The 275,263-nt window shown below is 43.3% G+C and overlaps 10 protein-coding genes across 31 annotated transcripts; 4 read left to right on the forward strand and 6 right to left on the reverse strand.

The window, feature by feature from the left end:
• The first annotated feature begins 5,250 nt into the window (after positions 1-5,250).
• MCU (mitochondrial calcium uniporter) lies at positions 5,251-98,202 on the forward strand. Its single transcript, XM_082309807.1, has 8 exons — positions 5,251-5,404; positions 85,081-85,150; positions 89,268-89,438; positions 90,377-90,481; positions 93,653-93,813; positions 94,301-94,504; positions 96,748-96,864; positions 98,056-98,202. Exons 1-8 carry the CDS (start codon positions 5,273-5,275, stop codon positions 98,131-98,133), a joined length of 1,038 nt encoding a protein of 345 aa, XP_082165933.1. The 5' UTR covers positions 5,251-5,272; the 3' UTR covers positions 98,134-98,202.
• Positions 98,203-130,129, forward strand: OIT3 (oncoprotein induced transcript 3). Of its 6 annotated transcripts, XM_082309804.1 has the most exons (10): positions 98,204-98,688; positions 100,126-100,262; positions 109,454-109,828; positions 110,304-110,414; positions 114,343-114,465; positions 117,410-117,532; positions 122,316-122,476; positions 123,126-123,541; positions 127,861-127,960; positions 129,466-130,129. In XM_082309804.1, exons 3-10 carry the CDS (start codon positions 109,585-109,587, stop codon positions 129,652-129,654), a joined length of 1,467 nt encoding a protein of 488 aa, XP_082165930.1. In that variant the 5' UTR covers positions 98,204-98,688; positions 100,126-100,262; positions 109,454-109,584; the 3' UTR covers positions 129,655-130,129. The 6 variants fall into 6 exon arrangements, with proteins under 6 accessions (XP_082165931.1, XP_082165930.1, XP_082165928.1 ...); XM_082309805.1 differs by having other exon boundaries at positions 98,203-105,764; XM_082309802.1 differs by having other exon boundaries at positions 98,204-100,257.
• Positions 130,130-134,886: 4,757 nt separating this feature from the next.
• PLA2G12B (phospholipase A2 group XIIB) lies at positions 134,887-146,593 on the reverse strand (the record flags this gene model as incomplete). Its single annotated transcript, XM_082311106.1, has 4 exons — positions 134,887-135,005; positions 137,610-137,775; positions 139,886-139,974; positions 146,359-146,593. 4 exons carry the CDS (start codon positions 146,591-146,593, stop codon positions 134,887-134,889), a joined length of 609 nt encoding a protein of 202 aa, XP_082167232.1.
• Positions 146,594-155,447: 8,854 nt separating this feature from the next.
• Positions 155,448-193,160, reverse strand: P4HA1 (prolyl 4-hydroxylase subunit alpha 1). 8 transcript variants are annotated; one of them, XM_082309369.1, is made up of 15 exons: positions 193,052-193,160; positions 182,990-183,106; positions 181,978-182,074; positions 179,255-179,406; positions 176,848-176,985; positions 174,065-174,304; positions 172,672-172,862; positions 171,957-172,133; positions 167,892-167,962; positions 161,577-161,676; positions 159,903-160,073; positions 157,779-157,844; positions 157,214-157,282; positions 156,404-156,500; positions 155,448-155,947 (listed from the first exon to the last, which is right to left on the reverse strand). In XM_082309369.1, exons 2-15 carry the CDS (start codon positions 183,075-183,077, stop codon positions 155,877-155,879), a joined length of 1,728 nt encoding a protein of 575 aa, XP_082165495.1. In that variant the 5' UTR covers positions 183,078-183,106; positions 193,052-193,160; the 3' UTR covers positions 155,448-155,876. The 8 variants fall into 8 exon arrangements, 7 of the variants coding, with proteins under 7 accessions (XP_082165495.1, XP_082165497.1, XP_082165496.1 ...); XM_082309371.1 differs by lacking the exon at positions 193,052-193,160 and adding an exon at positions 190,007-190,095 and having other exon boundaries at positions 159,903-159,956; XM_082309370.1 differs by lacking the exon at positions 193,052-193,160 and adding an exon at positions 190,007-190,095 and having other exon boundaries at positions 160,020-160,073.
• Positions 193,161-197,705: 4,545 nt separating this feature from the next.
• On the forward strand, positions 197,706-203,273 carry NUDT13 (nudix hydrolase 13; the record flags this gene model as incomplete). The annotated part of the gene is made up of 8 exons (XM_082308418.1): positions 197,706-197,788; positions 198,686-198,825; positions 199,724-199,831; positions 200,196-200,302; positions 201,211-201,336; positions 201,569-201,680; positions 202,334-202,488; positions 203,079-203,273. 8 exons carry the CDS (start codon positions 197,706-197,708, stop codon positions 203,271-203,273), a joined length of 1,026 nt encoding a protein of 341 aa, XP_082164544.1.
• Positions 203,274-212,124: 8,851 nt separating this feature from the next.
• On the reverse strand, positions 212,125-224,065 carry ECD (ecdysoneless cell cycle regulator). The gene is made up of 13 exons (XM_082308266.1): positions 223,861-224,065; positions 223,628-223,745; positions 223,355-223,442; positions 221,533-221,711; positions 220,588-220,780; positions 219,571-219,699; positions 218,947-219,072; positions 217,896-217,981; positions 217,013-217,119; positions 215,404-215,581; positions 213,954-214,021; positions 213,606-213,826; positions 212,125-212,975 (listed from the first exon to the last, which is right to left on the reverse strand). The coding sequence occupies exons 1-13, from the start codon at positions 224,048-224,050 to the stop codon at positions 212,745-212,747; spliced, it is 1,914 nt and encodes a 637-aa protein (XP_082164392.1). The 5' UTR covers positions 224,051-224,065; the 3' UTR covers positions 212,125-212,744.
• Positions 224,066-224,109: 44 nt separating this feature from the next.
• FAM149B1 (family with sequence similarity 149 member B1) lies at positions 224,110-238,434 on the forward strand. 6 transcript variants are annotated; one of them, XM_082308267.1, is made up of 15 exons: positions 224,110-224,215; positions 225,193-225,297; positions 225,884-226,016; positions 227,019-227,161; positions 227,801-227,920; positions 228,525-228,695; positions 230,387-230,574; positions 230,813-230,979; positions 231,566-231,619; positions 232,089-232,201; positions 232,853-233,059; positions 234,902-235,028; positions 235,346-235,471; positions 236,438-236,519; positions 238,299-238,434. In XM_082308267.1, exons 1-15 carry the CDS (start codon positions 224,166-224,168, stop codon positions 238,379-238,381), a joined length of 1,869 nt encoding a protein of 622 aa, XP_082164393.1. In that variant the 5' UTR covers positions 224,110-224,165; the 3' UTR covers positions 238,382-238,434. The 6 variants fall into 6 exon arrangements, with proteins under 6 accessions (XP_082164393.1, XP_082164396.1, XP_082164394.1 ...); XM_082308270.1 differs by having other exon boundaries at positions 236,442-236,519; XM_082308268.1 differs by having other exon boundaries at positions 230,849-230,979.
• Positions 238,435-241,625: 3,191 nt separating this feature from the next.
• DNAJC9 (DnaJ heat shock protein family (Hsp40) member C9) lies at positions 241,626-244,299 on the reverse strand (the record flags this gene model as incomplete). 2 transcript variants are annotated; one of them, XM_082308273.1, is made up of 5 exons in its annotated part: positions 244,090-244,299; positions 243,870-244,010; positions 243,384-243,638; positions 242,499-242,582; positions 241,626-241,745 (listed from the first exon to the last, which is right to left on the reverse strand). In XM_082308273.1, the coding sequence occupies exons 1-5, from the start codon at positions 244,267-244,269 to the stop codon at positions 241,626-241,628; spliced, it is 780 nt and encodes a 259-aa protein (XP_082164399.1). In that variant the 5' UTR covers positions 244,270-244,299. The 2 variants fall into 2 exon arrangements, with proteins under 2 accessions (XP_082164399.1, XP_082164400.1); XM_082308274.1 differs by having other exon boundaries at positions 241,630-241,745; positions 242,474-242,582.
• A 391-nt stretch (positions 244,300-244,690) lies between these two features.
• On the reverse strand, positions 244,691-254,094 carry TFAM (transcription factor A, mitochondrial). Its single transcript, XM_082309452.1, has 7 exons — positions 253,995-254,094; positions 253,687-253,823; positions 251,640-251,710; positions 249,917-250,066; positions 248,376-248,471; positions 247,275-247,331; positions 244,691-245,597 (listed from the first exon to the last, which is right to left on the reverse strand). The coding sequence occupies exons 1-7, from the start codon at positions 254,060-254,062 to the stop codon at positions 245,379-245,381; spliced, it is 798 nt and encodes a 265-aa protein (XP_082165578.1). The 5' UTR covers positions 254,063-254,094; the 3' UTR covers positions 244,691-245,378.
• A 261-nt stretch (positions 254,095-254,355) lies between these two features.
• On the reverse strand, positions 254,356-273,868 carry UBE2D1 (ubiquitin conjugating enzyme E2 D1). Of its 4 annotated transcripts, XM_082310976.1 has the most exons (8): positions 273,786-273,804; positions 265,944-266,007; positions 265,817-265,848; positions 263,495-263,612; positions 262,963-263,040; positions 262,592-262,697; positions 260,172-260,265; positions 254,356-257,089 (listed from the first exon to the last, which is right to left on the reverse strand). In XM_082310976.1, exons 4-8 carry the CDS (start codon positions 263,543-263,545, stop codon positions 257,044-257,046), a joined length of 375 nt encoding a protein of 124 aa, XP_082167102.1. In that variant the 5' UTR covers positions 263,546-263,612; positions 265,817-265,848; positions 265,944-266,007; positions 273,786-273,804; the 3' UTR covers positions 254,356-257,043. The 4 variants fall into 4 exon arrangements, with proteins under 4 accessions (XP_082167102.1, XP_082167101.1, XP_082167100.1 ...); XM_082310975.1 differs by lacking the exon at positions 263,495-263,612 and having other exon boundaries at positions 260,172-260,223; positions 273,786-273,868; XM_082310974.1 differs by lacking the exon at positions 263,495-263,612 and having other exon boundaries at positions 273,786-273,868.
• Between the last annotated feature and the right edge of the window lie 1,395 nt (positions 273,869-275,263).

The raw sequence follows: 275,263 nt of genomic DNA on the forward strand, positions 1-275,263 counted from the left end.
AGAAGAAGCAGGCAGCAAGGCATCCATGGTTTTATTCACCCTTCCAAGGGCTTTGCCCCACACGTGTGGGGCAGGGACCTCCCCAGGGGTCAAACACCTCTGCAAGCCCTGTGGCTTGTCTGGGCTTGGGGAGACCCTGCAACAACATGGGGGTCCGGCAGGAGTGCATCCCTCCCACAGCACCCACCTGCTAACAGTGATGGGTGCTGCCCAGAGATGAAAAACATGATAAACCTTTCCATGCACAATTTATCTGAGAGGAAAGCAACACCAAGGGCATCGCGCCAGCCCAGCAGCACTGTGATTTCAATTAATCTCATGCACTAATAAGATTTTAACCATCAGGAAAGCACGTGCCTGAGCACCTCATCAAAAAGGGGCTTTTTTGGATGGCAAGGGAGCTGGGAAGGGAATGAGACACCTCAAAAATAAATGTGGCTGGGTGTCATCAACGACTGGGATTTGGGGGAATAAGTGTTGCTCCCCCAGGACAGAGTGATGCCCGGGGGTCCTCATCCCAAATGGTTCCCACAGCAACGCGGGAACACCGTCTTTTTTAGCCCTTACTCAGATGGGACTGTCCCAAAATGTAAACTTGGAGGCTGATTTTTGAACCGAGGGAGGGACCCCAGCAAACCCAGTGGAGGGATGCTATTTTTTCTGGGGTCGTGGGTGGGCACGTCGGCTCCTGGGGCTGTGCCTGGCAGCTCAGGAACGGGATGGCAGCAGGAAGGGAAAATGAGAAAGGCACGCCTGGGTCATGTGCGCCTCGGCATCTAGATCAGAGGGAGGATTCGCTGCTCGGGAGGCTAATTTTAGGTATTTTAATTTTAGTTGCTTCCAGATGCCTCTTAGGTTGGCTCTCTTCAGGCTTTAATGAACCCCCCATTAAAAAATACTTTTTCTGGAGGCATAAATAGACAGCGATTGCTCTTCAGGAACGCGGGAGACTGCCGAGTCTCGGGGAGCCCTGCCACTGCCCTCCTGCAGTGAAAATGCTGCAGCCATTTCTGGGACGAACCTTTTGGCAAGGCTTAAGGTGATGCCAGAGAGACTTGGAGGGGTCACTGTGGGACTGGGGCGCAGCGGCACACGGAGGTCTGGCCATCAGTGATGGAGACACTGGACCCCAAAAGGAGATGGGAGGAGAACACGCCACAGCGAGCAAATGCTGGCATGTTTGCGTAATTCAGGGTTTACAGCTGAGGTCCTGCAATGGGACAGGGACCATCGTCCTGCCCAGCCCAGGGGCATTTCCCCATCGTCTCTTATTGCTCCACAAGCAGCTGTTGCAGTGCTCAGCTTACGGAAAATGGCCAGAGCCGTTCCTTTATCGGCAGACAGACTCTGCCCCCCTCTCTCAAGGCTGTGCTGTGTTATCTGCATTAGTCTGAAAGCACCAACCTTTCCTCTAAATAAAAGGAGATAAGATGCACTTGGACCCAGTATCCTCCTGAATTTCCTCATCCGCACACGCCCAATGCACCTGCAGGATTTTGCACATGCATCGACCTCTGCATGCAGGATTTTGCAAGTATCACAGCCCTGGCCATCTATAGGAATAAAATAGGGTAAATCCTAAATTTAAATAACATGAAGAAAGTGATGAGCCCCTGGACTAAGAGATCATTTGGGTTTTTTTTTGTTCCTAGCCAGCTTATTTAATCCGAGCGCTTTGGGGCTTGCTCAGGTCTGAGCCAAAGTGTTGGGTTTGCCTATGGCACACACTCACTTTCTCTTAAATCAGTATTTTATTTGCAGGAGGACAGCATCCATGCCTCCGTCGGCAGTGTCGAGATGGTTGATGGGGGTTTGAGGCTTTAGCTTTCCACTTCAGTCTTTCCCATGGCAATAATATTAATTGTGAACACCGGCGTGCTTTTCCCCATCAATTCTTCTTGGGAGCAGCTTTCCAATATTCTAATTATAAGCACCAGGAGGAAACCTCATTAAATACCTGATTTTCTTTTTATTGCTCTGCAAACAGCAAAGGGAAGGCACAGGTATCATCTGCCTTGCTATGATGCCTGGAGTGCATCTCTGCTGGAAAAAACCTTGCCAGGAAAAGCAAGGAAGACCAGCAGCATTTTATCATTGCTTTTTTTGTTGGCAGGGCAGGGGGGCTCTGACACAACCTGTGGCCATTTACCATCCTCTGGGCTGCATGACAGGGGAATGGTTATTTTATCCAGTCTTTTTCTATGGTTTGCCATGGGAATATTTGTGTGTTGGTGGGAAGAGTCCTTCTAGCAACATGAAACTGCCCACGTGCTGTCTCGGCACAGCTTCACTTCACTTTTGTAAACTTGAGTGGAAGATGCTTCTAGCAGGGTACCAGGAGCTATTTGACCTAAAAAGACGGAGTTTCATTTTGGTGCCGATATCTTGCCCCCTTTCAGCCCCTGCACTCTTGGGAAGCCATTCCCTCCTGGCTTGTTTAATTGCATGGGGTATTAATCTCAGGGCTCATGTTTAATTCCCATTTCTATGCACGAGTGCCCACATGCTCAGCACAGGTTTGCTAATGAATTAGTGGCCTTTGTGCCACACTCGGCCTTTGCTGGCAGCCCGTCTTCCCCCACCTCTGTCAAATACTCCTGGAAATGTTTAAACTCTGCCTAAAATATGACTTCAGGTGAACACTTCCAGCTCCTCTTAAAATAGAAATAAATATCTAGATATATAATCTGAATGGCTGGAGGAGCAGGGAATAGGAGAAAGTGGTTGAGGCAGGTCTGGCAGCCCAGGGTCTGCTGGACATGCCCTGTCCCTGCCCTCCCCTGGAGCTGCTGGCACCAAGCCCCCATAGGAGACCTACGGGGAGGGCACAAGGGCTCATCCCAAATGCATTTCTGCTCATCCAGCCAAAAAAAAGCATTGGGTTGGGTAGTTTATGGCACAAAGAGATGGCTCTCCCCCAAAGGGCTGCTGGGGCTGCATCCTCTGCCCTCCCCAGGACCTTCCCCATCCTGGCGACTTCCTTCCTCCCCCTTTCCTGCCTTTCTAATCTCCCTTTTCCATCTCCTCCAGGCTGTGTTAACTCCAGTTTTGCCATTTTGAAGATTTCATCCCATTGTGTGGGGACACTGCAAACCATACCGGGGAGAGGCTGATGTCCCCAGAGAGAGACGCCCCGTCTGTGGTCCATGAGGTGGCTGAGATGTGCGTGGGAGCATCTTCCAGTGCGGATGCTCCTGGGGTCATTACAGAGGGCTGTGCTGCACAAAATACTTATTTTAAAGTACTTTTCCTCCTGCTGTCAGTTTTCAGTGCAGAAGGAGAGGGAAATAGCATGAGCAGGGGTTGAGCAAAGGTTCAATCTGAATTTGTCTTTGCAGGCACTTAGGCTGCATGCCCGCGAGACTGGTTGTCTCCTGCCCATCTCAGGAGCACTGGTGTCTTGAAAGCAAGCCGCTGTCCTCCAGCATTTGCTCTTTTTGGCCTGTGAAGCCCTCAGAGGTGGGTTTTGCCGCTTGCCCTCCAGCAGTGGAGCTCAGAGCAGCTGCTGCAATAAGTCTCCTTGATCTTGCAAGAAAAAGCAAATAATTATTGAAGTGCTAAACGTGCTAAACTGGAAAGACTGTAGGTAAATCCTTCCAGAAGGACACAGTTAGGATGCAATGGCTTCAACCACTTTTTTCCAACTGACAAAGAGAAGGAAGGGAAAACACATCCCTGCAGGAAAACCCAGCCAGAAAGGAGCCCGTAGCCTTGCAAACTGTCTCGGAAGGCTTTGGGTGGAGGATTGCTCAGGGGCGAGTTGTGTGGCTCCAAAATTGCATTGCTTGGGGAAAAGCTGAGAACACCCTTCAGCATCTGAGCAGACGTGAAGGCAGTACTTGAGAAAGAAAGGGGAAGGGGAAGGGGAAGAGGGAGGGGAAGGGAAAGGGGAAGGAGAAGGCAGCTGGAGGGACGTGGGGATGGAAGGAGGAAGGCGCCAGGGTGCCGCCATGGTGTGGGTGACGGCTGAAGCACATCCGTGTCACCCCATCACCCGGTCATGCTCCCCTCTGTATTTTTAGAAGGTCTTGGTGGCAAACAGGGGTGGTAAATAACAGCCGGAGTCTCTAAGGCCACGTGTTCCTGATGATTTTAGCAACCTCCAGCCTCATCACTCTCTTCTCGCCATTAATTTCCAGTGACTCTCCTTTCCTGAGCATCCTCCTCTCCTCAACTCTCAGGAGAAGGTGCATCCCGATCACTCCATGCAGCGAGGACTTGGGCTCCTCGACTTCAAAAATAATAGTAATCCAGGATCCCAGATGCTTTATGCCAAGGCACTTCGTTTCAGTCTCAGCCATAACAGTATTGCTGCACATGGGGACTGCTTGTGCATTAATATTTTTCAAAGCTCCATTTTCTAATGAGCAATTCTGGGGCCACTTCCAGTATTAAAAGCGATAGGCTCGTTTCCCTTCCGGACTATTCCTTCCCAGGAATTTAAAAGGAGCCGCCAGCAGTATTGTAACAACTCCCAGGCCAAAGGGAAAAGTCTTTTTTAAGAAAAATAGTCCAAGTAAGTCACCTTTCAAGAAACAACTGAGCACATACTGCTTATTTAACCCAGGTGCTGCAAGGTCTACGCTGGCGGCCCGGCCCACCATGTATGCATGTGCATCTCTCTCTCTGCAATATATATATATATTTTGGTCACCCACTTTTTATAGCATTCATCGAAACTGCCACGGGGGCGGGATGCCGGTTTGACCCGGCACCCCGAATCCCTGCGCCTCATGCCCAGGGCCGTGGTGGTGCCTCTGCAGCCTCCCTTGCTGCACCCTGGCTCTCTGCCCCCTCTCCCTGGCCCGCCCTCTCCCCCGACGCACCCCCTCCCCGCTGCACCCCACCTCCCCCAGCGCACCCCCGCCCCGCCGCTCCCAGCCCCGCCCCGGGCCCGGCTCTGGCCCCGCCCCCTCCTGGCCCCGCCCCCCGGGTGGCCCCGCCCCGTCCCGCCCCGCCGGCTCCACCCCGCGGCGCCCCTGCTGAGGAGTTTCCCTGTCCTCTAGCCCCAGCGCGGCCCCGCCCACCGCCGGCAGGGGAGGGAAGGCAGCGGCCAATCGCCTCTCCGGACAGGTCAGCCGCGCCGCGCCGATTGGCGGCCCCGGCCTGGCTTGACGAGCCCCGGGCCGGCGAAGGGGGAGCTCCGATTGGCCGCCGCCGCCGGCCGGCCCCGCCCCGCCGCTCCCTCTCCCCCCCCCCCCCCCCCCGCCCCCCCTGGGCGGCAGCAGCAACGGCCGCCGCCGCCGCAGCGTGAGGCGGCTCCAGCGGCGCGATGGCGGCCACGGCGGGCAGATCGCTGCCGCTCCTCCTCTGCCGCCGCCCCGCCGCCGCGCTGACGGCGGCCGGTTGCTTCCCGGCGCTGGGGCGGCGCCGCCAACAGCAACAGCAGCAGCGACACCGGACGGTGAGTGAGGCGGGAGCCGTGCCCTTCAGGCGGCGGCCGGCTGAGGCGGGCGCGGTGCCGGCAAACCGCGAGCGGCGGGGGGGCCCCGGCTTCCCCCCCCCCCCCCGCTCCTCTGCCCCGTTCCCCGGTCCGGCCCCGGCAGCTGCACGTTATTCTTAGCGCCGTCACCGGGCGAAACTTGAGCGGGGCGGGCGGCGGCAGCCGAGCCCCCGGCCCCTCTCCGCCAGCGGGCAGCTCCCCGGCCCTCCCGCCGCCGCTCCGCCCCGGCAACAAGCGACACCCCCCCCCTCCCCTTCCCCGCCCTGCGCCGTGCCGGTTCTTTCCCCCCTCCTCTTTCCGGAGGGCCCGGGAGCGGCCCGGCGTAGCCGCCGGTACCGGGTACGGGCTACCGGGGCGGGGGTCGGGTCCCGGCGGGGCGCGGCCGCCAGGTGGCGCGCGGGGCCGCCGAGAGCCGGGGGGGGCGAGCGGGCGGGGGGGACCGGCAGCCCCCGGGCGGCGGGGGGGGGGGGGGGGGGGAGCATCGGCCCGGGGCAGCGGGCGCGGAGGGGAGAGGGCGAGCGCAGTGCCCAGCGCATCTCCTCCTTTTTGGTTTTTGAGGGTTTTTTTAAATCACTTTCCCCCTTTTTTGCTGCCCCCCGTCAAGGTCAGCCAGGGGAGAGGCACTCGGGGGCTCCCCAAATCCCCTCCGAGGCGGTGGGGTCAGCCGGGCCGGTGCGGCTTGGGGAGGGAGACACGACAAAAATAAAAAAGCCAGTTTTTGTTTGCTTCCCCTGCAGAAGCAGCACGCTTAATGGCTTTGCCAGAAAAGAGAAGACTGGTAGCACATGCGTTGCTTACTATGTGTCTTAGGGCGGAAAAAAACTGTAAAGGCGGCAGGTTGCGTCTTGGAGCTCGAAAGATTTGCTAAAAATACCGGGAGGCTTTTTTTCCTTTTAAACTAAGGGAACAGTATGTAACCGTGGGATATTCTTCTAGCTTTTGCCACAATCTGTTTTATTGCTGCCTATAAAAAAAGCTGCCGTTGGAGGTGTGCACCTGTCGCTCACTTGTTGTTTTGCTGAAGCAACTAATCGCGAAACTACGTAGAGCCACCGAAAGCGTGTCTTAATCGGGTGATGGAGCAGGGCTCTGAGCTCCATTGGAACAGGAGATACAACGCTAAATCCCTAGGGTCCTGTTTAAAGAGCAGCTAAGTGTTTGTGCCTTGTATCTTCAGGGTGCCGGTAGTTCGTCTAACGGTGTCGGCATGTTTTCACAGCAATGGGATGCCAGAGGTTCTGTCGGTATCGAGTGTCTCAATTGCATCAGTCCCATATTTGCAGCGCGGTTGTTCACATGTGTGAAGTGTGACTTCTGCAGCGTTGACTTCAGACTTTGTAAATACCAACCTGACAAGTGAGGCCACTGGTACCCTGGATTCTGGTCAGGTGTGGAACAGCCTTTTCAGCTTTTCTAATTATCATTTAAGTTGTCACTTTTAGCAGTCTCTGGCCCAGAAAATAATAAATTATTTATCTAAATTTAAGTTGACCTTTGCGATTAATTTAACAGAGACTTGGATTCATGCTTGATTCTGCTAATCAGGCTAAGTGTAGCAGTAAACATGCAAGAAGATTAATAACAAATATTAAAAACTATCCTGAATTTCTTCTGTTTGTCTGGGATAGTTTGCTGCCGCTGCTCTGGCTGTAGCTGAGTGGACATGGCTGAAGTGTGGGCACGCTCAGGAGCACGCTAAAATTGTACTAAGCTGTCTCCTTCAGGTGCTTGGGGAAGAGGAAGGATTTTGCTTGTGTCCCGTGGACTGATGATTAGAAAGTTCTTCTGCCTTTAGTACTGGTTGGGTTATGCTGTTTGATTTTTGGCAGCTTGGCTGTTAGCCATTTGTGGTGTTGCAGTGATTAGTTTTTGAGGTTTTCTTCTTTTCAATAGGGAGATTGTACGCAAGTCAGTTCACTGGGTGTTGAATGGTGAAGTGTGCCTGTGAACCTAGCGATCAAGTGAAAGCTTGCTCAGAGCAGGTCGGTACCCAGAATTCTAACTGTTCCTTTTGACAGAATCTGTAATGTGCCTATTTATCTCATCACAGAAAAGATGAGTTATCCTTTCCACCACACTGTGCTTGAAAAACTACGTGGACCGGTGGGAGAGAGTAAGAAACCCAAGAGCTGCCGAATCCTAGAATAAATGATCTCCAAGGAGAAATTACAGGAACTGGAGCTCTTCATAATAAAGAGAAAATCGAAAGGAGGTTGCTGCAAAGAGGAGGCAGAAAAACAAAATCTGTGTTGGGCAGGAGAAGAAGTAATGGGCTTACAGTGCGAGAAGAGGGATTTGGTTAGGTGCTGGGAATCTTTTTACTGACAGGAAGAGTAGCGAAATGCTGAATTATTTCCTGGGAAAGTTGTTCAATCCGCATTATTGGAGGTGGTTAGGACAGGTTAGACTCGCATCAATCGGTTATGGCTGGTGAAGCACTGATCCTGCTCTGTGATAGGACTGGACCATATAAGCTTCCCGAGTCGATAGATGATATGAGAAAATAGGTAGGAAGAGTTTGTGTAATTAATAGAGTGGTTATATTAGCTATGTCTGTGCAGTATTGTTTTTAGTACAATAAATCCTGGTCTGTTACTTCTCAGGATGGCTGGTTTCTAGCAGAGGTGATAACTTAAATGGGCTTTCTTGAAATAGGGCGGAAATGCTAAATGGTCTTATGGATGAGTTCTTTCAAGAGGGATATAAAATATGCTGGAAGAGCCTGGACCAATTGACCAGACTACTGTGAGAGGACAGTACTTTAAAACAAACAAACCTCTCCAGATGGGTAAAGGGTAAAGAATGAAGTTGTGATAGCATCCAACAGTAGAAAGGGCGAGGAGGTCCGAACTCTTAAATAAATGCTTGGTTTATGAAGGTCCGGATGGGAATACAGTAATATTGAGAGACGTAGGGCTTGAATGAAGCATTCACAGCTTGCTTAAGAGTTTTGAAACCTGAGAGAGTTGGGAAAGGTCAGCGGGCTCAGCATATCGATGTGGGGTTACGGAGGATGCGGCAAGTCTTTGCATTCTGTCCTAGCTGAACAGTATCGCAGGGTGTGAGAGATCTTAGGAGGAGGATGCAGAAAATTTGAATGAGAAATTCTTTTATTGATCTTGGAATAGGAAGAAGCAGGCAGGAGGAAGTGTTTACTGATACTTGTGAATTTCCACTCTGAAAGAGATGGTGTTGTGCCTTGCAGGATGACTGTGAAGGGCAAGGAGAGAGTCAGTTGGCATACCCATGTTGAAAGTGGGGCTGGAGTATCCATAGTGTTGGAAGAATACGGCAGAGCGGAATAAATAGACTTATAGCAGAAATATCTGAGGTTGCATGTCTTTCCATTCTCCCAGTCTCACTTAAACATATGTGAAAGTGGAAGAAGCCTTGTAGAGGAGGAGAGAGTCAGCAAGCACCTTTGCAGTGGAGAAACTGCAGAAGTAGGCTGGAGGGGTTGTAACGTGGGTGGATGGCTACAGCTTTGGAGATGAGCATGGCTGAGTAGTTCATAGAGCGAAACATCAATAGTATTGGTGTTTGTTTTAAATTGGTGCTGTAAGCGCTTCCTCATTAGGAGGGAACTGTGGAGATCTGATGCATTGCTGGGAGGTCGCGTGTGAAGACGGGAGGTGAGAGAGGCAGTTTGTTTCATAGGCCCAAGGTAACTTCTGCTGGTGGGAAGACCAGAAATGGCAAAGGTCGGTATCAGCAAGCAAGATGCGGTGGAATAAAAGTATTGTGTGTGTGGGCTGTTACAAGGTGTGCCGTGGGGTATGAACACACAGTCCTGTGCACGGACTCTTTAAGCAATGGGAGTGGAAGCAGGATGGAGCCGAGTGCTTGGTGGGCGATTAGGTGGCACTTCTCAGTTTAGTGGTGTTTGCTACGTTATAAACTGGTGGGAAGCATAACAGCCATAAATCACAATACTACCTACTAATTAAGGCCCTTGTACTGCGGTAATTTCTGGTGCTTAATACAAAAATTGCTGCTATTTTCCTGTTAGCTTCCCCTCAGAGGAGTGTGGAGAGAGAATTAAAGTGGATGTTTCTCAGAGGAAATTTTCTTATGAAGAAGGGGAAGCCCCTTCTTTGACTCCTTGTTCCGGGTACTGTGGGCGTTGAGGGTAAGCTGCCAACGGCGAGAGCTCCACACCGCTGAGATGCGGTGGGGCTGGGAAGCAGTCCTTTGTGAAAAAGGTTCCCAAAGAAGTAAGCTATAAATGTTTCTCAAATATGCAGTGGTAGACAAAGGACTTAAATAAAATGCTCTGCTTTCGCATGTTGAATGCCTAATCTTTGTGGCTTTCTTCCTATAAAGATTAGAGTCTCTTGTTATTGTGTTTCTTAGTGCATGTGGCCAGTGGTTGAGTTATGTTGGATTGGTGTGTAATCAGCTGATTCAGATCCCCAGAAAATACCTGTAGAAAATCAAGGGCTCGGCTGTATGTGACATTCCTATGGTAGTTAATCCTGACAATTCTGGGTAGACCAGGAATAATGACTCCTAGTGACAACTTCTAAACCTAAAAAGGAAAAACTGAACCTAACTAAACTGCAGCCAAATTTCAAGTAGGTATGAGGACCAGGATTACTTGTGTTGATCAGCCCTCCAAGCGGGGTAGGATTTTGGTGCAGGTAGCCCTGTATTAAGGATGCCGTAGAGAGCGTATCCCACAAAGACTGTGCTGAGGAAAGGTGTCCTGGGTTGTGAGAAGCCTTGGGAGGGAGATGCAGTGGACATCGTGCTGAAGCTGTCCTTTACTTGGCATAGATACAATGTGTATTCGGTGATAATTTTTAATTTTTTTTTTTTTTTTTGCTCCCCCATGCTATGGCTGAAACTGTTGCAGCATCAACTTCCAGAGAAGCTGTTGCTGAGTGGTGTGGCAATAATTTCCCTGGTGGGCCCCTGTAACCACCTCAAGCCCTTGCTGTCACAAGCAACAGTATATTGCCCTACTGTTGCCCATCTCTTGAAACAAATTTATTTAACAGGTGAAGCTTGGGGCTCACAAAACTCACGTAGCAGCAGTGACTGGCTGCAAGGAAGGTGAGACTTGGAAAAATATTTTGGTGTGGTGTTTGTATTTTTGCTGAGGATGGAAACTGGTGGGCTGCTTTAATTAACTGAACTTCTGTTTTCCTGACCTTGCACGCTGCTGATTGTAATTTTCAAATGAATGATTAAAAAGCCAAAGAGCTGGTGGCTGTTCAGTGGTTTAAAGGGGCATAAAACAATTACTCTCGCCAGATCTTTGGCTGCATTTGTTGCCTATCCTTACCTCAAATGTCTCCCGTACCGGGACATCCGTAGGAGCAGTGACATGCATGCTGCAGGCCAGGAAAAGATGCATCTGCTGTCGCTTTGGAAGTCAAGATGACATGTGGCTTCAACTGAAATATAAATAAATACCAACCCAGCAGAACATTTGTAATGTCAAGGAAGCCTTAGGAAGAGTTGATTTGACCGTAAAGATGGGTCTCTCCACCGAGCCTCCCTTTTCTCCTGCTTCTTCCCTTGGCTCCTTCCCACACGCACACGCTTGCTGTCCCGCTGACTCCTCGCTCACCTCACCCTGGCAGAGGGTGGTGAAAACGTAACGATTTCTTGTAGCTGTCGTTGCCACTTGCCCAATCCAGTGCTGCCTAAATTGATTAAAATGCAAGGTGAAGCAAGGTCTGCTGCCTCATACCAGATTTACTGCCAGAGGGAAGGCTACGACTCAATGCTGTTTTGAAAGGTTCAGAAGGAAAGAAAACTTTTTCAGCATTTTTACTTCAAATGAGAGAAGGGAATCTGCCCTTGGCTAATTATAGAGCAACAGAATGCCTGTACTAAGTTGAAAATTTTGTGCTCTTTAGCTTTTTTTGTTAGATTGTGTTGGGATTTTTTTTGCACGAACAAAAATTTAGAGGGGGGTGACCAGCAAGTATTTTTTGGTGTATGAAAGTGGCTGAAACATTCTCTTGATCACATTCATTCTTACAGCGCAAAATAGGTTTTGAAGGGAGGCTGAATTAAAAAAAAAAAAAAAAAAGACATTTGGTGACTTTTGATGTGCCTGTTCATTCAGTGAATAGGAAAAAAGCTTTACTTGATAGTGTCCGGAGAACACCCTTCCAGGGCTCTTTTTATGTGAAAGAGGAGCACTGTACAGAAAGGAGTAGAGGTTGGGTTTTTTGACAATTATTTGATGATACTACATTTTTAAAAATCTATAACTCAGCCTGTGGGAATAATCAAGACTTTTTATGTAGGGTCTGTGATGGAGAAAGGAATTTACAATCGTGGTACAATTGATCCAGTCATTAATACAAAAATTTCAGGACAGATCTCTTTCCCTATGGGGAGTGTTTCTCAGCTGCTCTCAGACAGGATGGGTCTAGCTCGCCTTACCAGACTCAAGCCTGAAAAAGAAAAAAAATTAAAATATTTTGTTGTTGCTCATTTTCTAAAGCTGTTTTTAGACTAAAGATGAAACTTTCTGTGCAATTAGGTCCCACCCAGTCTTGAGGGTGAAACGTAACTTTTATGATTTCATTTCAGATTTGTGCTATGAGTCACTTGTTTGCCATTCTATAAAATAGCATACAGATGACACAAATATATAATTTAAATTATTCTCCCATTTGTAGGTCCATGGAAATGCAGAAATGGTTTTAGATTTTGGGTGGCTTTCTTTTTGGTTTTTTTTTTTTTTTATTTCTGTATTTATTGTAGTGTCAACTGGCGGTCACTCTTCCTGAGATCCCAACTGCTGCTTTCTGCTCCCATGGCCTCTGGTAGCCCTGTGTGGGATGAGGAACTGGCCTTGACAATTTTGCTAGATGAAACTGTGCACTCTGCTCGCCATGGAGGAATACTTCTAATCTCTGAAGTGCTCTCTGGGTGAGAGACCACCTGTGATATTGCTGATGTGGTTTTCGTCATATTTTGATACTTGCTTTTTGAGAGCGAACTAGACTGAGCTGGCTTTAAGGACTGTTTTGTCCTTGAGTATTTAATGATGAAAAGAAAATTACTTGTCCCTTTTCTATTAAAGTTTTGGCAAAGGGTTTTCTTCCTGTTAAGGTCTCAATTGGTCATCAGAATGAGATGTCATTTTAATGAGGATGAAAATATGCAGCACTTGAATGTGATGTGCAATTATTTTCCAGTAGGGCAAGCCTATGGGGTATCACTTATGTCTCGTGTAAAATACGAAGCATGTCCGCTATCTTTTTCTGCATTCTTGGCAGCTCTTAAGGAATTAGGAAATGTAGAACAACTTGCATAAGCAGGAGAGGGAAAAAAATATGGTGAATAAGCTTGTTTCAGCGATTTACTTTTGTTGGCTTCCCCAGGAGGAAGGGGACTGCTGTGCGATGAGGAAACTGTCAAATCTCTGAAACTGCTTATTGGAATAATTAAAACTCGAATTTCACTTGGATAGATAACTTAGGAAGGATCTACTGGGGGGCGACCACCATAAAATACCCTCTGGGTGATTGTCAGTCTTGTGTTCTGTCCTGCAGCCTGCTGGGAATAAAATAATTCACTCTGAGGTCATAGCCTAAGAAGTTTTATAGGGTTTAAGAAAAGCTTTGTGGAACGTATTGCTGTTTTGAGAGGATTTTGGAATAATGCTATGGTAACAATTTCACTTGTTTACGTCACATAGGTCCCAAGATGTGTACGTAGCTTGCTGCTCCTGCTGTTATCCGAAGCTTACATAGACTCAAAGCGGTGTGAGGCTGTAGAAAGAGGGTGAGGGAGAATGGTTGCCAGCTAAAAGTGGTAAGCCTTGGCTTTGCAATGTACCTCAGAGCAGGATCTATTTCTCTGTATGTGTGCAGGAGCTAGGGACACCTGAGCACTCGTATCAAATGGGTACCGCACAGGGCTCCTCACTGCAGAGCATCTGAGTACGGAGTGAGGTGAGGACACCTTTGCCAGTGGATTTAACTTTAGTTAGTTGACATACATGGGTTGGAAGGTGGAACAAAAAATAAGTGGATTTCTTGGATCAGTGTGCATGCAATTTCAGGTGAAGCAGCTCACCGAGCAGTTCATGAGTGAAGTGACCGTAGGGTTGGTGGCCAGCAAACAGCATCTTTTCCTCCCATGTTGTGAGGGGAGTCTCCAGCTCATCCTCCAATTTTCTAGGTCAGTTGCTGGAAGAGAGTCTAAAGTTGCTCCATGTTTTCTCCGTTCTGCGTCACCATATTATCTTGAGAAGCACTGAGCTAGGCAAAGCTTTCCTTGTTTTATTTTGTTACGAAGAACGTCATGTTTCCTGAAGCTGCATAGTGAGTTTATTTGGATGAGCTCATGTCAATTATTACTGTACCTTGGAGCTACTAAGGAAAAATGTGTTCCCTAAATGTAGGAATGGAGATGGCTTGTTTCTACATTTGAGACTTGTATGTTTTGGAAATGGCTGGAAGAGCAACTTTAAGAACCGTTCAGATAGAACCCAACATACGGTCCTTGTAAATTCATGGCTTTGTCAATGATTGGTAAAAGGTACAGCTTCTGATGAGCAGGAGGTGCTCCCTTGACATATGGGCTTGCTCACTGTCAGCTGAAACGTGAATTCGCGGTATCTGCCAAACCGTGACTGTTTATTCTTTATCAGCCGCTCTTCTCTTCTACGTGCTTTCCTTCATCTGTGTGCCTACCTGTCACTTGACTTATGTACTGTAGACCCCCTTGTTAAGGCATGGTGATAATTGTCTTAAGTCCTCATTTTCTTTTGCCAAAACTGACTTCTAATGATGCTGCATTCTTTTTGATTTGTAGCTGAAATCTCTAGATTGAATAGCAAATGAATGTTCATCAGCCAGAATGCAGGTTGTGAAATTTAATCAGAATAGGAGACTCTAAGGTATGTCTCAAAATTAAAGAAAGTAGTTGTGACAGATTATTGTAAAAGGAAATAGAGTTATTCTCTCCACTTAAACCATTTTTTTTTTTTAAAAATACATCCTCATAATTTACCCATGTCATTTTTCTTAGATGTTTGGACTTAAGTGATAGTGAGTTTTCTGCCTGGCAAAGTAATTCCAAAAGTGAGAATTTTAAATACTACTCTGTCAAATGAAGATTTTAAGAGAAAATGGGCTGTCCAAGATAGCACAAGAGTGACACAGGAGTCTTCCAAGTTGCGTGTTAGAAAGCAATAGCTGGGGGCTGGTGCATAATGCTTACCACTGAGAACAAATTGATATACCATGTCCCATTCATGTCTTCTGGTTCTAGACAAAACTCAGACACAGTCAATATGCAATGCAGCAGTAACCTTTTAAAAGTCATTTAAATTAATTGGGAGCCTGTCAGAAACATCACAGAGATTCTTGTGTGGGGGATAGATGGGAGGGAAGGCTGGCAGAGAAAGTAATTTCTCCCTGAAATAACAGTGAACTGAGAAAGTGCAGAGATTTCCCAGGGAATAAAAATGCGGTTCCTTTTTTGGAATGAAAATGCTCTAATTTGTCATGTGACTTGGGAAATTCTCTTGGCTTCCTGCAGAGGGGAAAGGGGGAGTTGAACGTTACATCGGATGTTAGAAGATGGCATGTTTGTGATGCATAACAGCATCTGCTGCATAAAGAGCTCCCAAGGGAGACCGCTGCTTGCTGCAAGGCTATTCCCGATATCGAGGGACTTGTTGCTAAGGCAGTGATAACAGAAATTCCATTGTCTAAATATTTAGTAGATTTGATAATTACACTAGTACAGTGCTGTATGGTTTCCTCTGAGTTTGGGAATATTTGTATTTAAGAGGAGAGTAGAGTGGGATTCTTCACTTGGACTTGGGTGTAACGGATTCAAGAGAACCAAATCTAGTCTCTATCTTAAGAAAGAAGAGTTGTATTACAAGCAATGTATATTGCTAGTAATGAAACAAGCTCCAAATACTCCCCTCTGAATTAAAGGAATATATTAAAGAATTTTCCCTTCCTGTTGCAAGTTCCAGATAAGCTGCTCTCATACTTTATGAACTGCCTGGAAAACTTAAGACAGAGTGCTATTTGGCTTTCATTCAGGCTATGGTCCATGCCATGCCTCACGTAGAAGGACTGGGGAAGCAGAGGGCATGTTGCTTGAGACTATTTCCAGGCAAGTGAAGACAGCAGGAGTAAGAGTTATGTGAATATCCAGACTCCGTTTTGACTGCAGCATCACCTGAGACTGAACGTACTGGCTTACTTGCAGCCTGCCTGCTGCAAAATACCAGGTTTGTTAATCTGAGGTCGCTTTGCTGCTTTGAGGCAGCAATTTTTTCCTGAAAAGCTTTTTCATTAATAGAGCTTTTTGCATCATTTAAAAAGGGTTGTTGCTAGAACTTCTTGCGCACTTCAAAAGCGTGTTACAACGCCATATTATTCGCAGAATTTACTGGCCAGACAGGTGAGGTGAGGCTCTGAAAGGAGAGAGATTTTTGAAATATTTCCAGTCAGAGTCTCACCGTGGACCTGTTTTTTTGTGTGTGTTTGTTTTTGGTTTTTTTTTGACACCTGGAAAAGTGGCGTTGAAGGGAGAAACAGTTATGTGTGTTGAAATGTCCATTCCTAGTTGCTTGGTGGGGTGATGCAAGTGTGATTGCTAAGTAACAAGAAGCTGATGGTCCAAGACAGAGCTTTGGTTTGAAGCCAAAAAGCCACGGATTTTTCTGACCACAAAGTTTAATAGAGTGATGGTGTCCAAGATTAATTTTATCTTAAGAATGATTTTATCCAAAGATAAAAAACATGACTCAGATTTGCACACACACTCATTAAAAATAAATCACAATTTTGAATCAGCTAGTCACTCTTGTGTGTAGGAGTGACCATTTTCATATTTCCTTTTGGCATTTAATGCTCAAGAGAGTAATTTTAAACAAACAGTTTCACAAAGTACTCCTCTTCATTATTTAGCTAGATTGAGTAGAGCAGGATATGAGACTATGCAGATATGGTCTTCTGAGTTGGCAAGCATGCTGTAAGAAAGGACTTTGAGAAAAGCATTAATACCACACAGGCACTTGTGAAATGAATTGTTTTGTAAATAGCATTTTGAACAGATGATGTTTTTTATCTTTCTCCAAAGGTGGGTTGTTTCTGTTGACTGTTCCTGTACACCATTCAGTTTTTCTCTATGTAGCAGTTCCTTTTCTTGTGCTGAACGTCTGTTTGTAATTATAGCATCAGGCTTTTTTCCTTTTGCAGTCAATGATACGCACATTATATCTGTTGCAGGACATCCTTCTGTCTCGTCCCCCAAGCACGCTGGTAACAGACAGTTCCACTTTGAGCAGAGCGCCAAGGGCTCTGGATCTAGGGCAATGAGTCTGGTGGAGATGCTGTTTTCATGACCTACTTCTTGGGCAAGCATGGAAGTAAAAACTGCTGTTGGTGGCTCAGATGAGAGATTTGGGGTTTTTTTTTTGTTTTGGGCTGAAAAATAATCAGAGTCCAGTTTGATACAGTCTTACTCCTCAAGTATAGGAACTGGCTGTCCCCTAAATTATTCAAGTATCAGTGAAGAGGAGAAGAATAGACAAGAACACCTAAGCACAGAACAATGTTGCTTTCAGGATTTAAAACAAGTACTCTTTTTCTCCTAAGGAATTGTTTGTTATTGTGGTCAGTCAGATGTAATTATTTCTTGGTTTGTCCCTCAAAGAGAGGTAGGTGTGTAATTGACTCATCCTAAACACTTTTATCCAAGTTTTTACTTTCATTTAGGAGATTTGGCAACACTCGTAAAGTCGAATTGCTATGATTGGCGTGACATTTTATAGACTAGAGTGCACCATAGAGTGCTGTTTGTTCTTGGAATTACAGTGTCAAAGTGCCACAGTACTTTTCAAGGCAGTATTTACATAATTTGTGTGGAGTTCTACACTAGATGGAATCTGCATTGCCATGTGACAAGCAAGTAATGGGTATATCTTCATCTTCACTGTGTATCCGAACTAGTTAGTATACAAATTTGATGGCAGCACAGCGCTCTGTTTGCCTCCTTCAGGATGTGATTTTTCTAGCCACAAGTTAGAGCTGCTGATGCTTCAAGCAGGGTTCTGACTCATGAACACTTAGTTTTCTTATAATCTTGGGAATGTGGAAATACATGGCTTGCAGGCACATGAAGAAAGCTGAATTGCTATCGCAGTGCTCGGAGACACCCTAGAGTATATGGAGACCTTACTATATGGGTGTCTGAGTAAGCTGACTGTGGAAACCCATGCCTCACTAGGGATGCATATTGTTACTCAAGTCTACCATTACTGAATTGCCTTGGCTAACCAATAAAGTAAGCCCTTACCTCCTTTCCACTGAACACACACACATACACACACGCACAAAACCCTCTGATTGTTGTCTGGTAATTTTTTTTAATGCACTCCAGCTCTGTTACTGTGCTTCCTTCAAGCTTTTCTAAAGAAAACAAAGTAAAAAAAAAATAAAAAATAAAGCTTTCAATCTTCTATTGTCATACTTTCCAAGTTCAGGGCGCTTTTGGTTTTCATAGTACTAACTAGTATCCCATGAATCTTGTTTTTAGGTTAGGCTAATGTAGTTCTCAAAAGTATTTCCCTTTTTCTCCATTTGTAAGCATGAGGTAGTTTAAAACACTTCTACATGAGTTACTTTGGCCACAGTTTGCCTTGGGAAAAGCATTCTCTGAAACACTTAATTTGAAGACAGTTATACTTACCTGATAGTGACTGGCTTGGTTTGTTAGCCCTGCAAATAATATGTGTGAAACTTCTTTAATCTAAAGCGATTAGAATTAGCGTTTTATGAGTAGCATTTACAGCTGCAGCTCTTCTGCTCTGGCTTTATCTCTGCGCTGGGATGAAGCTTGCACCTTAATATTAATTGTCAGTCATGGTAATCACTGAGTTACGTGAGGCTTTTCCCAACCTCATTAGCAGTCTCTGCAAGCTTTCCGGCCTGAAGCTTGTACAAATGAACAGATCTACCACTAGCTTGTTTGTTGTCTGAAGAAATATAACTAGTCAAAATAGAAGAAAAGACACTTTTTTGTTGTCGTTGTTGTTACTGTATCTTCTCTCCTACTGCAACGGTATTTTGCTGAGTCCCTCAGCTTCTACTGTAGGCTGTCTGAGATGCATGAAGAGCTGGTACATAAACATGAGATAAGCACTGAAAATCTGTATGACTTCTTGGTAGGGAAACCTTGATTTACTGTCTATTACCTGAATGTAAAAACCCTTCCAGGTCTCACAGTGAAAAACACCTACATAATTCATTGCAGAACTGAAAAATATTACACCTGTTGAAAGGACATTGTAAGTATAACTTCATATTTTTTTAAATCAGTTAATGAAGTTCAAGTTGATCAATACCGAAAGGCAAATTGATAACTTGCTGATCCATATAAATAAATGTCACTGACTCACGGGGAAGCTGGTTGTTTTCCAAGCTAGAGGAGGAGAGTTCCAGGCAGAAAATCGAAATAATGGGGGGGGAAAAAAAGGTCGATGAAGAATAGGATGCAGTTGAACTATTGTCATTTGCTTGTATTTCGCTTTGCCATCTATCATTATTATTATTATAAGTACAGGAATTTGATGGCACATCAAAGCACTTCAGTGACTTCTTTTATATTCCTGATTTATATTCTGGTAACTTTGGTGCAGAGATGCTGTTCTTACTCACCACTTAGTCTTTCAAGTGCTGTTGCTGCAATGTTACTTTTTCGCCTTTGCTTAATAGTGTGCTCATAATCATGAACACTTTTTTTCCTGTGCTAACGCTTTTATCTAGCAATAGGGGTTTTTTCCCTCATCCTTGCTGTGAGAATAAGACTACCATGTTATTGTGGGACTATTAGTTGAACTTTTTCAAAAGAGTCTGAAGGAGCATGACCTTACACATGACCCAACATAAAACATCTTAACTTCTAACAGTTATAATTGCTGTTTGCAGGCTTAATTGTGATGTGGCTTTTGCAGGTAAATAATCTGATAGGAGAAAAATAACCAGTCTCTGACGAGACACTTGCCTCTTTTCTACCCACGGCTCTCATCAGCCATTCATTATTTTTCCCTCTACACAGTAATTAGGATTGAGCTATGAAGCTCAAAGGTTGAACATGGTATATTAACTCTTGTGTCCTGAAGAGAGGAGACAGGAAGGTATGCCTTCGTGATGCCTTCCTATGACTGGAGTGACAGAGCAAATGATCTGCTTTTTTGTCAGCTTTAGCTGGCATTTATTTAGGTAATATTCAGGTAGAATTTAGAATACTAAAGTTGAATAAAACGTGTGACAAAGCAATGTGAAGCTTCCCTTTCCTACTAAAAGCTGCTTGTTTCTTTTTTCTTATTAGTTGCATAGGAAACATCCCGAGTTCCTCAGCTATAAATACTACTAGTAGGGCAAGAGGTTTTATTGGAAACACCTTTACATTGCAGTGTGGACCGTATGAATGTTAGCATTAGTTTTTGTAGCTATAATCTAGTGTTCAGTGCTTTCTTTGGAGTACAGGACCTCCTCCCTTTGGAGGAGCAGTTCTTGCTTCATTTGTCATGAGACAAGGAATCTTCCTGGATCCTGTGGAACAAAATATTAACTATTGCATATGGAGTTTTATTCGCCTTAAGCTGCTACTTAAATGAAAATTACCTTTGGATCTCTGAAACAGGCCCCTCAACGCTCCTTGTGACTTTAGTCTACTGAGCGCTATTTCTTTTGATTGCTAACAGCTACTTCCAGCCCCTGTGATGCTGGAGGTACCCTTGCTGCTGCCGTTTTGGGTGTGCCCTCTGCTGTATCTTCCAACAGGTGTGCATGTAACAAGGTAGAATCTCACCTTGTACATCAGTCCTTCTTTCTTTCTAGCGCTTGTTCTGGTGTTTCTGAGATGCTGTGCCTCTCTGTAGAGCTACTGACTGTGACTAATGCCTTTCTTGCTGAAAAAGCTAACTACCAGTAGCTGGCAAGATTAATTTTATATAATGTGCTGACTTGAAGCTCCAGAGCCTCCAATGATAAATATGTCTTACTTTTGCACCTCTCCCTGTCCTCTCCCTTTTCTTCTGTCTTCTACCAAGGATAGTTTCTAAAAAAAACAGACAAACCCAAACAGAGTACACAGTGGTGTAAAATGTCCACTTCATCCAGCACAAGCCATAATCTGTTGTTGCATGCTGGTTACTACCAGTCTTACATTTCTACAAATTAATTTTTGATTAATAAAAGCTGTTAAAGAATCCATGCGAAATAGCAAAAAAATCCCAAACCCAAACCAACTGTGTTTTAGAGCTTTGTTGGTTGACTCATCTTGTTCAGACCTTTCACTGATGATAATGTTAGGAAAGAATCGTTACTTTAATTTTTAGAGCACTACTAGGAGGTTTTTGGGGATCCTAAAACTTCCAGGGGTGGTCTTCATTCAGAATTTGTTGAAACTGATTTTTGGAATACAGAGTTGAAGATATGTGCTTCCAAACATCCTATCTTACTGTACTTATGTTAAGATTACCCTAGTTTAGAAAAATAACATGGAATTACTGTCAGTAAACCAGTAATCTGACAGACTGCTGTGATACAGAGTTAAATGTATACACCATCAGTATTGCTAACAAATCGCTTGCAGTGAACTAAGCAGAGGCTCAGCATCAAATATTTCTAGCTTTCTTATTGTTTTATAAATTCAGATGAGATCAAATGCCCCATGTCTATCATTACAGTGGGAAGTTAGGTGCAAGTTTCTTTACATTTTGCTGATTCCACAGTCAAGAAAGTGGAAAATTACTTGTATTTTTTGAGTTTTAGGGCCATAGTGATTGTTTTTTGCCTTCTCTTGGGTTCTTTGAAAGCATTTTTTGGCAACGAACTGTTTTGCAAGTCCTCATGAAGCTGGAAATGTTGGACTGTATACAACCTCACCAGTCTTTTGTGGTTACAGTATGCTCTGATTTCTAACTGGGAAAAGTTAATGTTTGGCTTGGAGGACTGCTCTGATCTCCCTTTAGAGTTAGAGATGTGAAGGCATTCATACCTGCTTTTCATTAGCAAAAACTGGCGTTTGCATATTCTTCTGTCAGTAAAAGTGTGCAGAATGGCCAACTGGCTGTTCTCCAGGTTGTCAGGACAAGTAAGCGTGGGTTAAGAGGCAGGAGCTGCAGCGTGACCCTGCCCGGGAGAGGCTGGTATAACTTATTTCACGCTGGCTAGGTAGTCACTGCTGGTAGAGAGGCCTCGAAGGAAGCAATTTCTGCAGTTCCTGTGCTTTAGCTTTATGAATCCTTCGTTGTCTGGATGCAAAAGTGCTTTTCAGAGAAAGCTGAAGCAGCTGTGGGGATTCTCTCAGGTTTTCTGTGAGTAAATATTTAGTTTCTAAGAATCGGTGACCTTTGAGTCATTACTGAAGTAAATGGCATACCTCTTGAAGGATATTTGACCTATGATGTTAAACTGGCTATTTGTTCCAATTTTAAAACTACCTTTGGGATTGTGGAGTAGTTTACGTTACAAGTGTGAGCTGGAAAGAAGGAAGCTTATCATAAGTCAGACTGGGGTCGGTGAGCATCCGTGACTATGGGAGTATGCAGATGGACACCAGGCTGCTTTGGTACAGGGTTTCTTTATGCAGCTCTCATGGCTTGCCAGGGATAAGCAGAAATGGATCGTTATTTAATACCACTAAATGAAACAAATTTAATTAGCATTAAGTTTACTAGATATAGATGTATAGTACATAATATATGAGTATTTCTCTGAGATGGTATCAGCAGTTGATTTGCCTTGAACTGATGACATGTCTACTTCTGCAACATGGTAATAAAAAATAATCCCCTCTTCAACTGTAGTATTAGCATTGTTGTGCTCTAGGAGGTATCTTTGTGGTGTCGAATCTGTACGCGTGGCTGTGGTAGCACAAGGGTTAGAGCTTGATTTGTATGCAATGTAGTTAGCCAGGGTGGTTGCTGCTGCAAAGTGTGCAATTTGTGTATGCTTCAGAAAAGTGCAGGAAGCTTGAAGGGCATAACTGCTTACCAGCTGGGGAAGCTATTCCTTCCTTGTAGGTGCTGGAAAAGAGGGACTTTATATTGCTTCCAAAATTGTATGCCTCTTCTACTGTTGCAGATTTTAACTGGGTATTTTCTCCATGCAATGTCTAGTAACCGTTTTCTTAATAAGTTTCAATGTTCTATGGCAAAAATCCACAAACTGTTAGGATAGAGATTAAACCAATTAAAAAGTTTGCTAATATATTAAGGGAATTGGTTTTAAAAAATAACAAGGGAGGAACACAATGCACTCCCTTCTGCTGTGCCTTGTCTTTCTCTTCTAAGGGGAGATTTTTCTGTCCCTGTAGCAGCTTTGCTTAGTGCTCAGAGCAAAACCAGCTGGGTAGAAAATGGCAGATTGACTTTGGTGCTTTTGGAGGGCTGAGTCCCACCTGGCCCAGAGGGCTCTGCATTGGTGGCTGGAGGGGCTTGGTGCCTGTTAAGTCCACGAGGAATGGCTGTGTTTGCAACAGCCTGATGAGGAGCAGCTGTGGAAGGGGCCCTGGCTCCCCTGGTGTGTCTGGGGGATGGGATCAGGCATGGGCCAAGCAGAGCAAAAATGCTGCAAGATCGCCATCACCTCGCTTGGTGTTGTCAGCCTTCCCCTCCCTTGGTATGGAGCGTGCAGTGAGTAATATGTATTATTTTTGCCTAGAGGGTTCTAGGCTTCTGCTTGAACAGCCTTCCAAGTTACTTAATGCGTTGTGTTGTAATTATCTGGCATTTTAAGTCCTCTAATCTTTATGTGTTGGGAGTGTGGGCTAGTGCTTGGGGTGTTATGAATGCTCGGTGGCTCGGGGAAGTAAGAAATTCTTTGTAGAGAAAGAATTTACTATTTACCACCAAGATACTGGCCTGAGGGGGAAATAGTGGTTTTTTGCTTTGTAAGGCTTGTTTTCTCTTCCAGCCTTTCCCCAGACCTCAAAGGCAGTACATAACAAACTTGAAAACTATGGCATAGATATTTTCAGAGCTTCCTATCCTTGTTTAATCTTTAGTAATAACTTTGCAAAAAATCTGTAATTCAGGAGAAAACATTTGGAAGCTTTACAACCAGCATGATGTCTTGGTGGTTATGTGTGTGCTTAGATCTAAGTAAGCCTTTTATATTGGCAGGGCAAGGGACAAAGAATAGCTTTTTCAAGTATGCAAGTGGTTGGATAAAGTAAATAAAGGTAATAATACACAAGTTTCTACCTGCTAGTTGGATTGTGTGATAGTGTGCTGAATATGGTGTGGGCAACAAAAAAAAAAAAAGCTAAAACTTGGGTGTGCGTCCTATCTGCTAGGGTAAATACAGAGAATTATATCCAACATATAATAAGGGAAAGCTGGCTGTTAAGATCATGTTGAGTGTGAGAAGGCAGACAGGCAGCTCCCCGAGCACATGCTGTAAGTCCCCAGCTGTGCCCTCTGCATGGGGTAGGCCGTAGGGCTGCTTTCTAATGCTTCTGCCTGTGGAGGAACTGGTTCTGGGCGAAGTTTTGAGAAAAAGCTGGTACCTTCTCTTATAATTTATCTTGGGAGTTATACTTCCTACTGAAAAGATAAGGAGTTTAAATGAATATGTGTATACTACACACATAGCTAACAAAGTTTTGTTTTTTCTTCTGCTGGGGCATGCCGTGGCTGAAGCTGTGACTCTGTTCCCATGAAGGCAGTTGGTCTGTGGCTTACTAACATAATGGTCACCTTTTAATTCTTGTTTACCAACTGGGTGAATACTCTGCTTCTGTTGCTTATCTATAAAGGGGCTTTTTCTAGCATGTATCTATTAACTTTGGCTAAAGAATCTTTTCCAAGTGAGCCTATGTGTGTGGAAGGGTTGTGGAAGGAAAAACTTTGCCTCTTTCCCTTCTTTCTTACTCGTGTTTGCTTGATGCTTCCTGAATGTGTAGTGGGAAATATCATCTATAGCTCTTCCAGAAATACAAAGTCCTCCATTGATAAGCAGGTAAACACATGTTGTTTAGTATTTTTTGTTCCAAACCCTTCAGTATCTGATCTAAAATTATAAACTCCCCCCTCTTGTTTACAAAGTCAGTTTTATTTTTGGTTTTCAAGCTAACAAATAGGTCAATACTAAAAATTCTGCAGTCACCTCTTCAACAAAATTGTGCAGGCAGGATTATCTGGATTTTCCTAGAGACAGAAGTCTAAACAAATGTTGCTAGCAAATGTTTTGGGTAAGTCTTTATTAAAAATTTTGAAGTTGTTTTTCTTATAACAAAATTCAAGTCAACTAAATAACCTGAAGTTGTATGTATCTTGTTTTTTCCAAAGGGAACAAGGTCATGCCAGTCTGTGTGGGGCCTTAAGAAAGTATATACCATTCAGGCATAAATAGGAGTACAAAGGAATGCTTCTTCTGCAGGAGCAGGTATTAGTAGAAATCTAAAATCCAGTTCCTCCATGAGCTTGCCTTATACATATATTTATATATATTATTTTTTTACGGAAAGAGTGAATGAATTTACATAGAGATTTAATCATCTTCAACAAGAACTGATGAGGAGTCCTCCCTATTGTTGGAACTAGTGGCAGTGTTGCCTGTTTCAACACTGCTTGGTAAAATTAAGATCTTTACAATAGATATGTGTAGGATTTATTGCAAGTTTCTGACCAAGTAATTCCAACAAAAGTCCAAGGTGTAAGAACTGCATGAGTGACCCACTGGGTTTGAGTTAGCAAGAGGTAGTGTACAGGTTACTGCAGGTGTTCATGCTCTTACTTCTCACGTGATTTAACTTAGGAATGTAGATATCCCTTCTTCAAAATGGGCTCATGAAATTGGGTTTCCTTTTTCTTCTTTTTCTGCCAAGCAGAGTGTGGAAGCTGTGGCTGTTGAGCAGAGGGCACAGCATTTGAATGATGTTAGGAGATTTTAGTAGTAGTGTGGCTATTTGAATGTTAGAGGGCATGAAAACTGAAGTAAAATGTACAGGCAGATTATTAAAAGCTTAAAAGGCACTAAGATAAATCCAAATATCAGTGGGGTGGTATTGTGGTTTTTAAAACTTACCATAGGCAACTTCTTAGCTGAAATTGCATCCAATTAGGACCTTCAGATGGGGCTAATCTTCTGATAAGCAAAGAAATTATTAACTAATCACACCGTTAGGTAAAAAGCAGTGTTCATAGATGGTTGGTGATTTTACTTGCAATGTGTAAGTGTCTGAGTAGAAACTTGTTGGGGGTTTTTACACTAGGAACTTTTAGAATGGAGAATTTAATAATAGTGAAGGATGTTAAGATATATTTAAATTATATTTATCATGGCTTTGTCAGTGTTCAAGTTGGAAGAAGGGTCAAATTTTGCAGGTGTTCCCTATGAATGTTAATTAGCAGTAAACCTAAACAGCTGTTGAAAATGATTGGGTAGTTTTGATTGGAGGGGAACTCTGCAGGTTGGCAACTTTAACCTACTTGGAGCATGGCTGGGTTCAATGCTACATCAGGTTGCTTGAGGCTTTGTTTGGGTGTGCTCTGAAAAATCTATGAAGATGGAAATTTGATTGCCTCTTTGGGCTGCCTTTTTCTGGTGCTGCACAGCTCTCATGATAACTTTTCCACCTTTCTTTTTGAATGCCAATGCGAATTCTGTTAAAACAGTTTGTGTCTCGAAATTTTGCTATGCAACCCCCAGAACAGCCTGGCTCCATCTTGCCTGCAGTTCCTCTTTAGGTAGTAGGAGATGGATTGGATCATATAGCAGTCTCTTCTCCAAGCTGAACAGCCTCTGGCCTCTCTTTATATGTACATCTACTGTAGCCTCTTCTATATATCCAGTCCTCTAGGGCCCTGACCACCTGGTGGACCTTCTCCTGGGCTTTTTCCAGTTTCAGACTTCTCTGTTTTACTGTGAGTGTGCACAACTGAACTGCACTATGCCACGTGTGGCCTCACGAGGCAAATAACCTGCAGGCAGAGGGAAGCAGTTTTGCTTTTGTTAATGCAGCACAACATGTGGTTATAACCACAGTTGGATTTGAACCTCCTGAGCTGCTTGCTTGCATATTAATCTGACTTGCTGAGGTGCCCAAAGTGATAGCCTTGCCCTTTAGTGTATCAGCCATTCACCCTACCTGATGCGGTCTTTAAACGTGCTGAGAGTGAGTTTGCTGCCTTCACCTGGGTCAGTGAGGGAGGTATTAGCGTTGCCCCAATATTACCTGGCTTACAAGTAGACTTATGACTTCAAAGAAAACAAATCCCAATTTACAGCTCTGCTTTTGCTTTCCCATCTCTTATTTTAATGCAACTGCACTAAATCTTCAATTGTCTTGAACTGCCTGCGTTCTGCAGTTGTATACTTCTAGTTCAAAAATCATTTAATTTTGGAATTTGGCAGTACTGTTCTTTCCACACTTTAATTAAACTCTTGCCTGACTAATGAGGTTCTTCACCACTTCCCTTCCACCCCCGCCACATTACTTGTTCTCTACTGGTATGTTTTTGTTCATCTCTTCAGTATTTTACCATTTTGATCTTCATGCTTTTGTCTACCAGCATGAAAGTAAAAACCTTGAAAGTCTTGGATAGTAAAGGTTTCAGTTCTTAGAGCTATGTTAAGAGGCGTTGAATATCATCATTGATTCAAGTTTCAGTGTCTGTTAATGGGAATGAACTTCTGAGGCTTTTTACATAACCTGTAAAAGGCAAAAAGAAAATCTTTGTTCTCTGTGTGCTAGTCTTAGAGTTTCATCAAAGGTGCGAACTGTTAACATACTTTGAGAATAACCTGAAAAATTGCACCATGTATTTGGAAGTCCAATAGGGTTTTGACTACGTTGGATATATGCTCCTATTTATGGGGAAGACTGACCGAAAAATAATTTGGGAAGAACTGGATGGGATTTGTTCAAAAAGTGACATAAATCTGTATTTGTTTAAGGTTAGCAATGACTGATGAATTTTTGAGTAGTAATATAGAATGGGATGTGATTTATTATAGTTGCGATTTCATAGGTTTTCATTATCTGCTGATGAGGGAAATTGCCGTAGCATTTCTGAATGAGGTTGATACGGAGACGAGTCTGTTCATTTCATCATATGCCTCTGATTTTTCTGATGAGAGTTTAACTGTATATGAAAACTTCTAAGTCTAATAAAGCATATTTATCATTGAATTGTGTTTTAGAGCTCTGAGGGTGCTGTTCTTGAGCGGTCAAGTCAGTGAAAGGTGTAGAATGAGAAAGTCTCTATTCAATGTGGTGCAGTATTTTGAGACCCACTGAAGTCAACAATCAACAGGATGATTAATACAACTACTAAGTCAATGCTGTTATTAATTCAGCGACTGAATCTTTTAATACCATTTCCCCATGAATGTAGCTACGTGTAGAAGTTCCTGGCAGCTTAAAGATGAGGATGAGCTGGTGAGTGCTTATGACTCAGGAACCGGTGGGTGCAGTGGTCAGAGCTGTAATCCTTAGTGGTTACTGTATTGCCTTACCGTCGTTGCGGGAACAAGCTTACAGCTGAACACTTACAGCATTTGTTTAGAAACTACTCGCCACATCTTGAGCATGTGCTTTCCTGTCTTGCTGGGGAACTGACTGGGTATTCAACTAAGTGCAAGCTTCTATTTAAAGTCTTTGTTCTTAGTTGTTGTCATATTTTTGCAGGTATTTAGACAGATTTAGGGGAATTGTTATCATCGTAACTGTCTTTCTCCAGGTTGTAATACTGTAATACGTGGCTGTTAAGCTTCTGAAAGGATGTGGTAGTCTGTTCCTCTTAAGGACTGTCAAAACCCCACATTTTTTCCAATACAGGCAACCAGGAAGGAAGTAGTGAGGATTTTTCTCAGCTAGAAGTGTTTGCTGGGCAGAAAAATGTCTTGGGTTACAGCACGGTTGGTCTCGACAATCAAGTTATTCACCTTCCTAATGTTTGACCTGATAGATGATTTAAAATAAATTGAATGTCCACGTTTTTCAATGAAAAAATAATGAAATGGCAGATTAAACGGGCTTTTCTAGTTTAGCTATAACTGTGCCTGACTCTTGCTTTCCTTCCTATGGCTTTAGTCTGGGCACAGTTGCATACTATGTGGTAAGGCTGTTTTATTAGAGGAATGTTGCACATGTCAGCGAGAGCCAGTTTGGCAATATGTACATTCTTGGGGTGGTTTTTTTTCCTCTTTTGAAGATATGCAGTATACTGGAGGCTGAGCAGGTGGTAAAAAGGGAGTTCTTTTATAGCTTCATCAGTTCAGCTGGAGTCTATAAACAGCAAGAGCGGGAGGACTGGTGCTGGAGGATGAATTTACATTCTTGGGATTATTTGATGTGTATTTATCTGGCAAACTTGTAGAACCTTTGAATATTGCGATGATTAACTCGGTATGTCCTACGTACATCCTCCAGTACTGGCTTACAGCAGCCTTTGCTGTTGTGACTTCTGTTACTTGCTTATCACAAATGGTTAAAGCACAGGGAGCGTGCTGGCATTTTGTTGATAGCCTGAAATTGTGGGTCAGGCCTGTATTTATATATCAATTGTATATTTCAGATAATTGAGTCTCTTTCTATGTTTTGTGCTATGTGGCTGAGCAGAAGCATGCAAAACCATTCATGCAACCATTTCAGTCTGAAAATACGCAAAATCTTTTAGTATGAACCTGCAACCTATCTTTTCTCTCTAACCAGTTCAAATGTTAGTGATGGAATTCATGAACAAGCCTTTCAGGTGGTGGTCTGCCTCTTATGGCTTGTGTCTGTTCCTGTCTTAGATGGCAAGAAATATTCTCAAATATATGGTGGATTTAATGCTTTTGTCTCATATGAGGTAGACGTATTTCTTGAAGGTTAGCAGACTACCATGATAAACAAGTGACTTGGCTGATATTCTGTAGCAGGTCAAGTATCTGGGACAATTTCTATTCGGTGAACTTGTTTTGAATGATTTTTCAAAATAACCCCAAAATAAACATGCTTCAGAGAATCATCTGTTCTCTACCTTGCTTTTGTGGTAGATTTTGGCAGTAGATGGGAATGTGAAAGCATGCATTCAATCAAAATAAGTGTTCTTGATACCAAACTGCAAGGTGCTGTCCTAATGTTAGACTGGGTTTTGATGTTACAGATGTACATTTGTTTTCTTTTTAGTTAGTTTGGCTTTAGCATGAGTAATGCAACATTTGTATTTTAAATGGATAATGTGTAGTGTACAAACATACAAGGATTTCTTTTTTCAAGATGCATCTACAGCTTTCCTGCTATCTTTCCTTACTGAGGTGTTTCAGGCCAGAATCCCCAGTACAGTTGATAGAGTTGGAGGGGACAGTGGGATAAGCGCAGGAAAGGCAATTTTTGCTTTTTGAGCTGCGACTCTTTTTGCTTTAGTCAGGTCAAACTGAGCACAGTGCTCGGTTTGACAGACAGTCTGTGTTGGCGGTTTTGGTTATTTTGCACCCCCCCCCCCCCCCCCCCCCCCCCCCCAGCTGGACTGGTCATGTTCAAAATTGAAGCAAAACTTGTTGTGACATAAACAAAAAACATAGTTCACATACCAATGGCTTGAGAGGGAATTTTTTTAACAAGAAGCAGATAGAGTGGTTTTTGAGTAAGTTCACTTAGTTCCTCTAGGCTCCTCTGAGTTCATTTCCTTCAAGGCTAAACTTGCAAGAACCTGATCTGTAACTTCACATGCAAAGGATGGATTTGGCATTGCTGTGAGATTTTTAATGCTAAATGCATACATGAACTTGGCAGCTGTGCTCTGGAAAACAGATTCTAAATATCTGTTGTATAGCTGATTGAACTAACCTCATTCACTCCATACTTTTATTTTGATGCCAAACTCATCTTCAGATAAACATACGGAGAAAGGCGACGGTAAACACTTGTGGTTGTGCACTCATTATGACTACACCAGAGTAAATGATTCTTTGGGATGAGAGAACTGGTGGTATCAGTAGATCTTGCTAATCTTGGTCAGGATGTTAGTTCCTGGAAGGCATTGTCTCGTTGTCTTTTTTTTTTCTTTCTGCCCCTGAAAGCATATATAAAAATAAGTGTAATAGAAATGGATTTCTTAGTAGTTTTTTAATGAAGATCAAGATTAGACATATATAATAGTAGCACCAGTTGCACGTGGGCCTGGGCTTTTCCTCAGGGCTACTGGCTGGGATAGGTTAAGCAGGATGTATCCTGCCTCATCCCTCTATAGCTTTATTCTTTTGCAAATTTACCAAAAGCAAACAGAGACCTTTATCAATGGGATTTGTGTGTATGTAAATAGTGTGAGGCTGTATAGACCTGTGTGGGTTTGGGTTTTTTTCCAGGTTGGTGTTAGCTCACAGTGTTTCCCTTTGTGTACTTTTAGCAGATGGTAGGATTGTAGGTATCCATGATGTGAATTGAGAGAAGCTTTTCCATAGGCTCTTGTGTCTGGTTTTTGCTGGTGATTCTAGCAAGGTCTATAAAAGCTACAGTAGAGGCGTTCCTGAAATACAAGACAGGATCAAAAATGTACTTTCCTCATGGGCTGGGTAAGAGTTTTGGTGCAATTTTAGTAATAGTTGACCACGAGATCTGTTTTTCAGTGCTGCTATTCATTTTTCTACCCTACCATTAATATAATTTTTTTGGTAAATTCTACTTGTAGAGATGCCCTACTCAGGTGAGGGACATGACTTGGCCAGAGCCATCTTGAAGTCTTAGTTTGCAGATTGTGACAAGTGAAGCATATGAATCTGGCTCTGTTCAAACAAGCCTGTCTCTCATGAATGCAAAGCCAAATGATGTTGGACCCAGGATTGTACATGGAATATGAATTCTGCAGCTTCATGATTTATCTAGGGACCAAATGTTATTTAGAGCTTAAAAAATCACGGAGAATCAGAGACTGAGCAGTGCTATGGATGCCCTGGCTGTAACAGATTTTGACCAGCTAAGCTGATGCTTCTGGGTGGGTTATTTGCCTGCTTATTTGTCCCTTGTACCCATGAGACCTGTTCTTTCCCAGGTCTTTTTGTTTTTCCTCCCTCTTCAGATGTCTCCAGTTTTTTTGGAAGTTGTTAGTGGCAAGGTGGTATGTCTGGGGATGTTGTGATGGGTGATAAATACTGGAAGTAACCAAGCTGTTGGGCAGAGTAGAGGCAAGCTGTCAATCTGCTGGATGCTCTGAGAAGTGTCCTCAAGAAGCAAAGCCAGACCTGCTTGCTGGAGAGCACTTTGAGAGCTGATGCAGCAACCTGGGAGTGGTGCAGGACTTGTCAGTGCTCTACAGATGTCTGCAAATTGCAGTCTAATTCAGGTTTAGTAGGATTCTGCAGTAGCCAGAAGAGTTGTGTGGGAGAGGGATTGGGGTTTTTTTGCAGCACCTTTGAAATAGGAAAGCTATTTCAAACACTTGTGCTTTATGTGCTTTCCTAGAACTTCATGTGGACTAAATGGTAAAGCTATACTTGCCAGCTGGAAAGTGTTTTTCTTCTTTTGGTATATATATATTTTATTGCTAGCATTGTGGGGGGGGTGTTACTGTTCTGGGGCGACAGGAAGACTGAATAGAGAAAGAACAGATGTTCATTGCAATAAAGGGCTGTAGAGGGGTCACACCAAGCCATTTTACACTCTAATGAGAACAGATGGATCCAGACTTCTCTTCTGAGTAATCAAGTCATCTAAGAGACAGAAAAGTTGTACTGACATGATAGTACTATATAGTACCTGAACCACAGCTGCTTACACCCCTCAGTTTTGTTCCTCCATTATTGACGGAACAGGCTCCTGACAAATTTTTGCCTTTTGCTGTAGATCAGTTGCTCTTTGGGTTTCTGAGGTAGAAATTTCAGTATTTCTGTTGTCCCTCTCCAGACTTCCTGCAGCGGCTGTAAATAAAAGGCCTGGCACATCCAAGAACATTGCAGATGCTTGCAGCCTTGAGGATCCTGTTGACATTAACCTTGTGGATCAGCTCCTCTCTCTCCTTCCTCCTCCCCCTCTACTGCTCCTAAAAGCTCCTAAACTGATGTGGTCTTCAGGTTGGGGGGGAGCAAAGGGCAAGTGTTATTCTTAGACATGTTTTTGAGAAACAGAATGAAGTCTTTTGCAGCATTATGTTGCCATACATAAAAATATTTTCCTAAAAGACAAGCAGAGAGGCTTTTTCAGGTTTTACTACTGAGCGCTGTTGGAGATCTCCAATTCAAATTTGGTACCCAAGCGTGGAAGTTTGTGAAACACCTACATCTTACAGATAATTTTTAAATGCTTAACATCATTTTCACAGAAAATCTTGTGGAGAATGGATTTCCTCTGTGAATCCCTGTGGCTATAATCATGATGTTACTTTTGGCAAAAATGACATAATTTAATCCCGCTTAATGCTTCATCTCTGAAATAACAGGTGACAAAAGAAATGCAAATTACTACATTTCTCATTTTAGCAAGATAGGATATGTCCAAATGTAACTGTTGACAAGTAAAATGAATTATTACATGCCTTGCTCTGGTATTCGGTAGAGCTTAATGTAGTGTTGTGCAAAAATGTAATGGAAATCTAGAACTCCAGCAAAAGATTGTTAGTCTGAATACAGATTTTTTTTCTTACCTGGTTTTTGACCATTTAATGAGTTATGTGTCCTTTTCCCATGAAGTGTTTAAAATCATAATAAAAGTATATTCTTGGTTTAAAATGAAAGCTGCAGCTTTTTTTCTAAGCCAGTTTGCGGTCCTTCATTGGCTTTTCAGAAGTCTGTCCAAATATTTAGCTTGCTTCTTCTACTCCCCCTCACTGTTTTTTAGCCCTGTGTTTAGTAGGGGACCACTATGACGTTTGGACACTAGTTTGTCTTCTACGAGCAAGCTGCGGTGACTGTGTGTCTGCATGCAATGCTTTCTTTCTGGATGGTTTGGTTTGTCTTTGCTGCTTGAATGTTGTCTTCCCTTAGCCTTCCATTGAAACTGAGGGACAAGGTAATCTCCTTTTTGAGGAAAGAAGCAGGCAAGATGTGTGGATAATGTTGTTTCTTACCAATACCTCAAAGCTGGCCTTACTAAACTGTCTCAACTGCATTGCTCAAGCAAACTGTTTTCCTTGATAAAATGTCACTCTAGCAAAACTAGACACTTTTGATGGGCTCCAGCTATACCTACTGGGATGCTACTACTTCATGGGGAAATTGTGGGGGTGGTCTTCTGTAATGCTACAGTGGACCACTCTTCACTTCTCCAGATCAGAAGTGCTGTGCTAACTATAGAATGAGTAACATTGCTCTAATATATTCCTGCTAGCTTGTGTTAAGAGCCTGTCAAAACATACATTGAAATTTCATTTTTCCTCAGTGTTCTTTACAGGAATGCTTTGCTGGATAGTTGGGTTACACGATGTCTGGCATGGGAGCTCTGAGCCCTTTGGAACAAGGGGAATGCTGTTTTATTTCCCATCATGAGGACTGTCTGGGGCACACAAGCAGCTACAGTACATAACTGTACAGGCACATTGGGTGTTTTCATCGTGCCTGTGCTCTTCTGTTCTCCAGCCAGTTTTCTCCTTAGAGGTTTGGGAAGCAGAACTGGTATGCAATAAATACACCAAGTCTTCAGTTCGTGTTTTCCTCATAAAGCTGCAGAGAAATTGAAATATTAGGGACACTGTCCAGAGTTGGTTGCCAGAAGCATCCTTCCCCTTAACACTCTGCGTAGTGTATGTATGCATGCTAGTTCTTAGCCCCGTAAAGGCATGGGGAGGACCCATCTTGCCTGTCATGGACATGAGGCTTTAGGGGAAAGGAAAGATTGGGTGCAGATGTATGTGCTGAGTGGCTTTAATAGGTGAAGAGTTCAAGCTCTGGGTCAAACTGTCAAGGAACCGTGCAGCCTGGTGAACTTTGTGATAAGCGTTCCCGTTGATTTAGTGCTCTGTTCGCACTAATGTCAGTTCTTAGAAATGACACTTCTTTATCTTGCTTCCATTATAAATACTCAGGAAACGTGTGTGCTACAGTCCATGTATCTGGAGGTCGTTGTCCTGCTTCTGAAGAACAGCGGAGACCCCTCATCTTGGTCGCTTCTTGCTGATCTCCTGGCCACTGGGTGCATCCTTGGCTGGAAGCTCATTTGTCATGGAGCTCGTTCTTACAAAAACTGCGTGTGTCTGAATAAAAACAAAAGGTCTGCCAAAATCTCCTAGTATCTCTGGTATGAAGCTTGAAAGTTAGCAATCTCAAGGCCTTCCCAAATCTTTTGCTTCTGTCCTCTATTCATTCAACACATTCTTAGTGATCGGCATGACAATTACCACTCTATATGAAACATATTGTGTGGTTTGAATCCATATAAGGGTCTTGCTGTCAAAACCGCAGCAATCATCAAAGGCCTTTTTCTGAAGGAGAGCTTCCATAAGAATGTTTTTGAGATTATGCAAGTTGGTTATTTTTGAAATATTGGCACCCGAGCTACTTGCTCTGAATTCCTCTTTCCCCTTTATAGAGAGGCCGTAACTAGTTCTCATTCTAAAAACAAAACAAAAACAACCTCCCCCTCAAATTACTCATTAGAGACAGCTTGGAAAAACAATGACATCTCTAAATATATTGGACAGGAAACCTTATCTGAGTTCCCATCTTGAAAAGACAAATGTTTAGTATCAGAATTTTGCTTGAAATTTGCCTCAGAAACAGTATCAATATGTGGACTAATGAGACATTGCTGTCATTGGCCATGTTGGGTCTAGCAGTTGAGTCAACTGTAGTAATTTGGATAGTCCTTGTTAAGAAATCTCTTCGAAACACCTCGATGCATTTATTAAAAAATGTGCAAGTCTCCCCTACTACAGCATAACTATTTTTTTGTAAAAGCAGTTAAGTGTAGATTCAATTGAGCTTCATGGCACAGTTAAGAACCGGCGTGCTTTGGGTTTTTAACTTGGTCATAGTGCTTTTGGGAGATAAAAAGTTGCGGTCGCCATCTGCTTTTCATATCCTTAGATAAGGACAAATAGTCTTCCTCTCAGAGTCTGTTAGATGTATTTTGAGCTGTTACGCTCAATATTAATGCTGGAGTAAAACAGGAAAATAGCTTCAGGGGGGTTTCTGAGGTCCCTTCCAGCCTGGGCTGTGCTGTGGTTCTTGCCCTATTGTGTCCTTGGTGCCTTGCCTGGCCTGACTGTAGTCGGTGTATTGCAAAATTGTTTGTATGGAAGAGAATGTCATGTTGGTCATCATGGCCCCAAATCCTCCCGGCAGCTTATATTTTTCCAGGTGGTTGGTAGGATTGGAAAACCAATAGAGTTGAGACAAAGGAAAAATGGGCTTACACTACTAAAGGGGACTGTTCAGCTGCTGTCGTAGCTTCTGAGATGTAGCCAGTTGGTGCCAAATAATTATATGCTCTCAGCTGGAAAGAAGCTGCTTCATTCCCTCTAGCAGAATATAAAATTAATTTCCTGTGATTGTCTGCTCAGCCCTACTGGAATATCCTGTTTGGGAGTTTTTTGAACTGTCGAAAGGTTGAAGTCAAGGCCGGTGATGAGCTCCTCTGCTTTGTGAGCAACTTGAGAATTTTCTGGCTGAGTGGCCGTGGCACTCTGCAATCCTGGAGCTCACCAGGCCAGGTCCGTCTGTCCCGTCCGCCCCCCGCCCCGCCCCAGTGCCTGGCAAGTGTGTGGGCAAGTTCAGCCTTGCAGAAAGCACCAGCTTGGGCTGTAGGATAGAAATGTTACGAACTGGAGCTGTTGCTAGTGGTATCTTCACTTCAGTGCACATGTAATGGTTGTATCCGAAACACAGATCGAAGTGCTTGCTTGTTTAAAAACTGCGTTTGTGTTCCTGGCAAAGGCAGCCTTTATTGAAGGGAGGCTGGTGTTGCAGGCAATTACTGATTGCAATGGCCCACTGGTTTTAAACCAATGTAAACTCTGCCTCCTGTAGTGAAAGATCTTCACGGCGTTGCCAACCGCAAGCCCTAACCCCACCCCAACAGAATTAGCCTTAAAATGGGAATGTGAGGGCCTTGATAAGTCTCTTGTAATCCCCCCCCAACACAGTGCTCATCCTAAAACTGTAAATATAAGGCCACTGGTATAAACGGATGGAGCTGCCAAAATAAATACACTGCAGAAACAGATCTAGAGAGATGGTAAGCGTTAGTGCTTTGGGCACCTTTAGGTGTAATGGATTAGGTAATCGGGAAGTGAACTACACCTACTTAAAGAAGAAAAGAAGTACCTTCATCTAATCTTAATTGGGTCTATTACACCCCTTTGCTCTTTTGACTGTGAGATTACTTGTCTATGGGGATGCTAGTGTGGAAGGTATCTGAATATCATTAGGAGCTCTGACATATCCAATCTTTCTTGCTTTGGAGTAATTAATTTCCCTTTCCTTTGAGGTAACAGAATGAAGCAGAAGACAAGACAGGTAGTGGGAGACCTGAGGCTTGATAAAATAGCAGTGTAGATGTATTCAGTGTTGTCTTTAGGCATTTGAGCTTGAAGTGATTTTAAAGTTGTCGTGTACTCTTTCTTCCTGTTGTAGCTGGAGGGCTGCAACACTTGGAAATGAGTGCAGTGCCTCTTCCATAAGGCCTCAGAAACACTCAGATGATTAAGAAAACAAATATTAGAAGACCTACCAAAACCTACTCTTGCTTTCCCTTGGGAGAAATTCACTTTAACATAAACTCCTGGTAAAGGGAATTCTTTTTTCTGAGTTGATAACCATGGTGACGAAGGTGCTTGCAAGTTTACATCCTTCATTTCAAAATAGCAAGCTTTTATATATATGTAGACACACGGGGCATTCTGAATGGTTATTTGCCTGGGATTTGGGGTGCTTCTTGTAAAACATGAATGTTTACAAAAAAAAAAAAAAAGAGGAGGCAAGGTAAAACCTGTTGATTAAACGGTATCCGATAAGAGGAAATAACATTATTAATGGTTCAGATATATCCAAAGGGTTTTAAAAATCCTGTTTTCTCCTCTTTGCTGAGCGGAAGGCTTTTTCCTCTCTGGAGAGCCTGAAGTGCTGTCCCTGTGTAGCTTGGGCTTTCCCTTTCAGTAGTGTGTATGTAACTGTTCCTGTGCTTTTGTAGGCATGACTGATCTTGCAACTTGAGCTTCTGCTTCCTGCAGGAAAAAGCTCTTGACGATGACATTCAATTCAGTTCTGCAGCATCCAGTTCCTATTGTGTATAGCAAAGAGTTTTTCATGTCTTATAGCAGCTGGTCATCTAGGTACTTGTCTCTAATGAGCTGCTTGGTAAAAAGTAACTCTGAATTAATTTTGAGGGAGGATTAAGCTGTGGTGTCAGAACAGGAATTTTAAACCTCTGGAATTTTCAGTGATACTAAGCCTGATGTGATTCTTCAATTAAGGTACTCTAAACCAAAATGACCATAATTTGGTTTAGCTTTCTTGCTTGTGTCCTCATGTAGAAAACCCTTGGTTAATTTTTTTATAGCCTGATATCACATCCTAATCTGACTTCTCGGGGGTTTTACTAGCTGGAATATACTTGCCCTGGGGTTGTGGAGCTAAATGCTGACTTACTCTGCAGTCTTGGATATGGAGGTTTTTCTAGAGACACTGCATTGTCTATTAGAAATGTAATTGATGGCTGAGCTTTGAATCAAAAAGACATTTGCATGTAATTTTTCTTGCTGTGAGGAGGCTCCTGCCAGATGTTATGAATGGCCTGAAATGACATACATGCTTTAGGTACTACTCCAGAACACCTACTAATTGGTAAGCCACACCTTAGTAAGCCACCCTCCTCAGGCTTTTATGCAACTTACAGCTTCATGTCTTTGAGCCCTTTATCCCTTTGCATGTTAGCATGCAAGGGAGGGAGATGGGGAGCTAATGAGGCTTTATACTCATGGAAGTTGAATGTCTAGTCTTCAGTGACTTGCAGCCCTACCTATCTTTTAAGAGACTTTGTTGGGGAAAAAAGTCTAAGTTGATACACTCATTTCTGTTGTTGCTTAGGCTCTTAATGAAGCAAGAAACTGTTGCTGAGCCTGTACCTTCCTGGCTTGGATGGACACTTGTGATTGTGGGCACACAGAGCAGTGGAACTGGCGTGCTCAATGGCTGTTGAGAAGCGCTGTGTTGAGGCAAGGTGCCTGCAGGGCAATAAACAAATCCTATTTAGCCATGATATCACCCTGCTCTTTTCTTTCCTTTTCGTTCTCACTTTCTGTGTTTCTTGGGCTAGAGATATGTTAATAACGACTTCCACTTAATTTCTTCACAAGGAAATTAGCCTGGGCTGGTGCTTAAGTCCTTTGAAGTGTTTTGTTCCATGTAAATTACTATAGAAGTTAGCATATGTTCAGGTAGGAGGACAGGAGCCAAAACCAGTTTCATCTCATAGTAATAATTACTTGGAAAATCTTGTAGTGCTATTTACATGGGAATACTTTGGCAAGTGGAAAACACTCATGTTAGTAACTAAACGCAGCAAAACATAGTTATCTTCAATATGCGTATTTCAATAATCCTCGAACCTTTTAATCTGTTTAATTCACCATAACAGCAGGAACAGAAACCTCTCAATTGTTTGAGCTGTGCTAGTGTGCCTTAGTTTTAAAAGCAATCTTTATTGTTTCTCTATAGCTGTGCCAAATGACGACTACAGCATTGAAGTAAATCCTGGTCTCTTTGGTCTCTATACTGTGACAAGAGTTGTCTTTGCTATATGGGGATTAGTCATCTTCAAGGATTGAGACTGGTTTGTTTAGCTCTTATATGGTCTCTTCATAAGCAAAGACTTGCCAAGGAATAGCTTTTAGCAGGTGAGTAAGTAGGATGAAGTTAAGAAACTTGCTAGCCAGCTGCTATGATGAGTTCCTCTGAGGAACCGTCCATCCCTTAACTGTTGCTTTTCTGGAGAAGGGTGTTGCAGTTCTGGCAAGAGGCTGCTGTGGGTGACACGTGCTGTTCTCCTGGTCCCAATCACTGATGTCCTTGGCCCTTAGTGATGATTTTCCCCACTTATTTTCCCTGATCTGTGTTCCTATGGCCTTTGTGTTGGATGTGATAATAGTGATGTCTTTCTCCCTCTCTCCTCCCAGGTCATCACTACTTCTCTGATGTGATGCCTTCTAGTTTTTGTTAGCACACTAACCTGGTCTAATCAGATTGAAAAATCTTAATGTTGCTCTGCTCCAACCTTTCTAAACAGCATGGAAACATCTGTACAACCTGATGACTGCCAGGTCATTTGATAGTGTGCTGTTATGTCATGTAATAAGCTCTTGTATGGTAGGCTTGTTTAGACAGAGTTCCTATCAACAGTGAAGATTGGAGAAGCTTCTAGTTTCATGCCAGTTCTGAATTTAAATAAATGGTTCTGCTGAGGAAAGGTCTTAAGGAGAGAAACAAGGTCAATATTTCCAGTAGAACTCTCTAAGAGTGGTCATGAATTTCGGCATCTTAAAAGTTGGAGTCAATCAAGCAGCACTAATCTAATTTGAAGTGATGAAGGGTCCTTGAGTGCCTGAGACAAGAGCTGGCACCTTAATGCTGCTCTGGTATCAACAGTAAATATCTCTGATCTTTAAATGACGACTCATGAACTGAGACTTTGAACTCCTTTGGAATTGCATCTTCCCCTGGCTGCCTTGAAAGCCTTGGTGTAATACACTAGGTCAGGATATTTCTAGGAATGTGTAGAAATAGCTGTCTGATTACATCTTTTTGATTTTTTTCCTTGGTGGATTTGAACCTTGAGGGGCATGTTAAGGCGCATCGGGTCAGAGGCATGTCAGCAGCAGCAGCAGGCAGCCTCATGTGGGTTCCTACCCAGAAGGTTTGCAGGGCAGCCCTCAGCGTGCCCCGCTTGCTTTGTGGAAGCAACATTGTTTGGGTTCAGCATCATGGCATGAGTGCAGGTTTGGCCCATCAGCGTTGAAGAAACCTCTGTGAATTAGGAGTAGCCCTGACCCCCTAGCCTTTTTCTCAGATGTCACTCTATAGTCTCTTAAGATTTTTATTTATGTTGCTACTTGTCAAGTGCCTTAATCCAGAGATACTTTTACTTAGCCTTTGGATATTATACCTATTGTGCTAGACTGTAAATTCTTGTTCAGACTGTAACCACTGTTTCCATCCTTCTGTTTCCCTGTATGATTACTCCCTTGATTAGAAAGCAAGGATGTGTTGCTTTTTGGAGAAAGTGTTTATCTTTGCAAGAGAGAACACTTCTATTTCCTTCCTCTCCATGTAATTGTTGGTGTGTCTTGTGCTTGTGAGAGGTGGCAGCTTTTTCAAGTGCAGCGCTCTGTTGCTTTTGTTGTTTATTCCTCCTCCCGTATAGTAGTATTCCCCAATTCACACTTAAATGATTTCAAAGGTTGGAACATTGAGGGTAAGTAATAAGGAGTTGGACAGGATTACCCAAAAAATAGAGAACATTCTTATTCCTGTTTTGTGAGCAGAGGTGAGCAACCTTATTCTCTTCTCCTGAGGAGAGAAAGCAATTTTGTTCCACTGATAACATACATTTTTCTAAATTGAGTTTATATAACCCATACTTGGAGAAATGTCTTTATTTTTTTTAGTTTTGTAATCTAACAGGATTCTGAAGCCATTTTGGCCTTCCATGCACAGATTAAAAGGGTGGGAAAGGTTTTTTGCATTCCTTGAGCTTTGCCCTGTCCTTCTGCTGTGAAATTTTTTTGCTCAGATGACTTACGATGAACCATATTTCAGAGATGGTAACGGATTCTTTCGTCTCTAGACTTTGCTTCTGACTGAGACAGAAGACCTGCTATCCTTTGGAAGCTTGTCTTCCTGCAGGACAAGGGTGGGGATGAGAAGCAATGTTGCCAAGGTCTTGTTTATTACTGGGTTATCAGTGGAAAGTCAGAGGTTCTGCAGAGGAGTTGAATCGGTAAGCCTCTATGTGTTTTAAAAATGACCATGCAGAACTTACTAGAATAGCAATGGGGAACTGATTTTTCACCTGTGCATCCTTTGGTGCATGTCTAGGGAACGTTTCTGTTTCATCTCTGAAGCTACTTTCTTGATGCTCTACTGATTTTTGTGAATACTACACTTTCTTGTGGCTTTTAAGTTCTTATACAATACTGTACATAATAAGTATTTTTAGTCAAGCTTCACAATTTTGTAAATCTTCGCTTAAAATCATCTAGCAAAAGATCCAGGGGGAAGAGTTGAGTGCGAGGAATTTTGGTTGTTCAGATAATGTATCTATAAAAAGACTTGTCTTCTGATGAATAATGCACTGTGCTGGCAGGAGCTTTAGAGGCTCACCATGGCTCTGGGAGCAACATGGATTGTGCAAGTAGTAGTAGATATTATTGCCTGGGCACTGCCCCACACCTGTTGCTGCATCAGCAGATGTGAACAAAAATAAGATGTTGTGGCATTGCTGAATGTGCAGTAACTGAGTGTAATGCTTTCTAAAATAGATCTTGTAACATTCTAATCCTGTGAAAAATTTCTGCAGCTGTTGAAAACAAAAATTTATATTAAAAAATGAGGCAGAATAGGAACCAAAATGTTTCGTTTGGTTCAACAGATTGTCTACAAACTTACTCCCTATTTGTATAAAAAAATGGTGGTACAGGTTTGCAGCATACCATGAGGCTTTGATTACATTGAATAACTGTAATAATAAATTGTATGCTGAAAGCCATGAATTGTGATGTAGAATGCTGAGGAACAAATAATAGTATACTGCCAGTTAGTAGTCTATTAAAGATCTGTTATGACATTTAGCTGTGTAGCAAATTGAGACCTTAATGTATTTAGTTCCTTTGCAGGGGTCTGCATCCTATGAGAAAATGGACAGACTGTAGAAATGCCTTCAGTATGTCAGTTATTTTGCCTCCTGCTTTCAGAGTTTGTTGTTAAGAGACCGGTTGGCATACCAGAGTGAAAAAGGTATAAAAATGTTGCAGCTTCAGATGCTGCATCCAAGACTTCAAATGCAGGTTAGCAGCTGTTTGCATTGCCTCCAAGCTATGGTTTTGATTGCCTTCGGCTCCTGAACTCATGTGCCACATGAGGAATGCAGGAGAGTCTAATAGTTGGTATAATCTCCAGTTGTGATATCAGTTGCATTTTCTGTAATGCATCTTGCTATTTCATCATCTCTACTGCTTTGAAACAAGCGTACACGGAAAGAATACTCCTGGGGACAAATCTAGATGTGATCCGTTATTACTGAGAGGCAAGAAGAAAGCCTTTTTCTGTGTAGGAGAAGAAAAAAAAAAAAAAAATCTAATTAGCTGGGATCTTGGATACCTGAATTGTTTTGGAATAAATTTGTTGCACTTGAAAATGCAGGTCAGTTGAGGTACCAAGACTGCCTGGAATGGAGATCTAAAACTGCTGAAATCTGAGAGGAAGAAGGGACGTGACTTGTTTTTCATGGTGTTGTCCTAAAAATCAAGGGGTTTAGCAAATCTGGTTTTTAATGTCATATTATTTATCTTTAACATTTTGGACTATATGCTACTACCCAGAACAGCTGAGGCTATAAAGAATCATTTAAAAGAAAAAGTGAGGACTTGGGGATTCTACCATGAAATTAGGAGGAAACAAGTAACCTGAGCATTACTTAAAAAAGCTTGAGTCCTGTCAAAAAAAGGCATTGCTGATTTTTTTAAAATTTTAATGGTGTTAGATGGTGACTAACCAAACAGAAAACTGCTTTCTTGCCATGTCCTTCTTATGGTGTCAGTAACCTGACAAAAAACCTGCAGTCTTGGTGCCCTGTTCTAAAAGTATTGCATGCAGTGTTGTGGAGGGAGTGTTTTAGCTGTGTGCCGTAAATGCTGCGAAGATGGGCTTCATGCATTATATTTTTGGCTCTGTGTGGCTGGACGATACCTAGCAAGAAGTCTTTGGTCACTGAAATTGTGCTGCTGGAAGTCTGCCTACTCTCTGTTTTGGCTGTTTCTCCTAGATGGCAGAGTAGGGAAATGCCTGATGTTTAATGTGTAGTCATTAAAGAAGAGGTTGTCAGTAAAAATAGACGCCTCACTGTACTGGTCTAGCAGTTTGCTTGTCTCGCCCATCAACCCACCAGTGGCAAGATGCCTTTCTGGCCATGTTAGCAGAGAAGAGGTGTGCATGTACCCTTTCGTGCTCGCTGTGAAGAGGGAAGCAATGCAAACGCTGCTGCGCTTGCGCTTTGGGCGTGCTGTGGAATTGGTGTAAGGGGCTCTGTGGAAATGAGGGGGTTTCACCTTGCACACCTGACAGCATGCAAGACTAGTGTGGCTTAGAACAGAGGTTGAGATATTGATTTCATATGTTAGAGCTGTTAAATACTTACACTGACTAACATTTAGCTCATGAAAACATCCTGCAGTAATCTTCTGTCTCCCCTGAGGATGTTTAGTAGCAGCTGTAACTTTTATGTATAACTGGCTCGTGAATTCTTCAGAGGCATATTGTCCTCCTTCCCCTGAAAAAAAAATCTTTCACTTTCTCTTCCTACAGTCAAAATTTATGATTCTCTGCAGCTTTATTAGTAGGCAAAGTTTTCTTTTAGGCATAGGTACATAAAACTGGACATAGTAAAAATCAAGATGCAATCAGTTCTGCTAACAGTGGAATTGATGTGCTCTGCTTTCCAAAACGTATGCTATCATTTTTTTTCATAATGACTTGCATAGTAAGTTCTTTTTGCATGTCATTAATTATAAATGCTGATAGTCATGATGGTAAGGTAAAGTTAAGATTTACTGGGACTCAGTTCTGCAAAGCGGATGTGGCTATTTGTTGGAGGAGCTGTTTCTATACTCTATCTGTAGTAGGTGAGATGCTTACCTAAGTGACCTGAGTTTGAATCTCTGTTCACAGAACTGCATAGGCATTTTGCATTATTTATTGAAGAAAATGCGTAATCAGGCCTGTTTTTCTATTTCTGTCTTAAAGCAACAACACTGCCACAGTAAGGGTAACCTTTCAGAGCTCCAAATGCAAAATGAAATGCTAGTACTGTTTCCAAATCTGTTTGTTCTAAGTTTTGTTACGTGCAGTTTATTTCTCTAAACCTCAGGGTTCACAAATCACATATGGAAATATTTCTGTCTCTTAAAACACTAGTTTCCTGCTTCAGTGGCTGCAGTGAAAATGATTAAAGCATGACACAACTCTTCTCCTTAAAGACATACCGAGTGAGGATGGCACTAATGCTGCTTGTCATCTGATTTGTAGATTCCTCAATTTACGGGGTTGACAGGCACAGCTTAACTGAAGCGAGCTCCATCAAGTGTATTTAGAATAAATAACCATGGCATGTCTTTTGGAAGCTATATTGGAATTGACTTTAGCTTTAAACTCCAGGTGCTTCAGGATAGGGCTTTTTATCCTGTACAGCCCAGAATACAATGGATCTGATAACCTGTCCTGGTTGCTATGAGAGGAGAGGTATAAGACTTGCTTCTTTATAAGCTGCTTAGATAAAAGACAAAGCTGATGGGCTAATTGCCTTCTTTATGTTTTGCCATGTGCTGCTACTCGGGAGTATTATTGGCTATTGGCACTTATACATAATTTTAAAAAATTCTCTTCCAAAGGCTGTCTATGCAGAAGTATCATCTTATTCAGAAGGAGGTGGCTAGCTGAGACAAATAGCTTCATATGAACCCTTGTAGAGGGAGGAGGTGACTGTGATAGGAGATATAATAAAGTACGTTAAAAGAAAAATCATTATTTGACTTGGCAGGCAGCTGCCCATGATAGAAATTTGGCTTCAAGTATCTTTGACCCTATAGGAGTTTGTCTTGGACCGTGGCTGGCTTTTCCGTGCTAGCAGTGTGCTTGAAGAGTGATGGGTGAGTCATTCTGGAAATTGGGAATTCCTTCTGATGGGAACTTTTTTAATGGTACTAAATAGTTTTCAGCTTGGCTTTCAGTATTCGGCTGAGCCACTGGGGAGCCGAAGAATATCACTTGGAAAGGACTTGATGGCTTTCTAAGCTTTAATGAAAAGAAAACTAAAATTGCAGTTTTGCTGACACTGCCTTATAATATGAGACCATTAGAGTGATCAAACAGTCTAAGAAAGCAAGCTGGAGAAAGAGCTATTGCTCACATAATGACAGATCTTGCCTAGGAGCAAACTGTGGTATATAATGTGTTTTGCAGTTTACTGTCTGTAATGAATACATATACACGTTGCTGTGTATGTGAAGGTATGGATCCTCATATTCCATGGTTGGTGTGAAGAAGGGGAGACTGCAGCAAAAGAAGGGAATAACCTTTGCTTGGCCTAATGTGGCATAACAGAACCTGTGCGAATAGCCTGCTGCTGCTCTCCTGGCTATCAGAGGTATTTTTAAAAACAGAGAAACAAGTTGACAAAATATTATTTCTTAACCTGCTTGTGTCATCTTAAACTGAGATTGAAGGCACAAAATGCTTGGAGCTGTTGATAACGCAGTCAAGCACTCTTCAAATTCATCAACTCAAAAACTGGCATCACCGTGTTGTTTTTTCCAACATTGAGACTGTCCTTCAACTCCTGAAATGGGAAAGAACTGGTTACCCTGGATAGCCATGCAAACAGGGAACAAAACTGTTTGGAGGAGAGTGTGACTTCAGCTCTGTTTGCTTAACAAAACAATCCTGGCCTAAGATTTTACTTCTCCAGTGTTCATGATAACAACTTGCTGCATAAATTAATTTCCACTGTCCTTTCAGAGATTTTTTTTTTGTGTGTGTAACTAGTGGAAATAAGATAGTGGCTAGATTCTTGCTGGCAGGTTTAACTGCACTCCTCCAAATAATATCCAAGTAAGATGAGCAATCTAAAATCCCTTGGCTTTAGGGCAGTCACGCAATGTGTGGGTGTTCTTATTTTCTGTGTATTTTAATAAGCGTTGAGAAGACTCAGTGTTTTCCAGGGTTGAAGTGCATCTCCACCAAAGTCAAGACCATCTTCTCAAGCTTTCCAGAGGTCGCTTGGCACTGAACAGTTTTACTCTTGGTTGGACAGCCTCATAAAAAGGGATAGCTTTCTCTTACAAGGGAGGAAAGAAATGGTAGCCACAGGGCACTGGGATTCTGCTGAGCTGCTGATGGCCCAGGGTATAACTGCCCAATTTGTGGGAACTGTGGTGATGAGGAACAAGTAGGTGGCATAAGAATCATTGGCTTACTTGAATATTTTCTTTGTGCTAGTACAAGAACTGAAAACTTGCTTTACCATTTGATCTGAAAGGTAACATTCCTGTACGAGCTGGAAGAAATTGCCTTAAAATCTAGGTTTTTGTAGAAGAACTGAAGATGTTGACTACACTGTAGCCAGCATAATGGGATCATTTTTTATGTTGTGAAGTTGCCCTACATAAATGCATGAAAAGAGAATTTTATTTTCTGAAAGTCATCCCTTGGGTATGACAAGATGGGAGGATTAAGTTGAGATGGTTCTAATATGAATGTACTATGTTAGGCAAGTATGCTACTAAAAACTGTCTACAAACCCACACTAAAGTAATTCAGGGTATGTTATTGTGTTTCCTATTCTACATAGCTTGTTTTATAAATATCTCAAAAGCCATTGTGTCGGCACTGCTGTGTGTTGTGTGTGTCTGTCTCAAAGTATGTGGGGTTGATCTGAAGAGTGATAGGTCCCAGGGTGCTCCGAGAGGTTGCCGGTGCAGCAGTGGGAAGTGTGTTGGCACGGTCTGCAGTGACGCTAACACAGCTTGCACGGAGCAGATGCTTAACGCGCTTTCAGAGCAGATCTAATGGAAACCGCTTCTGGTGCGTGTGCAAGTCATGCAGAGCACGTGAAGTGCACGGGATGTCCCTTCCTAGAAGCATAAAGGCGATGTGGTATGGACAACTGTGGATGTATGCAAGAGGAGAGATGCTGAACACCATTTTTTTATTTTTTTTCTTCCCTGGAGCTGATCCTTCAAATTTGGCTGAGATGAGAGACTACAGCTCTAAAGCAGTCATTTTTTTCTCTTGAGTATTTTATATTTTTGCTGCATATCTGTTGGGCTATCTCTAAGTGAATGCAAAATTTTATGTGGGGATGGTTACATTCTTAATGCAAGTCACTAGTATTAAACTTAGCCCTTTCTACAGAGGACTAGACATGTCTATAAGGTGATTTGTAAGACATTGAAAATGGTTTCATTTACAATATGACAGCTAAGAGCAGCTGGTGTTAATTTGTGTGAAATGCCTCTGGTTTGACTTGCGTGCTAGTTGGGAAGTCAAATTGAAGATCTTCCTGCAAATGACACTTAGATATAGATAGGCTCTCTGTAATGATGTATGTAAAAATTGTTGTTCCATTGAGCTTTATAGCAGTGTTGTCGAAGTTAGCTTACAATTTGGTTAACAAGAAGGTTTAATTGCCTGGAATACTTATCCATGTGGAGATCTATTGGGACAAATTTCTGTTGTAAATATTTCCAAAGAAATCCATGCTTTTGTTGTTCCCTTTTAGCTGTATCGCAGAATGCTATGTTCTTTTTCACAGCTATTGATTGAAATATTTTGGTATCTTTGATATTCCATTTCAAGCCATAGTGAAAAGATGCTAGAAATAATGCTTTAAAAAAAGCAGCTTGTTCCTTGTTTTTTTTCCAAACTGCCTACCCAAGAAAATTTTTCATCAGAGCTATAGCTGACTTAGATTTGATTGAAAGAATAGTGGCAGCTCCAGGCGACAGTTATTCACTATCTAAGGAGTTATGAAAAGGCTAGCAGTTTATAATCCTGAGAGATATCCCGTAGTCATCTTGTTCCTATTATCCTGATTACCTGACCCTTGGCATTATTTTCAAGACAGAAAAATTTTTGCCCCCCCCCCCCCCCTTTTTTTTTTTTGTGACTGACTTCTGAGTTTTATTGATATGGAGCTAAAAAAACTTGTTGTGGTTGAGATGGCTGCACTCGCACAGGAAGATGATGAAACCTTCAGGCACTGGAAGGCTGCAATAAGGTCTCCCTGGAGCCTTCCCTTCTCCAGGATGAACAACCCCAACTCTCTCAGCCTGTCCTCATAGCAGAGGTGCTCCAGCCCTCTGACCGTCTTGTGGTCTTCCTCTGGACTCGCTCCAACAGGTCCATGTCCTTCTTATGTTGGGGGCCCCAGAGCTGAAAGCAGTACTCCAGGTGGGGTCTCATGAGAGCAGAGTAGATGGGCACAATCCCCTCCCTTGACCCGCTGGTCATGCTTCTTTTGATGCAGCCCAGGATACGGTTGGCTTTCTGGGCTGCAAGCGCACATTGCTGGGTCATGTTGAGCTGCTCATCAGTCAACACCCTCAAGTCCTTCTCCTCAGGGCTGCTCCCAATCCATTCTCCACCCAGCCTGGGGATTGCCCCAACACATGTGCAGTACCTTGCACTTGGCCTTGTTTAACTTCATGAGGTTTGCATGGGCCCACCTCTCAAGCCTGTCAAGGTCCCTCTGGATGGCATCCCTACCCTCCAGCCTGTTGACCACACCGCACAGCATGGTGTCATCAGCAAACTTGCTGAGGGTGCACTCAATCCCACTGTCCCTGTCCCCGACAAAGATGTTAAACAGTGCCAGTCCCATTACCAACCCCTGAGGAACACCACTCAGATGGAGATCTGGACATCGAGCCGTTGACCACAACTCTTTGAGTGCGACCATCCAGCCAATTCTGTATCTACTGAGTGGATGCTTTCATGCATCTTGTGCCTGACATTAGGGAACTGAGGTTAGTTAAGCCTCACAACAGGGAGTGAGATAAATTCAGGGACTGCTTGTCTGAAATACAGATGCCCTGATGGGATAATAAAACAGTGCAAGCTTCTGGTACAACAAAGCTAGGAAGTCGTGTGATGTAAAAATAGCCATAGGAGAATGGAACAAAGAGGGACATGTCTTTCTGTCTGCCATCAGAGTTTGGAGTTGAGCAAAAAAAAACCTGAAGCACTTGCAAAAACCTGCAAGAATCTCTGGTAAATATGTTGGATGGGGTTTTTTTAGCCCTTTGGTGTGTTTGAGATCTTTCTCCAGTGGCACTATCAGTTCAGCTCTACTCTGTAAGGGAAAATGCTTTTCTTCTAATGCTGGTGGATTACACTGATCTCATTGCAATCTGCCTGTGGGAGAAAGAGCAGCATAGCCTTGAGGTATGTTACCTAGTGTGTGAGTCTTGTTGCTCAGGTAGGGTAGGTGTCATGGGGCCTCTTTGTCTTTTTCTCCATTATACTTCTGTCTGCACATCATTCCTGAAAACCTGTAACTTTAGGATAAAAAGCCATTCAAAACAGTGGCATGTAATTGTCAACTTCAGAGGCAATTGTAGCAAGAGTGGTGTAGACCTGAAGTAATGAATGTGGGTTTTCCGCTCCCTGAGACTGGATGGAAAATCCAGTGTTTTCTGCCTGGTGGACTGTGGAAACATCTCTGGGGGTGGAAGAGAAGTGTTTTAGAGCTGGCTCTGTTAAGTTAATAAAGAGCATCGTGCTGCAGGTTCTGTGGCTGTGTGTTTGCTAAGCAAAAGTATGGTGGTGGTGGTTGAGGTTGTTCAGTACTGCCGTAGATTTTCTAAATGCACATCAAAATTAGTAATTGAAGAGGCAAGTGATTCTTTAATTTCTGCTTCGTATATGGTCTTGAAGAAATGAGGAAGAAAAATATTTTATTAGATGTCACAACTTGTATTTCCCATTTTCACACATCCGCAAACTGAAATGTGTCCTGAGGCTCAGGAGGGAGTCTCAGGTTTCTTGCTATACCATTCTTTAGCAAGGAACAGAGGGGCTGTGTTTTCATTCATAGGCTGTGTAGGACTGAATGTTTTGAGAGCAGCTTCAAGAAAACTTTTGCATTGCTGGTTGCTATGAGCTTGTGAATATGATTTTATTTTTGTCTGCACTTACAAGCCCTGCCACCTCCATAAACTAAAAACATGGGTTGCTGCTATCAAAATGGGAGTGAAATTGTGAACACAAGGCTAGCAGCAGATTTATCTGCGCTCTCTATGTGCTTTAAAGCTCGGCGGTGTCGCTCTCATGAAACGTGCAAGAGTGGTGAAAACAGCTTGTAAGCAAGGCTACAGAGCTAGGAAGATTTAATGTATAGTGTCAGAGATGTTTGTCTGTCATGCAACCTTCAGACTAAAATCTGTGAGGTTTTTCCCCTGTGCTTGCATGATATTAATATCACTCTGATATAAATGAAGTGTTTTGTTGCAAACGTGCTCCCCTAGCTATGTAATAGCCTGCAAACTGCTGTCTTTAGGGAAATCATATAGCAGAGCCTTGGAGAGAGTGAGGACAAGAGTGTGTTTACTTTTCCTCTGATTTATAAAATTACTTAATATAGACAGAAATTATTTCATTGTGGAGCATATGCATTTCTCTTAAACTCATTGATACTGTGAATATGGATTTTCCACTCTTCATAATGGTGCCACAGCTGACTAAAGAGACACATTTTTTTTCTTATGAAGAATGACTACAAGTATTCTACTTTTTTCCTGCCTCCCAAGTTAGTTTTTGCATGTGTGGTACGCAAAATGTGGCTGATGTTTACCTATTTATCAATGTCATGCTGCCATTCTCCCTGGGTGTTTATAAAACTGAGTATATAACAGGATATTGGATAAATACACTGAGCAGAATATCTAATAAACAACCAAGTTTAAGTTGTAAAATGTCATTTTGTAGTTTGTCTGCAGCTTTTCCTTTCATGTTCTGCTCTTCTCCTTGTCTCCATGTAAAGAGATGCTGCTTAGTGCTTACAGGTAGAAATTTTGTGCGTCATAACACAGTTTTATTGCCTACATTTTTCTTGTTTTGCATAGGGAGAGGTGTTAACTGTGATAAATTGCTTAACTTTTAACATTGGTGCTTGTTGTCCAAGAAGTTGTACTTCAGTTAAATGAGTTGAGGACTTCAGGGGAGAATTGAGTACTAGATCTAGACAGTTCCTACAGGTTTATGCACTTGGCTTTTGTGGGCGGGTAGTGGTCTCATGGATTATATTTGTTGTACGCGCAGGCTCTGCGTGGGTCTTCAAGTTTGTCCCTTCTCGAGCCTTTTCTGTCTTCAATGTGGCAAGTGATAAAGATGTTTTTCTTCTCCTTGAAGACTGGGATTCTGACCTGGAGGGGAAAGGCTGAGGAAAAACACTTTCTAAATGCAGTGACGTTCTTCACTCCATTGCTTGATTGGTGAGGTGCAAGGGCCGCAAGGCTGCATACCTCCTGTGTTTGTTGTAGATGTGAAGCACGGAAGGCTGGTTTTCGAGGTAAGTTTATTAAAATAACGCGCAGTCCAAATGGCTGATGTCTCATCCTTGTATAAGGTCTGATTTCACCCCTGCCCTTCCTGTAGTGCTCTGCTGTGGCTGGAATATGGATGAGAAGTTGCATTTTCAGTTCCCTTCCCTTTAGCTGCTTAGGTTCCCCATCACAGCTACCTTCCTGCACAGAGCTTAGAGAGGGGTGCCGAGCTGTGTGGTTTGGGTGTTGTAGCCATAGCCAGGGTGTTTACAAATGCTTCAGCCCTACAAAATTCAGTGGGCAAGTTCAGGTACCAGGTGTGATGTAGCTGCTAGCTTGGGCAGGATGTGAAGTTCCTCAGGGCTTGAGAAGTGGAACCAAACTCCTGATATTAAGAATATTCATCTGCTTCAAAAAATTTACAAAAGACGGTGGTGGGCAGCTGGGCAGGAGTGGGAAATCTTGGCTTCTTAGTTTGTATTTGCTGAAAATCTTAAGTTATTCCGTAAACATAAGCGCTTACCTATTGTGTATGTTTAGCATCTTCACTTCCTTGAAACAGATACTTCTCTCAATATAATTAAAAGTAATACTACGGAAGGAATTAATTTCAGAGTACAATATGTTACTACACAGGAAACCAGCCATCGATGCAGTCCTGTGGACTCGTGTTGCCACGTTCTGCCTGGAGCTGAACACACTGCTTGGTGCAGGACTATTTCCCCGACCTGGGGATTCTGGTGTAGGTCTTGGGCACTCTTGTGGCTGGTGAAACAGCAACTGTAGGAAAAGTAGGGCTTGTTCAATTTTCCTGTTGGAGAAATGGGCTTCTGAAGGGAGCGTGAATGTTCAAGAGAAAGTAAAATCTCTAGGAACTTTCTGTTTAGTGTAAAGATTGTAGTGTGTAAGTTTATTTTTTAGTTAAAATCCCTGTTGGTGTCTCAGAATTAAAGCACTCTGCCCACCAATCCCAATTTCTGAATGTAGTTAAAAACACTCTCATTTCTCAAGCTTGATTATTTTCATTTTTTGAAGGAAAAGACATATGTTGGAACAGGAAGAATAAACCCCATGTTGGTTCTTTCCTGTAGTTTCCATAATTAGTTCTGCTGCTTAGCATTACACGTGGATAGAAGATGTTACATTGTCAGGTGCACCAGACTAAGAAGAATTCGTTCTTAGTTTCAGCAAATACTGTAGCATATTACAAAGATTTCATTCTGCAGCAATAGCTACACTAGAAGCATTTGGCTGCAGTAGAGCAGAATGATTTCTGCAGGAGTAAGTCATAGTATTAATGCAACTCTGGATCATGCTTGCACTTAGGTAAATACATATCCTTCACAGAAAAATTATTCTTTTTTTCGCAAGATGGGTGAATGCAAAGGATCTTGAAGGGTTAATATTTTTAGGCTAATTTTGCAAAGTCTCTGCTATATAAATATGCAAACTACTTCTGCGTGAAGAATTTCTGCAGTGTTTTGGGTGTGTAATTTGTAGCCTCAAATCATTTGACTGCTCTTTCAACACTCTCTCTTCTATACGCTAATTTTCTGGTATTCTGTGGGTTTTCTTGCTTTTGCTCTTAGAGCAATGTAATTACTTCTGGGAGCAAATTTCCAAACAGAAAACTGATGAGGTAGGAGTGTAAAAAGATATTAATATATTTGCTGGTATTGCATGCTGTAGTATGCTAAGAACTGGGGGAGTCGATGACAAAAATGTTCTGATCTGTTCTCATACATCCGTACTTCCCTGCAGTTGATTATGGCCGTAAATGCAATGCAGAGATAAGGCTCTAATTTCAAAGCACCAGGGGAACCCCCGACACACACGCAGAGAGCAGCGCGTTGAAAATGAGACTGCGGAACTGCCTTGCGCTTCTGATGCTTAACGTGGGAGTTCTCTGCAGCAAAGGTAATTCCCCAAAGCAGCAGTTGCTAGCAGTGTTTAGAGGAAGGGAAGAGATGGAGGTTCAGTTAAACTTAATTTCAAAGCTGCCTTTTATGACGCCTTATTGAAATCTGTTCAGTAAAGGCATCTCGTTGCCAGGGGAGCTGGGATTCCTCGTACTGCATCACTCTTCCCCCACCTTCCCAATTAGTATGCAGGGAGTGCTGCATCATCCGGCAAGGGTATCTCCCATCTTCCACCTACTTCCCATGCTCAGCAAAGCAAGCAGCAGTGGACACAGGCAGCCCCGGCTGCTGATGCTCTACTAATAACCTTCAAGCTCCTGCGGCAAGGTTGTTGGCTGTATTGGCTGAAAGCTATAACTTAATTTCTCATGTCGGGTTCTCTGGGTGCTCTTTGTCTCTAAAGCAAGCCCCCTTTTAAATAATGTAAAAAGAGGGGATTACACTTTCCTTTTAGAGCATGCTGTTGAAAATGTTGCTGCTGGAGTAGCAAAATTTGTACTAGAAAGCCTGCTGCTAACAAGTAGCTTTCCTTTCTTAAAAGAGGGAAATACATATGTGATAAGGAGACTGAAACAGATGGTCTCGGTGTGTTTGGTTTGGTTGGTGAATTTAGAAACAATACGACTTGAGCGCTCTTGTCCCAGAGTGTTTATTATCCTGGGGGTCTGTGGAGCGGGGAGAGAAGGGAGGCAGTTAATCATGAAGACTTGCTTCCCGTGCAGCGCACGATGAATGGAAATCCCTTTGTATTCATTGCACCATTCAAGTGTTCTTCATTCTGAGATGTGAGCCTTGCTGTGTGACTTGGCTGGTTAAAGCAATTATTATATGCAGGGATTTCCTGGAACAGCCGTTTTGACATCATCTTGCTTTTCAAAGTGACTCAAATATTTTGACCTGTAGGCAATACAAGAGAAAAAAAGGTCACTGTTAATTAGATTGTTGCCCATCTGCATGTTAACATCACTGTCTCGGCTGTTGTCCTGTGCATTACAGATGATGTGTAGTAGAGATTAGATAATCTTTCTATAACCCTTTGCTTAGCTTGACTTCAGTTCTATTCTCTGCAGACAAAATATGATTGTATATGATTTTAGACTACCTGAAACACAAATCTGACTGTAAAGCAGAGGTGGTAGGAATGAACCAGTATCACTTATGCAGATACTAAATTACAGCATCTGCACTGAAAAATTACTCTAGAAATGTCAGAATTAGTGTGAGACTGTTTTCAAACTAACCTTGTTGTATAGAATATATTGAGATTTCAGTTCAGTTTATCTGCATGTGAATTTTCAGTTGTGCTGAATATCAGCCCAGGTCTTGGTGACTGCCAAGCCCTGCTGCACTCAGACTCGGCTCTTGATGGTTCCCATGTAAACCATCAATACCTGTGTGGTTTCGCACTGGCATTCGTGAAGGCATTGGTATTTAAAAAAAAAAAAATAAAAAAAAAAATCTATTTTTATCTAGTCGAGAGTGATTTCAGTATGAGAACACTGAAATTAGGTGTACTGTCAGCTCTTTAGATAAAACTAGGAAAATGGATTTTTAACAAAAAAATGCTCAACTTATGTAGGAAAGCTTCTAGTTGTGGTTTCAGATAGACCATGTATGGAAAGCTTATGCTGGACATTTAGGCATGTGTGTAGGGATTTGCAATATGAATTTAATAACTGCTGTACACTGGAAGATATTAGCTTCTCTGAAACGTGCTACGTATTTCTACATGCTATGGCCAAATGTTCTTGGATGCGAGATGCAGGTTAATCAGTAAAATCCCTGCTAGCGAGAATATTTCTACTTGCATCTTTTTCCAAGTCCTTTTTCCTCAAACACAAGGCTGTATGCAGGTTGCTCTGTGCATGAAGTTGGAACTAGTCCCCTGAGCTGTGAGAGATCAAGCAGGGTGACTGCGACATGGATCATCTCCCGAGCATCTTCCCAGGGCTCGGAAGTGCAAACTGTAGAGGAACGATGCCTTGGGACAGGAGGAGAGTTCATTCCCCTTCCCAAGGAAGAGGGGAGGTCCCACTACTGTGGTCAGGCAAAGCTCCAGGCAGCAAAGGGACAGTCCTGGGCAAGAGGGAATCCTTCTGGAGATCCCGGAGGTGGGCTTTCCGTGTGTCAGCTGTGTGGGCTTACTGCACCGAGCACAGGAACAGCTATTGGTGATGAGGGATGTAGGTTGAGCATAGCAAGGATGCTTGCCTCACATGTGGAAGAGAAGTTTGGTCTGTGTGTTTTAAAGCCTGTGAAATTTGGTGATAAAATAAACCAGTGGTGCAGTTGCACAGCAAGCATGCCAAGTGAGGCAGCGTGGTGTTGGTTCTCTGACCGTTATCGGTAGGAGTGAGAAACCCATCACCAGTTTGAACTTCAGGTCTCTGCAGCTAGAAATCTAAGGAAGGTCCTGTTGAGGACTTTTGTGAGCCTTATTTTCCAAACAAGGCACCATTTTCTAAATGAATGCTGGCAAAAACGCATTCCAAAAATCTGTGCTACTTAGAGTTGCTGGGATGGGATCAGGCAAGCAGGGCGGGAGAAAGATTTTTCTGCTCTTTTGCCCTTAGGACTGCAACTTTATTTTAACTTTACTTTCATCCACACACATATGAAAGGTGGTGTGCTTCAGTCCATGCTGGCTGAACTGATACTTTTTATATTTTGCTAAAAGCTGCAGTACTCTGCCTCCAGCAGATACAGGTTCCTTTTGAAAGGAATGGATACTCTGTATAAAAACAGACTTTTTCCTTACTTCTCTCCTACTTAAATGGCTGAGTGAGGTTTGTGTTATGCATTCTACATGGTCCACTTGCCAGGAGGAAATAGAGGTCAGGTGTCCTACACCTCTCCTCAGATTTTACTGGGCAAAATCTGTCAGATGTACCAAATCATGGCAAGTGAAAGAAGGTCTGCCCTTGGCCTGAGGATCCCAAAGCAAGGCTGTTGCCTTACTGCGGTGTGCAGTGTAGTAATTGCTGGACTTGGTGGTTTTCAAAGGGTTACCTAACAAAAAGCTTTGAACGGTTTAGGTGAGTCTTGCACTGGAGGAAAGGCTGCTAGCCAGAGGTTTGTATTTATTTGTGGTGGTGTTTCAGACTGAAGTTTATCAACATTTCTTAACTTGTTTGGCTTTAATGGTGTTTCTCAGCTTGTGACCTGAAAGAGGAAATGAGGCAGATGAAACATGCCTGCAAGCAAGCCACTTGGAGGCATACTGAAAGCATTTGTAATTTATTTTAAGCATAGTGAGAATTTGAGACCTTAAAACATCGTTCCTCTAGAAATTTGGCTTCCAAAACCACAAGCCCAAACTAGTTACTTGGGGGCACCTGTCATGCTGACATGCTCTTTTCCCCAAAGTAAAACCCCCTGTATAAGTTGAATGGCACGAAGGGTTCGTTAGGCAACGGGCGTGCTGGCAGGAGCAGCCCTGCTCCGGCAGAAGGATGGGCACAGCACTGCAGCCTGGAACTTAAAGCTGGGGTGGCGTGCAAGTGGATTGCTTCTCTGGAAGGCAAGAAGGCTGGAGAGGTCCAAAATGTGTGCTGTGGTCCTTGCTCTCCCTGCTCTGTACCAGAGGGCTTCAAGAGAACATGCTTTAGAGATGAACGATTGCTACAAAGCTGGAGAACTTGTATTTGGTAAATTTTGCAGCTGTCAGTGTGAAACACAGCTGTAAATAATAGACGTGGATTGACTGTACTGGGACACAGTAATACATATGCAGACTGATGCTACTTTGGATATATGGTGGTTGTACAAACAGCTTCAGCTGTGTTCTCATTCAGGAGCAGACCACTGCACTGACTTTCAAAGGATGGCAGTGAGTCCACAATTATTTGAGGTGTGTGTCCTACTGGAAAATTTCAGTCTTCTAGCTGACATGAAAAGCAGAGGCACAGTAAAATTACTTGACTCTCCGCGTGTCAGTGCTTAGGTGCTGGGTATCTTCTAACTGCGTTTTCCTTGGAGGTTTATGGTAAGCTGGTATCTTAGTGCACACCTGCAGACAGAAATGAGTAGGCATAAGTGATGAGTTACATTACTTGGCTGCCAGCGGATTTAGCAGTCTTTCAAATACTACTTTATTCTTTTCCTGAAGCGCTGAGTCCCAGCATTTGGACATGAAGACCTTCTGCCTTTTCTAGCTATTATAAACCACATAGCTACAATGTTAGCTGAGGGTGAGATGAGCCTTGGGCGACAGCTGAAATGGGACAGGACTGATGTCTTCAGTAGAAATTCAGTAGCTATTTCAGATAACAGTACTTTAGTTCCTCTGAAAAGCAGATGCTTTGCATTTCCTGCCCACTGAACAGTGGGAGATTGGACTGGGGGAAGAGGGGAAGGGTGTGGGGTTAGTTTTGGGTAATTGTAACCCTGAACTTGGAGTGGAGAGCAAGCTCAAGGGGCTGTTTCTCCGCTTTTGTGCTGCTTAAGAGGGATTTCATTTTGATTAGATGATTGCAGCATTGTCAAGCCTTCTTCTGTCTAAGGGAAAGTTTAAGTTAAATGCTTGCAGAAAACGCGTGCAGGTTTCTGAAGAAAGATGAATTTGTCTGCGAACGTGGGTTTTTTTACAAAGTGATGGGGTTGATGAGAACAAATAAGACTTTCTGTGTGTGTCTATAGAGGGCTGATGTATTGCCTGGACTCCTGAGTGAGTTTAAACCCCCCAAATTAATAGTGGAGGTTTTATTGAAATGAATGTTTATAGTTTGTTAATACAGTGGTCTTCTCTAAGGGATGAGAAAACAAAAGTCTGACCCAGCCATGTGGCAATGTCTGTGTGGGGGTTAAAAGTTACCACTGTGCTTTTATGGAAGTAAAGTTAGAAAATTCATCTGAGGAATTCATGTCCTCCCTTCATGGCGGATGGAGTACTTCTGAACCGTTAATGCAGTACTCAAAGCTTTAATTTTTCTTAGCTTTATTCGACTGAAGCCATCAAAGCTTCAGCTGCCACTTTTGGCAATGCTTATGTGGTTTTCACTGGGGAACAAGGATGAATACAAACAAAGATCTGCTAACAAGTGGTACAGTGCTTAATAAGGTTAAGCTTCTGCTAATGCTAGCCTTAATTTCTATTTAGAAAGAAAATGTTAGCCCCAGATGTGAGCAGGGATGATGGGGTGTTTCTCATCTTTCAGTTGCAAATGCCCCAAGCAGGAAAAACCAGTGGTCATGTGGCTGGGCAGCAAGCTGTATCGATTCTCTTATCCAGCTGATAACTGTCCCCGCAGACAAAAAAATGGTTCAGCTTGAGCGCACAAGAGGACATCAGAGAGCATGGTCATGGGCAGGAGTTGGGAAGGCAGCCCCTTTCAGTGGCAGCACAGCCTGGGCTCTCCATAATTAAGGTAAATGCAATAGATCTTGCTCCTGTAGTCACGAGGCTTCATCTGTATAGTAAATTGAGGTATATTTTATAATAGCAGCACTGAGAATTCATGTAATCTGTGTTTGTGTTAGCATCAACGGGTCCAGGGAAACTTCCTCCCTAAAGCTTCCTTGAAGGTAAAATGCTCTGCAGCCAATTAAGACCGGTGCAAGATGGATGGTGCATGCTGACAGCCTGTGGGGAATGTGTTGGCAAGCAGGCAGCTGAGACTCGGAGAGGGATGCAGGGGATACATCAATGCCAAAGCTTAGTCTTGTTTAAAATGTAGCCCCAAGAGGGAGATAAAGTGTTGATTCCCTGGATTTCCTATTGGCTGCACTGTTGCGCATGATTCTGGGTCAAACTTGCTTATCTCACAGAGCACCAAGGGAAGCGTCTTGGAAATTAATGTGAAGGGTGAAGAACTGTGGGTTGCATGAGATTTAAGCAAGTAAAGATCAAAATGACGCTGACATACCAGATGTAATAATGAAGGTACCAAATGAGGAGTATTTCCCAAAGGCAGAGTTTGGTGGTTTTGCACAGCGTGAAGTTTTGGACTCTAGCGTTTGGAAGGTGCATAAAACCTTGCTGCGCAAGACCAGTGCTGCTGGCATAACTGCCACCCACCAGCAGCGTTAGGAAAATTTTGTGATTTCTCTTAATGGTGGAGCTGCTGTTGCTGTATTTCTTAATCTTGGAGCAGTATGGGCAAAAAGCAGGAGTTGGGATGAAGGCATCTTGAGGGTGGGAGTCTAGGTCTGATCCTTGCACCCCTTGGCTGTGTTTTCTTTTGCAAACAATGTTCATTTAAAAAAAAAAAAAAGTTGCCAACCTATAGACGGAGTTGGCTTGGTTCGGGAAGTACTCATAAGAAATGCTTCACTGCAGTGGTCACCTACAGTGCTTTGAGCCTTTTGGAGAGACTGAGGCAATCTAATACTTCTGATTTTCTTCTGTAGCGTAGCAGTTGGATTAATTTTCCAGGATGCAAGAAACCCATGTTTTTTTAAAACAAACAAACAAAAAACCCCAAACAAAACAAAACAAACCAACCAAAAAACAGCCCCAACAAACCCCAAGGAATTTCTGCTTGTTCACACATGGGATCTAAACAAATGTATTGTCTTAGATGAATGCCTGAACTATCATGCTACACAGTCTATTCAGTTTCTGCTGTTAGAGCCACTTATATTGTAAATGGGACGCTCATTGGACTGGGCAGGGACGTGTCTGTCCTTGTTACTGGGGTCCTTGGTATTCTGCTGTAGGAGCAGGGTGTCAATTTTTGTGAGCAGTGCTGCTGCTGTTTATGAAGCTAGCCCATTTAGAAATTTATGTGTCTCTAAGACCGTTCTGTGTTGAGATGAAAAAATGATATTCGGTCTCTAGAATCACTATTAGATAACTAATATTTAAAAACCCCAAACCCTAAGCCTTGCTTGTTCAAAAGCTTGTGTTTCTCAGTCCACTCACCAAGATCTCTACGCCCACTGACCGCTGTAACTACAGTAATGCTTCTGAAGCGGCGTCTCTTGACAGGATCCAAAGCTATTCTAATGGATTTGTCAGTTCAGTGCCAAGTTGGGAGGAATAAGGCTTATTTGAGTAGCCCTAACCATGGGTCAGTGTTGCCGGGGTGAGCAGGGCTGCTGAGCTGGCTGGCAGCGCACAAGGGCAGGCTCCTCGTGCTTCCCTCAGTGCCGCTAGCGCGGGCAGAAGCTCTCCCTGAACATTTTGGACGAGATCTCCCCAGGGCACAGCTTCGGGTGGGGGAAGCCTCTGCTTTGTACGTGCACTGCTTGTCCTCGCTGAAATAAAACCAGTGATGAATGTTCAGTATGAATGAAATCTGAACGGCGAGTCATTCCCTCGAGAAAGACCTTGCTCAAAACCGTACCGCAGAACTGATGTGTATTCCTTTTGGGCTTCTCCTGCTTGCATCCCTTCATGTGCTGGTAGCAGGGAGGAGGTAGCCTTGAGTCGAAAACGTTCGTTCCAGTTATCAGCCTCACTGGCAGAAAAGGCGATCACAGAGCCCTAAGCATTACTGGGATTCCCTGCTCTTTATTTATTTATAGGTCTCAAGCACTGCAGAAAGCAACCAAAAGGAGAAAGTACTGGGCGTACAGTGACACGCAGCTTGCTCTGAGCAAAGCATGAATGGGGTGGTTGGCTTTGAGATAGCACTTAATGCTGATGCAGTTAGCATAATAACATCACCCTCTAAATCATTCTTTTAGCATGATTTTGCGCAGATTCTGCAGACAGATTAAATTTAAAGTAACTGTCTGAAGTATGGGATAGATGGGATAATGGGTCAACTGAAAGATATCAGCTTATTTATTAAAATTTGGGAGGGCACCAAATAGAAATAACTGATTTCTGTGGAATTAAATGGTCAATGACTATTTTTTTTTTCTTACTTGCAAGAGTCTTCCTCTGCCAGAGTGAGTGAATAATCTTTCTTTTTCTTTAGTCTTGCGCAGTTACAAGGCAGGTAAAGCCAAATGCAAAATACTGACTGTCAAAATCAGAAGTCAGGTCTTAGGCTTTAAATATTTTGTGATAAGGATGCCTAAAGATCTATTTTTGTGCATGTTAACTTTGTCATACTTATTTCTTGGTGGAAAATAAGCATAAATAGTCATAAGTATGCCAAAGGCTATTTTAATTACTATATTCTTGTAAACCTTGAAAAGTTAATGTTTTAAAGGGGAGCTGCTTTTAAAATACAGGCTGGGAGAAGGGGTTATATCTCATAATTAAGGTCACTTTCCAGTCTGTAAAAGCCAGAATTGCGTATACCATGTTAAATATATTTTCTGTACTTGCAGCAGGAAATGCAGGTATTCCATAGTTTTTTCCAGGTGTATGTGCTTTTAATTTCTCTTGTGGAAGAAAGCTTTCCTGATTCTTTAGTGCTCTCTCTCTCTCTCTCTTTTTTTTTTTTTTTTTTTTTTTTTCCTGGTGTATGAAAATAAAACTTAATAAGGGTTAAACCCCTTGTAAAAACTGGGGGGCATATAGGACTAGATTTTTAGACATTTAAGCATCTAAAGGGCAAATATGTTTGTTTATGTTCATTTTTTGCTCCATTTCAGTTTTCATGTCAGTCAGACATCAGACCTCCCATATTTGTTCTGGAAGTTTCAGAAGTATCTGGTTGTGGATTTTTTTTTTTTAGTCCACATATACTAAATTGTTGTGTCTATTTATTATTACAGTTAGCAGTAGCTTCATGTTTCTTAACCTAAATGCTATGGATAATGTGTGTTTAGAGTATTTATCTATCATGTACTGTTAAGGTAACTACATTTGACTTGGATATTTATAATTCAACTTCAATTTGAATAAGTCATAAAAATCTTATTTAGTAAATCTCTTTGGTTTAAATACATCCAAAAGTATATGAACTATATAGCTATTTGCATGCTGTGTATTTTCTGAGGTAATAAGCATAGTACTAAACTGGGAGCAATGATTACACAGTCTGATCAACGCACCTGAGTGTGGGTAAATCTCATGTCATGGGACATGAGCAGCATTTCAGGAAAATAAAGTCAAAATGGTGAATATATTTAGGGTTGACTATTTAAAATTAGTTTTTCCTGCTTGGTGATTTGACTTATTGAAGCTAGAGATTCTTGAAATTGCTTGGTTTTGAAGTCATATACCCCAAAAATAATTTTTGTGTTGCAGTATCTGCTAAACCAACCACAAAGAATAGGTAAGCAGGTTTTGCTAGGCTTGATTAAATCAGTAACATTTATTTTTTTCCTTAGTTAAAAGTGGGTACAACTAACCCTTCTGCTTTTGAGTGTTTAATCTTTAAGAACTCCAGCTAAAACATTGACCCAAGCATCAGTTGCTGCTTCCAAACTCCTACACTGAAGCTTTATTCCTTTTCCCTTCTGTGCTTTTCACACTTAAACATGTTTTTTTTTATCGTGGTTGTGCCTTTGAAGGTAACTGGGTTAATGTAGATTGAAGTTTTTTTTAATTTTCTAGATATATCTTTGCTACCCCTAAGCATTGGGGGCTGGGGGGAAAGATGAGACTGAAGTCATAATTTGAAACTTTTTTGTTAGAGCAAAGATTAGCTTTAGCGAACATATTTCTTCCCCTCCCCTTCCCAAATGTAGGCTGAGAGTCACCATGAAGTTCCTCACAGGTATAGGTCTTTCAGGGAAAATACCCGAAGTCTTGACAGTCCCATAATTACCTCCTGGGCAGTGTGTAAAGTCACTGGCAGGGATCACCTGGTGATCCAGGCTAGGTTCTGTCTTAGCACAAGTTCTTCTCTTTCCTCCTGTGGGCGCTGAGAAATACCTCCCTTATAGTTCACATGGCAATTCAGAATATTTTTCTAGAATTTCAAGTAGCTTGGCTAACAATGTGCCCAGTCCTTCTCTGAAACAAATTGCATGGAAATAACACGGATCACAGCTGGTTTAAGTGATTTAACTTGGCATTATCAGGTGGCAATTCTGTTGTGGTACTCGTTATGCTCCCTGTAACTGCTGGATAGTGCAGTGATGAGGTTAAATGAGGTGGGCAAATGCAGGTTAAATGATCTGTGATATCTGTGTTCTCTGGGCTCTAATTTTATTCAACAGCTAAAATGGGGGGGGGGGGGGGGGGGGGGAGGTTGATGCTTTCCCAAAGCAGAACCTGAAATCATACCTTCACAAGCAGAATTATTAACTTTAGGTTTTCTCCAACAGCTGTCTGAAGCTACACATAAGAAACTAACTTGCTGGGTGGCATACCAATTTTAACAAGGATTTTGTAAGCCTGTATTGGTGACCACAGCAAGATGAAATGACACCGCAGTTGAAAGCTAGGCAAAAGGCTGGTAACTGATGGGGAGGGCTACGGCCTGAGCAAAGAGCAAACTTGCTGGGGGAAGAGGGTAGAAAATTCCCGTCAGTTCTCGGGATATGTCTCTCTTAGCTCTGGTTACGGGAAGAGGGGCTGTAAGCACATAGCAATGAAGTGCATCCTGGTGTTAGCCTTGTCTTCAGTGGTGCCAACATGCAGCGTGCAGCACGCGGGCAGCAAATAGCTGCTGAAGTTACAGCTATGCAAAAACCTGAGCTTTTGCTTTCTGTTTTGGGGCTGGGTGCTTTTGCTTTTCCTTAAATCCGTAGCCTCACAGCAGCTGTTAGAAGCTTGACCAGCAGCCTGCCAGTATATCCTATGAATGCTCATCCCTCACCTTGTGCACCTTCTCAGACTACTGCCTTTGAAAGGGCACACGTTCTTCTAGAAGTCTTTGCTCAAAACATCCTGTTAGCTTTAGCCTTTCTCTAATGCTTATAGCCTGCTGTCCTCCCCTTGTGTCCTTGGGTGAAATGCAGGCTAGTAGATGAATTTCGAATGTTTAACAGAAAAATTGCTCTAAAATATTTATTCAGTAATTGGGTTGAATAGCTTTTGCTCTCCAACTTAATCAACTATTTTATACCCACTTCAGGCTGCAGGTAATAGACAGAACAGAATATTTTCTATCTTGCCTCTTTTGCATTATTTATAGCCTATTGTCTCTGTTCTCATTTTGCGAGATAAATGACCTCTGTTTTCAACAGTTAGGTTTGATTTATTCTTTCTTCAGCCTGTGTAATATTTAAACGATTCCCAGACAGTTTTGGAAGATAACTTCTCGAAGACACGAAGTGTAGGATTGCATTGATCTAGCATCCACTGATGCATCAAAATGACAGCATCCATTTGAGGGGAAAGCCGACCAAGAAGAACTTACATTTGAGGATTATAAGTTGTCTTCCACAAACTAATTTTTTTTTAACTGGCAATATTAGAAAACTAGTTCCTTTTAATCTTACCCTGATGACTCATCTACTCCTTGATACTAAAGGCTATCTAATACCAGAAGTTACATACTATGCTTCTTGGCAATATAACTGTTTTAAGAAGTTTTTCCCTGCGGTTTATCCTGCTTAGCACAGCAATTGCTTGACTCCTGTGTAATGCATATGCCCCATGCAATGATGTGAGGGACTGTGCTCCAAGAAGTGCCACATTTAGAGGTTAAATCATATAGATCAAATAATCATATAGAACAGAATACATAAAGATTGTAGGGTTTAATAGTGATGTCCTGGCAGCGTACCCTCATGCAGTGCGTAGTAGGACGGCTAAGGGTGAATGAGGAGTTTGGGGCAATAAAGCAAGAGCTGGTAGCACTGAGAATTCACCCTTAGTATAAAATGGAAGTTTATCAGCGAGCAAGACAAGAATGGTTATTTGGAGCTGGATGACGTGTTTTGACCTGTGTACTTCACGCTTTGAGTTGGACAGTCTCTTTGTGCTTGAGGTCAGTGTCAAATCCTCCCTAAGGAGGAATAAAGTTTATTGACTGGAGGAAGAGCACTTTCTGTGTGCAGGTACACCGATAAATCACATGCTATTTACCTGAATTACCTCTTTTGATGCTTTCCTACCTGAAATCTTTAATTTGAAAGAACCTAATGAACAGTTCAAGTGCTGTGCAGACAGAGTGTTGCAGAGAGTACGGCAGTGACCACTTGAGAAGTGACACAGCTAGTTTACACTCATTACTTAAAATAGGAAAAAAAATGTTTTCAATACAGAGATAACTCTTGAATGGCTCCTTATACAGGAGGATAAAGAGCAAGAGTGCGTGCATTGACACGCATGTGCCTGTGTTAGGGAACTGTTCTGCAGTGTCTGTTGTATTATTTCTCCATTTCTGGCAAGTACTTGAAAATAGTTTCGTGATTAATCAAACTGTTGATGTGCATCACAAAGCAGTGATCTCATGGCTAGACTTGCTTAGGAAAGTACTTTTTCAACTATTGTAGCAAATTTAGCCAAGCATTGAAAAACTTCAATTTTTTTTCTTGTTTCTGTGCCAGAAATTTTAACTGCATTAAATATCCTTGGATATCTTTCTACGAGCCAGTGATAACTTTTCTCATGTCCGTGAGCCAAGAAGCTAATGAAGGTTGCACAGTTCAGTAAAATATTTTTCTCGGTCTTGCTGCTGTAAGGAAATCGTTGTGGAAGTTTCCCTGGATTGTAATAAAGAGCAGTGAGCGGCAGAATGACAAGAGGCAAGGATACCTGAAGAGGGTGGACGTTATGAAAGCCTGTCTAGAGCATCACACTACGCGCAATACTGGGGTTAGGTGATTCACTGTGGGATGTACTGGGCTGATAACGCAGTACTGTCCAGATGTCTGGAAACTTGGGATAGTGGAAGTAGGTATTGGTTTCCTTCCTCTGATAAATTTGACTTCCAGTTCTAAAATGTTAAAATACTGTATGGCTGATATGTGGGAAGAGGAAAAGCTTAAGAATAAAATAACTGGCAAGGCTGTCAGAAGGCAGGCTGCTGGAAGGGGGAGGTTTTCACTTGCTAAGCACGTGCAAATGTGCTAGTGAAAAAGAAATGGTGAAGCTGCTATTTGTGATCTGTTGTCTGCTCCCAAAGGATGGGTTCCAGGCTCAGTTGCTGCACTCTTTCAGGCATTCAAGCAGTGTGCTCTGTGCCAGAGAGTGGGGGTGACATCTGCACATCTCTTTGTGACCTGTTGAGAAGCCCTGAAATGAGGTGTGCTAAGGGTCAAATGAAAACTTTCAGTGCAGTATAGAAACAGGCTTCAAGTTTGTACTTGGCATTTAGTAACTGATTCCATTTTGAGTTGTTTTAATCCTTGTCTCTCCTACTCGCTTCATACTCCTGAGTCTGGTGATGTGGATCTGCTTCCTTCCGCACACGTCACCACCATGAATTTGCTCCTGGAGAACTGCCACTGAGCTACCATTTCTGATGTAGCAGTATGGCAAATTCTTTTCCACTGTTTTAGTCTCCCAACAGCTTTAAAACAAACAAACAAACAAAACAAAACAAAACAAAACCAAACATTCTCCAAAACCCAAAATGAAGTACCTGAGCCTTTTGCTTCAAAGCAATTTGGTATTTCTGCATGTAAATACCCCCCCTTCCTCTTCTGTCATCTTTCTCTCCCAGGAACGCAGGGTTTGTTTTCCCTATGCAATGTGGTTTGAGCTCTGAAATATGTTAGTCTGTAGACTGGTGACTAGCAGAGGCATGTTCCACTCAAATTTCAAGCCAAAACTGGTAGCCCTTGACAAAACTACATAGGTTTTCACTTTGACACTGATTCTGTAACTCTTGGCCAGTCGTGCAGTTACAAGGAGAAAGCTTTAGCTTTTTTATTCCTGCCTGTCTGTATGAAGGGGAAGTGCATGAAATGCTTATGTTAGTAGGGTACGTATAGTATATGGTGTCATGAACTGTGTTTTGAAGATGCTGAGGTCAGAAGTGTGGTGGGGGAAGCTGGTAAACAGGGTGAGGGCAGCCTCTCTTGTACATGAGAAGTGCTAGATGACTGCTGACAGCTGATGAAACAGCTGCAAATGTAACGTATGAGGTTGCCCAATATGTGGCATAGCCCAACCGTGTATCGCTTCTTGTATTTTAGGTTTGCTCTGAAAAGATATTATGAATAAATCCAGATGACTGTGCTTTATTAGTCAAGTTCAAGACATGCCCGCTCACTGCCTTTCAAAGATGATTGTCTTTGGGATTAAGGACTCAGTGGGGGTTTTGTGATGCAGTAGAAATGCTCCGTAAAGATCTTTGCTTTTAGGTAGCTTTGGCTATGGAGAGCTCATGGAAATGTTCAGAGTGACAACAGAGCCACTGCCTTGTAGGAACTGACCCCTTCCACTATGCTGCCTGCACCCGACAGACCCGTGTGGGTGCTTTGAAGGTGTTATCACTGTTTTATTTTGCACAGAAATGGGTTACTGCTCTGAAAGTCTAGTTACCCCCCACTTTATGTTGGTCGCCAGTGGGCATGTTGTTCAGAACTGCAGTATGACTACAGCTTTAGCCACCTTTGTGTCGGGTGTGGATGCCATGTGGGCTCTAAAGATTTGTTTAATTTGTACTGAGGCCCTTGCTGCTTGTTTGCAAGCTGTGTTTGTAAAAAGAAAAAGCACTGGGAAATTATAATCTGAACTCTCTGAGAACTGGTTGAATAAAATCTCCCTTGTCCTGTATGCGTGCTTTACTTGTATCAGTTGCTTGCTACATAAAGTAAACTGGATGGTGTTCTCCTTAAAGGAAAAAAAATGATGAGAACAAATGCACTAGTACAGAAATATAAATTTACAGTAAAATAGTCCTCTTACTCATCCTTGATTTTTTGTTTGTTTGTTTGGAAGTATTAATGTTTATAATTTGGGGGGGTTACCTGAAGCCCCTAATTTTTTCTTCATAAACAACAAAACCAAAAAATTGTCTGCTCTTTCAGCTTGTGTAGGGCTCTACAAAATTGTTCATGTATTACAGTGACATGGATGTCCATGAGCTGCCCTAATAGTACTGTCTTTGATAGCTCATGAATTTGCTACTTGTTCTTGTTGATAGCCATTAAAGCTGCTACTGAATGATGGCTGCAGAAATGATGGTGGCAGAAGCTTGAAACACGACCACTCTCTTGTAAAATGTTGTTGTAACTACACAAATCATATGTGCTGTCAGCAACAGATTTTAAAATAAGCCAGCTGACTTTGAGTGTTTTCTCTTATTCATGCAGTTTGTTCCACGGCTGTAGTGGTCGCTTTTAAGATGGCCCTGGTGACTTCTACAGAAACGCTCTAACCTCCTGCCCTGAGAGGCGCCAGCAAACTGTATTTGGCTGACATGTTAAGGCAAATAGCTGCCGCAATTATCAGCAAAGCACTGACAGTCTGTGTTTGTATTTTAAGGTACAGGTCAGTAAAGGAGACCTTTAAAAGCCCATCTGGAATTTGATTTGGTTCCCCAGCTGTGTCAGGTTAGCTGCTTCTCCATGGCCCAGGGACTGTAAACTCTGCTGTTGTGGCAAAAAGGGGGGGGAAAAAAGGATTCCCAGGATTGGCTTGCAAGAGACCTTGGAGGTTTTTTTCTTCTTGCAGTGGGGTAAAATACTATAAGAAGCATTCATTGTGTTAATGCTTTAGTGATTTCTATCACGTGAGATTCCTTTTAAGGGACGTGGAATATCTTTGCTTGGTCTCTATCAGACTCCTCTTGTTCCCAGGTGCTGTAGCACATGGGAGAGGAAAAGAAAAGGTGCCAGTCACCCAAATGGCTGTTGTGAAATGTACCTTCTGTGAAGAGTAAACACTGACACTAGTTGAAAGCCTCCATTGTTATCTCAACCTTTACTACAAGCAAGCTCTTTGCTTTTTCTTAATGTTCCGAGGACCAGACAAAGCCAGTTACTGCACAGAAGGCAGCTAATCAGGGACGCTTGTCTGCTTGAGTGAACTGATGTTTCCAGCTCTTCACATGGTCCACTGTTATAAAAGAAACTTCGTGTGGCTCTGGCAGTTGGTGAAGCCAGAAAGCTGGTCAGCCCTGCTGCTGTACGGATGCTGTGCAAGTGTATGTGTTCAGGTGTACGTGTTTGCATAGCTTCAGTTTCCGCTGTCAGCCAAGAACTTCATGGGCCCATCTTTGAAATGGAGGCTTGCACGGCTGCTCTTTCTGTATAGCATTAGACGTAGGCTGCAGTGTATCTAGTGAGAATGAAACCAAATAACTAGGTGAAATTTCATATAGAATAAAGTAGATAAGAATTTTGAGGCAGCTCAGCTGAGCAAACAGGATCTGAATGAAAGAAGATACAGCTCTGAAATAACACTGAATTTTCAGGTGCTTTTCAGTCATGGGCCAGACTGCAAAATGCCTGCTGTCGTGGTTATAAATCCACCACTACAAAATCTGGACTTTGTAACTGCCTTTGATTGTTGTGCCAACAAGGAAGAACGACTTAGTGGTTTAGAGGCAAGATGTGCAGGGAACGAGTTGCTGAAGGAGGTAGTTGGCGACGTCAGTAGCTGTGGCTGCTGCAGCAGAAGGCCTTGGTGTCAGACTTGCAGAATGGCTCCTCTGTGCAAATTCATATTTGGACAGAAGTTTTCCTAGGAGAAAACAGCTGTTTTGAACTCACCTGTTGATGAGTCCTTGACAATCGGTTTGGGCACAATGACTAGTTAAATGATTTCTTACTATTTACTGAACTACTTAATTTGGGATCCTTGAAGGAATCACCAGGTGGAAGAGGTGGGAAAACACTCCCTTCATAGAACTTAGCTAGCTGTTGTGCAGTTTCTGAAATAAGCTTCTTGCTAGACACTGTACTGTCTAACTTGGTGTTCATTTGAATTAGTCTGCTTCCAAATAGATGTGACGCACAGGAGCCTTTTTCAGGTAGCAGCGAATGACTGAACATGTTATATTTCCTCCTAATGTGATAAACATGTAAAGCAGCATTTCAGAGTTGGAGCTGATGGGCTCTAATACCCTTTGCTAGAACATGCCACAGGAAGTCTCAGACTTCAGGGATGTAAAAATGAAGTAGAAAGGGTCTTTGCACAGTTGGTGCTTAAGTGCAGAAAACTGATGGTCTTCTGCTCAGCTGTTGCAACTCCTACCTATAGTAGTGCTGCTGAAGTTACCCAGTGGTGGTTCCAACATCTAGCTGTTGTGTTGTCTTTCACAGGTCACCTTCGATGCAGGATGCCAAGCAGGTTGGGCTAAAGTTATGGCTGCTTGTTTTGCCTCTGTTGTTAATGATAAAGCATATATGGTTCCCCAAGCACTGCTTTAACAGCTGTAGCCGTATGCCTATGCAATCTAAGGGTTGGTGGTTGTTTCTCTGGAAGACACCCCTCACCCCCTGCTAAAATTGAGCATTGCTCTGTCAGATGGAAAATATACCACATGTCAGCTAATGATTTGCTTAATAGTGCAGTTAAGCACCAGTGCAATCAATCTAGTGACAGAGTTAAAATTATCTCCTAATTACATTGAGAATCAAAGAAATCCTGGCTTGTGGGGGGAGGAGGAAAACAGGGAAAGAGATTGCATTTAAATGCAATTCTATGAAGGTTTGGGGCATAAAAGGAAGTTCATGTCACCCCATTAAGGCCAACCTGACACTTGTGTGAGTTACCTCTAGCCAGATGAGGATGAGCATTGTAAGCTTCTTGCTGGGCTGAAAATGATGTGGGAAAGCTTATTGAGATCTGTTTTGGGCTATGCAGGCTTTTTTTCCGTTTATCTTTCTAACTTCCTTTTACACAAAGTCCATGAGTACTTGTTTTTCTTACCCAGAAATAAGCCACCGCCTAAACCAGTAAGTGTCAGAGGTATTGATTCTTCTGTGCAATTCTTTTAAATGGGGGGTAGTGGAGCGGTTGTACAGCCCCTCGCTGTACGTCTCCCAGTACCCAAAAGGGTACAAGGTGGACCTCTGCAAAACTGCAGGGGCTTAGTTGTGACTTGGCAGCGTGGAGCTGGCTGTGAAAGAAATGTCCACAGGGGCTCCTGCAGCTAATACCAACTCCTGGTACGCAGCAAGGGAGCGTGATGCCAATGACATCTGTAATGTAGATCAGCGACGTAACAGCACCACAGCGTGAGGTTGAGCTGGCTTTGCATGCATGTGGCTTTCAGTCAGCAGGGACGAGGGGTGCTCTAACTTCCTGCTGTGATTTCTGGGGAGTTTTGGGGGTTTAAACATCATAGAAGCTGCCTCTGTCCAGGGAAATTACATACAGATCTGACACTTTGGTAAGAGGAGTTATTTGGACAGGATGCTCTCCTGGAGATACTGCTCCTTTGGTGAAACCAGGTATTTAATCTTCCTTTATTCCTTAGGCAAGACTTTCTGTCTGGAAGATGGAGAATTCCAAACCAGGAGATTCAAATTAGCTGAGTTAAGAATAATAAATGTGTGTGGGAAAACTCCCTCTCCCAGAAGAAGTCCCCTCAACTGCCACATGCTTTCCTACAAACTTGTCAACAGGTTTTCCCACTAGCCCCCAAAACCAAAAGGGTAGTGGTTGTTCAGTGGTCTCAGAGATGATGCTTCTGCATTTTTTGGTGTCTGGAGGATGGAGGTTTTGGCAAGCCTTTGGGTAATCCAAAGAGTCATGGTGTCAAACTCATTAAATTTAATGCTCTAAATTTAAATCCATCTTTCCTTTCTATAATAAGCAAGGAAGAAGGTGAGGAGATCAGCAGTTATTACTGATCAGACTTATTACTGTGTAATGTTGGTCTGTCAAACTTGCTTCTGTATTATTAAATATGTTGTATATATTGATAACAAATTGCACCTACCATGAGAAATAGAACAGGTCTCACTTAGAAATTTTTCCAAACCAATGACCACTAACAGACTGCGTTCTAGGCTGTAAAACTGTCACAGTATCTCTTTCTTATGGTTATTAATTAAAAAGTTAAAATACTGTGTTTTGTGAAGTACATGATGGTAGCAGCCCCCTGGTTGTAAGTAGGGGCTTGTGACAACTTGTAACTGGTGATGGTCTCATGCAGAAAGGCTGGAACAGGCCAGTGTTTTCTCGGTCTTTCCAATGCAGCTTAACTTTATAAATACCTTCTTAGCCGTTGCATGCCAAGAACCTCTCAGTGCCACCAAAAAAAAATAATCTACTGAACTTAAATTACTTCTGTTGCTCTTGTCTGTAGGCATATTAGAAACCAAGGAAGATTAATTCCAGTGTGGAAAAGAAATTTGTCCTAAGAGGAGAAGGGTATGCCAGTCACCCACCACCCATGCGTGATTTCACAGATGTATTCAAACTCTTGCAGTTGTAACTCGGTCTTTAGTTTTTTTCCAAGATAATACTGATGTTCTTGAATTACAGGAGCACAACGTACAGATAAGACTTTTTTGCCTTTTTAAATTAGCTTCAAAACACTGAAGTACACTGTTCCCACAATGAGAAAGGGCAAGGTAAAAGGATTCTGTTTGCTCTACAACCTCCTCATTGATAATAGCACAAGGTTATTCCAAATGCCACCGCAGAAATTGTGCTTGTGTGTGGACAAACCATGTCATCTTGTCATCCGCGTGGGATGTACCCTGGCTGAGTGGATTTGCTGTGTTTTCATATTCCTGAAAAAATACCGTTTGCAGTTGATGCAGTGTCCTGCTCTGCCGTGCAGCGTTGTAACAAGGCTGTGACCTGCATTCCTTCCATTTTGCTGCTCTATGACCATGCTAGCTATTACTTTTCAAGCCATACTTTGTGCATGTTTTTGGTTTCCATCATGACTGTTTTCCCTCGGAAATTAGCTGTCTTTGATATTTAATCTGGACTTGATATAACTATTGCTGGTTTGTGTGTCTAAAACAGTGGTCTGCTTTTCAACTGATTTTTTTTTTTTTAATTTTTTTTTTTTTTTTGCATCTAGAGCTCTTTTATGGAATTGCCTAGTATTCAGCTGGACAGCCACTTAAACTGCTTGCATCCAGCTATTTTATTTCTTTACTACTTCTCTTAATGCTTTCTCAATGGCTAATGTGTTCTTACTGCTGTGCTGAGAAAGCCGAAACTTTGTGCGCTATCTGAATCGGTTCGAGCGCGCCATCAGGGGACTTGGTCTCTGCAAATAAAAACCTGTTTGGTTGGAAGTGTCTGGGCCTCATACCTGAACTCTTAACTGGTAATGCCTTGCTGTTTTCTGCCTTGTTTTAGTGATAAGCTTTGTCTATACTAAAAAAAAGAAAAATTACTGTCATAAGAGGAATCTGCTTTCAGTGCCTCAGGAGAGTATTTCTGGACATGCAAGCTTTTAGCAGATAGGGTTAGAGATAATCGGGACTAGCAGCTGTGCCAGCTAATTGTGGTTCACTTACAAGTTGTTTTGATCCACTTCACCCATCAGTGAAGTAAAATAAAGCAGGCAGGGATGAAAGAAACCAGTTGTAAGAGTCCTAAACCCAACTCATTCTCCCTTTGTGTCTGGATCTTCTAAGTTTGTTGATAAGTATTTTGGAGACAATTGCAAGCTGTGGCTCGGTGCAAGTACAAGACTGCAAAACTGTGAACCCAACAGACTTCACAAGCACAGGGCTGCTTTGAAGACAAGGCAGAGTCCTACCAGTATGTTAGCTATGGAAACTTGCTCTCTCCATCACGTTTTCACTCAATACAGCCAAAACAAGACTACATCAAGACTCAGATGGGAACTCTGACCTGCTTTAAGATGATGACATCTTAAAGTGGGAAGTGGCCTTACTGTATAGGAACTTCAGCTTTTCTCATTAAGGAATGACCCAAACTGACTGACTGGTCCTGGTGAAGGTCTTGATAAATCTTCTGGTGCGTGTAGCCTGTTCTCACTTGCACAGGTGAAGTCCCTGCGATGCAGACAGCATAACCGAGTAAAAGTGTAACTTGTCTCCAGTGCTGTGGTGGTTCTGTAGCAACTTGCTTGCAAGGCCTGGGTGGTTGTAGAGGGAAAGTTTTTGGCTCTTTGCTCACCATCTGACACCAAGGCAGCGGATGAAATCGTTAGAAGGAGGTGTGTGTCTGGGAAACTGAGGGGGCTTTTACTCAACTTGCATTAGCACAGGCTGCGGACCTGTGTGTGAGGTGGTAGACGGGGCCCTTCGGCCTCTTTAAGACTGTCCCTCTAGAGAAGCAACCTGGGATTCGAGGTTGAAAGAACTTTAAGTAATAATTAGCATTGGATTAAAGGAAAAGTCCTGGTTCCAGGTCTATTTACTGCAGTGAGAAAGCATTGAAAAGGTTCTTAGAAAGAGAAGTATGGAGAGTATCCTATTCTGCCTGAGCTAAGCCAGCCTCCTTGCTTGGATCGAAAGCGTATGTTTTGAAGTTCTTACCTTGATGCCTGTCCCTTTGTGTTTTTTCTGCAGAGGCTTTTTTGTGCTTTCATGTGTATATTTAATTTTCCTGAGAAGAATGATTCAATTTTCATTAACTAGCTGAGACTGTCAATGAAAATACAAAGTGTAAAGGTGTCTCTGACAGCTTGTATAATTCAGAGCCAAATTGTAAATTGCCTTCTTCTAGGCCACTGAACACCTATCACAGTATATTAAACCCAGTTTAATTGATTTGGAAAAGCTTTAAGGAAGTGACCTAGCCAAAGATCTCCCATTACTTCCCATTCCAAATCCCTCTCTCCCAGGATAATCTCTTTTCCCAGGGCTGTTGATTCTTAAATGGTCTTAATGACTACAAAAATTGTCATTTTTTTCTAGTGTGTTGTTTCCAAGGGTTCTCAGTCTCTTAATATGAATTAAGCTTCAGTGTTCATACTGGAAAGAAGTGTGCACTGCAAACCTTTTGTAGCATGCATCTCTGATGTGCGGTTTACAGACTATAATTTGGCAGTTGGTTCAAATCGGCTTTTCAGGACTGGCTGTTGAAAACTGATTTGTTTTGTGTTGGGTCTTCCTTGTGTCTTATTCTTTGGATGAAGCTGCAACAGTTTCTGTGCGAAAAATTTTTAGATGGTTAGAGGTATAAACATGGTAAATGTTATGTTCTGGATTTTTAAAACAGAAGAAAAATACTTGGGCTGAAACAATCTGAAAAAATTGTAATTAAAATCCTACTAAAACAACCCTTGTGATCTGGATGATATAGAATTAGTAGAAAACAGTATTTTTAAACCGAAAACCAAACCAGAACCAAATGTTTGGGAACTCCTTTCATAATGCTCCCCTATAATCCTATTTTATCATGTGTACTGGTAGCGGATACTTGTTAACCATTGAAAATGTGTAGGAAAGTTCTTGGTCTGTTTTCTTTAAGGTTCTTTAACTAGTGATTTAACTTAGATGCATTGACTTAATTAATAATTATATAAACTAAAGGTGTGTTTGTGCATAGTGCATGTGTCCATAAACCCAGTGTCAACTCCTTTCCCTAAGATAAAGGAGGGAGGTCCAGGAAGTGACAGAATTAATTGGCGCTGACGAGGGCCTGGCCACAGGCTCTGCAGTGGCGCCTAATGGGGAGAAGCAGCCCTTCGTTAGGGTGTTCAGCCTCTCCTCCCACCGTGCTCAGCTTGAAGGACACAACTGAGCTCAGTCTGAGGACAGCGCTGGCTGTCAGATGAAATGATTGACTTTAGCTTTCCTGAAACTTTGTTTAGCTGTTAGTACCTCTGTCATGCTTTCATGCATTGAAGTATAATTACGTTGTTCAGTTTTGTAGCACAGTAATTCCATGCAGGAGATGCTGAAATGAATAGCTTTGAGCTAGTGAGCACTACTGGGAGATACCATTACAGTCCTTTCCTTTATCAGTGGTCAATTAAATAAAAACCTTTAGATCTCTGGATCTCCACCTTATTTTCCTGGAGGTGACTGATGATGGTCAGCGCAGGCACTGGAGTTCCAGTCAGACCCATTTGCTGCTGAGGTTGGGAATAGGTGAGTTTGGAGAGCAGTCCCACAGGTGATTAAATGCTTGCCTCCTCCAGAGGAGCAGGACCAAAGTGGCTCTTCTGTGTGCTCCCTAGCCAGGCTGGAACTGTAACACAACACTGTTGAGGAGCTTGGGAAATACCGCTGAGTTTGCGTTTCCGAAACTACACAAAATGCTGTTGGGTATCATATGGCTGTTCTTTGTGCTGTACAGAAGGGGTCAACCCCAGTTTCCCATCTCCTCGCAGAGACGTCAGGTGAGATGAGCTGAGGAAAGTCTAACTGGGAAACCTTCAAAATTGAATTTAACATGCTGTTTAGATGTCAGGTTCAAAACAAGTGTGTGTTCTTAATGCATTTCATTAGTGTGTCAATAAAGATCTGCCTCTGCAGAGCACTGCCTTTCACTTGTGTTTATCTTCTGCTGAGTTGCCTTCTCCAGGCACATACCTGTGGCACACAGTAGGTGAGCGTTGCGCAGTTTCCCCTCTCAGGGTGGAGGTGGGAGGCCATCCTGTGAAATAGTAAGGTACAAGGTACATCGTTAACTAAAGGGTATTAAACATTAACATATAGGGATATTAAGTTCGCATAGAAGTTCCCTTGATCTGTGGTCTGGTAGCAAAATGAAACAGTGGTCCTTAATGGCTTTAAAATATTAATGTATTTTTGTTGGAATTTTTTTCATTTTCTTCTGTTGCTCTTATGACGATAATTTGCCAGGGAACATAAGTGATTTAGAACTCAGAGTTGTACAGTAACAAAATTTATGGCAGATAGCATATCTAGGGGAAAAATGTCAGGCATTCACTCTTAATCAAATGGAAGATTTTTTTTCAGGGCTTCATGGTAAGACATGTGCGGGACTAGCAAAAGGATTGATTTTTACTGTACTAATCACACGTGGTAGTGAACTGATGCAAACTGGACATAGACAGCAAAGAAGCATGCTGAGCTGAATGTCCAAAGCTTTGGTATTTCTTACAGAAGAAACCTGGCCAGTGTTAATTGGCCACAGGTATTTGTAGCTGTTTATCAAACGTATGTTTCTTGTCTTAGGACCTGAACTGAATGTGAGAGTAACTGTAAAATTTGTCTGGCGCCTCTGGGTGTTAAAATACTTTTAAACTCGCCAACTAAGTGCCTCGTAAAGGATTCAATCGTAAAGCTAATTCAGTCTCCACACTTTACCTGTAAGGCTCATCATCTGAGAGAAGGAACTGCTATTTGTCTTTAATGCTTGGACTGAGTTGATGTGACTTTGTTGGGTACAAAGGAGCTGCCTCTTACTGTCCAAGGCATTCCTCCACCAAGACTACTTACGTTTCTGCTCCACCAGTTCCCTTTTTGGACCAAACCCAGTTAAGGTTAGATAAAGAGATGAGATTTTTTTTGTGTGTGTGTGTTCTTTCTGGCAGGAAAATGAGCAGGAAATTGATGGTGTAGGACTCCCCCAGTACTGGGATGTACTGGGCTGCTGTGGCTTGCAGAATGTTGTGCCTCTCTATATTTCAGAGTGTGCAGCTTCTCTGAAGCTGTACATATGCTGGCACTGACTCCAAAGTCTGCAAGAGCCTGCTGTTTCTTTTCAAGAGCTGAAAGCAAGGTTCCCTCATTTCTGAGTGTTTTTTTTTTTTTTCCCTGGAAAACCAGTGCGAGTTGGCTGCTCCCCAGCATGCACTGAGGCAGAAGGAATTTCCTTGCACTTGTGGAAATCTCACTTCATAACTCTGCTTATTGTTTCATTCTTGATGTTGTACGAGCCAGGGATGTGTCAGTTAGCTGCTGGTTCCTCGCTGCGAAGCTCTTTGTGCAGTATGGCAGCAAGGCGGGAGAAGAGGGGTAAGAGCTCTTCTTTTAAACTGGCTATGACAAAGACAAAAGGAATTGCCTAATGGGGTTGATAAGTGCTAGAGGCAGAAAAACAAACAAAAAAACCAGACAACAGTAACCTGCCCTGGGGGAATCGCTGAAGGGAATCCATCTGATTCTTTCTCTCTGGTTATACGATCTTCAGCTGTGAGTGGCTGAGGGAGACAAAATTATGAACCCTGAAATCAGTGGGATCAAAACTCACTAAATTATTCCAACTGCTTTTTAAACCAGTGTTGGAAGCCCCTTTAATTTGAGAAGAGAGGTACCATCCTTTTCGGTACAGGAAGATTCAAGTAATGAATCTGGAAATTAGGGAAGGGAATTCAGCTCTGCCTCATCTTTGTGCTCAGGTTTAAAGCTGACACAGGCTTAAATGTAACATGGTATTTTGTTTGGTTTCTGTTTTTCAAGTCTTCAGAATGCAAGGGAATTAAAATTCTCAGCTTTTTTCCAGTAACCATGAAGGCTGTATTAAAGAAATGGAATTCAAACCACCCTACTCCAGGAAAGCAAAAATGTTTTCATAGTGAAACTGTGATCTGGCATCACAAACTGCAAGGGAGATGTTGCAGCCCTGCTTTGGGTTGCTTGCTAGAGGTAGGGAGGACTGCGTAAAGTTTGGATGAAAGAGTATGGTGCCTGGTGTACTGTGGCTGTCATCTGTTTCAAGTAAAGTGCAGGAATAGTGTAATTCTCTAAGTTGTTGACATTTGCAATAAATGTAAGAATATAGATTGAGAAAAGGTTTTGGTTTGCATTTTTGTTTTGGTTTGAGTTTTTTGTTGGGGGAAAAGTGGTGTGGATGGTGGCAAGGGAATCGCCTGTTAAAAGCAGTAGAGACTGCTTGACCAATGTGCTTAACATGTCTGTTAAACCTTTTCCTTTTCATTACCTCCTTTTCCCTCTCTTGCTCCCAAGAGGCTCTATCGAAGCCATCAAAAGGAGTGATGTTCCTGTTTATAAGACTCATGGTTGCAGCATCTCCACAGCAGCAGTAACGCCTGGGAGAAAGGCGCAATGAAGAACAAGGAGCAGCTGCTTCATCCCTTTTTTTTTTTTTATTTTTTCTTTTCTGTAAAGAATTAATCTCCTTCCTCCTACCCCCACCTCTTCCTGGACACTGTGGATTACCTGTTTCTTTTTAGGCAGATGGGCAAAGGAAGCAGGATGAGAAGGGAATATTTATAGCTCACCTCCTGTTTATGTTCCTTTCCTAGCAGATGTGATGAAGCTCTGTACTAATGCTGGAAGAAGAGAAAATTCAGGCAGGAATGAGAAGTGTGGCAAATGAAGACCATTTGCTAATGTGTAGGTCGTACGAAGTGCTTCCAAATGCAAAGATTAACACTTCCCACATCATACTGGCATTGCCTTTTTTGTGTCCGTCCCCTCAGCCTGATTTTAAAACAAAAAAGAAAAACAAAATCAAAGAACGGCACTGCAGTTCAGACAAGTTCTCGTTTGCTTGACCTTCATCTGCAGAAACATTGCCCTATGGAGGCAGTGGGTGCGAAATGTTCTTTTCGGGACAAAATATGACCTCTTGAGTGGGATGTGAGCAAGGGCGTACTGGCTAAGAGAACAAGAAATGAGTTCAAGCCAGTGGGATTTAATCAGGCAAGTGCTCGTGTCCTGGGAGACAAGCTGTATGGTTTAAAAAGGCAGCAGTTCGGTGGTGTTGGAAACCAGGGAGAAAATTGTGCTCGGGGTGTGGGGCTCCTTTGCCGCAGCCGTGCTGCAGGAGCATGGCTCCCAGGTACAAGGGCTTTCCCCGCCACGCTGCTCTCTCTGGCCAAATGTTTGGGGCTTTTGCATGCCAGCTTGCTGCAGGGCAGCAAAGCAGTGTGGTTTGAGCGTTACCCTTGCAAGAGCAAGCGCTGTTTTATTGCATACCAGGCTCTCAAGCAGAAGCACGGTGCATACCTTGAAGGAAATACTTCACATAATATTTGCTATACGAATGTATCCAGAGACCGCAGCAAAAAGTTGGAGGAGGTCTTTCATACAAGGTTACTGATTTGTTGAACAAATGCTGGTAAAGTTGGGCTCAATTTCAGAGGAAGATTGAGATTTTTTTTCAAAGGGAAATCATGGAAGCAGGCCAAGGTGTCCAGATGTCTCAAAAGAACGGAGGTGGCAAAGAAGGGGATGAGAGATGCAGGCAGAGATCTCCAATGCCAGACTGGCCCGTTTTTATGTCTTTGGAGGTTTCCGAGGATGCTGAAGAAGGCATCTGAAATTAGCAGGGCTGCGCCTGGGTGCTGGCATCAGCAGGATCCCTCTTCACTGGTGTTGCAGGGGTAAGGGCTGCCATCAGGTCTTCTCCTTGTCCCCTTGCTGTCCTCAGGCCCGTGTGAGGGACTGCTGTAGGAGTCTTCCTCGTCTGGGGACTGAAAAGGTCGGTGCTCAGAGCCCTGCATTGGTTCATACCCGAAGGACGTTATTTGCAACCTTTGCTTTAATAGTTGCTGCATTGGGTGCCCAGGGGGCTGGCAGCGGGGCTGGGGGTCTCTGAGGAGAGGCCGGGGCTGCCTCAGGCCGGTTCCAGCAGGTTCTGGTGGCCCCTGGTGAGGCACAGCCCAGCCCCTCGGCCCTCGGCGATGGCGTCATGGGGAAACTGAGGTAAGAAAGGGGGAGAATGCTGGAAAAAACGGTTGTATGTACTTAAATCCCGTAGGAGCTTATGTACTGGTGTAAAAATATTAGTGGTTTTGATAAGTTACTCATCCTGGAGCTTGGACAGCAGATTTCTGATCAGAATACAGTTTCACTCTGTCTCCCCTCTGCTTTGCAAACACAACTGGTGTGAGAGGGAAGCAAAATGGGAGGACAAAAAGGACTTAAAATGAAAGTAGAGAGATCAAAATGTAACAAACTGGGTACAGGAGTAGAAGTAGTTGGAGCACTGAAGTGAGGGAAAGGTCGATAAATGGAGCTCTTGAGTACTTCAGAGGTGGGTGGCTTGGGTTACCGTGATTGTTCGGGGAAGCTCACAGCAATTTTTGTCACTGAGATGCTAGCCGGGAGGTTTTAGGATAACCACTGTTAGAGCCAGGAAAGACATACAGTTTTTCATGCTGTGAAAGTCAGGGTAGAGAGGAAAATAGCTGTTGCTTGTTGGAAAAGGTGAGCTGCTTCATGTCTGACTTAAGGCAGCCTCATTTAAAGGAGGCCCTTCATAAATTGTAAAATACATGTTGCAGCTGGCACTTGCAAGTGTATCTCTTAAAGATTTCACTCATGGTAAGAAATTTTGACACGGAGAATGCTCTCTTTCACAAAAGCTCTGCAGCTTTTGCTGCACTGGTATTCCAGGCAATGGGTTAGCAGCATGTTTTACTTGTGTTCTAGATTAAAATATTCACCTTTTCCATGCTTGGGGTGTTTTCTTTCTGGACAACTTCTTTTCTGATTTTATTTAGGGTTCAGAGACTGGGTACCCCAAAGTTGTTACCGTTCTGTCGTTGATAGTTACACAAAATGCAGAACATGAGCTCTGCCAGATTGCTCCCTCTTTTCTCATCAGAGCGCACTCGGTAGGTAAAAGGCTGTTTTTTCCAGTAGGGCTTTGATTAACTTTGTCATACACATAGAACTGAGATAGCTACATTAGGACCTATAGAGATGCTGTTATTTTTAATCTTTGGGTTGTCCAATATAGACCTTGATAAGGCTGGAGGAAAGTGTTAGTTTTAGACAAAGGACTGGGTTGGTTTTTTTTTTTTTTCTCTTGCTCCCATAATCATTCTGGGAGCGAAGCTGCTGCGTACCCCGAGCCTCTTAACATGCATCTTACTGCAGGTAAGACAGGAAACAATGGATTGAATTCCTGCATCTGTTCTCTTGAGACCCAGAAAGTTATTCTGGCATTTAAAGCTTCTGATTTCAGTGGTCTGGCTTTGGCGTTTTTCACGCTCCCAATACCTCTTATTTTGGAAGTGGTGGACAAGTCTGTCTCAACTGAAACCTGGATGTAGTTATTCCACACTTGGTTGCTGAAATGGTGAGCTGTTGACTGTTTACCTGCAGGCAAACGATTGTAAGATCTGGTCAGCAAAGCTTGAAACAAGTTCCTCTCCTCTGCCCCGCAACTGCTTCAGTCCTGAGCCTCAGCCTTCTGTCACATTTCTGCATAAAGCTGTTGAATTGCAGACATTGGATAAAGGGTTTAGACGTTTCTCTCTATCTCAATTTTAAAACAACAGCCACCCTTCAAGAATAAAAATGATTGATGATTCCTTAAGCTCTCGCTAACCTTGGATGGCAGGAGATGTCATTTAGGTCTCTGCTGACTTAGAGTTCATTTGTTCCTTTTTTTCTTTTCCTAACCAGTAGAGACTGTTTTCTTAGATAAGAAATTTCGAACAGCAGCATGTATTGCAAGGCGCAGTTGAGAACTGCAGGAGTGACAGATACGTATAGATTAACCAGTGTCTCTTTCTGTAAAACGTAATGGCACCATATTGCTGTGGGGTTAATGAAACATAGAGTTGGTTCAGACCTGAACCAGGGTGAAAGAATTGTCAGAGAGGTTAAATCTGGGGACACCTCAGCTTTTTGATGAGTCGCCTAACATGCCCTGTTTTTCAACTCGTTTTGCCTTTTCCCCTGTTCTTGCCTGTATTGTATGAGGGCAGGAGACTTCTGGAACAAGCTTATACCTGTCAAATGCTCATGGTTTTAAGGTAAAGTCTTTGCAGGTGCTAGCTGCTAATATCTTTCAGTTATATAGCTGTTTTGCAATGGAATAACAGTGGGTTTAATGGGGTTTAGGATTTTCTGAAAACTGCTACTAGATTTTTGGGCTGCCGTGAAAATCTGGTAGAAAGGCAGGCTCTTGATGTGCAGTGTTTCAAAAATAGATGATTAATGTCATGTAAAAAGGAAGAGTAAAGCAGTGAAAAGCATGTATCTGAAAGTGCCAGCTCTGCCATGGGACTGGGTAAAACAAGTATATATAAACAGTGCTTTGTGGTAGCATTCTCTGCCAGGAGGCTTTGTGTGGTACTGTATAAATTCTGCCCACTTACTATTGTATGTGGTCTGATACTGTTTTTAGAAGGATTAAAATTGAAGTTGATGGTTTCAAATAGGAAAAGGTTTTTTTAATTTTTTTTTATTTTATTTTATTTTTTTTTTAAAACTTCCTATAGAGGTTTCCCCTCAGGTAAAATTTGGTTCTGAAAATGGGCTTAGATATGGTGTGGCTTCTGATCATTGAAGTTTCTGACTTTTTTCATAATATAATAATGATGCCAAGATAGTGGAGCTTGATTTGTCCAGGATGTGAGGTTGTATCTGTGTTTTGCTTGGGTATTTTTGAGTTTTAAACCTGTTTTTCTTCAGGTGTGTGGGAGTGTTCCTAGTTGCTCATCGGTAGTACATGGGTGTCTGTCAGTCCAGATGACTTGCTATTTTTTCAAATTTAAAAAGGCAAATTTGCCCTTTGGTTCCTGACATATAGGGTTTCTTTTAAACATTATTTTTGTCAAAACATGCAGCTTCCCACTTAAGTTCAGTTACAGCGGTTTAATGCCCAGTTCTCTTTTCCTGTTAGCTGCCTGTTTGACTTGACTGCGGGAAGCTGAAAATGCAATTGCAATGAGAAAATAGAAAATGACTTGACTGATTTTTCATTGTCAAGACTGTGAGAAAAATGGAGTGTAAATACAGCACAAATGAGAGTGAATTTCCAGAGCTGTCAATGCACTGACCACCTGGACTGTAGGTCTTGCTTTCAAGACTAGTGTAGTTGAAACTATCCTCAATTTGCATAGCAGGCTTCAGAAGAAAAGTGAAGTAGCAGATAAAGCTATTTTAAGTAGATTATTGAAAGCAACCTCCCAAAATATGGGGGTCTGGACAACTTGGCAGAGAAATAATCAACAGCTTGGGTTTTGTTTGTAAACTTCTATTAGAAATTTGCTTTAAAAACAAGCCCTACCTGTGAGATACCTTTATAGAACTGCAGTTTTGCCAGCTGTATTTTAGAAATCAGCAAACAAAAAACCCCAGACCATAGGAATGCCCATATTGGACTGCAACTGTTGAAAAATCTGAGTGCTAGTCACTGAAATATATACCACCAAAGACAGATGAGAGCTGGTGTTGTGCCTTACTCTTTTTTTTTTTTTTTTTTTTTTTTAAAAAATTGGGCTCTTCTGTGCCAGAATTGTAAGTTCAGTGGTGGAGGAGGGTTAGTATGTAACTAGTATAACTTATCCTAGAAGACAGACTTTAACTCAATCTGATTCTAGATTTTCATGAATAAATTAGTCCCTTGCCAAGGCTGCAGAACATACGAACCATTCATGTGCTTTCTTTTTATTGGGCTCTTTTTTTATAGCTTGGTATCACAATATTTGTTTTTTATCTTGAACAATTTGTTCTTCTATGAACAGGCATCTTTACTACTTGTATCTTAGTTTGGCTTCCGTCTGTAAGGACAAGAAAAAAAATACATGTCAGCACAGGAAACAACCAAAGAGAATGAACCTCTTAATCCACAACTCCCTAGCCCTCCCCCACCGTTATGCCAAAACTTCTTTTTTTTTTTTTTTTTTTTTTTAAAAAACCTTTAAAGACTGATGCTGTTTTGTGATTTCTACTTTCCACTTCTGTGTAGTAATCTAAATTGATTTCTTAAAACTGATTAACTCAATGCGGCTTTAAAAAAAAAAAAAATATATGGAAGGAGAAAATCACAGCTGTTCTGTTATACCTTCTCACTTTAAACTGTGTGCGTTGAGAGTGAGGTGTGTAGAGGTGAACTTGGCTGAGGGGGGAAACCCTACTGGGTGGCAGATGGTAAGAGAAGAGGCTGTTCTTGACAGGCGCTCCTGGTTTGTGGCTACCCCCGGGGCGGATGGGAGGAAATGCCTAGCCGCAGGCATTGGGGTAGGTGATGGCGGGAGGGGGGACAGGAGGTGGCACTGGGGTATGATTCTGCCAGACGAGTGGCACTGAACACTTGTCCTTTTTGCTGTGCTTGTATTTTCTAGGTGCATCAGAGGCTTTCTCCTTGGCAGAGTGTGAGAGTGGTCTATTGCAGTACTGTAGTGCCCTCTGATGGTGAGTATTGACATGCAGAAACTCTTGGCTCACTTCTGACTTCACTAACTTAAATCGTGTTCCCTGACCCCCTTCTGTGGTTGAGGCTGTTTTAGCTAGGAAGTAATCCGCTTTTGAACTAAGGGAGTGACAGGGAACAAAGTCAGTCAAGAATAATTAAGGAAATGGTCAACTTTTCTAATAACTGTCCTTACGAAACCAGGCAGGCTTTATAAAGAAAGATGTAATTGTGTGCAACTGTCCAAATTTTTTGCCAGACTTTTTCCTGCTGTAGCCATGAGGTTTGTGATGCCTGCCTTCCAGGGTACTGTGTGCACTGTTAACTTCATGTAATGAAAGTGCAGTTCATACCAGCTACTTGCTCAAACGATTGAAAGCACTGTTTGCTGCAGTGAATAAGTTGTGAAGCCAAGGCAATCTTTGTTCCTTTATTTAAATTCTGGGACAGCTCAGACATTAAGCTTTTTTGATAAGGTTGTCATAACGTAAAGCAAAAGAATGCACTGGTGGAACTTCAAAAATCTCAGTATGCCAGAATGCAATGAGGAAACAAGCAGCTTTGAGGTTGTCGCCTGCTTAACATCTGCATGCTGTGCGCAAAGACTAGAGCGCTTATGCTGACTTGACATAAGCAGTTAGTGGATCTCCTCCCCATTAAGGCTTGTTAATAAAGCCTAAAAGCTAATAAAGTAAAGGGTTCCAGCACAATTGCTTCTCCTGCCAGGACAGCGAGTATGTGCAAACACAAAGAGAGCGTGACTGCTGTAGAGAATTCAAAATGAAAACCTGAAGGCTTAAATAGGTAGAAGTGTAGAGGACACAAGTAAGGTTGAGAGGATAATGTAAGTGTGTAGCTACTTGCCTGATTTGATTTTACCTCTCCTCATATTGTGCTTGAGTGTTTCTCTTGTTATTTCTTCCAATAACTTCGCCTTTACCAGTAGTAAATGTTCAACACTGACTTCTTTGGCCACACCCTTTTTATTTTTTACTTACTGTACCTTGTTTTGGCCTAATATATTGCTTAAGTTGTTCTTACCCAAGAACAGAAATCTTTAAAAAAAAATACTAATGACCTGTTACTGGTACACATACGGTTGAGTCAAAACTTTGTGGTGCTTGGATGGAATTCATACCTCAAAGCAACCTCATGCTTCATATAGCGTATAAAGCTTTTTAAATCCTCCATGGCCTTATTTAGCAGCATCCTTGGCCAGGTTGTAGGTATCTGTAAGTGCAAGCGAAATACACTTGTATACAATTAACTTGTCCCATGTATTTAAATACTGGCTTGAAATTTAATCAGTGAAGATTAGCCAAAATGTTAGCTTTATAATTAGTGAAATGCCAAAATGGTTTGTCCACTTGTGGTTGCCCTTATGCAGGCAATCCACAGGGCTGTCAGAGCAGAGGAGAGCAAGGCAGACAACCATATCGCAGTGTCTTGTTAATAACTTTTACTGGAGCTGTCTGTTGCTGTCTGCTAGGTTTGTGTTATTGACACATCCTCTGGATTTTTTTCTTATTTTTTTATTTGCCTCTGAGCTCTTCCCTCTCCAATGCAGTAAAAATCTGACCAGACATTACTTGTGTGGGAGGTGATGAGAGAATCAAACTGGAATTATGGACTTTCTCCACCAGTGAATTATGCTAGAAAATTACTTTTACAAGCTTTTTGTAAGGAAAACATAAACCAGCTGTAATTCTGGACTTACTGAGCTTGTTCGCTGAAAGAAATAATTTGGTCTTTAATGCTTCATCTAGGCTGGAAATCCTCAAGAAAGGTTTTGTGTGTGCTACCAATGCTGATGACTCTTGGTGCAGTCTGGCCTATTGTGTTTATCACTGTGGTCTCTATCTGGTCTGTGGAGGGTTAAAATGCTGCAGGGCTGGTGCTGGTAGGCACTTCCTCCAACGCTGGCAGTCACGGAGCTGCGGTGGTTGTCTTGTACCAATGGGGATACATGGAGAAGTGTTGGCGCAAACATTATCTGTTCTGCTCTACAATAAACTGGCTCACTGCCTATGTAATGAAGGTAGCATTTTAAATAAAGAATGTTTTTCCTGTCTTGTAGTTATGTAAGCAGTACATGAGTTAATATGTGTATATTACATAAGTTGTATACAACATAAGTTGTATACGCTGCTCGCAGAACCAATTAATTCAATACTTTAGAAGCTTAAAATAGCCACTTTAGCATGTTGATCTGAGCCTGCTATCACAAGTGTAGCTAATGCTAATCTATTTCTTACCAGCCTCTTGCTCAAATACTTGAGTGAAAGAATGCAAAAATCTGATAGCTGGTGTCATAACAGCTGCTGATAAGGAGCTTAAAATTCTGTCTAACTGTCCAAATAAATTGGCAGTTTGCTTAATTTTTTTTCAGTAAATATCTGACTGTTGTCTCCGAGTTTTAATCTTCGAAACACTAAAGCTACTCAAATCCTGTCAGGTGTCTGAGTCTCAAGAATAGGCATTTATAGGTTTCCAAATACTGGGGTCTCTTGGGGTGCTTTAGTCATTGTAGAAGTCCATACTTGGTCACTTCCACCTAGTCTTTAAAGATGAAATGAGGAGCTCTTTGTCAGCACTGAATAGCAATCCCCTGGAAGAGGGGAAAAAGCCTTTGCATGCTTGATTCAATTCATGAAGGCATGTGACAGTAAACTCAAAAGCCCGAGAGAACTCTTCTGGCTTTGTAAAAGCGTACCTGGCACATCCTTTCTCAACATCCATGACCCTCCGTTTTTGGAAAGGCATGTTGCCCCAAGACTTGTCCTAATATGCAAATGATCCTCTGATAAATGAGTTCATCGGGCAGCAAATCACTGAAAGGGGAGGTATAAAGGCTGTTGGTGGCAAAACTTTCTGAACAGTGGCATGCTGAGAAATAGTTTCTTTCGGTAGTTAAAATTACATTATTTGCTTCTATTTCTACTTGCGTTGACTTCTTTGACCAACTAGCTTTGATGTTAGCTACTTAAATTGACTTGGCGTGTCAATATGTGAGTTAGATGAGTTTAGATGGTGTGGTTCATGTAGTTGGCCAAAGCTACAACAGGTAGGAATACTAAGCCAGATGCAGTGTAGGTGGGTGTGACTGCACAGTTCTTGAGACATGGCAAATGCTCTGTGCAATAAAAAAGACCTTACGTTTTTACATAAGAAAAATACGTAGCAATCTAAAGTGAATCATTTTTAGGTGTGCTGCTATATCTTAGCAACTACTGCACTGGGAGAAAATTTCCACTGTTTGTGACTCAGTAGAATATGAACTCTTAACTTTTTTCTGTGTATGGATATCCTGAAGCACACAGAGTGGGCTTTCTTTCTGGCAGGAAAATAACTAGCTTACAGTTCATACAGGTGACTACCATAAATTTTAGGAAGGTGCACTGAAATCCTTAAGAATGCTCTTGGAAAAGCTCCTGACGGCACTAAAGAAATGGAAAATGTTGTTTTATCTACACCTAAGTAGTAATGTCTATCTTCTGAAGTACAAAGTGTATTGATCCCATGAATTTTAGATGAAATGACCTTGAAGCTTAAACTCAGAGCGCTGTTCCTACAACCTCATACTCCTGATGGCTCTCTTAAATATTTGTTGCCTTAGAAGAGGAGGAAACCAGAACTAAACAGGAATAGAAAGGTTTGAAGTAGGTCCTTCCTTGATGTTTCCTAATATACACAGTCTGCCTTTGTCTTCTGGGCTATAAATCCTGATAAATTGCACAGTGTTTTGTCTTCCGTAGTCCAAAATACTTTGGTTCTCAAAAGCTAATCAAAACCTACTATGCTACCATGTTGTGGCTTTTAGATATCCTGTTGCCTTTCGTATAGATGTGATTGTGCTTAGAGTAAGTATCTTCTACTTTTCTATAAAGCACAGAAAGTTTACCAGATACTGCCAAGTTAATGGAAGTGAAAACCTCTGACATTGCTCAGTTTTTCTTTGATGGACACATCTCTTGATAAAAGATGAACTAAAAATTTAAAATCTCTTTCATGTTCCGCTCATAACCATGTTTGTCTTTTTTCTCCATGGGACGAATATAGAACTGCTAGAAGATCTGCTATTTTTTTAATGCTAAACTTGTATTTTTGTTTTCTTTGTAGAAGTGACGGTGGTTTACCAAAACGGGTTACCTGTGATTTCTGTGAATCTTCCGTCCCGGCGTGAACGTTGCCAGTTCACACTTAAACCTATCTCAGACTCTGTTGGTGTGTTCTTACAACAGCTGCAAGCAGAGGACCGAGGAATTGATCGGGTCGCAATCTACTCAGCAGGTACTGTTGTTTACAAACGAATTGATTTACTTGCTTGCCAGCTATTTTCATCCAGCCTTTTGCTTTTTAAGTAAAAGCTTGTTATGATGTGAGTTCTTGGACATTCCTGAAAAAGTAGAAGGTAAAAATGCCGTTCCTAGAGTAAGAACATTCTGTTAGCTGTCCCTGTGTAGTTAGGTTTGCCAAGGAAATCTGACTGTAGAGTGAAGGAGGATGAAAACATTTCTAATGCTTAGCTTGTCTCTATTAAGACTAATGTCTTTGTTTTTGGTGAGTTTCTTACTATTTAGTAGGAAAGATGCAAGTTACGCAATCTACATAGAGGTTCTAATCGATTTGTAAGGAATTGGGTGTACAGGTGGTACAAGGGAAACAGTATCTTGCTTAGCTATGAAAACTTGGTCACATTTCACTTGATGTCATATTTTGCTATGTTTTGCTGAATTGCTATGTATCTGCTAGCCACCAAAGCTCTGAAACATCACGAGGATGTCTTATGAAAGTGCTATCAAAGCAGGTATTTCCTGAAAAGCCTGGGCCTGGGTGGGAGGTGTTTGCTAGGTTAGTGATGTCAAAGCTGTCCAATATCAGAGATTGAAATAATCATTTCTAATGCCAGTGGGGAAGAGAGAAAGATCACTGGATTGTGTTACAAAACATAGTAAAATATTCGAAGTGTGCAGGACGAAGTGAACTGCTTTTCATAAGATGACCGAAAATATCACAAATTTAGAAAAGCAGCTGCATACATAGCTCAGCTAGTATTTGCCATGTAAGGTCTCCCAAACTATATCTCCGTCTTGACAAAGAGTATTGTCTGTGGGAAAATGTGGAAGTCCAACAACTGGATTTGGGGTGGCATTACAACTTGCTTAGCCACAGCATGTTTAAGTGCTTTGTTTCTACTGTTTAATGAGTCATCTGTGTTTGCCTTACAGATGGCACACGTGTTGCCTCCTCCACAGGCATAGATTTGCTTCTGCTGGATGACTTCAAACTGATCATTAATGATGTCACATACCTTGTTAGACCACCAAAGAGAGGTAAACCAGCCTGGTTCTGGTAAACATCAGAAAGAAATTTCAGTATTCGGTTCCCTGTTTAATTGCAGCATGCTTTATTAACTTGTTCAAGAACATGAAGTGTTATTTCTAAAGGAAACCTTGCAGTTTCTAATCCTGCCTTTGGAGTCTAATTTAGTGATATTCAAGTAATCTGAGTAGTCAGCAATGAAAAGCAAATATTTGTTCTGCTCAAAGCCAGTACCCCCCATAAGAGGAATAAATGAAGAAATGTAATTTCTTTTTGTTTTTAAATTTTTTGGATTTTTTTTCCTAGTTACCGAAAAGTAATTTAATTTAACTTATTCTGAAGGAGTATGATACAAAATGGGAATTAGATTGAAACTTACATTATCCGATTTGGAAGAACAAATCCTTCCTCACCTGACAGTTAACATTGTTTCCTTTTAAGTGTGGTATTTTGAATATTGCAAAAAAACCTTGAAACCTTGTTAGCTAACAAACTGAAATAAATGAGACAGTGCTCTTACAAGGTTAGATTACTAAGAATCAAATAGGAAGGGAAACAACCTATTTTGAAGCAATAAGAAAATCCTTTTAAATAACGGGCTTTGGACACTTCTGTAAGTTTCAAGATGTGAAAACTTGCAAGAAGCTTTTGAGACACTCCAGAGTTACTGGTGGAGGCAGGAACTTGCTAATTTCATCTGCTGTCTACTCTTTCTCCTAGGCAACTTTCTAGGCTTAATGAAGCCCCTGGTTCTTGCATGCCTATACTTACTGCTGAGGACTTAAAGGACCAGTTTTGGAAATGTTGATCTGCTTGTCGCTTGGCTCACAGATAGTGGGTGATTTTTGTCTGCCTTACTGTTCTGTTATTGTTGCAGGCAATAACGTGAAGTTTGCAAGCAGTATTTTTCTAAAAGGAATTTTTAGCCCTGTAGACAGGCAACGAAATTAGGAAGGATTTCTGACTTGACTTGCAAGTCCAATTGAGGTTAGATGGTGAAAATGTCTTCCCCTATTTATCTGGATGTTTTCCCTAGTGTTTGGGTCTTTCTCTCCTATGCCTCTGTTCAAGCAGTAGGTAATGAACAAAATCATTCATAAGGCGAAAGCTGTGAGGGAACTCTTAATGTTCCTTTTACCATCTTGAGCAGCCTGAATAAAACAACATGCTAAAGGAAGTTCGTCTATCAAAAGTCATGAGACTGACCGTATCTTTTGGGTCTGAGACTGCCCTGGGTGGCTGACTTCTAGGAAGATCTGCTGATATATGCCATCTTCCTCTGTAGATGTAGTTAGCTTCCAAGGACCTTTTTGCAGGGAAAATAATAAAAATGTGTTCTAGCATTTTATTGTTCAAATATAAAAGTACCAAGTAAAAAAGAAATTTCTGACTCAGGGAACTCTGTGCAGCCACTTGTCCTTAGTACGTGGGAGACTCTGAAAATTGGGAGTGCAGCATTGGTGAGATGCCATTTCTCCCCATTATGTGGGTTACTGACCTCCACTGGAGATGGTTTTTTTTTTTTTTCCAATCTCCTTAAAAGCACCTTAACAGAAAACTCTCCGTTAAGACTGGGTATCTAAATCACTGGATATCACACACACAAAAAAGTTGCTCTCTGCTCTCTCACCCCACTGTGTCCTGAACGTGGTGCTTTCACACACTTATAAGACGTTGTAAGCCAGAGAAGCAGAGTGAGGATTTTAACAAGGTATCTCTTCCAAGTGCTAGCCCCTGAGAGCAGGTGGCAGTATCAAGCCTAGCTGGTCTAGTCTGTAATTTTCAGTACAACTAAATGAGAATGCAAACATGGTGTCTGTTTCTGCACTGGAGAGATTGCTGTCCCAAGGTAAGGCAATTCATACAGCGCCCTTACCTGATGTTTAAGAGAGCAAAGTCTGTGTCAGTGAGTCGGTGTGGCTTTGGTTAGCTCGCTTGTATGATATACCCATTGTGCGCTGGTAGGTGAGCTCTGGGATCACCTAGGTTACGTGAAATTGCTGCCTCTGATTCATTTGCCAGAGAGATTTCTATAGTTAGCTTGTGTTAAAATGAATGTGCCTGTAAATAGGCACTGAGATTAGTTCTGTTAAACTTTTCAGCTATTGCTTTTCCATTTTTACAAAATCACCCGGTATATTTTGTAATGGAAATGCCAGAACAATGTAATCTTAAATACTAAGTACTTTTGGATGGTCCACTTCAGTAGGAACACTTTTTTTTCTTCATAGGGGAACAGGAGCCCTTTAGCTGGGAGGGGGCTGTGGTGTGCTTTCTGTGTGCCTTGGCACAGACAACTGAATCACTTGTTTTCCTTGAGCTGCTAGTGTTAAAACTTAAGCTGTCCATAGCTTTTTATGTGTTGGTAAAATCATATTTTGAAAATATAACCTAAGGTACAAGCCCAAGGATGCTACAAAAATTATTTTTTTAAAAATTTATTTCTTTATTGGGCTAATGTCAAGTTCTTTTGCTTTAATTTGAAACTGTTTTTTTCCCCCCATGTGGAGTGTCTAATACAATACCACTAGTCACAACTGTTACGAATTGATTTCCTTTAGGAATCCTTTTTGTGTTGAAATGCAGGGATAAAGGCAGTTGCAGTTAGTGGCCCTGTTTCTGTCTTTATTTAAGTACTGTGAGGGAGAATTTAATTGCCCTGTAGGCAGCACAGCACAGGGTTGCTCACAGAGTGTTGGGAAACAATTCCTGGAGTTGGTACTCGAAATAATTATCTTAAGACTGCATGTTTTGGGGCCACTAACCCAAGATCTTCGGTTGCAATCATCAATAACTATGGTTGCTGATGGTCTGTAGTCTGAATTCTGGCTGTTTCTTGACAGCTGGTGTGATGGATCATACTAGTGTAAGTTGTTCATTTGTCTTCGTTAAATCTTGTATATAAATATGGATCAGAAATAGCTGTTGATATCTGTCAAGCTAATAGCATGTATTTCTTCTCCTTGTTCTTATCAAATTTTAGGAATATTCAATAATAAAGCTTCATTTTCTTTTGAAGAAATCACATTGTCTTTGGGTGCTGGAGCTCTTCCAAAGGCTTCTTTGTTGAGAAGATAGTTTCATGCATTTTCTGTGCAGACTAATAGCAGTTTCTGAAGAGTATATAAGAAGTTCTGTGGATAAATGCATATAAAAGCAGTATCTTTTTTTTTTTTTCCTAGAGCTCTTAAGCCATGAAAACGCAACGACGCTGAATGATGTCAAGACATTGGTTCAGCAGTTGTATACCGCCTTGTGCATTGAGGAGCACCAGCTGAACAAAGAGAAGGAGCTGATAGGGAGACTAGAGGAATTGAAGGAGCAACTAGCACCACTAGAAAAAGTGAGAAGTTTCTCATTGTATTTTACTTATCCTCCAAACGCAGCCTTAATTTATTTCAAGGTTTTAATTAGGTCCCTGGCATGCTTTGAATAGTTTTAAGATTACTGAAGCAGAAGAATGCACTGAGTGTATACCAAACTCTGTCTTTTTCTGGTTTTTGTGGAAGTATTTTGTTTCCATGCTTCATATAATTGGAAATAAGCTTGGCAGTAAATAAAGATTGGGGCTAATGCAACAGAACATCTCTGAACATAGAGAAATAAGCAACTTTGCGAGCTATCCAGAGCATGCTCAGAGTAAAGTACAGATGATGGCAAGATACAGATGGAAAAGAAGTCTGGATTTGTCTGCAAAACCTAGACTCAAATCATGTGTCTCAAACCGCTTAGCATTTAATATAAATACAAGGTATAATTTTTACACTCTCTTAATTATATCAATGTAATTATTTTTGAGAATACTAGGCATGTACTTCTGTCTCCTGCAGGTAAGGATGGAGCTCAGCAGGAAAGCAGAGAAGAGGACAACCTTGGTGTTGTGGGGAGGCCTGGCCTACATGGCCACTCAGTTTGGGATTTTGGCCCGCCTAACCTGGTGGGAGTATTCTTGGGACATTATGGAACCAGTCACCTATTTCATCACCTATGGTAGTGCCATGGCAATGTATGCTTATTTCGTAATGACTCGCCAGGTAGGACCTGTTGTGCTGACATTGACCCTTCAATAGAAGAGTTGCTTTGAGCTCTACTCCCTAGACAAATAGCAAAATTGTGCCTATTAGAAGTTACTTTGCCCCTTCCTTATCCTGCGAGAACCTAGATGCCGCTTGATTTAATTGTTGCTGTCCAGGACAGTGGTGTATGGTTGTGGGGTTTTCTGGTGGTGGTCGTTGCTGTTTTCCTGGTTACCTAACCATAAATGCTTACGTATGTTCTGTGATTGACTGCTTTAGCTATACAGGTTCATCTACTGACAGGTAATGGTTTCTGCGCACCCATGCAGCCTCACACACATTGACTTGCACTGCAGGCCTCCAAGTGCTGTGATTTATCAGCCCAAATAAACTGTGGGTATGAGAGGTACCTACTGAGTTTCAGGGAAGCACACCTCTCTGACATGAGATGCTGGCCTCTTTAAAGAGACAAGAAAGGGTCAGAGATCATATTGGAAATGCTTTTGTTTAGGCATTTGAATGCTTGCCCCCCTTGGTGCAGTTCCAGATCTGTTTGCTCTCAGGCTCAGTCTTTTACAGTCTTTTAAAAACTAGACCTGCTCCGTTGTTGGAAAACCTTCGCACAAAGTGGAGCTGTGCTTCTCTGCATCCTTGTAGTTGTGCCAGACTCCGTGTGGATTTCTAGTACGTGTTTGGTTTGTCTTGGCACTCCCATTCAAACTTCATAATCCCATCTAAATAATGAGGGAGGGAGGGCTCAAAGAGTCTCTCCTGTCACAAGACCACCAGAACAGATGCTGCGGGTGTTCCAGTGTGGTGTCCCAGCGGTCTGTCAGCTGCATCGTTTCAGGGTCTGAGGATACATGTGCCCTTGTCAGGGCTTCTGCTGTAGTTTTTGCCAAGTGTGGCTGGAACTTGGGCCTTGTTTGGACTCAGATGTGATATTTTAATCAAGTCATCCATATAAACTAGTACTTCTTCTGCCAGACTTAAAATCTCAGCGTTTCAGGGGTGGCTTGACTCTGAATGCACCTTCTCTCCACCTGACAGTCCTGATCGTTGGATGCATACCAGACACAGAGGCTGTGATGTTCCAGTGCAAGGGAGAGTTAACTTCAGCAGGCAGACCTGTGCTTTGTAGAGGCTATGTGGGATTTGGTGTGAACAGCTCTGCTGCTCTGAGTTATCTGCACGCTCCAAAAAGATGGGACATTTTGCAGCAGAGTATCCCTGGCAAAAGCTGTGGTATTGGATTCTTATTCTCGCCTGTGTAGCTTGGTTGAGAGATGAACTCATGAGCAACTATTGTTGCTTTAATTAGCCATTGAATGTTTATGACCTTGAGGAAAAAGAGAGTAAGGGCCATCTTACAAAGGTTTTCCTCTGGTATTTATAGCTTTTTCTTTTTACTTTCTCTCCACAAACTTGTCAGTATTGGAACCCTGAAATGTGTTATTTTTTTGTTCTCTCTGCATGGAAGGATTCACACATTTGGGACAGGAGGGAGGTGATGGTAACTCACTGCTGGAGTGTAACATACTTGTGGAGAAACAGTACTGGGTCTGGCTGGGATGGAGTTAATGTTCTTTATAGCAGCTGGTATCGTGCTGTGGTTTGGATTTGTGACCAAAACAGTCTTGATAACACCAATGTTTTTGCTGTTGCTGAACAGTGCTTGCACAGCATCAAGGCCATCTCTGTTTCTGGTTGCTTCTCCCCGCCCCTCCACTCCCCCCCCAAGGGGGTGGGCGAGGTGTTGCAAGGGGACGCAGCCTGGGACAGCTGACCTGAACTGACCAAAGAGACATTTCATACCATATAATGTCACGTTCAGCAGTAAACTAGGGGGGAGTTTCTCCAAAGTAGCTGTTGCTCGGAGACGGGCTGGGCATTGGCCTGCTGGTAGGAGGTGGTGAGTGATTGCCTTTGCATTACTCTTATGTGTTTTGTTTTTTTTTCCTTCACTTATTAAACTGTCTTTATCTTGGCTCATGAGTTTTTCTTGGTTTTTTTGCCCTTTTGATTCTCTTCCCCCATCCAGCTGTGGGGGAGTGAGTGAGTGACTGGGTGAGGCCTTAGCTGTTGGCTGGGGTCACCCCACCGCACTGGGTGAGCTTAGACAATGCTGTCTGGTCTTGTGCCTTTGCTGACAGAAACTAGTCATCCTCCCAAAACACAACTGATAAATACTGTGCCAATGGTATCCTGCGTTGCATCCTGTTGATGCTTTATTCCTGTCTTCTCTGCCTTTTTCTTTTTAGGAATATGTTTATCCAGATGCCAGAGACAGACAGTACTTATTATTTTTCCATAAAGGAGCCAAAAAGACACAATTTGATCTAGAGAAATACAATCAACTCAAGGATGCAATTGCTCAGGTAACAAGAATTTTTCCAGAAATAAGACAAAGAAATTACTGCTTGCTAGTTCTTAGCTGCTATTAATAGACGCATCTCAAACACGAATGGATGTATCTTAAGTTTTCAGCTCATTTTCTTGTCACAGCCCCAGTGCAATCACTGAATTGGCTTTGATGTGCCCAGGAATAGAACTGCTGGATGTGTAATCAATGTGAAAGTTGCCTGTATCTGTCTGTAAGGGCCTTTTAGAAACTGCTGGCAAATCTTGAGTTGCTTCAGGCACTTCATGCCTCAGAGGAGCCTAATTCAAGATTTCCTTTCTTCTCAGCTCCTACACACCAGATGGATTTAGTGAGGAATGAAGACTTGCACCCATTCAGTTCATGTCTTCCTGACATGGCACTTTAGTGCACTGGGTTGCAGTCCTGGAAAATAATGTTCAAAAAATTTAGCTGTATTGTTAGAAGCAATGGGGGCAGATTTCTTGTATTCTGGAGACAGACCCTTTTGGCAGACTGTCCACATTGCAGGATCTGTTCAACAAAGGAGTCGGGTAGAGATCTTTCCTCATGTTTCTGAGAGCCTTTCTGCAGAAGAATGGCATGAGCAGAAAAAGCAGAGTACCACGTTCTTTTTCACTGCTCCATATCATTCTCTGTTTGTTCCTAGGCTCTGGAAATGACAGTGTAGGATATCCAGGGCAAGGTGTGTTCTCCCCCTGCCTTGGAGAAGGAGCTGTGCAAGCAGTAGAGGGAGGTCAGGGCTAGGCTCTCTTTGTTTCACAAGAAAACCCAGAAAGACTTCTGGGTTTTCTCATTCTGTGTTGAACACAGGTACCCTTGGGTGGCTGTATTTTTATGGAGCTTTTCTTCTAGAATCAACAATTCCCATTAATCTATTTTTTTTTTAAATTTTAAAAAAAAAAAGGTTTCCATGAGTTTATGGGGATCAGCTCTTCCCTACCATATTCTTTTTAAGTGGCTGCATGTAGACAAGTTCAAAGAATTACAGAGCAAATGTCTTTCAGTAAGGGCCGAGAAAGGTTTTTGCAAATATAAGCCTGTGAATTTTTGTTTTACTCTTTGAATGCTTCCCTTCTGGATAGGAAAAACAAAGAAATACAGAAAAGCTTTCCATTCTGTAAAGGGGAATGGTATCGGGGAAGGTGTATTGGGAGCTTGTTCTTTATAGTGTGTCTTTTACTTTTAGGCAGAATTGGACCTTAAGAGGCTTCGAGACCCACTGCAGGTTCACCTGCCCATCCAGCAAATTGATGAAAAGGACTGATCAGCAAAGAAGCTCTGAACCCCGGCAAAAAACCTGTTCATAGCTCTTGCCTTTTTAATTAAAGCATTGCAGGTGGAAGCTGGGAGGTGGTGTGGGGGTGGAGGGTTTTCACCTTTAATCAAGACAAAGGACTGTAGGGGGGGAATCTCTTAAATTGAAGATGGGACATTGTGGAATGTTAGTTCTGACAAGGGCTTGGCAAATAGTCACATTTAAAAACTGTCTAAATGGTAATTGTGTACAAATACAGGATTGGGGGGGTTCATGAAAAGAATGTAATGCTGGGGTGTAGGGTTTTCTTCTTCCAGCTTTGCAGGGTCTGCCTCTTGATAAGACACCAGCAGCCTGCTTAGCTTTTTAAATTTTCCTTTACCTGATTCAGATCTCTTTCTCTCTCAAAAAAAAGGAAAAAAAAAAAAGAACAAAGAATCCAAGCCACCTGGAACTATGGCTGGTGATCAGAACTTGCGCTCCACCGCCATTAACATGCACACTTCTGATCAGACCTGGTCTCTTTTATAAAGTTACTACAAGACTGCTTTCTACTGGAAAACCGTGAGCTTCCCCTTCCCAGCCCACCCCGTGTGCTCCACTGACTTCCTCCTTTGCTTATTTGTAGCACAGATTGGTTGTAGCCAAGTGAGAGAAGGAACGAGTTTTCTTCTGGACATTTGATAACTGATATTTTGGATTATTCCATAGTAACTATATAAACTTTGCGTCCCAATGCCCTTGAGCTCCTTCTAGAAATCAATGGCAGCATTGCATGAGAGGTTTTTTTTATATTCAGTCTTAAGGGAGGGAGATTCCCCTCTTCCTACCCCAAATCTGATAGTCACCTGGACTATGAAATTGTGAAGGTTTAAAGGATTATGAAACTGTCGCAGAATCATGACTCCTGCTTGAATGAACAGTTTTGGAATATGAAATAATTAAACTTGATATTTGACTGCTTGTGTAATGGGATAAAAGGTCTCATATATGGTCAAAGCATTTTCCTTGCCCAGAGGCTTTTTGAAAGCCCGGGGCTCTTACAGTGCAAGACGCAGAACTACTTCAGTTCTACAGCACTTTCCCCTACTTAAGTAGCTTTAAATGAACTTTGTGCCGACAGGTCAGAATTTCTTAGGAGTGGCTGATGACATCTCTTGTTCTTAGCTAAAAGAAATAGAGGAAGGAAAGTCAACCCATTGCCCTCTCTTCTAGCCAAGGCTGGCTGATTTCTAAGCAGATAAAACATCTCTTCATTCAAAGCAGGTCAGTCTGGTTTAGCATCCTGCTGATAAATACTGTGGAGACAGGATGAAGGTGGAAGAAGGGCACTAAGCTTTATATACAGAAAAGCTGGCTGCTTTGTTGATGTTTCACTACTACTCCTCACTGTGTCATGGAAAGAGGCTTCTGGTTTTGGTTTTTGGTTGGTTTTTTTTTTTTTGAGAACCATGTTTTAAAAAAAAAAAAACATAGGAAAGAAAAAACAAATCAGTATTAACTAGACGCCAGGTGCCTTGCAGATGTGGAAACACAGCTGGAATTGCTGCCTCTTCTCACTCAATGGCATATTGGACCGAATGGGTGCATGTTTCTAGTTTTTTTTTTTCCCTTCCCCTTTTCCTCTGTCTTTCAATTTAATTACATTGTGTGATTATTTTTTTTAATCTGTTTTATCCTGTTTGTGTGGTGAGTTTTAAAGGGAAGAAATTTGAACACGATCCTGTAGCTGAATCCGTGGTGTGTGTTTGGGATTGAGGGAGGGAGCATGGAGAAAAGTCCTTCTTTAAAAAAAAAAAAAAAAAAGCAAACACTGAACATGTGTAAAATCCTGTATCATTTATGAAATATGTATAAAAGAGCAATGTACTTCTGGAACAATAAATAACTATTCAATTTTTGAATTGGTGCTCTTGAATAATGTTATTTTCCTCAGCTGAAAAGAGAATATTGTATGTGTGGCAGCTGTCTCCTGAGTTTCCTCCATTTCTTTTTGTTTAGGTTGTTTCTTCTTGACCTTACATCACTGAGGCCGTGGTGATGCAGATAATAGTTTTCCTGGAGAAGCTCGGGTGGAGATCTTGCTGCCATGCCTAGCTGCGTAACACAGGGATCTCGGGAGCAGTTGAGGTGGTGAGGTAGAGATGTTTGGTCTAACAAAGATCTGCCTTTGTTTGACCAGCATAGTAGCTCCATGTGGAGGCTGACAAAATCTAGAGACATGTGGCACGTTGCAGGATAAGAATATATGTGGGTGTGTAATGCCCAGCAACCTAAAACGTACCAAGTGGTGTCAGTGTATTTCTATATTGCATTCAAGTGCTGTTTCAGAGGAAAACTGAAGTTTTAAGCTTCTGTTACTTTCTGGGTCTTTGGCTGTGGTTTGATTTGTCATGATGGCCTATCGTTTGTTCATTAACTTGGGGAATCAGCAGACTGCACTTTGTCCTAACTTTATGGGATGTTAAGATGAGATGTTTGGTGCCAAAAGTTTTTGTTTTTTTTTTTATCATGTCCATTGACTGTATTAAAAAAAAAAAAAATCCATGATCGGCCAATTTTAGTAACAGCCAGCTGTCTCCTGTGTTTTTTAAAGTCAGAGACAAGGGGCTGGAAGCTGTTAGTCGTTGTGACCTACCTTTAATCACTGTTGAAATTTCAGCAATGCTGACAAACCCTCTTCCTCCAAGCAGCCCTTAGTCTGCTGCTGTGTGCAGATGAGCTGCTGCCCTCCCTAGACAAATTGCTTGGAACAGTTGCATACGAAGTCCATTTTGGCATCCAGAAGAACTGAAGACTTTGACATCTAGCACCACAATCCCTGTTTTGAAAGCAAGAAAATGTGTGACAAAATTGTTCCTGCACATGCTTTAATGTTGTTCTAGAGTTGATGGGGGAAAAGGAGGTAAAATAAGAGTCTACAATTGTACCCTGAAATATGGGCTGTCCAGTGGGTCTTGCTAGTCTGTACCCCTGGAAGATTGCTGTCTCACTCCTCTCTGCACCAGTGCACACCTGGTCAAATCTCAGTTGTTGCCCTTGAATGCTAACACTGAAGGGAAAGGTGATGTTTGTTTGCTCTCCTGATACACACTGTTGCATATCAACATCGACCAACTCTCTTGCAGTAGCTATTTCATGCCTAGGAGCCAGGCAGGTAATAGGGTCCTGTCCACCTGGCAGCACTTTAAGAGCAGGCACTGCTGCCTGAATCTTAATGTAATGCTGCATTCTTAAGACCCTATGAAGGATAAACAGGAGTGTGCATTGCAGTATTCGGATGCTGCTTTTTCTACCAATTTTGGTTAATCTCTCTTCCCTCTCTTCTGTGAGGGAGCTCTCAAATAAACACATCAAGTTCAAAATTGTCTGGAGAAACGTATTATATTCCCTTTTTGCCATGCAAGCAAGGCTCTACCTTGCAAACATATCCAGGGAAGGTGTTGATGGCTCTTTTTTCCTGAAGAGCAAAAAAGAAACCCTTTTTCTCTTCCCCTGTAACCCTTCCTACCTGGCAGGCGGTGATGATGATCACCTTGCTGCAAGTTCTTACGCTTCCATGTTAGGTCTAAGGGGGGTTGCATGATGCTCTGAAGCTGCTGTTGGCTGTCAGACCTTGGCACTATGTCAGTCACGTGAAGCTGGCCGAGTTGCCCTGTCTTTCTGAGCCAGTGGAACAACTTCTTTCATCTCCTCTGTGTTTTTTGTGTGGAGTTGTAAATGCAAGCTCCTTTCCTCTGTGCCACGTTGCATGATGTTATTTTCACGTAGGAAGGAGATGTTTATATCTTAGGTATTTTTCTACCTTTCCCAAGAGATTCCAATTATTCCCTTTTAAAAGAAAATCAGTTTTATTTCTATACTGACATTAAGGGGGTGAAAACTGAAATACAGGAATGGAAATTAAACTTGCAGCATATCTAAGCCCTGAAGTATGGGAGAAGTTGATGTTATGCTGTGTCCATTGTGGCTCTGTGAACTTGTAAAAGATGGGTCCTATTCCTGTTTCTGCTCCGACTAGTTTTGCAATTGTGGGTACGCTGTCTATGCTCTAATTCTTCCATCTAGAAATTGAGGATCACAGAAAATACTCTGGGTTCTGTAGGACCTGTGGACAAACATTCTCAAAACACCAGGTTCTGCATCACAGGGCTCCACTAAGGGAAAGGAAATAACTGCTGCTGTTCGCTAGAAGATACATACTTGTCTGATTTTAATGGGGTCTTGGTGTTTTACTTTTTCTTGTGTTGAGTTTGCTCATATTTCACCAAACTCGTGTTCACTCCCTGATCTCAACAGCTCTTCCCATTGGCACTGTGTCCTGGGACAAGTTGTTTACAGTAACAAGGCCTATCTTTAAGTCCTTGACATTTGTGCGATCCATCTCAGCAACCTGTCAAGCCTTATTGTGAACGTACATCCTCAAGTCAATCGCAGGCAGGGATCGTGTCGTGTGTGTTGCGTTCTCCTCTCTCTCAGCGGCAGGAAGTGCTGATTAGCTCTTCCGCCTGCTCCTTCTAGGCAGGAGTTACTCCTGCACCAAGAGCTGTTCTTCACACACCTCACTTTCATCAAACGTTCGTGTGTCTTGAGAGGTGGCTCTGACACAGACAAGGCCAGCTTCAGCAAACACTGAAGGGTCTTTCTTCATTAGTCCGTTACAAAAGGCATGAGGCTTTCCAGCCTAGCCAATGCTTTGAAGAATTTGAGTTCCTTGTGTAAGGATGGTAAAACGTTCCAAATCTCTGGGAGGGGCAAGAAGTGTGGTTGCCACCTGTAAAATTAGCATCTGTTATTTGCATTAAGAATAGACACGCTCAGGCTTAGACAGCAGCAGGTTTAGAAGATCCCATCTCTTGGGTACCAAAATAAAATCCCAACCCTCTATTTTTAATATTGCCTTCCCTCTTCATATCTTCTAACCCATAGCGGTGACTACTTTTAAGAAATACTAACTTGATCCTGATTCTTCTTGCTTCTTGGGAAGTCAGGCTCACTCATCTTTGGGGTCAGAAAGTGGAGGCCAGGAACAACAGATTTACCAGATCTGCCTAGAAAGCACAGGCCCTACAGCATCTGGAGTACTCCATTGGAACTGAATCCTCTCTCCCAGAGGGTCTGTTTGCAGGAGGGATTTTTGTTTGTTTGTTTGTTTTCCCCCCTCTTCCACTCTTGGGAATAATTGCTCCAGCTCCCTGAGGCATACATTTGCAGTGGCCTACTCTAATACAGGCTACTATTGTTTGGGGGGGGAACTGGAGCTATATCTGTCACCTGAAATACCTTGCAAAGCAAAGAGAAAGTGCTGATAGAAGAGTTGCCTCTGCTGGTGCTTCTTCTGGAAGACTGAGATGGTCTTTGTCTTTCCTATGGATCCCAAAAATGTGTAGAGGCAATGCACTGAATCTTCTCTAGCTTTAGACTGAAGTTTCCTTTAACTAGATGTTATGGTGATTTGGGATAGCGTCATCTCTGGGAACGCTGGGGCATCTCCTGCTTTAATCCATTTTGGTGAACTTGATGGGGCCTGTTTGTGATACCTTTGAGGCTCAAAACTGCTATGATGCAGTTCATTTCCCTATGTTAATTGTCAGTTGTCAGTCACTTACATATAACTGTCAAAACATTACTAGTGTCAGGCCTAATATACTATCTACAAAGATAAAAGCAGCTGGTAATGAAATGGTTCAGAAAATACACATACCTCTAACACAAATAGAAAATTCAATTCAAGCTTGTCAGTTTTATTTACCCAGGATCTTAAGTATGAATCAACCTCTCAATGAAAATGGCAAAATATAACTTCCTGTGGCTTGCTGTATTATTCTCCGTTCAATTTTAGTTTCTCTTCTGGGAATTCACATAATCACCTTCTGAGGGTTATCTGCCTTGCTAGCTTTGCATAGTGAATTTGTTCTCCTTTCCTGTTGTTGAAAAAACTTCTCTGGTACTGCTCAGCTGTCAGCACAATATAGCCACAATTCATTTTTTTTGTTGTTTTTTGGTGGTTGTTGTTGGGAGCAATGACAGTCATTTATAAAGCTTCTTTTGTTGTTCCCTGGAGTCATTCACCACTAAAAAAGACTCCTCTGCTGGGGTGGAGCAGAGCAGCATATTGCACTTCACTGCCAGGGAAACACCCAGACAGAGAGAGGCAATTGAGAACTTTCTATAATGTACAATCCCTACAAAGCAGGCACATACCCGACTCCTTGTCTCATGGAAACTCAATATGAAAATAACGTAGCTAATTTTTTCCTACTGGGATTTGAAGGTAGCACATCAACCCTGATGTTATTCCTTACACCAACGTGCTGCAGAAATGCAGAGCACAAAGGCAACGGGGAAATGCCTACACTTGTTTGATTGTGCAATTACTGTAGGCTTAGCTGTACTCTTTGCTGATGGAGAGCTTTCTGCCTGCAGATGATTTCCTGGAGGAGAACTGTGTGACCATAAGCAGGGAGGGACCTGTAGATGTGCATATGTATGTATATGTTAAAAAAAGAGTTTTAAATCTATTCTCTATAATAAGAGCTACAGCTAGCGGGATGAGAGGGAAGATCCCTTTCTGCTTATTCATGTTGTTCTTGGTATCTCTCACTGCCAATCACGGTGCTTGGTTTGCTTTTGTAGAGAACGGATTTCAGTGTGCTCTCATCTGTAACCAGAGCACGTGGTTATGACCTGCAACTCAACCTAGTTTGGTTTGAACTGGTAAGGCAGAGGTTCATAATTACTCAGTGTTGCACGGAAGTTAATTTAGTGCTGGTTTTGGCTTGGGGTTTTTTTGTGTTGTTGGTTTTTGTTGTTGGTTTTTTTTTTTGTTTTTGTGTGTTTGTTCTTTTTTTTAAGACAAAATTCGTAAGACTACTGTAGAAAAATGTCTTGATTTGCCTTGTTTGATAATCTCACTGCAATGGTCAGGTTATGTGACCAGGAGTGGAAAGGGTCTTTGTGTAGCATAGGAACAGCTTATTTCCCTGTGGGACAGCAGTTCTTCACTTTGACTGATGTTCCCATTGTAGCTCTGCTCCAAGCACTCATCTGCAATCTCTGCTCGGAAGGATCAGCTCTTCTCCTTTGGCCACTATTTCCTGCAGTTAAGGCTCTCTAGCTGGTGTTTTCTGCCTGTGGGGAGCCGTGAAGCTGTATGACTTGTGGAAGGAGCGGAGATAACAAGTAGCACCCATCTGTTCTTCTTTTCCATCCCTTCGGGATGTCCGGGTGTCCTCTGGTTAGAGTTCTTCTCCAGATAAGATAGTGGAGGTGTCACTGTGGGGCGGTCAGGCCAGAAAACAATAGCGGGTTGAGTCCAAAAAACAAGATTGATCAGTAAGTACATCTCCGTTGTCAATAAAGGGCAGAGCTGCTCTGCAGAGGTCAAGGCTGGAGCTGTACCCCACATCCCTTCAGCTTCTTCCGCTGATAAACTTCCAGGAGAGCTATCACACTTGCTCTTTGGAAAGCTTGGTGTCAGAAGCTCCACCGAGAAGGCGGCTGCAAGAGCCACAGGGTGTGCAAGGGCTTTCAAGCCTCTGTTACTTGAGTGGTAACTGTTCCTTGCCTGAGTGGGATGTTCCAGTACTTGTTTTTCTGTATCTGCTTTGTCATCCAGTTGCAGCCAGTGTTTTTGATGGGTGAGTAAAGAGGCATTGCCTTCAAGCTTATTTCTGTTTGCCATCTTTAAAGTTCATGCTGAGCCTTGGTATTCTTAGGTGAAAGACTGGAAGATGTGAGAAATATCCTTTTTCTTTGAAGGTGGTGTGAAATTCTTTCCGCTTGGAAAGATCTTTCTGTCGCAGAGCATGAAGGCTCCCATATTGGGAGAATCTCTACTGCCAAGACACTGTGGGATTTTCCTCTTCCTTCAGAGGAGAGACTCTATGAATAGATATTATGCTACTTTTTCACCTGCTTCTTTGACAAATCTTAACTGAATTTAGTGTCATAATGCAGTGCTGCTCATTTCATTGCTTAGCTGTGCCAGAGCAGAGACCTCCAGTTACACAATACAGACAGGATCAATTTCTCTGCAGAATGGTGGGCTTATGAAGGCTTGCTAGAGCATGATTTGTCATCCAATATATATGCTAGCATGTCAGCTAGAGAACTAATGATATCATCAAGATTACAAACTGAAAAGCTTTACTTCATAGCTAATGCTTGTCAGGCTGAATTGCTCAGGCCATGCAAGAAGTGTTGGGGAGGAAAAAAATTGAGCCAAGAAAAATGAAAAACAGAAGGAGTGGGAGACAGTTATATGTCTTGTGCAAAACCCCCGTGCTTTCGTTGTTTGGGGAGAAGAGATGAGAGGTTGATTGGTTGCTTCTGTATTTTTGTGGAGTTTTTTTCTTAAAAGCTCAAATTAGTTTTCAGTAAACTGTGCTGCCAAAGACTGTGTGGTGTCTGCAGGGAGGTTGGCTTGGGGCATCCCTGGCAGTCCCAAGGGTCTGCAGTGAGCGAAAGAGCACTGTCTGCTTTTTCTGCTTGTCTGCCTCCCCTTCACTCCTGCCTGAAGCTCTCAGAGAAATGAAAGATGGGAGGGTGTGCTACCCCATTCCCCTGGAATGCCTTCTTCCAGCTCCCTCTGAGCCACAGCATGTTTATCTCAGTAAATTTTTTCTTTAAATTATCTCCTGTCTGTTTAGGAGACAATGTGATCTCCCTGGATGAATGTTTTCCGAGTTGTTCTACAAAGGATATTTCATAAAGTTAATTATACTATATGAAAGCTAATGAGTGCATGTGTATTTTTGGTGCTGCCCAGCTGGGAAGCTGACAGGGCCTTCCTTGCTTTGCCTCATTTGGCTTTTAACAACACAAAAACCTTTTAATCTTAGTCAGTGACTCATTCTAAGGCCACACCAAATCATCTTGTGGAAACTCAGTGAGTTATACTGAGGGAAGCCCAGAGGAAGCTCTTTTCAGCTGTGTGCTAAGGCAGGACCCATGTTTTCCTATTGCAAGAAGTCAAGCAAGCTTTTGGAGGATGGGATTTGGCAGTGCTGCGGCTGTCTGTGGGTAAGGGCAGGCAAGGAGCGGCAGGTGAAAGTGAGAGCTCAGGAGGGATTGTTTAGTGAATCTCATCAGATTCCTGCTGTGGGTTCCCCCTCCACTGCTCAGAACTAGGGGCTGCTTGTGGTGGGAGCAAATCTGCTCCTCTCTGTATCTCATGAATGGTGGCACTACAGATTCCCTTCCTAACCCAGGCTCGCACTCCCTGTGCCAGCTTGCAGCACACTCACGACTACGGCAGCTGCTCCTACCTTTTATGGTGGATTTGAGGCCAAACAAAACGTGCCTATGGCTGAGGATGGTGTTAAGGGTGTTTGTCAAGAGACATGTTGTATTTGTGAGAACATACAAGATAGCATGTCGGTGAGACAGATATTTACAGAGGATGCAGCTAAATAAGGGTGACGTGAAGTCCATTCTCTGAAGCACTTATAATTCCTACTTTAAAGCCAGTGAAGCAAATCAAAATAATAAACCAAGAAGGTTTGCCTGCATCCAGCGCGTTCCAATAGAATCAATATGTGTGCCCCCCCCAATTGCATCACCCTATTGTTTAAACAAAACAAAACAGCGCAATTTTAGAACTTAAAAAGAAATGTGGTGTGGAAAGTAGAGGGTATTCCAGTCTGAGATGCATTTAATCAGAATGATTGGTTTTATTAGCCTAATTCTAGCAAATGGTAATCAATTTTCCTTACTTAAGACAGTATTAGCATTCATTTTGCTTAATAGGGAATAGCTAGTCACGGGTAAGTGGTGCTTAATCAGGTATTAAATGTAAGTGAAAATGAAACCTCTGGACTTTTAGTGAGGAAGCTGCCAAATCAGGGTTAATTAGGAGAAGACTGAAAATGTAATGAACACTTTAGTTCTTCATTTTTTTTCTCCCTATGGTATTCTTAAGTTTTAATTGTTTGCAGAAGGTTCAGAAAGGCCTCTGAAAAGGGACACACTCCTTGAGTACCGCATGAACAGGCATGTGCGTACCAGGAGGTCCATGTGTTCGTATCTTGCCACAGATACAACTCACAAACATTTGATCTCCTGTGGACATAAGGAGGGTTTGTGGGCTTGCAAGGAACATGGCTGTGTAAAGAGTTGAACATTCGGCTCCCCAGAAGGTTCTAATTCAGAGCTTCACGCTGTCTAGATTTTAAGATAATAAATAAAAAGATTTGGGGAAGCTGTTTCAGATGCAGGGAGGCGGCAACATCACCCAAACCCACTGTGAATTGTAGAGGTAGTTAGCATCTGACAGAGAGCAGTGGGGCATAGAGTCTCTGAAGGAGACCAGGGCACATCTATGTGGATCTTTAAATATAGGGGGCTGCCACCTCTCTTGCTTGCCCTGCTGCAGAATTCTACAGAGTGCACGGGTTTGAGTTACAGCTCTTTCAACTCACCTTGGCATAAATGTACTATAGGAGAGACAGTGGAGAACAAAACCCCAGGTAAATGGAGCAGGGTCTCTTTCTCCTGCCTCACCTCTCTAAGCCTACACTCTTGGTTAGAGACAGCCTGCTGGGCTATAGATCAACTTCATTGTGACCTGGGATAGCAGTTCTTATATTTAGCTGTTTAAAATTGTACCCTGAAGCGAGCAGGAGCTGATAAATTACGTTTAGATATCACTTACAATTATTTAGGGGTCTAATAATTGAAATGGAATATTCTTTTTCTGTACACCTTAAATGTAGCATTCCTGTTGCATATCTTGCAATTCACATTTTGACTGATGCTTTGCAAGGTGATCTCTGGCTTGTGGTTATGGCAACTCAACTGTGACAGCTGACACAGACTATGGATGGATTTTTAGAGAGGGTGCATAACGTGTTTGAAGTCTGGTCCTCTTCTCCAAGGCATGTGGGAGAGTTACCAGTGACTTCAGGAGGGGCTTGCAGGTGCTCAATTAGCACTTGACCAAAGGGTAGATGTCCTAGGCTTGATCCAGTGCTCCCAGCATATATTTCCTATGGCAAAATCACTCCCTGGACCTGAAGTTTATTTATATTAATTTTTTCCCCTATCGTACTCTACAGCAGCTAAACAGCAAGTCAGACTATTGCATAATGTTGTAAGAGCTCTGTTAATTTACTTTTTCTTCCAAGACATTTAAGCCAAGCTGTCAGAATTTTCCATAAGGCAATTAGTTAGCTGGTATCGCTATTTCTCCCCGGGGATCTCTATCTATCACAATGATTCTGTTAAGAATAGAAAAAGAAATTATTTTGCGTTCCTTGCAATTATCAGTCAACAACTCGATTTGATATCTACCAGATGTTTCTCTCTTGTCTCTTGCTGCGTGTCTCAGCCCTGGACCCCTGCTCTGCCTACATCAGCCTGAATGAGCCCTGGAGGAACACGGATCATCAGATAAACGGTTCCCACGGCCAGCCGACATGCGACAGTCAAATCGACGGGGAGTGGTATCGCTTCACTGGTATGGCTGGCGATGCTATGCCTACCTTCTGCATCCCGGAGAACCACTGTGGCACCCATGCTCCTATTTGGCTGAATGGCAGCCACCCGCGAGAGTCAGATGGCATCGTCCCACGCCAAGCCTGTGCCAGCTTCAATGGGAACTGCTGCCTTTGGAATACCACGATTGACGTCAAGGCGTGTCCGGGGGGGTACTACGTGTATCACTTAACCAAGCCTAGCGTTTGTTTCCATGCATACTGTGGGCGTAAGTTAACTACTGAGATCGCTTTTCTGAAACCCCTTCGTCCCCGTGGGGCAGGAGAGGCAGTGAGCACATCCGTACACCTGAGAGAGGTGGTGACTGGTTTCTGGCTTGCTCACCTAGAAGCTCGTCAGGTGATGCAGTGCAGATGGTGGCCTGTCTATAAGAGATCGATTAGACTGTTTCATCTCCATGAACTCTAGCCTTTGTTCAGCTAGCGGAAATCTTCCGTAGCTGACCTGGCCGCAGTGATTTAATGCTCTCTGTGGGCACTGTGGTTTGTCTTGGCATGCTACCAGAGCCAAAATTTGCATCTCTGACTTACAGTAATTAAACTAAATTGTTTTTCTTCAGCTTTCCTAATGTGGCCTAAGTCTGTAACTGAAGGACTAGACATAGGGTGTGAAGCCGTCAGTACAAATACAGTATTTTTGGTGCATGCTCAGTGGTTTGTGCTGACAACATTCTTGTGCCCTAGATTTTTATGACATCTGTGATGTGGTGGATTGCCAGGGCTCCTGCCTGGACACCAGTGACTGCACGTGTTCCCCGGGGACAACACTAGGACCTGATGGACAGACATGTCTTGGTAAGGGTGGAAATAACTTGTGTCAGTTACAGATGCTGTCTTTCCCGTTTGTTTCATTGCTCGCATCTCAATTCATTGTCTTACAAAGCAGTATAAAAAAGGAAAAGTATTCTGAGAGTTTTTCCCCCTTGCTGCCTAGAACAGTTCTTTGATTCTGTAAATGGTTCCAGATCTCTCCCCTCGAGGTGAGATACGACATCCCATGACTGAATACATTCTGGTGCTGCTGGAGCTGCGCATGTGTAGAGGCTAGATTTCCTTTCTGCACAGTCCAGCTGCTGAAGGCAGCAGCTTCACTGTCAGTAGCAGAGTCGCTTTGCAAGATCACAGTACAGCCTTATTGGTATTCAGGAACGGCTGTGCAGTCTGTCATTAGAGATTTCCTCTCACCTGCTCTGTTGAATGCCTCTTTCCTCCAACAAAAGTTTTGCTGGCTGGCGTAGGGCCATGCACTAAACTAAACCATACTTACTGCCCTTTGCGGAGCATTGTCCAGGGCCTGGGGTTTGAGGAGAGCCAAAGGGCTGCAGGTCACAGCACGGCCTCAGTGGTTCTAGGCAGCATGCCAAGGTGGTATTCAGGGGGCTGGCACTTGGTGACTCCACTGGCAGAGACTAACACGACCAGGAGGGAGGTGGAGGGGCTGTAAGTGAGAGCAGAGCGGGGAACATTGGCTTCAGGGATTTGTGAGGGAATCCTCGTGAACCCCTGAGGCGAGGATGGCTGTGGTTGTGTGGGGTGCTGGGAGGAGAGCACCTGGGCTGTGAGGTCTTAGGAAGAAGATGGTCTGTGGGGCAATGCAAGGGGCTGGGCAGGGGTGGCTGTTGGGGAGCTGCAGAGCCATACCGATGGATGGGAAGAGGTGGCCTGGAGGGAGAAAGGGATGCTAGTGTTCAGGGGAAGTGGGATCTCATATTTGTCTTTGAGGCTTGATTTGGTGGAGAAGTTGAGAGCAGAGTTGGTCCAGCAGGCTGCGTGGCAGATGAGTTTCTTCCATACGGACTATAGCTGACAAGGCAGGCGTGGGTGGTTTCTTTCTTCACACTCCTCATGTCTGTGGGCATCAGGGTAGGGGCCACAGTCATTACAATCTGTGGAGAGAGCAGCCTGGCCCCGCTGCAGATCTACGCTTGCTCACACCGATTCTACAGAACAATTTTGCTAAAGCTGCTCCACAACTCTGCAGCTGAGTGCCTGACTTAGCTCTCCCAGCTAATTAAAAATATCTATTGGCTGCTTCTCTGCAAGACTTCCAGGCACAGAAGTGCCCTTGACAAGCACCAGCACTCAATAAACGTGTGGCAGCCTCGCAGGAAAGGATTTCCTACAGCAGGGAGGCATGCAGGAGTCCCCAGACTATCTGCATGTGCTGGAGCTGCCTTCATCCCCCCACGGCCACGCCGAGCAGGAATTGTGCACTGCTGCTTCTCTTCATGGTAACCAGATGGCACAACACCTCAGCTGTAATAATCACACTGGTTTACCTACCTGCAGCCTCTCTTGTTGTATGGCTCACTCATCTTTCTAATGACTTTCTGTTGTGCTGAGTAATTGCACAATTGCATATCTGAGAGCAACTGTGCCGACCTTCCAGGGAAACCAAACAAATCTGTATTAGCCTTTCCTGTGCCTTTCCTATATGGAGAATATTATTCCTTTCCCAGCTCACTCTAAGAGAAGGGGTGAAGATGTTGCAATAATGCTAAGCAGCTCTGTGAATCTCCCAGTGCTAGGCTGACTTCAGTACATTATATGCTTTGAATCCCAGAGTAGAACTGCTGATCCTAAGTTATATTTTCATTTGCAAGCTTACTTAGGGGTTAGATTAGGTCTGACTTTCTGTCATGGATCCACCAACTCAGTGCATTGCCTTTGGCCTCTTGAATACCTGGATCCATGTTGGACTAAGCCGTGGTTAAAATCAGTTCAGCACTCTCCTGATCCAGTCTCAAGAAAGCCAGCCTGTGTCCCAGAAGTCCTGGTTGTCACTGGTGCAGAAGAGCAGGGACAGATCTGCCATGTGTTGTACAACTTGGAGGACCAGCAAGGTGAATTGCTGGGTAGAGCCCTTGACCAAGCCAAGCTCTAGGACCTCCTAACAGCATCTCTGTGCCTTTGCCAGTAGCCCTTTCCCTCTTCACCTCTGTTTTTTAAGCAGCTTTAGTTTTATTGTTAGAAGGGAAAGTGTGGAGCTGGTCACATGTGTGAAAAGGGAATTGTCTGTGTGTGTCGTCTGGACGTGCTTCCTGCCTCCCAAAGCAGGGTACCAGCCATTTCTTTGGCTAAAAATACTCAATTCGCATCGCTTGTGGAAGGAGACAACACCAACAGCTGCAAGCTGCAGATACTGTGTATGTGTGAGACCACTTATACCTAAGAGAGCTCATCTCTGACCTGTCTCTTAAAATGGTATTTTTCTTTTTTCTTGGTTTTAAGCTTCTGACATCTCGTAAATGGTAACTTCTAAGCTGTTTTGGTGAAACCCCACATGAACATTGATTGATAACCTCAGCATTCTGGCCTGCCTAAGAGAAATCGTTAGTTTTGTGGCTCAGCAATAGCAATGACTGTCCCTTCCTCTCTATTTGATTCACGTTTTGCACGCAGAGATTAAATCAGGTTGAAGAATGAGAATCTCGGAGAACAAAGTTCCTTTCAAAAAAAACAAAGCAGAGAGACATGGAGGAACTTTAGCCTTTAAAACAGAGAAAATTAGGAGGAGTTTTTGGAGCTTTACCAAGAGATTCAGAAGCATATGCTGTGCTTTTTCCTTAAAAAAGACCATCAGCACCCTGGAGGGCTCTACTCTCAAGCTGAATGCAGCCAGCACAGAAACCTGACACAGGTACTATTCATGGGTAAATTGCTTTAGGTTATAAAAACTTAGTCTGGGCCTATTACAAGGTTATTTTGCAACCTTTATCCAGAGTCTGCTCCAGAAAGTGTGGGATGCCACCTCAGGCACTCCTCTTTCTTCTGAGCTGCAAAGGTAGGTGCCACAGCTCTGCAGAGGGCTGTGGCGGAGCAGAGCAGGGAGGGCCATCGTGGGGCAGTGAGGAGCTGAGTCCTCAGAGGGGGAGTCGCTCAGAACTCAGCTCTTCAACTCATCTCCGGTACAGAGCGAGCAGCTAATGGTTGTGGTGGCCGGCGTGGCACCAGTGCTCAGGTTAGGCCTCACCGTGGTGAGCTGACGTTTCTGTTCTGCAAGGACTCCTGAGCTTTCCAGGACAGGGAGCAGCCATTGCCTGGGGCAAGAAGCCGAAACGATGAAGTTTCTCATGATGTGATTTTTCTTGGGGAAGCTTCATAGGGTTCATTAAAATGTTTTGGTTTGATTTAAGCTTTGTTCATATGTTTACAGCTGTTTATCATTCTTGTGTCTTTATTTTGAAATAAGGGTTGAATCATTTATAATTGCTGTAGGATAGTTGGCCATGTGTAGCAGTAGCAGGTGTGATACAAAAATAGATAGGGTTTATTTTTGACTGATTCTGATATTCACCTAGTTTTACCATGCAGTGAAGTCACGTTAACTTCATTTTAATGTCTTTGTGAGTGGTGTGGGGAATAGTTTAGGATGAGAAAATAAATGAAAACATGAACTCCCTCAGTCTGTGGAACCTGTTTGGAAGTTTCTCAGTGGGACTGTGTCCATCTTCACTCTGAAATGGCCGCTGTGCGCACGCTGCCTTTCCCCCCAGGTCTGCTTTGCTCCTGGGTTAGACACAGCACGGCAAAACACTCTACTACTGTCAGTAGATAGTGGTCTTTAGCATTTAGTGGAATTACTCACCTCTGTTGCCTTGATCCAGGTCATGAGGCCAGGAAAGCCAGTCCACAGTCTGACCAGCGCTCCCATGGCGCAGCCCCTTTTTGCCAGCCATGTGTTTACCAGGGGGCACATTCTGACAGCGTGGTTTTTTTGCAGATGAAAATGAATGTGAGCAGAACAACGGAGGCTGCAGTGAATTTTGCGTTAACCTGAAGAACTCCTACCGCTGTGAGTGCGGGATCGGGCGCACGCTGGGAAGTGACGGAAAAACCTGTGAAGGTGAGGTTTCAGCTATCACGGTCTGCTGGAAATGATATAAATCATTTCCCTTCCCTTGCAGCACTAGTTCTCTCTTGGCTCCTTGTGGCTGGGATTAAATGTCACTCATACCACTTCTGCGCTAGCCAGTGGGGTTGTTACTGAAATATCCTTCTAATCAAGCAGAGAGGAGTCTCCTTGTTGTCCTCCCTGCCTTGTTCATTTCTGCTAGGATTTGCTTGTATTTATCTCCATGGGGGGAGAGGCAGCAGTGGATCTTGGAAGACTGGTTGTCCAGACAGAACTAGTTATTGCTGGAGATGCTGGAATTTGGCTGTGGAGATTTGTATGATAGTTGTGCGGGGGCAGATTTAGCACTGCTGTTTTTCGACAGCTGTCATTAGGTATGGGGTAATGTCATGACATTAGACTAGAGGATGAGGATTGCTTAGCCTCCCAGGGTAGAGATTGAGGAGAGGGGGTGCCAGTCTGTAAACAGAAGCTAGATATGAAATGAGAGCTCCTTTTTGACTGTTTGCTTTTTATAAGTAGTTAGTTGTGGGCTCTGCCACGTGCAGCTGCCACAGCAACTTCCCAGTGGTGGCACAGCCAGGTTGAGAACCCTTGATGAGTTTAGACTGGTAGTTTAGCAGGGGCTTAAAGACCAAATTGTAGGTTTGATCTATTGTCACTAACAATGTACAAACATCTTTGAGCAGAAATATGAAAACCCAGCAAAAATAGACTTGTGCCTGATGTTTTCTGTGGTCAGCTGCGAAGAGCACTGTGGCCCCTCACAGGCAAAGCTGCTGCGTTGTATGTTCACAGATACTGTGGGGCCTCAGACAAGAATAATAGCTACAGATGTGCTTCAGTTTTGAGCTACCTGATTGCCAGAACTGAATACATCTGCATCCTGCGTGCAGCCTTACATTAGCTGCTGTGTGGTAGATACCTGTGGTGCAGGGAGAGGGAGGGATTGCTATTGTATTTTTGGGATGAACTCCACCCTTCTTTATGATTCACTGACATATGGCTCCAAGCTGCAGTTTTTGTCCCTGTTTTCCCCCCTCTATGGTACCAAAGCACGTTTCATCTCACTTCTGTGAAAATCTCCTCTCTGAGCTCTGTTAATAAAAATATCACTCATCCAGAAAATGACACTTCCGTGGGGAAAGCTGCTGTGCAGAGTGCTCCTTAAGTACTTGTTAAGTTGTTTGGGGCCAAAAGTGATCTGTGGGCTTTGTTCCTTCCACATCCAGCACTGAGCTGGTGGGTTGTCCCGTAAACCAGCTGCGCTACATGGCAGTTTTTATTCCTGAGCACTGCACTCTTCTGACAGGGCTGGAATAGTCTGTGCTTGGAAACTCGTTTGTTTCTGCTGTTCCTGAAGTTGGATTTTAAGGCCTTTGATATATCATTTAATTGCCCCTTCTGTAAGAAGGATGGTACTTTTCGTGAGTTTAACACTGCTGCTGGGGATTTTACAATCTTGTTAGTGAGTTTTATTTCTAAAGAGGTGCCCTCAGCTTTGTGAACCATTAGAGTATGTGATTTATTTGTGAGCCATCTCAGAGCGGTTACTAAAAAGAACAAATGCAGGAGATTTAGCTTGATTACATGAGCTGGTGAGGCTGAGTAGGGTTAAGAGTATCTCAAAATTTCCCTCATAATGTTTTACCTGTTACTTCGACTCATGTGGAGTATTCAGGCTGTTGTTTTCCATGCAATGTGTAGGGTTGAGTATGGGATTTCTGTTCTTTTCTTTACATTTCAGTGAAAACCACACAGTCATTTCTGATGGCCAGCTTAGTGAGAAATATTTTGTATTTATGATTTGTTTATATTACATGTACTATTGTTTTACTGAGAATATCTAGCAGTATTCATCCCAAAGGGTTAAAAAAATTAAGCAGTGAAGGTTATTTTCTAAAAAAATCATGATACTCTTACTTTCTCTATAACAGAAAGCCAACAACAACTGGAAATGGCCTTACTTACCTTAGATTTTCAAATCTTCAGAAGGTATTTGGATGACCTTTCAGGCTCTTTTCTGCAGCTGTAGTGGCTAGGAATATGTTCTACATGAAAACTCAGATCCTCAGAGAATTGCCTCACCTGAACAGAAAAGATGTAAGACAAGACATGACGAATCCCTCAATTAGCTGTGCTGCCCTCTCTCCTCTGCACTTTAGAACAGGGGAAAATTAGGAGAGGAATCGACCTTACACTGCCAACTTGTGTCATTCTGTCCCTGTGATAATGCATCTCAGAGTCACCAACCACTAAGCCTAAAGCTCACAAACTAACAAAATTCCTGCTAAACAAACTCCTATGAGCAGAGTTTCATCCTCAGCGTACAAAGGGGATGTGGGAATCCGGTACACCCACCTTCATCACAGCTGAGAAACCCGCAGGCAAAGAGCGCATCATCTTCTCTCTGGTGTTCCCTGATGGGAATAGGAGCTGGCTACCTGTGAGTCTGTCTTCCCCAAGACACCTCCCGTGCAAATCTCAGGGCTTTAATTCTGGTGATGACTAAGGGAGTGAGTATGGTTCCACACGGTAGAAGTTTTAAGAGGATTTTCCTTCCACCTTTTTGAAGTAAGAAACAACATAAAAATTTAGTTTAAGAGGATGTCTCAGAAGTTAGAAAGGGCCAAGCTGAAGATTGCCTATTCAGCCTTCTTATGTATGCCAGTTGTAGCATGTGATTTAATTTGGTAAGCTTTTTCACATAATTCCTTGTTAACTTCATGGCGAAATGACAAACACAGGAAATTGTACAATTAAAAATGGGTTTCCACTGCATTTTCTTGGAAGCAAGCTCTCACTGTCCTGTTGCGTTTGAGCTCTGTGTTGGTCATACTGTTTGTTAGTCAGCCAGGAGTATATGTTGGGGCCTGCGTAGCTGCCACGCAGCTGCCTGAGGAGCAGGGTGTGCTGATTTTCCTTTCCTTTGCAGAAATCGAAGGCTGTCACAATAACAATGGAGGCTGCAGCCATACCTGTATTGAAGTGGAAGACGCATACCAATGTGAATGTCCGAGAGGACTTGTTCTGTCAGAAGACAACCACACTTGCCAAGGTAGGTCAACAAAACCTGCCTAACAGCCTCTGTCCCCTGGAAGTCAAAAGTATGTCTGAAGGAATTTTTCTTCTTGTTTTTGCTGTGTTCTTAGTCTGTCCTTTCCAGTTTGGTTAATGGAGCTTTGTCATTAATGACAGATCATCCAAAACTGAGAGCCTGGAGACATTGCTTTTTTTACCAGGCAGGAGAACAGAGACACAGGACCCAGCTGGGTGCATCTTGCATCACAGGTGGTTTTGGCAGCATTCACTTACAATTAAGATTGCTTAACATTTCCCATTATATTGCTCTGCCTTTGACAAATTTATGCTATTAAAACTGAAATTTCCCATGCTTCAAACTGGGCTTTTAAAATTTTAGCTAAAGTGGTTTAGTCCCTTCCAAGAATGGAGTTAGAGAAAGGCCTTTTTTTTTTTTTTGCCCAAGTATCTCGGTAGCCATTCCAGTAAGCATTCTTATGTCTTGAAGCAGGGCACTAGTTCTGCTACTAGGTGTTTCTGCTATCCCTTGGAAAAGTGCCCAAGATAGCCTTTGAAAATTGACTGTTGCTTCTGCTGCATAGAGGCAAGGGCAACATTATCCTTGGAAGACCTTCCATCTGAACTTTACTCCATTCCTGTGTGCAAGGAGTCCTTCTTGCTGACTCACTTGCACCTATAGCATGCACATGGAATAAACATGTTCCCTGTTTTGGGTTGCAAGAGCTGAGTGAGATTTCCTTTGCAAATACATCCAGGCTCCCAGGGGTCACTTTAGCTCTAGCGATGAGTGCAAGGAGCAGAGGATCAGGGAGAAGTTCCTGAGGGCATTGAGAGTTAAGTAGAGGGTCTGTAGCTCCTCATGCAATGACTTCTTACAATCTAGGATTACATCCAAGATTCTTCTGGGTCTCATAATCCCACAGCTAGCTGAGCCCCTGAGGTGCTGAAAGCATCCTGCAGCCTGTGTCTTACGGAGAAGATGTCTACTATGATCTGCTGCTGAAGGGGCATTCAGTCAAAACTGTGTGTTGAGGAGAGCTATGTGGGCATGTGAAAGGCAGAGGTAATGCTCTCTGGTGGGCCTCATCTGACTTGCCTGGCCACTTCTCAGACCTCTCAGGCTCAGCACAAAGCCGGAGAAGGCACGGTACTGCTCTGGTAGAGGCAGACCTCATAGCTCTCTGCTTGTGTTCTGCCTTGGTGGGCCCACGAAGGACCTGTGTGGTTGCTTTCAGACGTTTCTGTGGGAAGTTGCTCATGTGCTGGACTTGGTCCATAGCCGGGGCAGGATCTAAAATGCAATGAAAGGTAGTCTGTCATGGGCTAATTCACTTGGGCTTTAGATAATACCAGTGAGCTCATGTTACCTGTTGTGCTCAGAATCTCTTGTGGTCTGATGTGTTACAAAGTGCTCAGACATCTGTTAGAGGAACAGATCCATACTTCATGGTGGCCAACAGGGCAGGTATGCCTCAGAGAGGAAGTTGGAATGGTTCTACTTGATGAAATTTATGCTTTTTAAGCTTTTTAGAAATGCAGGGCACTGTTTTCAGAGGTGAGCACTGCACACTTGGGATTCAGTAGTGCTTACCGCTCCAGCAGAGCCAAGTGAGGAGGAGGAGATGGGGGTTTCCAAGAGCTGTGATTATACTTACTGATTGAAGGTCTGATTGATGGATACAGGCCAGTAAAGAGCAATGTTCTTCAATCCTGGCTCCCTGAGGCAACCCCAGCAGGGTTAGAAGGCCATGCATTTCCCAGCCAGTGTTTCTCCTTCTTCTGAGGCTGCTAATGAGAGCAGCAGCCCTGCCGGGTGCCAAGCTGGAGCTCGGGATACGGCATCTCATAAAGCGAGATTGCTTGTTCTTTTGCATTTCATGAATTTATGTCCCCACGCAGTGGTCTGCAATTTTGAGCAGATACGATAGAATATATCTGGAAATGTACCACACAATTTTTTATGGCATCTAATCAGGTTTATAGTGGTACAATTAACAGTGCAGGGCAGGCACAGTTGCCTGCAGCAATTGGATCTGCAGCCTATCAGCCCTCCCCTGCACTGTCTCTACATTGAGAACAAACATTAATAATCTTCAACAGAAATCATAGCCTTGGATACAGTTTTCCTACAAAGATAGCAGCCAACGAAATGCTTGGAATTTTGCAGACCATCCTAGTACCCCACCTCTTTCTGAAGTGTGATGGTGAAATGCCGTTTTCCCCTCTCCCATGCTCAAGCCTTGTGTGCAGCTAAGCAGGGTACAACGGTGTAGTTTGTGTTTGTAGCAGTGGTTCAGGGCTCCCCAGCACCAGAGAGCCTGTTCTACTGAGCAGTCTGTGCAAAAAGATAACCCCTGCTCCAAGCAGCTGTACTTTGAAAGACCCAGGAAGGAGCCACGGGCTGGACAAGGAACATGGTGCCAACAATAGCAGGCAGCAAAATGAGCGTTGGACTTGCCAGAGAAGCTTCCTACCAGGGTCAGGCTACTTGCAGGCCTTGGTGCAAAGCAGAGTTTAAAGCGGTAATGAGGAGGCTTTCCCAGTACTTACAGGTGCTCTGCGGTGTACGAGGGTGAAGAACTGAAACGTTTGACTGGCAAAGACTGGGTGAGGCTCTCGGGAGCCTCGCAGGCTGGGGTCAGCCCAGGGCAGGGACACAAGAGATGGATGCTGGCAGCAAGTCAGGAGAGCGCAGCTCTCTGAACGGATGCAAGAAGTTGTGAATAAAAGAGGATTCCTTAGCACCCAGGATAACTCATTTCTGCTGGACATCTCAGTCCTGGCAGTCGGGACCTCATCGCTTGCCCTGGCATAGCATGTCTGCATATAGTCACGGCTACCTTGCCCAGGTCTTTTCTGCTCCCCCTACAATGCTGTTGCTGGCAGTCTGTCTTGGGGGAATCAGGCCTGCTCAGAGCTGAATCACACTGATGCACGCAGTCTCTCTGCTTGCAGCACCGCTGTTAAATTGGTAGAACTGAAATGCTGTTCTCAGTATTGATTGCTCTTCTGTGTACAAATGTCTAGGGCGTTTTGAATTACATTACCAGTTACTCTGAGACGGTTAGTATAAGGAGTTTCCCAGAGTGTTTTCCCAAATAGTGATGAGTTGGCTTGAATCAAAAGTGGATCTGCTCACGGGTTTCATTTACTTGTTTCTGTGCCCAGGTGGTGGAGTGCACACAGACAACTCCTGCAATGCCAGAGCGGAGGTTAAATAGGTGTCTCCTCTTTCTTCCCCTTTGTGCTGATCAAAGACATTTAGAAACAGAGGTAGCCTGAACCAAATTGGTCCTGAACTTTGGAGGATTACAGCTGGGATCCAAACTGTCTTGCCCTGAATTACACCTTTATAAAAGCATTACATTTTCTTATTCATCAAGGAGTCACTAGAACAGTGAAGCTTTAAATCCAAATTGAGCCAATCAGTTCTCCAAAGGATATTAATCTCTGCATTGCTCTGTGTTCTCAAAGTCCCTTTTTCTCCTTGTGAGCTTTGCCATTTGACAGGCTTGGTTATTCCCGCTTGCCTTCTGCTGCGGATGGAGGAAAAGTTAAGGTAATTCTTAGTTCTTTAATTTTCTGTTCTAACCCAGCAATGTCATTATGAGAGCACATTGCTTTGGGCACACTGCATACATTTTAGCATATCACCTTGAAAAGATCAACTTTTAATAAAAAATATTCCCTGCAGGTACGCAGTAGCTGACAAATACCTTAGCTGGGACATGAGAATTTTTTTAAGGCGGGGAAAAGACATGTTTTAGCAGTGTGCCTTGTATCCAAGGTCCAGAATGCTGCATAATATAATTAACTTGACTGAAACTCAGGGAAGGCAGATCATATGAATGTCAAGGATAGGGACTGTAATTAATTTTAGAAAAAAGCTTGGGGAACTAACATATTTGCAGAAAGTTTTGTCGTGTGATTTTAAAATATGATAAATGGAAATTCTGGAGGGGGGTTGTTTTTCTGGCTGAGAAGAGACCAAAATATATGCACCAGTATGCTTGTCCTGTATCTAACTGAATAGATATGTATACACCCAAGGAATATATACAGCAATTACTTTTTTATTGAAGATTATTCCCTCTTTTTTTCCTTTTCAATTTTGTCCAATCTCTATGTTTTCTCCACTTCTTATGTAATGGAATTTTAATTAAAAAAAGTTCACATGGAGATCTGTATTAAAATTCAAAGATTGGAAGGAGGTGGAATGAGTGAGCTAATTGGGTTTGTTTGTCAGAGCTGGGTTTATTGCTTATAAAAATATTATTATGGCATTTTGAGGTGCTTCCATTTTAGCTCAGCATCTATATGGAATTACTCTGCCTTGTTTTGACTTGTTCTGGGTTTGACGTAAAACCTGATAAAGGGTCTTAAAAAATGGCTTTGCCTGGGATGTTGTGAATTTGATATCCATATCTGGGAAAGGCTCTTCCCAGGATGTATCAGTGCAAGAGATATCTATCAAACCTGTGCTGAGTATTAAGTATAGCTGGAAATACTCTATAGCTAAGCTTCTGCTGCAAGTATAGCCGTTATCTTCATTGTCTTTTGTGGTGTCGCTACGCCAGGAGAATTTGAGGCAGTGGTAGCTCAGGAGGTTTGTGTTGTGTAGATGGGAATGTAAGATAGGTAGTTAGATTACTATGGTTAGATAGTATCATAAATGTGGCATATGATTGCCCTTTCTTTCCCCCAATAGTAATTGGTGTAGCCCTTCCCCACCTCCCCGATACTGATACTCCCTGACAGTTTTATAGTGCAGACTGTTATTCTGGGGACTTCTCTTGTAGTTCCAGTCCTGTGCAAGTCCAGCTCTATTGAGGTGAGCATCCCAAAGGACCTGGTTGGAGGCCTGGACCTTTCCCTCATCAACACTTCCTGCAAAGGAGTATCCAATGGCACTCACGTCAACATCCATTTCTCCTTGAAGTCCTGCGGCACTGTTGTAGATGTATGTATACCCATTGCTGTCCTGTCTCTTGGGATCTCTCAGATTTGGGGACTTGGCTATGGCTTACTTGGGGAATAAAGTTGATTTAGCTGTACCATCACAGCGGTTTCCTGTGTTGCCATGCAGCTGGCCTCAGACTAGACCTGCGGTGGCATCCCAAAGTAGGAGAGCTCGTTCCGTCTCCTCTCCAGTGGTGTGTGTCTGTCAGCACAGGTACTGCTTTCTGCTCACCCAGTGCTTCACAGAGGCCGCTTCACCATCATTCCAGTGCAAGAAGTGCAAGTGGTGTCACTCTTCACCCTCCTGTTGAGACAGAATCTGGTCCCCTGATAATGTTTCAAAGGTTACACTGGCAGTTGGTCAGGAACCAGAGAGCTCGTTTTAGCAGATGGGTAGCAGTTGGAAGCAAATTCCTCTGCTTCATGCAGGAGTACAGTGCATTGAAGTTGACAGCAAACTGATAGAGGCCCTTAGGTCATAGGTAAGGATGAACATCATCCTGGTTGCAGCATGTAAATTTACAAGCTGTACTTTCAGTGGCTAGTTTATGTCTGAGTTTCCTGAACAAGGTAAACTCAGCTGCTAGTCTGAACTCAGAGGTCTTTCTCAATGATCTCCCCTTTCCCTTAAACTCCTTTCTTTGCTGCAGGTAATAAATGATAAAATCATTGCCACCAATCTGGTGACTGGCTTGCCAAAGCAGACTCCAGGAAGCAATGGGGACATCATTGTGCGCACCAGCAAGCTGCTGATCCCGGTGACCTGTGAGTTCCCACGCCGGTACACCATCTCCGAAGGTTATGTGCCCAACCTCAAGAACTCACCCTTGGAAATCATGAGCCGCAACCAGGGCATCTTTCCCTTCACTCTTGAGATCTTCAAAGACAAAGACTTTGATGAACCCTACAGGGGTGCTCTTCCCACCCTCAAGCTTCGGGACTCTCTGTACTTTGGGATTGAACCCTTGGTGCATGTCAATGGACTAGAGACACTGGTAGAGAGCTGCTTTGCCACTCCCACCTCAAAAATCGATGAGATCCTGAAGTACTACCTGATTCAAGACGGGTGAGCTCGCTGTTCCCTTTGTTGCTGGCTATGAGACAGGAATTGGCAGTGGGGCTAAGTTGCATTGCCTGTGTGATGCAGGAAACACTATCACTTTTCCACAGCAGCCGATCTGCTGTGTTCCTAGCAATCACCAGCAGCCAGGCCATCAAGCTGAAACCACCTGTCCAATCAAAAGTGATTGGGAGAAACAGTGGGAGGCAGTGAAAGAGGTTACTCCAAGTGCAGTCTTTACAGGACATATTTCCCTGTTACTACCCTTGTGGATAATTGAGTTGGCTCCAGTAGAAAAGATATCCTTCCTGATATCCTCTCTCTGCCAGCCTGCAGAGTGCCAAACCAATCGGCACAACCCCCCGATGGCTGTGTGCCACTGCCATGCGGCCGCCACAGCAACTGGAGCAAGTTTCTTAATTTTCCCGTAAGGGCCTTATTATAGCATGAGCCAGAAGATTCCGTGGCTGGTCCTGATTGGAGCTCCAGGAGCTCCCCTTGCTTTGCTCTCTCTCTGGTGCCTGTCAATGCAGTAAGCTTAGGGTCCCTCAGTTTGGCTGCTTTGTGTCAGGGGCTTGGGGAGCATTGCTGTGGGCTCTGCTGTGGCTCCTAAGATGAACCCTGTTTTCAGACACTTGTTTGGGTGCTAACATGACAGTGCCAGGGTGCAACGTTGCTGCGGAGTGTTTGCATCCAGCAGTGCCTGGCAGCTTAACCAGACAATGCTGTGGAAATCTCACAGTTGGGAGCCAGTCTGCTATCCTCCAGGGAGGAAAGTCCAGCCAAAGCAATATCTAAGACATACTCAAGTCTTATGGCCCCACAGTCAAGGGACTGCACTCATATAAGTCCTGTGTTCGGTCTGCCAAACCATCTAATGAGGAACACAATTATTTCCTCAGCTGCCAGGCTAAATCATCCACCGTTACAGCTGGTGATGACAAGTCCTATGTGATTGTCTTGTAGCAAAAGGGTCCTGCAGAGCACAGTACACAAAAATACTGCTTTCATTTCCTTCTGACAAAGGTTTCAGCATTAGCTTGCTCTCCCTCCATCCTAGGCTGCAGTTCTTCTGTGCCTGACATTTCTGGGGTTTATAAGCAGATTTATAATGGAAGGATTGATTTATCGGCTCCCTGGCTTGGCTGTTCCTGTGAACCCTTCAGAGTCAAGGCTCCAAACATTCATTCATTTCCCACTATGAGTGAAAATGATGGGATTCAAAACAGTGGCCAAAACCTGAGCCAAACAGAGAAGGGAGAAGGAAGAAAATGTCATCTCTTGAATTCACCAGAGCACTAGTTGGAGGATTTAGGGCACCAGCAGCCCCTTTGGTACTGTTATCCTGCAGAGGGCATTAAAACTTCACCGAAAGGAAAAGTGGGCTGGAGCCGGCTGGCTGGAGCCTCATCCTGCCTGCTCTGCTCTCCAGCAGTCACCGCAGGCCCCACTGTCCCCAGACATGCCAGCCCCCGTGTGCTATGCTGTATTTAAATCGGACCGCTCACTTAGACTGAAGGCTAATGATGTGCTATTGAGCTAATTGGAGTTCTTTGTCTCGCTGTGTGCTCGCAGCAATTAAAAAGTAAAATTAGCTGAATACACTGCTGATTTGTCCCTGCTCCAAACAGTTCTGTAATAACCCAGTTTCCTTCCATCAACCCAGCCCCAAAAGCCCAAGGCAATAAAGATGGGATTTTTAAATCAGTTTGATTATGTAGGATCAGACCTGCAGGAGTTAATTGCAGCTTCCAGAGGGAAATGCTGTTTAAATTTAAGGGATATACCTTAGATTGAGGGATGGGGAAGTTCCCTCTCCTGCATTCTTCCCTGCTAATTCCCTGCCATCTCCAGTTGGCAAGAGGTGGGAGCCGCCTTCTGTGGGACACCTCAACCCTCTCCCTGTGCTGATGTGACCATGCTGGAAATCAGGATTTTCCCAGATCCCTCCCTGCAGTCTCTGTAATACCCTATACTGCTGCTAGCCCAGCTAGCCCGCCCCAGACTAGCTCTCCCACTTCTGATCTTGTTCTTCCTTTTTCTCAGAACAAAAATAAATAAAAAGCATTGACCAATTGCATGGGCGATAAACATTGCAGCTCTCTGGGGTGTTTGGAGCAAGGTCATGTCACTGAGGGCAATCCGTTGTAACCTGATGTGGTCAGGAGCCGCAATTTATCTGAGCATGACATGGTTAAGGTAGTTCCGTTGCAAGGCTCATCTTGTTACACCTCCGGCTGCCCCTCGCTTGTAGGTAAGGTGGCTCCTTTCTACCTTGCAACCCCCCAATAAGAGAGAGCACGGCTCTCATGGCACATCCACTCTCTGCTCCTCTAACCTGAGCACATTATGCACAGGAAAGAGTTATTTTCCCCATATCCTGACCAGGGTCGCTCATTTTCTTTCCATACCTGTGCTCTCTGCCCCTTCTCACCTCTCCAAGGTGGGAAGCAGGGTCTGGGGGTTTCCTAGGAGGATGGGACAAGGTATGGCCCCATGCACAATGCAAAAGGGCTTGACCCTGTGACTCAGGAGGTTTCTGAGCTCTTTTTGTCATGCTGCAATGCATTGTTGGAACCCTCCATAAGACATACTTAGGGTCATGGTAGGGGCTCCATGTACCCCTGATTCCTCCTTGCTGTTCTTCCATTTTCCCTCTCCCTAGCCCCAAACCAGTAGGTTTCTTGCCACCAGTGTGGGGAACCTTTGGAGAACCTGGGATTTAGTAGTCAGTTTGAGCCAGTGTCCACAAAGCATCACAATTTAAATGTTCACAAATGAGGACATGCCCATGAGTTGAATTTATGGCCTCAAAGCTTGGCCAGTCACTTATGAGAAGTCTTTAACTGTCATTCTTTACAATCAGATGCCTTTAGGAATGCTGCTTTTAAAAGCAATTTTATCCTCAAGAACTTAGTAACATCTAGTGTTTGGCCTCAGGGGGGAGGAATCTATGGCAATTTTTCTAGATGCACAGTGTTAATTTATTAGGTCCCCTTGGGTGACTTTTTATGTTTGCCTCCCAGGCAAGTTAACTAGACAAGTGCTGCAGACAGGGATATCCCTTCAGACCATGACCTCCACTGGCTGAGTAAAGCTACAGAAATATGTGATGGTGAAAATAATGCTATGATCAGACTAATGCTTAGCGCTGCCATGAACATACACCGCTCTACTGCGCGTAGCAGAAGGGCGATTCTGGGAGGGATTGCGGTAGGCTGCCGCCCACGGAGCCAAGTTAGCCGAACAGCATACAGATTTCCAAATATGTGTTCTAGTGAAAGCAGAGCTACATATAGATGTGGGGTTTGCTGCTGTTCAATAATTGAACACGTCAAATATCAGCATTTCTGACAATGCCTTACATATTTCTAGTCTAAAGATGGAAGCTAAAGGTTGCTGCAAGAGTAGGACTTTCAGCTGTTACACCATTACCTCTTGTCTCTTCTACCACCATTATTTTTTTTTTTAATATCTTGCAAAGTCCACGTTTCTGGAATTAACTTGCTAGAAAGGACAAGCTGCATTATAATGCGATACAAAAGCAATACCTGGGCCTCTCAAAATGCCTAAGGCTTTGCAATAGGCAGCAGTAAATATCAAGTCACTGTAACGTTTTGTCTTGCTGTTTCTCTGTCAAACTCTAAATAGGCTGTAATAGTTTATAAATAGACTGCACATGAAATGTAACTTTTTATAAAAGTAGTTTGTTTTCTTACAGTTCTGTGACCTCTCATATGACTGTGTAGTGCTAGTGATGGAGAAGTTGAAATTATGAATTTTAGCTGTAGTGAATTTGAGCTGTCCAATCAAGTCCAGCAGGAAGAAGAATGCAAATGATGTAAAGCAAAGTAGATCCTGATTTTTTTAAAATATAATCTGTGATATTTTAGTAATGTGGGTAACAGCTTATTCATTTTAAGTGTGATTTATGTGCATATATATGTGTATACAGAAAGTATATAATACATTATATACTGCATAACAGTTCTGTTGATCACTGCAGACTGTTGCACAGGAAGGTGAAATGAGGACAAACTTGCCTGCAGCTCGCTGGCAGTACCTCTCCTGATGGGACTGTACCACGTCCTGCCAGCTCTCTGCTGCTGAGCTGTTCATTGTCTGGAGATGCTATTATCATCGCTGGTGTTTTTCCCCATCACTCCCAAATCTTCTCCTGTGGCCAAAGAGGAAGTAACGTGGATGGTAGCCTAGCTTGAGACAGCCAAGCCCTCCTTTCCTTTCTCTGGTTAAATAGGCTGGGATGTTTTTTCTCTTTCCATTTCTGGGAAACCCATTAAAGCCTGTCCCTCTGCTTTCCCCAGCTGCGTTTCCGATGATTCGGTGAAACAGTACACGTCAAAGGACCATCTTGCCAAGCATTTCCAGGTTCCTGTGTTCAAGTTTGTGGGCAAAGACAACAAGGTAAGCTCAAAACCCATCTCTTAGATATTGCATCAGCCTTGATCTGACTGAAAACTCCCAGCACAAAGCTGGCTGTACTAGAGGGCAAAGGGGAGGAATGTCTGGCCCAAGGCAGATGCTGCTGTGTCTGTTCCAGCAGTTGTGGCTTTCAGGAGCCTGACACAGGTACTTTAGGAGAGAGTGATGAAAACAACTAAAATTAAATAAAATATGAGGGACAATTGTGGAACATCAGCACCATAGCAGGTTAAAATCATTGTTGTTTCCAGGGTAGTCTTAGTGGACCCTTGCCTGCTGGGTGAGAAAAGTGTTCCCAGTCACCAAACAGAAACCCAGGGAGTTAGGCACATTATGCAGTGTCCTGTCTTTAAAAGAGGACAGTCTATAATTTTGAATCTCTTCAACCTTACATCTTCTCTAGCTCTTGTGAGTACAGATACCACGTTTCCAGATACAAGGCCACCATACTGCTTAATTCAATGTGGAACAAGGCCATCCAGGCTGGTGGCACTCTGGGGCAGAAGCTTTGTAGAGGGAGGACAGTTGAAGGATAATGCCATTTTCCTAATGCAAATAGCTTTCCTTTTCTGTGCTAGAAGAAATCAGGTCCTTCAGTCACTGTTGTTATGCTCAGCCAATGCTGCTTGCTCCAAAAGGCATAAAGTTGCCTCTCCAGCTCCTGGAAAGCCTCAGTAGGGTTAAAATGGATGAAATCTTTCAGAATTCAGAAATTTCACTTGGCTGTCTGCCACTGCTGCCTCCAACCTGCATCCTCCTGGCCTGTGCAATGGATTTTGCTTCAAATCTCACCATTGACCAAACATTCACAAATATTTGCTTCCCTGATTGCTGCTCACAGGGAACTTGCTTACTCTCCTTGTCATTTAAACAGCAGGGAGCAGCAATCCTGTCACTGTCTGCCTTTACTGTGCAGAAAGACAAGGCAGCTGTCTCCCTGCCCTTTGTGTTCTCCTTCTCCCCTCAGCTACCAGTCTTAGCCCTTCATAAACCTGCATTTTCCTCCTTTGCCTCTCAGTCTCCTAGCTTTATGTTTTCTCAGCTCATGTCAAATTCTCTTGCACGTTTCTATCAGTCCGTTTCCTTGTGAGGCTTCATGCGTTCTTGGCCTGCTTCCTACCATGCAGCTCTTATCAGTCCATGCGAGCTCTGCCGAGCTTATTCCTGGCATTTTCCTCCCTTCCTCTGGAGGATCATTTCACGCCTTCATATTCCCTCTAGCCCTTGGCTAACAGACAGACGTCATGCTCCGAGATCTGAGCCGAGTGCTCTGGAAAACGTGCCCTTTCCTGGGCACATAAGAAAACAGATGGAGCAGCCAGTTTGGCTGTGGATGGCAATGGTGGATAAGGACCTTGTTGATGCGGGGACAGAAATGGCTGTACTATGGGAATCGTGTCACTCATGCTCTCTGAGCGCTGGCAGCGCTGCCAGTCTGATTCCCAGAGCTGCATGTTGACTTGGCCTGCTGTCTCGCCACCCTCCAGGAGGTGTTCTTGCACTGCCGCATCCTCGTGTGCGGGGCGCTGGACGAGAGCTCTCGCTGCGCCCAGGGCTGCCGGAGACGGGTGCGCAGGTCGGCTGCGACGGAGAACGAGGAGGAGGAGGAGGAATCTGGTCACGTGGCAAACCACATCCTGACAGGCGGCCCCATCAGAATCGACTTTGATGACTAACACCCACCCACTGGAGCACCATCTCTGCCTGACACCAACCTTCCTTATCAATGCCTTCTTTCATGGTGGTTTGAGAAACGAGGTGTTTGGTAAAGCCCTACTTGAACCTCGGGACTTGTTTCCCTAACTGCGTGATGATTATTTGTGAAGTATGTTGGGCACACGAGGCAGCCCTCTGAGTGCAACCCAGACTGCAGAACAGTTTGGTTTTTTACCTGCATTTCTTCCCAACAGCCCTTCGGTTGAAGGCACCCTATTTCTTTACAGGCCTGAAGTGTTACCCGACTTTGTCTTTCCCTACATCCGCCTGCAGGCTCCACAGGACTGTTCGTCCTTGACTAAACAAATGTTATTCAAGCCCTTCTTTCATCAGACAATACAAATAGTATCATAGCTGAACATGTTTGCTGTGCAGTTCTGTGAATGATGCTGAAGCTTTCGGATGTGCTGAGATTTTTGGATGACCGTTAATAAAAACATGTATAAAAATATATATCTCATAATGTGTAAGTTCCTTGGAGCTATAAAACAGTTGTCATTATAGGCAGCTAAAGCTCAGATCTATCGCAGGCACATTTAAATGTTATTTTTAAATAGTAGAAGGTATTTAATAAAACTTGATTTTTTTTTAGTGTCTTTTGATAATTGCATGCAGTTTAACAGTGCTTCCTCTTGTATTTAGTGTATCATTATTTTTCTTCCTCTTTTCTCCCCACCAAAAAATGTGGTGCCTTTCATAAGCGCTATAGCACCCTGATTTGTAAGAAAAAGACCATTAAACATCTATAAACACACACAGTCCCCACAAAGCGTGTTGCTACCAAGTCTTTGTTTGAAAGTTGAAATGCATTACCCTGGTCTAGAGAGGCTGTGATTCCTGACAAAGGGATTTGAGGAATGCACATTAAGTATTCATAGCAATCATATGTAATGTGGGTAGTTGTGGGGACAGGATTGTCCCCAGTGAGCCTGGTGACAGGAGATGTGGCAGCCTTGTTTGAGTGACTGTGTGCATTCACAGTCCCCTGGTGAGTGAGAGCTGGCTAGAGACACAATTACTGGTGATGGTGGCGGCATCGTACTTGTCAGGAATCCCTTTGGGCTGTCAAACTCCTTCCAAAGAAAATATAATGGATGATCAGCTCGGGCTCCTCTGGGCTTCATTCAGGAGCAGGAGCACTGTGTGGTGAAGGATTAGAAATGTGGGGTGAAAGGAAGGAGGCACAGCGAGCAGCGAAGGACAAAGTAGGAGAGGCAGGGCTGAGGGTGAGAGAGGAAGGATCCGGCTCCCAGTGCTGGCTGTGGCACCGCAGTGTGTTCGTGAGGTTTTCCGCAAGAAGTTTCACAGTGCGCAGCTCTATCCTGTGTGTTTGGAGGTGTGCTGGAAGCCCTCCCCAGTCTGCATTACCCATTTTCTACTTCGGTTGGAAGCAGCCAAATTGCTGCCAAGGCCAAAATTTGTTGCTGCTCTCAAATGGATGGGGAGTCCGCTTGAAGGGGCCATTTAGAAGGGAGTCACAAATCACCTCAGCAATATTCCATTTCACAGATTTATTTTTCTGGTGACTGAGATTCCAGTGAGGAATGGGCATTTGATGGGCTGGGAGTTTCATGATTTTTCTAAATGGCTTCATGGCTGCTTTTCCAATTTGGGAATGTGTGTGTGTGTGCGTGTTTAGGTTAGAATAACTGAAAATGTTTCTGTGATGATAAGTGGGTATAAGTGGAAAGACACTTTTCACGTGTTATCTAACCATATGTGAAAGAAAAAGAAATGAAAAAGCTTCCTTCTTGCATTGCCGTGTGTCTTCTGCTGATTCATGTCTGCATTAGGACCACACGGGTAATTTCCCGCTGTCACTTCTTTGTTCAGGCAGTCCCTGCTAAATATACTTGTTTTGATAAAACAAGAGCTGGGAAATTAAATTAATTAGCTGTTGCCTTCTGGAGAGGCAACTGGTGTTTTTTGTTTGTATGAAAGGGCCATGGGGGAGTGGTGGAGGGAGAGGTTCATTTCCTGGCTTACTTCAGTTATCATGCATGTTATTTGGGTTTTTTCCTGACAAATTCATACGAAGCAGCCTTTCTGCTCTGAAGCTTTTTAGTTAAATAATCTGTAAGAGTAATGAGGAGGCAACACTTGTTTGTGTGGCCATGTGAATGGAGCAGTCTGGGAAGGCGTTTAGTTTGCTCTGCAAGCGGGATAGTAGGTCTACTATCCACCACTGCCCTGTGGCCTTTCGTCCTCTGATGTGGAGGGGATGCCTCCTAGGCACAAACAAAACCACTTTTCAAAGTCTTTTAGCTCTCCCCAGTTTACCTCTTGCTTCCACCTCTCGTCTTCGTCAGCATTACAGCCTGGACATGAAATCAAAGGCTAAACTCATTTGAGAGCCAAGGGATTTGTTTGTTTCTTTAATTTAATCTGCCGTGCCACAGAGCAAAATGCACTGCACAAGCAGGCAGCGCGTGTGCCAGAAGGCACCGTACCCGACCAGTGCTCCCAAGGGTCCAACCAGCACTGCAACCGCAGTTCAAAGTCTGAGCTGCATCAGTGCCGTCCGACGTGCGTGGTTGGTGTGCTGGCTGATGCCACCTCGTTCTCTCTTAGGATGTAAGGAGAAAGTCTGAACACTGGATATCCAGGAGTAAACCCCTATTACCTGCCATCCCAGTTCCTGCTTTTACGACCTCAGGGGAAACACAGAGGTTGCTGTTTGAGGAACCATTACGAGGAGAGGGCACGCTGGCCGAATGAGTTGAACGTCAGCAAGAGTTGTAACTAATCCCGCCAATACACAAAGTCAACAGGAAGCCATCGGGTGAGCACAGTGTCTTCTACCTGTTCAGAGCAGGCTGGAAGCGAAGATGGCCCAAGGTTTGTGCGTTGACCTGGAGAGTCCCGTGATCAGCTGCTTCAGTGGCTGTACACCACTGAGTAGCAGGAGCGGCGCAGAGGGGAAGTGATTTTTAGTTTGGCTGCAGAAGCTTTACTGTAGTTCATGCACTGGTTTTCTCCTACCCAGGATTATCTGGTGGTTTTTTTGAGTCACTGCCACCGCTTGAAGGTTCAAAAGTTTCTTTGTAGAGCTGCTCATGGGATTTTTCAGATTACCACGGCTTAACTTTGTAGTGAAAAATGCACTTATTCAGTAGCTGCCCTGTGTGCAGCCATCTGTAGTGTTTTGGGATGAATGGTGGTCTGAAAGCATGAAGAAATTATGATTTATATTAGTGGTGTCTCCAAAGTGTCAGTGTGTGGATAGAGAGATTTTGTTCAATTTCTCCAGTGTATATCATCATCTGTCAGCGGTTACTTGTCCTGGCTTTTATCTGATATCGCTTGAACTATAAAATGCTTTAAGACATTTGCCAGCCAGTCAGCTATCAAGCGTAGAAAAGATAGATTTTTTTTTTTTTTTAATTATGTCATTTAATCATAAGAGTATGCTCACATTTAAAGCAACCATTTCACCAATAAAATACAAAGTTTGGGAAGTGTCTGGAACGAGGAACATTTCCTTCCCATCCCTAGCCAAAAATAAGTGTTTCTTAGATGGATAATCAGATTGGTTGTCTAGCGTCACGCTCTGATAGCCACACACTGCGATGAACCTTGGCAATGTGGTATTTACTCTGCAGTGGCATTAGCACAGCTAGGAGAGGATGTCATTGCATCTGACCAGTGTAAATTAAGGTCCCCTTTAATGGAAACCATCCCAGTACCCCTCATGTGGTCACTTCTGTTTTCCTGGTCTTCATACCAGTGGGCTCTTGTTGTTTCAGTCTATCTGGGACCAGATGAATGTCTTATTGCTGTTCACTGTAAAGCAAAGATGACTGGCAAGAACAGGAATATGGGGCTTAAATAATTTACAGCTCCATGCATGCATTTGAATACAAACTAGAAGAAAAGTAACTAAGACAGACTCTTTCCATTCTTGTTAAATCACTCTTCTGTAGCCTTAACTTTTCTGTGGCAGATGGAAGAACATAACCATAAATATGTTTGCAGAAGACGCTGAAGTATTTATGTGGCATGGCACGAGCATCCAGTAGCAACTTCCTTTCAACAAGAAACACAGATGAAAGCTGTCTGCAAATGTTATATGTAGATGAAATTCCATATACTACTTTAAATTCTAATTTTGCATGCAATAAAAGCTCCTGATAGCAGACGGCAGTATTAACTATGTTTTAGAAGGAATGCCATCTGGGGCCGCTGATCGCTCCTCAGCTGGCAGTGTCTCTGTCCCACAGAGGCAGCATGTAAGCCCTGCCACCTGACAGGTAAGCCTCCAGGATTTTGACTATCTCATCCAAGGCAACTGTGAGCCTCCCGTTTCCCTCATGCAAAAGATGGAGGTGGATATCCCTTGCGTAAAAAGGGATCCTAAGGGAAAAGCTTTGTTAAATGATATAGGAGGAAAATAATTAAATAGACCTGGATTACACTGCCAAAAAAAAAAAAAAAAAAGCAGCTTCCTCTCATGAGACTGTGGGAGAGTGCTGTGATTTCACATCTCTGGCGTGAGGGGCTTTGGTCCCCTTCTGCCCAAATATGAATTGTGCCTGTATCACAAACGCTTAAAGTCCTTCTCATGCTTACCAAATCCCTGGATGTTTTAAATCGTTTTAGGATCCTCCAAGTATTTAAATAAGCAGGGTCGTCAGGGTGTGTAATGATAGGATGGAAAATGTCAGGGATGGGTGTGAGCAACATACTGAAAGCAAATTACCCCTCTTCTTCAGTCTGTCGCCAGTGGTGGAAAAATGTAAATAGCGTGTCCGTGGACTGGGATTTTCAGGGGTTGCAGAAACTTAACCTTGCACTGCAAATTAGAGAGTTAAGGGGGAGCTAATACTCGTGTGTCTAAGGCAAACAAACAAGTGAAGTCCCTTGTTTATAACCAGTGCTGCATCCTGCTTGCCTCTCCTGATGAGTCTGTAGAGAAAATTGGCATCGGATCATTCAGGCTGATGGACTTGGAAAGGGGTAGGGCTGTTGAACTGCATCTGTGGTGGACAGCAGTCATCACTGCCATATATCCACAGGCTGTCTCCCCTTTCGCCGCCCTCTGCCCAAAAGCTGTAGTTGGTGTGTATTGCTTGGCCCAGGTTCCCCCGTCCTGTGCTGGGCCAGAGGGCTGATAGAAATCACCGCGCTGAAATGCTGTATCAGAGAGGGGACGCTTGGCAGCAGGCTCGTGGAGGCCGGGCATCTTCTCTTCCTCACAATTCGTCTCGTTCTTCCTCGTTGCAAATGCAGGCACTCCTTTGGCTGTTCATGAAGGGCCGGCAACCCAGGGTCCAGACGGTGTTGAACACTGCGTCTGCGACGGATTCACAAGCTGTGGAGAAGGAAAAGATCAGGCAGGTAAGTAATAAGTTGGAAGCACCCTAGCCTGAGGCCTGCACTGAGTTGTGTGGTATTGCAGTTGGAAGCGTGGGCTGTCTTTTTCTCTCTGGGTATTGCGTTTTTATAAATCCAGAGGTTCCCTTCTGCGGAACTAGGGGCTGTTTTCTCCCTTGGATGGCACCAGTCTGCACTAACAACTTTCCCCCCTAACCCCTCTTGTTTCTTGCCTCTCTCAGGCTTTTCTGGTTGATGGATCATTTGGGGCACTGTAAATAGCACTGTTTACTAAGTAGATTTCCCAGAAGACATCTACAGCACTGTCCTGGCTCCCTCTCCCCACAGTTGCCTACAACCACTACTAACCAACCTTTTCTGCTTTTTGGGAGTTACAAAGCCAGCTGCCAGCCAGCATAAAAAAATTCTGTTGTGGTTGCAGCAGCAGAGCAGTTAATACAGTCTGTCTGACTCCTGGTTTCTCCTCTTCCCAAAAAACAAGCCCAAAACTGCTTGTCAATAAATAAATAAATAGGTTAATACCAGGTCTTAGTGTTTACTCACTGGCACTAACATTGATTGCTTGTATGCATAACAGATTTGGGAAGGCCCTGCCTTTGGGACTGTCTCCTCCTGTCTCAGTCTCTCCGATCACCTCGTTCTGCTCCTGCTGCCTTAGGAGTCTGCTCGGCTGGCAGGTGTTGGAGAGGCTGTAGTGAATCAGTGGGAGAATCGGGGCTTTGGTTAACCGGTACTGCTGCAGCTGGGGTGTTTGTGCCCACGTGAAGGGAGTGCAGCTGCTCTTCCCCTGCCTGCCTTCTCTGAACTCCCAGGGGACTCAATGGAAAGGACCCCAGATAAGAGCTGGGATGGCAGTGGAGGAGGAGGATTGTGTGACAGGAGCTGCTCAGAGCAGCCCTGAGGACAGGGAGCGGCAGGTATAGAGCACAAGGCACAAGGAGGCAGAGCAAGGGGAGGAAGGATGGCTCAGAGGTTCCTTAGTGTTAGCAACACTTGTGCCTCCTGCAGGAACCAAGTCAGAGATGCTGAGAAGTCTAGTCCTACTTGACTATAGGCAGAAGTGGCTTGGCTCAGCCAAGGATCGTGGGCTCTGCTCCACCTTAACTCCCTAGGATCTGTCTGTTGGCTTCACTGCTGCAGGCAGAAAGGGGAGTGATCTGAAAAACTGGCAGGGAAAAATCTGAAGAGATAGGAAGAGGTTGGCTGCACAAGGACCTGTAGGTAAAGGTGACCACAAAAGATTGGCTGTACTTGGCCTGTGGCACTTATATCTCAGTCCACATCTCTGTTTTCTCTTGCTGGCCTGGACACTCTTTCCAAAGATTTATCTGTGACAAGGTAGAAAGCCATCTGCACTAGTACTGGTATCATGCAGACTTGCCCGTGTGTCCTAATCAGGCCACACCTTTGAAAAACAAATGCATACTTAAATGTACCTTACCACAGGCCATCGGCAGCGGGGATGAAGCCAGAGGGCCTGGCTGCAGTTAGCTGGGAGAAACTCAGCAGCACCACGAGAGTTTTACTTGGCTTCGGGAGCGGGCTGCGCTCAAGGGCTCTGCCAGGTTTTCAGACCAGATCCCCTGTAAATAATCTTTAACTGTTTCAGTGTCACCTGCTGTTGGTAGGTCTTATCTCTGCCTGTCCTGCATTGCTGCCACACAGACCCTCTGCAAGAGATGGATACCTGCCTTACGGGGGATGGGGATGCTCTGAAATGGCCACAGGAGGAGCAGCCTGGGGGAGGCTTTCCTGCCACGGCTGACCTCTGGTAGTGGCGGGGTAGATGTTTCCCCCTCCTCGCACAGTGCAGAGGTACTCGATGTTGGCACGGAGGATCACGAGGCAGGCTTGGGCTACCACATGCGTAACCTTCACAGAGGTTACCAAATGCAGCCTTTACCAAAAAGCTCTTCTGAAACTTGCAGGCTGAGGCTTTTAAAAATCAGACAAAACCAGGGTGGCTCTTGAGCTGCTGACCCTTCACTAGAGCTTTGTTAGCACAAGGGCTTCTGAGGAATCCAGATCTTCCCTGCAATGGCTGAGCCACCACCCACGCTGTGGTGTGTCCCTGGTGCCATCGCCATCTCTTATCTGTGAACCAGATCCCAGAGGGCCTCTGTCCTTGGCTCTCCCAGTTTGTTGGCCCTTGGCCACATACAGGTTTCAGTGTGCGGCTTACTGGCTCTGGAAGGCTTTTTGACCTCCCGTGAAGGTGTTTGAACTGTCAGGGAGGGCATGCAAGGAAGGAATTGCTTCTAGGGGGTTTTTGTTCATTTGGGGTTTTTTTGGTTTTTTTTGGTTTTTTTTTCCCTTCTTTCCAGATGTGTTTTGTAATGTTTTCCAAATGTAAATAATTTTAGGTGTCCAATCTTGGGACAGAAGTGTGCGTGTGTGTGCAGATCTCAGAACCGTGTGTTCTCACCTAGCTCTGACCCATCTGTGACAAGCACAGGACAGATGTGCTGCTCCCTACCGCAGAGTTTTGTTTCTTTTGGCAAGGAAAGGGCTCCCTGCCCACACTCTCCCCTCCCTGCTGTCGCTTGTTCCCTCTGCAGGGGATGTGAGCCGGGAAGCCTACCTTCCACCTTGGAGACGAACCCAAGGCTGCGCTTGAGGTCAGAGCAGATGGAGTGGAGGCACCAGCGGAACTTGGCATCGCAGCGGTATTTGTTGGCCCCGCAGGTGTCATAACAAATGTCCAGCTGATTACAGCACTTGGTCATGGCAGGGATGCCCAAATCTAGCTGGGGAAAGAGAAAAAAAAGTGTCTCTTGGCTGCCTCCTGGCCTCAGACTCAAACAGCTGCAACTGGATGAGGTTTTGCAGAGCCCACCTGGCTCCTTTTCCAGAAGCCACCCCCAATAACGGGCAGCAGGAGGGAAAACGTGCTTCTCCCTCATCACGTAAAGAAAGCGGCAACTGTAATGCAGGTCCAGTGCAGGACAGACCACGTTCTCTTCTCTCTTGTCTGTCATGGGGGATTAACTTCTGGTAGAGAGGTGGGGAACAGCCCATCCATGACCACTCGCTAGTTCTCGTTTGTCAGAGCTCGCTGTCCTGTCCTTGCTAGCAATGACAAAGGCCCCTTTTCTCTTTCCTCATTTTCCCACAACCTGACAAGTCCTGTTTCTTGGCCTAATAATTCTGCTGTAAGTGTTATTAATGCCTTATTTCTCACAGATGCGCTTATAAGGCCAAGGACAAATATAGCTTGGTCAGGGGAGTTCTGCTCGTTTGGGTGTAAACAGCAAGCTTAGCTAGTAACCGTGGGGGTGATGGGGCAGAAGGCCTGCCTCCTGGAGAGACTGGACTCATTACCTTGTTATGAATTCTTCCTCTTTTTGGCCTTCCTCATGTAATATTCAGGACATGAGCTTTTTCTTCATTGCGCTCAGTGCTCATGACTGCCTGCACGAGGAGGAGGTACCACAGAAATGCCCACAAGGTTTGCAATGAAATGTAGTTTAAGGAACCCCACCTGGAGCACTGCATCCAGCTCTGGGGCCCTCAGCACAGGAAGGACATGGACCTGTTGGAGCGGGTCCAGAGGAGGGCCACAAAAATGATCAGAGGGCTGGAGCGCCTCTGCTATGAGGAAAGGCTGAGAGAGTTGGGGTTGTTCAGCCTGGAGAAGAGAAGGCTCTGGGGACACCTTATTGCAGCCTTCCAGTACTTAAAGGGGGCCTATAAGAAAGATGGGGACAAACTTTTTAGCAGGGCCTGTTGTGATAGGACAAGGGGCAATGGTTTTAAACTAAAAGAGGGTAGATTCAGACTAGATATAAGGAAGACATTTTTTACAATGAGGGTGGTGAAACAGTGGAACGGGTTGCCCAGAGATGGTAGGTGCCCCATCCCTGGAAGCATTCAAGGACAGGCTGGATGGGGCTCTGAGCAACCTGGTCTAGTTGAAGATGTCCCTGCCCATTGCAGTGGGGATGAACTAGATGACCTTTAAAGGTCCCTTCCATCCCCAACTATTCTATTTCCATGATTCTATGAACTAATCTAATGTGAAAAATGGTCTGTAAAGGAACGGTTTTTCAGAGCAGGAATCTGCGTAATTGCAGCAGTAATGCATGAGCGAAATAGTAACTCCTGCTCTTATAGCCTCCTGGGAATGCTTTTCCTGGTGATTCCAATATGATTTCATTAATTGCCTTTAAAATAACAAGTGGGTGCAGAATTAAAGCCTGCAGGTTTATTTTAGTGCTTGGCAGAGGCAAAAGGCATGGGAGGGGACAAAGGGCCAGGTGTGGAGAATGCATTCAAGTATTGCTGTTTGCACATTATGCTATGTCACTGAGCTGCCCGGCATTGAACGTGTTCCCTGTCCTATCACAAGGGCACAGGAGTGATCAGGGCCTTGATAAAAATGTGTTTCTCCACACTGGTGCTCTGCTTGGCCAGGTAACCCCTTTTCTTCTTCTAGTGCTAACCTGCTCAGGAACATTTCTCTTTTGGTACCTACTGAGGCAACCAGAGCAACAGGCCAGTCCTTTGTAAATGTAACTCCTGTCTGTGTGATTCCTATTTCGCTGCCACCAGCAGTTGAGATCTTAATGCCTCCCTGACAGACAGTACGTTAGGCAGTGCTCAGACTGACATGTTTGCCTTGTTTGCCGTCGGCAGGCAGCCATGCCTTTTGGCAGTCCCAGGCAGGTAGCTTGTCCCCTAACTCCACATAAGTGATATTTACTCCCTTTTCCAGAGCTCCGGCTCGAGCTGTCAAGAGAAGCCATCGCACAGCCAGTGCATAGCACAGCGAAGCCTTTTCCCTCCCCAATATTATTAGCTGGTTACTGTGATTAGAGAATTGCATAATTTGGGAATGGTGAGTGTGGCAGTACATACACTTTCGGGTACCTTGAGCCCCAGAAAATAGGAGCTACAGCCGTTGGGTTCTTGGGGTTTGTAGTGAGGTCGTGGCATTGGAGCCTTCCCTGCGAAAGAAAGGAAAAACGTTAGGAAAGCAGATCTTACCAAGAGTAGCACCAAAAAGCAAGGAGTGTTGGGTAGCTCCCCTCTGGTCTGCATCCCCAAACATTTCATTCTGCTCCAGGAGATGCAGGGAGTGAAGGACAGGTACTAGAGCTGGCTGAGACACTGGCCCTGCTCTCAGATCAGTTCTGTCAAGGCTCTAGAGGCTGACTTAACTCATACCTCCTCTGGCACGGCCACTGGAGCACTGTGTTGGTGTGAACTAGGTCCCCAGCACTTTTCAAATGTTTAAACTGGTCTGAGTCCAGTCCCAAGGCCTGGGACTCTCCCCAGCTCTTACAAATGGGCAAGTCCCTCTTTGCAGCATGGGGTTTTGCAGCTGAGCAGCCCTCCGTGCTAGAGCTAGTGCCTCAGACCTCCCAAATCTCTTAGGAGCTTTTTCATGTGCTTCCTGAGAGCTCTGCACAGCTGGGATCACCCAGATGTGTTTTTAACTCCTCCAAGAAACTACTAGCTAAACTACTAACTTAGCAAGGGGATTTCTTTCTATCCTCAGTTCACTTTCAGAGTGTCAGTGAGCTGTGGATCTCTGCAAAATTGTGCTAGACCTTGCGTGCCCAATCTTACTCTGAGCAGGAGGTTGTCTTGGTCCGTTTTCTGCATGTGGTGATGCACTGCCACATTTTGCAAACAGTTGCTATCCCTTTATCTCTGCCTTCCCTTAGCATGCTTCTTAATATGCAGAGAGGAGCAAGAATTTCCTCCGTGAATGATTAGTTACCCAATGTAGAAAGAGTCCAGCAGACGGTCAGCTAACAGAAGCTTCAGCAGCAATTTAATCTGTTTTACTTTACTTTGAAGCCCTCCTGCCTGCCTGCCAGCCCATCCTGGGGCTTTGTGTATGGCTGACAGAGTGCTCTGGGTGTGCGGGGTGGGCACCCCAGGTTGGGGTGGAAACTGTCCATACGGAAAGGAGATCTGTCTGTTCCCTGCCCTGTCTCATCCTCTTTCTCTCATCCCTACCTCAACCCCCATCTCCATCTAACGTAACACCTCCTGTTCGGGGAGGACGAGTTGCCAGGCTGCTCCTGTGCCTTGACCCTGCTGTGCTAGGAGCTCATTTAAAGGTGGGAGAGGATTCTTCCCTGGAGAAGTCATGGAGACCGCCTCTCATGGCGTTGGGTTTCTCTGTATTGTCCCTTGATGTGTGTTCAGTGCTTGTTCTGTTTCTGTCCCAGCTGGGTTCATAAAAGGGAGATCTCAAGTGCAGAGTGAGGTGTTAAAATAAGACATTTGAACCCTGCTCTGGGAAAACTTCATAAGCTGTGTGAATGCTCCAACAAAAACATGTGTAAGTTGAGCCTTCTGTAAGTCCATCACCTCTAGGGTTAAGTTTCTGCTTCCCTGAGCACCACTAGAGAATTTATATAGACATAAAATAGATCTAATTTAGCCCTTCAGGCAGGGTTGGGTTCTTTTAAACTCTATTTCCACTGTTTTCTTCTTGTCAGCACTGATAATCATTTAAGATGCTTTTCCCCTTTTTTCTGTCAAGGTACCTAAAGTACCAGTGGTTAATATAGCCATAAATCTACTGTGTTCTTGAGAAGACATTACAGCCAAATGCTTCAAAAGGTCTTACGTAGGGATGTTGCCAGCACCTTCTAAATTAAAAATTGCCAGAGTGGTTTTGTTTGAACAACAGATTTGCAACAAATAAACAACAAACTGAAATCCTGTCCGGCTGTGAGACACCAATAGCCAATTTTCTCCAACCCTACAGAAACCCAGTGTGCACCAAGGATTTAGCTGTCTGCAAGCCAAGATAAAGCTCTTTACTTGACATTACCACCAGGTGATGGCATTTGTGTGGGAAGGTATTTCTCAGTACAGTAGTTACTACTGCATTTCTACCTTTTTGGCCCCTTTTGAATAGATCAGATCTGCTTCATGCTCCAGATGTAATTTTCTAGTGCAGAAAGCGTTGTTATTTTGAGCAGGTAGAGCTGAGTTAAGAGTAGACAAAGAGCATACATCAGTTGGTTGCAGCACACCATCATTATAGGATTATCTTCACACCAAAACATAACTTAAACCCATTGAGGTATGCTGATGCAAGGTCATTTCTGAGTTCATGACACATTGTGCATTACACTATTTTGGTGGTTTTGCTATAGAGAGAAGGAATTCTGTCTATATATGGCTGAACCCATAACCCAAGGCTCCCAAGCAATATAATGAGAGGAGGGCTGCACCCAGGTCTCAGTGCAGCTCACAGCCTAGTTGCTCTTTTGGAAGCGTCTGAGAATCAGGACTCAGAATTCAAATGTTCCTGAACTGAGGTAGGAGGCAGAGGAAAGTTCAAAATCCAAGGTGGATTTTGCAGAATGAGGTCAAATTTTAACGACTTGCTTGTAATACTGTTGATAAGTTATGTTCCTGCAGCACATTGTCAATTAATGGGATAAGGTGGCAAGTGAGAGTAGGAGTGAGACTGGGGATATGGAGATAACTGACTTTCCAGAGAAAACTTTCCATTAAGCTGAAGTAGCAGCTATTATAACGTCTTAGAAAGTTGTCCTGAGGAAAAAAAATCTCACATGAGAATTTTGGTGATCAACAAAACATCGAACTGCCTTCAAGATACACCCTTGTAGGAAACCTCCCCCCCTCTGAAAAACAAAGCTTAATCATTTCTAAAGTGCACCTTTGTGAACTCTTTCTCAGCTAGATAAAGTCCAAGACACCACAGTTAACCTCCCTCCTACGTCTTGTTTTCTAGCTAACAGGAAAACAAAAGCAAAGCAGAAATAATAGGCGTTCCTGACTCTACGTGAGCATAGGCTCAGTGCTCTTGTTATCATTTATTGCTTGCCCATCCTTATAGGCACGTCTGTGACGGGGAGGGGACTTGGTGGGTCACACTGGCTGTTTTTCTAGCTGTGCTTCACCAGGGGCCTGTTGTGGTCTGTCTGCTTGCTGCCGGGCATCACTGGGGAGAGATACCAGAAGGCAGCTGCAAGCACAGCAGGACCTGCCCAGCAGCACGCTGAAGAGCGATGCTGCTATGTAGAAGCACAGCATTGCTGAGGAAGCCTGTTCTTTGGAAGGAGATGTACCTCAGGGCACTGCCTTGTTGGCACGGCCTTAGAGGAGAACTGAAGTTGAGTTTCTAATGGGAAGCGAGTTTCCCTGATGCATTTTAATATCTCCAGGCTGTTGTAGCTATGCCAAGAGACTGGAAAACAGCCAACTGGCTAGAGCAGCTGCTGGCAAGGCAGGAGGTCTCAGACACTGCAGCACTGGTACACTGGCAAGGGGAAGCGAATGTATTTCTGGGTGAATAGATGGTCTTGGGGCTCCTTGCTGTTTTGAGTGGTCCATTGTTATTTCCCTGCCTCAGGCAAGCAGACTTTGGACAGATGTTGCCCATACTTACCACAGCCTTTTAGCGCTGTGTTGGAGAGCCTGACTTTGAAGGCTCTATTCCCACAGGCTGGATGTGCCTCCTCATCTTAAGCCCCTCAGGACCAAATTCTGGGCAAAACATTGAAGTCCTGCCTGGCCATGCAGCTGAAGGAAGCTATCAAGGGACTTACTCCCAGTTCAGGCTGTTTTCCCCCCTGAGATGCCCAGAGAGACTTTGTAAGGAGGAGGAGATATTTGCCAGCAAATGCAAGTGTAACCCTAATGCCCTGATTTAATGGAGGAATCCATCAAGTTGTTTGTTTTCAGACCTCACTAGCTGCTGAAAAATCAGGAGAGGAGTCTTACAGCCAGAACAGCCAAGTGCTTCGTGCTCAGCTGAAGACGGATGTGGCAATCACAGGTGAGTCCTGACCTTTATCGTGGCAAAATAAGCTATTATCGGTGTCTCTTGGCTGAAATGAAAGAAAGTAGAAGGCATAATAATTTTCGCTTTGTGCCTGGGGAAAAAGCAATCAGGCCCTGATTCAGCAGCAAGATGATAAAGGTGGTTTGTGTTCATTCTTCTGGGCCCAGACACTTGGTCTCCCTGGTTTAGGATTGTCTCTGCATCCCCTCCACTTGCAGTTTGCAATGTCCGTGCTAGCGCCAGAACGGACAAATGGTCCTGGAAGGGTCCAGCGAGACCCTTGGAGGCACGCAGGCAGCGTTTCAATAGTTTCCTCCTTCAGCCAGTGATTAATGAGTTGTTCAGCAGAGGACGAGAACAGGGCTAACAACGTGCTTGTTTGTTTTCCTTTCTAGGTAAAGCATTTCTGCAGTAAGACGCAGGATGCTCTCAGGGAGCAGGCAGGCATTTGCTCTGCTCTGTGGAGATGCTCTTCCCCCTGCCCAGAGTGCAGGGCCAGGACAGCGGGGACAGGGGCAGAGAGCCCCAGCCTTGGGATGTGCCCGAGAGCGACGACTTCTCCAGGACTTGGTGAGTCCCGAGACTCTCTGAAACGAGCTCTGAATATCAGCCTTCCCAAACCTCGCCTCAGGCACACTGCAGTACCAGCCACGTTATGCCCACTACCAGGGTTTTCAGTCCCTACGTTAAGAAGGGCAAGTCCCTTTCTGCTCTGAATTTGGAGCATGGTGCGGACCTAAAGAGGTTGTCACACACGGCATGGGGCTGCCGCAGTGTGGGCCTGGGGACGGGCTGCCTGATGGGCAAATGGCCTCATCCTGCATGCTGGGGCGATGCCGTGGCGTGCGTGGGGGTCTCCTCCTCCAGGCGCTGCGCCCGCGGGGCGCAGGCTGCCACCAATGGGCCCCACAGAGCAGCCGTGGTGCTCCTGCGCTGCTGCGGAGAGGCAGCCCTGGCCGGGGAGTGCCACAGGGCCCCGGGCTGAGGCACCAAAGCTGCAGGGCTGAGGAACCAGGGCCGCTGCGGGGCTGAGGTGCCTGGCTGCCAGCAGGACCGTGGGGCTGAGGTGCCTGGCTTGCCACTCCCTGTTGGCTGTTAGCATGAGGCCTGGGGAGCAGAGCTGGCAGGAGCGGGAGGACAGATATAGACACATTATTTAAAAATGAAACAAAACAAAAAAAAGCCCAATAACTTTAAGGCTGATTTTAAACTCTCCTTGTAGCCCCCGTTTTGGCTAAGGCTGGCCCATCTGCCCTCTCGCCCTGACAGGGAGCTCGGGTCCCAGCCCTGCAGCATCTGTTTCTCCCCGCAGCCTTGCCGCTGGCCTGGGAGGGGCGGGAGGTGCTTCCCTCTGGCTGCATCTGTGGGGGAGCATTACAGACAGCCCTGCGCAGGCTGGGGAGGCGCAGCGTGCAGCCCGCGTTCTGGAAGAGATGGGACGCATACAGACTGAAACTGAGTCGGTGGGATCTCTCCAAAGCGTGGAGTCTGTGTCTGTGAAAACCAATGCTCAGGGAAGGACGGGGCTAAAGTCGCCTCTGTGCTCACAAGCATCTTGCCCCGGTGGTCACGAGGGATATGGGATGAAGCTGGGGGGAAAAGGGCTGACAGGCAGTTGTCATGGGCAGGCTAAGGTGACAGAGGACAGTTATTGCTGTGGGGACAGTTGTCACAGGCTGGGGAGAGGACACAGTCTGTAGGAAACCTCCTAGCTCTTCCCAAACAGGTTGTTTCAGCAGGTACCTGCTGACGGCTGGTGCTGCCTGTGCCTCCGCCTGCCCAGCACCCCACAGACCTGCAGCACAGGGGCCTGCCCCACTGCACCTCTGCGCGCCCAATCCTCTGCCCTGCCTGTGCTCCTGCCCTGCTCTCCCTGAGATGTCACCCCCTTTGTCCTGCCCCCAGGACAAACCAAACTCTTCCTTTTTGGTAAATCACTCTAAAGTCCAAGGCAAGTGGCAGCTGCCTGATTCCACCTTGAGTACTCAAGGTACTAAAGTACTAAAGGTACATGGTGACAGCAGGTCTGGTTTACCTCCCTGTTATCTCCCGTCCTCCAGCCCACATTATTAGCCAACTCTCAACTGCTGTATAATGACACTCTGAAGGTTGCTGAGATTAGGGCCGCGGGCAGTACTAACCACCCCTTCTGACTCAGGTCCGCATGGGCTGCTCATCCTCCCCTCCGGGGCCTCGCTGCCTGCCCTGGTCCTTCTCTCCAGGGCTCCAGGCAGCGGGGCAGCCTGGTTACCTACATGCCCTTCCTGGAAAACCTGTGTCCCCTCGTCCCCTTGCACACGGCACAGCGGCTTCAAGATCGGGCTGTTCTTGGTGAGAGGAAAGAATGAGGGTTCAGTGTCCCCGTGCTGGCAGTAGCAGAGAAGTTGTGACTCTCTGCAGTGACTTTTCTGTGCCGAGCATAGCAGGGGTCAGGTCGTGGATACGAGCTGGTTGTGGTCTTGGGAAAGGAGAGTGCTGCGAGCTTCCCCATGAGAGGGAAAGAGGGGAAAGGGCAAGGAGAGAGGAGCCAGCAGGAGTGAGGTTCACTTACCGTATCGACATCTGTACTGACAAACGCCATTTTTTCCCCCAAGCAGTTCCAAGAAGGAGTCAAAGTAGCTGTTAACCGTTTCAAAGCTGTCCCGGATGGCCCCGATGCCCCAGTCTGAATAGAATGACTCTGCTTGGGAAGCTTGGTGGACGGTGTTCTCCCGCGTTGTTTCCTCGGTGCATTGCCCTAAGCACAGGGTCAGGCACAGAACCACTGTCTCGAAAAGCAGCCGCATGCTGCAGTCCAGATCCAGGCCCCGGAGCCCTCCTCCAGGCAGACGTGCAGGCAGGGAGGAGTGGGAGCGAGCTGTTGTGCGTAGGAAGCAGGTAAGCACCCCTCTCCCCTGGACTTTAAACGCTGCCGAGGGAGCCGGCATGAGGTCACCACAGTCAGGGTGCAAAGTGCACTGTGGAGATTTGGACCAAGTTCGTCTCGCAGAGAAACACTGGGGTTTGAGTTTGCACAATCCCGCTGGAACAGGCTCAGCCCCTGCGGCACCAGGGCTTCAGCTTCCCCAAAAGGGACCGCTCCCCGGGGTGCTGAGCGGGGTCTGTCTGCCCGGGCCATGCGGCACACGGGAGACCCTCTGCCTGTCCCACCGAGGCGCTCCACGGGCTGCCCCACTCTCTCCCCAACCTGTTGGGAGATGAAGGGTATCTCTTTGTCCAAAATTTCTGCTGCTCGGGCAATGCGAGTAACAGATCAGCAGCAGACCGAGGAGCACCCCTTGCCTTTTTCCTAGGCCTCCTGGGCACACAGTGGGGGATTGCTCCTAGCAAAACCTGTGGGACCGCAGGGCTGACACGCTGTCGTGGGAAGGGGCTTTCCATGCCCGCGCGCCCAGGGCAGGCTGCCTTGCAGGAGCGCTCCCGGGACAGAACAGGGTGGCAGAGAGCGCCGGGTCCTGCTCTGCTATGGCTAGAGGGTGCTGATGGGCCTCGTAGGGGTTCGTCCAGGAGCTAGGAGTAGTTTGGGTTTAGAAACACTGCATTCAGGGCAATCCCTTGGTGTGTCCCCTCCAGATCAATGACGTGGATGAGTATTTGCCTTTGATGGGACTCCTGAAGGCAGATGTTAGGTGGCTGGTTGTTACAGCTTTTGCGTAACACCACCATTGCTGAATTAAACATGTAGCATAGGTGGCCCGGAGCGAGGAAGGGCTGGCACCGACACCCAGGTCAGGTAACGGGCTTGTGGGGGACCTGCAGGTCCTGGCTCTGGGGTGGAACTGGCCTGCCAGGACCTGGGGGCCTGCACAGCTGATGGAGGTTTCAAAGAGGTTTCTTTTTCATTAAAAGAAAACAACCAAATGAACACCAACAGCAAAAGACAACGCAAACTACTGGTAAAGAATAGGGAAGGGAAATGGCATGGGAAGGTTCTGGCTGCTCTCGGAAAGCTTTTTGGATGTGTCCCAGCACAACACTGCCTCTCAGAAAGAGCCGCTCCACAGCCGATGAGCAGATCGGCTGGTCTCTGTGGACTCCAACGGCCAACTTCAGCAGTCATTTCTGTTTGAGTGGCCAGGCTGTCGCGTGGAGGCTCTCCAGAGGGCAAGGGGGAGCCGAGCAGCGGGTCTTTCAAATATATGGCGAACATAAGTGCAAATGCTGACATTTTATGGTTTTGCAGGAGACTCAGACCCACTGCATCATTACTTCTGAGGCGCCAGAGCCCTGCGGCTCCTGTCTGCCAGTGCCTTTCTGCGTACGGCCGTGCGTTATGTGCTCCAGACGTGGGATAAGGAGGAGGGACCACAGCCAGGTCTTGGTTTCTCAGACAGGTAAGTCAGAGAAGTGGGGAAGAGGAGCAAACAAGCTGGTTAGTCCCTTTCCTGTGAAACAGTGTGGAGCTGGAGCCAGCTGCCGCCTTCTTGTTGCATCTGTTCTGGTGCCCACCGCTGGCTGCGTTTGCGCTCAGTGCCCCTCAGAAGAGGGTGTGAGGGTCCCTCGAGTCAGCAGCTGGAGGCGATTCGGTTGTACAGCCACAGCTGATACCTGCCTGGTGCCTCCCTGAATGCTGTTACGCAGCCGGAGCCACGCACCGCTGTCCCAGCCTGCGGGAGGAAGCTTGGCTGAGTTACTGGGTGAGAGGACGTAAAGGTGTGCAGGAACGTCAACCAAGGGAACCTCAAACCAGCTTTGTCTTTTGGGCGATGAGCCCAAGGAGAGAGGCAGAGGGTATCAGGAAGGGAGGCTGGCAGCGTCCGAGCTGCAGACAGGGAGGGGGAGCACTGTAACGCCTGATGAGAAATTAGGGTGATGTTTTGTGTCGAGCTAGAGGTGCCAGGTTGCTACTAGGTGGTCCGTTCCCCCGAGCCTGGGAACCAGCAAGTCCCTGCCTCTATCGGCCTTTCCTGAACAGGGTGTCATCACTGGCACAGAGCAGTGGGGACGCTCGTGAGGTGAGGCCTCCCCTGCAGGAGCACTTCGCAGGGCAGGACTGGAGGGCTCGGGCCTCTCCTGCTGTTCAGACCGTGCTGGAGACTGGTCTGAACTGGTCAGTCGTGGGTAGAAATGGGCCACTGTCCCTGGAATTTTTTGTCAAGGAGCCCCAGTGAAGGGAAAATTGGGTTCAACAGTCCCACGCTGTGCCTTGCGCTGAGTGGAGCCGTTCGTGTCCCTGTTGGCTGAATCACCGCCCTGCGTGACATGTCGCTTTGCAGTCCTAGTGCTCCCCGCCCTTAGAAAGAGCCTGGCAGAAGTTAATGTAAAAAAGAGCAAAACAGCTATTCAGAAATAGCTTGGAAACACTGTGTTGAGCCCCTGGGTGGCTGTGCTTGGTGCTGTGCTTTTATGCAGAGCTTTTTAGGGTTGCTCTGGAGGCAGTTCCAGAACACGGCTTTCTTCATCATCCCTCAGTCCCTGGGGACTGATCCGTGTGCTGCCGAACACGAACAGAGAGGGGAAAAAATGCTGGCGGGACTGCAGAGGTTGCAAAACGCAGTGGCTGTTGCATGAGCCGTCCGTGCTGCGCCATGCCGGACGTGCGGCCTGGAGGGGGTGGCTCTGGGCAGAGCGTGGAGCCCGCGCTGTTTGCAAAATCAATCGGAATTAGTTAGGAAGGCTAAACAGGGCGGGGGGGGGAGCAGCTGGTAAAGTGCAGAGCCTGGGAAAAGAGGAGTCAGACACTTTCCTGCTAGTTCGTCACTTGTTGTCCCGAAGCAAGAGTTCGTGAATAAAAAAGCAGTCTAACTGCTTTCCCAAAATGTGGCAGCCCCTTTGCCCTGCCCCGAGGGTGAGCCGCTCTCCTTCCTTCCTCCTCCTTCCTTCCACCCCTCCCCACACCAGTCTCCCGGGACGTTTTCAGGCCAGCTGCAAATAGCTTGGTTGCACCCAAACTTCAAGATCTGAAGACCAGGAAAAATGTAGGATGGAGTAAAACTAACAAACGCTACGCAACACCTCCCCGCACACAGAGTCGTCTCGGGGAATTGCTGCTCAGGCTCAATGGCTGCAGAAGTGAGGACTTGCTGAAGTGGATGAGCACAGCAGGTACCTGCAGGTTGTCTGACCTTGCTTTGACCCCCTGTGGTTGCAAATACCCCCTCCCTATGCCAGGTTTTCTCTCTCTAAAGATTTGAGAGATACCGATGATGTTTGCCGCGATGGTGAACTCTGACAGCTGGTTTCTGAACCTCGTCTTGACCTCAGGATAGGCAGCGCATTCATTTCTGCCTCTGTAATGCTTAAATATAGAGCAGCCCTCGGGCCGTGATGAGTCACTGGCTCCTAATGACACCATCAGGCTGCTGGCAGCCTGCTCCTGTCAAAGGGGAGGCAGAGCTGACTACGCAGGGCAGTCACCCGTCCCGCAGCGGCGCAGCTGGACGCCTGTGCCCGCGTCCCCCCATGCCAGCGGTGGCGAACCCCGTCCCCGATGAAGCTGGAAACCCTCGCGGCTTCGCGTTACCGGCCGTGCCAAAGCAAACGCTGACCCTTGCGTCCTGGGCTCGGCTCCTGGGAGGGAAGGGCAGGGGCTGGTCCAGCTCCTTCTGGGCATTTCTTTGTCAGAGCACTTCTCATAGGCAGAGACGCGCGGTCACGGGCTTTGCCAGGATCCTTCCCTTTGTGTTCTGCTGGGGAGACGGGGCAGGACTGAGGGACTGCGCTCTTTTTCCATCAGTTTTGGCCGGCTCAATGAGCTGCTGGTCGATGGTTTAAGCACGGCCTGAGCAGGGGGAATAGGCAGCTTGCGGTTAAGGTGAGTGGGTAATCCGTGGTTGGTTCGAAGCCTGGTTTGGGAGCCGGATGAGTCACTGATTATCGGAACGAGCAATGTAGCTCGATGATGAAATGCCCAAGTCCCTCGCAGAGTCAGGTCAGAGTCCAGCAGCTGGAGGAGGGTGGGCGGGTGTTAAAGACCCTCTCCCTCCGGGGGCTGCGCTCAAGTTCCTGGTCTGGTCTGGTCTCTCCAGGAGTCCCTGGATGGATCCCTTCAGGCTGGTGCTGCCTTCCCCCACCCGTAGGTGCTGGCACTGTCACGCCCTTTCCTTTCTCTTCCTCTCGTCCCGCCCTGTGGCGATTCACAGGCCTTTGTCCCTGTCCCTGTCCCTACCCCACCTTCTTCAGCTGCTGCCGCTGCCGTTCTTACCCAGGCGGGGCTCCTCCTGTGGTCGTGATCCCCCGCGCAAAAGCAGCGGTCGGGGTGGCGCGGGGCTGAACCACGATCCTTTCCTTCCTCCACGGGAGGGGGCAAAGGCCACCTAGGCCCCCCCGATCCTGGGCAGGGGCCCCAGGCCACTCTCTTGCCTCCGAAAGGAAGGCTGTGAGCTGCATCTCGCCCCACGAGGCCCCCGCACCGCTGGCTCTGCCATAGCAGCGTGGTGGCCAGGCTGTGACAGCACGAGGCAAGCAAGCGGTGTCCCCAGGCCGAGCGGCTGGGAGGCGGCCCACAAACACCCCAAAAAGCTGGAGGGGTTGGAGTAAGCCCTGTCCTCTGAAAGGCCAGCGGCATCCGGCTGCTCGCGTTCTCCTGGCGTCGGCCCGCCTTGCTGAGGGGCACGGCAGCAGTTCACAGCACGCACGGAGTAGCCGGGGATGGAATCAATTCCCGTTTCCAAAACAAAACAACGCTGTGCGCTTTAGACTGATTTCCTATCCCGTGGCTGCCAAATCTGTGAGCGCATTCGCTGTGTCTGCGGGCTGCATGGGGAAGGGAGGGCAGCTCCCGAGTGCTCTGTCAGCAGTGCAAGGCCCCACTCCACAGGCGAAAGGCTCCAGGCTTCTGACCAGCCCTTGCTGTGCTTTTTTGCAGGTTCCTGATGACCACACATGGAGTACGAGCTCCGCTGTTTTGAACGAGTGGAGCCCAGGACCAGCCGTAGCGTACCAGTCTCCATTACGGAGGAGGTCAGCCTGCCCTCCCTACAGGTAAGTGCTCTGTCCCCGCTGTGCTGCAGGACAGTCTGATCGTTCTTCCCCTCCCGAGAACTATTCCCAATAGCTGGATGTTCAACCTCTTGGCGTCAGGAATCGGAAGTATTTGTCATCCCTGGAAAAGGGTCTCTCAGCAGCTGACCCTTTGCTGTGCCTGTTTGGAGCTCCAAGCCAGCGGCTTGTGCGGTTCCCACATCACTATTAAATCCCACACCAGCCGCTGCCATAAATCAGGGCGCTAAGGAGACAAAGGGGCTGAGCCACGCTCCTCCCCGCGCGCAGTTCAGCTCCTTTTCGTAAATTTTTGTGCGCAACGTGCGTTCAGCCCGGCGTTATCCGCCCTCCCCTTTCGCAGTCCATTAGCGCTGTGTTTCCAACCCTGCCACAAAGTTTGGGTCTGAGAACGTGTTTAATCGTAATTTGTGGTATGAGCATCTTCTGTACCTGCCCGCCTAGGTCATGAAGTGAAACAAATGAGCTGTTTCCAAGAAACGCATACGGTGATTAAAAACAAAAAAAAAATCTGTGTGATCAGATTTACAACAGCCATATACGAGGAGAGTTTGACGTGGAGGATTTTTCACTGCTACTGGCAGTGGCTTTTATTTTAAGCCCATTTTTTTTACATTAAAAATTTTATTACAAAAAATTTAACAGTAAGGCAGTTTCTCAATTGTCAGTCACTGTGAGCCAAACAGTTTTCAGTCACCTTTAATACAAAACTAGATTCACGCAGGAGCCGCGCTCTTGATCCAAAAGCCCTCTGAGAAGGGAGGGGGTAAGGCAGACAGCAGCAGCACCTGTGTGATCCCCCGCGCAGTCAGCGTTGGGTGCGTGAACGCTACTGCAGTGGAGAAAGAGGAAATACGGATTGTCTGCAGTTTAAAAAAAAAAAAAAAAGCAGCTTACCCTTTCTCTTCTAATAATCTGGAACGTTTCGGTCTGATGTGCCTCAGCAGACTTGAGTTTTAGTTTTGAGGGAGTTTTTTTTTTTAAAACCAAGTGAAATTTTCCACTGTCAAAAAACAAAGTATTTTTCTACCCCAAAGAATGGCAAGTCATTGAGCAGTTCACTGCTTTAAAAAGTCATGCACTAAACCATTTTTACTCCCCAAGCAAACCATGCCTCTTAGAGACGGGTCTTAAAATGCTGTTTCACACTGGAAGTACTGGATGGGAGCTGAGGTGAGCGAGGTAACTCTTCAGCAAAAACTTCCCCAGACATCCCGCACCTTCCCTCAAGCTCGGCATTCATCTTTGGGTGCTGGCTGAGCAGAGGTGGGGGGGGAAACACCCCCACCGTTCCTTAATAAATACAACCAGCCTGGGATTTCTCATTGCTGCAACCCTTCCGTTCTTCATGCAGCACGTAAGAGACCAGAGTGTTTTCTTCCACTACGGCAGTACCTAAAGCAGTCGCTGACACTTCTTATTTAGTATTTCTCTTTTACCTTATGTAAATTCTACAATTTGTAGCTTTTAATTATTTTACTGTTTCAAGTAACACCCCTCCTCCCTTTAGGAAAAAAAAAGAGCTTTTCTGCAATAGCAAACCCAGGCGCTGTTTTCTAAACGTGTTCATAGTGGTGATGCATCGATTTCTTTTTGTGCTTGTTAACCATGCAGGGTTGGCTTTTCCAAAAGCATTTACAGCTGCCTCAGAGCTACTGAGAGAAAATTGGTGCCCCAAAGCAAGACTCCTAGCGCCACACTGCTCCTTGTATGCTTTTAGTTGCAGGAAAGCGGCAGGACTTGCAGTTACCTTTTTGGGGAGCTTAAGAAAGTAAAAAAGACAGGAAAGAGAAAACCATGGACAGGAACGGAGATGAACATCTGACGCTGTGTAAAAGGGAGAAAACGCAGGTAAGTAGAAATGTTATGGGTTTTTTTAACGATTCCAATTTAGTGATCAAAAATATGCTCTGATAACCCATTTCTTGGGTGAATTTATATCAATCAGATACTGCTCTAGTGTGCCAGCTGTTCTGAATAAATGAGCAGTACAGACATGAGGTGGAACTATTTCTGGTTTTTCTTTTTTATTTGTTTTCTTAAGTGCTGGATGGACTTTGTTTCACATCTGCCAAAAGCGCAGGCAAAACGCAAGAAGGTGCCGGGCTAAGGATGAACAGTTACGTAGGTCCCGTTGCTAACGGGCTCAGTAGAAATTTAACAACGCATTTTCCAGCAAAGGTTTTAAAGTGTCTTCTGGAAGTGTGCAGTTTCTTGAACTATAGTACCTTAAGCTGCATTCTCAGTACGCCCGAGGTATTTCTAACATGTTAACAGTTGGTTTCATCTACATTTTGGCTCAATTTTCACCTTTTTCTTTTTTTTTTTTTGAGGCAGAAAACCCAATCAACTAAAATTGGAATTTTTTCCTTGGTAAAGACTTCAGGCTTGACCCCTAAATCAGTAAAACCATCATCATCCAGAAAATCAGACTGGTTTTAGGTAGAGCCTGGTGCAGCTCGCTTTGATTCTTGTCCTCCTGCTAGTGGAATATTTAGACGCTATGCTAAAAATCCTGTTGTTGAAGAGAAGCGGCTTAGGAAAGCGAACCTCCCTGCAGCCTCTCCCCGCCCCGCTCGGCTCTTCCTGTGCCGGGGGGCCGCGGGGAGGGCAGTTACTCCTCCCGCAGGGATCTGACGAGCGGAACAGAAGTTCAACAGCTACAGCAGCCACAGTCTCATCTCCCTCAGAGGTTTCAACTGCATCTCAGCGTAAGGATGACTCGTCACAAACTAAGGTCCCCGAACGTCACCGTGAGTGAGTTCTTCCAGTGCGGGCACCGCTGACTTTGGGGACGCTTTTTCTGTGTGGGTGGCATGAATCAGAACGGCTCCAGCCCTGGGCTCGTGGGAAGAGCAGCAGTGAAGCGAGCAGCACCGGAGCCTCTGGAGGAGGCCCCTTCCCAGCGCTTCCTCGCTCACAGCTACAGACAGGGGAGGCGGCGCGAGGCGCGGCGCTGCAGCGGAGGCGGCCTCCGCAAGGTGAGCGACACCAAACCATCCAGAGCCGGCGCCTTTTCTGGCATCCTGCGCAAAGTCGCCCCGTGACTAAAGGCGTGTCACTGCCGCGGCCTGCATTCGGCATCCGCAGCGGAAAAAACATTTGCAGAATAAAAAGCATCTAAGAAAGATTTAGGATGATAAATAGGCCATCTGTTTCTCACAAAACCTTGAGAACTGGGAGGATGAGGGTGGAGAGCATTCTGTGAGGACCACGTATTACCTCATCACCTGAAGTCTCAGAACCAATTTGAAATTCCAGTGTCCTAAGGCACAATTACTTTGATTACTGAGGACGGTAACGTTCCCATCCCCACTGCCCAAGGAACAGATGTAGGAGTTGACATACTAAGACAGAACAAAAGCAGCATTTGTTCATGTGGACAACCGTTAACAGAAGAAAATGGAGGGAAGACGGGCTGTAATTGTTGTCGGGCCGCTCTGAGGCGGGCATGTGTTTGACACGACACTGCTGAAGCATCTCACCTATGCACATGTAACCGCTGGCTCACATTTTCGAGGTTAAGAGCCAGATTCCCCACGGAGGCTGAGACGGAAGACAGTTTAAAAATGGGGGCTTTTGTGGAAGTGGAAAACCAGGCTAAAACTCGCATCGATAACCTGTTCCCCAGAGAAACACAAACCGTGCCCACAGTTCTCAACAGTAGTGGTCAGCCCTCTAGAAAAGCAAGGAGTCGAATGTCTGGAAATTGAGGAATACGAACGGGTTTAATTCAGCCTTCCTTAGAAGGGAGCCCTCCCATTCCATCATCCCGCCCTCAGCAGACTGACAGTTGCGAGTAAGCGAGCAGTCGCTGGCTCTCCGTGCTGATCAGAGGGGCGATGGTGAAGGGAACACCACACACACCGCCGCCGTTCGTTGTGGCCCTGCTCTGTATTTTGTCCTTTTTTGTTTTCTTGTAACACTCACAGACCTTAATATATTCTGTTCATAAAACCTTAAGGGGGTATTTTAAGGGAACTAAAAGCACGTTTGTTTTGTCCACAGATGAAACACCGGTGTAGTTGAAGACTGAACCTGTAGTGGAGTGTTAGTCAATTGTAAACTGTAGGAGATGTGTGCATTTTACACAAACTGAATACAGAGGAGACAAAGGACGAGCCTGCATCATTCCAACTCTGATAAAGTGCACGGCCTTCGGAATTCCTGTCCCCGCTCGTGGAGCCATTTATTGGATACTGCAAAGACATAAAGGTATTTGATCACTGCACCTGGTTAGCTCATGCTTCTATTTAAGCTAAATACATGCTGTTGGCCAGCTTTCAGTCCAGCACAGGATTATCTTAATTTTCTAAAGTATTTTAATACACACACAAATGTGAAGTTGGTCTAATAAATCCTAGACGGAAAAAACCTTCCAGTAGCTGCAAAACTACAAGAGGCTACTAAAGCAGATATAGTATTACATGTATTTTATATATATAATAAAATACGCTACTATATATAATACGTATAACTTCATATATATGGAGAGAGATAGGAAGAGAGATAGCTATAGATTTCTTTTTATAAAGGACCTCATTTCTGGCTGCTTTTTATTCCACCAGAGGAAAAAGAAAACCAAGACAACGCACCGACAAAGCCCCAGACCCCAGGTGGGTCACAGGCTGGAGAACAACGTGAGGGGTACTCACCCCATTTGTTTCCAACTAGTACCGGGCAGGCCGCGTGCCGCGTGCTGTAATCTCCTTCTCCGCTTGGGAAGAGGTTGTACCAGAACACAGCTGTTCCCTGGAAATTGCAGTGGAAACCCTCAGCGTTTTGCTCTGTGCAATACACGGTTTCACACCACTTAACGATCAGGCAAAGGTATGTGGTGTTTGTATTTCAGATGTTCCTTTTAAACTGAAGGCTCTTTTCCATATTCTAACGTTTGCTTTCCCAAGGAATGCGTCTCCTTTGACTTATTCTGTATCTGTATGTGTACATACTTGGCTGTTAATTTTTTTTTTAAAAACTCCAAGCCAGTTTCATTCAACTCTGACCAGTTTTAGAAAGCGAGATCATTTACTAAAAATGAGCAGCGGGCCAGCAAAGACAGACCTTATTCTTGACCCTTCCCAAGGAAAAAACATAACAGGAACACACAGTTTCAGGGAGAATTCCCTACGGACCCCTCAAGACTAAACCTACTTACAGATCTGAGTATTTTCAAAATGTGTTTTGAAGTGTCGTAATGTTTTGCAAAGTCTACACACTAGAAGCGGTTAAGTCCAAAACGCAACTATGCGTTACCACGCAGAACGTCAGAGGCCCTTGGAATCACCAGTGCTACTCCAGTCACTTCACTTAATTGTAAGTATCTCTGCGCTCCCATGAACAGTGCTCTAATCTTCGTTATATCAACTCATTTTAAAGCTTCTTTTTAAACGTTTTAGCCATCGGTTGTATTTTTGAGTAGGTGGGGAGAGGAGGGGTTACCCTGGATAAAGAACCCTGCTTACCTTTTTAGGCCAAACGCTAGCTCCTACTTCAGGAAAGACAGTAGCTCCCCCTGCTGACACATCGCTCATCTGAAAAGGTGGGGAAAGGCACAGGTAAGTTGCAAGCCGACACATTCCCAAGCGTCCCGTTTTAGTAAAACAGAATTCGGTTATTGAACAACTTAATCACGCAGCCTTTGCTCGCTCGTTGGGAGGCAGAAATTAACAGCCTTAAGAAAGGCTGAAACCCACCCACTTTGTTCAAAGCGCAACAGCCAGCCCCATCCCCGAATGTTTTGGCAACCAGCACGCTATAAATACTGATGCGGATATAAAAATGAATAGACAGTCAAATAATTTACGCTGATGTGCAACAACTTCGAGGCAAAAAACCTCCTTAAGAACACACGGAAGAAGCATTGCTTACGGGTAAGAAGATACCCCGTATGTATTACTGCTAAGTTAGTGGCTGCCTTCATTTGCAAGTCACTTCAGTTAAGAAAATGTAATGAAATCATTCAATGGCATAGAATATGCAGTGATGGATATTTTTGGCACTAGCACATGGCAGAAATATATCACTTACGTAAAACAACCAAGTAGCAATTCTGTTGCCTGTTCCCAATTCCTTAAAAGCATCTGGCTCATCTTTCTGTGAATAAAAGCAAGCAGATTTAATAAGCATTTCATTTTGATTACTGAGAGGAGCCAATGACATACAGCTGCAGAGCCAGCAGCAGACAAACTCATGGAGAAAAATTAATTCAATCCCTCTATTTGGAAGGAGGGGAGAAGGCAATTTAAGTCTATCTTTTAATTTAAATAAACCAGGCATTTTAAAATTCTGTAGGACAGGAAGGGCATAAGCCCAAATTGCTAATGGGTAGGAAGAACAACAACTGTACTGTCTGAAAATGAGTACATAAATCCTCTTCACAGCCACAAACTTAATTATTTAATTACACTCACTTATCCCCTCTTGTCCTTGGCCAAGACGAGCAACAGCGAGGGCAGCTCTTCAGTCCCAGGCTCACTGGGAATCACGCTACAGCAGAGCCCTGCCGCAGGGGTGGCTCTGAGCCTGCCCCGAGGGCAGCTGCCGGCCCTGCTCCCTCGGGGGGGTTCTGCCTGCGGGGCCCTCAGCCCCTTTCCCGCTCCGGCCTTTCCGACCTCGCGCCGGAGCCGCAGGCGCTGGCTGCTGCGCCAGGCAGGCTGCCGCTCGCGCTAGCTGGCCTTCCGCGTTCTGCGCTCCTCCCCAGCACGCGAGCGTTTTAGCACGCCGTTAAAAATCCAACGAGTGAATCATCCCAGCCGCGGGGCGTCTGTGGCAGCCGTTCCTGCAGCTTTCGACAGGAGTAAGGAACGCCCCTGCCTCAACACACGCGGACGCGTGTGGCTGCGACACCGCCAGCCCAGCGCTGTGGTCAAAGGGGAGGCCTCCTCCCTGCCGCGCTCCAGCACGCGCGCACCTTATGTTGCTCTTTCATTACAGCTGGGACAAGCGAGCTTCTGACGGGCTAACAGACCTGGGCAACTAAGAGGTTTTTATCATCTGACTTACAAGAAGAAAACAACATTTTGATGGGTTATGAGACTATTGTCACACCTCGCAGCCCACCCCCCTGTGACCACTATTTGTGTGCACTAAAATTTTTGTCAATCATTACTCCAGAAATTAACCCATGCATTTCCAAACAAAACCTGTTAATCGTTTGCAATGCTTTTGAGCATGTGCTTACAGAGCAGAGATTCTGATTAATAGTTGGTGGCTTGGATTCACAGCGTAAGGTTAATCTGAAAGTGTTACAATCACACGTAAGTACGCCCCATAAATAACCAACTGAATTCAGTGGCATTATTTCCAGCAGTTTGCAATTTAAGCTGGAATAGAAACAGGCTGGAAATTTAAATCAAGTAAAACAAAAATAAGGATGGTGAGATGAGAAGGCTTCGGTAGGCTTTTTCCAGTTCGGGATTGTGCTAGCAATCAGCACATAAACTACAGTCACAAAGTACTTGCTTATAATTTCAAAATTTGTTCAACAGCATGCAAGACGCCTGCGTCTCAGCTCTGGGGAAAGGAGTTCTCTCTCCGCATCGCAGGCCTACACGGTAAGCTGCAACTCAAGTTTTCCTACGCTGCCTACAAAGCCTTCCTCATAGAAGTAGGGCATTAAGCTCTCGCCCGTGCAGCCACATCTGCCTTACTCAGCAATGCTCTGCACTGCGGACACAGCTATGGCAGCTTCGGTGTGCGGATGCACGTTAGCCGATGCCACCGTCATCTGCCGCGCGTGTCAGGAGCACAGGATAGATACACACCGAGTTTCTGTACAGTTTAGCTGGATAACCTTCAGTGATTTTAAACAAAATGGCTTTACATGGCCAGTACCCTGGCCAGCTAGAATATTTCTAACTGTTTCTGCAGCTTTGGAATAAAGCTAATGCCCTTTGCGCTGTTAGGAACTGTCAGTTAGCTCCTTAGAACAATTCTTTTTTAATTATATTTTTGAAGAAAAGCCTTGTTGCTCTGTAATGCCCCAAACGTTTATCAGTTCAGCTGGTGGTTTAGAGGGCTTTCTCCACTACCACAGATTAGAAAAGTTGAAGAGCTACAAAATTTAATACACATTAAAGAATGAAAACTGTGCCACAGCCAAGAGGCCCAGGCTTCACCAGGTGACTATCTCTCCTCCAGCTCTTTACTTGCCCGTGCAAAGTCAAAGTGGGGTTCATACTGTCCTCCCACTCCGTAATTTGCCACCTGAAAAAGAGAAACACAGTGCTTGTGAAGAAGAAAGAGGTGGAGATAGAAAACAGGACTTACCCTTCCAAAATCAAAATGAGGCTCATACTGGCCTCCTACTCCGTAGTTGGCTACCTACGGTGAAAGGAGAAGCACAGAATCTAGTAAAGCAGTATTTGATCCAGACAAGAAAGGGCAAGAATAGGACTGTCATCTACAACCGTTCGATAGATGAAGTTTAAAAATCAAGCCCTAGGAAATGACAAGTCTCTGCCAGCTAAACCGTACTCAATACAGCAAAGTCCTTCTGGGTTTAGTCACAGGTAGCTCTGACTTCACCCAGACCCCTCATCAGTGTCGAGCCAGAACCTGACTCTGAGCTTCAGGGTCTCAGCCCTTCAGTTTGCCTTTGCAGTTCTCAACTGGACACCAGCTCCCAGCAAAGCTGCAGCTGAACCTCCCCTTCCCCAGGGACAGCTTCCGTTGGAAGCTCTTCTGTCCACCCCCAGCTGAATGGTGAAGACATTTTCCCATTTCTGAGTGCCTGCCACTGTCTGATCTAATGACTGTCAGGTCATAGAACCTGACCGTGAAACTCCTGAAGACCTGGACAGCCCCCAGCTCCAAGGAGCCCCAAGATGTTTGGCTACAGGAGCAGCAGCACATCCAAGCCTGGCACTGCAGGATGCAGTGTACTCTGGGTAAGCAATCTGGTACTTCCCCAGGGTAGAAAAATATTTTTCTTCTATAGAAACTTGACAGGCTCTATTCTCTTCAAAATAGGTCCTGGCATTTTTACATCATTCAAGTTTAAATCACTTTTTGATCTCTGCATCGCTAAAGAGGATCCACTGTCCTTTTTGCCGATTGGATTTTTTTTTTTCATGTCTTCTGTGTATTCATAACCTCAATTTTCAGCCAGCTGCTTGGGCATTTTATCATCAGGAGTCTTGATGGAGTATAGCACAGTGGCGCAACAGCTTTCAGGAACCACTTTCTAGGTGTCCTGCTTTCTAGGTATTAACGCTTTCTCAGAATCAGTGAAGCAGCTGTTCATTTAAAGGCCTCAAGCAAATAAATACAAAGTAAGTAACTCTGAAATAAAATTTACTCGAGTTACGTGTACGATCAGTCTTTCCCACAGTACAGACACACCAGACACGCTGTTGGCCTTCCAGGACGGACCAAGGATGGGATGGCAAATCTAAACAACCATTCTCTCCCCCTTTCCTTAAGTATCTCAGTCAAGCTAAGCTTTTCGCTGTCACCACAGCACCAAAGTTTGACCCTGCAGCAATGAAACTCAGTTCCATTAGTATAACTAAAAAGGAATTACACATCCACTGCAACGAACATCAGGAGTTTCAGTTACTGCCGTTTCCCTCCAGCAATAAAAAGCTGTTTCACACTAAGGTAAGCGCTGCTCTGCAAAGACAACTGCGTTTCTTCCTCCCTGTAAAAAACCCACTCATTCTTCCCAGGGCCTGGAATCAAACCAGCCATCAAATTAGCTGCCCCTGGGTGAGCTTTTGTGGCCACCTCGCCACCACCACCTGGGCGAGCACGGTGCTGCACACAAAGCCATCCAACCTGAAATGCCCGTTGACATTCACCATCATACTTGTCCTAACAGTTTACCTGTAGTTCCTCTGCTGTGGAGACATCGAGTCCTGTTAGGTCCTGGATCCTTGTGTTAATGCGAGATACCACAGGGCTTTCATATCCAGACAACCAAGCGCTGGGGGGAGGGGGAGAATAAAAATCAATTAAAAACAGTGGCAATAGGCAGTAAGCTAGCAGTACAAATGCACCACTTGGAATTCCTTTGAATTTGAGATTTTTTTTTTTTTTATACTTTTCAAGAACTTGGTAGGGTGATCAGAAGTATTTCCAGGCCATTATGAAGGCCTGCATTTAATAAATACGTTTTCTAGAAAGAACGCTTACAGCACTGGTTTAAGGAAGCTCTAAAACTAAGGGCCTTAATTCCCACACTGGCCGACTACCAAATGACTGAAGAAAGCGTTCCGAACAGTGAAATCTGCTCCAAGCTGCTTTCTAAAACAGGCACAAAACACTTTTGCACTTACCCATTCCCAACAGCTAATTTAGACCCCACATTTGATGCGTTTTGAAGCAACACTTGGGAAAGGAATAGAGGAGTTACTTTATTTAGCGTATGCAGAGTCTGTGTGATTGTAACTCAGCTCTTCCACGCGTCATGTGCTTACAGGCTCTGTGATCTGTCCTTTCACATTACTTACCTGTGCAATGGTACTAAAAATCATTATGAAAACAATTAAATAATGCACAAAACACTTTACTATTTTCTCTGTTCAACAATTTCTAGCAAAACAACCTATTACAAATTTGGTATTTAGCACATGTTTCGGGTACATAATGATGGGGGGGGGGAACACAATGACCAAAGCCAAACCAATTTTTTTTTTTTTTAAACATAAATGTGAAAGGCCAGTCTCACAGCTCCAAAGGCATCTTCAGCATGTCTGCTTCCTACTGCAAATTAGAACTTTTCAGCTAGAAATACTGCACTTAAAATAACTGGCAAGCTAGTCAGCAGAGAAAGGTATGAGCAGGTAGAGAAGCATTTCTACACAAGAATCGCTGGCTTCACCCAGCCCCAGTGTGGCATTTTCTACTCTAAGTGGTTGCTCCTTCTTGAAAGCTGCCCGACTGGGCAGCAGCTCTGGCATCCGGAAGCAGCCACATGCCCAGAAGAGCGGCGTTTGGCACAAAGAGGCACAAGCTTAGGATAACCACAGCTCTGTGCATCCCTGCTGGACCCCTACCAGCTGTGAACACAGTCAGTTGCTTGCATGGAAACACACATGCATATTTTTTTTTTCACTTCTTTACAAGATCAACATTTTATTCTTTTTTTTGGCGGGGGGGGGGGGGGGGGGGGAATCTCAATTTCATCTACCCACTGTCTTTTTTTTTAAAAAAAAAAAAAAAACAAAAAAACAAAAAAACAACCACTCATCTGCTCAAATGCTGCTTCCTTTACTCCTCCCATTCCAGCCACGCACCTTCACTTTACCTGCTCCGCTTTTCCCTCTCTGGGCAAGCTCGCTACCTCCCTTGTCCTCTTCTCTATTTCCCTTGGCTGTCCCCTACTAGTGATGATACTATTGCTTCCATTTTCCCCTTTTTTGCAGGAAAATGGAGACAGCTAGTTCTACCTTTTTTTTTTTTTTTTCCCCCTAGCATCTGACTCAGCCGTTTGGGCTCGTCCGTGGGTCCTGCTGCTTTTACAAGACTGTTGGACAGGAATACCTATGCCCAGCGCCTAGCTGGCAAGTACATCATAGAACTTACTTATACTCAAATGAACTTTTGCATCTGTACTAAATTAACGTTGTTTTCTTTAACAAAAAAAATTGTATTAAAAAAACCCCACACCAACAGACTTTTCATGGGAGGAACAGTAGCATGACACGTGACACAAGGCACTGACACAGGTTACAGAATCTCTACGAGCGTATTTTGGGGTTTTTTTAAATGACAAATGAACTACAGATAAAAGAAATCAGTTAACATTGCTCAAGACAGACTTGCACAAACACATACCAAGATTCAGCCACTTCTCAACACTGTTAGTAGAAGTGTTACAATGCAACCTTCTTTCTTTGATTTAAGGTGGTAGGAGAACACAAAGACTACTTCTTATCTGAAGCATTTCCCAAAAGGACAAGCAGCTCTGCAGGCACATGCTACGCAGCCAGGTAACACTCACGAGCAAGCCTAACCTCACACAATACACACGAAAAGCCCCAACGCAGCCAGCAGCTTCAAAGCATAGGCTTTAGCTACCTCTGTCCGGTCTATGCATAAAGGCTTTAAGAAAAAAAAAACACCAAGCCAAAGAAAGAAAAAAAGCAAGCATTCTTACAGTTTTGGTTCTTTAGAATTGCAATGAACGCTTTCAACGGGGAGAAACACTACATCCTTTCATGAAGGGAAAGTACTATATGTATTTTAGAAATAAAATTAATTGCCCAAGGATACAAAGAAAGTCTATGAAAGGTAGAGGAAACAGGGAACTGCAACCATATTTCAAGTGCCAGCCTGGCTGCCGGTTGCTGAGCAAAACCTAGGGGGAGGCATGTAGTGCGGCACAGTTTCATGTGAAGAGTTACAGCGTGATTTAACCCTGTAATTGTCATGAAATCCGCCTCCATGAGGGCGGAGGGCCTGCGGAACCCTGCCCCAACTGCCCAGCGTTGGGAGGTGGCTGTGCCGGCTGCCTTCAGGATGCACAACAAGGGCTTTCTGTTACTGCAGGCTTTGCCTAGTGGCCGTCACAGAATGTAACAATCATCTGTCCTACGCTGTCCTCTTTTGTTGGTAGCCTCAGCCTTGGGCCTTTGCTGACAGCAAAAAGTAAGTGTGTGCCTAGTTCAAGAGCATTTATAGCAGGTATTCCTTCACACAAAGAAATCTTTTTTCCCTGCTCTTGTCTATTATTAATTAAAAAAAAAAATCAACAAACAATAAACAAAAAAACAAAACAAAAACCAACCCTCTCACCAGTGGCATCTGTGATGCAGAATTAACAGCCTTAAACTGTGCTCAGCAAACTTTTTCCTTTTAAATATATGCATAGTCCAAGGTTCAGCCTGATTCAGTAAATGGACACAGCTCTATTCTTCAGTGTAGATTTGTTAAATTAAGAAGTTAGTTGTTGCATGAACAGCATTCTGTCTTTTTTTTTTTTTTTTTTTTTTTGACCAGCTGACACCTTTGAGTGCACTGTGGGCAGAAAACTTCGTAGCAAGAAGGGACAGGCTTATTTCTGGGAAGTCATAAGCACGGCCATTGAAGATGTGGGTGACTTGACTGACTGACTTACAGGAGGATCTCATATTTCCTTAATGACTACTACACGAAACCCCAAAATTCCCTGACTACGAAGGCATGGTATTTTGGTGTCGCACTTGGCTTTGTGAAGAGACACCCGTGAACTAAGCTAATCTGTTCTAGAAATGGAGAGCATTCCATTAGCACGGTGAATTCGTGCTGGGGGATTGCTTTTCTTCTTCCTCACTCCGAGATCTGGCTTTTAACAACTTTTATATTCCTTACAAACAAACAGCTAGCAGTAATTACATGCCCTCCTCCCTCTTATAATTCTGAATCGGGGATCTTCTTAGAGATTTTTAATAGCACAATATACTTATATATGCAGAAATGATTTTAGACTAAGCAGTGTATTAGGAAAAAACCCCCAGCCAACTGTCCAGAGCTACATGACATGCGAGGGCTTATATGCCCAAAAGCTCATCTCCACCAACTGCACTAGTCGGTCTAGTCCCAGACACTGCAACGGCTACGTCCTTAGTCTCCAGCTGCACCAGGACTGCCCCAGAGTAGTAGTTCAACACTGCTTTTGTGACCAACAGTCATTGGTCGCACCAAGCAATACTGGCTTTTGTTTTTAAAACTTTATCATAAATGTACTTGGTATGTAAAAAGTACTAGTAGAGACGCAACAGGGAGCGAATAAAGCACAGACTGGTATTTCTGAAGTGGAAACTTGAACCTCGTATGCTACGAGCTCTCACTGGCTGCTGGGAGGAGAGGGGGGGTGGAAAAAGCAGCTTCTTTAACAGCAGTGTGAGAGCGGCTGCGTTTATTCTGGTACTGCACACAGCCCGGCTTGATGGTGCTCCTCATACTGCTGGCAAGGTGCCCCTTTTACACAGCCTGCCACGTACTGCACAGCGAACAGTAGTCCTCTCAAAGAGAGGAATGCTGCAATTTAGAAGTTCCTTCGCTAGGAAAGAATGTTTGAAGGGGGAAAGCAGTCATGTATTAAAAAAATAAAGCAAGCATTTTTTTGGTTTTCAAGAGCAATGATTCATCTGGAATCCAAACCAGCTCAAACAGCTCTACCAGAAAGATGTTTCTACCAGCGGTTCTGCAAAAGCCGTTCAGCGATCCAGCATTAACAACATGATCCTTCTAAAGCAGCCTGGCTTGGGGGTTGGGGGTGGCTTCTACCTCCTACCATAGATGTAGCTGCCAAGTTCTCTTTTAAATGTACATACATCCTAAGCAACCTGGAGGAGTACAAAGGCAAGCATGAGAGGGGAAGTCCCCCTCCTCAAGTCTCTTCCTACCCTCAAAAAATTGTCTTCGCTAACTTCACAATATGTGCTGTGCCCCATTTACTTGTACATTTTTTTGCAATTCTACTTCCGGATTCCAGCAAGACACAGAATTAAAAAATCTTAGCTCAGTAAAATCTGATTTAATTCTGTGCGTTCCTTAGGTACGTTAGAAGGAAGTCCCAGAGAGCCACCTCGGTGAGCACCAAACCTTAAACCTTTAAGGGTCTCATTCACCAGGTACGAGGCGCGAGGCTCCGTTCCCGGCTTGCGGCACACCGCGCCAAGGAGGCGGCAGCACCTCACGGACAACGGCTGCCCTCATCCTTTATCACAGAGGCCCTAGGCAAGGCACAGCACATGGTTAATTGCAGATTAAAGCCCCAGGAGAAACAAGTTATTTTGTCACGTCACAAGGCCAACAAGGCGGCGATGGCAAACGGGGAGCTGGCTGCACCAGCAGCTGCACACACTCATGAGGGACTCGGCTTTTCGTGATGGGTGTTGTCTGGTACTATTTTTTCCTAACAACTGTGGCATCTGCAATAGCCTCAAGGCATAACACTTCCCACTACTGAAAAATCAAAACTCCAAATAAAAAGTCCTTTTACTAAGGATGATGTAATTAAATAGGGGCCAAATATGCATCTCAGTTTCAATTAGTGAGTTGGTCACCTTCTCTAACTCCTATTATTAGGACATCAAGTTTGACAGAAACCGTGAGGTTACGTTCAAATGGATTAACAAGTTTCCTCAGCAAATGCCCCAGAGCAGTCCGCGTCACAGAGGACAAATACCGAGACTGAACGAATGCTTTCTTTACAATACAGAGTCACAGATAACCAAGACAGGACACGGACAGACTTTAAAAACAAAAACTAAAACCTAAATGCAACACATGTCAAACAGGAAGACGGATGTTCCTAAAGTCATTCTGGAGGGGGCCTGCGGAGGTAGTTTTAAGGAGCAAACGTGGAAGAGCTCACCAGACAATTCCCGCAGGACTCCCACGACCTGATGAGTAAGGAGACCTGCATGCTGCTGAAGGTGCAAGGCAGTTTTCAATGTATAAAAATAAAAGTTTTCAACTTGTCACTACTTGTTACAAGCGTGGCTTTAGGGATTAGACTTCCACTACAATGGTTTTCTAGTTTCCCCGAGAGTTATACTCGTTCTTGACTCCATCAGCTTCTTGTGGATCCAGTACTTTGAAGCACTTTTATCTTTTTTAAGAAATTCATAGCTAAATAACACCCCTTAAGCTACTAGCCATTCTACTTCCAGGGTTTTTGTTCAAAGAAGCTGAAAGAACACTGGTTTTCTATTAAAGCAGCAACTACTTTCCATCATTTAAACAAGGAAACGCTTTAACATTATCAACCAGCTTTAATTTGCATTATTCCCACGAATTACAGCAGCTCATCGGTGCCTGGTTTTAAGCAGCAAGTGTCACTACCGGAGTTTAGCGGTAGAGGTGAGCCACACGGGCAGCCTTCCCCACCGTTCGTTAGCGTAAGCAGAACCCCGCGCGCCGCTCCCGTTTTAGTACGTTAGTTGCACTAGGCAAGCCATGCTGAGCGAAAGAGGGCACCTCCGTCTTGGCTACCGCTAACATACAGAACTATTTTCTGTTTCAGCGGACCGCTTGCTTTGTTACGCGACAGCTCCGTTTGCTTTAGGCCATTCTCTTTCTTCTAAAGAGAAACTACGAATCTACCAGTTATGCAAAATCCTCATTTGCCCCACATTTAGAGATGAAGCGGTACAGTCCCAGAACAGACTTCCTCAGACTGGGTGTACCTTTGGAAGACGTTCCCCTTACCTCTTAGAGACTCTGTAATGTGCTGTGGTCAGTTTCCCAGTCTCAGGGTCATGAACAGTAGCACGGCTCAGCTACAAAAAGAGAAAGGACAAGGGCTTACCCACCTCATAGGCTGCTTTTTTGCCAAGCCACAGGTGTTTGAAAGGGTTCCGATTGGTCTGGATGGTATGCAATGCTCTTAAATTAGCAATATTAGAAGGGCAACAGAAGCTGTAGCTGCCATGGCCAAATCAAAACAAATTGGTTGGAAAAATTTGGTTAGATTGTCCTTTCACTTTTTTCCTCCTTATTTTTTTTTTCCTTCTTCTTTTTTCCTTTTTTTTTTTTTTTTTTTTTAAACTAGAGACTTTCCGTAAATAATTTATGATGCTGAGTTTCACAGACAATTCCTCTTCACCCAGAAGTTTAAATCCCTTCAGAATTTTGGCTTAACGCTGATGGAATGCGCGGCCAGTCTTTAATCACCGCTACTAAAAACAGGGGGGGGAGGAGGCAGGGGGCAGGTGGTTTCTTTTAGAGCCAGCCAATTTTGGAAAACATTGGCTAAATTCAAGACTTCACAGACAAGCTGGGAAGAACCAGGAGCCCAGTGAAAACGAGCTTGCCTTCTGCCAGATTTGTGTCAGCAGGAGGTAAAGAGCCCAGACCGGAGTATGGGATTCTCTCAGACCAGAGCATGGGATTCTCTCAGACAAGGAAATGCTGTGCGACTAACAAACGTGTGCTTTGCGCGCCACTCCAGCTGTCATGCACAGTAAGAACTTCAAGCGTCTCTTGCACGCGTAAAGGCACTTCAAACGGTCTGCTAGGTTTTACACGGGAAGGGAGGACAATTTTTGGTTGGTGAGAAGAGCAAGGGGAAGGGAATATAAAAAAAAAGAAATCTAGGTTGTACTGAAGGTTTTGTAGCATCGTGTATTTTTACACCGATTAGAGAGACCCGCTTCTTCTACAAGATGATCATCTGATAACACACACTGAGAAGGTGACCAAAAAAAGAAAAGGCAGACATCAAAACACGCCCCCAGAACTTCTAGCTGAAGGAAAAGACTGAGAAACTCAGCAGTAACAGCCTGTTACAGATCTGCACGTAATAAAGCGGTGGACTACAAAGCCAAAGTTGTCTTTTTAGACCACCTCTTTTTTCCCCATAATGAGCAGATTCTACACACTCATTACAGGCCCAAAACATCTGGCATAGAGCGCTCTTACCTTTTGCTAATTCTGTAATGTGCCGTCTCCAAGGCTCCTGTTATGGGGTTTGAAATGGTGGCTCGCCTCAGCTGTGAAGCGAACCATCAGAATAGTTGCATTACAAAGCACATACTGCATCACAGCAATCCGACCATTCAGAAGCCTAAGGGGAAACCTCACGCAAGCCGCCACGCGAGCCACCCGGTCACCTCTTGCGGTGGATTTTCTTTTATGGAGGGGGTGGAAATTCACAAAGCAGCAATGGGGAAGGAGGAGGGGGAGTCTCCAATTTTAGCAGAAGAGAGGTTTTTAGGGCATTTTGGTTTGTTTTTTGTTGTTGTTTTTTTTTTGTTTTGTTTTGTTTTTGTTTTTGTTTTTTAAACAGAGCATTAGAGAAGATCAAGTTCTCCAGGAAGCAATGTTTCCATTTCTGTAGCAAGAAGAACAGTCGTCTGAATAAAGTAAACTAGAAGCTTTCATTTCCTTCATATTGCAACAACTGCTGGAAGCGGTACGACATTATGGCACGGGTACAATTGGTCCTTTGTTAGCGCTCTGTCCTGCGCGTGTAAGATGAGTTTTACAGTTACATTGAATCCAGGCAACACGGTGATCTTGTGTAAGTGAAAGATGAGTAAAACCCTACCCTTTTGATTCTTTCTATACCAAAAGCAGCACTGAAGTGAACTCCTTTAACGCCGACTGCTAAGGCAAACTAATTGCTTAGTCCACAGACGCATTTACATTGTATTCCTCAGTTACACAGACGAGAACACTTGGTTCAAGGCCTTCCTTTCCCTCTGTTGCGCTCCGTTTACTTGACGCCATCCCATCTGTTTTAATACTCTGATTCAGAACCTTACGCGCTCCCTTTACCTTTGTTCACGTACTATCAGGAGCTCTCCGTCATTCGTAACTGGAGAGAGCGAGGTTGAGTCGCAGAGCCCAAATTTTGGAAGAGGCACAAAACGGCATACCGAGTCCCAAACAATGAGAAGTATTTTTCTGTCGTTAAAATAAACCAAGTAAAGCAAGGCCGAGCTCCTCATATGCTGTCTCTCCTCTCATCCCACGCAGACGCGTAGAAGAATCAAGGCACAAACTACGATTCCAGCGAGACTCCGCTGTAAGCTGAATAACAAGGCTTCATCCTGCCAGCTTATGCCACCGGAGCAGCAGAAGGCTGGGCACAGATCAGACAGCGCTGTCTTCCGAGAGGCGGCGATGGTAACATCCCGAGCATCGGGAAGAAGGAGATGACCTTTCAGACTCAAAAAACACAATCTTCTTGCTACGCTCATTACTGAGCCCTGCAAGGCCTCGGCCGCAGCAAATACATGGAACGCTAACAGCATACAGATGCTTCTATACATTAATGAACTATATGAATCTGCAAATCTTTACCACAAGCCAAATATCTAGTAGGAAAACATTTCTCTCGGCAAGTTTAGCAGTTAAAATCGCCACGTTTCAGAGATCCACACAGGTTCCTATTTTCAGTGCTAGGACTGATTTCTACTCCATAAAGAAGCGATTCAGTCATATTCCACAGGCATAATGCCAGAGCTTTTGCAGCAGCAAAGGGGCTTAACCGTCAACAGATAAACAACTGGGGCTCTGATTTTTCAGACCTGCAGCAAGGCTGCCTGACAGGAGAGCAGGAAGAGACATTTTACAGGTAAGTGAAGAGAAGCACTTGTACTTCTTGCTTACAGTTCAGAACAGAACGTTTCCTCGGAAATACAACGCGTCAGCCTTTAGGAAGCTTTAAAATCGCCTTCAGGCTACCTAGTACTCCGTGCGGTGGCCCAGGACAGCCTCACCCTCAATGTGCCCATGTATAACCCACAGCTGGTTTACTTTGCAGCAGACCAAGCTACCCATTTGTTCTGTACTTAAGGCACTTATCCCCCTAATCTCCATTTGCTCAGCGCGCTCTGGACAAAAAGCCATTTCGGCTAAAAACAAAGAAAAAACACAGGAAAATTGTATTTCCACAAGTTTAAATCTTATTTTCAAAGTAACTGGTAATTGATGGAAAAATAAATCAATTTAACTAACTACATCTTCAACGCACACCTTGAGATGCGGAGTCGCGCCAACCGGATACAAAAGGCAACTCTATCAGGTCGCTGTTGGTCTCGGATGCCCCTCTTTGCTCTGACAGTTGAGCTGCCCTGGATTATTCTGCATTCAGAAACAAGAACCTCGGGATCCAGTTTCTGAAATAGGATTTGATGAGCTGGCATGGTGACTAAGTAGCTGAGTACCACCGATGAAGTACTGCCCTCTTAAAGCTCTTCCACCTGCAGGCAACTTCAAAGCCTGGGAGACAGAAGTCAGTTTTACACCGAACGGAGAATACAACCATTCACTCTCGTCTCTACAATAACGTGGCATTCCAGGACCAGAGGAGCGGCTGCCTTTCCCTAGACGGCACTCTTCTCCATGTCACAACTTTTGGCAAATACAGACTTAAAGAAAAAACACGGAAACCAGAAAACCAAACAAAAACCAGATGGCAGGTATACTTCCAAGGCAACCTAGCTGCAGTACGTTTGTTTTCTGTTGTAGAACATTCTCCTCCTTATCTGAAACAGCGTGCACTGAAATTGTGTCTGCCGGAAGAGTCTGACAATCCTGCGCTCTTCATTACACAGAATCTGGCTCTCTTAATTACACAGAATTTCCAGCTTTCCCACTGTCTCCTTCAAAGAGCGCGTCACCAAGAGCTACGAGGTGAGAAAAGCGACGTGTGAGCACGCTGCACGCGCGTCTGCGTTCAAGAGGAGATAGAATCACACACACTCACCCAGAAAACTACACACAAAATTTAAGATTCCAAAAGGCAAAGAAGCATAAGGCATTTACCCTCGGCTTTGCTAGTTCTTTCACAGTTTCGATCTCTTCATCGGAGATGATGTCAAGGAAGCGAACAATTCGAGGTTTGTCCCACTCATCTTCCTGTTTGACAGGGCCCAGAATGTATCTAGGATTCCTGTTTCCGTCGTAGTAGCGGCAGAAGAGTCTTTTTTGTCTCCGAGGAGTCTGAAAGCAAGGTGGAATAAGAGATAATCAGAGAGCTTCCATACGATGTTAATATCTCTAAGCAACAGAAGATATCCTGAGAACAAGAAACAGGAACGATTCGCTTTCCCTACCTTAATGTTACGTTGCAAGCTAAAGAGATGCTTTAAGCTTGAGAAATTAGTACTTTCAGCATATTAATGTTACTCTGTAACACTGCACCAAGCAGTACTTTACATGGTCCTATTAAAAATAATTTTATCACTAAAAAACCACCCCCATTCAATCCCATATGTAAAGCTAGGCTTCCAGCGTCCTTATTCAATTAGTTACAATTATGTAGCGCATCCAAGTTAGCCAGCAGCGCCTGCGGCAGTATTGCTTTTTGTCTACTGGACAGAATGAAATGGGGAAGAAATCCAACACATGCTAATCCTCAGTTCCACACACTCAGCCAACTGCTGTAACAACTTCCTTGCTTTCACGCCACAGACAAATTCTTGACATTGTTTTGTTACGGTTGGTTTCGTACATTTGAAAACAGTCTACTCCACTTTACCATTTTGAGACCCTCCCCACGGCACAGCATTTCGTACTTCCTTCTCTCGGGCAGGTAATCCTTTTTCTTAACCCCAGTTTCCTTCTCCGTCTGGTCTTCTGAATCCGTACTGGACTTATTTGCTTCTTTTTCTTTAGCCATGATATATTCAAAATATTTCATGTTCCCATTTGCCCTTTGGTGTTCAGGATCTATTGACAAAGAAACAGACAAGTATCACAGGCAAGTTCCCATCTTGTGAAGAAGTATCCAGAAGAGGCTATTTACAAAAAGAAAAAGAAAACAGATGCGCACTACTGCTTCTCAAACAGAAATCAGAAACATCTACTCTGGTTTGAGAGCATTCACAGGAGAGCTAAAACACCGAGCTAAGCTGGAAGCAATGCTAGCCTGCAGCATGCACATATCCTTACTCATCTGCAGGAAAACACGCAATGACCTTTAGAGCCAAGCTCAACTTATTCACAGTTAAGAAACTGCTGACTGCGAGGCCAGGATCCTCAGCAGGCACGAGGCTCCAAGCACTAAGAAAAAGGGTTTGGCCATTCCAGCCAATCTCACCAGGGAGGGAGAGAAGGGAACGGGACAGGGAGAGAGCTGGGACAGCATGACTGGCTTTAAACCTAAAAACCTCCCTGATGGGAATTAAGATTTCCGGTGACAAAGCTTTTAACAATCACTAAACTTACAGTATTTGCTTCAGTTCACGTTAATTAATAGTTCTCACTAGCCTTTGCTATACTGAGTTCTGAACTTCCCATGGGATCCTTTCCGCAGTCGATCGGTGGAATATTTAGAGAACCATAAATACTTTTCATATTTCATAAAATAGACAGAATCTTAGCTCACTGTATTGCATTCTGTATTTCTTATTTTTCCAAGTTTTTCATCTCAAGTATGCTCAATTTGCCTTTGAATAATCTGCAGAGATTTTGGTATCACCAATCTAGTTTCAATGTCATTAATTTTGCTCTTGCCTGTACCTAAGGGGAAGTAATCTCAACACAGGAAAGCAAGATATAGTAAGAGAACCAAATTTCAGGTAGTAATGACTAAGATGGGTAAGCGGTTAGAAGCCAACAGCAACAGGAGACAGAAAATACTTCAGTAGAAAGGCGCAGTCCTTAACCATGACACTTCCTGACATGGTAGGTGAGACTATAATTGTCCACCTAAAAATATGGCAGCAAAATATGATTTATGGTAATACAAGTCTTATTTTACTGAAAACTGCGCATCAAGACGGTAATGGTAGTATCAGGAACAATCCATTTTAAAAACCCATATATAAGTCTGAATACAGGCAAGACCGCGCTCCTCGGTACAAATCCATAGCTAGCACCCGCTCGAACGCAGAGCTAGATCGCGTTCACACGATCTCTCTTTCACGTACCCAGTTCCAGAAGGCGTTTGGTGAGCATCATGGCTTTGCCCAGATCCCCCTGCTGATACACAGCATAACTCAGGTAGTCCAGAATGTAGACTTTATCTGCAGAAGACACTTCTCCCTCATCCAACTGTTTCAGAGCTTGTTCCATCCAGAGCTCGGTGTGGTAGTAGTCAGCTTCAGTGTAGGCAATCTTTCCCAGCTCAAAGCAATCTTCAGCTGTTAAAAAGGATTTGTGCTTCACACCTGTATTTAAAAGAAAACAAACCAAACAATTTGCACAGAATTCCAGACCTATCTTCAGAGTAACATTCAGTTATTTCTTATTCTTCACAGCATAGTTTATTTCTGTTCTTCAACATCTCCCTTCTGTGGTAGCTATTTGTTGAAGACTCAGTTTAAGTATCTAAAGCCTGTAAATCCTTGGCAGAACACATCAGCGGTTAGATGGAGTCTTCCATTGCCAGAATACCAGCAACTAGCTAAATGTCTTTACCATTAGCAGAAAATAAAATAAAATAAAATAAACCTTCTTTCTTCAAAACCCCAAACGCTTTGAGCAAGAGCAACAGTAAGCCAAATACAAAGTTTCAGAAATCTGTTTTCAAAGACACTGCATTATCGCTTTCAAAACGTTACTGAAGCGCATCTTGTTAGCGACAACTTAGTCGGGCAGGAAAAAGAAAACATCAGTCAGTAAAATCCCAGCTGCTCAAGATTTTTGAAGTCAGTCATTTTTAGAAACATTTGAAGAGACTTCTGAAAGATTAAAGCACTAGTAAGCAAATTACAGATTCCTATTTTTGCCACTGTAAATTAAGGCCCAATGAAAAACCAAATTTAATCTCGTAAAAAGGAAACAGGACCTGCCAGTTTTACAGCTAGAATTACATTCCTGATTACATCTTAATACATCCTGAATTTCTAATACCAGCTCCCACAGCTGCGTTCAAACAGGGGAATTCTTCTGTTGAAGACACGCCTTAAGAGATTAAATAGCTGAAGAGACAGTCCGTGAAATGCAGTATCCCACAGAATAACTTTCTTTCTGCTCACTAGTTAAACACCTCGCGGTCCATCCTGTGATGGCCAGCGATTTCGGTTTTCTGGGCCTGAAGCTGCAAACTCTAAAATAACACAAAGATTAGGGAACTGGGTGTGGTGGTGGCGGAGCGCTCTCAGAGAGCGAGATCCTCTGGAACGGGTAGCAGGTTGCAGGGCCATAGCCTGGTGCATTTAGAAGCAACGTAACACCCACACGTGAAAAGGCAACTCTTAAAAGGAGACAGCAATCATCAAATAGGGTTGATAGTTAATACGAAGAAACAGGACAGCCTGTAACACGCAGGAAAGAGCGACACGACAGTAGTTAAGATTCTGATCAAAACGTGGCGACCTGGCCAAACAGAAATTCCCCGGGAAGGAAGACAAGGAGCACGAACAAGCGACCACGTGGGATGTTCCTCTCTAGAGCTTTGAAGAGACCAACTTATTCTCTTTTATATTCCAGAACTTTCAGATTCTGCAATTACACTTTATTACACACAGTCTGGACAGCTTATTACTTCCAAAGAAGCAATAAACTACAGTCCACCCAAAGGACTTTGTCTTGTATTTTTGTGCTGTTTTAAGAAAACAATAACAAACTGCTTATTGCATTAGAATGAATCTGTAGGTCTTTGAGACAGTCTTGAATTAAACCCAAAAGCAAGGTTATACATCATAACATATAAAGCCAATTACCCTGAATTTTATTAGGCATCTGACCACAATGAGTGCTTGCAAAAACACAGATGGATTGTACAGAGTTGATTTTTCGCCAGTTGGCACAGTACTATTTTCAAACAGAAGAAACATGGAGAACTCGGCAGAGAAAGTCTTTAACACTTCTTTCTTAGAAGAGTGTCTTCTCCTGCATATAAACCTATTAGAGATTACCTCAGGTAATGCCACATCAGCTCAAGTCTGTGTATGCAGACTGTTTTTCAGTTTATACATTCCATGAAGTTTAAGCTCAAAGAAACTTCAGTCACTCCCAATCCAAAAGGTCCATCTTAGCCATGAGAGGGAAAGGGATAATAAATGACAGAACTGTTTGTCAAAATGCATTACGTTGTGCCATAATACTGGGTATCTGCCATTGTACAACTACTTCAACACAAGGACAATCCTCACCCAAGCAAGATTTTATTGCTATTGATTTTTTTTAATTGAAAACTATTAACACTAAATTATCTTACCATAACTAGAAGAAAGATGCAGACTTCAACTAAAAAGAAATTTTCAAGTTCTAGCACAAGCAGAAAATGAGCATGTGAGTAGAGCAAGGAGAGCGACAGGACAAAGAAGAGTCTCAACTCAGAAAGAAACTTGCGTTCTGTGCAGTGCATTTTATCCACATGCACTTGGGCAGCGTGCCGGCAGAAGAACGCCCAGCAGGCAGGGAAGCCAAGCGGATGTAGTTTCCAACAGAACCACCAGAGCAACAGGCCCAACAGCATGCCAGAGCAGGTCAGCTCTTCCCGTGTTCCTCTTCACTAGCGCAGCCTGAAGCAACAGGTTCCTCTCTCTCGAGGTGTGGCAGAATTAAAACTGACACCTACATCGACCTACATTCAACCACCCACATCACGCCACTTTTCCTAAATTCTTAGCTAGCTCAAATGTTTTCCTGTTGTTACCTTCACATTGCGCAGTTAAACAAGACAGAACAGAGTCAAATGATTTGTCATCAGGACATTTAGCAAAAGTTCACAGTGTCTTCTGAAAATAACATCGACGACTCTTACCTGGAAGATTCCCTCTTGAGAGGGTGTCCGTGTCCAAATTATACGTGTCTTGAAGCCGCAAGAGGGCTTTTGCTGCACCAGTCTGATCTTCGTCATTTGGGAAAAACTGTCGCTGGATAGTCATGTTGGAGATAAAGCCTGGGAAAGACAGGGAAACACTTGGCCTTCTTTGTCCCAGGAATTCCATAAACTATGCATGAAATGACTCCCTACTCCGGGGAAAGCTTAACATTTCAGGAAAGGCCATTAATAAGTCAGAAAGAGCTACTAGCCCTGCAGAGCAGAAACAAACACCGTAAGTTTGTTTCTAAAGGACAGGAGTACCCCTTCAGTTTCACGCAGGAACTATTCTTGTCTTAACAGTTTTTTTTTAAAAAAAAAAAAAGTTACAGAGAACAAAAAGACCACCCCCACATGGAGAACGTTACAGATAATATATTGGTAGTTTTCGCAACCATTCCACTCAATCCACCTTCCAAAAGGCTTTTCATTTAGCAACATGGAATTTAAAAATAATTTAGAATGGAAAAACCAAACAGAATAGCTGGGCAAAGATTAAGGCTGATCAATAAAAAGATGAAAACCAAAAATGCTGATGTCTAATTGCAAACAGCTTTTGACAATACTTTAGGCAACTAAGCAGCCACTATGAACCTAACTGCTTTCTCTGGATGTGAGCATTAACATATTTACATAGAAACTTGAGAAACACACAGAGTTAAAAAGGTTTCTCAAGATCCATCTTCACATAACTCTGAATTGAACTCAAGGCGCATGTTGAAAAGTTAGTATTTCAATTCTTCTTTTGTGAAAAAAAAGCAAAGAAACAATCAAAAAGAAAAACTTGGGGGCTTTTTAAAGAAGCATCAGGGTGATGTTTATGGAACCAAAGACAAGGAGGTTCTATAGAGTAAAAAAACATTCTTTCTAGGAACTCTTCCCCAGTCATGAGAGTCACATGTAATCATCTCCCCTGTTACGAAAGGTTCCCACTCCTCTCTGCTGAGCACACACACAACCACTGCTATTGATGGTACTTGAAGGGCCCTCCTGTAGAGCTACTGCATTATTTTTCAGAAAACTAACTTTTCTACTCAAACTCTTTTGTCCCAAGATCCAGAAGCACAACAACAACAACAGTATTAACTAAGGACAGTGCCAGTATGATGTTTAAGTTCATCTAATATCCACCAGTAGAAAACTAAACAGCATGACCAAAACCAGACAAAGCGTAGTATGCAACGCTCAGCTGCAAAACCATTCGAAAAAATAACGAACTGACCAAATTTGATTTTTGCCACAGTCTAGTTGTCCTTTTTAACTATTAAGACCTGATAACGCTATTAGTTCATGGAAAGGTGTTCCTACTTTAAAAAAAAAAAACAAAACAAACCATCCTTTCACTCCTGTGCATCCCTTCTTTTACTACACTATGCTTCCCCCACTATTTTCCTTTCTCCTGACAATTTTCTTAAAACAAAACAGTTCACTTCCCCCAGCCCCCCCCCCCCCCCCCCAATTCATAAGGACTTAAGATGTCCAGATTCCTGGCTAGCAGGTGCAGAGCCTATTAACAGTTGGACTTGATGATCTTAAAGGTCTTTTCCAGCCTAAGCCAGTCTATGATTCTACATTCAGTCCCTCACAGCAGCAACAGGGAAGCTGAATATGCTGAATCCTTATCAGAGACTAAGCCTGGGTCTTTTTCAGAGCTCTGCTTTTTTATCATTTCTTACTACAAACTTGCACCTGGTATTAATTACCTGTTGAGACAGATTGTCATAGCTCAAATATAATCATCCCAGCTTCCTTGCTGCTAAGTGTCTTTCACAGCCTACTATTTTATGTCCTGTTCCCTACTGAAGAGCTTCTACTCTTGCTGAAGAAAAGAGGCAGCAAAGTGTTTACTACACTAATTCAGATCAGTTCCACAAATGCTCAGTCTCTGTCAACATTCAGGTTTCAAACCATCACACCTTAAATACTCTGGGCGTAGCAGCAGCAACAGCACTTGACCATACTCAAAGGACAGCCCTGCATTTCTTGCACTCAGAAGAGTTTCGTTCCCTTTTTTTCTGTTCAATGGAGTCATCACACTTAGAGATGAAATTCCCTAAGATACTAGCCTCCAAGAAGTGGGAGAGTACATGAAGCAAGCCCTGATCCCTTGCAAAATTTAAAGCATCCAAGGAGATTATTCAGTTTAAACATCGCAGTTTTCCTAAATTTTTGTAAAGCTCAAATTATAGCACACTGACAGCAAAATGGCAGGTCTTCTAGGATTACTTTTTATGAAGGCACCTCAAAAGCAGGCTTACAAATCTAATTCAAACCGTGACACGTGAAAGACACAGTCAAGTAAATGCAATTATAACGTGATCCTTGTTGTTACTACAGGCACACTTACCATCTGACATGTCCTTCAGAACCAGGCTCTCCAGCTCGCCCCACTCTGTGTTAAGCCGTTTCATCAACTTAAACGCGTTAACAGGATGCCCCAAAAACCCCTCTGGGTCTTTCGTAGCCGTATCTGTCAGCTGATCCAATTTCTCTGCCCATCTATAGTGAAAATACACATTCATTAAAGTTTCTTGTCGGAGTCTGCCAACGCACTATAAAACTGATTTCAAGCTACTCAACAGTCTTCGCTAAAAAAAAAAAAAACAACAACCACCACCACAAATTCCAAGCTTTCACATTATCTATATATAAAGCTCTCCTAGAAGGAACAAAAAGGGCTTTTTTATTTTCTTTTTTTCCTTCCCTTTTTTTTTTTTAAACCTTCCTCAGCTGCAGCCTAAATCTTGTGTTGCTCTTGTGGTCTCTGTTGGAACATTGCTGAACGAACTCCTTCCTCCAAATACCAAACGCAGTACGCCAGCAGTTCCATTATGAGTTTTCATGAAGGACTAATCAAAACCAAAGTTTTACGCACATTTTTGATCTTCTATTTTCAAATGCTCTTTTTTCTAAAGTTTACAATAAGGTAGTTCAAATACAGAACACTTGTCTCAAATTATTTTACATTTAGACACACACTCTTAAAGCTACGATAAGCCCCTTGCCTCCCACCACAGAACTGCCTTCTATACTGTAAGCTTGTATTAAGAAACAGAGTTCTCACGCTCCCGAATGAGGAGCCCAGATCAACTTTCTGGTGCTACAGTTCTGACTCCACAAACCTCTCTCACACTGTCAGTAACACAAGCCATTCACGACTCCAATGCGCTCCGAAACAAGCACACCTTTCAACAACTGCTGTTGTTCATCTTATCGTTTTAATGGAAACATCCAGGGAGTCTGCTCCAGCCTCAAGCACATCGGTCATGCTATAAGCACCAGCACTATGCTACTACACGCCTGCAAAACAACCAAACTTCCCCCCCCTACCAAAACCATGCAGATCTAGGACACGAAGACATGTAAGAATACCCTAGTAACAGGATAAATTAACTTTAAAAAAGCCACGCGCCACAGAGAATACCAAACATCAACAGCAATATAAAGCAAATACAAAATCTGTAACCTGGAGGGAACTCCGCACACAAGCCGGCACTCAGCTTGTCCCAGAATTTGGTATGCCTGTATTAAGTTTGCCTGCTTTACCTGAGACAGGTAGATGTTTACAACTGCTAAAGGTGCCACTGTTTGCATTCTCTCTTCCCACACTGTCTGTGGTTGTTCTCCTATGCTCCGACTGCCCCTGTCTGGGTTCTTGCCAGCAGCAACGCAAGTGAAGTGGTTCCCTCCAAAATGGAGTGCTCAAGGTGCTCCTGTGGACCAACTCCAGCTTCTAGCAAGCTGAAGACTGAAGAAACCAATTTCAACAAATTGTGCATTCACATTGCACACTGTCAAATCGATCGTACGTTTCCCACTGCATGACTATCAAACCTAATGAGTAGCTGAAAGTCACTGCAACCATGAGCCACAACCACAAGGCCAGGAGTTCTTTCAAGTAGTTTCTGTTTCATAAAAACCTCCACCACAAGCCACCCACAAGGTGTGAGCCATCCTCCGCATTTCAGTGAATTACCAACTTTCGCTGAGTTTAAGTCAACACAAGCTACCAATATCCTTCAGCCAAAGTACAGAGCCCAACAAACTCAAATGATGCTGGCATTTTTTCCAGGTTCTTCTCCCTGTGACAGTTATTTTAACTTTACTGACCTGACAGCGAGCACCTCTACTATAACAAAAAGAGAGCTGCAATGCTTATATGATAAGCTGTATTTACACACTTTTGGATGTCCAACTGGCATGCTCCCATCTTAATTTGTAGCTGTAAAGAATATACTTATTCCAAACCAGTGAGCAATCCCAACTCTGCATTTGAAACAATAAAAACCAACCCAGTCCGATAGAAGCATCTTTCTTCCAAGATGGCAGAATGTAATACACAAAGGGAAAATAAAATTCGTGCATCTATCTAAAACTGTTTAAACATCCTCATGACAGATTTATATACATTTTTGAAAGCCAGGAAACCATCCTGTTCAGTGATACAAATTTTTTATTCCTAGCTATGATAAAATCTGACATATTGGGCTCTGGTCCTCACACCTATTGAGCCAAGCAACATAGTAATGGCAATAATCAGGTCTCTTGTTATTTTTAAAAGCAGTAAAGAAGTTTTATTTTGCTTTATTTTACTTTTAAATCTAAATATAGCACATAGAGACTGCTCTTGTAGTGGGTTATTACTATTCATTGGTTAGCCGCTCATGCGTGATATGGCCACACCAACACTTTTTAGTGCTTTTACATCTAGTGTGATCTAGACATCATTGCAGTCCTTGTAATGCTCATTTGGAGACTTCCTGGGTTTTAGTTTCCACTAAGCAGATTATCAAAGAACTACATGCCCTTGGGAATTACATGCAAGCAGGAGTCCTAAAGCGAAGGTATCGTACAGAAAGCAAGTTGATTAGATTTCATCATTAGAAAGCTGCATAAAACAAACCAATGGCTCGGAGATAATAACTCAGGACAAAAACCCAGCAAAAACTGCTAGTTTAAGCTTTGCCTCAGAGGAAAAATTCCACAAATTTAATCAGCCTTGGGAAGCACTTTTTACATAAGGGTGGACTCAAATTATTAGCTATTAGCATTATGAAACAAACTGCTTACTTTTTGATCTGTTCCAGCTTGCTTTCCTCTGCCTTGATGTAATCTTTCAGTGACACCACCAGATCTTTTTCTGTATTAATTAAGTCTGTCATATGACCTAGAAAACAAATGAGCTTGGTTAGAGAAGGAGAAACAAAAAAACTGAGAACTGAGAATTAGAAGCATTCTTCCTCTCTTCTACTTTCTTCCCCTCTTGAACCCTTTCTTCCCCAAAGTCCTTCTGCATTTGCTGAAGGAGTATGAGTAAGGCTTCTTGCCCTTTTTTTTTTTTTTTTTTTTTTTAAGGAGAAAAATCTCATGTTGGACCAAGCTTGTTGCCATGGAAGTTAATGTAATATCACATATTTATTATTAGAACTAATTTAGGATTCATTTGGAAAAGGAAGTAGGTTGCAACAGAGTAATCTTTCATCCAAGCATATATAATGTAGAACAAATAAAGACAAAGCTACAGAAATATACAAAGACTTAATGTTTGATATACAATACTAATCCAGCGTTTCATTTTTAAGATTACTTGCATGACTTCAATGGGTCTCCTAACAGACTCTGTTATTAATTAATAATTGCTTAATTTCCTGCAAGGAAGCAGCTGAACTGGTTCATCGTGAAGTGATACAGTCCACATCTTCAGCTGTGTCACAGGCCATCAGAACCCAAAAGAGAGTACGCTGACATACCGGTATCATTATGTACCCTCAACAACTGTTTTGCTTGCTTCTACATATGTGCAACAGTCCACACCAAAATTTTGTTTAAAATCCAATACCTATAAGAACACATAATGAATACAAAGTCTAGCCTGGGTCATTAGACTAACTGGACTAACTTAACTCAAAGCATGTTTCTCCCAAAAGAAAAAAGTCAATAAGGTCATATGAACTAGTAAGTGCATTTAGTTCTGTACCAATTAAAGCCTTGCATGCCATTAACACATCATTGCAGAATCAGTTTTCAGAGCCATCAAGAAATTCTTTTGGCTATGCAGCATATACACCAAAGCACATCTCACCAATAGAAGTGAAGAAGTCCGTATGGGCGTAAGAAAAGGGCAACAGAAGTCCAAGGGCTACGGTATACCAAATCTTGTTGAACGCCATAGTTCAATAGCTGTCACCTCACAACGTACCTACGAAAGAAACAAAGTAGTTAAAATATCCCTATTCAGCAGAGCGTTAAATCTACCTTCAAAAGAGACAGCTTATTGTCTTGGGGCTGCCACTAGTTCTTGAGGTAGCAGAATCTTGATAAGCTTGAGCAGTTCTCACAGAGGACTGATGCCCTTCTGCAGACTTTCTTATACTTTTGCCCTGTGTGGCAATAGAAGAAAAAATAACTCGGAGACAGGGTCTTCACAAGCACTCTCCATCTTTTTGACATCTAAGACACTGCAGATAGAGCTGCTTCACAAAAAGTACCAAAAAACCCAAGACCAAACACTGAAAAAAAAACATAATACCAAGTTAAAATACATACTATCAAGTTCATCCACTCAACAAAAAACACCAAAACAAAAAACAAAAAAACAAACAAAAAAACCCACAAACACACAAAACATCACAAAGCAAGTCCAGCCACAAAGTGGCTCGGCCTATTTAGGGAAGAAAGCAATATGCTTTTGACTGAGTTGACAATACCGGTAGCAAACAACATAAAACCAGGTGTGCCATTCACACAAGGTAAACAAAATTAGGAAAGTGCAAAAGTCACACCCAAAGAAAAACCATCCCATCCAGAAGCAGAGGTATTAACAGGAAACATTCCCTTGACTCCAGAGTGCAGGATTTCTTCTCATATTGCACCTGAAGGGTCAGGAAGCAGTTCCCTCCTTTCCTTTGCAGCTCTAGCACTACAGAAAGAGCGGTACTCCGATTTAGATTTACTGACTATGGACTGCCTCTTGGACAGGGCAAGCACAGTTTCACTGGCACTACCAGGAACAACAGGAAACTCGTACGAGCCTAGAAAAGCAGCACAATCTCCAACTCTTGTAAATCATCCGAAATCTGCACGACCAAAATTGAAGGGCTGAAACATTCTGACACATTCACTGGCAGAGAGTAAGCTGTAAAGTAAAAATCTGGAGGGAAACCTGGAGTCCTGCTTTTTTCCCAGTCGAGTCGGGCGCCCCAGTCTCACCAATGCTCTAAACTAGCCCTGCCGTCCACAGCGGCATTCCTCACCTCCTCCTCGCTTGCTCATCCCCTCCACAGGCAGCCAGGCAACCAGCTAAATCAGACTATTTCAAACATAACTAATAAAAAAAAAAATGCCCCTCAAACGCTCATTTCACACTGGTTCAATTCTGATACAGTTCACTATATAGCCATGTAACATCCATGCCAGTACAAGAGGGCAATTTGGAGGCAGGAACTGGCAGCCAAAGACAGCAAAGGAAGGCAAAATTGTTGTTTCTGGTAGCAGCATAGGTTTAATCCTTTTCTGAAACTCCAGCCCTAAACACAATGAACAAATAAACAACCCTCTAGCCAGCCTGTAACACTTACCTAATTTTCAGCATAAACTAGGGATTGTGGCAACATCTGTACCTCCCTCTTCTGTGACTGACAGTCTCATTAAACAAGGGTTCCAATTAAGTAATTGCTGTAAATTAATGGGTCACACCTGGAAGCAAATTTTCTTGCCAGCAAATTTCACTCTTTACTTAAAAGAAGCTGTATCCACATGCTCAAGGACACTGATGTGTACCTGCACTCCTACTAAAAACCCTGCTCAATTCATATTTTGCTCTGCAGAAACCCAAGTGCCTCCTGCTCCTTCAGCACTCAAGCTAATACATCTGTGAATCAATTACAAAGCACAAACAGTTCTACTACACAATAAATATTTGCTAACGTTATCAATACACAGAATTCATTGAGCTGTTTGTTTACTGCACTCAGCAAAACACAAAGAAAGCTTCATAAAGTTTACTTTTTACTACTAATCAGGACAAAACCTTTCTAAAACACAAACCAACCACAAAAACACCAGAAATGTGATGAAAACAATGTCTCCTCTCCACCTACGGCTCTGGTGACAGTCTTCCACCTCGCACAACAGAATGATGCCTTAAAGCCTGCTTGAGTAGCATGCGTTGGAAACAGTTTTTCCTCTTCTCTACCTGCCTTTACAGCCTGCTCCAATACTGGGCTGACTCCGAACGCAGCTGCAACCCTATTCCCTCCTCACACCTTCACAGGCATACAGCAGAATGAGCGAGTGGCAATGGTCACAAATTGCAACAAGGGAAATTCTAGGCAGGTACAAGGAAAAAGTTCCTCACAGTGACAGCAGTTAGGCACTAGAAGAGGTTGCCCAGAGAAGCCGGTTTCCCATTCTTGGAAGAACTTCAAAACTAAATGGGACAAGCCCACGTGTAGCATAACCTAACCTCCAAGCTCACCCAGCTTTAAACAGGAGGTTAGGCTAGATGACGTCCAGAGGTCACTTCCAACTTCATTTTTCTTTCCTTTCGCAGTCTCCAGATTTTCTATCATTTGCAGGGACTCAGACTCCCGTAATAGCTTTCAGCCACCCAAGATTACTTCCCTCCCAGACAGAATTCAGAGAGTTGGAAACAGAGCCCAAGGCAGCAGCCAGCCAAGCTTTCACTGCCCTAACAGCAGTTGCTAAGTAGCACAGCTTTCAAAACTACGGCAGAAGGATCAGCTACAGGTTCCCAAATCAAAGAAAATAAAGCTCAGTTAAGATAGATGCTGGAAATCTCTTAGACGCACAAGCTGCCAAATAAGTAGGCTTAATTTCTTCCTGTCAGTGACATGAAGCAAAACAAGATGAAAATCCCTTCTACTTTATTCCTGTCAGTCTGACTCTCCTCCTCAGCCGTGTCCCTCAGACAAACACAAAGATGGCAGCTGAGCATCTCAGAGAGGAGGGAATCCACTACCCACATACAGAAGTGGGAGTCCAGCTGACAGCTTTAACAGAGGAGCTTTCCGACTTTCCATAAGAAGCATATTTAACTAAGCTTTCAAACAGTAAAACATGGCAGAGCAGGGGAAAAAAAAAAAAAAAAAAACACACAAAAAATAGCGAAGAACAAACAAACATGAAGATACAAGTAAAACAAAACAGCAATTAGACAAATGATACTGCCAAGCGCAGCACAGGATTCCCCAAACAGTAGGGATACAGAACAAATGCCATTTCAAATGATGAAACTTAGAGGCAGGTTTTTTGAGGACTTTTTAAAGAGTTCAGCTCTGCCCTACAAGTAGAAACAACCTGCAAGAGTCTGGAGAGCGGACATGCATGTAGCATCCACGCAAGCAGAAGGAAAGGTGAAGTTAAGACAAACTACGGAGAGCGATATAACCTCACAACAATCAAGGTCACGCCAACTGGTGACCAAAGACTGAAGCATTTAACTGAAGATGCTTATCATACAAGTCTCCTCACTACCAATTCCAAGCTCCCAGGTGCTTACCAGGATCCAGAAAACAAGACAGAAAATGGAAACTGAGGGTGTACTTCAACATGGAATTATTCTGGAATAGCTCTAACTTAATTCCAAAACAGCTTCTTTATTTAGGTAAGAAATAAGTGACCTATTCAAAATTAAGTCTGCTGTGAGGCCAGGAGTCAAACTGTATCACCAAGATCCTCAACTTTTAATTTAAATACTGGTCCACTCTCACAATCCTTACTGTATCCGACTATATGTAAAAAAAAAAAAAGAAAAAAATCAGTTAACCGAGCTGAGTTGGGGGGGCGGGGGGAGGATAGCAGAAATGATAGCTGGTCACTGCACTAAACCTCTTTTGTCTCAAGAATAACTCAAGTTCTAGTCTCACGACACAATGAGACTGGAAATACTACTCAAAAGGAAAGAACTTTCCCAGAGTAGGCATTAAGTACCAAGAACATTTAGCTGTCATCATTGCTTAACACTCTCACAGGACAGAAACATCAGAATCCAGTTCCCTAAGTTCTCTAGCACATTATATTTAAAGGCTGTTTTAAAATTAAGATCCAAGCAGTGAGAGAAGAAATATTTTCTAGAATTGCTGCTAACAAAAAACATGGCATGTTTTAGGCTTCTTTCAAATGACAAAGTTATATATATATATATAAAAAGATTATTTATATTACAAGTAATATAATAATCTAATAAGAGATGAGAATCAATTTGAGAGTCAAGTAGGTGACGTGTTTTAAGTGTCATTTATTGCCAACTTGAAGACAATATTCCTGAGTTTGACTATAGAACAGGCGTGTTCATACACAGATTTGTACCCAAGAAACTGAAGCAAGTTTTAGCTTGGTTTCTTCCAGACTAAGACTGAATGGACGCAGCCCCCTCCGAGCCCACTTGTTTTAACTTTCTAAGCCAAGACAAATAACACTGGCAATGGAGCAGAGCACTTATCTTACTAGACACAACAAGCAGAAGGCTATCCTTCTATTTATCCTTCTGCTCAAGGATTAGCAGAGTATCTATAGAGAGATATAGAATGTTTTCAGATATTAAAAGTGATTATAAAAAAAGCAGGACAATCCTAACCATCAACAGCTGAAAAACAGTAACAGCTAAGAGCTCTTTTAGGCTGAAGTTGTAGCCCCACAGGTGGTTCTGCAGTAGCAGGAAGCCTGCTCCGCTGGAGGGGAGCAGCCAGTCATTCTGAAGTTATCGCAAGAACACTGCCTAGAAACACACAGCACAAGTGACAGCAAAGATGCTGTTTCAGCACAGATTTTATTTACAGTCTTTCCTCAGTTCAAGAGACACAATTTATCAAGTAAGATTTTTTTTTAGCAAGTATATTCGTTTGGACCACTGTCTTTCAAAAAAAAAAAAGTTTCCTTATCTAATCAACCCCACCATGGAGGCAGAGTTTTCCTCCCATAAACCTCTATTTATCCTCACTCCTTCCACAGTGTTACTCATTATCTATCCTTTATGTTTTTCAAACTGCACTGGCTATTTTCTAATCTACGTGCACGCCTCAAAATCACAGCTTTAAATGCTAGATTTTACAACCATTCATTATGCAACATTTACAGCTCTACAGGTCAGAGAGCCTCACTCTCTTCTGGCTCAATGCATACCTCTTAACGCATACATTAACCCTGTTGTTTCAGCTGACGTTTCTGCAGCAGCTCCTGTCTCCACACTACCACCTCGGCTGTGCCCAGAGATGACCCGTCATGTGTAGTACTACACAGTGAATTAGCAAAGGGAACTAATAATCCACATCAGCTATTTTCTGCTGGGAGGTGAGGCACTGATTTCCTCCCCCATACGCTCATTTCTGATTTTGTTTAATCAGATGTATCAGCCCATGTGAAGAGCGCAGATCAGGAACTGCTTAGGACAGCACTGCCACTGGACAGCAGTTCATGAAATGGTGCTGCTGCTTCAGTTTCTAAATGAATTAACAGCTAGAAGAGATATGCCTACCTATGCCAAAATTAGTTTAAATAGCAGAATTAACACTCTTAGCATGGCAAGATTTAGGCATATTCCTGTTACTTTGCGTCCCAGGAGGGAAGAAAAAAAAAAAAAAAAAGAAAGAAAAAAATCAGTACTGATTCTGTCAGCATGTAATTACAAAGCAGTGCAGAGCACTCTAGGTCAAACCAAATGCTTTGTAGTATGGTTCAAGACATTCAAATGTATCCAACAATGATCCACAAGCAGTAATGGGTGCAGAACAGTAAGATAGAGGACATCTCTTACCCTAAAAGCAGGCCTCCACTTCCCAAACAAACTGGCAAGTCATTACCTTTACTTTCCACCCCTGCCAGAGTACTGTTTGCATGCTTAGCTGAATAGCCTTTGGCATTGTAAGAAGCTACATTTAACATTTATCTACTTGTTGTAACTGATAGCTTTTTTCATTTACTAAAACCTTAAGCACTGAATCTTTGCATATCAAAAGTAGGAGATCACTTAAGCGCTTGAGCACCTCTGTAACTCCTCTTACTGAATTCAGCAGAATGTGTGAAACTGAGTGCCGGGCAATCCTTTCGATACCTTCTCTCTGTGACCCTGAAGTATCTTTACCTGAAAATAGGGATATGCTTAGAGGAAACTGTAAGATTTACTCTAAGCACATCTGAAGTTTTTATTTTCTCTTCATTCAACAGAACTGTCAAGACTCCATGTTGGAGTTTTCCCTTCTAGTCAGGTTAGGTCCTATCACAATACCTGCTCAAAGGTATAGCTTAGGGCAAAGTTAGATGCAAGATAGCTTTTACACGACGCAATTGGCTGACTCCAACCGAAAGTAGTAGAAAGAGAGGGAAACCAAGACAAGCCTTATTCCTCACGATGTAACCACTACACACGGCGGCCGTGGTTACACACACAGCGTGTGACAACTGCTGCAGCCCCTTCAGCCCTTATGCAAGGTAACTTTTCATCCACCCAAGCATGAAATCGTTTCGGTGCCCGAGAGCTCTTAAACTCCAAGGGCAGCACAAACACGCCAGCCATCAGCTCCCTTTTACTCAGCCCCAACAACAGCAGCCCCCGGCTGCAGAGATGCCGGCCGGCCGGCTCCCGGCGGCTGCCACGAAGCTGAGGGCGGGAGCCCACCTGCGCCGCGCACCCCCAGGAGGGAGCCGGGCGGGAGGGCGCCGAGGCGCGGGGGGCTCCGAGCTGCTGGCGGCCACGTTTAAACGCCGGGCGCACAAAAGGGGCCGCACGGCTGCAGCTCCCGTAAGGAGGAGGAGGAGGAGGAGGCGACAGCGTTTGGTCTACCAGCCCGAGGAAGGCAGGCGGGCGGGCCCCCGCGGCCCTGCCTGCCGGCGCGGCGGCGCCCTCCCGCCCCCCTCCGGAGGCTGCCGGCTCCCGTTACGTAACGGCCGGGGAGGGCCGGGGCACCGGCCCCTCGCCGGGAGGGACAGCGGCGGCGGCGGCGCGCTGCCACGTATCGCCCCCACCCCCGCCCACGCAGCGGCCGCCGCGGCGCCCGGACCCCGACGCTCCCCTCACACCCCGACCCACCCACACGCCGCCGCCGCCGCTCACCGGTGAGAAGCGCGGGCGGCCGGGCCTCACCTGAGGGAAGGGGGCGGCGGCTGACAGGGCGCGGCGGGGACGGCGGCGGGAACGGACCGCCGCGAGCTGCCCCGTGGCGCAACCGACCGCGCGCGGCCGGCCCCCGCCGAGGCTTTTATAGGCGCCCAGGCCACGCCCCCCCGTCCCGCGCGAGGCGGGGGGGCGGGGCGGGCGGGCGGCGCGCTACGTGAGCTCGGTCACAGCGGCGGCCGCCCCACTGCGCAGGCGCCGCCGCCGCTCCACGTGGGCGCCGCCGGCGCGCGGCCCTCGGGGCGCCCCCGCCGCCCGGGCGGGGGGCGCAGCCGCCGGGCACCGCCAGCAAGGAGGCAGCCGGAGCGTCCGCGTTCCGCCTGTTTAATCACGGGGCGGGGGAAAGAAGCGAGATGAAAATCGGAACCTCCACCAGGACAATAAAAACTGGCAGAAGTATTAAGCCAAAAGTGGCATTTTTGGATTAAAAGTTCCCAGAAAAGGCCCAAAATGCCGGGAGCCGCGGGGGTCGCTGCCGGCAGCTCCCCCGAGGAGACGGGTTTTTGCTGGAGGGCAGAGCCCAGGCCAGGGCCCCGTGCTCCTGCCGAGGTCTCGCCAATGGCTTCTGCAGCTCCCGGCCGACACTTCTGAATAGACATGCCAGTCGGCATTTGCTTTTTGACCGCAACAGCATGTTGTCGGTGATTCATGCTGGATGCACAATTTAGTATCATCTGCCTAGATTCTCATTTCTGGAGCAGGCTGGCTAGCCAGCTCTCCTCACTCTTACTGAGTCTCATTTATCTCCGACTGGTGCTTTAATTTCTATTGATGCTTTTGATTCTAAACCAGCCTTGCACCTCCGGCTCTCCGGCTGGTGTCATCTGCTACGTTTCTGTTCTATCACCCAAGTCCTTGCTGGTAGCCAATACTTTTGCCAGTCTTCTGCAAAGCCCAGGTAAAGATGTTTCCAGATTGACAGTACCTTTAAGCAGCCTCTCCTTCCAGGGCTTTCATCTAAACTTTGCTGTCCCAAAGGCATCTTGCAAAGCGGTATCAAAAGCCGTATCACAAAGCGTATCACCTCTCACCCCTCTCTGGCGCACAAGAGCTCTTGGCTAGCACAGAAAGACGTGAAGCTGCTTGGATGTGTCTTGCCATGACGGATCTATGCTGACTGTTCTTTGTTTTTTAGGAGTTCATAAATAAGCTAGTTATTTGTTCATTGTAGTTCCAGCAATTAAGTTAGAATCAGAGACATTCATAAGCAATTTTTCCTTTCTTTTTAGACGTGGGCTTCAAATAAAGAATCATCTCCTTACTAGCCTAGCCAGCCTGTGATCTTCCTTCTTTTAAGACAGACATTTTTGGTCACCCGTAGCTGGGAAGCTTTCACAACAACAATTACAGAGTGCTGGCAAAGACACAATGGGTCAAAATCCCCTTCTAACGCACATTCTTTAGCAGGGTTAATTTCAACTGGCTTAAAACCACCTCATTCCTAAGAGGTAACTGGAGGTTGCAGCAAAATCTATAACTAAGATTTCTTCCCTATACCTAAACTGTTACCTCAGCTTCAACTCCCTCAGCAACGTCTTTTGAAGAGCAAGCATCACAACATCAGGTCTTGTGCCCCATTTTGGGGAAGCCTAAGAGATATGCCATATCTCATCTCAGAAACAAACAACAACATTAAGTGAATTTAGTCATTTCTTGTCCAACTACATCGCCAGTACTGCGAGTGCTGCTGCGCCAGAGCAGGAAGAAGGCCAGTTTTTAGTGGAACTATCCGTCAAAAAATAAGCCTTCCTTTCCTCTCGTTTTGGTCGTCTTCCAACAGAAATACAACTCCTACAACTAGCAGGAAACACTGGAATGATATCCAAGCTTCTAGCTGAGGCATCTAGTTAAAGCCCTATTATCCAAAGAGTCCATAATATCTAGCCAGAGATTTAACAGCAGCTTCTATAGATTTGGCAAAACCTCATGCACTGTAGAGGCATTCAGATTCTTTCTAGCGAGATTCACTGCTTTCTCATCATCTTCTGCACTATTCTGATATTTTTAGAAAGTAAGGCAGACAGTGGAGAACAACAACAAGTTTCAGCATGGGGCTGAAGGCAAAGAAATTTCTGCTAAAAGGAGCCCAGGATTTTGACATCTACCAAGCAGTCAAATCAAGAGCTGTTTCCAATAGTCATGGCATCATCTTGCTCCATGAACCCCTTATCGGTGCTTTCTGTTGGTTAGGTAGAGAGTACTTATTTTCTCCTGTCTTCCTCAACTCTGGCACAGTCACTGACGTTCCAGTTGCATTAAAAGATTGTTTGTAAACTGCTCTATGCTGGACTTGTGCATTATCACCTGCTGTCAAACGCTGATGGGGTTGGGCAGCTTCAAGCAGGCCTTAGCAAAGCAATTTGTTATGTCAGCACCTTGTTAAGAAGCACTTCCTATCTCTAAGAACAAGTGCAACAGGAACGCTTCTTGAGAGAGAAATGCAGCAGAACAAGTGGCTTTCAGACTTTCTTTAGGATCTGCAGAGCCCGGTGTGTTTTCTAGCAGAAGCACTGACTCCTTTGTAGCAAGCACAAGCCTAACAACATGCTTCCTTTTCTGAGCAATCCTGTAGAAGCACTCCATAGGTTCTAAGCTGAAGGACACTAAAAGGTCCCCCTAAAAGAAAAACAAAGCACAAAAGGCCTCATAAGAACACAACTGTAGTGGCTCACACCAAAGCTTGCTTTTAGCCCATGCTGCCTAGAATACTGTCATAGCCTCCAAACGCTTTTAACTTAGGGATGTTCTCAGCCTGACGTGGTCCACCTATTTAGCAACCCTCAGCAGAGTTCTCTGTTAAGTATTTCTCTCTTAAGCTAGAACTGTTTTGCATCCACAACATCCTTTACCTAGCAGTTGCACCATCCCTTAGCCAGGGCATGGAAAACCAGCTCCACTCGTTCACTGGGAACGTGGCTCCAGCTAGTTATATTTGATTAACCAGGTTCCTGCATGGGAAGAGGCACAAAACAGTTGGTACCTATCCCTTACGCAGGCTGAAGCATCAGAGCCTACCTAGGTCCTTGCAGTGGCCGTATTCCAAGTCTTTGATCATGCTTGTTGTCCTCTTTGAACCTTTTCCAGTTCTTCAGTGTCCTTTTAGAGACAAGGGGCCGTGACCTGCATGCAGTGTTTAAGACACGGGTGAGTCATCTTTATATCATACTGAGCCAGCTCACAGTACTGCTTCACTTTTTAAAGTGTCTTAACAACTTAGGTTTACCCCTTTGTAAAGAGAAGCAGCCTCATCTAGTTTCACACACGTTCATCAAACGGTGCTTGTGTGTCAATGCTGGTCTGCTCCCAAAAAAGTCATTACCTGCAGTCAAGAGACTGGATCCTGTATCATCAGTTATTTTGTGCAGCGCAGCAAATCAGTACCAGAGTTTGAGGATCTTCCCTTACCACCAGCAGCAGAGAGAGGAAAAGACAAAACACACACACACTACCCCAATAAGCTGCAATGAGCAAATCCTACTAAAATGCCTTTCAGATGTTAAGGTGTCTCCTCTACACCTGTGCAAGTTTTAGGAGCACAGAATGTCATCAGCAGTATCCAATTAGACAGCTTCTGTCTTTCAAGGTCCCCACCCTGAGTATGAGAAACTGTAGGAGTCCCTCATATACATAACATACACTACAAGTCTAACTTTAGAGCAAGGCCAGATTTGGTTAGTTTGCATCTAAAATTTAATGATAGAGGGAAAGACTACTCATTAACTTTCTCTTTAAAGAAGTGGTTTGTCTTTCCTTGGTGTCTTCCTAAAAAAGGAATTTTTTTTCTTTTTTTTTTTTTAACCAAGAAGTTTCTTGTGGCTTGACCGTAAGTTTCCAACAGGATTTTGCTAGTTTTATGTACTTAAAGCAATTAACAGTTGTTTTGCAAGGGCCAGCTGTTAGCAATTCTAATACTTGTTTCTGGTTATTGGGGGCAGCTGGGAAGACACAGAACAGCAAGAAAAAGCAAGATGACTAGTATAACCGCTATTAGCCTAGAATTACATTTTCCAGCCACCTCTTTGACTTGAAAAATCTTTTACCAACTGCTAATACCAATATGAGTATTTTACAAACCCAGATTTAAAAAAAAAAAAAAAATCTTAGCAACACAGGACCAAAGATTTGCCTATTTTGCAATCTTGTCCATGTAAGAGATCACAACTATTTGTTCCCACTGCTTATGCCCTCCTTGCCTGCTCCTTTTGTTTGCTCTTCTTGCATCAGGAGAGTCTCAGGGATTCACTTCCTCTGGTGCCCTGCCAAAGCTCAAATTAGTAAGCTACAGGAAGCTGTCAGAGATGCATTTGTATGGCCAGGCCTTCACTTCACTCACAGGATTGCGTCTCGCATGGAGTACAGTATCTGCAGGGGACAAAGAACAGTTTATAGATGCAATTCACACAGCTCAACAGCCCAGCTCAAAAATACTTACAAAGATGCAACCCAGTGCCAAAGTAACAACTGATATTTGTTCTCCTTAAATAATTACGTGAATAAATGGTGAGAAAGCCTCTGTCGTTTTCAAAATAATCTCCCCTGCTTATGTGCTGCAGAAATATTTAAGTGGACAATGTGCAATCATGAGCAGGCGTATAGACCCTTGGAGAAGGCACGAGGAATCTCTCATAGACTGCATGGCTTCCTACCAGTCAGATCAGTCACAGAAGTGACTCTAATCTTATTTTCTCTGCCTGTCTTTGCACAGCACAGAGGCCAGGTGTACGTGATGGGGGTGAATCCATGATTTTTTTCAGCTGCATATAGCAACGAGAGGCTACAGCACTGCACTGCCTTCAAAGGAGTCTTTACGCTGCAGCATAGTGCTCTGGCTTTTAATCTTTCACGTGGATAGGGGTGCACTTGCCAAATGACCTATTGCTTTGGGCTGAACAAGGTGGAGAGGCTGTCCCAAGATTTGAGGTCCAAAGTATCCCCCCCAGCTGCTTCCTTCTAAAGCCAGCTCTTCTTGCAAGATCCATTTCTGGGGGCAGTTAGGGTCAATAAATCTGTTAGTTTGTTTTAACAGCAGGGTGGATACTTCCCTTAGAGGTTATATTTCAATCCTTTATCTTATTAAGGGAAGATGTGTTTTGTCCATTAATCCAATTAGGCTAGTGGATTAATAAGATTGGGCTTGCTCTGTTTCAGGAAGCACACAAATAGCAGTCAAGCATAATTAAACCTAAACTTGTAAGTAACGCTGGTAACAAGAGTGCTATTTCCCTGCATATTCTATTTATTATTTTTACAAGCTATGCTCTCAAATTACCTGACGTGAATTCTCGATTAGAATGTCTCAATTCATAACGAAAAAGCAAAAAGCTACCCTGAAAATATTTACTTTCATATGTTTATAAAATTCTCTTTGTGCTAAATATAGGCAGGTAGGTTCCAGCCCAGAATAATGTTTTCAGTACTTGAGAGGAATCTGTTTGTTCAGTTATAAAGGCATGAAAACTATTTGTCATTATTCTGACATCTGTCTTGGCAAAGCACGCTTTCTAATCAGAGCTATTCACTTGCAAATTTAACTCCGGGTTTGGGTGCTTGAACACTGAAGAGGTCCGTGCTTTAGATATATACAGCTCTTGGCATATTTTCCTGTTTGAGGACATATGGTCCTTAACTTTAAACAATGCTCTTGTGTTACCGATACAAAAAAACAGAAGCTTGGGGGGGGGGGGGGGGAAGACAAAAAGAAACTACCAGGAACAAACTCCTCTGCTAACAACAGCTCAAATTACCGCAGCAGCGTTGTTCTCATAATAACTTCTGCTTGGCAAAATACAGCATGTGGGTTTCTGATAGAATGAAGCAGGTGTGGGGAAAAAAAAGAGTTTACTCTCAGGCAGCCTCACTGACTCCAGGAGTTAATCAAAATCCAGAGCAGAGAGTCAGCCATCTAGCCTTGCCAAGGGCTTGCAAGCAGCCTGTGCAGAACTACATTTCCCAGCCCTCCCAGTGGGGCAGGAGCGACTCGGGCCCCGTAAGGCAGCTGCTCCGCTCTGTGCTGTCGGAGCAGTGCTTCGGAGGTCAAGGTGGGACTCTGGTAGCTGATCCCTGCTGCTGGAGACAGCAATCCTTCTGCACAGAGCACAGTAAGTGGGGAGAACGTGTGGGGGGTGCGGGCCTAGATCCACCTCCTGCCGGCTGTACAGCCTAGGTGAGATTTACAGGCAAGACAGGGGAGTTTGGGCCGGCCTCCCGAGATCAAGCTTTTACTGTCTCAGAGTTTTCAGTGATCCTAACCAAAATCTGGCATTGCGGTTCCTAGGAAGGAAGGGGTTAAACGCCTGCATACATTTCATGGTTCCAGGTACAAGCTATTCCTCTGGTCCCCAGCCGGTCCCATCCTGCTGCTCGTTCCAGAGCAAAGTGCAGAGCTGTTTGTAAACTCCTCGATTCAGTGCTGGCTGCCGTGCCGGAGATTTTCACACACCGGGCTATGCAAGACGTGGGGGTGGAGAAGCGACGGACACGTAATCATCGCACGACAAAATCGTTTCAGACACGGTCTCTGCAACAGTCGCCATCCTCCCATGTGTCTGCCCGAGCCCGTCGGCAGCGTGCCGACTTCCCGCTGCTGTGGCTGAAGCGCCAAGCAGGGACGCCGATGCTCTCCCCAGTGGCTTCCACGACATGCTTGGCTCCCCCGTCTCCCCAGGGGTCATCCCGGTGAAGGCCACCCTCAGCTGAGACAGCGGGAAAGAGGCAGAGATGTCAGAAGCCGCAAGGCAAAGCCTCCACGCTGCTGGCTACAGAAACTGCCTCCACGTACAGATAGGAGCCTCTGCTCAGGCACCACTCAGGCTCAGGAGCCATCGCTGACCTTTACCGAAAGGAAGGACTCACAGACTCTTCTTTGGCACTGCTTATGTGTTTGTAAATCAAAGCAAACATAACTTCCTCCTTAAAGGGCTTCCAGTTCTATGGTTGAAAAGTGAAATATTCAAAATAATCGTTAAGGACCATGAATCATAGTTCATTTTTATTTCCAATGAGCGCTAGAGATGGTAGCGTTTCTGGCTATTTTCTGACATCCTGAAGCTGAGTTCGGACTGCAGTCTGTGACTGCCTGGGCTGAAAATGTGGTAGGATCCTTTGGCACAAAAAAACATTCATAGCTGGAGATGATCCAATTCAGCTGCAACTGCTGTCTCTTGTCTAACTCGGGGAATTCTCTTCCGCAGCTGATATTTTGTCTTTCATTCTCTTCTGGCATCAGCGCCTTTCCCACAGATCTACTGTGTGCTGCAATAGGATGTCCAGTTGGATCGAGGCCACTACAACTGTGTAGGAAACAAACAAGAGAGCAGCCACCTTCCCTGCTCTTTTCCCCAGGGATACAGGAGTTTAGGACAGGAGCATTGAACCTAGTCTTACAGCGATTTCTGTAAGACTTTCTGTGCACACTCACAGATGCAAACTGAGGTATCTTTAAATAGTCTTAAGAATTGCCTGAAACTGGGTTTGATGTGTGACGAGAGACTAAGACCAAAGTGATAATTTTAGAAAGCAGATGCCAGCATTCTGCAGACCCTGTGAGAGGGGGATTTCTGGTAGCAGTGGGTTATTGCACCTTTTAAATCAAACTTAACTTTGTAGGGCTGCTGCATTATATTCTATGCTTCTCTTTTTAGGCAGAGACAGCTACCCGTAGGTGTTGGTTATGGCTGCAATTTATCAAGCGGTGTATAGAAGAGCTTCCTCTCTCTTCTGCAGGTTACACTCTACCTATGTTAGAAAAATGAGGTAAGTTCTTATCTGATTCTTCTGTACAGTGAGAAGACCAGAATTTGGCACTCTTCTGTCTACTGTCACAAGCAGCCCTACCTAAATCTAACCCGGGGGTTAATCTTTTTAACAGTTCAGCAATAGTATAGTAATGCTATGTGAGCTCTGTAAATGATAACAGTCAAAATCCCTCCACTCCCTTTGTCACTGATAAGAACTGCTTCTCTCAGGCTGAAGCTCTGTTAATGAATGCCGATGCCTGCTGTCCTAGCTAAAGATCTCTTAAAATACGAGGCAGACTTGAAGTAATGCTGCTCACCTCGTTTTAAATACTATTTCAAAAAGTCTGAAAGAAGCACATCCTGACACCCTTTTTCCAATGATTGCTTTTCCTAACTCAGGCCCCAGCCAGCTGGGCTTCAGCCTGGTCTTCACCCCTCACGTCAGCGTGACAGGTAGAACGCACCCTGCAGTGATGCACGTAGCCTGATGGGAAGCGTATTCAACATCCGAAGTGCTCAGTAGCCTTGCCAAACAGGACTTGGAGCCATCCAGATTGGGGGGATAAAAGGGAAGATCAAGGTTTCCTGCACACAAATGATCACGTCTATAAAGAAGACCTCTTGCATTAAGAGACTGGGTTACTGATCTTCTCTGATGTCCAGAACTTGAGGCTACTTGTGTGGTAGTAAGAATTGCAATATTTTCTGCCACACAGCACCTTCGCTAGAGGCTACAGCCCACCAAAGAGTAGACTCAGCTGTTGAAAACTCTAGAAGCATGTGGAATACGTAAAATCTGTACTGTCCATTCAGCCCCCCTTCTCTGTGCAAAAGAAATGTGTCCAAATAAGCATAATGCAGGTAATCTCAACATGATCTTGAATTCGTCTTCCCAATTCATTTCTCACTGCAGATACTTAAACGAGCTAAAGGAAGATGATAGTCTTTGTAGACAAGCCCAGACCTCAGGAACTTTCTACCTCTTTCACAATCTCTCCCCCTTCCTGCAGAAGGTTGGAAAGAAATATTTGGTACCACAGCTCAGTGCAGCAGGTAAGCAGGTGTCCAGAAACACCTCCTGGATCACACAGCTGAAATGATACAGAGTCATTTGCAATAAGCAACCCCTTACATGGGGGTTGAAAATCTATCAAGCTGTGCAGGAACGTCCTGCTATATGCAGCACGCTATTTGTTAACAACCAAAGACTATTTAGAGTTAAAACTGTGGCATGCGGACACAAGCTCATGCTCTTCACACCCATACGGTATCAACATATACCTGATCTCTTTTGAGATGATCAGTTTTAAACATTTGGGACCATGCCTTTTGAAGAAAAAGGGCTGGCAGGAAAATAAGCAAGGTCTAACTGACAAAGGTTATTTGGTGTAATGCAGGAAAAGTTTTCTTTGAGAGAACGAGATTGGCTGGTATAGGACAGAAGCAGAATGGACAGCTGCTCCCCAAGCATTACAACATTTGCACCTTTAGCTTGACATGGTCAAAACTTCCAACAGCTAGGAGGAAAGCCAGACTTTTGGCCTCCATCTGGGTGGGACCACTTGTCTGGTCCCCTCTCTCACATGAGCACCCTGCCTTGAGCCAAGATCATAGAATCACAGCATCATAGAATTGTTCAGGTTGGAAAAGACCCTTAAGATCATCAAGTCCAACAGTTAACCTATCACTGCCAAGTCCACCACTAAACCATGTCCCTAAGCACCACATCTACACATCTTTTAAATACCTCTAGGGATGGGGACTCAACCACTTCCCTGGGCAGCCTGTTCCAATGCTTGAAAACCCTTTCAGTGAAGAAATTTTTCCTAATATCCAATCTAAAGATTGGATATTAAAGATTGCATGTCCCTTGAAGATCCAGAGAGAGCATCATGGTTGTATGAATTTGCTTTCATCACAGTTTTTTCTTCCCATTTCCCCTGTTGTTTAGAGATGAAAAGGATCCTGGAGAAATTCAAAGAGACTGAACAGTGGATAGAGAAGTCAGTGCTGATCGGTTGTTCAGACGAGCACGTACCACATTTTGCCCTGGATTTAGGTTGGGATGACTCTTCTTTCATCTGTGTCAGCATCGCGTTTGATGCACTGAGATGAAGATGCTGCCTAGGCAGCATCCCTAGTCCTTGCTGGGCGAACATTTACTGCCAAAGAGGACTCAGTTGAGTCTCTGTAGGAGCTGTTATGAGCATGGCAGGTCAGAGCCACAGAACTGCACTGCTGTGTTAGTAAAGGTGGGCTGTTGGCAGGTCACTTAACATTTGGGAATATTAGCACTGGTGTGATATCACTTCCATGGGAACTTCCAGAAATTGTATACCGGAACAATGAAGGGCGTAAAGTTGGGATAATAACCACAATTTGTGAGATCAAAGATTTTTTGTTATTGTTGTTTTTTTAAACAGGAGCCTTGGAGAAATCAGCCATTGAGTCTGAACTCCAGGGATCATTTACTGACTTACGAAAGGCTCTCTTTGTAGTGGACGGGAAAGATTCTCCTTTGCTGGCTTTGGTATTGTACAGGATTTTTTACTTTAAGAAGTTGCAGTTTATAGCATCAACCCTTCTCCTTGTCTCCCATATTGTTTTATGATGTAATACATATTGTGGAAGTACCTACTGTACCCTTTCAGTGACCTAGGTACAAACACTATAAATTACAGCAGTTTTCCCGTTTGTGATCCCAAAAGCAAGCTGCAACAGAAAGAGAAACAGACAAGTGGTTTAAAAATGACGACAGTAATTAGCCATTTAGCACCAACCTGCTGTATGTCCAGTGTGAAACATACTGATCTTATCAGTAGACATAGCAATCCCAGTTTGTCCTCAACAACTATCAGGCACTATTTTTCTGTAATCTTCTAGGCAAACTGAATTTCATGAATGAACTTATAGATCTTCTCTCAGAGCTGCTCTTTTAAAACTACTCACTTATAAGCTGTTACTCTGCAGATGCTGTATCTTTGGAGGTCCTAAGAAAAGACCTGTGTGTGAAAATCAGCTGTCCTGACCCATAAGTAGAAATAGCTCATGTTTCTTTTCCTGCTCTATAATGTTTGTGGTGCTTGGGCTATTTTTCAAGCAGGTATTCAGGGTTGGAGACTCCTTAGAATAGTTCATTTCCCATTACTACTTCCAGTATATCCCAATAAAGAACAACTCCTCCCCACCTCCCCCGAACATGCTCAAATTTGGATCCTAAAGCAAGAAGCATGAAACATCGATTGCAGAGTCTGCCATTTTTCAAAGCAGTCCCCATACGTAATTTACCTTTCTGTGGCTTCCAGACGTAATCAGAGTTTATCCACATGACTGCATGCTGGGGAGAAGACAGCAAAGTATCATTCAGGGAGACTGCTCTGAACCATCTCTTTGCCCCATGTATAAATAAGATTTGTGTTTCTCTCTTGGTGTTTGCAGGCCCAGTCCCTTCTCCGGTGGCACGATTCCCACCAGTACTGTAGCAAAACTGGGCAGCCCACTCAGAAAAACGTAGCTGGCAGCAAGCGTGTCTGCCACGGCAGCGGAATAACTTACTATCCGCAGGTGAGCACCTGAACAGCCAAGGTAAGCAACACAGGGTCTCTGTGGTGACAAGCCAGTGCTGCTGGGACACATGGAGGGGAACCTGTAAAAGGCAGCAGGAGTGCTTTGCATGTAGCTGGGTACTTTGTCTTTAGCGTTCATCCAGTGACCCCCAACCAGCTAGGAAAAGCAACAATTTACACTTACTCGTTTGGTCTGAACTCCTTGCTTTGCTTTTTGATGCATTTGCTAGATGTCTCCAGTGGTTATCACCCTGGTGTCTGATGGGAGCCGGTGCCTCCTCGCACGACAGCCCTCATTTCCCCAGGGGATGTACACCGCTCTGTCAGGCTTCTGTGACGTGGGTAAGGTGGTCTCTGATCCAGCACGGTGTCCTCGGACATGCAGGGCATGGGGGCAGAAGGATGGGACATGAAGCAAACCAATGCCTGTTCACAGAGGAGGACAGAAAGATAGATTATATCAGGGAAAAACATACTGGATCTAAATAGATTAGTGTTGCCATTCAGACAGAATTCAAAATAGCTGTATGCAGCTGAAGAGAATGGGAATTATGGGTGTATATCACTTGCTCTAGTCCCTGACGGTAAATACAAGTATAAGACTCCCCAGGTTAGAACACTGGATACTTTTTTACTCCATTTTGTGTCTAGTGCAGTCTAGCTCAGCAGAAAAACTACAGACCTCTTGTTACAGGAGGGAAAATGGCTTAAAAAGGGAAATGATGAAGAGAGACAGTATTGTTCTGTCCACCAGCTGTATATAGACAAAGCCAAAAATGTCTCTGATGCCTCTGTTTAAGGGAGGTAACCATTGTTGATTAATTTAATTGAGCATCCTGCTGACAAGTGTTTCCAGGCCAGCACAGTCGGAGCTCCTGCGTGTGCGTGAGCAGTCAGGGCTAGAACACCTCAGAAATGACTGTGCCTATGTTTTCTTTGCCACGGTTTGCTGCCCTGAGGCCAGGCCGTCCTTACCTAACCTTGGTTGCTTCTAGGTGAAAACGTGGAGGAGACAGTCCGACGAGAGGTGGCAGAAGAGGTGGGCCTGGAGGTGGAATCACTCTGGTACTCAGCTTCTCAGCATTGGCCCTTTCCCAGCAGCTGCTTAATGATAGCTTGTCACGCCTTGGTGAGAGCACAGCAGGCTGAGGTGAGCAGACTCAGGTTCCCCCGAGGCATTTTGCTGCCCACCTTACACAGCAAAATCTCTTTCAGTCCACAGACTTTAGTTTGTACAGCATCAGATCCTCTCTAAATGCAGTTTTCCATTGGCTTTCTCTACAAGTGAAAAACAAACTTCAAAATAATCGTTTCTTCTGTTGCAACATGCCAGATTTTGCACAGATCACTGTATAAATATAAGCCCAGAGCCCAGCACCCCTATATTTTTTTCCTCTGAACTTTGCAGAGCAGGTGCTCTCTAGTATTTATATCTATTTGCCATAGAACATGCAGATTCTGCCATGTTAATTACTGTGCTCAGCCCCTGGTACTTTGCAGGCCAGTGCCACGATGGAATAGGGCTACCTGATTTGTGGCTTCCCTAAGGAAACCAAGAGAACAAAGCACTGGTGGATAGTAATGTCCTTTCCTGTACTGGCATCAGCACTTAATTCAGGCATGAATAAAGCACTCTGGGCATTCTAGCATAGTATCTTTGTGGGTGCAAGAACAAGCCAGGCACTGCTGCCCACATTTAAATCTGATTTAAGGAATTGGTACTCTCTCAATTCTTTCCAGATCAGTATGAACAGCCTGGAACTAGAGGAGGCCCATTGGTTTGGTCTGGAGGAAATCGTGGAGGGTCTCAAGAGAGACCCCAGATCTTCAAAGCAAGACGATGGTAGTTTTTTACCCTGGTTCCCTCCCAAACAGGCCATTGCTCACCAGCTGATTTGTGAGTGGGTTAAGCAGCAAACTTCCCAGCCGGCTTAGCCACGACTTCATCAAGTCTGTGATTCTACCAGAACTAGAAAACCTCGATACAAAAGCTTCCAAAGTTACTGAAGGCAAAGTCTGTGAGGATAGCACCAGACTGATGGCAGTCTTGCACTCAGATACATTGACCTACAAAGGCATTTCTAAACTGATCATCCTCAGACAATTCCACGTACAGTGGATCACCTATGAGATCCCATGACTTGCACTAAATGTACAATAAAATTCTTAGTCCCAAAGCATCAAACTTACTATGACCAGCTGCTGCTGTTGCGCAGCAAGCAACAGAACAGTGAGCCTCTGGCACCTGTGTCCCATTTTCCTCCATTTTATCCATCTTGGATGGATATCAAATGCACAGTTTTTCCAGAGAAAAATAAAGGGACAGTGGGGCCTTTCAGTGTGCACATTTATATGGATCTGGAAGAACTATCAAAAAAACAGAAAAAAAGCCACTGCTGGTATGCTCTCCCCTTCTTCTGTTTCCCTTCCCATTCAATCTTCCAGTTTCATATAAAACATCCTATTTTTTTTGCAAATGTTAAGTGGGCTGCTACTCCGTTGAGATATCTAAGCAACTAAAAACATCTCTAGAGGCACCATTTTCCCCACCAGTAAGACAGTGTTACTTCCATCCCAAGGAAGAGAGAACAGAGCTATCTGGTGGTAGAGAGCGGAAGAGCAAAACCTACGTACAAGCATATTAGAACCCAGATAATGCAAAGGTGAGAGGAACTGCTGCAAGAAAGGACTGCACTTCCAACAGAGAAAAAAATCTGAAAGGCACAGTGCCTTTTACCCTGTCCCAAAAGCCTGCGGCTTGCCTGGAGAGCTGGTCTCGTGTTACTGATGAAATGGTATCACTTCTCTGGAGGGAGAGCAAGAAAGAGACAGTCTGGTCGAGGAAAGCTTAGTCATAGAGATGGATGGAAGGATGTTTGATCTGCTGCTGATTGAGGCTGACAGTCCTTTCTGCCTACTTGGTCAGAGTTCAAATGCCAAGATTGCAAAGCCATCAGTACAGATACTTGAAGGGGGAACAGGAATGTATCACTGACTGCCACCATTAGGATTCGTTGCAGGTGAAAAACCTTTTGAGCAATGGTAAAAATCTGGACTCGTGACACCGGAGCAATAAGTAAAAAAGGCGGCTTTCTCACACCGTTGAGACATGCTTTGTTTCCTCAGGTTAATTTTACTTTAGGAGGTTGGGAGGGGATTCTTTCAGGCCATGGTGGCATGTGCACACACCTTTCCCACCCTTGCTAACTCTCAGTCAATGAAACCCACGTGTCAGAGCATGTCTTTCATGTTTGTGAACTCGATCTGTCAGTCATGCCGGTAAGAATGTATTCTGGTACAGCCAAGGGCATTGCTTCCTCCCCTCCAGCCCAGCCAGAGACACCACAGCAGCCCACGCACCGCTGAACTGAACTGCAACACTCCTGCATCCAGTTTCCTTTGAAACGTGTCTCGCTGCCTCTCTTCATAGTAGTTCCTCCTGCTTTCTCTCCCATCACACCATTTTGATTCCCCAGCATTTCTCTCTTCCTCTCTCATCTCTGGAATCTGCCATTTTCATTTTCAGCCTCACTCCTTTCTTCCCCTTCTCTGCAGTAGAAGATATCGAAGAGTTAGATAGATACGCACCAGCAAGATATTCCCACCTCTCATCCTCCTTCCTACTTCTCCTTAATGCCTTCCCAGCTCACCCTTAGGTAGTTCATTAATGTGCCCCGAGCTTGCTTCTAGTGTACAACATCCAGCTCAATGAACTTAGTACTTTTTAATATCCACACATGATCTGTTCTCCCAGTGGCAGGAAAAGGACTAAGAAGTAAAAACAGCAAGAAGTAGTACATATGAGTGAAAGGAGGAACGGCTGTGTGACTTCTGCAGTAATCTGAGCTTTGTGTGGTGTGTTTTTGTATTTTTACAGGACATACTTGCAGCGTATGTCTTTGTCAAACCAGCTACAGTGTGATCAGATTCAACATCAGAGAAAATTCACCTGTGTTTGGGAAACACTGGGTTACTCTGCATATTAAATGATGGTTTTTAACATCAACATGCAGGCTATCAGTGAGCTCTAACTGAAAGAGAGCAAGTGCTGACTGACACCAGCTCCTTCAGAACTGTCCCTTCTACATTGCTGATACAGACCCGTCTTGGCAGGGTGTCCCTTTGGGGTGATGTGGGCATCACCAAGATTTTGAGACACGGCGTAAGGCAGGCTGATCACAGGAGATGTGATCGTTACTGCTGCCCCCTTGCCCGACGTCGGTGGCCCAGACACTGCCAAGGCTGAGGCTGCCAGATATCCATAGACTTCAGGACAACTCTAGGAGCTGCAGTCCACCTCATGCTCTGACTACACCAGGCTTTTTCAGATTTCATCAGTTACTGCCTGTTTTCTACAAGATGAAATTTAAGAGGAAAAGCAAAGCTATTTTCTGATTTGTTTGCTTCTGTGACTTACTTTTAAAACACAGTTTTAAATGTCTGCATGTTCCTTTTAATTATCAATTAGAAAAAAAGTCTCTTCAGTCTACTCAAATACTTTTTTTTGTAGAGCAAGAACAACCCCAAAGCAGTATTCCCATCACATCTTTTAAAGGTCCTCAAATTTTAAACTGTTTTAAAAAAATCCTTAATCCATACCCTTTTGACTTAGGTATGAAGCCATAATAGTGGCCTCTATTCCTGATGTTGAAAAAGCAGGAATGATTATAGGCAATACAGAGCTATGAACAGGACAGAAAAACAAGATGAGAGAGACATTGTTTGCACTTGCATTTGCGTCAGAAATCCGGCTGAAGCCTAAATAATACTCACTGCAGTCAAGACAGAACATGCTCCCTAAAGGCAGGTGACCTGGAAGAAGACATGGGCAATTCCTGACAGATGCTTCTTCAACAAAACACAGCAGGGCTTTTCCATGTAAAAGATACCAAGCAGGCTAAAGGGACGTAGCGATGCATTTCTCTCAAAAACACATCCGTTAAGTGAATCCTCTTTGGGGACACTTGGCTTGTATAAATCACTGAGACTCCACTGCTTTCAGAGACTGCAAGGGCTTGGGACTTACAGCAAGACCTACCACTGAAAAGCAGTCAGCCTGTGGCGTTACAACCCAGTTGTTTACAAGTATTACCAGTCAGCAGGATACATGGGCAGCTATAAAATAATAACATTCATCTGATTAATTTGAAATAGCTTTTCAGAGAGCAATGCAGGCAGGGTCAGAGCAGCATTCCACCTACCTACCAAAAGCAGCAGGGCATAGAAGTTATGTTTATCATCTCCAACAGGTGCCAGCAGAGGATTAAAGTAACCAAACCACATGACACAACTTGTCTCTCTCTGGCTGAGGGAGCTTAGAAAAATCTTACCTGGAAATAGTGTGGACTGAGAATATTTGCTTCACTTACCACATGCTCTCCCATCACCTTGAACTGCTCTGCTGCTGCATGGAAATGTCACATTTTCCTACCCAGAGGGGTATTCATCCATTGTAAATGGCAGAAAGTCTGACGTCGGCATTACACGTCAAGGAGGAAGCTCTTACATCGAGAAATTACTTCACCTTAAAACATGCTCTGAGACACGGTGGACACGTGCTGAATCTGGTGTTTAGCCTGAGAGGACGCGAGCACTTAACAGAACGCCCTGACAACACGACCGTGTTAAAGTAATTTTTCAGGTAATCGTTTCTCAAGTAACCATGAGCAGTTCAACTCTGGCAGCTGCAAGGGACAGGTTGTCAGAACAACTTGTAATTACACAAATACAATTCCTGTGCTTCAGTCTGAAGCACTGCTGAAATGAATTCAGCAGCCCCAGCCTTCAGCTCCCGTTTAAAACTTGTTCACTTCCCAACTTAGCAACAGATGGCAAACAGCTGTGTAAGGGAAAAAATATTGCCAGATGTCATTCATGCAACAATGCATACACCTGGGAATGACTGAGCACCACCAAACCTACTTCTGGTAAAAAAAAAAAGGCCAAGTTGCCAATCAAGAAATGGCGTGACTTGCATTTTCATTAAGAGCCATCAGTGGTATTTTGTAAACAATCAGGTGCACTCCCTCAGTGATGTCCAGAATCATCATTACATGGAGAAACTGAAGCTGGCATCAGCTGTCACAAACATGACAAAGATCACAGAGGCAGAAACACAAAGTCTCCCCACCTCCCTCACAGGGAGAGCAGTATCGGCACAGGAACAGAAAATGCTGATAGGATGGGCTTCTCTCCGCTCGTCCTTGTGCTCAACTGTACATAGCATCTTTTTATATAGCATTCTCCACAAAACTTCACATCCAGAGAAAATACAGCTACAGGAAGAAATAGCAGAAGTTAGGAGGCAAGGCAATCTTTTTTTCAGTAAGATTTGAAGTGATTGGGGAAAAAGAGTGATACACAGTAAGGTCGTTCTAATGGTAGGAAATGCAAAGAAGGCTCTATTTCTGTGAGTGGAAATATTGCAAAGGGACCCAGAAGACTTACTAGTATATTAATAGAAGCAGAAAAAGAAGAAAGATGATGTTTGGGATGGGGACAGAAGCAAATTCACACATCACTTATTAGTAAGTCTAAGAATCTCAAAAATATCTTTTAAGGAATGGGAAGCTGCAAATTCATAAATAGTAAGGTGGACACTACAGTCAGGGTGCTAAAGAAACGTGTGTTGGACTAGGACAAGAGCAGCTATACGGCTTTACCTATGAAACACTGTTGACTGATGTGTACAACAGGAACACAGCAAAAGCAAGTAAGATACTGCACAAAATTCAGTAACTGTGATCTGTCTGAACAACAAAAACCTGGAAAGTTTTTATTAGTGAATGAAAATATGTCTACAGTCACAAGGGGTACACAGTAATGATCTGAGGAAATATGATAGTTAAATATGGCTGCTGTCAGTATGCAGCATGGAGAATGTCTAGATTAAACTACATTATATTCCAATTCTATAACTGTATGGCCTTGTAACTGCAGGTAAGGTTAATAACCCTCACCAATTTAAAAAAAAAAAAAAAAAAAAAGGTCTGCTCTGAACTGATTTAGATTAACATCACTGCAGTCATTGGATATCATTACTCCTTTTCCCCATCAAATTATAAAGTCTTTACTGGAAATATCTCATTTTCTGCCTCCTACCTGCAACAGTGTTCAAGTCACCTACGTATTTTTTTCTGAATAAACTGAGCTTTACTTTCACATTGGCTTTGCTCTTCACTTCCCATCCTTGTGTGCTTGCAAAATTGTGAATATCCATCTGGGAGTGCTGACCCACTTAAGTATAGGCTCTATTCCAAACAGCAATCCACACTTTACACAGGAGTAACACACAATGTGATATTCTTCTGCCTCCGTTAATTACTTTGCTTCTTAGCTACAGTTTCACACCAGAAACCTGCAAGTTGTTCATGACACCCTTTTCCATGACACAGCACCCCAGAAGACAGTTTCCTAGCCTGGACCATAGCCAGCACGTATTCCTACATCTGCCTGTTGTTTCTATCCTGTTTCAACAGGACAAGTTGTTACTGTATGTTACGGTAAGAATTCAAACGCAAGATAAACTGAATCATGACCACAACAGCAATCTCAGTTATTTGCCCTGGAAGCACAGTTTTGCTGTTGAATTAATTATCCACTATTGGCACCTGGAATCTGTACTAGGAGACCTTCTCCATCCTCACAAGGTGGTAATCACATCAACTTGATGCACATCAACTAAGGTGATGTTTTAGGCTTCATACCCCTGACTTTTCATATTCTTGAGCAATCCACTTTTTTTCTATATCTCTGTATTCTGCTGTTAAGCTGAGAACCCCAACTGCCCTCCATGGTGATATTTTCTTAGGGGAATAAACAAAGTTGGAAAAAGAAATAAATTTCCATCTTAGACCTGCCAGAACAGATGCTCTTGTGTTCCATTCCAAAGACGTAAATGGCAAGAGGGAGGGCAGCTGTTCCTGCAGCTTTTGCAGCATCCCAAGGGATCCTGAGGTGGTACAAAGGGCCTGCCCTGAATCCCACTGCTATTAAAAACAAAATCCAGTTTCTCGTACGAGTTAGATAAGTAGCTACAGCAGGAGCTGTGCAAATACTCATAAAAAACGCTCTTCCATCACTGCAACTAACACGTGCCCTGGAGATAACTGTTATTCCTACACTGCAGTGTTAGAAAGGAAAGGCAGGAGGCAAGTGTCATGCAGGGAGGTGATCTTTCATGGCAACAGAGGCGGCTGACATCCACTTACATGGCAAGGATGCTGAAAACAGTTTATTTGCAGGAAATTGATGTAAGCACAGCGACTTCAAATAGCAGGTAGTATCACTGACACCAAACTGCACTTGAACACAGCTAGCTGTAGTTAAGTATCATTTCTCCTGAGCCACACCTCCTCCCCACTGACCAGAGAGGAGTTAGACTCACGCTGGAAACGTGGCTAGCCTGGGGGCTGCCGACTTCTGAGATGAACTGCACACCCTCCATTAACACAGAGGATGTTAATTAACATTAACTCTCAGGCTCCTCACTATTCCATAAAGCTGGTCGGTGAAAAGAGCGGCAACAGCCAAACTGCCCAGGTGTTTAGAAGAATTTTAACAAGTTAAAGGTCTCCGCTTTCCCCTGGGACTAGTTTTAATCTCATATGTGGAAGATGAAAGACCCATAATTTGTTTTCTTGCTTGAAACATACCAATCAACAACTACGCCATTCAGAACTGGGGCTACAGGGGTCAAGCCACAAACAAGAAAACTACATTTCTGGCAAGGGTCAGAAGTTCTAGGATGAACAAGGCTGTACGAAAGGCAGATGCTCGAATGAGCAAAGTGAGTAAATTGTGTTGGAATGCAGTTCTAGTTAAATTAATTTAGAATATAATGGAAACTTTGATAGCAATCCGTTGAAAGGGAACCACACTGCACTTGTCTTCCCTAATTAATTCCATCAGGCTTCCTTCACTAAAAATACTCTCTTTCAAAATTAAAAGCAGAAACGCCTCATATGTTACTTCAAAGCAGTGGAAGAGGCAGCATGGAAATGCTTATTCTTCGATGGCAAATTCTCTTGTGAGCAATTCCAGAGTCTTGAAGGTCTTCACTGTGAAGCTGCTAAACAAATGTAAATAGTTGGAATAAGTACAGCCCCACAGAAATAACAGTCCAATTGATGGAAAAGTAAGATTATCCAAGAAGCAAGATCAGCTGAAGTGCTTCCAAAAGAGCAGCTTTGTTCTGAGCATTAGCTTAGAATTTTTCTTCACATACTACACCAGAAGAGTCCTTTGATCTATTTTGACCTTTTGTATAGCACAGGCCACAAGAGAGTTTAAACGTGATCATGTTCTTGAAACTGAATTATTTTTTAAAGTATCTAAACGTGATCCAACTACTCATCAGCGGAGACTTTTATGTAGCTTCAGTGTTAATTACCTTCCCTGTTATAACATAAACCCTATTTAAGGTTCAAGTACATCTGTTTTCCACCACTAACTGCTGGTTATCCTTGTCTGCTAGATTCAAGAACTCCTGTTAGCGCATTTTTTCCAGTGTAGATTTGTCTAACTCAATCCCATTCCACCTCACCTCTCTGCAAGACAAACTCCTTCAACTTTAGCGGCACCTTTATACTTCCTAATTCCTGCTGTCCATCCTGTTCAACTTGCCAGTACTCTCCGTAAACTTTTGACAAAGTAACTTATACAACATCGATGGAGGACAAATGTAGAGGTAGCATAGCCATCATACCCTTCATCCACATTCATTCCATGCATTCACGTACAGAATCTCCAATATTGATGATATTGTACTGGAGCATTTGACAAGATACTTATCATTTGCAAAAAGAAACAAAAATTTGGAAAAAAAAACCCACGAGCATAGATCCGTAGGGAAGTCAGCAAGCAAGCATTCGTTGTACATTGTCAAGGTCTCATGAACTTCAATGAAACTATGCCAATGTGTGACTTTCAAAGAATTTTCTGTGCATTGGTCAAACTCAGTTGGCATGGCAGTCAGATGCTGAAACTCAGCATCCAGCAAGTGTCTAAGTCCTTCATGGAAACAACTTAGCAAAAGTTCTGCTTTGTCAGTTAAAATAATGCCAACACTTAGGATGCAAAAAAAATTAAAACAAAGACTTCAACTAAATGGACTCCAAACCTTAAGACTAATAACAACAACAATAATAATAACAACATTATTAATAACAGTAATAATAATAACAACAGTAATAATAATAATAATTCAGCCCCTTAAAAGCAATTAGGTATGCCTTCAGGATCAATCAGGCTTTTGTATCATTGAATACTATTTTTCTGAATATGTTTTTTAAAAAAAAAAAAAGAAACAAAAAACAAAAACTCAACCAATAAGCTTCTCTTCTGCCAGTTAAGACACTTGATTAATTGTTATGTGGAAGAAAAAATAAAGAAAAGACTCATAGAAACCAATTCAGATCTGGCAGAACTGTGTTCTTGCTGTCTGTAAACCAAGAATTTCTACACATTTTATTTCAAATTTATCTTGTTAAAACTAGGTCTTCGTATCTAGAATAGATTTTTCAGTCCACGTGAAAGCAACATGCTGAACGCCTTCTAGCTACATTTTCACTGAAAAGCAAAACTAAACTGTTCAGACTGGGCTCATACACAGCTACTGCTGGCACGATACCAACATTCAGCAACAACGGAATTCAAAAAATGCCCAATTATGAAAATGCTTTAACTCCAAGAACTTCCGATACTGCACTGAGGAAGTTATGCATACCTTCAAAGAAAAAAACCCAAACCATTTCCAGTAATCAAGTTGTATTTCTGCTTTTATTTAAATAAATTCAAAAAATACTTATAGCAAATATTTACATATTCAATCCAATTACTCTTCAAATCTTCCTGGTTACTAAAGAACAGATTCTTACAGAAATTATCAGAAGTTCTTACAATGAAGCACTGTACTTTTGGAAAAGCGATTAAGTGTCAGCTGAACGTTTAACCAGCATTCTCAAATCCACAAGAGAACACTGTTCCTATAATGTGGTATTCCTCCATCTCCCCCTGAAGGCAGGAACATTTTCAGAACATGAACTGCTTTCCAGATAGTGAAACCACCTAGTAGTGGGTGAAAGGACATTTTAGAAATTCGGCAAATTGGGCTGTTGATTTGAAAAACTGAAGACAGGTTTTACAGTAAAAGTCCATTCAAGTCACAATATCACTTTTCAGTTTTCTGAAAACATGTCAGCACTGGAAAAATCCAATTTCTATCCAAGATAGTATCCAAACAGATGACTTTCGCAGGTAAATTCACTTTGCATCTTTAAAGTCACACATAACTAATGCATAAAATCCTTTAAATTCAAACCTTTTGTCTCTTCTTCCAAATACTGCTAGTCTTTCTGTGCTTCATTTCTCAATCATCAGCCATGTCTTCTGAATTGAGATAGTCTTTTATTCTGTTGCTCCCTTATTAGAGCCAACATGATCAGCATTTTCAGGTAAATGCACTCCCATGCTCTGTAAAATGTTAGAGGTGGGTCCTGCCAGTCCAGCCTGAGCACTATAGGATTCAAGCAGGTTAGCTACTAGGTTCATATCCACATCAACTGGTGTCAACTCAGTATCTTCAGTGCCAGAATCAGGGCCAGCACTTTGAGATGCACTTGCTTTAACAAAACTTGCCTATAGTAAGTATAAAGAGAAAGTTTTATCAAATTGTATATACAGATTTTTAAAAAAAAAAAAAAAAAAAACTACAACAGAAAAGAAACAAGGAAACAGTTCTGCAGCCAAAAAAGTTCACTACGTTCCACACTGTCTTGACAGACAGGAATTTAGTCACCAAATGCTCATGCCAGTTAATCTGTATAACGTAAAGTGATTATTTTTAAGTTCCAAGAGAAGGACAGAGAGGGTTACTGAGTCCTGGCTCAGCTTCCTATAGGAGTAATCTACGACAGGAACTCAAAAAGTCAGGCTGCAGCTGCTTGCCTTACTACCAAAACAGGGTAAAACAGGGAAACAAAACTAAGTCTTGGAAACGATGTGCAAGTTAAAGCTTAGCTAAGTCGGGTTTTTTTGGGTTTTGGTGTGGGTTTTTGTTTTTGTTTTTGTTTTTTAAAAATATGGTGCAACTGCAGCACAGTTTGCTTGCACGTGGGATTTTTTTTTTTAATAATTAGTTGGCACATGATCAGAAGACATAAGTTTTTGATCACATTACTCAGAATGACCAATTTTAGCATATTTCCTCTTTCCTACTAAAGCTCTCAAAACTATTATGCTACAAACTAGAACTCAAGGCATACTTACCCCTTTCTTTTGGGTGGTGAAACTTTTACCAACATTGGTGTGTGCCAGTTCACGGTCCATCTCGTTCATGTATGACTTCAGACTGCCTATAAGCTCATTAGGCGATACCTTCTCATCTTGCCTTTGATTTTCAGCATCTAAGTCTTCATCATCCTCATCTAAGAAGTCAAACTCCTCCTCTTCATCCAGATCATCAGAATCCAGCTCTTCTGAGTCTGCCCCTATGTATTATTTTGTGTCAGTACAGATAGCAAACAAATCAGCACGGTGCTCATGGGTGATCAACAAACACAGGGAAGCCAAATAACCACAGATATTCTGACAAAAGAAACAAAGAAGCAATCTCACCTAAAATCCTGTCTAACGCTTTTGTAAAAGAATCTACATCAAAGGTAACATGGGATTCATCAGATGACCTGAAATATAAAAATATTTTTAAATAAATAAAGCTTTTATGCTTGCAAAAGCCAGACACAGGCATAAACCATATGGCATACTGATTTCCCTCAAGCCTAGATTAAAGCTGGGACATTTGAACTGATAGTCTTGGAAGTGCTTAGAAGTCTGAGGCCTGTATGAATTAGAAATGAAATAGCAAGTGAAGGAATTCCTGGCATGAAAGAGAAAACAAAACCATCAACTTTAATTGTTTGTCATGGTCAAACAAAAATTGCACTGAAGACAACCAAAATAAGCATGCCTGAATCCTTCTGGAACACAGTGGTAGTGTTATACCTTAGACAAAGATTTAAAAAGCTGAGAATCTCTGAGGTCTCCTGCCTAGAAACAACACTAAAGGCTCCATTCTGGTCTCTGTTAAGGCTCAGTGGTTTCCCTTTTTTTTTTGTTGTTTGTTTGTTTGTTTTTTTTAAATAACTGAAAAAACCTACGTTGTAACTCAGACATTGACACTAACACTAGTTAAAAAGGATCAGTTAAGAGCATAAATTGAGTAGACTCTTATACGCTTGATACAGCTTACACAGCATTATTTTCTCAATATTAAAGCTATTAATAAGAACCCAGACAATATGCTACTACCTAACTCTCTCTGGTTTTTACAATTAAAGACCTGTCCACACAACATTCACACACACTTTCATAACTCTAACAATTAATCTAGTGGCATTCTGCTGTTGTCTAAATAGTTAAGTATCTTCAGTTAGCACTTTTCTTCCACTGCTGGGAACAATGAGAGGGATCCACAGTGATTCTTTTCTCCTGCTTCTAAGTGTACAGTATATGCTTCAGTAGCGCAAAAACAGGCCCAGTGTATTCAAAATACTAATCTACAGGAAATCTAAATACAGCTGTACCACAAAAATCAAGAGTCTTAATTCACAGATTCCCTCAACTTAAGTTTCATTTTCATTTCTGCACAGCCTCATCAGAAGAATCTTAGCAGTCTGAACAGTTAGTCCTTCACGGCAGAAAAATTTCAGCACAAATGAAGTTGAGATGTACATTTTAGTAACAGTGCTAACAACTACGGTAACGAACAACAGTAAGCCTTCAACTTAAAAGGGTTAAAAAAATTTTTAAAACCACAAAACCAAACTAAGTAAGAGTGCTGGAAAATAGCACAACTTCCAGCATTTTTACCTGTACCAGTGTCAGAGTGGTCACCAAGCTGGTTTAAAAACAACTACATATTCGCTACTAACATAGGTTTGTTTCAGGCCTCTGCTAAGTAGAACACTTTCAAACTTTGATTCTCTGCATTACAGAATCAACCAAAGGGCTGCAGCAGAATGAAAACACATTCCACACCACACACCAAACTTATAAACACTACTACCATGGCATTTCTGCTCCTTCATGCGTTGAGACTTTGGATACAAAAGCCTTCATACTTTCAGCAACTGCTTCCAAGTCATATTTCTGCTCTTCCTCATTTGAGGAAGGAAGGGACTCATTTCTTGCCTCCTTCAGCATCTGATCTAGATCATCTGGTGTAATCTCCAGCCAACTGTCATCTGAAAGAATATAGGACATATTTGTTATTCTGCACAAGTCTGTTTGTTAGCCCACAAGGCCCAATCCGGGCGGCTGAGAGTACTGCTAGCACTTTGTAGCTTATCTTTGCACTATTAAGTTTTCATGCTGATACTTGATAACGCAGGGTATAAGGCAGTGAGAGGCTGAGAAGAGAGCTCAGATTTCATTTCACTACTTTAAAACTCTGCTTTGTATGCAGCTTCAAACTAGCAGATATTGTTGAAGTCACGGATAATCCTTCTGCCAGTAAATGAAGGAAGAAAAGGCTGACACTATAAAGGGAGAGCCAATCCAACCTTCAACTATGATCATTAACACTGAACGTTGCATTTGTGTGCTTCTGCATCAGTCAGAAATACAGATGTGACCCGTACTGCACACTGGCAACAACATCATTTCTGTCAAATGAGTTAAAAAACCCACGATTATATAAAGTTTATGCTGATCTTATATTGGCCATCGGAGTAGACCAGATAGTAATTAACTTTGTATTGCCAGTATTGGAATCGGTTTATTATTATAAGATGTTTAAATAAGTTCTGTCTGGTAGACAGCTGACACACAGTACTTGATCTGGTGGAAGTGTGCATGGTATTACTGATCTAGTGGTATCAAACTGGAAATGGGATTGCATACCTTGCCAATTCACAGCCCCAAGCTTTGGGGCTTGTACAAATGAACTGGTTGCCTCAATCTTAAATGACAGCCTGTCGTGGCTTAACCCCAGCCAGCAACTAAGCACCACACAGCCGCTCGCTCACTCCCCCCACCCCAGTGGGATGGGGGAGAAAATTGGAAGGGTGAAAGTCAGAAAACTCGTGAGTTGAGATAAGAACAGTTTAATAATTGAAGTGAAATAGAATAGTAGTAATAGTAATAATAATACAATAATAATATACAAAGCAATTGATAGACTATACAATTGCTCACCACCCGCCGACCAATGGCCAGCCCGTCCCTGAGCAGCGATCGCTGCCCCCCGGCCAACTCCCCCCAGCTTATATACTGAGCATGACGCCATACGGTATGGAATAGCCCTTTGGCCAGTGTGGGTCATCTGTCCTGGCTGTGCCCCCTCCCAGCTTCTTGTGCATCGGGCAGAGCATGGGAAGCTGAAAAGTCCTCGACTGGTGTAAGCACTACTTAGCAACAACCAAAACATCAGTGTGTTACCAACATTATTCTCATACTAAATCCAAAACACAGCAGTATACCAGCTACTAGGAAGAAAGAATCAACTCTATCCCAGCTGAAACCAGGACACAGCCCAAGAATAACACCTCTAGCAGTCACAGGATAGGAGACAAACTAAGTAGGTACAGAGACTGGTACAGTGCTGTGAACATTCACCCTCTCTCTCCACAAATAATAATTTGTGATAGGAATAGTCCACCCCCCATCCTGCTCACCATCCTCTGGAGGAAGACAAGCTGCTTCTCTCTCAAATTCCTTCAAATCAATGGTGGTTGTCTGAAGCAATGTCAAGATTTCATCACCTGGGCTCACTTCAACAGAGCTAGAAGAAAAGAATTCAATTTACTGAAATGGATTTTTACTAGCATTACAACGCCAATGGCATCACACACTCTACATGCAGGTTTTCACTCAAATTCCTCATCATTCCTTCTGTGCAGATATGTCAAAAAGATGAGTGAATCTGGGGGAAGTACCAGAATACTACACAGATAGTATTAGCCAAAACAAGACACAGTCAATCACTATAATTCCTTGTTGATGGCTCCAATTTCTCATGTTTCCTTTGTTCTTTATTTTGTCTTGGTCAACATTAGGATTGCCAGATCCCAAACAGCACAGACTGGAAATTCAAGCAACTAACAGTCAAGATATTATGAGCTGGCAAACCCTCAGATATTTTTGTCATGATTTATTTTTTGGATTTGATCTTTTGGAGAAATCTACAGCCAGCTGCCTGTCTTGAGTAAAAGAGACAGATTACTCCATATTTATTATTCACTGGGATTGCTTTTCAACAAAACTTTTAAACACTTTCTATAGCCAACCAACCAAATTATGCTTTTCAGTCACCTCTTAACCCACTTGGAATAGCTTAGCATTTTACAAAACCAAGATAAATAGTTACTCAAGCAATAACTTCTACTAGTAGAGAGTATTCTAGAGGAATTAATACCCATATGTCCTAGCCACAGCACCTACGTTAAGTGTACAATGGAGAAAAGGGTTCAGTTTTTTCGTAACAATTATTAAAAAAGGTCAGTTAAAGTATTTGTAGGTACTGCGTACGGTAACTCCTGAATTTGAAGTAGCTCTTACCTTTCTGGCTTGGTAACAGATTGCTGGAAGTAATCTTCTGCCATATGCAACAGTTCCAAGTACTTTGCAGATCCTTCCATTTCTCCCTATTTAATACAAGTCACAAGTATGAATCTAAACAATTCTCCCTCCCCTTCCTTTTCACAGTCAGGCTTCATAACGATGACTTTGTCACACAGAAATTTAGTGCTGAGAAAATCAAAACAAGTAATACTGCTTTGCCACATATACTTGGAACAATATAGGAAATGGGCATAAGGTGTTTTCACAGTCAAATAGGAATTGAAGTCTTATGCTGCAATATCATATGGTGTACACTAAAAAAAATCAAAGACAATACTACGATTCCCACAATAGGGTGGATTTACCATGCCCAGGTTACAACTGTACAGGAATTGTGAATGAATCTCTTGCTGTTTGGGAATTATCCTCAGAAGCGGCATTGCAGTACCGTAAGAATATTCCCCTTTTCCTATATTTAAAAGATAACGACCTAAACATTCTGATAGAGTTGTCCAATTTTATAACCTTCGAATAAGTAGTCAATTTATGTCCAATTTATAAACTTCAAATAAGTAGTCAAAGGCATCTTTAAAAAAAAAAAACAAAAACACAAAACCAAAAAAAACCACCCAAACCAAAACCCACACAAACAAAAAGTACACTTACATGGGCCCAAATGGGTCCATGGGTGTTAGGTATAAATCTTTAAGAATATTTAATTCTAGAGGCATGCAAATGAAATGTAAAACAGTGAAAAGAGTTATTCTGACACACAACCATATTGTGGTTTCCTTTATTCAAGTGTATTTTCCCTTTCTTTAGATGAATGAATTCATCCCCAAATCCTGTTTTTTTCCTTTTTCATTTCCAAAAGAAATCAATTCATTTCCAGGGGAACAAACTGCACATATCTCCTTTAAAGACATTCATTCATTTTCCATAGACAGAAGCATTAGATTTCTTGCCCTGTTGTAAGTACTTACACAAGTTCAAAAGCTAAAACATGTATTCTCTGGAATGTTTAAAAGACACAGACACACTACTTCACCTTGAAATAATTTTTTTCCTTCAGGCTGCTGAGGAATCTCTCCCATAGGGGACCTCTTAACACATTTCTCTTGGAATCAGGAGACACTTTACTGCACTTGGAGCACAAAATTTCAAAGCCATGAGCCTGTGTAAGAGATGCAACAAGAGGTTCTCAAGATGTGACAAATCTAAGTGCACCTTCAAATGACTGCATAAAGACCTGACTATCATCGAGCTCCTGGTGCTGCCATTTGAGAAGTAGGTGCCAAACCCAATTATATGTCAGGTAGCAGTATCTTGCTTTGGAAGTTGGAATCTGTCTTTCTGCAGCAGTAATGGATCATTTTGACTTTGCAAAGTTTCTCTACATGGGCAAAGCAACCTAGAAGACAGATCTATAGTGCAAAAGCTATATAACATAAGCATGAAGACTTCACCTGTATTTATAATCTATGGAAGTACAAGAGTGCTCTATTCTGTAAAAGAAAAATCCCATGGTACGGTACTTCCAGAAAAATGGTAACTGCGAATTTGCTCGCATTTTTCTGTACAAGCATGCAACTTACATGCAAAGAGTCATTTCTCTGATGTACGTGAACAAGCAAACTAAAGACTAAGTACAAAATGCATAAAAAATAATTACCAGTTTCATGCCTAGTTCATAGGCTTTGTATTGAGGGTGAGATGGGAGGGGCAGCGTGTATCCACTGCGTCTATCTGGAACAAACTTCTGCTGCACCAGTTGTGCATATAAGCACTTTGTGAAAGTAACCTGAAAAAGACAGAGCAAAAGAAACACACTCACTGCACGGTGACTGTGCTGTGTACAGGCATCAACTCTCCACCAGTCTCATCTAAATTCTGTTTTAAAGCTCCCATATTACAGACAATACCTGAGACTGTATTCAAAATAAATCTTAGATACATTTGCCTAAGATATGTTGCTTTTCAGAGCTTACAAAGGATATTCCAAATTGACATCTCTAAATAAACATTAACTGCATTCAGTCTAAATACATTAAAAAAATCCTCAGCATTCATGTCAACAAGGTATATTTTGAAAAATATAAGGGCTCTTTTCAATTAATGAAACCAAAGCTGAGATTTCAAAAACAGTCTAGAAGTCTAAAATTTGATTCCAAAGCTTATTTTCAGGAGTCTAGGGGTATAACTCTGTAATGCAAACGTAACAGATACAACATTGCTTGGACAATGCTCATAAAACACTTCATAAAGTAGCTTTCAGAGAGCTGTGTAAGCACAGCTGAGAAGGTGAAAAGCCTTGGCATGAACAGCTAGGGGTAGTTAGGAGCAACTCCTTATGTTGGCTGGCAGTGCTGTCAAACTGCTCTGATCACAGAACTAGATCAATTTACTTAGCAAGCACTTCAGCAGAGGAACTAATTAGCAGTAACCTCTGATTTCAGAAACACTTATCTCATGATTAGCCATTTGAAAGTCTAGCCATGTCAATCGGAAGGCAGAAAAGCTATTAACGTAATGAATTGGAAATTCACATCTAGCGTCAAAAGAAAAAAAATAAATTAGAAAACATCCTATTTTAAAAATTAAATCCACATATTTGTATCACTTGACCACAGAACCTCCGTCAGTTACAGAATGTAATTAAGTGACAAGTTGTATTAGAAGGATCACTTACTACAGTCATCACACGCTTGTCTGGAGGGAAAGTTTGAAAAGAGCGACATGCTCGTAAATCTACAGGATCTCGCAGGTAAAAGGCCTGGACTGCTGCAGCCACCAACGAAGGGCGCTGCCTTAGCACTGCCACAATGCCTGCCGGAAGGTAGCAGTGGGCTCGGTGAAACGAGGCCTGAATTTTCTCAGGATACCTGTATCATACAACAGCAACATAGTGTATTAAGTGTATTGCAAGCCCAAACCACTCCTTTTTAACTATTATTCCCATTTTCATTTTAATATTAATCTCTATTATGGGCCAAGTGCCAGAAGATTATTCTAAAGTTAAAACTCAGCTAATCTAACACCTGGAATGTCTGTTTGTATATACACATATACATAAATATACGTGGCTAACAAAAATTTAATCTCCACATTGGTTAGGATGAATCACTGCAAACTTGACTAACATGTCCAGCTATACAGCGTCCTTCACCGCACCGAGTGTAGACACTGTAGACACTTTGCACTGTCAAATTCTTGCAAAAAAAAAATGTACAATGCTGAACACACCTGTGACAAGCTGACGCTCTGAAAAGCGTGCTGGTTCTACATTTTAGTTCGCAACCCTCTTTCTCATCCAGCAAAGGGCTCCTAAAGGCTCACAGAACTTTCAGATTTTTCAGTACAAGAAGGATGTGAAGGAAGAATAACTCTTGTCATTGTCAGGTGTGGCATCATAGCAGTGAGCCACCTTCAGAGCCCCCAGATCACAGTACAGCCTACAGGACACTGGTCCCCCTCTTTAGAAGAATGCCACAGAAAAACCTCTAGCTAGTGGTTTCTGAAAAGGAAGCAACTTTATCACATCTAACAGGAAAATGACTGACTACAAGACAGTACCCCAGATAGCCCAGAATCAAAACTTACTGTTGCAGAAGACCAAAATAAAACACCCACATACCCACTGATGCGTTTGTACACTGCTGTCCTAATGGGTTCTGCGGCCAGGAACTCCTCTGAACGGCTGGACAACAGTGTTAACGCCTGCGAGATTGTTGGACTGGCAGCAGAGAGGTCGCAATCCTGCTCGTGAGTCTCTGACAGCGGAATGATGTGCAGTTCTCCTTTGTAAAAGAACACCTGGCAGACAGTAACAGTCTCATCAGACGGGGTAAGAACAGTCACACACTAAGCAATGCAAAATTTCATTTCATATATTAATGTATTTGTTTAAACACAGAAAACACTGAAGTACAAATAGAAAAATAATACAGGAAACAGATGGGGGTTTTTTGCTGGTTTTTTTTTTTAAATGGGAGATAAGGTAAATACAGATACCAGAGATCATGATCCAACCAGTAAATAAAACCCGTTATTTTAACTGCAACAACTTTGGTCAAATAGCTCGTTTCCTTAATAACGGTAATACCAAAAGTTTCTCTTCAACTAGAGATTTGCTTCAGGAGAATCAGACAGCATAACCTAACTGCCGAAGAACAGGACAGGGACTAAAAAGCATTATTTCAGGGGCTACACAGGACCTCTGTTGGTTCCTGATCCTAAGAAAAGAACTGAATGTAACATTATCAACTCTCTCACTCCACCTGTTCCTTCAAACAGAAGGAAAATATAGTGCTGATAGTCCAGATACAGGTTTGCCATTAATTTTTGTGTTGTTTTCTGCCCCTTTTCTTTTGAAGAATCTTTGCTAATGAAAAAGTAAGTTCTTTCCATTTAAATCCATTGCCAAGAAACTCAGTGACATAACTACTAGCAATCATCCACAGGGAGGTGACCTGGCTGCAGACTCTGCGTGCTCATTAATTCACCTATGCCAGACCCAGTCTGTCTCTGTGTAGAGTCAGCAACACTCAAGTCTTGAGCATTCCCCAGTTTGAGGGCAGCAAACCCTCATGCCTGAGCACTCGAGAATATGATAGAAAAAAATCCAAGTGGCTATAGCAGAGCTAGAAGGCTCAGGTGGATCCAAGAGTGCTCCTGAGGAGAGCAATACACTGTGTTTGATTACATTGCCAAATACATTCCATAGCTCCCGTGTTATCCAAGCTTTCCCTACACTCCAATAACCTAGAAAATGGAAAGCTGGTCAAACTTACAGATTTTACAGATCAATCAATAGCACGACAGCTTCACTGCCTTCCCATCTGCCACCATGAGTAGCAAGTTTTAAAAAGTTCAGTCAGCTCTGCATTATGGGACAACTCTTAAAGAATGATTTATGTGCAGGAGTCAGATCTAGCTGAACAACACAGACTCACAGCCTAGCCTGCAGGTCTGTAGTCTCCATATTTTTGCCACAGTCTCCATAGTTTTGCCATTTAGTATAAAAACATATTAGTGTAAGAAAGTTCTCTTTCTTCCTTCCATCAACAAACCAATTCTAGGAGAACCACTTGATATCTGTAACAATTTCCAGATATCCCTACAGCAGTTTCTCAGGACACACTCACTCTACACAGCATTCTGCAAGAGCACACAGAGCAGAATTGAGTATCTGAGGTTTCCAGTGGTTGTCTCTCATTCAACATCCACAGCAAGCTAAAGAAGCTCATTAAAACCAGAATGAAAACAGACTGTGCTGAAAAAAACATGCTGTTAATTAAAACAGATAGTTTTGACCAGAAGTTTCTTCACTAGTACGGGATAGATAGCGCGCTGGATTCTCAGTGGCAGGCAGACCACTTGGCTAGGCAGAGGTGCAAGAGAAAACGCAAACTGGGCATCGTGAGCCGCTTGCCAAATGGTAGGGAAGTGTTACTCACCCTGTTGTCACTATTCTCAGGATTCAGCCACTTTGGGAGAAAATCAGCTGCTTCTATCAAGAGAAACTCCCCATCGTTGTCATCGATCCTGGCCAAGGAGAAAGCGGTTTCAGGGGAAAGTCTCGCACGGCACAACAACGCACGCTTCCAAATGCATGTCTGCCTTTTTCCCCCCCCCCTCAATATTAAGGGGGGGACCTTCCGCCGGCCCTGTCAGGGAAGGCGCTGCCCCTCAGCACCCCCGCCCCAACCGGCGCCGGTTGGGGCCGTTACCTGGCCGCCAGCCCCGGGAACTCCCGGGTGATCTCCCGGACGAGGTAGACGATGAACCACTCGTCCTCCACGTTGTCCCCGAACAGCGTGGTGCCGCCGATGTGCGCCGGGGTCTCGCCTGGCCGGGGGCAGAGAGAGGAGAGGCGGCTCAGCGCCCCGCCGGGCTCCCCCCCGCACGCTCCCGCGTCCCGCCCGCCGCGCTCCCCGTCCCAGCCCCGTCCCCCGGGGCTCACCCCGCGGCGGCACGTAGCGCAGGCGGAAGGGCTGCCGCTGCCAGATGTAGGCGGCCAGCAGCGGCGCGAAGCGCACCGCGATCCCCTCGGCGCAGCGGCGCAGCAGCGCCTCGCCGCCCGCCGCCGCCGCCGCGAAGAGGCGGTAGCTCACGCCGTCCTCCGCCAGCGCGGCCCGCCCGATCCCCTCCATGGCGGCCGAGCGGGGCCGAACCGGGCGCCGACGCTCCGCCTCCCTGGGGGTGAGGCGTCGTCATGGCGGCGGCGGCGGGCCGGCGGCGGGCGGCGGCGGCGCGGCGGAGCTGAGGATGATCTCGCGATACGCGCGGAAGCCGGTTCCCCCCGGCGCTCTGGAGAAGTGAGTCCCCGCCGCCTCCCCCCCGGCCCCGCTGTCCCCGGCCCCGCCGCCCCGCCCGGGCCCCGCTCCCGCCCGGGCCCCGCTCCCGGGCCTGCCCGCCCGCACCCCCCCTCAGCCCGAAAAGCGGACCCCGTCCTTAGAGAGGGGGGCCGGGGCCGCCGGCTGGCGCTGGGCGCAGCTTGCCCGTAGGGCTGGGGGGGGGGGGCGGGTGTAGCGGGGAGCTGCGGGGATCCGCGGCCGTAACGGCGGTGCGGCGGCCTGTGCCGAGGTGGTGCCGAGGCTGCGGCCGGCGTGGGGGCAGCCACCGCAACGCGTTTGCACCCCTCGTGGCCGACGGGTGTCCTCGTCGCTTGAAAAGTACAGGTGTGAGAGAGCGTGATTAAATCCCTCTTCTTGCCTTTTTTTTTTGACCCGGGAGGTAACTGACGTGTAGGCGCTTTTTCGGGGGGGTGAGAGGTTGAAACAAATACATAGGTTTTGGCAGTTAGCTACTTTTTGTTCCTACACTGATACCGCTCTCTGTCTCCAGCTGCTGTGACTTTTCGTGTCCCTCTTTCCTAGACATCTAGACTTTGACAGAACGAAACAACTAGCAAATACTATTTCTCCTAACTTGCCTGTGCTGAGTTTGGTGGCTACTCTTGTTCTGTTTGATTGTAAGTCTCCTACAGGGATGATGACATTGTCTCCGCTTTGAGAGAGCTGTAGACCAATTCACAACAACGTTTTAAGTTTGAAGGAAGACACTGATTTCTAAGCAAAGACCTTTAACTCTGTGTTTAGCCTAGAGTTAGTTTCGATGCCTTAATTCTAAAGCTTTGGTAACAAGAATTAGCCTTCTAATAATAGTAAATGAGCTCTGGTAGGCAAATTAGTGCATTCCTTGAAAAGCAGAAAAAAACCCCAACCTGTAAAACTTGGGAACTCTGTAGATGTTTATTCTTGTAAGTAATGTCAAGTTCCACTTCTTGTTTTAGACAAGGACTTCCAAAACATGCCTTGCGGCATCATCCACTGCCAGAACCACAGGCTGAGGTGTGCCCAGCCACACCCGCGGCAGAAAACTACAGCAAGAGCTCAAGGTACTTGTCGTAACATAAAATAAATCTTTGTCTGGAGACAATGGCAAAACCAGGGACCTTTGTGTTGACTTACCTTTACAGAAGTAATACAGTTGGTAGGCTTAGGCTTTACCTCAGATCCGTATCATTTCAGGACATGTCCTTCTTATTTTGGAAAAAATAAAAAGTGTGTAGCTGTGTTCTGCTCCCCGCTCGCAAGTAGCCCGGGTCATCTAATTTTATGGCAGAAGCAAGGGGAGAAAAGATAAAAATAATTCCTGAGTGGTGTAGAACCAGGACTAGAAATAGTCTGCAGCTTAACTGAGATAATTTTTGCTAAATCTATGTTTTGCTTGACCTCTAGACCTCCTATGTCATTGAGATTATTAGGAGTTACAGTTGTTATAATTACTTGTGTGCCATGGCTTCTGCTTAAATGCCTCTGAAGTAAATATTTACCCTATGAAAACTCTATCATTGCTAAGACCTCTTCTGATACATCTGTGCTTTTTTGTACAGAAAGAAAAGTTTACTTACCCACTTTATTTGTCGATGTGTATTGTTGGGGTTTTTTCCTTCCTTTTTTGCCTCAACACGTGCATTTCAGGGACTCTGGAATCTGGAAGGAATCAGATTACCCATCTGTTACTCCAGCTGATCATGGGAATTCATGGTCTGCTAGTCAGAGTTATGCCGACACCTCCACCGAAGACACCTCAGTCGTCTCTTGGGGCTATGATGTGAGTAGAACGTAATCGTGCAAGCCAAATGTAGTGCAGTGAGTAGAAAGACATTTGAAATACCATTGCAAATACGTTTCAGGATAAAAAAAGAGGATTGGATCTGTCAATAAATCATGATAGTTGTTATAGAAAGAACATCTTTTTTACCTCTTCCCCATCTTTCCTTTCTCTTGGATCAAAGCATATTAAGCTCATATTATTCAGTTAATATTCTGCATCTCCATCTAAAACTTTGGAAACGCAAATCGTTTAAGGCATAAGTGTATCTATACAACATAATAAATGCTGTTACTGTGGAATCCCAAACATGAGTGGATGACCTTTAGACACTTGGTCTGAGTTTATCAAACTTCTGTGTATTTGTGTTTCTCAAAATATAGTAAGCCCCTAAAACATTATTTAGAAATATTTGTTTTATTCCCCATCTACCAAAACAAAGCATGCTATTGCTTTCTGTGAGGTGAAATGGAACTGTTTAGATATAAATTGCCCAAGAACTGAGCCCATTTTCTGGCTACATGAGAACATGTAACAAAGGGCCTGAACATCCTTCACTTTCACAGTGTTTCACACCAGTCTGCATTGATTTTTGTTTTGCTGTTGTCTATGGATATTGCAAGCAACAAATTTTCCGTTTCATTAAAATGTCACTGAATGTTATCCTTCCTGTTCTGATTTCTTTTATGTAAGTTACCATGTCTTTAACTTCATATAATAATACAGATATTTCAAAACGTTTTAATAGTTTGTCTGTTGTGTCTGTTGTGTCAATGTAAGCCTCTTATGTAGCTACCATCAGTCCTAACAGCAGTCTGCATCATCTCCAGAGGTAAATTATTTAAAGTTAATGTCTTTCTATGCAAAAGAAACAGAACTGTTTGAATCAGTCCTGCTAAGCTTTGAACAAGTAGTTGTCTTTTTCGATTATAAAAAAAATCAATTAAAAAACCTCTCTGAATGCTATTCACAAGGTATTTATTGGATAACTTTCCTGTCTAGGAATTTGATAAAGCTGCGACACAACAAGTTCAGCAAATGTTCAGACAAATCGATGAGCTTCTCTATGAGCAGAAAGAAAATGTGCATGTTGAGGGACTGCGGGAAGAATGCCACCAGTGGACATCCAACTTTCCTCATCTCAGGTATTTTATTAATAGGCTAATGCTAGTACCATCAGAGAGTTATAAAAGGCTAGGGATGGAAACAGTTGCTTTTAAAACTACCTTAGTAGCAGGGTGGTTTTATGCAGTTATATAGTAGATAGAGATAAAAAGATGCCACTCTGGTAGTCTGCCTGCCGTTGTCATTAATAAACATTGTGCTATCTCACATTTGGTTCCTTGCCAGAGGATTATTGCTATTTGCAACTGACTTGGCTTTAACACAGCAAAATTCTCTTAGAAAAGATGTATAGTATAGCTAACAGCCAGGTGCTTAAAATAATTTAAAAATCCTCCTACCCAAGTTCAGCAGTCCTTATGGCTATCTGGAAACTTAAATTTTAAATCTTCATTACATGTACTTGAACAGTTTTGTCCATATTCAATAGTCTTACAATTAGCAGAGCATAAAAAACCAAGCAAAATTTTCTCAATTTATTTACCTGACTTGAAACAATGTGTACTTGGGAAAACAGTTGAAACTGTGTTTAGGTATCACCAAGAAAACCACATCGCTTCCCTACAGAATTTTAGGATTGGCTGCTGTGTGTCCTTACACACTTCAATCATCCTACTTTCAATGTTTTCTGATTTATTTATCCTTTGCTTTTGCCATGGCAGGGTTGTGGGGAAGCAGATAGTGATCCCCACAGATGAAGGTTACGGATGGTATTCAAGTTCACCTTCTGGCAGTTTAGGTTCCTCAGATGTAAGTTCACCACAAGAAAAAGAGTCTAATGAGTAAGTACCAGCAGTTAATCCAGACTGTACCAAGGTGGGAAGGTAATTTTGTTCTCAGTGGACTGCAGTGATAGGCTTCTTAAAATGTGAAGCCTAATTCCTTTCTGTTTGTTAGGCTGAGTTTTGAATACAGCATGCTTGGAGTTTTTTTCTTTTTAACTGCAAGTAGTACATTTGGAATAGCAAGACTACGTAGCTGTGCTTGTTGCTAACTACAGTAAACTGGTCAGTAAATAGAAGTACCTTTGCTGCTGCTGACTTCTTCAGAAAATATATATATTGTAGCTGGTTTTATTGTTAATCATCTATTAAATTTGTTTAGAACTTCAAAACTACAAAGCACTACATTAGTACGAATTTTATTATTTAATGTTTTAGAATGTTTTTTAATTAGCTTTGATTTTTTTCCTGAAGTTTCAAGTTCCTTAGCAAGAACTAAAAATATCCAAACCAAAAGAGTTTTTACTGTAATGCATAATTTGTTGGTCTCCCTACTGCTTGACCTTGACTACTGTGTTGTCTCTCAGCTCACCAAATGCTGCTATTTGAAGTGGAATAACAACTTACTTTCATTTCTGCTTTCTGAAAACTGTCACCTGCTCAGATTTAGTGTCTTTGGCAAGAAGGTACCTCTTGCTGTTACTCCCGTTCACAAAAAGGCTGACCGTTCCAAGTCTCCGACCTTGTGTTCTCCAGAGAGTGAAGAAGGTGAAGATGGAGTAATTGTCTCTGAGGGCGTAATGGAGGAATATTTAGCATTTGACTGCAGAGATGTGTAGGTATTGAATGTTAAGAGAGCAACTTGTACCAGTGTCCTGGAATTTCTGCTGTTAAGATATATATATATATTTGGTTTTGATGTTAGTTGATGAAATATTTTATGAATTTATCTTTTTTTATCTCTTTCCTCTAGAGAGCTTTCAGAAGCCTGAGGTTGCTAGGGCACTGGGAATTCTCCCAATCCATTTCCTAGAACAATTTATTTTGCTAAATTATTTTTCTGATTTTTTTTGTAACTTTTCATACTAGCCATTTTTGTGCCCGGTTTAAATAGTTCATTCCATCATAACTAAGAGCCTGCTATGTATTGACAAATTTAATACAACTTGTTTAAAGGCCATTTATTTTTTATACTAAGTGAAATTCGTTGTTGTTTGTTATGCACTAGCAGTGTGCCGCTTTGCTTTTGTACTAGCATATGGGGTGGAATTGTACCTTTCCAGATTTTCAGTGGTAATTTAAGAATTAGAGTGGATTTGATGCTTGGCAAGAAATAGTTACCACTATTTTTATCTTGAGAAGAAAGGATTAAGGGTGGCATAAGGAGGATTCTTTTTGCCCCTTTACTTTATTCAACCCAACAATATGAACATATGGCCTGAGTAAGGACTCTGGATGGTACTGTCAATTGCTAACTACTTAATTGGTTTTAATAAAGCAAGCCACTTAGCTGCATGGACCATGAGATTCAAATTGGTAGGTGGCTTGCTTTGACCAGGCCAGAGAGATACTGCTGCAGCAAACAATATTGCTGTCTCTGTAAAATAATGGTAAAAGTATTCCAGCTTTTTCTAGTGGTATCTCCTTTTTTCCAAGGTTTGTAGCTTTTTGATGTTAAGTACTAATTCAGGGAGCAGATATGAAAGCCATAATAAATGTGCTTGCATCAGTATTATTTTCTCCCTTCAATGAAGTTTCTTTTAGCAGATGAACATAAACTTTTTTGAGCAGTTGTCTTCCAGGTTTCACACTTCAGAATACCTCTTGCATTGTGGAAGAGTCTGCCGCAAAGGCCACTTGCTGCTGTGAATTATGTTTTTTCTCCCCTCTCATTGTCTAAAACGGAGTAAAACCTGTGCCCTGAACACCTCCTGGCTGTTAGAGCGGCAGGCTGAGAGTGGCATTAAACAGTCATGAGAAGTAACGTTCCTCTCTCGTCTTCAGAATTCTGTAGTGACGTTAGATATGGAGCCTAACAATGTGATGAACAAATATCACTGTAACTGTTAATATTTATATTTAAATGAAACTTTGATCCCCTTGGCAAATTATTTATTATTCATGAAGTATCATTTATAGCCATTCTGTACAGGGCAACCAAGGTGTGCAGTAGTAAAGTGATTGTCTCAGTCATTCCTCATTTAGGTCAGTGATAGGTTCTGGAAGAAATAAAAGTTCAAGTGCCCAATGTACAGAAGCTTGCTTCTTTCAGTATTAGACTGTTATTTGATATTGCTGTTTATTGAACTGTCAGCTCTCAGAAAATAATATTGTGTGATAAATACAGAACTTTTCCTGAAGTCTTCGAGCTATTCGGCCGGCTGCCTTGATCTATTTCAGTTTAAGAGAAAACAGGACAGAAATGCAGCTTTAGCTCATGTTTTAATCCTATTAAATAAAATGCAACAAAATATAGGAGACAAAGAAAATATGTTCATGGTACAGGTAATGCTTACATTTTTACAGGGAGGAGGAGTTGCATGAGAGGACAATGGGACTGTCCTCTGGTAGGCGGAAACTGGGGTTTCCTCCTATCTCTCCATATTCCTGCATGAAGGACGCTGTGCTCACATTTGTGTTTGATGACGTGTGGAGTGAAGTCCTAGGCTGCATGGAAGAATTAATCTGCAGACATTGGGAAGGGTCAGCCTCTGGTAAGGATCACAGTTAAACTGAGGATTCAGAAGGGGATTTCAGTTACTTAATTTTGCAAGGATGCAATGAGAGAGAGAGAGATGTGCTTGGGAATAATCTCTTTGGGGCGGGGGGAAGGTTATTTTGCAAACAGCGTGAGACATGCCTTCAAAAGATTTAATAGAGCTTAGCATCTAAGAGGACTCTCTTTAAAAACTTTGGATTCATAGCACTGTCCACAACTAGCAATGCCAATAGTCTGTATTTACAGGAATTCTGTGTTGCTTTGCATAGATGATGAGAAAAATATCATAACAGTAGAGCCAATCAGAGCAGATGCTGGAAGCCCTTTGCAGTTTGATCCTCTGCCAGTGTTGTTACCTCGTGTGCCACAAAGTAAAATGCCCTCAGCGACATCAGATCTGGTAAGTATTTTTAGCCAGCTGGTTTGTGTAGGGACAAATCAATACAGCACTACCTAAGTAAACAGATTTGAGTATGTCAGGGGACTGTTTAGATACAGAACTAGTTTGGGTTTTGTATGAATGCTGACTGTCCTTTCTAACACTTAAGTTCTGTTATTCCTCAGTTGCAAGTTTTAATTCCTACTTTTCTCTTTAAAACTTAGTATTTTATATATGTGTTAGACAACCATGTGGTGACTGTTCATTATGATGTAGTTCTTTCTACATTTCAATAATGTTTGAGCTAAATTGTGAGATCAAGGATTGCGCTTGTGAGATCTTATTCCCACTAGCTTACCTATAGCTAACTCATCAGGCAATAGAGGACAAATCTCAGTGCAATCGTAAAACAGGTTTTTTTTTTGCTCAGACACTGAATTTGACTGTATCATCTGCTTTAGATGATCTGCTCCTAGAGTGGTGAGCACCAAAGTGTTATCTGTTTATTCCATTTTAATTCAACTCTTTCCTTCTTATTTCTTTTTATTTCTTTCTCCTTTATTTCTACCCCTGCCTCTTCCTTATGTTCCCCTTACTGTACGTGTAGTGCCCAAAACCCAGATGCGGCCGCAAAAGCAAAAAGAAGAGAAAACCACCTCAAGTATGTATGTTGGAGAGATTAAAGCTCTGGTATTTTCTATTTGCTGTCGTTACGGTGGGTGGAATTTGATGTTTTTCCAGATCAGTCTGTATTCCAGGAAAGGAGTTTGCAGTTCTGTTCTTGACATAAAATGTCAACATACACAGAAAATTAATTTTGAAAGCTTCTGATTATAGCCATTGTTGGAAGATCCTGTCCAAATGAGAAGCTCAGTTGGAAAATATTGTATGGAAAAGAAGTATGACATAGCATGGTAGGATGCATTTTCTAAGCACTACCATTTGCAAGAAAAATGGAATGCTAAGATGCGTATCTTAGATGGGGAAATAATATAACTGAGTATATATCTGGATGTCATGGAAGAAATTAATTTATTTCTTCCAAAATCATTTACAGGGACAAAATCTGTAAATACTTGTGTATGTGTCTGCCAAACAGTAATTTACTTACTTATTTTTTAAACTTTCAGGTAAATCTCTCTCAAGGGTCGAGTAGTGGCTCTCAACGTAATCTAAATGGCTTGATGGTGATACATGGGATCCAGTTACAGCAAAGGAATCTGCCTGTAATGGAGAAAACACTGTAAGAACTATAGATCATCTGTTGTAAAGTAGAGCACTCTCATGGTGAGAGGGATTCAACCCAAAACATTGTGAGAAAACTTTCTACACTGGAGAAAGCAATTCTCAATTATGTTCCTGCTTGTTTGTTTCTTTATTTGTCTTCTATGAAACAGTATACTTCTAGTACAGGTTTTCTGTTTGATTGCTGCTGGTTCACTACTTAGCGAACAGCTGTGACATTACTGTTGGCCCTAACCGACATCCTGAAAAGAGATGACACTCAGAATGGGATAGAGAAACTGATCTGCTCAGTTCCTAGAAGTGGACTTGTGTTAGATCTAGGCTATGGGTGTGAGAACTGGTGTTTACAGTATGGGGTTTTTTTTGATCTGTTCTGTGATTAATTTTCACTTTTATACTGGAATCTTGAATTAGAAAGTTCATAGTTCAGTAAAAAAAATAAATATAGGCTTCTTTTTTCTTTTTTATCCCCCGTTCTTTTCTAATTTGGCTATAAATTACTTTATATAGTTATGTAAAAAAAAAGGAAAACACATCATCTCTATCCACACATAACACTATTAATGTCACATGTAGATGAGTACTTTGGTGACAGGGTAGTTATCAGTCATGTTGACCATCTCTTTTGGTTTTATAATTCTTTTGTTAGGGACCTGGATGACAAACGGCCAGGCTCCAGTTCCATCCTCTCTGCCAGAGCGTGGCCAAATCGTCCTTTAGAGCTCAGCACATCATCCCTGTCGCGTTCCACAAGGCGGCGAAACCCACCACCGCGTACCCTGCATCCCATCAACACAAGCCACTCTCGTACTGGGACGCCAGGGTCTGTGGACGATGTCTTCAGGGGACCTCGATTGTACGTTTCAAAACTCGTTTCTCACTGCAAGTTACCATATTTAGAGAACCCAGCTTATACAAAAAGCATTCAGTTGAATAGAAAGAGCGTGAATTATTTGATTTTAACTGCCCGTTAAAGCACAATCTCCCCTGAGAAAGCTGAGTTGCTAAAGTTGATGTTTACTGTGCTATGAGTTGCGATTCAATGAACCGCATACATATTTAGGTAGTTTTGCACATAAACTATAGAGCTCAGTCTGTCTGGTACAAGCAAAGCAAATGCCGCCATCTCTTTCTCAACATCAGCCTTCTTTTTCTATAGCCTATTTTCAAGATGAACGTACAAGTGTAGTTTTTGGAGGTCAAACTGCTTGTTGCTATCCTAGCCCAGGCTGGGCTATAAAGAAGGTGCTCATCTTAGCTACGTTGTCTGACTGACCAAAGGACTCCTAATGAAATCAGTGAACCCTCAATCACATGTAGAATATCTTATTTTTGTTTAGCATAATGATCTGACTGAATGTAGTCATTTACAGGGACCACAGGGTATTAGGAGATAATGCAGGGTTTAGTATACTTCTGTATTCCACACATGTTGTAAATGGATATCGTTTCCTTTTAGTTTTGCAGTTTACCTATAAATTCACCCAGCCTGTTATTTTTTTGTCATGTACTGCTTAGAGACTCGTTCCTTCTCCCTTCACAACTGATGTTTCTACTTCCAGTATTTTAGGCTTCGGTTCCCTTTCCTTAGGCTTCGATCAGTCTAACAATTGTTAACATCTCCCATTTATTACCATATATTTTCAAATGTATGTAGAGAGCAGTAGGAAAGCCTTTTTTTTTAAATGCTGATTATAGTTTGAAGCTTTTCTAACGTATTCTTACAGAATATCCTTCCTTCAGGTGACTCCAGAATGCATATAGAGCTAAGGCCTCTTGATCATTTGTAGCACTTCGCAAACATACAATAATATGCAGACACCTTTCATGTGAAAAGGCTTTCATACGGAAAGGCTATATCTAGAAAATATTCTTTTATATGCCTCCTGTGACTGAAGCTTAGTTAATTTTGTATTTTGTGCAATTAGATTGGTTTAGCTCCCTTTAGAAGGCTTCTGAAAGCCCCTTGCAGCTGTTCCTTCATATACTCAAACAAAATAGGGAGAAGGTAGAAGCCTTGTTTTTCCCCCATTTTATTTGATGCTTGTAATAAGTGAAAGAGCTACAATATGCATTTGCATTATGTGGCTTTTTTACTTGCTCTGCTTAAAATATGGGCCGCTGCTGTTTTCTGGGCTCATTGTTTTATCTTCAATTGCTAGGCTAAAGTTAGCAGTAAGCAGTACTTCATCCTAAAAGGCATGAACAGAGAGCAGAAAGTAATGGGAACGGGCAGACAAGATTCTACCACTGTACGGTAACTGCCCACGAAGACACCTTTATATACATACACCTTTATTTTGCGGTACCAGCTGCACAGCACACTCCTTCAAAATGCACTGAATCAGGTGCATTTTAACCACTTTTGTATACACCCATCACCAGGATTTCTGCTGGGGTGCTCATTCTCAAACTCACTTTGCCTATATGCTTAATATTAAGTGTTCTGAAAACTAGAAGTTCTTGTTAATAGATGAAGAAGATTTCTGCCAAACTTCACCCACTGCAGAACTCCTCTTTTAAATACAGTCTCCAATAGTCAGCCCCTACACCCGCATCTTGTAGCAGAATTCTGCAACCCTTGCTGTTAGTTTTAACATTGTTTGTCTACATAATGCCAAACAGAGGATATTGTATGTTTACACAATGCCAAACATATAAACTGTATGTTTTTCCTGTTCTTTTTGGTGTGTTTCAGTCTGACTGCACATGAGCAGCTGACCTCACCCTCCCCGCTGCCGCTAAGCCGCAATAATCTCCTACCACCTATTACTACCACCAGCGTGGCAGAGCATGTGGGCGCTGCAGGATCCCAGAGGCAAACGGTAACGGGCACAACAATTTTATTATTGGATAGTCTAAAATTGTAATTGCTGCTGATCAAATTACCTAACCCAAGAGTTCTGATTTGTTATCTTGTGACAGCAACTGAAATAGATGCACAAAAAATGCTTTATCAGTTTTGACTAACAGCATCACCCATAGTTGAATGCTTTCATTCCAATTAATGCCAGAATTTTTTTCCTCCCCATAACTAGGTGTAGAATGATTGACTTGGAAAATTAGCTTTAATTCCTAGGCTAATTATTTTAAATGTACTGCTGCAACAAGAAGTAGCCATAAGTGTTATTCTTCAATGCAGAAATCTCGAGGGAACTCAAGTCGAGCTCACAGTGTAACAACACAGGAAGATATCCACCAGCAGCTACCGGAGCGGCTTCTCTTACCTGATCATTTCTCCAGGCCTAACACAACCAACGCGTTCTTGGTAAAGCATGGCAAATTCTACCAAATCATCCTTAGTTACTCAATAGGGTGCTTTGACAATTAACATAGGTAAACATTACTCGAGAACCAAATGTCACAGGTGATCAGTGCCAGGGAGTTCAAGTTTGCCACTTGATTAGGTACTCACAGGTTAACAGAAACATCATTGCTTGGCACTTCCGAAACAAACAGGATAAGTCACTCGTTCACGGGTAACAATCTCACCATACTCCCCACAGCCAGCTCCTAACTACACCAGTAAGCAGCTGGTGGTACTACACTTGTCTTGAAGAATCCAAGCTCGAGATGCTTGTGGAAAAAGCTAAGTGTTATTTGAGGTGTAACATTCAATCTAGTATCTTCTGTGAAGCTTAAGAAGAACTGTGGGGGTAGGAGAGGATGCCTGAAAGTTTTGCGTAGACATCAGGAAGTCATTCCTACAGCTGTATTCAGAAAGGCAAGGGTAGGATAGTCTTCATTGCTTTCTTGCACAAGTTTGCTGTACTGTTGATGCCCAGTCTGTTTCATTATCACACGCTCGGTCTAATTTACTGAAACATCTACTCTACTGATATCTTGTCCTACCTAACAAAGTATTATTATCTGAGCTTTTTATCTAAGTAGCTGCTGGTTTGGTTTCTGTGTATAATTTCAACACCCTTGACTTAGCAGTTGAATGTACAAAGGTTTTAAACTCTATTTTGAAACGGAACAATTTCCAGAAGTGGTGAAAATGCCTTTAACTGGCCCAGTGATCATTCTAAGTAAGAGTGTTATAGAAGTGTATTTTCTACTTTGTAGGAGTTGAACTTTAGGTTGATTTAACCCTCCTTAAACTTGTAAAAGCTCTACTTAGACCTTTACAGCATCTTATGTATTAGGAAATACATATGTTTAAGTAGTTTGTATTACAATTTTGATGTTCAGAATTTTTCATGCAATGAAATAATTTGAACTGTCTTTTCAGCCAGATCCCCAGCACCGCCGTTCTTGCACTGTTATCGATTATAGTAATCAATCTTGGACAAGCAGAGGATCAACAGGTTCAGGTACGCTCATCAGTCATAGAATTTAATAAGATTAAGCAAGAAGTAGGCTTTTGGAAGAAGGATGCATTTCCTACATCGGTAATTACATTGAGGAGGTTTTTCAAAGTTCTACTTTGTTTTAAATTTTCCATTATACAAGTTTTATACTTGCATATAGCATATGTTTGTTTGTTTGGTTTTTTTATTACCACCTACTATTTTAAATCATTTAAGGAGGCTTAATGCAGTCAGCCCCAATGCCTCTCATGTCAAAGCTAAGAGCAGGAGTTCCCAATTTAAACAGGAACCAGCAACAACTACTTTCTGTCCAAGGGTTTTTCTTCTGCTCAGCTATACATCTGACAGAAATTGCATTATGTCCAAAAGAAATTTACTTGCACTGTATCTGGAAGAGATTGTACTAGAATTGCACTAGATCAACTCAAAGTACATTTTAAAACCAGTAACTGTACCAGTACAATTCACATCCATACTCTGAAATCAGAATATGCTTGTACTGTTTATTTGTAACAACTGGATTAACTTTATGGAGTTACATGGCATAACCTAAAATGAATCTCTTCTAAAATTACTTATTTTTAATTGATCAAGGCAGCAGGAAAGCATTTTTGTTGTGAATATAATGCATACTCTTCCCTCCAGTTTCCCTTCCTTCACTGCAAAGTCATCTCCTTAAATTGCTTATGGTTAATACACTTTGAAAATAATCTTCATATATGCTTCAGAATAGCTACGCAGTCACAACCAGGGTTGTGGTTCTTTTTTAATAGTAGGAAGCTACACGACTAAGTTGCACGCGTGTACACAAGTGTTACGGTAGACCAATGAACGTTACTTATTTCAGCTTCACCCTCAGAGATTTAGGTTTTTCACCTCATGGCATACACAGGGTCTAGTCTAGTCAGTTGAAAGGGAGTTTGCTCAGAAATTAAGGTAGAGCAAAAGTTAACTTTTGTGCCCTGGAACAGCTTTTCTGAATGCTGTCTTTCACCTTGAGCACTCCCTGTTAACTTTGTATTGATGCTAATTATCACCTCCACCTGGAAAGGGTGGCACAGAGCAGGGGATTAGATGCCCTTTCTGAAAACTAGGTCTGTCAAGACAAGTTACACTGGATTCCTTTCATCACAGTGTGTTGGGATTCCTTATGGAGTTGTCAGAATTTCCCACATAAAAATATACTAACAAGATAGGATTGAAGCTGCAAACGTTAAGGTAACAAGTACGTGGGTAATTATTAGAGGACAGGAGGGGTCTTTTAGCTTGTTTAATAGCTGAATGGCCTACCACCACTAATGTAGCAGTATAAGAGGCAACTTGATTTTAACAAAGGCACAAAACTGAAGTAAGTTGTTTTTAAAGAAGAAAGGAGTGGTTCCTACTGAAATGAAAATAAATGTACGCTCTCCCACCCCCCCAAAACAACCCCAGTATCTTTAAATGCAAGATGAGTTTTATGACTGCTGTATTAACAAAAAAAAAAAAAATTGAAGTCAGCAGGAGAACTTTGTAGACTTGAATACGTACTGAAATATCAAGGAATACAGTAGTTCCCTGCAATGCAGCAACTACAAAAGCACAAACTTTGCCTCTTTTGGAAGGCCAGTCATTTGTCTCAAACTTGCACAAGTTATACATAATGCAGTTGAGAGCCACGTATTAGAATAAAAAGCCAAAAAAAAAAAAAAAATTCAGTTTTAAGCTAAAGAAGATGTATTTGGTACTTAGTTTTAATACCTTCCAGAAGTCTGAAAGTTGTACATGATCTCTGTTCATTAGGTCTTCAGCTGCATGGTTCTGTGAAAGCCCACAGTCGAAGTGGATCAGTCACAAAAAGCAAACAGGGTTCTAACGTGCCATGAAGAAGTATCCATCCACCTCCAGAGAGTCATCAACCACCTCTCATTCTCAGCAGTGTCAACATTGTTTACAGAGTTTTCAAACACCCTTCCTTATGAATATTATTTTTATATAAATCTAAGAAGCAGCTGCCAAAGATTAGAAGGAGTATACTTAAACATTCCATTTTCTAGCAGTAGAGAAAGTTATACTCCAGTGGAAGGGTGAATATATTCCAGTGGGCAGTAACGCCTAACTCCTAGAAAATCTAGCAAATGCTCTCAGTCATTGCTGTTTTCCCATTACTGGCTTGTTACTGGTTCATGTTGTTACAGGCAGGTGCTGCAGAACCTGCTGATTTTTCTGTTAGCTCTACAGATTAATCAGGTTTTCCATAGCAGTAGTAATTTAAATGTTTAAAGCTATATTTATATGTTTAAAGCAATATTATAGTATCCAAAAGCAAGCACTGCACACGATACTGCTTCTACAACTCAGGCAAGTTGTGAATCCTGTAGTAATTGCAGCGGATATTAACACAGTTGTGTAAAACTAAGGTAGCAAACCAGATGAACAGAGCTGACAGCTTCAAGGGTTGCACACCACTGACTCTTCCTGTGTTATATACTTATACCTCTTCCTCAGTGACTGAAGAAGGTTTAAGAGGCAAAAAGGAGTCTCTTACTGCAAGTAGTTCTGGACAGTATTCAAAGAAAGTACATTGTCTTCCTGCTGAGATATTTTATGGTAATGTCACAGAATCGTTCAGTCTCCCTTTCTAAAAATACCTGTACTTATACAAGATTTCTGCACTCCACCATGAAGTTCCACAACCCGCAGATCCAACATAGCTTTTAGTAGATGTGTTCTGCACTGTGTGACAGATGTACCGGAGGTATTAGCTGCAGTTGCCCTTGTGGCTCCAGATAAGACGAGAACATGAAGTACAAGGTTCTCAAAATAACTGATTAGTTGAAGGTCTTACTCCCAAGCAGTAAGCGCCAGACTACAAGTAAGTGTAAAGACAAGGTGAAGACAACCACTACTGTATTTTAACACAGTTAGGACACTGCATGAAAACAGTTGTTCCTTTACAATCCAATTAAAGAGCACTTTTTTCTAAATTTCCTTATTAATGTTTTTCAAATTACAATTCATAATGGAAAAAAACCTGTCAGTATTCTTTATGAAGTGGCTCCTACTTCCCCATTCTAAGTTATGAAATCTATCAAATGTTAGTGGTACCTACAGAACAGCTAATAATTTTTAATCAATATTGAAGTTCTTGAGTCCAGTTGATCCAAGCATGCTCTAATCAAAAAGAAGGGAAAAGAAAGCAAAACAGAAGTGTACAAATGTAGCTGGGTTAACTTCCCTTTGCATTTCTAGAGGTGAAAAAAAAAAACAACCACTCCAGTCTCAATCTAAATCTCTTAAGTTTGCATAGAGATAAATTGATGCTAAAGAGAGGCGTCCATTCATTAAACCCCTTCAAAATACAGTTTCTCTTAACAGCTAAGACTACTGGACCATTGTACAGTGTGTCATTTAGTTATCTCAAGCTAACTGGAGATAAGCATCCCATTTATATCAGTGCCATTCCTCAGGGACCAAGTTAGTGTTCTGTAGCACTTGTGCATAAGAGTTACAAAAATATACAAATACACTTGAATAGACTTCTAGTACCATAATGTAGTATTTTATAGCCTAGAGGAGTCACTGTTTTAACAAACAGTGAAAGCAGTCTCATCATAAAGTAATTTTTGGTTTCTGTACAAACGGTTGACACCAGAGACTTCTCCTGGGCTGTTATCTATCTGTTTTGTACAGTAAGAGCAGCGTTCAAGTCATGTGCTATGCAACAGAATATGATATGCTGTACTCCCTCAGAATCAGGATAATTTTTGAAAGCAGCCAAGTGAAAGGGAACAGAGTTACCATTCTACCTCTAGCTTCCCCCCAGGAAGCCATTTAATAAAATAGTCAGTTCCTGAATGCTATCACTGAAGCAGTGAGGACCTTCAACTCAAAAGTAAGTGTTCACCTTGTGGCTCATAAGCCTTTGAAAAATGATCCACAAAATAAGGCCAGCCTCATTCCTTTGAGCTATAGTAAGTTGAAAGCTAGTTACCCTTCAAATTCATGCCCCTGCACACTACATCAAGTGGTTTACAAACAGCTGAAGCAAAAACCTTCAAAGTATTTGCACATCTTACAGAAATAATTCGCTTCTGAAGTAACAGAACTGTTGACAAATACAAGGAAGTAGCTAATCACTACCATCCTACAGCAGACTTGACTGTGATGCTATTGAAGTAACACACAATACATTTCTAAGCCTTGGAACGCCTTGTCGCGAGACATCACGAAGCCTAGAAATACACAGAACTGACTCTGTTTATTACCTCACCGCAGCGTGTTAGAGAATTTCTGCATAGTCACGTACATGCTGCAGTCTCATATTCTGCCCAGGGCATCTGCAAGCAATCAAACTAACCAAACACTAGATGGCCCTTTCATCTAATGTAGCATCACCAGCACCAACGCCACAGTTAACAATATAGCCATATTTTCAGCTGCTATAGAAGTATGTAGTATTTACTTGACTTAAATCAGAAGAGTCAACACAATCAGTTTGAAAAGCTACTTAGCAAATGTAGAGAGGGCTGGGGAAGCAACATAGCACAGAATTCTGCAAAAACCGTTCCTTTATTAAATCTGCAATTTCCCGAAGTATCTTTATAAAACCAATGGAATATCTGAAAAAACGCCTGTTGAGCTGAAGTGCAAAGACCTTTAAAAACAGCAGGTGGTTTGTTACAAAAGAAACGTGTGACTCGCAAAAAGATCAGGTTTCTCACTCAGAAGCCACAGGAACCAGCACTGAAGACTCTCAAAGGTGGGGGATTAGAGTGTTCCACCATCAGCTGTACCACTACCCGTTAGGTGTTGGGAAGGAAGGTGCTTCAACACAAGTTTAATGAACACCCAGGCATCCCAAGCATCACACTGCTTCCTTACTGTAACAAAACTTTTAGTCAAGAATCTGTTTGATCTTAACTGAAGAGCACCCGAAGGATTTTTAACAGTAGCACCAGAATGCTTTGTCTTTCTTGTTCATAGCGGATGTTCTGCATCATACCTCCCAGTCACAGCAAGTTGATGCACACACACTCGAAAACACTAGCCCAGAGAAACTCTGAAATTCTCCTAAATCCACATGTTCCCATACAAAACTATACCCGATATTTCAGCCTGCACAGTTCTTTATTTCTTTCCTTTCTTGGCTGCAGTCTTCTTTCCTCCTTTTTTAGCATTATTCCCGTATTTTGCTTCCAGGTGGGCCAAAAAGTCATCCATTTCCTTTTTCCGATCTTTATTTCTGCTCTGTGGGAGGGGAAAACAAAATCAAAAACTTTTACTACTTCTGAATGCAGATTATTCTATTCACGTTAGTTAGCTACATAAAATCTTGGAATAGATTAAACAGGGAACACAAGCTACAGGAGGCATAATACTGTCAAGCAAAAGCCTACTTGTGTACTCTAGGCTCTGTACCTAACTTCCAGAAGTATCATGACAAATATAAAGAGTGGCTATAAAAAAAATCATGACATAAGGCGAGAAAAAGAAAAGCAATTTCTAGTTTAGACCCAAAACTCTATTAGAATTTGAGGAATGATTAAGCATGAACATTCTAGGAAGCCCAACTGGACAATAAGAAACAGAAAACATTCCGAGAAGTAGAACGTAAACAGTATGCTTCTTTCCTCAGTCCCCAAGATAAAAAAGCAAACGAGTAAGACCGATCAACTTCCACATCCTCGTGGAATCCCTCAGAAAGAAAGAATCATTAACACTCCTTGTCTAACTGCCTAAAACTGGAAGTTAAATATTTTGATTGTGTATGCAGTAAGGATAAGCATATTAGAGTAACTTTGTTAATTTTTAAAAAGACACAGGTAATAAAATCCATACCGCACACTGGCTATTAAAGTCCATAGGTAGTTAACATTAAGGTCAGATTTTAACCTCAGGAACTCAGAAGAGTTGCAAGGATCCAAAATACAAAGATGCTCAGGGAAAACACAATTATAAGCCAGTAACATAATTACCTTCAACAGATACAAAAAGCCTTACTTGAATCAGCGCTTTCAAGTCATCTTCTCCACCAAGGCCCAGTTCATCTTTAGTCTTTTCTGCCTCTCTGGCTTCTTTTTCTGCCTGAAATAGCAAACTAGTTTTTTAAAAAGTATTTTGCACATTATTTGACAAAGTCTTATAGTAGTTACCAAACACTTTATTTTGCATCTGTATATAAATAGCTGCAAGGAAACACAAACGGTTTCCAAGTTTGGCCACAGATGAGAGATCAGGCAAAGAGGAGGCCCATTCTGGTTCTGGCATTTAGCAGAGCAAGAGAGTTTTTTGTTGTTTCACAATGCTGAACGTGATGAGATGTCCACCCCCATCCCTGTTCCCCGCAGCCACGCTTTTTTTTTGTCTTAGCAGCTATTACATTTTCTTACATTGGAGAAACATTACTGGGATGTGCATATAACATATTGTATGAAGTGTCCAAAAAAAAAAAACAAAACCAAACCAAAACCAACCCAGGTTAGAGAAGAGGTCCATTCAGTCCAGAATGTTATTTCACACTTGCCAAAAGGCAAGCATAATATATTTCCACCCCATGTCCGCTTCTTAACTCCAGCAACTCACAGCTTTGTAAATAAACGCAGGGATATGCTAAACTGTAATAAGCCATTGTATATAATAACGAAATAAAGAAGTAATAAGCAACGGCCTATTACCACTCAAAAGCCTTTCACAACAACTTGGGGGGGGTGGGGGTGGAAAACACTGGTGACCAAATGTGAAAGTCAAAGATACTGAGCAAGATCTGTAACCCAGCAATCCTGTGGCAAGCGTGTCTTAAGAACAGTTTCATTTACTTCTATCAGGGGAGATTAAAAGCTTATAATAAATAATGTTTCCCTTTGGTCCCCAATTGATGTAACTTACCCGCCTTTTCCTTGCGATCATTTTCTGCTTAGACTCTTTCACAAAGCCTTTGTAGGATGGGACTTCTCCAGAGTCAATGGCTTTTTCTATGATTTTCCGTATTCTTGGTTCATCTGTATAGTCCACACACAACACAGACTCCATTATTCTGTCCATGTCACCCTCAAAGTCCATGTACGCTGCTTTAATATCAGCTAGCTCTTCTTCTGAATCTTTATAGCTCTTTTCGAAGTCTTGGATATCTTTTACCGTGATCTGAAGCAAAGAGGTGACGCTTCTTCAGTTACAGAATTTACTCACCAGAAGGATTTAAGAGACAGCATAAACAAAACGCCCCGTGTTTTACACAAAGCTCGTAAGGGACGCACGGCTCCAACTCCGAGGCAGCGGGCTTCCCCTCGCCGGCGGGCTTGCCGTCCCGCTGAGGGGAGCCCCGCACGGCCCCGCCGCCGCTTCCCAGACCCCGGCCCCCGGCCCGGCTCTCACCTTCTTGAAGAGCAGCCGCCAGTACTCCTGCCAGTCCCGCTCGCCCCTCAGCGCCTCGCCCTCCTCGTCCACCGTGCCCTGCTCATCGTACACGGCCCGCTGCTCCGCGTCGCTCAGGACGGCGTACGCCTTGCCCAGGATCTGCGGGGACACGGGAGCCGGTCGGTCGGTCGGTCAGTCAGCCAGGGGCCGCCACCGCCGCCCGCCCGCCCGCGCTCACCTGGAACCGCCGCGTCGCCTCCTCCTTGGCATCGGGCTCGGCGCGGTCGGGGTGTACGCGGAGCGAGGCGCGGTGGTAGCCGCGGCGGATCTCCTGGGGCGAGGCCTCCCGGCGGACGCCCAGGACGCGGTAGAGGTCGGGGGAGCCGAAGGCGGCCGCGCACTGCTCCAGCAGCCCCATCCCGCCAACGCCGCGGCGCCGCCCCCGCCCGCGCCCGCCGGCCCCAGAGCGCCAACCGCCGCCGCGCCCCGCCCGCCTCTCGCGAGAGTTGGGCGGCCGGCGGGGGCGCGCATGCGCGGGGCCGGCGGCCCGCCGCTGAGGGAAACGCGCGCCCTCGGCGTTCGTAACCCGCTCCAACCGCTCCGTAAATTAAAAAAAAAAAAAAAAAAAAAAAAAGGCAAGGGACTCCTATTTGGCTTTCCACTGATAAACAATAAGCTTTGTGGGTCACTTTGAAATCCACCGACTACCGCAAAAGCTTACCTTCCCCCTAAAAATACAAATGCTCAAAAATACGTATGAGACTTTCATTAAGACACACAGACCCCACGAAAAAAAAACCAAGCAGCTCTTCAAAATACCTGTATTTATTAAATCAAAACCCAAAGTTCTAACAGTTCACACATTTTTTTCCTTCCAGGCTGTCCCAAATGTGACAACAGGAAGGCTAAAGTGTTTTGCATGTATCCAAACAAAACCAGGGAATAAAAGTCCAATAAAGATATGTTTATACAAAACTCATGTGGTCTTTAATTAAATGCAACATAAGTGGTACACACAGATTCATACGTACAAAAAGACAGATGCATAAAACAGAAATTAGTATTTTACATTTCTTGTGCCTTTTGTTGAAATGTAGAACATTTCCCTTCACTACCAACACCATGGAGGGAATAAAACACAGCAGCATTAACTCAGATTTCAGCTCTTATTTACAGAATTTAGATGGTAACATTGTAGAATATCCTTGCTTTCATAAAAAAATATCTTATAAAAGCTAGCTGTTATCTACCGTTATTGGAGAGCTCTGCTGATGTCAGTGAGTATTACTATTCACAGCTTGATTAACCGGTTATTGTCGCACAGTTCTGGCTACACCTGCAGTGATTATTTCAGTCAGATTCAGTTCGGAGACCCTGAATCCTCTCTTACCTGATCACCTTTTCTGCTTCTCCAGTGGGCCCTTTATGGGTTTTCCAAATTTCAGTGCTAATGCTGACGGCGCCATTAACGCAGCAGGATAAAGACATGACAACCGAAGGGCATTAAATATAAAATACTTAATGATTTTATTCTTCCGATTTTTTCAACTTTAATTTTGCCTTGTTTTCATGTGAGGAAGCTTTGCCTGTTTCAGCTTTCTTTGCAGTTTCAGCATTTTTCTTTTTTGGCCTTTGCTTTCTGGAACGTATCAGGTCTTCACGTCCAAGTTCCACCATTTTTGCTTCCCATGACTTCATTTCATTCTCATACCGAACCTTATCATCTTCGGCAAGCTGCAGGTACGGCTGGAAGAAAATCAGGTATCAACAGTTTGTCAGGATAACCGCCATGTCACATCCTCCCCTTTCATACAAACGTCACTTACTACAAGACCTGTGCAGCGCGCATCCCAGGCGTTCACTTTCACCTCCAGAAAAGTCAAACCACATCAAACTTGCACAAAAATACAAAACCTTAGCATTGAACTATGGTTACGTCAACAGATGGCCGTTCCTGAAGAGGAAGTTTATTCAGTATTACTACTGACAGCTAAGGCTTTTTTTTGAGTACTAGTTTGAAAGAGCTGGCTTATGCAAGGAACTGGAATAGCTATTTCTGCACAACTATTTCAACTTCTTTTTCTACAGAAAAAACATGAACCTAGTGCATGTTCTAAGTACGCATTCAAAACAATCTGGAAGAAGGGCAGTCAGGAGGAAGGACAGTAAGGTACACAATACTTGAAAATCTGGAGGTTTTGTTTAGGTTTCACTATAGCACCACTCTGATTTTCACATACCCATCTGCAGGTTCGTATTTCAATACACTGAGAAAGCTGGCAGAAAACTATCCCCAAGACAACCAAAGTTAATAAATTACTGTGCGCTCATCACTTGTAGATTTCTGTTGCTTTTACCTGTCGAAAGTCTTTACACGAGCAGCAAATTACTATGCTGGCACTTAAAAATATTATAGATTATTAGGAAAAAAAATAATCAAATTGTTGTAAATAATTCCACCTTCCTCCCTAGATGGTTTGGGTTGCAAGGAACCTTAAAGACCACCTGGTTCCAACCTCCCTGCCATGGGCAGAGACACCTTTCACTAGACCAGGTTGCTCAAAGCCCCATCCAACCTGGCCTTTAACACTTCCAGGGATGAAGCATCCACAGCTTCTCTGAGCAACCTGTTCCAGGGCCTCACCACCCTCCGAGTAAAGAATTTCTTCCTTATATCTAATCTAAATCTACCCTCTTTCAGTTTAAAACCATTACCTCTCATCCTATCACTACATGCCCTTGTAAAAAGTCCCTCTCCAGCTTTCCTGTAGGCCCCCTTCAGGCACTGGAAGGCTGCAATAAGGTGTCCCCGGAGCCTTCTCTTCTCCAGGCTGAACCACCTCAACTCTCTCAGCCTGTCCTCATAGCAGAGGTGCTCCAGCCCTCTGACCATCTTTGTGGCCCTCCTCTGGACTTGCTCCAACAGGTCCATGTCCTTCCTATCTTGGGGGCCCCAGAGCTGGACGCAGGGCTCCAGGTGGGGTCTCATGAGAGCCGAGTAAATGGGCAGAATGCCCTCCCTCGACCCACTGGTCATGCTTCTTTTGATGCAGCCCAGGAGACGGTTGGTTTTCTGGGCTGCAAGTGCACACTGCTGGGTCATGTTGAGTTTCTCATCAACCAACACCCCCAAGTACTGCCACGGTGCCACAAGATGCCACTCCATGTCCATTTTCAGGCATACAGAACTCCCATCCTATCCCACTCACTCACATTTCATAAACACTGTGAAAGAAATGGTCACTACTGGAATAAAAGTAATGGCAATCTTTTTTCAAGACGCATAAATATAATCTCAGAGTATTTTCCTCAGTATCATATTTTGAACAACCGAGTTCAAGATTTTGTATGAATTTATTAATTTTTACTCAAGTTTGTAATTTTCCTATTAGATCAGAGACTTATCAAAATCCACTGACATACCTGCTTTTGAGAAGTGGACAGTTTTCGCCATGCATCAAATAATTGCTTCATCTTTGCCTACAGGATATAGAATATGCAATACATTAGGATTATTTTAACAGTAGAGTGACCGCAGAGGGTTACAGATGAATGCCACACTAGAGAAAGCCAAGCATAAACCAATGTAGAAAAGCAAAGTCACATGTGCTTAATAACCCCCCCCCTTAATGTAGGTAAATAATAAACAGTACGGTTCAACGAGTTGCTGGGCATCATGTGAGCCACACTTGCAGGCAACAGAAGCGCGAAGCTGCTTAAGTTACTTAGCCTGCCACGAAAGCAGGCAGGCAGAACTGCTGAGCTGATTTATAGCAACATGACTACATCTCGCTTCGCATACTGGTTTCATTTAAACCACGCCCTAACTTAAGCCAAGCCCACACAAGTATTAACCATGTTCACAGGAAACTTTGTGCCACTTCAGGAGTGTTTTGCCGTGTGTGTGTCAAACCGGGCCTCAGCTGACTGGAGATGCCTGCCCTGTACATAGAAAACTGAGGAACAAAGTATTTCCATCATCCTGATTTACTGACTAAATGCATAGGGTAAGGAACACATCAGGCATACAGGGGAGGTCTCCAGTGCTTCAAGTGCTGTAATCCACCAGTGTAACTTAAATTACCCCAAAGTGCAGTTTGGTGCTGAACTTGTGACTTTGCTGAGGGACTCTTGCATGTGCCATAACGACTGCACTACAGGAGGTACAATAACCTCTACTACAGAAATGGTAGCAGACCACCACAACCACTTGAAAAACTAATGTATTTCTATACCGAAACAAAGAAAAGTAGAATTCTCTCCTTACAGAAGGAACAGATGACGTCTGTAACACTGAAGTGCAAAAAATAGTGCAAATACTTCAAGTCTGCATACCCACACAGCAGTTTATATAGGACATGCCACCAGCAATATAGCCAGATCACTGCAGCCTAAAAAAAAACCCAACCTAAGCAAAGCAAAGCAAAATGAACTATTGAACGGTTTCTTTGAAAATGACAGAATCTAGAACAGATTTTCTAAATACAACAGATCTATTGTAAAGGACAATCGTTCTTGGCTTACCGCAGGTGAAATTCCCTCACTTTCTTGAAAGTTTTCTGACACAAAAATGTTAAAGCCGCTACGAGGTCTTTTAGGTTTTCCAAGCACAGTCAATTCCTTTAAAAACGACAAGAAAAGTTATTCAGTCTACCAAGCGTACTTTTTTTCCAAAGCTAAACTTACCATTTGTCTTCATATTCTATACAAAAATAAGACTCAAATTCATTTTTTGGTGTTTTATTCTGTAAACTGGACTGTATGTCAAGATGCTCTCACTTGTCAGGACTAGTGCTCAACTAAATTAAGAAAAGCCAACAACTTGAATTTTTACAGATATAAGAAAAGGCATTTTAAACTGAGTCCTACTTCAGCTAAGTCTTCTAGAAACCAAAGACTGTTACTAAATTCCACCCAGTAAGAAAGTCATGACGACAGGTTTTCTATTATCTTCACAAGGCTTGGCTCTCTGGTGTGAAATACTGTATGCTCGCAGAGAGGAGGGCAGATACCTAACTGGGAGGTGAGAGGGCGGAACAGAACCAGCAGATTTCCAGGGAAACAGAACTAGGTTTCTGCTATCAGAACACTTTGCCTACAGGGAGGACGGTGAGAGAGGGAAAGTACAGCAAGTTATGAAAGCAATTACACTTGTTTTCTCCAGCCTTGAGACATTCCCACTGCAGCCTCCGTGCTGCAAATTAACATCTGCTTAGGTATTAGGCATGCCAGCTAAACTCCTTGTGGTGCCATACTCTTAAAGAAGGATCAGCAGAATCATTCGGATTTAAAACCTCCTCTAAGTAGGGGCCTTTTAAACCAAATTCATTTCACTTTTGCCAATTAGGGCAACGTCACACGAGCAGTTTAATTCACAGAAATGAACAAGCAGCAAGTAACCCCTTCAACTGATTTTGCCACTGGACAAACCATAATATTGTACCTTTATAGATGGTTCTGTCTCTCAGGATTTATACATAAACCAGCTAAAAGGGAATAGGGAAGATAATCTGTACGAACAAGTCAATAAAGGACACTAACAGATGCGCCTCTATGCAGCCGTAATTCAACACGTCGGCAGCTACACAGGTAACAAAGTGGCAGAATCCAAAGAAAGGAAGGAAAAAAGGCTACTTCAAACAGCTACTACCTTGTAGGGGCCACTGAAGAAACAGACACAAGGCTTTTGTGAAAAGCTATGTCTGGATGTCTTCCCAACCAGAGAAAGTGTTGCTGGTTCAAATGTCTTTTAGTATCTATCATTTCTCAGGCAGCTTTAGGAATAGGGAAAAAAAAAAAAAGCATAGAGAACCTACCTCTAAGCACAAAGATATGTGCTAGTTCTGGTCTTCAAGCACAGGAAAGCCACTAAAATGACTGCTAACACAAGAAATTATTTTAGTCCATGGGGTTTTTTGGGTTTTGTTTTGGGTTTGTGGTGTGGTTTTTTTTATTCTGAGAGTCGTTTTTGTATTTCTAAACATGCTTTAACTCTGCTCTGTACACTAGACAAATAGACTTCAGGTTCCTTGACAGAAGAGAAACTTGAACTTCAAAATACTTACCCTTTTTGCCTTGAACGATCTTCTTTTTGCCAGCCGTTTTCTCCTTTCTTCTTTCATAGCTGCCACCTGGGCTGGAGTTAGCTGTGCTTTATATGCAGCCAACTGCTCTTCATACCTTTGCCAGTCTGTCTTTCTAGCTTCCTCATAAACCTGCAATGCAAACAACCACCAACCTTAAACAGATGTATTCACCGAGATAAGCATGGTGCCTTTAAAATGACTGAAAAAGATAAATGGACTTTTAACACACTAATTCTGACATATTCCAATGTCAGTGTCACTGCAACTTACAAAAAAAAAAAGAAAAAACAACCAAACCACCACACAAAAAACCCCCAACCAAAAAAATCCCCAAACCCAAACCTACATCTAGGTAGGAAAGATATTTCTATAAAAACCCTAAGCTATTGCTGAAAATTTCAGTAGTCTGCATTGTCTGGTATTCCTCTAGTTGTAGAAGCAAGCCCTGTTAATCCCACCCTGCCACCTCCTCCCAGCTTTAGCCAGCTTGTTTTCTCAGCTCCATGCACTTGACCATTAAACAAGCTAACACTTCTAATCTATCAATAAAAAAAATTACAGACTATCCTGGAACATGAGATTTTTAAAGTAAAGTAGCAATTTCAGGTCTGCTTGATTAGCAAAATGGATTCAGAAGAACTCAGATTCAAAACCTGGGCTCTTTCCCATGAATCATCTTAGTTAATCTGGTAACGTTGGCTGAATCTTCAGATGCAGCTCAAAGCAACAACAATCGTCCATACAAGAAGCAAAAGCTGAAGCTTGGTTGAAACGATTAAAACGTGTATACCCATCGCAGCACACAAGTGCTCCAGTCACCAAACACATTCCTACACTGGCCAATACCAGGTACAGAAGCATCATAAAATCATAGCCTTGGTACAAGGACACCAAGAGGAGCTGAGCCAGGCTACCACGCATCCAAGGAGAGCTGAAAAATCATCATCCTGTTCTCTATTTCAGACATACAAATGAAAAGGTGTATTTTATACTACGGCACATAGAAACGTAAGTCCAGAAGGGATGTAAGAGCACTTGAATTCTATTGAACAAAGATATTGCATTAGCTAGAAAACGGCAATTAGTTCCTAACTGGATCTAATTGCTAACTGCAATCAAGGAAGAACAATCATTACTTTGCTATAAATGGCACTTATAATGGCACAGCAATGATTAGCAATTCATAGAGTTGTTTTACATTATCCCTCAAAACTGCCACTCTTACAGACACTCCCTCTGACAAAAAGTTTACTTGATGAAACTTAAAGAAAGTTACCTGTAAGTTACGTCTCTGGTTACTACCTAATCTGTAGAAAAAAAAAGTTGGTCCTTTCATCAAAACTGACTGAAGTTTCACCTAGTTTATGCATATGAAAGCAGAACAACTTTACAATACTTACTATGCATGTAATGTGTACATATATAATTACCATTCATGAAGAAATGAGATATTGGTTCCCGGCCCTGCAGTCACATAGAGTGAGATCTGTCTCATTGTTTCTCTAGCAACAGATTAAAAATACTAAAAGGGCGGGCATGTGTAGAAGTATCAAAGTATCTTCCCCTGAGTACTTCAAAGCTCCCAATTCTCTTCAGAATTGTTTTTATGTCTGAACCTTTGTATGCAAGTATTTTGTACGCAACAAAAGAACCAACAGCAAAAAAAACCACAACACGAAAAAGGGCAAAGATACAAACTTACCTGCTTCTGTGATGCTGGTAACTCCTTCCAAGCACCTGCTATTTTTTTAACCAGCTCCATGTTGCTCATTTCTGTACATTCAAATTAGAAACCAAGAAAATAAAGATCAATATGGTATCTTTAGTAAGCTTCTTCAATTTTTCCCAAGGAAAGCTGTCACTAGTATCTTTTTCCTGTATAAATATGTTTTCCTCTTTCATAAAACTAACTTACTGTGGCAGTTAAAGGGAACTGTAATATTGGGGGGGGAGGGGAGAAGAGTCCCTGCTCTTGGTTCAAACTCAAATGAAACATGCAGTTATAAACTGAAGCACCATTTCAAGACAGACCACTATTACCACTCCACAACAGTTTCATTTTTTTTTCTTTTGAGCTGGATCCTTTTCTATACAATGCAAGATGGTCTGAACTTGGAGGGGGGCCGGGGAAGAAACCAAAAGTAAAATTTCCAGTTCTCAGTTTTTTGGCAAAAAGAATCGGCTGGATTCTTCAAAGCACATATAATGTGACCTTATCCACCTGATATAGCACATATGCTTGATCTTTATTAAAATAAAGTCCTTTATTTACAATATTATTCAACAGAAGTAAGGTTAAAGAAGAAATATTTTCCTTTTCCCACAAACAAAATTACAGTGACTTCAATCTGCTTTGATTTTCAGCTGACTGCCTTCGACTCTGGCCCTTGCACTACGGTCAATTGATGAGGTTTCCAGCCCAACCTGAATTTGTGAAGGGGAAAAAAACCCAACCAAACAAATAAAAAAACCCCAAAGGTGGTAGAAAGAGGATATAAGCTTTTCTTTTCTTGAAAAATCCTTTACAAGCTTCCCCTCTGCTTCACAAAGGAAAAATAGATCTTCCTCTCTCCCAACTCAAATGCCAAGTTCAGCCATCTCAACAGTGGAAAAGCAGAACTAAGCTCTTATCAGTAACCTGACTTCCAGAACTGTGGAAAAACAAGACAGATGGGGAGTTTTTAGTGCAAGTATACCAATCTTAAAACCTCTGAAAACACGATGCTTTGCCAATGACAAAAGAAAACAAATAAATTATCAGGTTACTTTTGAACGTTACCTCTACTGGAACAAGAAAGCCCAAAATTCTCAATTAGCATGAGAGACAGTACATTTATTTGGAGATTATGAGAATTTTGGAAACATGTGGAAAACACTGGTGTGGCACCTAACTACAAGAAGCTCTGCAAGTTCAGTTCTCAACGTTTCAGAGTGTTGAACTCTTGAACTACCAAGCAAAATAGGATATCAAATGGTTTTCCCTACTTAAATTTACCTCATGACTTGCCCAATATGACCATAGTTCTTTAAACATTTAAACATTCAACAGTATTTTTAAAGTCAGCACAGCTTTCCATTTTGCTGCTCTCTGACAAGAGTGACTGCACTACCTATAAATGATGTTTTTGATAATAAATTAAACATATTCACAGAAAACCATTTTTCTCTAAATACATTTACTTTTTATCCCATACACACTGAGGCAATCCAATACATGTAGTTTTTAAATTACTAAGCATCACAATAGAAACACATACAGGTTGTTATATCAACAATAGTGTACTTCAGACATGTACGGATTTAAAAATCAGTAAAAAACACAAATCATTGTTAACGCTTATTGCCCCGGTGAGTTCTTTCTTCAAACGTTTTTAAAGTTACACACAAACGTTCACTTTTTTGAGTTATTAATAGGCTAATGCATGCGCAGGTACCAAGTACGGCAATACTGAATTTAGTTGTGGTATGCTACGGATAAAAAGACGGTTTGGGTCTCCTGAAATCAGGGTTTAGTTTTTCATCAGCTTCGGTTACTTCATGACGTTCAGTTTTACAAAGCAATGCTTTGTTCCAGTTTTCTTTTCAAATCACCCACTCCGGAGGGAGAAGACCGTGTGTATCTGAGGCGGCGGCAGCCTTACAACGCCGCCTCTGGCACACCTGACGTGTCACGACTCTCTATTTCTAAACGCAAAACTAAGCCAACCGCGAGCCAGCCTCCCGCGCCTCACTCCCCTCGGACCTCGTACCTGGGTTTTTTTGCCTGAAAGCAGAATGATTCTCTTTCAGGAAACGGAAATAGGCCGTCAGGGGCCGCTTCGGGCGCTCATCCGAACTGATCCCCCTGGAGAGGCACTTCTCCGCCGAGCCGCCGACGCCGCAGCCCCTGCACGCAACGACAACGGCACCGCCGGTTACCGCCACAGCGCCCGCCGCGCCGCGCCGCGCCGCAACGCCTCACGGGAGGCCCAGCGCCGGCGCGAGGGAGGCCGGACGCGCCGTCCCGCCCAGGAGGCGCGGCCCCCGTCCCGCAGCCCCCGTCCCCTCCCGCCCGCACCTGAGGAGCCGCTGCCCGCCGGCGAGAAGGGCCGCGGCCCGGCCCAGCAGCGCCAGCGCCACCGCCATGCCTCCCCCCCGCCCGCCGCGCCTGCGCGCGCAGGGGGCGCCGGGCCGCCGCGCGGCACCCTGGGAGAGCGGCCGCCGCCCGCAGAGGATTGGCTGCCGCGGCGGTGACGCGGGGGAGGGGCGGGGCGATGAACAGAGGCCCCGCCCCCCTCGGCGGGAGAAGCCCGGGCCAAGGTGACCCCGCCGCGCGGCGGCCGTATGTCTGTCCCTCCCTCCGTCCCGGTTACACACGCGGGCCCGCCCGCCCCCCCGCCGTTCCCACAGGCGTTGAGAGAGGCAGACGCGTTTCTCAGTAGTTTTCTTTCACGTTTATTATCGTTTCGCGCTCAGGGAGGCCATGCAGGCAGAAGGCTGGACAGCGAGCGGCCGCTAAGGGAGCGGGCGGCGACGAGCACCGGCCACGAGAGCCCTCGTCACGGCGAGCGGGAGCCACGGGGGACGGGGCAGCTCTGAAGGGAGGCGGGAAAAAAGGATGCAGAGATGACGCAATTTTTCTCCATCATAGTAAACACCACAGGATGGAGTAACAGTTCAGCTGTAACTATTTTTTTCCCTTAAAATAGAGAGGACCTCTGACTGAGGAGTAGCTGGAGATGTTTTATCCCCGGAGATGAAATTGTCCAACTCTTTGAAAGAAGGACATTTAAATAACGTTTTTATCTCCAATAGCATTTTAGACTTTATGCTTTTGAAATGCTAGGAGAAACATGAGAATCAACAACTTACTTTCATGCCTCTAAAACAGCATGTTCATAAGACAGAATTATTCTTTTAGTATATAAATAGGCTGTAGGCAGAATGCCTTACTCATTTTTATTGGTCTTTTTTTTTTTTAATCATCATCCTGCTGGTCTTGCACTGTGATGGAAAGTCATTCTTGCACGTACGGCACGCAGCAGAACAATTACCAGTTGAAGTACAAGTGTTTGCAAACCACCCCTAATACAAATCAGTAAACCAACAGAAAGCGAGTATCCCGAGAGGCAAGTCAAACTTCCAGTTTCACACAGTTCAATACAGATATTGCAAACATTTAAATAATTTTAGTACAAAGGTGTTACTACCAATCTAGGAAAAAATAAGAGCTCTGGGAACACATTCTGATGGTCAGTTTTCTACCACCATTTTAGCAATAAGTATAAACAATGGCTTTGCCTTCCTAGCTACATTGTCCTAGTTCAAGTATAATGAAGCACTCATTTCAATAACAAAAACCCCCACATTTATTCAGCTTACAATCCAAAGTGAACAAGGATATTTTAAGATCAATAGAGCCACTCTCCATCAAGCTTTTGTTTCAAAAGTCATCATTACATCATAGATCAAACTGTAGCACAGAAATGACATTTTGCGCATACATGACCAACTTGCACCATTTGGGTCAGTAAGACAGCCAGCACGAAGGTAACAATATTCCATTGGTAGGTATAAAAGCTCCTACTGTGCACGCTTCCCGCCCACAACCCAAATTCCAGTTTGGCATTCATTACAGAAAAAAAAAAAAAAAAAAAAAACCCAAATATTTTTGTAGTCTTAAAAATGTATTTTCTGATGACAAATTTCCCGACTGCAGTCACTTCAATGTGCAAGGTACAGAGAAAAACATTAGTCACGCATTTTTATTTTCAGATACCCAAGAAGAATGTACAGTAGGAAATCAAAATTCTTCTGCCCTTAATCTACTAAGACAAGACCGTCCCTCTCCAGCACTATTGCTTTTCCACATGCATAGTCTGCAGCAACTGAAATGCCAGTTAATGGAAAAGTTAGCTTCAAGTGTGAGAAGTTTACTGTAACATTCTGATTGCCAACACACCACCTTAACTGAAGTGTTCGATGTTCAAACACTTGTGGTTATTTCCTCCATAAATGAATATAGATGTAACATGTCATTAAACTAGTTGAAATCCTATATAAAACAATGGGCATAGCATGCTAAATAAATTAGGCTAAAGCTAGCATAAAAATTAATTGCGACACAGTTCTAAGTGGTACACGATGCATGGCTTTATTTTCCCTTTTGTCTACAAGACACATGCACACAATATTTTGATTCTCTGATGTTAGAACAAGCACTTTAAGGATATGCACGATTAAAAAAAAAAAAAGCCAAGACAAGTAGTAGAAAACGCATTTTATTTATATGGAAAAGGCTACATTTAGATTTGTAAAAGGTCTGTGATAGTGTTATGTTGCCCACATGTCAAAAATCATTTGTGAATAGCAACAAAACGGTTACATATCTTTCTACATAGCAGTGCAATTAGTTCACATTGCAATAAAATTAAGTCAAGTATGCAACAGAATCAAAACCAAGTGTTTCTCCATAATCAGCGTACAAAGAATTACAGTGCAAAGATCATTTTAGGTTTTAAGAAATCTGCAGTCAGTCTTTAGAATATCCTAGCAGGTGGGATACTCCAATTATTTTCATTACTAGCAGTTGTATCTTGTCAATACTGTGCACAAGCAAGTCAGTCTAAAATGAAATGACTTACATGGTAAATAAAATATTTAGTCTATACAGTAAAAAAAATACAAATTATATAAGTGAACTAACAAAATGCAATTTGAACACACTTATGAAACGGACAACATACTTTAAGGACACACATACAGTATTCATCACATAAAAACAGCTTTTTCCAGCAAAAATAAATTTGGTTGCTTTACAACTGCATTGTGGATCTCGTAGTCTGAAGATGCAGATGTCCAACTCTTAAAAACCGTAATAAATGTCTTCTGCAAAGCATACAAAGAGGATAAATATTCTTATCACAGTCATAAGGTTATTTTTGGAAGTTTGATCTCCCTTGCTCCAGAAACACACTTACATGGGTCAAAAAAAATTCAAGGGGCATCATGATACATTGAAACAGTAAACTGTGCTCCATTTCCTTCTAATTTTGAAAAAAAAAAAAAAAAAAAAACAAACCTAGAATTTACAGTACTCTGTGGTATATGAAAAAGTCTTCACAAGTTTACATTGCATATTTCTGAGTCCATTCTCTCGCATGTCTGTTGTATCTGTACGTGCAGAAAGAAGGCATTACAGTGAAGAGCTGTTAGTGATACATTGACAATGGCCATATATTTACTTAATACAGATGTTTTTGAGCTTTTCACCTCTTAGCATTGATTCAAACGACATTAAAATAGCCTAAAAGCCAAGAAACATATACCCACTGTACGTTCAGTTTCTAAGGCTACCTATCAAAGCTATTTAGCCTCAAACTCAAACCCAGTCTCACAGGTTTGTATTAAAATGCCTATCATTGTGCATACTTAATTTGCATTTCACAACTGGTCCCCTTATTCGTACCTTAACAGGAATTTCTTGTCAATTATTCCTAAATGTGTATGCTATTAACAGTCTGACAAAGTTCACACACTTCAGTTGCTTAAAATTCAGTATAATTAACTGGTTTTGGAAAGGGTGGGGATAGAAGGCCCAGTGATTTTTTTTTTTTTTTTTTTTATTCTCCATTCTGCATTTCAGAACCTGAAAGGAAAATTTCCTGAAAAGCATTTTTGACTAGATTTTAAGTCTTGGGTCTTTTCCTTCTGATATGAAGCTGACTAGCACTCCCAAAGGTAAATGTTCTTAGAGAGTCAATAACTTTCCCCCTAGTCCTCGCATTTATTACATTAGACTAGATTCACTTTCTTCTGGGTCATCCAGAGAAAACGGTGACAAGTTTTTAAATCCATTTCTTAAGATCAGCATAGCAACTCATGTACTAACTGGTTTTGTTCTTAAGAATATGCTACCATACAAGTCTCTGTATTTTTACTTATAGTAAAATAACCCTAGATAAATGCTCAGGGGTAACCAGCCATATCTTTCATTTCCTAAATCCAAGCTGATATGAAAAAAATTTAATAGGTGATCAGCATAAGATGATAAAGCTATAGTCAAGACACCATGTGTTCTCACTGTGTCCAGCAATGATTAAATTTCAAGTTTTGGAGACAAATATCCCTTGCTCACTTCCTTCAAAAACAGGAGGCACAACAGCTGAGATCACTTTTAAGTAAGTGGATGGACAAAAGCTGAGACACAAATGGGCAGAAGCTGAGGCACAACATCATCAACTTGAACACTATCTGCTTTGCAGTACAAGCCACAGAGTTCAAGCACTTCAGAAGTGGGTTATGCGATTTGATTGTATCAGACAAACTGTCAGAAAAAGGCCATTTTAGTAATTTTTACTCTAGGGAGAGAAATACTAGACCATAGGCTTCCATATAACTTCTACATCACTCCTCCTCTATCCAGTCCTCAAGGTAAAAGCAATACTCAAATCTTCATGGACCTGTGATACGTGATGAACCACAGGCCATTAGCATGCATTGCAAGAAGTCTTCAATGGCTCAGTACTAAAAAATAGGTACCAAACAATTTCTCAGTCGGTTAACCAGAAAGTCAAAAATTCTTCTGGATATCACAAACATTCCACAGAATCTGAAGCAAAGAGTCTAACAACTAAAATAGTTAACAGCAAGGTTACCAAAAAGCAGCTTAAGTACCAAGGATAAAATCCTGCCCCAAACTAAATCCATAACCTTTTCCACAGCTGGAAGTAGTAGTCAGATAAACAGTGGTGGTTAGGCTGTCGATGAGTGTGCTGCATGGCTATGACTATTTAATTTATTGTCAAGGCCACCAGAGAATTTGTGACTGATTCATTTTGGGGAAGGTTATTCCATTCTTGGCAAATTAGGACTGGATGTATTTGGAAAACCTTAGAGAGACTCCTGCTCCTTGTTACTATCCCAAATTGATCTTGTGTTTCAGTCTTTCTTAATGCCACACACACCTAGAAAATCCACAAGTGCTAAAACTCTGTTACAGAAGACAGCTCAGGCCATGCTGATAGACTGTAGGTTACATCCTGGATTGTGCTCAAAATACCTATAGCAGCAGAGTTCAACAGAATCTCCCAGTGGTAAGCAAAATATTTCCTTCCTGGATCACTGATTCTGTAACCTTTTCCATGCATAAAGTTTTTAAAGTTTGTAAGTCCAGGGGAAGCAGGTAGCTGATATATCAGCAGAAAGCAGAAAAGATGGAAAATCTCACACAGGTAGTATTCCCTCCATGGAACCCTTTGGAAATCATGCAGTCTGATCTGTGGAATAAAGGGCCTGAGCTTCCTGCTGCCCATGACTGCAACAAACTCTCTTAAGAAATCAATGCATCACTGCTTAGTTATCCATAAATTTCACTATTCAAAGTTTGAGTCGCAAAGGAGTCACTCTAGAGAGGTACTGCTCTGGAAAGAAACTCTGCTCTGCCAAGGATTGGGCTCACTAGTGTCCTCTGGTATTGCGAGGGCTCAGCCATATATGTAGTTATAAGACAGTATTTCAAAACCCTCCTTAGGAGGGGTGTACATCAAGGAGTCAGCAAGCCTTAAAACTGAACTTCGGGAAATCTAGGTCGTTCTGCACTATAAGTAAAACACCCCAGCATAGATGTTTCTGTCAATATAGTACTTTTAGAGTTACAACTCCTCAAATCAAAATCAGGTTTGATCCAGAAGCATGTAACGCTTCAGTTATGTGCTGTCCATGTTACCTACCCAAGATCAGAAACTTCCTGCAAGCTCTACAGCTGTTCCAGAAAGTAAAAGAGGTTCTCTTTCTCTGTAAGATGCTGCAAATTGCAATAAATGTGACAACGGTTCTTAGTACTAAACAGAGCTGAATATAAAAGTCTATCCTACATTTACAAAATTCTGTCAAAAACACATTTGTTGTTCATACCCAACATCCTACTAAAGGCACAGGTTTTACAACCAGAGGATCACAGTAGCAACAAATAATTCATATTTGGGAAATGATTTTTCATGCAATGAATATAAACACACAACACAAAAGTGTGAAGGTTTTATACAACTAAGTACAAAAAAATACTAAGTATCCAAGAGCTGTGCATGCCTACAGTTTCCTGCTTGCCATTTCATTGAGTAATATTTTCAAGATTTAAAAATCTAATCCTGTAGAAATCTATGAAAAGAGTATCTTTAAAAGTTAAGATAGAAGGTGCATAGCAGATAACCATCTGCAAGTACCACACACACAAATATGTATATGTTATACTCACTTTTCCTTGTCTGACTTGTAGATCTGTGCAATATCCGGTACTAAAGGATCATCTGGATTAGGATCACAAAGTAAGGAGCATATGGACAATAAAACTAAATAAAAGAGACACTAGATTAAACAAGTTAGTTTGCTTTATTTCTATAATGCTTTAATATATTCCAGTACACTGAAGGAGGGTGGTGGAAGGGAGATTGGAAAGAGAATGCATATTAGTATTAAGCTTTCATATAGCAGTTCTGCTCAGAAATGTTTATACAGCATCATTTTTCTAGGTCCTAAACAAACAACACCTGATACTAGCCTAGAGAACTTGCAACCCGTGGACCTGTTCCTTTTGTAATGATCTCTCTCCCATGTTTTAATCTATGAACATTAAACAAACTACAGACTACATAGTTACCCGTAAATATTTGATCAAACTAAGCTCTTCCATCTACAGTTATTTAAGATAATTAGTATTGTTAATATTACACTCCCATGCAATACTCTATTTGTGCATATCCTTCTCCACTTCTGTACTGACAGTTCTTCTCTCCTTCATAAGAATATTTCACTTAATTTGATAGAAGCGAGACTTCCATTTTGGGAAAATACCTCTTCAGTATTATATGCAGGTTCCATTTATAACACCATATTAATTTCCTGGTATTGAACCAAGGATATTTGAGGTTTTTTTTAACATTTTCAGTCCATACTTGTCCGGAAATTTCTATTTTTATACTCAGAACTAGTATGAATACAAGAGTACACAGTTAAACTATTCTAAACATGTAGTGAAAGGGAATTTGATGCTACAATGAGAATCTGCTGTAGAATAGGATTTATTCCTTGCTTTGTCTTGTTACAAAAGAGCCTGGACTAACACCTATTTTCAGCTGTAGCAAGTTCGACCACTTCATACTGACATATTTCATTTTATTAAGTGCCAAATACACCGGTAATATTAGAAAATCAGGTTAGAATACTTGGTCACACCCGTCAGAGGTGCTATCAGTACATTATAATCCTTTGATTCAGGAAAACAAGAACTATAAAAGGAGAAACTTCCATGAGCCAGTGAGCTAATTTCCAGTTTATGGAATATATAACGTGCAAGCACATGAAAAGCACGTCAAATCAGAACACATAAGACCAACAGACTGCTACTCTTTATAAGTGAAGGAACACTCAACAAGTAAAGACACAGGAAAGTGCTGAAGATGTAAAAACTTAAGAGTTTTCAGTTGTAAATGCCAATTGTTAAACATGATAAAAATGCCAACTCTCATTTGCTAAATACCTTCTAAATAACTAGAGACATTTTTTTTTCCTCAGCAATAAAACAATCAACCAATTTCTGTGGAAAGTTAATACCAACTACACACAATAGTAATTCATGTCTTCAGCAACTACATTAGGAAACAGTATTAAACTTAGATTTTATTTAGCTTGTGAGATTACTGCACAGGGTTGTTATGCACGAGCAGAAGTTGCTTTTCCAAGGAGGTACACCAATTGCATGTGCATAAAGCAATTTCCATTGGACAAAGACTAAGAATTTTTGCCTTGCTTGTACACCAAATGCAATGACACTGTTCTAAAAAAAGACACATGGTTTAGAGAGCTCTCCAGCACATAAGCAAGATGTGATACTGTTTAACCTTGAGTCACATGAGAACTTTCTGTAATATGACTAAGAGCATGCCTAAGCATTTTGAAGATGGGTGAGAAAAAACAATGATAGCACCCACATTTTAAGCAGCTTTTGAAGTGACACAAAATGCCTACAATAAAAGAACTGCTTAACTGTAACCTCAATGTCCCAAAAATCTACAGTGTTCACCTTGAGAAAGTTTAACTACAGGACTAGAATATTTTAATAAATTTTTTACTGGTTACTTTGAAAGCAACTACATTTTAAAATATTCATCTTGCAGAGGAATGCAAACCAGAACAATTTATCTCATTTTAAAATAAAGTGTAATTAAGATCTTAGTCCACACAAAGATGCTCAGGCAACCTAAAGAGCCATCGATAAGCAATCAGGTAAACCCACACACATCAGCATCAGGGTTTTCCATTTACATCCAAATTAATTTGATTTTGAAGCTCTCTTCACCAGTTTCTCCTCAGTTCTGCATGCAGAGTCAGCTATAATACAGAAGTTGCATTTCAAGATAATTGGACATTTACTATCTTACTCAACTTGTATTAGAACATTTCTTCACCATGCACATAGTATTTTATGTAATGTGACACTCCAAATAAACTGTGCAAGACCTTGGATCAGAACAAGCATTCCAATGGAATTTGCCACTTCTGTAACACGCAGGATAAATGAGTTCCCACTGCCACCCTTAGACAGTGCAGTAATACACAAAAAAGCACCATGGCAGTGTATGCAATTTCATAAAACCGTTAGCAAATCTGTGAGTTTACCTTTAGATACAGTCAGAGCTGGTGACCATTGCGATCTCAGGATATCAAGACAAATACTCCCATTACTGTTTATGTTTGGGTGGTATATTTTTGTTGTAAAAGCAATCTGGAATAAAAAAATAAATAAAAAACAAGTAACATCAAATTCTGTTTATTACATTTGGAACCCTTAACATTGTCCCTTCAGTTTCCGTCATACCAGCTCTGCCAACACAATCTATTGTACCATCTTATCTGTTCAACCACTATGAACATGTATCCTATTGCTGGCCTTTCTGATTTTAACTTCCAAAATTAAGCCTCAAAGAACTAAGACTCAGAAACAAGGCTTTGACCAAAAAATTGCATAAGTTTTGAGAGCAAGGACTTACCTTTGGTGGTTTGAAAGGATAGTCTGTTGGAAAGTGTACTGTGAGAAAAAATACTCCCCCTTGATATGCACTATCAGGCTGGAGAAAAAAACAAAACAAACAAAAGATTAATACATTTCAGTTATTTTGGAGCTTCCCTTCTGAGTGCAAATAACCTCCCAAAGCTATGAGTATCTTAGAAAATCCATTTTTTCCCCAGTACACAGCCCATGCTATGGGCCACAGCCCACTATGGGCTGTGTACTGGGAAGGCAGAGAGGGAATTGAACCCTCCCACTGGCCTGCAGAGCTACAGTAGAGCCAACCATGGCTACTACTGCAGTAGCGCAACATGGCTACTGAGCGCTGCCCTTCTTGGGGAGAGAAAGGGAGGGAGCAGTATTTGACTGGTGGAGCTACAAAACTGCTGATCCATCAGCTCCACTACACCAAGGGGAATACGAAACCCAGAGCAGGTCTTCCAAATCCTGTCTCTGTGCAACACCACAGCTGCTCTGATCCTCCTCCGTCCTTAAGCTACAAATATACTTACCTTAAGAAGTGGGTTCTCTTTGCAGATGCAAAGAGTAGGATTTTCCAACATAATTCAGTTGATCATGATGACATCAGGGAGTTTTAAAACACACAACATCTTTGTGACCTGTACAAATCTGTGAACATGCATTTTGTTAGAGAACATGTGCACAGGTTTACGTCCAGGTTGCACACAGTTAATAGATAGAAATAACTTTGTTGCGGTCATCTGTTGAGGAAATCTTTCATTTTTATTAACTAGAAAAGTGAGGGGAAAAGTCTCAATGCTAAGTGATAGAGAGCAGTGCTGCCGTTTCTGATTAAGGGAAGGAGAAGAAAACCTTTCTCATTACGTGGTAAATTTAAAAGAGCAACATAGAAACTCAATCTCAGCAGACCTGCAAAAGATCAAGTTTTGGGGTTTTCTTATGGAAGCAAAGGCAGACTTTTTAAAATAAAATGTTTACCTTGGAAATGAGCAAAAATTACTGGTTTAGAGATGAATATAAGAGATAAAGTCACAAATGGTCTACTAAGACATGTCGTCTTACACACTTAAAATGCAGACAGTGTTGCACTGTAAGGCAGGTTATATATAGTATTGCTAAGAAGTCAGCATTAGATAACATCAGAGGAGATTGCTGCTGTACTCCCAATTACATTTGAAAGGACTGCTTGCATGCATACTAAATGGATTTGTCAAAGTTAAAATAAGCTGAAGATGAGACAAGTTCAGTGTCAGACAGAAGGCAAAGTGAAGTCACAGCACGTTTTGTAAGGTATGTAAAACAAATTGATGATGCCCACATACAGGAGAAGAGGTTCCCCTACTTCCACACATAGGAAGTGCATTCTGAAGGTAAGCTTTAGTCCTATGCTTCCCTCAGGCCATCAGGAAACATACAGGATGTGCATCCCTATTTCCTTATGTTACTAAGACAAAGGATTAACACGCTGACTGTGTTCTTTTCTTGTTGGCAGATATGGCTGAGAAAGGTTGGCAGGGGATGCTCATTCTTATTTTTAACTAGAGAAATCTGAGGAACCTGAAGCGAAGAAGAGGGTATTTTCCACTACAGAATATGGAAGATGAATTGCAAGCTTAAAAAAAAAAAATAATGGAATTTAAGTTGGGATTTATGTGCTGGTATTTCCCTTATTCAGGTCATCACAGTCATTCAGGACCGTGACATTACTGGTAGCAATTGGCACATAAGCTTTTGTTAACTCTTAACTTCTTTGCTGTTTTGCCATTCACCTTTAAGCAGTGCAGAAGGGCAAGGGTCAGAATGACTTGGTATGTGAAAAAAAAAAAAGCTGTTAAAGAAGAATGGCAAAAGCATTAGTATCCTACAGAAAAACTTGCCGCAATCATTTCAGTTGCTGCTGGGCCATTGACAAGTCGGACAACAGACCCCAGCATTCCACTGGCAAATTAGTAACTGATCTTTCACTGCTTCAGAGCAGCTGTGCTGAAAATGCAGAAATAGCCTCAAAGCAGTCACAATTCCACTTTTCTCCACCATGTGATGCTGCATCTTAATGGATCAAGTATTGTCTCAAAATTTCAACTCACACAGTGGTTCAGCTCATCATCTGAACCAGAAACTCTTCTTTCCGAATTAGTAAGTCCAAAACAACACCACTAGGAATACAAACTCCTTACCATGATATTAATAAACACCCTTTCCCTCAGGTCATGTTGTTCGTTGGTCTTTATGCTGAAACCCTTTTCAGTTTTCCTTTAAAACTTCCTATAGTTAAGCTTTATTGTCATTTCCTTGACAAGAGTCATAAATGTTGTCTTTAGAGACCTCCCTCAACCCAAGGAAAGCAGGTCTTTCTCACACAGAAACCAGAAGTACCCACAATTGCTGGTCTATAGTTTGCAAAAGCCTCTGTTTTTGCCGGAGCCACATCGCAGCCATCAAATAAGCTCTATCTAAAAGCCCCAAAATCACCCTGTGCAACATCACTCTTGTTTACAGTTACCAACATTGGATTACACCCACTCTTCCCCCTTTCAGATGGATGAATCTTCCAGAATTGAAATGATCATCTTTGAAAAGCAAGCTTTTCACTTTGCAGCCCACGTTACCAATTCAAACGTTGCAGCTAACTGATTAAGCACCCCTAACTTCATGAAGAGGACAGATTTTTGAACAGTTACAGAGAGAAACTAGTACCAGACTACTAAGAACAACAATACCACCTTAAATCTTTAATCTGTACACAGCACAGCTGAATTTGACTGCCGTGTTTACATAAACCCAAATGAATCCTTCCGTAACAAAAAGGGAAACAAGGTCTACTTTCTAATGGGCACAAATTACATACTTACAGGTCCCATAATTGTTGCTTGCCAATGAAACACTGAAAGTTAAAAAGATACAACAATTAGAGATTTTTCTGAGCTTTTTCTTAACCAAAAAAAGGTCAACTGTGACAACGTACTGTGAAGAGCTTACAGTCATCTCCAACAGGTCCAGCAGAACAGTGGGCCGGTGGGTCTCGCTGCAAATCACTTAGTTCCTGTAAGAAAAACACACAAATATTTGAAAGAAATCTACATGAAAATACACACCACTCAGCAGTATCATTTCAAAAGTGAGAATGCAAACAGATTTTATTAAATAGCCCTGTGGTATTTTTAAAGAAATCAACACTTGAAATGCCCATTGACATTGAAAGGGTTTTTTTGCCACATAGGTCTGCAGCTAAAGACAACATTGTGCTATAAATTATTATCTGAAAGTATTTAAGAGTTATAGCCAAGTTCATAATAAGCTGGATATACTGAAGTAGAGACAGGAAAAAAAAAAAAAAAGAAGGGTTTCTTGACTTCTCTGTAAACTCACTGCTTAATGTAGAAATTTATGTGCTAATCTGACTGTTCTTTTAGCTTTTGATTTTACAAAAGCTTTTTGTATTGGCCTACTCTACCTACACTAGCTGAGTTAAACTAGCTCATAAAATGCTTGCAGTCTGCCTACAGATGATATATAAAGATACTATAAAGGTTCCTAAGTAAACTAGAAAACAAAGAAAAAATATTAGCTTTACCCCTCATTTAATACACCTTGATTTAATTCCCTGCATGGTGGTGATTTCCCCCCCCCCCCCAAATGACTACTAAGAAACCCCCCAGAAAGCTGAAACTTAAGAGAAGCACTAAGAGAAGCTTTTGCAGGTCAACTGATTGATTTCTCTTACAGACATCCACACAGTCCCAAATAACTTAAAATTATTATTTAATTACACAAAACCAGCTCAGCTTTTCATCTGATTTATCATCACTATATCAAATGCAAAACAAGCCAGGCATGGACGTTGCTTCATTTTCCTTGTTTAATTTAATATACCACTTTTGATGTCTGAAGTTTTACTGTACTAATAACAAACAACTTTTTCCAATTCTAAGCTGGTAGGAACTGTGCTGTGCTAAGTTTAACAATTATGTGTAAATACTTGCATTGAAATAAGCTAAAGGATGTCTGTTAAGCCACTGTTCATCGGTCAACTAATTACTCAAAACATACACATTTAAGTCAACAATAGACATAAGCAGTCTGCAAGTATCTCCTTGATTTTAGCATAAGGAGTAACAGTGGAAACATTTCTACCCAAAAATCATTAGTCAAAACAACTACTTCCAAAATCAAGATTTAAATTGGAACTAATTCTCAAGTGTAGAATTTGTGTACATAGTGTGATCAGACCTTACGTACAATTTCAAGGGTTAAAACTCTGCACTTCTCAACTGCTGTGATATATTTATCCATTTACGACATCCAGTAAACATTTCAACTCACACAGTTCTCTCTTTGAGGGACCAAATTTACCACGGACCTGGCACCTAAATTCAGGCACACTTCTTACAGGTCTACCCTTGGCCCTGAATTCAAAGAAAGGCACTGCAACATATCTTCAGCCAGGTAATAGAGTAGTAACACTACTACTTGCTCTGAGGTCACTCCTCACAATCTTTGCAATTTAAAATAAAAGAGAAAGTTCTTTGACATATACTGACATATCTCAGGTTGCCAACTAGTGTTACTTGTCTGCCCTCAACATTATTCTGTTGATGAAATTGTATGCTGGTCCAGAAACAACACTCCCAGCTAGACTTTGACTAATAAAGGCAATAGCAAAACCCTTTAAAAGCTCAGTTCCCTTTTTAATCAGAGGATTCAAATTTCACTAAGGGAGTGATACAGAGAAACAGTAATCTATGCAAAGCCAAGTCCTTGCCAGTACATGAAGGGAGTCAACAAGTCTCAAATTTCCAGGAGTCACGAGAGTTGTAACAAGCATTACCAACGGCAGAGCAGTTACAGCCACCATCTACTCTAATTTGCAACTCAAGATCTAACCCAACAAGAGATTAAGTCTTGCACACCCACTAAAAAAGAGCCACCTACATGAGACTGTTAGCCAAAACAGGGAATTCAACGCCCAGAAATCACGCGGTTTATGGCAGTCATGGCCGACTACTAAATAAGAGGCAATGACAGGAAAAACATGTAGCTTAACTCTTCAGAAAGTCTCTAAAATATCTGCAAACGTTCCTTTATGCATACACAAACTGCTAGGCAAGCACTTAATTTTGGAGTCGCGAGTCTATAACAGTACTCTCATTTGTTAGATGCTTTCCTCAAGATCTTTACATACCCCAAAACCACACAAATTGGTTTTCATTCATATGTACACGTGCACTTCAGAATTGGTAGGAACTGGGAAGGCTCCTCAGGTATACACCATTTGTTCAGGCTAAAAGCACTGAAATTTGTCCATGATTTAAAAATGGTTTTAATCATACCTTGAAGAGACCCAGAACTGTAAAAACCTCTTATTAATATTCCTCTAATAATGATGAAAAGGCTCTCTTCAACCAGCTGCACTAAATGAGAGCCATGTTCACGGATACATTCAGAGAGCTTCTGCAGCTAGGAAACAAAGCCAGACCAAACTTCAAAATCCTGATAGAGCAAATTCAAGCCATATTTTCCAATCATAAGAAATAATGTATTGAAGCTAATATGGTTTAAAAAAACAAATGGTAACATGATCAAACTTTGTAAATTGAGTTTGACAGGGTTAACGGTTTGAGCCTTTACATACAGAAGCTCAGATCAAGCTATCGTAAAAACAAAGAACTATTCAGCTTTATACTGTTAATTATGCTGTTTAAGCTTCATAGTCAAAGCAAAATTATCTGGAAAGCTGTAAGATTTAGGCTTCAAGCTTTCCTACATCCTTTGAAATGGTGCAAGGAGATAGTCAGAACATCCCCCATGAGTCAGACTGACTTGCCACTGTCCGGAGCCGAACACTGCAGAACAGCTGTGATGATACTCTAGAATAAGTAGATGTAGAAAAACTGCTTCATGACTTTACATATTCAAAAAAGAATGAGATGTTGAATACAAGAATTCTCTATACAAAGCAGCAAAGATGCTCTTCACCAGAAGCCCGAAACCTTGTGTCAAGAGACAAGGCTGAAGGAGTTACAAAGCACAATGTGCTGAAACCTCCTCAAGAAGTGCAAGAGAACTGCACGTAAGGCATTACACAGTCAACACTAAACATTTCCCTCTAAGTTTAAATTAATTGGTTCTAGCAGCTTTGCCCATGTTTTATGGATTATCACTATGTAGCTGCATGATGCAGGTCTGGTTACTTCAAGGCCTTGTCCACACTGATATTTTTAGTTAGTGGTACAGAAAATGCTGGTGCAAGACTTCGACATACATAAGCTAACAAACAGCATCTATAATTCAAAGCAGTGCAGATTCAGTTTCAAAACAGGAAGTCAACACTGCAAATTACAGCGTACACTGGTGTAAGGTCTTTTATGAGAATATACAAAACCAAAATTTTGTCTGCAAGAGATGCAAACAGAAGTATCAGTTATTTCAAACACTGGTGAATGTCACAGCATAAAAGCATCTATCAAGAGCTCCAACACATGCCAGACTATCCCAGTACAGCCAGGATAAACTTGTACAGAGAAAACAACTAAGCTGAGGACAGTGGTAGGAATAAATCTTCTAATCCTCTCAAACATAGGGAATATTACAGAGTAAAATAGAATACTGTTAATTCTATGCCTGTAACTGGTTGCAACAGTAAACTATTTCTCCTCTTTGTATGTACAGAACAGCAGCAGAGTACAAAAATAAGCGGGATCCATGACCAGGTGTGGCTAATAAAGGAATATTAGCATAATGCTACAAATGCTAAACAACATTTACTGGAGATGGACACAGCAAAGCCTCCAAATTATCACCTTTCATTGCACCACACACACTGTAGAATAAATAGCTCTGTGGGCAGCGTGAAAGAAAAATTTTAAAATCAAATTTAACAGATGTAAAACATACACTATGGTAAGCTATAAATGCTGGAAATATTTCTGAATGTGCAGACCAGTGCTCTTTGACAAAGTATAATACAGGATGTATTTCATGAAAGTATAAAGTTGATGAAGACTGGAAGGCCACTTTAACAGTTACATGCTTCATTAGCAGTCAGGCTTCTCTCCTAAAAAGCTACTGGAACAAGACTGTAAAGGATACTTTGATAACAAAGAGACAAATACTCTCAGCATAGTACTCATGGACACTCAATGGCTATGAGCATGAGTAGTAACAAAAAAAAGCCCTAAAAATGTCTCCTTTTTTTCAGTTCAAAAAAATGTAGTCAGAAAAAAAGACTGCAGACTATCAGAAGACTAAAATAAACTGCAGGCAGCATCACTAAAAGCTATTTTAATTCTCTAAGTGACACAAAACCACAAGCAGAGCCTTTTTCCACACTGTTATTTAAAATGCAGGTTTTTATATTTGCCAGCTATGTTCTTCGTTTCTTGCACAAAATGCACTATAGACCACAGATCCGCTTCCTACCAACTCCATGCATATCCTGCTGCTATTATATTAAAGCTGTTTGGAATCATCTGTCAAAAAAAAAAAAACAGTGATCATACTTAGACTAGTTAAAGGATTCCCTGTTCTTCATAAATTTGGTAAATGTAAAGCAAATATTATCATAACATTTCTTGATATAAAGGTAAGTCTCAGTAATAAAGTATATATTTATTTTTAGACATTGTTTTAATGCAACAAAATATTGCTGTGATATCACAGCTGATGTTTTGAAAGCTAATTAAAACATTTTGTATTACAGATCCAAAAAAGAAGTTTCCTTAGTATGTTTATTACCATCCAAAGGAAGCATGTGACTCAACAGTTTAAGGTCAAAATCTAAACCACAAATATTGATAACACTTTATTTACTTGAGCCAATTTACAGTAAGAAAAGTTATTTTCAACATAAATATTCAAGTCAGTATGTCCTGGTAGTCTACGCATATGCGAAACACATACCGAAACAAACAGACATATAGTTCATTGGTATATCTAAATGTTTGAATGCTTCTATTCTTTGAGTTGTGAGAGAAAAACAATCAAGCACTATGCACCAACAAGATAAAAAACAACAGCTATTTTTAAACCAGTCTTCAAATGTGTCATAAAATAGTTTGTCTCTGGTTTCAAAATCTCTTCTAAATCCATTTTTCAAAAGTAAAACTAAAGTATAACAGAAGTAAATACTGGGTTTGTATGTATTTCAAAATAGCCTAAGCCATTAACAAGCATAACATCAACCCCTCATTAACACTAGAGGAGCACCCAGAAGTACAGGATTTATGGTGAAAACAATCTCCTCAACTGTGATACTGAACTGACAGGACAGCAAACTCACAATTAGATATGTAAACAAAGGATTCAGAACAGGAATCCCAGAATCTGCACAGGGCAGAACTGACCTATACGCTAACTTACATAACCTGTCAGCCTGAATTATTTTCTACCTTGCACAAAAGCCATGGTGTCTCAATTTCCAGAGGCAGCAACAATAAAGGCTTCTTTACAGAATATCCCTTCCCAATTAAAATGGGCTAATGCAGGCTCCTCAGCTTAAGATGAATAAGAATCTCCCGTCTTTCCAAGAACCCTGCAATGAATTTGTCATGGAGGTGGCACTGGCGGCTGTGCTTACACCGCAGGGTTTCACATCCTCACTGCTCTTCCACTCTCAGCACTAAGTTGATACACTTTCATGCGCAATGATCAGCTTGTTCGTTCATTATTTGGTTGCCCGTATTTTAAGAAAGCTCCCAAGCACAATACATCTTTCCATTATTAGTGTACAGTCTTGAAGTCTGCAGGCTGTCACCCTTTGAGGAGTCCCTCGAGGCAGATCCATGAAAGATGGGATGAAGCCACACAGATCACAATGGCAATACTATTTAGAAACTGGAGTCCCAACTGGTATGAGACAAAAAATGCTCACTAACATTTCTACATATTACAGCTTTGCTTCCTCTGTTGGCAGTATCATCCTGAACACACATAGTATCAAAATTATTGTGAACAAACGCTCAAACTTACCATCAAAATCCCTTAGCTGTGTTCAAGTACAATTCTGAACCACCCTAAAACCACCCAAGCTTAACTTGAGACAGTACGTCTAGACTGACAAGCTCCCAAGTAATACCATTGTGTTTTCTGACAGCCCTTTGTTCTCCAAAGAGTTCCTCTAGGCACTTTCTGAAACTACGAAGTCCTTACAGCATTTTCTCTACTCCAGATCTTATCCCTTCCTACCCTTGAGATACAACACAGCCATCAACCTTTATAGCCAGTCTGAAACATCAGAAAGTTAGAAGGGATAAACACACCATCATACAAATACTAAGAAGGTCATAAAAAAAGAAAGTTGTGGCTTTCCAGTGTATACATGGAAGTCTCCAAAGCAGAAAGAAACACTATGCAGGGAACGTGGTAAGAGAAAAACATGGAGAACAATCCTATTCTAGCAGGACCTCATTTGAAAGACCACAACTACCACTCCATCTCAAAAAAGACAGAAGACTACCAGACTTTCCACTTTCTCTTTGTCTGTTCACGTTAGCAGAATGAAACTGAACAAGAAGAAGAAAGAGAAGGTATTCAGAACAATCCTTTTCTTATGAACACAAGGGTAAGGAGATATTCAAGAAAAGGTGGGAAATTAAAAAGCCAAGAAAAGGCAAAACATTCCTATAATATGTAGAAGCATAACAGAGTTATTGTTAAGAGAAAAATCACGGTAGCAATTTATTAATTTTTTTATATAAAGTTCAAATGCAACATTCATAACAAATACGTGATATGAAGCAACAATGCTCTCCCCTAATTACCTGTAAAGGCATAAGATGTGTACCACCAGACCTAACTAGCAACTTCTGGTAGAAATCCATTCAAGTAACTTTGTATCTATTATAGGGCATCCCAGACCTGCTTGCTGCAGGGTCAGCTGGTCGTTATAGAATTCTATTTCTGTAATACCAACGTTTTCCAATAGCGAAGGGAATCCAGAACAAGAAATTACATCACGGTCACTAAACTAGGATAGCACAAACACTGACTAACCACAGCACATCAACAGCAACAAAATATCACGTATTCTATAACACGGCCGATATGCTACCATTTAACTAAACTTCTATGTTTACCATCCATAACGCTTTTTTTGTCTCTCCTGTACAATGACCAGTTCGGTCTTGCCAAACAACAGGAATCTAGAAATTTACTCCACAGTTGAAACCTAGCCATTTACAAATATTATCCAAAAACTCTACAACTGGGATACATTCAAAGGTCATATCAAGTACTGGGCTGACAGCACTTCCTAATGTGGAAAAAAACTTATGCACAGGGCTGACCAAGCTGTGTGCAACCGGAGCGCGGTATTTTGGCAATGGGTATTTTACGTACAGCTCTACTAAAGATAACCCGTTAACACAACGTCGCCTTTCACCCGCGACTTCACCACCACACGGCTGTAGCCTCGGGAAACACCTCAGGTGGTTTATTAACGACAGTTTAAAACGCTGACTCGGGGGGGGGGGGGGGGCCTTCAAGAAGATGAAGAGTCCCCAAACCGCAGGGAGAGCGGCAGGAGCCCCCCTCTTCTCCACCTCACGCCCGCTCCGACCGGGACAGCCGCGCCCCGCACCGGGCTGGGCCCCTCCGCCCCCTCAGGCGACCCCGCGGGGCCGCGGCACCGGCTCCGGCAGCTGGGGGAGGGCAGCGGGGGCACGACCGGGGCGAAGGACGGGCCCCGAGGCGGAGACAACGCCGGGCAACGGCTCCCCGCGACGCCCCCCGCCGAGCCGCGGCCCTGCCCGCCGCCACCCCGGGCAGCAGCGGGGCGGAGGGCCCTTCCCGCCTCCCTCCCTCCCGCCCCTCGGCCCCACTCACTTTCTGTATCCGCTTCAGCGCCATGGGAGCGCGGGGCAGGCGGCGGCGGCGGGGAGCGCGGCCGGGGGGGCGGAGCGGGCGGGTAACGGCATCCGCGCGCGCCGCGGAGGCGGGGGGGGGGGGGGAATCGGGGGAAGGGCCGCGGGGCGGGGCGGGGCGCGCGCTCACCGGGCCCTTTGTGCCCGCCTTGCGCCTGCGCAGCCCCGGGCGCGCCGGGAAGTGCGGGCCGCGGGGAGAGCGGCGGCGCTGCTGCTGCCCCCTGGCGGCCGGCGGTGCGCACCCCGCCCCCGCGCCGCGGCGGGAGGCGGGGGGGCCGCGTCTCCCACACTTAAATGTTGGCCTTCTTTGTACCGGCACTTAAAACGGACCGCATTTTGTGAGCGGGCTTCGCTTGGAGCTTGTCCTCTCCCCCTGGGAAGTCTGTGGATGACCGGGAAACTAAAGCACAATCGGGCTGCTTGTGTTCAAAGAACAAAAGGTGTTTGAAGGTCGCGTCCTTTGCAGGCGGACCTGTTGTCCCAAAAAGCAGGGTTCTCTTACCCGGTGTGCAAAAAAGCCGAATAACAGGCAGGGTCGAGCTATGTGTTTATTTCATGTCTGCGCAGAGAGGGGTGCTGGGGGGTAACTCCACAAAGCTAGCACACCTCGGTTAACATGCGGTGACATTTTCTGCGTCCTGAGTAGCCGTTATCAGTATTTTCACAATTCCACTTATTCATCCTTGCTTCTGTTGCTTCTCACAAGCCTCATCTGCACTTAAAGGTACAACGTGGTTTAAATTTCCAGAGCATGCTCAGTGGGTAGGGTAGGGGTCTTGGCTTGGGCTGGGGGCTTCATTGCTGGAGGTGTGGTTTTTGCTATGTAATTAGGATAGTTCACTCATGGTTCAAGTGATTCTTACTTCAGCTTTATCAGCGGCCTTGTTTTCTTGTGCTTATCTTGGTATCTCCTTGCTAGATTGTTTTGTAGCATCCTCCTGTTTCTTCTATCAGTCCAGGTCTTGTTAACTGTTTTACAGAGGTTGATTAACGTCCTCTGCCTCAACATCCTTTGTCTTATTTCTTGCATATCTCCAACAGGCTGAGATGCGAAGAGTAAACTAACAGCCCGGAGCTTCAGGGTTACAGCGCCCGCACCCCCCTATCAGTCAAACCCAGATGCCATGTTCACGATGCCCTGTGACAGGAACAGGAGAGGTGCGCTGGTTGAAAAGGCTGTTGAGTAGGTCCCTGACTAGCCAGCCCTTAATCAGGTGTAGGACTCTGATACTACTTTAAGTAACAATGAGTAATTCTCATGTCAGTACCCGAGTTTGTGAGGTTTAAGGCAGCTGTCACTCAGAGGATATCGCTCTTTAGTTCACCTCTCCACAACTACACAGGAGAGGGCTCACACAACAATATGTTCTAAGCGGTTTGCAGAGTCCTAGTAACTCAGGGCACTCGATGGCATCACTAGCGGAGGATAACGGCAAGGCC

Source organism: Platalea leucorodia (genome assembly GCF_965183815.1).
Source record: "Platalea leucorodia genome assembly, chromosome: 4".
NCBI classification, from domain to species: domain Eukaryota; kingdom Metazoa; phylum Chordata; class Aves; order Pelecaniformes; family Threskiornithidae; genus Platalea; species Platalea leucorodia.

What these genes read in the sequence shown, in the direction of transcription:
- OIT3 (XM_082309805.1), top strand. Translation starts at nt 105,701, where the DNA reads ATGTTCCAGTACTTGTTTTTCTGTATCTGCTTTGTCATCCAGTTGCAG. An exon ending in TTTCCATGCATACTGTGGGC is followed by an intron (nt 109,829 to 110,303) that starts GTAAGTTAACTA and finishes CTTGTGCCCTAG; the next exon opens with ATTTTTATGACATCTGTGAT. An exon ending in TGATGGACAGACATGTCTTG is followed by an intron (nt 110,415 to 114,342) that starts GTAAGGGTGGAA and finishes GTTTTTTTGCAG; the next exon opens with ATGAAAATGAATGTGAGCAG.
- FAM149B1 (XM_082308267.1), top strand. Translation starts at nt 224,166, where the DNA reads ATGATCTCGCGATACGCGCGGAAGCCGGTTCCCCCCGGCGCTCTGGAG. An exon ending in TCCAACTTTCCTCATCTCAG is followed by an intron (nt 227,162 to 227,800) that starts GTATTTTATTAA and finishes TTGCCATGGCAG; the next exon opens with GGTTGTGGGGAAGCAGATAG. An exon ending in TTGGGAAGGGTCAGCCTCTG is followed by an intron (nt 230,575 to 230,812) that starts GTAAGGATCACA and finishes CAATGCCAATAG; the next exon opens with TCTGTATTTACAGGAATTCT.
- TFAM (XM_082309452.1), bottom strand. Translation starts at nt 254,062, where the DNA reads ATGGCGGTGGCGCTGGCGCTGCTGGGCCGGGCCGCGGCCCTTCTCGCC. An exon ending in TTTCAGGCAAAAAAACCCAG is followed by an intron (nt 251,711 to 253,686) that starts GTACGAGGTCCG and finishes TTGAATGTACAG; the next exon opens with AAATGAGCAACATGGAGCTG. An exon ending in GTGAGGGAATTTCACCTGCG is followed by an intron (nt 247,332 to 248,375) that starts GTAAGCCAAGAA and finishes TATATCCTGTAG; the next exon opens with GCAAAGATGAAGCAATTATT.
- P4HA1 (XM_082309369.1), bottom strand. Translation starts at nt 183,077, where the DNA reads ATGGCGTTCAACAAGATTTGGTATACCGTAGCCCTTGGACTTCTGTTG. An exon ending in CAAACGCCTTCTGGAACTGG is followed by an intron (nt 172,863 to 174,064) that starts GTACGTGAAAGA and finishes CTTTGTCAATAG; the next exon opens with ATCCTGAACACCAAAGGGCA. An exon ending in CCACAGCAGAGGAACTACAG is followed by an intron (nt 160,074 to 161,576) that starts GTAAACTGTTAG and finishes CTTTCACCGTAG; the next exon opens with GTAGCCAACTACGGAGTAGG.
- ECD (XM_082308266.1), bottom strand. Translation starts at nt 224,050, where the DNA reads ATGGAGGGGATCGGGCGGGCCGCGCTGGCGGAGGACGGCGTGAGCTAC. An exon ending in ACAAGCGTGTGATGACTGTA is followed by an intron (nt 219,700 to 220,587) that starts GTAAGTGATCCT and finishes TGTCTTTTTCAG; the next exon opens with GTTACTTTCACAAAGTGCTT. An exon ending in ATGAACTAGGCATGAAACTG is followed by an intron (nt 219,073 to 219,570) that starts GTAATTATTTTT and finishes TCTCTTACACAG; the next exon opens with GCTCATGGCTTTGAAATTTT.
- MCU (XM_082309807.1), top strand. Translation starts at nt 5,273, where the DNA reads ATGGCGGCCACGGCGGGCAGATCGCTGCCGCTCCTCCTCTGCCGCCGC. An exon ending in AGCAGCAGCGACACCGGACG is followed by an intron (nt 5,405 to 85,080) that starts GTGAGTGAGGCG and finishes TGTATTTTCTAG; the next exon opens with GTGCATCAGAGGCTTTCTCC. An exon ending in AACTAGCACCACTAGAAAAA is followed by an intron (nt 93,814 to 94,300) that starts GTGAGAAGTTTC and finishes TGTCTCCTGCAG; the next exon opens with GTAAGGATGGAGCTCAGCAG.
- UBE2D1 (XM_082310974.1), bottom strand. Translation starts at nt 273,809, where the DNA reads ATGGCGCTGAAGCGGATACAGAAA. An exon ending in CGCTGAAGCGGATACAGAAA is followed by an intron (nt 266,008 to 273,785) that starts GTGAGTGGGGCC and finishes TTTTTCTTACAG; the next exon opens with GAACTAAGTGATTTGCAGCG. An exon ending in TGGACCTGTTGGAGATGACT is followed by an intron (nt 265,849 to 265,943) that starts GTAAGCTCTTCA and finishes TTTAACTTTCAG; the next exon opens with TGTTTCATTGGCAAGCAACA.